This window comes from Falco punctatus, assembly GCF_963210335.1.
Source record: "Falco punctatus genome assembly, chromosome: 4".
NCBI classification, from domain to species: Eukaryota; Metazoa; Chordata; class Aves; order Falconiformes; family Falconidae; genus Falco; species Falco punctatus.
Window position 1 is genome coordinate 37,269,235 of NC_137583.1, and position 256,761 is coordinate 37,525,995.

Sequence of the window (256,761 nt, forward strand, 5' to 3'; positions counted from 1 at the left end):
TATGTTCAGTTACTGTTTTCATGTTGTTTTATTTTTCAGGTTGCTTTGGAACAGGAAACTTTCCTGTGACCTGAGATTTTTCATGGGGTGGAAAGAGCTGTTTGCTGCCTGGTCTATAGGTGGGTTTGGAGAACCTCAAGCCAAGAAATCCTAGACACACCAAAGCCGGAACTTTGCGATGGTGCTAACGTTACCAGGACTCTCATCTCCTCCAGTCCAAGTGTCTTTGTGGTTGGGAAATTGCAACCTTGGTCTGAAATCTGTGTTGTCCAGCCCAGTTCCACATGGGAAGTGGCTTTGCCCACAGCGTACAGAGTAGACCAGTGTGTGGCTTCTCGAAGAAACCTCAGCCACCTGGGTAAAGGCTGCTTGAAAGCGAGCCTCAGGCCAACAGAGCTCTGCTCAGCGGCTGCTTGGCGAAGCTGCGTCCTCCGTGGGCATCTGTGCTGGGGATGGAAAGTGTGGGCACTCTGCAACCCCCTCATTCACCTGGCATAAATCTGATGGCACCACATTTCAATTAAGTGGCAACTCTATTTATAAGCTATGTGGGTAAACAGTCAATGTAACTGCACAGTAATTGTACCGAGTTCCTACAGATGATAGAGCAATAATTAACTTGGTAATTGCATGTGCTGGAATAGCCCTAGAACTTCCACTGCGTTTTGGATGGCTGGCATGGCTCTTGCTCGCTTTCTCACCTCCTGTTTGAGGGAAGGAAGGCTTCCACTGACTTCAACAGATCAGGCTCAAAGCACCTCTCCTCTGTGGACACTGCAGCTGCTTTATAGAAAGGGTAACACTTCGGCTTTCCCCTGTAACCAGAACAAAGAAGAGTCTGGGGAGGAGGGTGGAAGATGCGGTATGGGACAGAGGAAAAGGCAAAAAAAAAAGCAAAAAAAATCCCACATCCCAGACTTAGAGAACCAAACCTTGGGAAACACAAAGCTGGATTTGTTTCTAGTAAACCGAGAAACTTCCTTTGGATGGGAGAAAAGAAATGCAGAACTGATGCCAACAAGCTCTTGATTTTGGGGAGGAAATTCAATGTCACAATTCAAGCTTGTTTCTATGAAGCTGTACAATGTGAGCAAAGTACCATGCAGGCACGGCTCTTCTGGTGATGTAAATTAATACCTTCCCCCTAACCCTCACAGAAGCGCGGCAGTTTCCTCCTGCTGCACTTCTGGACCTGGGTCTACCTCCAAGGGGAGGGAGGAGAAGACCTGGTTGCCAGATTGGCCAAGTTGATATTTTGCTTTCACTGTCCCCAACAGCAAAAAGTAATACACTGATCTGCATTTAACTGCTGTTACTGACAGAAGTGATGTTGACAAACAGATGAAAAAACCCTCACAGATTGTTCTGCAGCGTCATCTTTTGGTTCTCCAGAGCTCCTGGAAGAGGAGGCCACATGCCTCAGCTGAGGAGACCGGCCCCTGCCTCCCAGGGAAGGTAGGAAGCGCATCCCCATGCGATGCCCACCGCTGCCTTCGGACCCTGCATGCTGCCAGCCAGAAAGGAAACCCCAGAGCCACTTGGTTTGTTGCTGCCTGAAGGTCGGCAGGGGACAAACAGCGCTGGCATAGCCAGCTTTCCTGTTGAGCTCAGGTGTGTGGACAATGGGCTGCTCAATTCCTCCCAGCCCTTTGCTTCTGTCCCATCTCCCAGATGAGTGTTGCTCATTCTGCTCTAACCCAGCTGAGGTTTTTAAGGGTGCCGGCCCGCCGGGATGTGGGGTTGTCCAGGGCAGCTCAGTGCACAGCACCAGGTAGGGACAATGTGTGCACAGGGCATCTGGGTGGCACACTGGGGGGGAGGGGGTTAATGCACACTGCAGGTGGGGTGCATGCCCAGTGGGTGGGTGCATGCATGTGTGGGCACAGCGGTGTTTGGGCCTGGACATCAGCAGCACCCGTGGCTGGCAGTTCTGGAGACGTGGGCAGTGCAGGGGCAGAGGTGTCTCTGCCTGGTGATACAGGTCTGTGCAGGCACAGTCTCCCAGGATTCTAGCCTGCTTTGCTCATTAAAATATTGGAGAAAAGGGATTTCTACAAGTAAAATTATGCCTCTTCCAGTTCCATCTCCACTGCTTCCCCATGGCAGGAGACAGCAGGGCTGAGACCAGGTGCCTGGGGGACCTTCCTTCATCACCTGTGCTGTGGTGCACATGCCAGAGCGAGTGTCAGGCTGGTCCCCACTGAGACAGTCCCTTCACCAAACCTCTGCCACTAGTGCAAGGAGACCTACCAGGACAAACGCTGTTAATCCTTGTGCTGCTGAGAATGAGTGCCCTGGCTGCTCCTCACCTGAGAGCACAGCTCATCACACCATGCTGGCTGCCGAAGCTGGTGGGAGGTTGTCAGCCCCATACCAGCCTTGCTCGGGCCACTTTCAGCCAGGTGCATGGCTTTGGGCTGGAGAAAGAAGGAAACAGAGAGCAACTGAGTCATGGGAATGTGTGTGAAGAAGTTACAGAGCAAAGCTTGAGTGGCCTAACCCAGAGCCTCAATGCCCTTTAAGGCCTTGAGCCATTAAGACCCCAAAAACCATGTGTGATACAGCCTTCAAATATTAAAAACCAGCCACCACGTAAACAGCTCATGGCTCCAGGCTGGTTCAAGCAGCCACATGGGCTCCCCGCAGCCCTTAACACTGAGATTACAGCCTTACAGACTGCTGCATACAGAGCCTGCATGGTTTCTGCTCCTACTCCTTGGCCATGGGGAAGGGCAGGAGAGCATCTGAAGGCTTCAAGACCTGTTTGGAAAGAAAACATTGGGATGTGCCCATGAAGCCACCTAGGGATAGAAGGTGAATGTGAAAAGATGTAACCCCCTTGCAAAAGCCGTTCTTCAAGAAACATTGTGCAGCAGAGCTTGCCCCAGAAAGCCCTCTTCTTCACCCAGGCCACCTTGCTCTGCTCTTATGGTAGTCCCACCTTATTATGCATCATTTACCAGCACAGGGCAGAGGTGTCTGTAAAGTCCATCTCACGGGGCTGAAGACATGCTTGTAGGAGGACTGAAGCTTTCACCAAGACATCCCATGCCCAAGTGCCCCTGGTAGGGGATCTCCTACACAACTTCTACTCAACTCCCAACCTTCCCACTCCGGCTGCCTCCAACTCTGCTTCTGCACAGGCCCCTGCTCTTTCCACCATCCTTTTCCACGCAAAGGGAGGAACTCCCATAAACCCACATACTGCTGTTGTTCCCTGCAGCCAAGTAATACACCCTGCTCTGTGGCCAGCGAGACCCTCCCATGGGCAGGGGATCTGCACTGGGAAATGTGGGTAACCAGACCCCAGCAGGGTCTAGTGGCAGAGCTGGCCCCATGCCCACCCTGGCCAGAGTCAGTGCCTGGCTTTGCATCACAGCCCCATCTCTCTTGATGGAGCAGGGCTCTAGAAATGGAGAACAATTGCTTAAGAAAAGGGGAAGCTTTTTTCCCCTCTGGGGTCAAATAAAAGGTCAGTAAGAGTTGCATGGATCTGTGCTCAGGAGCATCAGGAACACAGATGTAGCTTTCTGTGCATAGCCCTGCTCTCATACCGAATTCACTGTGTGACTTCCAGAAAGCCACTTAATAGTTTTCTACCAGTTGTGCCTTCCCTCTCCTCTGCCCCAGGCTCCGAGCATCAGTAGGTGATGTGTGTGAACAAGCTCTTGCTAGGGAAGGGCTGCCCTGCAGCTCCTGCCTCCTCGGGATGTCAATGCCCGTGGATGCCCAACACAGACAAACTCCATGGGAACCTCTGCCCACCCTGACCTGCTTCTTCCTTGACCTGGGGAAGTGGGATTGGTTTTAACTTGAGGCAGGAGCTGAGCAAAGGGGAAAGGAGATGGGAGAAATGCCTTTTTAAATGTTCCTTTGCCGCTTGCCTCCACGTCCCATGGCGGTGTCTGCGCTGACGTCAATGCGGTGCTGTTGATTTGCACCAGCTGAGGGGCTGGCACACGATCCTCCCCTTCAGAGTGGCTCTGACGCGGGGTGGCGAAGGGCTCGTGCTGGGACATATTCCTGCCCGCACCGCACAGCATGCCGCCGGCTCTTCGCAGCAAGGCGAGGAACAACGAACTTGCAAGGAGCAACGGCAGTCATCGGCAGGCAGACCCTGCACAGCTGCCTGCAGAGCCCCCACTCTCACCCCAGCACCCAGGGACAGGGGTCCGCTGCCCAGCCCTAACCCCTCAGTGCAAAGGGAAGGGGAGGGAGCTGGCTGCTGAAGAGGCACCAGCAACATGAGCCTCACCTTGTGAAGGACCGCTAGCCTCACACCTTGCTTGCTGCCACTCGCTTGCAAGTGTCTGCGCCAGCTGCAATACAGCTGTGAGCTCTCACAGCCTTCTACACTCTTCTCCTGGTGCTCTTCCCTCAGTGGAGGCTGCAGGACCGGATTAACGCATTTAACTGCAGATGCTCGGGCCCTATGACCATCGGGTTTCCAACACCACGTGGAGGTGACTGCCTTTGCATGCCAAAGCTTTTTTTACTGCCTTAGAGAACAACGAAGCCCAGAAAAACATTTTTAACTTGCACTTTGCTGCCACACATGTGATTTACGCATTAACGTAAACCTCCACTGAGTGGAAAGCATCCCATTAAACACTCCAGGAAAGATGAGCTCAGTCCTTGAAATCAGGGCTAATCTGGGGGATGAAGGAACACCACACATCAAGCCGCAAGAAGGAAAAGAGTGATACGCAGTCAGCAGCAGTCATCTTTACTATAGACCACAGATCAGAAAAATAACCTTGTTAACAAGAGACCTAGTGGCTAACAAAATGTCATGCTATAGGACAAACAAGAGAGGCCAAGCACAATCACCAGAACAAAACGGCAACTGAGGAGGAAAGGAAATCCCAGGGTGGTGCGCAGGGTGCTGCGGTGGATGCCCTATAGCAAACCTCTACCGGTGGTATCAACACAGCTGTGTGCACATCTGTGTGTGCATGGGGCTGGCTGCGTGGACTCCTTTTGCCTTTAAAACAAGTCAAAGGGTTTTCACCTCTTACACAACTCCAGTGTCTCTAGCACAATTATTAATTTTTTTCAGGAAAAAAATAATATCATTTTGTTCCAAGAATTATGTGCAAGAATTGTTTCTCCAGGTACAGTGAAAGGAGGGCAGACAGAAAAGCACCCTTCTTAGTGCTGCCCTTGTGACTCGTGCACTCTCCTCACTGACACCACAACCCTCCCCAGCAATCCTCTGTGGCTTTGCCTTCAGTGATTCCCAAACAAGGCTTTTCAGAAAAAGAAGAAAGAAAAAAAAAAAAAAGTATTGCTGCTTCTTCTTGTAATATTTTTCCTCTCTCTCTCCCCCCCTTTCCCCTTAAAAATGTTTACTTTCAAAAATTCCATTCCTGCAGAGATTCCTCCCAAGCTCTGAGGTCTCCGCACTCCACCCTCCTCTTCTGCAGTCAGAAAAACTGAGTCTCGATGTCTCTTTGGTTAAAAAAAAGAAAAAAAAAAAATAACACAAATAACACACAGCCCAGTATGATCCCATTCCACCCCGCGGACGCCTGATGAGAGGGTGTCTGTGGAAGAAGGAAGCATCAGAGACGAGCTGTCTGCTGTCTGGAAGCTGAGGTCCCCGCGCCCCTCGGCCGGCTCTCCTCCTCTCATACAGTAGTCGCTGGTCCGTACTGGAGCACGAGAGGGGACGTCTCCTTGATCCGGACGTAGAACCGCCCCTCGGGTTGGGTGGTTTGGAGGGACAGAGGCAAGAAGTCATTGGGAAGCCACCGCTCGCTCTCGTCGGAGGCAAACACCAGTCCAAAGTGGTCCAGCTGCTCCTCGCTGTAGCAGAAGGTAGCTGAGCCCCCCAACATGCTGCGGGAGACGTCGTTCATCTCAAGCACCACCAGCTTCACTACCTCCCCGGCGGACGTCTGGCTGGTGATGTGCAGCTGTGGAGAGAGAAAGGTGGGAGAAATGGATGATAAGGGGGAGGGATGAGGAGGAACTGGGGGACAGAGGTAGCACGCAGCGTGTCCTACAGCAGTCATTAGGGTGGAGGAAGAGCTGCCGCGATGGCGCCTGGTGAGCCAGTGGCAGCATCCTGGCACAGAGCTGTGGGCACACCGCACCTGGAGACCTGGGACCCAAACTCATGCACTGCTTTCTTGCCTCCACTGTACTGTCCAAGTCCTTGCAGCTCAACTCTTGCATGTGTCACCTACGGCTCATCTGCTCCACTCAGGCTGCCCCATCACCCCATTACCTGCAGCCAGGGAGGGGTAGTCTCAGCCTCGCTCCTGGCACCATGGAGGGATCTGCATCAAGTCCCTCTCATGAGCAGAATCCAGACTTTCAGGCCAGCTGAACCACAAGGGCTCTGCCAAACTAGCGGTGCTGAGCTGGAGCCTCTTTGGGAATCAGCACTAAACCTTGTCCCATTGACAAGCTCAGGGCTCTCCCACCAGCAGCTACCCTCACCCTGCCTCTCTGCTTCCTTGGGGACTGCCCTCTGAATCCCAAATGCAGCCGAGAAAACAAGCCCATCTGGGCTCTGGTTGCTAATGACCGTTGGGAGCCCACTACTTGACTTCAAAGGCCCTAAAGCGGGACATCCATCCTCGCTCAGGCAGGGTGACAGTTTCCTTTGGCACATCCGTAAGGGCTTGCAGAGCGCCGCGAGCAGTGCCCCGTCAGGGTGGTCCGAGCCCTCAGCCCACGTGAACTCTGCCAGCTCCGAACAATCATCGCAGGGCTCAGCTGATTTACACCAGCCGAGGAGCCTTTCCTTTGAACTTGGCTTTCTTCGAGAAGAACATCGTAAAATGCTTTCAAGCAGGCGTGTCCAGAGCTTTGCAACTTCAAAAGCCACGTGGGCAGCCCGCCAGGAACCCGAGGGCTGCACTTCAGTTGTATAGAAATCTATGGTAATTTTTCGAATGGAAAATAAATACTGCAAGTCAGATTCCCCTCTGCTTCCAATGTCCTCACCGTGTGTGGAGAAACCAGCTATCAAAACACCCCAGCAATAAAACCCATCAGTCCATCAGCTCTGTCCTTCCTCTGCCATTTCATGGGCAGGCTGCGTTCGGGCTGCTCTGTCAGCCTCGGCTCCGGGCACTGGGAACACGGGAAGGGAAATTTCAACAGGGGAAGGAGCTTCATTGCTGGGAGCAAAGGACGTGGCAGAGCTGGAGGGGGACCTGTCCGAGATGCGTGCCCTGGGATACCTCCTCCATAGGGATCCCACCCAGAGCAGGTGAGGATGATCAGACTGAGGGTGAGCTCTCGGTAGCAAAGCCCTCACAGAGAGGAACCAGGCTGCACAGCAGCTCCAGCCGACCCCAATGCCTGCAGCAAGGAGGCAGCTTTGCCTGTCTGCTCCCCTTTGTGGGCTGGAGATGAGTGGCTCCTGCTCTCCCTTCTGCAAAGGCACAAGGGGCTGGTGGGGGGGAGCACAGACCCTAGGAAGGGGAGGCTGTGGGGGGTGGGGACAGGACGGGCGGGTGATGGCTGGGTTTCAGCTAGGGGGCTGATTTGTTTGAACACCAGGACATGGCAAGGGAAACCCATCAGTGCGACCTTTGCTCACTGCCTGCCCATGCTGGGTGGCACTAGCTTGCTGTCAGCTGCTGAACCACAGACCACGAACTGAACCGCAGCTCTACTGCCTTGTCCCCCCAAAATACTCTACCCCTGGCCCTGGCTCACTCCCTCTGCAGCTTTGGCTATCGCTCCTGCAAAGCTGCACACTCCGTGCCGCACTGCCAGGAGCCCCATGACTACTGCAGGGACAGAGGGATGCAGGGCAGGAGGGCTGTGGCTTTCCAGAGGACCTCACCCCTGGGACAGTGGAGGATGGAGAGGGCAGTGACAGGCAAGGGGCACACGACACCCTGCTGCCTGCCTCCCCACCCTGCCAGCCCTTTTTGTCCGGGCATGGCAGAAGCGCAATGCTGCCCTTCGCAGGCTCTGGTACCTTGACACTGGCCTCTTTGGAGAGTCCAGTTTCGTACTGAGGGCAGACCTGCAAGGCGACAGAGCCCGGCTTCTTCCCTCGGTTGGCCGAGCACCCAGGCTGCTCCGGCTGCTCTTGGAAGTTCTGAGTCCACTCGGCTGAGCGCGTCCGGAAGACAGGCTCAGAGCCCTGCCCACCCCGGCCACGCTCGGGGCTGCGTGTAGAGCCAGTCCCCAGCCTGAGCTGGCTGCAGTGGCCCACGGTCCTGCTCTCCGTCGGGGAGCTGTCGACGGAGCCAGGGCAGGACTTTCTGGCCACCTGGCAGAGCGGTTTGGGGAAGTCCAGGCTGCTGGTCCGAACGCAGTAAGCCTGCCGCTTCTCCGTGATGCGCAGCAGCTCAATCTGTCGGCTGGGCAGGACGAAGTCGCTGTCGTAGAGCTCAGGGGGCGGCCGCGGCTCCTCCAGCGGTGGTGGTGGTGGCGGCGGTGGTGGGGTCTTGAGTTCGTGGGTCTGCAGGACATCGGGGGCACTGTCCCGCAGGGTGCGGGCAACTCTCCTGCTGCAGCATTCGGGCCCAGAGGAGGAGTACACCAGGTCAAGCTCCTTCGGGCTCTGTGCCCTGCTGGAGTCATAGTCGCTGTCGGTGGCCAGGAACACCTCTGAGGAGCCCTCCTCGTCTGACAGCCCATGTGAGTCTGTGAGGAGTGTAAGAGAAACAAAGAGGGGCTCAGGCTTGCTGTTGGCAGCCCTGGCAGAGGGTTTACACCAGGCAGAGTCCAAGGCAGCTCCCAAGCGTTTACCCCCTTGCCACACACCTGTGCTGTGCTTGCCAAGGCGCAGGCAGAGCAGGTTCTGCCCCAGTCAAGACTGATTGCCCTGCCCATACTCCCGACACTGGCTCAGCCTGCGATGCCACAGTGCAGCCAGCCAGAGCAGCTCCTGCCCCCCCTGAGCCCAGGCAGCCCCTGAGCCCACCTAGCAGGAGCTTTGCAAAGTTGGGTCCTTACCCGAGTTGAGCTTACGGCTTGTCTCTGGCGAGGGTGCTGGGGAGGGAAGGTAGTCGAGGTGGGACGAGGTGGATTGGGTTTTCTCCTTTGTTGCACTGCCAGCCTCGCTGAGGAAGCCACTGAGAGACACCCCACAGGAGGGCTGCTTGTACCGGGCGTGTTGCAGGGCATCCATAATCCAGCGCATCTCACGCCAGATCTCCTCCATTTGCTGCCAGAAGAGGAAATGAAGGATTCCTTTCAAAAAGCAAGCAACAAAAAAGCCCCACAGCAAAACACAGGGTCTCCTCAGACACCTTTCACCAGAGGTGAAAGCTCTGGGGGAATCCTCAAGCCAGAGAATCCCAAGAAAGTGCTCTCAGGCGGGAAGATGCTGCTTTGACCACCAGCGGCTGCTGGTTCAGCAGGACCTGCCTGCTGCAGGCAGGGGTACTGGGAAAAGGGGCAGCCTGAGGTGCTCTTTTGCACGTCCATCCCAAGAGCACTTCTAGGCCCTTTTCTACCAAGGTGGGGACCTGCAGAGCAGGAGCCTTTGGCTCTCTAATCAGCATTTTTAATTTGACTGTTGCAGTACGAAGTTGCTAGACAAAGCCCTGTCTGCTGCTACCCATCTGCCACATCAGAGAAGTGTCGTGGGGTCACAGCCACCAAAAGCAGTGAACAGCCCCAGTGCGGATGCTCCTGCAGCTCATCCAGGGCATGACTGCTCTGGCCACATCCCACAGGCACTGCTGAGCATGGCTCCCTCCCAGCGCACTCCCACCCCATGTACCTGGATGTAGTCCTGAACCTGCTGGTGCCTCTGCTTCGCGGTGGAGAGCTCAGCATCAGAGAATGCCTCCCTGAGGCTCTGCTGAGAGAGGAGCGACTCCAGCTCCAGGAGGGCTGACACTTGGCAGTACTGGGTGATAAACTCCCGGTCGTATGTGAAGAAGTGGACTGAGGAGAGGTAAAAAGAGATGGGGGAATGAAAAATATCATGTCCCTTGCTGTGGATGCCCTGCAGGCTCCTCCCCACTCACCCATCACAGGGAGGAGGCAACGCTGTCCTCTAGCTTGCGTGGACAGCCCTCAGCATCCCCCTTTACCCATCCCTCCTCTCCTGGGGAAGCTCCAGCCCACCCCGCTGCCTGTCTCTCAGGTGGTCTCAGAGAACAAAGAGACCAGCAAGGCTGGGTTCTGGCATTCCCTTTCCTCACCTAGCTCGAAGATCTGTAACGGCAGTGTGAGGAAGCCAGAACGAGGGGTGTAGGGGTTGTTCTGCCCTGGAGCTGTGCAGACATCATCCGACGGAGGCAGCAGCAGCAGGAAGGAGACCTGGCCCCCAAAGTCCAGCACCTCTTGGCTGTACAGACGGAAATCTTTGGCCTGCAAGAAGACACATTTTTTTGCAGGTCACAGCTGAAAACCTCACCTAGTGGGCCCCCCACCAGGTCCTCATCCACAGAGGAGTCCTCAGGGACCAGCTGCAGACAGGGGACACTGCTGCTTCAGCACACAACCAGACACTCCTTGCTTCTGGCATAATCTGCACATCTGCCTTTCTGTCTTATTTCTCCAAAAAGTCTCCAAATTACTAGTCAAAGTGAATATGACAGGGTCGCAGAAGAAGTGCCACCAGTGATGGCCTCAGCCCTGCTCAGAGGGGTGCCCTTACAGCTGCCCGGCCAGAAGCACGTGTCTGGCACTAGGGCCGGTGGGCACCCTCCCAGCAAATAGTCAGCATGGTGGAGGAGGGATTTCTCCCCATGCAGTCTGGCCCAGGGGGCTGCAGCTCCATCCCACCACTGGCCAGGACCATCCCACTTTGGAGGGGCAGAGCTGGGCTGGTCTCATGCTGCAAGGGCTGAACCCAGGACCAAACCACATGACTATAATGCAAACCCAGATTCACCGTCCTTGCTTCGGAGGTACAGATGAGGGTAAGACAAACAGCTCCCGTGGACACTGTCCCTGGGCAGGCAGATGCTTCAGATGCTGGCTGTCCACCACGTGCCTTCTATTTGCATGGGACTAAATTCTCATCAATGCTTCAGGCCCCTAAAGAGGGACTGGGGCTGTGGTACCCTGCCTGCCACAGTGACCAACGTGGTGCTGCACAGCCTCTTCCCCTCCCTCCTCCACAGACCTTGGCACCTGCCCATACCTCTTGCAATGGGATGTTGACCAGGGTCATCAGCTCCTTGATGGCCACTTGGAGCTCCTGGAACAAGTGGTTCTGGGAGGTCTCAGCCTCTGGCTCTGCAGGAACAGGCTCCTCCACGCTGGCCATCTTTTGCAGCCATTCCCATTCCTCCCTGGAGGACAGAGACACACGTGAAGGAAGGAGCAGCTCAGGGTGGATCTGAACATGCAATTGGGGCAAGAGCGGTGTTTGCTCAGCTGTTCCTCCCCCAGATGGTGCGGCACCCCAAGGGGTGTGTGAGCTGCGGAGGTAGAAGGGACCTTGCATTTGCTCCAGCTCCAGGCTCTCCTGCACAGCAGGCAGCGGAGCTGAGAGGGAATATTACATGGCTGCCAGGAGCCTGAGAGCAGAAGCAGGAGGTGATAGGTGCTCTTAGGCTAGGTGGCACAGAGGAGCCTGGCTGCTCCAGGCGAGCTGCCCTGCAAGCCCCACCTGGAGATGTTGGGGTTGGAGCGAATCTTGACATGGCACAGGATGTTGGGGACCCTCTCCGGCACCAGCACTCGGATCTGATCCACAGCACTGCACAGCTTCAAGTAGCCCAGGTAGAGCCCCGGGGAGAGGGCATGGCTGCTCCGCTGGTGGTAAGCCAACTTGTCCTGAGGAGAAAGGCACTGCTGGGTAGAGCAAGCCCTCGCAGCAGGGCTTTCTCATGCCCTCCCATGGCACAACCTGCCCAGCCAGTGGATGGGAAGTAGTAGAGCAAGTACAATCCAGTGCTGCTGGGATGAATCCGGCACCAGCCTGACGCCTCCCCTCAAAGCAACAGGATTTTTGCAGGATAGTTGGGCTCTGCTCCCCCTTCTACCCACAGCCAGGGCTGAACCCTTGGTGGCCCAGGCTCTGCTGTGGCCTTTCCAGCTTGAGGGGGAGCAGGGAGCGCTGGTGGTCCCACAACAGAGCCCACTGCAATCCCCTACCACAATGGCACCAGAGCAGCACCTGGATGGAGATCAGCAGTGTGTCCAGAGCAGTGGGCTCCTCCGGGGAGGACACAGACTTGCGGCTGGTCTGCAGCTTGCAGATGGGAACCCAGCGGACACTCTCGAAGGTCTGGTTGGTCTTCACCTCCTTCAGGGTGACGATGAGGATATTGCCCTGCTTGTCTTTGACGGGCTCAAAGAAGACCTGTCCCAGGTCCTGGATGCCCAGCAGCCCCTGTGCGATGGGATGGGAAGGCAGGAGAATGCAGAATGTCAGGGGACATCCTCGAAGCACAGTGCTCTGTGGGTCTGGGCAGCTGGGATATGACCGGCAGCTGCCTGCTGGAAACTAGCCTGCCTGGCAAAGCACTCTCTGACAGCCCCCAGCTCTTCTGCACGAGATTGCCATGAAGCCTGACACCTCATTGCCCCATGACCAGGGTCCTGCCAGGTAGGACAAGGCAGGACCCAGGCCTGCCACTGACCGAGCTTTGGGCAGGATAAGCAGAGCCTGGGGTTTTCCTGCCTGTGGTGCATCCATGTGCTGCTCCTAAGGGAGCCCAGCCGACAGTGCCCCCAAAAAAGCACTCACTCCCTGCCCAGGCCTGCCCTCACCTGCATTTGCGAGATGGCCAGCAGCATCTTGAAGCGCGTCTGCAGGATGCAGGAGCAGGACGACTGGGAGACGGTGACACACTGCCGCAGCCACAGGATCTCATCCCACATGCACGATACCTGCAGCACAGCAAAGAGCCATCACCACCAGCTGCCGCTGCCCACAGCTGGTTCACACAAAGGTGTCTGGGGGAAATCCATTTGCCTTTCTGTTTGAGCTGGGTTAGGAATGTGCATGGGCACATACTGCCTCACAGCAGGGGTGCAATTTCCTGTGCCAAAGGCACCCCAAAATGCCTCCAAAGCCTGTACCTGAGGGAAGCATCACACTGTGTCCACTCAGTTATCCATCTGCATCTAGGACTGAGACTTTCTTAATTTTGAGTAGAAAATAGCCAAGAGAAGAAGGGAGAAGACAGCCTTCTCCCTCAGTAGATAAGGACCATCCAGCAAAAAATTTTGGCCCTGAGCTGCCCACCTGCCCTCTCACTAAGCTTCCTGACAGCAGAGGACCTGGCAGCAGCACCCTGCACATCCTGCTCTCTAAAACAGAGGCAGAGCTGCCATGGCAGGATGCTGCGGTGAAGCAGTTAAACAGCTGAGAAGCCACCGGCATCCCTACGGAGCGGCAGCGCCCACCCATCGCGGCACGCAGCCTGCCCAGCGTGGCACTGGTCCATCGCCCACCCATCATGGCACACAGCCTGCCCAGCGCGGCGCCGGTCCATCGCCCACCTTTGGGCTTCCAGGAGCTGGGGTGGAAATGCCGTTCCCTGGTGGTTTGTTGGTCCGTGCTGAGCCCTGGTGAGCAGCAAGCCTGCAGCTGCCTGTGCTGCCAAGCCCCAGCGCCCGGGATGCAGGAGAAGCCGCTGCCAGTCGAAGGCAGCAGTGGTGTGTGATGCCTGCCTGGCTCACCCTGGCATCCTGGGCTGCTGCTGGCTCTCAGTGCTCTGCCCTGTGGAGTGTGCGAGGGCAATGGCACAGCCCAGGCGCTGTCAGATGTGTTGTCTGGTGTGAACAGCTGGAGTAGCTCATGCTCACTTTGTGCCCATGGAGGGTCCCCGACTCTGCTCCCAGCCCCATATCGGACCCAGTCAGCCCCAGCGAGAGCCCCGCAGCGCCCCACGCATGACAGGCACTTCTGCCTGCATGGGGAGCGCCAGGGAAGGTGCTGCAATGAGGGTGTTCTGCAGATGGTGACACCCCTGAGGACATAGTGGCTGGGTTGGCGGTCATCATCTCAGCGGCACCCAGGGTGGTGGCCAGGCAGAGAGAGATGTGTCAGGAGACACACTGCTGCATGCCCCAGCACACAGCACAAGGTCCCTGGGCCACCCACCTTGGTGAACCAGAGAAAATCCTGCATAAGCAGGCACGAGTAGGTGTCGTCAATCTCCACCAAGGGGATCTGGTCTTCATGGGTCACCAGGATGTTATCATCCTTGTAGAAGATGGCTGTCAGGTAGAGGCCCCTGCATGGGAGGGATGACAGACTTCAGTGTTGCCCACAGCTACCAGCTTCATTTCCCAAAGGGTCCCTCTCCCAAGGGCAGACAACATGTGCTGCCCCAGGTCTCAGCTGCCCTCCAACAGCCCATGGCAGAAGAGGCACACGGCCCGTACAGGAGCAGGAACAGGAACATGACGCTGCCAGCAAGGCAAGCCTGGCTGATGCCACAGCTGATGCCATGGCCAATGCCACAGCCCGCACAAGGGAGGACAATGGGGCCAGGCTTGTGCAGGAGACACACTGGGGTACCTGGATGCCAAGTGTGAAGGTGGGTGGTGGAAAGGTGGTGGGGTTCGAGGAGGGGAAGGTGCTGTGTGGCACTCAGAGATGGTGCAGGGATCTGGGTACAGGTGCAATTTGGCCAGCCCAAATAGAAACACCAAGGAGAAACCAATTTCTGGGCACTGGGACCCATCTCCACTGACACCACCAGCTTACTGCAGGCAAGGACCTACCTCTGAGCATGCCCAGCCCCCACCTTGCATGCACAGCTCCCAGCTGTACCCAGGATGCACAGCCCTATGTCCCTGCTGGGGAAGGTCTTATCATCACCCCCGCGCACCAGCCTCTCACCGCTTCAGTGTCTTTAGAAACTTGCTGCCAGGGTGGAAGAGGTGCTTGAGGCTCTTGGAGACAGAGTGCTTCCTGCTCTGGGGTTGGTTCTTGCAGGGCTCTGGGGAGCAGAGAGCAGAGGATGCTGCAGCAGGAGATGAAGAGGTGCACCAGCAGCCTGTGGCACAGCATGCCAGCCCGGTGGGAAGGCTCTGCCAAGGTCTCCACTGCCTGAGCTGTCTCCCTGCTACGCTCATCCATGGGATAGATCTATTCCCAGCACCACCCCAGCCCCCTGGACCATGCCACAACCCTGGCGTGACATGCACTCACCGTGGCAAACACAGTGCTGGTGGACAGTCTTCACCTGCCCCAGCAGGTGGTCCAGAGCTTCAGCTTGTCCCCTTCTCCGTGGGGCGCGGCCATCATACTCCCGCCAGTCTGTGGGGCATAGACCAGCATCACCCCCAGCACCCCTTGGCCTGGGGGGAAAAATGGTTTCTGCACCCTCCTCCCCATGTCACGTCACCTCCTGGTACCCGACCTGGGTGTCCCACAGGCACAGCAGAAGTCATGGGTGCTGGGCACCTCTGGGTGGGCTAGGCTTTGGGAGGTGCCCAGTTTTGTGTCACTCTTCCCAGGACCACCCCAGCTCTGCACAGCACCCCATGGCCACTGGCCACCCCACAGCACAGCAAGGATGCGGCAGAGGGAAAGAACAAGGTCCCATCTGTTGCTGCCACACTTCACTGGCCTTAAAAAATAAAATTCTTTCCAGTGTCTTCCTCCAGGTCTTCCCCGGAGCTGCAGCTTTCCCCAGGCGAGTGCAGAGAGTTGGGCTCACCTCGGCAAACACATAAATAAGCTCTCCTGCCAGTTCCACCCATTGCGAGACAGCAGCAGGACTGGGAGAAGGGCTGGGGACCCACCGGCGCTTCTACGTTAGCTTTACATTAATTGCTTTAAACACCCCCTGTGTCCTGCCTGCTGCTGTTTTCCATGGAAAGTTCAGCTCTGTTAACTTTGGCTGGGGCTTGCCACTATTTTTAGGAGCTTTAAAAACACCCAGGGAGGTGCCTGACTATATTCTGCTGGGCCAGGGAAGGATCTTTACTGAAGGAAGAAATATTAATGGAGATAAAAATAAATAAATCTCACTCATGTCTGATTTACTTCAGACTCACAGTATCAGTGATGCATGGATCTTGGTCACAGGGAGTGTGACACATTCAGGACGGCAAAGGGGCTTTAAAGTGGGTGCAGACATGACCAACACCCGCTGCCAGGACAGGGTAAAGCCCGGGCGATGGAGTGCACACATAGGCTCACTATATGCACTCATATACATGCAAATATATTTTTGCACCTTTCCATACCAGTATAGCACTTGCTGTATCCACAGCTAGAGCTATGCACGGCGGCTGCACATCTCTGGCCCCACTGCTGTTCATGTGCTGCCAGACCTGCACCTTGACCCATATGCGGTGCATTTGCTGCTCACGTGCAGCAGCACGCTCGGTCCCTCACTGCCTGCAAGAGCGGTGGCAGGGGCCACGTGCCCACCACCCTGCTGCCTGCCCGTCAGGCTGGGCTCAGCCTCCACCTCCCCAGATGTGCGGGGGGCTGCTCCTTACACATCCGCCAGTGCTGATCCTGTGGGACTGCCACACAGCGGACACCCACTTTGGGACAGGTGGCGAGGGGCAGAGGCCACCTCAGAGATCGCTCAGCCCTGAGCTTCACCTTCTGGGGCTGCTCCTTCCAGTTCAGTCCTCCTGGCCTGTCTCCCCTAGCACCCTGGGGTGACTTGTGTGACATAGGGTGGCTTTTCCTCCCCTACTTGCCCTGGTGCCAGCGTGGGGAGGAGAGTGCTGACAGCTCACAGCTGGTCTCTGGTGGGGCTTGTGACCCCCATCCCAGCTCGATGCCAGGGAATGCAGGTCCCTGGGGCTGGGCTGGATGGGTAAGAGCATGTGGTGGCACAGGGAGGACTCCAGGCCCACTGCCACCCAGGACTGGGAGGGCACCTCCAGGGGCTGAGTTGGGGCATCCCACCACATCTCCCCTCAGCGTATGCCAATTGTGGTTTTGTGCAAGCTTGGCCACTTTGGGGCAGATGTCACTGAGCAGTAGGGACTGACCCCTCCCAAAAGCTGCCCCGCACTGTTACGAACCTCTGCTAAAAAACACGGGGATGTTTTTCCTTCCTACAGAGGAGATGGCTGCATTGCTCTCCTTTGAACTGAGAAAGCACAACATCCGCTCTCCTAGCTTCCTCCTTATGATGAGCTGATCCACGTGGTCTAAAAGTGCTCAGCCTTTATCAGGCAGCCAGGAGGATTTCAGCTTGAAAAATCAGTATTTGGCAAAGCTCCTGTTACCTGGAGGCAGAAACCTGGACCCCCGGGCACAGCCTCCCTGCCTGGCCTGAGACCCAGATGCTGCCTCTGCTCCCAGGCCCACTAGACCCCATCCCAGCACTGAGAGGGACCCCCAGGTGGCACAAGGAGCTGTCACCTCCCCACCTCTGCCCTGCAGCCAGTGCCAGATACCACAGGCATTCCCACTGGTACTTACTGGAAGGGATGGCGAAAGGGGGCACGGAGGCTTGCGGGGGACCCCAGCCCTTCATGTTATAAGCAGACACCTGAACGTAGTAAGCTGTGCCCTGCAAGGAGGGAAGCCACATCAGTGCACCGGCACTTCTCCCGGCTCGGCATGCAGGGGTACGATTCCCCCCAGCCCAGTACACCAGTACACCACAAGCAGTACTAAACTGGGAGCCCACAGCCCACTGGCTCTGACCTTCCCTAGCTGTACAAAGCTTTTGTTATCAGACACTAGAGAGTCCCACGGCCCGGGTGGGTGGTTCTGGGGGGAAGCAAAGGATGGGACATTGCAAGTGCCCCTTGCCAGGAGATGTGCTGACCCCAAAGACATGGGGCTTCCACAGCCTGGAGGGTCAGGTGCTGCCTTCGTGCTGCGACATGCAAGGAGACATGGAGCTGGCCCAGTGCTGTTGAGGGCTTGTGGCACGACGACAGTGATTAAAGGTCTCTGATTAAAGCCCAGTCAAGCTGCCAGATGTTGCAAAGCCTCCAGGCACTCACGAAGGCGGACAGAAGCCTGTGAAGCAGCTCTGAAAGCATGATTGATGGGCTTGGGCCAGCTCCTTGCAGCGGCGCTGCTCTGGGCTCAACTCAAGCCCCATTCTGCCAGGCACCAGGACAGCTCCTGCCCTAACAGCAGCTCCTGGGCTCTGGCATCACTGCCTGGGCTAAGCTCCTCTACCTACATTGAGGGCTTTCCCTGCTTCTCGAGCCTGTGGTCCCTGCCTGCCCCAGAGCTTTGGCACTGCACCCCCTGGTAAGGGCAACCCTCTCCATCCCAGCATCTCCCCGTGTTCCCATCCCAAGCTCCATCCCACCACAGTCCCCATCCTGCCCCGTCTGCCCTCCACTGGTCCAGTGTGTGCTGGGGACAGGATGGCAGCCCCCGGGGAGGAGACAGCTGACAGGCAGCATGGCCCCTGCGGTTCTCAGGGAGATAAAACAGCAGGGAGCCCCAGACCCAACCAGCCTGTGACCCTGCTGGGCTCCCAGGGATGGAGACAGGGCTGGTCCCTTCTCTCCAATGAGCAGCGGGACTGGCGTGAGAGGTCGATTTGTGCAGGTGGCAGAGGAACGAGCCACTGATTTATTGCCCAGGAAGAGCAGGGGTGGTGACGGGAGCGAGGTGGTGGACAGAGGATAAATCAGGCAGTCGGTGAATGGGCTCATTCTGCCTTTCACTCGAGAGTCCCCAGGCACCCTGTGCAGGGGTTTCCCCACTGCCAGGGCAGCTGTGGCCATGCAGGGACAGACAGACGCCTCTCCTGGCCCCATGCTCCCAGCTCTGCCCGCAGGCTGTGCTGAACATGGCACGCACCGCGGCACAACCCTACCCCTCCTGCTCACAGTGAAGCCCCGTTCCCTCCCCGCACTGGCTGAAGGGAACGACCCCACAGACTGCACCGTGGCCAGCGGCTTCTTCCAGCTGTGGGGTCTCCCCCCGCAGTGCAGACCCCCGTGGTGCACCCTGAGAGCTCACCGACACCAGCCCCCGGATGGTGAAGTGCAGGTTCTTCAGCTTATCAATCACGGCCTCCCCCAGCGGTGGCGAGAAGGTGGGGGAACAGCTCCACTCCACTGAAAGCAGAAGAGAACCCCAAGGTGCCACATGGCCCCGGAGCTGGGACAGGCTTCCAGGGCTGGCTGCAGCCTCTCAGGGCCCGCAGCTGCAGCAGCATGAAGGCAGGGGAGACAGGGGAGAGGGGGACTGGCACAGGGAGCTGCAGTCCTCCTCACCAAGCCACATCAGGTGGGGTCAGCACCCTCAAGCAACAGGTCACTAGTTGGGGATGGAGGAAATTCTTCCAGAAGCCAAAATTATCTGGTTTAAGTGGGTGACAGGTGCAAGAGTGGCAGGATGGCAAAGCTCCCCCCTGGCGTGCAGTGTGAGTGGGCAGCAAACAAGTGGCACCTCAAGTTTTGCCTTGGTGTAGGACAGTGGTTTGGTCTAGCTCAGACCATCTGGGGGTGACCAGGCTGTGCAGCAGCAGGCAGCCCTAGCTACTCCTGCGCCTGAGCACAAAGGTGGCTTGACAGCGGCTTGGCAGCACTGCCCATGTTCCAGCACGCTGGTGTGGCATGCATGGGGTGAGCGCCCCAGTACACCCCACTGGCACACTCAAGGCACCTGCCACAGCTACATGACCCCTGCACTGCTGTGGAGACCCCGGTCTTTACCTTTGTACTTGGTGACAACGGCCGAGTTGACACTCAGGGGCTCCCAGAAGGTCACCTGCACCGAGGAGCTGCTGGCCACGGAGAGGTGGACATTGGTGGGGGCATCTGGCACTCCTGGGGGCAGAGAAGGCAGCGACCACTACAGTGAGGATGGTCACCCTGAACCCCTCAGTGTCCCTCCTGGGCCTCCCCCCACTCCCAGGGACATGTTTCCAGAGTGCTCAACCCCGTGCAACCGTACAGCGAGTCCCAGTTACAGGGCATGGGGATTATCTGATGGGTGCCGGTGCAGCCCTGTGCCCAGACCTCACCCAGCCCTGCTCCTTGCTTCAGTGTGGGGGTTGCCCCCCAGCCCTCCAAGCCCTCCTGTGGGCACTCACGGGCATGCTCAAACCCTGCCTTCATGCGCTTGTAAAGCCGGTATCGCCACTCCCAGGCCTTGAGCTGCTTCTCCTTCTCAGAGCAGTCAGCGTTGGGCGCCTCATTCACCACCTGCGCTGTCAGCTCATTGACGCGTTGCTCTGCTTCCCGCACCAGTGTGGAAAGGTGCAGTGAGCGGCTCTCCAGGCTTACAACTGTGGGGTGGGTGAGCACGGCCACGGGTCCAGGGCAGGGAGCCAGAAGGAGGGAAGAGAAGGTGGTTAGAGCAAGCCCAGGCTCTGCTGGCACCAAGTCCCCACCCCAACACTCCGTCCTCCCCTCTGTGTCCTGCTCCTGGGCTCCACTCAAGAGCATGGCTCCACTTGAGCCTATGCTACAGAATGTACCAGTTTCCCAGAGCCCAGTGACCACCTCCCCACCCAGATCCCACTGCCTGGGGCGTTCCACCCCACCAAGATGGAGACCCAGGTGATAGGCATGGCACAGCTTCCGCACACCAACTCACAGTGCGGACTCTCCTTTGCTCCTGCCTGCAGCAGGGCCCTGGCGATGGGAGCATTGTTGGTCATGATGGCGATGTCCAGGGGCAGCAGCCCCTCGCTGTTGGGGGTGTTGAGGTCCAGCTCCTCAGGGCTGTACTGCTTCAGCAGCTCCTGGACCCTGTCTAGATCCTGCAGCTCCACAGCCTCAAAGAGGGCAGCATTGCTCTGGAACTGGGTGGAAGGAGAAACAGAGGTTGACTGAGCACGGGGTATCCTCCTCCACCCCACCAAACACCTTAGAGTCCCTCACCAGCATCCCACAAACCCAATGAGGAGGGGGATGCCCTGGTCCCAAGGGCTTGGGAGCACCAGCTCTTTGCAGGCAGAACCGAATGATGCTGAGCAAACACCTGGACCAGCTCCAGCTGAACTCGCTCCAGGGCAGCCTCACTTAATACATTCTTGTGCTTCCACCCAGATGACAGCATTGTCCACACAGGGACACCCCCATCCCCGCCTTCCCAGCCACAGCAGTGCTGGATGGAGCCAGCAGGCACTCACCACATAGGACTTGCGGAGCTTCTCCTTCTCGCCCCGTCCCACCAGGCTGCCCTCATCGAAGGAAGTGTAATTGACTCGGAACTTCCCTGACAGGTTTCGGTAGAGCCTCTTGGCTGCGTTTGGTGAGGAAGGGCCCGGTGGCTTCCTGGCCTGTGCCAGCTGCAGGTCCCGCATCTGCTGCGTCATTTTAGGGGAGGATGACCTGGGAAAGGGCAAGAAGTGGGACAATGAGGCATGGAAGACATGCCAAAAAGGCAGAGGCACATCTGCAGCATCGGGACCGGGACCAAGGCATGACCCAAGAGAGCCAGAGCAGTGCCAACAAAGCACCAATGTGAGCAGCTGCAAGGCGGATGCTTGTGCCATCAATGTCCTCATCCACCTGTTATCAGCTGAGGTCGGTCCATTCCTCCTCCCCATCACTGCTGCTGGCTCTGCGGGGGTCCCAAGGGGTTCGTATGAACCCTGTGGGTGAGACATTTCCTTCCAGACCCAGCTCCCGGTCTGGCCTCACACTGTCTTTGAGTTGGGATGCCCCAAGCAACTTCAGGCTGCTCAGCTCTGATACCAGTCCCTCATCCATCACAACCAGGAAATCTCTCCTTACTCCCAGTCTCTACCATCCAGCCTCTGCAGAGATGGGTTGCCCAGTCCCCCTCAACCGTGGGGGCCACAGGGACAGAGTCCCCCAGTCCTGTGCTGGGTGAGTGCTGCCCACCACACAGCTGGTTTGGGACAGCTTCGCACATCCTTTCCACATCCATTCTTCTAGCAGGAACCCATCTCCTGTGCTCATCACTGTCCCTTAGCCCTCCGTGGTACGTGACTCTCCTCAGGGCCTTTATTCCAGCAAAGGGCACCCTCTGAAAGAGAAGTGAGAATGGGGATGGACAGAAGGCCATTTCTAATGGCACCAAAACAGCATCAGGTCCTGATAGGGACCAGTGAACTCCAGCCTCCTGCTTACCAGCAGACCCAGACTCCACAGCTGCTCCTCACCTGCTCCATCCACATTGACTAAGCTACAAAATCTTTTCTCCACTCCGATTTTGATTTCTACTTTAAATGGCCATGATAAATGTGTACAAGTCACTAGGAAAGCTGACATCTTTTGATGGCTTCCCAGAGGGAGGGACTGCCCCTCTCCCTGGAGCTGTGACCCTCATATCCCCACCAAGACCTCATCCCCAGCAGGCAAAGTCCCCGGGTTCAGTGCGAGCGTGGCCGTGCTGCTGCGTGGGGCTTTTGCCCATGAGTCATCCTTTACAGCACAGAGGGCTTTCACTGGCGTCAAACATCTGATCCCCCTCTTGCCATAGCCTGTGGCACAGTTCCCAGACAAGGAGCATCAGGGCTAAAGAGCATTTAGCACAACTACACTTAACACAGTTTCTCTCAGTTTTGACTTCATACCGCTGTGTCTAAGGTCAGATATTTAGGGGCAAGGTCTCCCCTGTATCGCTTCATTGGTTAAAGATCAAGCAAGGGGTAAGCGTGATAAAAAGCACAACAGTTGTCTAGAAGGTCATGCCAAAATGCTACCACAAGGCTGTGCCTGTGATGATGATGTTTATAAAGCCATCATCAGGAGGCCGGATATTAATAACAACCTCACTACGTGCTCTTCATCTTCCCGATTTCAGATTAGGCACAGTGGGCTGCAGGAGGCCTTTCATGATTTTACCTTTTATTACTGTGATATTTAAAAGCAGAAAACAATGAGGAGGTTGGCTCCTGCCAACCGCTCCTCTCACTGGCTTCAGCTTATGGATTTAGAGGTCCCGAGTGTGGTCCAAGCCACGGTGTCAAGTTGCTGCCCTAGATTCCTCCAGGGATGGGCATTATCTTAGTGTAGGGCTTTGTGGACCGGGCAGGCAGTGAATACCAGCCACGTGAGCTTCAGCTGGCAAGGCACCTGGAGCAACCACAGGGAGGCTGGGGAGATCTGTGCAGTGGGGTCCTGCTGGTTCTGGTGGGGAAGAAAGGGAGCAGCTTTACAGCAGGAGGGCATCACCATGGGGGGAGAGACCTGCACAACGCAGGGAAGGGCTAGAAAACCAGCCCTGGGCTCGCTGGGACTTACCCAGCTGTGGGCAGAGTCTTCAGCTTACAGATGTGGTAGCCCAAGCACCGAGTATTTCGTTGTTGACGTGGAGCAGCTCCTGGCATGGCTGCTACTGGATGCTCCTCATACGGCACATACAAGCCTCTACAGATGGCATGCATAAGATTCCAGCTATCAAAGGTGTGGAAAAGCATCACACAGCTCTGCTGTCACTGGCGGAGCAAAAAGCCACCCATGCCTGTGCAGGCAGGTCACTCTGGCAGGAAAAGGCAAGTCCTGACCCTTGGACCAAGCCCAAGAAGAAAAGTGCTATTGGACACACTTTGGAAAGAGAAGTGACTCGAGAGACTCTCCAGCAAAACCTTGCCCTTTCTCTTGTGCTTAAAAGCTCCATGCTGACCAAGTCCTCCTCTCTCCACCTCCAGCTGCTGCTTGGTGACAAAGGCAGCTCTTTTAGCAGGCTTGTCAACAAGATGCCTAATTCTACTGCGGTTCCCCTTCACCCAAGGGGGCAACAATGTGCTCCCACATCAGGAAAGGAAGGAAGATCCCAGAAGTGCCTCTCTGGAAACCAGAATAGACCTTGCTGTAGCAGATCCCTGCTCCATCCATGCCTGCAGAATCAAGGCTTAAAAAAAGGAGTGGTACTTTGGAGCAAAAGCATTTTGAATTTTTACTGTAATTATCAAATAAATCACCAATTAAAATATATGGCAAATGACCCAGTGCAGGCAGGCTACACAATTTGAAGAAAGTTCTCTCAAAGATGGTAGAAACAGAGGCAACATACAGAAACATCTCACTATTTCCCCTCATCTGATCTGCTTTTAATGAGAAGCGAAGAGATGGAAATTACTCAGAGTTCAGGAGTGAACATCTATCTATATTAAACCAGCTGCCCCAAAGATAAAAGAGTTTCCTGCCCTGTGGTTGTGACTCATCCAGACTCAGTGAAATAGTCTTGATTTATCTAGAACTAAACTTTGCAGTGGAGCAACTGATAGCCGAAAACAACACCCACAGACAACATGCCCTCAAGGTACAACCAGCCAACACAAGCAGCAAAGCCCCATCCTGCAGGGAGGTGGCAGGAGAAGGGCCCACTCCCCTGCCTTTATAGTGTCAGTGCAGCTGAACTAAATTTATCTCAACTACAATCAGTTGTTTCTAATAATTTACCTACCTACCGCAAACACAGCAGCAGGGGACAGGTGCTTTGCCTGCCCCAGCAGTTCCATTTTCTGGTCATGGGATGTATTTGTGACCATCAGGGAGAAGGTGTGGCCATCAGGTCTGCGATGCCATAAATCCCTATATAGCAACTCTGCCATCCTCTCCGTAGAAAAGGCTGAGGTTCTGCAAAAGGATGTGTTAGGGATGGCCAGACCCACCTCATGAAACCTATGTAATGAGGATTTTTTTTAAAATGCACATGAGGATAGATGTGCAGAAGACAACTTCTTTTTATCCTTCTTTCTGCAACAAACACAAGCTGGGTAGTTTATAACGTTGTGGTTCCTGCATATTCTGGGTTTTAATGTTTCCAACACTGGAGATCTTGGTCTAGTAAACAGTGTTAATAATTGTTGTAAGTATATGATTTTAAGTGCATTTTGTTTAAGGGTGGGTGTAGCCTCTCCGAGTCTTGAGCAGAGAACGAGCCCGTGTCAGACAGGGCTGATCCATCCTGCCAGTGGAGCCCAGAGCCCAGGTGGGCTGGAAGGAGCCCTGCTCGCCCCGAGCCCAGCAGGACCTGGCTGTCCCTCCCTGAGCACCCATGAGGAGGGCCCACACCGGGCACCCACTGCACCAGATGTGCAAACTCCAGGGAGACTTTGCCCTCCCTGCTGCCACATGCTCCTGTCTCAGGGACTAGAGGCACCTGGACAGGCAGGCAATGATCGTCCTGCTCAGAGGTCACCAGACTAGATGTAAGGAAGAAACTTTTTACGCTGAGGGTGGTGAGACACTGGACAGGCTGCCCAGGGAGGTGGTGGATGCCCCGTCCCTGGACACATCCAGGGTCAGGCTGGACGGGGCTCTGGGCAGCCTGATCCAGTGGAAGGTGTCCCTCTTGCTGCAGGGGGGCTGGGTTCCCTTCCAACCCACCCAGCCTACGATTCAATGAAGTGGCTGGTGGGAACCATGGTGGCTGTCCCACACCATCTCCCACCAGTGGGAACCCAGGCTGTGAAAAGGCTCATGCGAAAGCGACGCTGCTGGTGGTGGCGATGACCTTCCAGCCAAAAACTGAGCCTGCCTTGTCCCTGCCGCCCCCCACGCTGGCTGTGGAAAGGATTAGCTCATGGGTGCCTGCCCGTGCTGGCAGCAAGAGGGCAGACTCCAGCTCGCAGCGGCAGACATGAGCTCAGCACCACGCTCCCGTCCTCAGGGTTGGTGTGGGTGGCTGTCACTTCAGGAAGCTGCTCCCCACCGTCTGCAGCCTGATGCAGCGGAAAGAGAAGGTGCAGGGCTCCACGCATGAGAGAAAGGGAGCCCGAAGGGTGGAGGATGAATGGTGTCAATGCTTTGAAAGGACAAGGCTTGGGGTGGGGAGGAGGAGAAGGACTGGGTCCTTGCAGAGCTTGTAGACTCATGGCACCGTGGATGTCAGTGGTACGTTAGCACAAACTGCCAGGGATGCTCTCCTGAACTGTGGTCCGATTCAGTCCATAGGGTTATCCAATGAAGGAACAGGACAGGAGCAGCCTAAAAAACAGTTATGAGGGTAAGCCAACCCAACCCCACCCCACCAACCTCACCCCAAAGCGAGAGCTTGCATCAAGAGACCGGCTGGCAAGGTCAACATACAGGCTGTTTCCAAAGACATGAGTGTGAAGTTTCTTTCCTTGCCTGAGCCCACTCAGCCCGCCCCCACGAGCAGGGCCACGCTCACCCTGGGTGCACACAGGAAACCAGATGCTACAGCCACTAACACCTGACACTGATCTATCCGCAGCAGAGACCAGTCAAGCTCCTAACACAGCAAGGAGCCCCTCTCGGCTCATGGGAAAACGAACCAGAAGCACAGCGTCCAGCACAAAGAGGAGCTGCTGATGCACTCCCATTTTCCACTCTTAATGCCTGAGTATAAGCAAATTTTCAGGACTGGTGAAACAGAGATTGGATCCAAAACAGAGCATGACTAGGGGAGCCCTTCCAAAAGAGTGGGATTTCATAACCCACCAAAAGGCACACTCGAAACTAGGACAAAATGCTGCGCTCGGCATCCCTGCAAGGCAGCAGGGCTCACAGGAGCAGCCTGCACACCAGTTACCCATCCTGAGGTGTGCAGACCTCAAAGGTATTTAAATATTGTTCAGTGACCTGGCCATGCAAAGATGGAGCAAAATACGCCTGCTCCACGGAATCATCTGCGTGCCTGGAAAATGCACTTGCATATTGAAACCTGGGTCCGGGAAAAGGCACCAAACCAGATCCAGGGCTTTGTTTGTTTGCTTCCTACAGATTTTCTCTTTTTTCCCTACTTGGCAAACCCACTGCATTTTGTTTTGAATGGAGTCTAAATGAGCATGCCTCTTTTGTTTAGCAATAACAACTAACTTATATAGCTCCTGCTCCTGCCAGTACATTTTTGTTTGGCTCCACAAGCCCAACGCTCTCAGTGCAACGCTTGGAGCAGCTCAGCATGATGCAAGACCAGAAGCTGCTGCACAGCATCCAGGTCAGTGCAGAGCCTCCTGAGCCCCAGGCACTGGTCTGGTGATGCTGGTATGGCTTCACGTTGTCTCTGCTGTCTCCATACCAGGCACACCACGGTGCATGTAGGTGCTTCTTGGGGAGCTCATGACCCAAAGCAGCTGAGAATGGACCCCATGGCCCCACAGCCCACTGCGTCATGGCACAGCATTGGATTTGAAAGCCGACTCCCAGCAGCTCAGTACCAAACATACTGGAGAAGAGCGCATCCTGGGCATGATCTGCAACATCCCGCCAGCATTCAGCACTCTGTATCTCTGCAGGGGAAGAAGTGGAGGATTCCCCCACCGAAGCAAGAGGGGTCAGTGTCACACCTGCCATCCAGGCTGTTCCCTGAATCAGGAGGCTTTTGCAGCCCTTGGGGAATGTTTGCGCTGGGAGCGCAGCAGCTGCAGCATGTAGTAAGGACCCCCTGGGAGCAGCCCTCACTCGGCTGCTGGAGAGGCTGTGGCAGCAGGGAGGCATGAGGCTGGGCATGCGATGTCCCACATCACAGGGCCAGCTGGTGAGGCAGTGGTGTCCTTCCAAGGTACGGCCACATTGCCCAGTGCAGCACAGCAGGGAAGAGCCTGCCTGCATGGCTTGCCCCCACTGCACCTCCCTCCTAAATCACAGGCTCTGAATTTGGGAGAGACGGAGACTTCAGGACTCCAAGGGAGGTTCGGAGCCAACCAAGTAGATCACTTGCTGACAGTCTGTGGAGGCCTCCCATAAAACACCCTGTGTCTGCAGGCCCAGTGGTTCATTTGTGGGAGGAAGGGAGCAGAAACGCTGGAGCAAATTCTACTGCAACACGATAATGCTGCTAATGCTGCTGCTTCTTTCTCTCTCTTTTTTTTTTTTTTTTTAAATTAAGCATCCTGATCATTGTTTTTAAGTGAGTCCAGAAGGAGCCTGTGGCTCAACCCCCAATTAAAAGATGACCAAAATCAGGCTTTCAGTTCCTCAGTCTCCCGTGACAGTCTGCCACCATGGTTAGGACTTCTGCCACGTGCACACTGCAGTCACAAAGCAGCACCATCCTGACTGTGCCCACACACGCGCATCCCTCCTGGGTAGCTCCTACCCTGCTCGCACACACACCTCACACAGCACCTCTAGGGCACCGGGGCGCTTCTGGTCAGGAACCCTGATAAGGGACAGTGCGTGATGGTTGTCTCTCTAGCCAAGGCAGATGATGCTGACAGCACCATCAGCCCATGGGCACCAGCCTTGAGCTGCTCTGAAGGTGGCACTGGCTGGCACAGCCTGGCTCCGGGCACCCTGAGTCACCCCTTGCGGGAGGGGAAACAAAATCTCAGAGGCTCATACAGGCTCCAGTCGCAGACCTGGGTCAGAAAGGAGATGCTGGAGGGGAGAAGTGATGTCCACAACAGGCCCTCAGCTCTGCACCCCAGCCCGGCTCTGCTGGCTTCACTGTTTCACGAGGATTTACCCCAGCAGAACTCCTGGCCCACCATGTCTGGAGGCTCACACCTAGAAAATCAGCTTTTCTGCTTTTGCACTACCAAATTACTGTGGGGATCAAACTAAATGGGTATGTAGATTACAGACCGAGGGTGTCCCTTGCCTGGAGGGTTTCAGGGGACACTGCTCAGGGTGCAGCATCTCCCTGTCACCAGCACCACACGTCCCTAAGGCACCTCCCAGTGCCAAAAGCCCCCAGTCCCTCCCCATCAGCATGGCACGGGGGATGGCATCTCTGCCTTCGGAAGCTGGGCTCAGCCCTGGGCTCCCACCTCCCAGCCAGGGTAAACCCTCCTCGCTGCTCCCCACAATGCCAGCCTTTAATTGCTGCTTGACATTAAGTATCTGAGCAAGGAAGTCTTGGGTAAATGTTCTTGCTATGGGAACACACAGTGCTGAGTCTCTTTAATTACATTGTTTTTGTTTGGCTTTTTTTATTAGTTGTGCTGTGGCTTCCCCTCCCTGACAGGCCAGCAAAGCGCACGCTAAATATGGCTGGGTTTAAAGTCCGCCGTGAAACTCGAACCGCGGCACCAGACTGGCTGGACTTGGTGCAAGCCAGGGTTACGGGACATGCATTCCAGCCGCCTGGGTCCTGCTCCGGCCCCACACCCCCCTGTCCTGCTCAAGCACCCGCCATCGAAGCAGCTAAGAGCACAACCACCACGCTCCGAAACACCTATGCAACCTCTTCTTCCTCACCTCACTCAATCCTCCTGGGAACACAGCCTAACCCTTTGCTCCACGGACCCCAAGCTGCCCCATCTCCATCGTACACACATCACTTCCACATTGGTCCCCATCCCACCCTGTCTCCATCATACCCATCACTTCTGCACCAGTCCCCATCCCAAAGCGCCTGGCCCCACACCTGCTGAGCCCACCTCCAAGCTGCCCCTCGGTGCCAAAGAGCCCTCTTCCCACCGGCCATGCTGCTTTCATCTTCCTCTGCCTCCCTTGTTATTTTAAAGGCATTCCAGAGGATGCTGTCAGGCTTGGATGTGGTTTGGTTGGGTTGTTTGTTTTCATACTGGAGGTTTTATGATCGTATTGGGAACAAGCCCTAATTGAGCTGCAATTCGAATTGCAGTCCGTGGGTATTTGTTTCATTTTTGGAAGGGCTTAAACAGCAGCGCAGCTTAGGCTGAAGAACGCATTTGGTTTTAACTGGAACCTGATGGAGACAGGACTAAGCAGAATGGGCTGCCCCAAGCTGTGACTGAAGCTCATGGAGAAGCCCTGCGTGGCCGCCCCGGTGCCAGGTACCCATGGCAGCAGCAGGCAGCGCCAGGAGCGACCACACACCTATGACCACCCAAAACCCTGCTGCTGCTGGGCAGGAGGCAGATGGAGCCAGTCCTCCAGCGCCAGGAGCCAAGCACACAGCCCTGGGCCCTGGCTTGGTTGGGGCTTGCAGCTGCCCTGCAGCCCCCTGAGCCCTGCAACCCCCTGCGTCCTGCAACCTCCCTGCACTCTGCAACCCCTGCACTCTGCAACCCCCTGCACCCTGCAACCCCTCTGCAAACCTCTGGCCCTGCAAACCCGTGCCCTGCAACCCCCTGCACTCTGCAAACCCCTGTGCCCTGCAAACCTCTGCACTGCAGGGTCTGTGACCTTGTGCTTGCCCAGCACCCCAGAGAGGGAGCTCAGCACCGCTGCCCAGGCTGCTTGGTCCCTGTGGCTGGCTGGGTGCTCCTTGCCCAAGTCGGGACTTGCCTCCAGACCTGAGCTGCTTGCAAAGACCAGGCAGCAGAAACGGACAGGACCTAAAGGTCAGCACCCAAACTGCCCTTCACAGGATCTACGTCGGTGTCAACTTCTGCTGACCGTGCCCCACAGTGACTGCCAGAACTAGCAGTTTAGCCCAAGCACCCAAAATGTGCCTGATGCTTCTGGCACCGGCAACCAGCTGGACCTTTGCAGGTAGGGACAGGAGGACAGATGGATTTCCAAAGCACAGAGGGACCAGCTGAGCACCTGCTCTGCATTACAATGGTGTTTCCTCCCTTCTTCCAAAATCTCACAAGCCCGGATGCTGAAGCAGGTCTACAGCGCTCTGGAAGCCACCCCCGACCTGCTGGCACCATCCCGGCTAAATCAGACTTCCGCATATTAAAAGCGGATAAGCAGTAGGGACTCACTGCCCCTCTTTCAGGAAGAAATCCTATCCCTGCTTGGCCTGCCAGCAACAAGCACTGCTCTGTGCCACAGATGCATGTGTGCAAACGCTTCTCAGGGGGTATCAAATGCAGAAGCTGAGTCATACGACGCTTGGTCTCAAAGATCACTGAAGGTAAAAGGAGGGAGAAAGAAATATCTCTGTGGGGTCACAGGCACCCAGCTGGAGCAAGTGGATGCTCAGTGTGGGGATGCTCATGTGGGCAACCAGGGCCAGGCTGTCATGCTGTGAGGAGGGATGTAAGGCCACATTCATCCAAGACTGTTCCTGTCCCCTCGCTCAGGTGCTGACACCCACTGCTTGGACAGGAGTGTGGCAGGCTGCTGGTGAAGCTGCTGTGGCAACACCAGCCTGCGCAGGGCCAGCGGCTGCATCTGAGACTGTCCTGATGGGAGAAGGGGCCACGGGGGCCGGTATGGCATTGCCCCAGCCCCTCTGAGGGCTGCCGCTATGTATCTGCACCGCAGTGAAATGCCCAGGACCCTCCAGCAGCCAGGAAGAAGCACTAATTTGTCTTCCCCCATGATGGCTCAAGCACGCGTGGGAGGGATCTTTAAGCCCTTCCAAAAATGAAACATGCGTTTCAGCATGGCCTCACACCAGGGTAACATTCCACCCTGCCTCCTCCTCACCCTCACTGAGACCCACTGGGGCTCTCTCCCCTGACACTGGCTCCTCTGCACCACCGTGCCTGGCTCATGGGATGCTGGGGCTCCACAGCACCCATCCACCCAAGCCACCCACTATGGTTCAAAGGTTGGCTCAGCTCCTCGCTTTGCTGGAAACAGAGCTCCTGGGAGCCGCATCCCTGCTGCCTGGCCCTGGGGCTGCAGCTTGCCCTGCACGGGGGCATAACCACATGCCGTGGGGGTTGAGACCTACAGACTCATCACAGCAGTGAGAGGCAATCAATTTGAACCCAGGCCTGCGAGGATGACAAGCAAATCCTTTAACCTCCTGCGCCACCTGGTGCCACCAGGAAGAATACGCTAGTGAGATCCGGCTTTCACTGGAAACCACCTCTTCTCCAAAACCATGAAATTGTAGAAAATTGGCCCAAGAAGGACTTCTGGAGGTCATACAAGCTCACTCCCCCATACCTGTGGCTGGTCTCCATCCTCAGCCAACTATAGCCGACCTGCACTCCACAGCCCTCCAGGGGACCTCCCCAGCCCATCACTGGGATGTCCCTTCTGGTAGGAACCCACCTCCAGTCCATCACCCTACCCAAGCCATCCAGCTAGACAGGGACCAAGATGCTCAAGCCACTGAAGCTGCATGATGGAAACCAGCTCCGCTGGCTGAAGACTTCCAGAGCTGCACCCAAAGGGGTTATAAAAGGCAGGCCACAGACATTGATCTCGGCAGGGAGGAGGAGACGACGGCCAAGATACAATGGAGGAACAGACAAACGCACACACCCGGCTCCAGAGCTGCTGCCCAGCTGGTAAATGTTACTGGAGTCAGAAAACCCCTCTCCCGCTGGAAGGCAACCAGCAGGAGCCAGCCAGCTGTGCTGGGCACACTGGCCGCTACCCACAGGGTATCCCTGGCACCGCTACCAAGAACAGCCACCTCCCTATTGGGGATCTCCTTGGACTGTTGGTGGCGTGTCCCAGGCTGGCTCCCCATTTGGCACAGCTTTGTGCCAGGATTTACTCCCAGCTTGCTCCACAACCAGCTCCCTGTCCAGCACTCACTGGGGTCTTCTCTGACCAACCCCACCACGTAGCCCTGGTGCCCATCTCATGCCAGCACCACCCAATGCAATGCCAAAGGAGTTGGTTCACTGCCATCCAACGACAAAAGCACTCATTTGTGCCAAAGCCAACCTTCCCTTCATGCATCTCCAGTGGAGTCAGGGTCGAAAGGCTGCAGTCCAAGAGAGGAAGCCAACTTTCTTTTGCCATTTTGCTAGAAAACACCCCACAAATGCTCGAGCACTCTTGTAACAGCACTAGCTGGGGAGACCTCACCACCAGCCCGGCCTCCTTCCAGCAGAGGTTTGCCTGCTGCCTCCATCAGACCAGAGCTTTCCCACCTCAAGCATCATTTTATTCTCCCTCTAGCTGAAGAAAGTTTTGAGACATTATCAGGTAGATAAGCTCAAGCTGAGGATAACAGAGCCTGTGGAGGAACTGTCAGAGCCTCCAAGATAGCAAGTAGAAAAGATTTCCACCCTACTATAAAAAAGCAACGTTAAAAATCATAGTAATCATCAGGTCAGATCTCCAGTCATCATGACACTCTAATCCATTCATGTATCGATGCAACCAGTGCAAAGGCCCTTTCCTGAGGTCTCACAAAACATGGGAGCACTGGGAAATGCTCTCTCCTCTCATTGAGTGTTGCCTCAGCTTCTCCTGGTCCATAGACAAGATACTACCCAAGCTGACCTGAGCTCTGTTCCTCGCTCTGCCACTGAGGGTGAGAGGCAGGTGATGCCCACAGCCAGTGCCTCAGCTTCCATGCATGGGAAATGGAGATGAAGACAATGTCATGTGTTGTAAAGTGCTTTGAAACTTGCCAGTGAGGAGCACCAAGCAACTGCTTGGGCTCCTTGCAGTCACCACCCTGACCTGGACTCGTGTGAGCAAGGGGATGCCTCCAGAGATGGGAACAGGAGGTGCTGGGTGCAGCTGGAGAGCAGCGGGTGCAGTGGCCAGAGTCTCTTTGCAGCTGGGGACTTTAGCAGCTAGCCTGTGAAGAGCTCTTCCAGGCATGCACAACCATGCTTTCCACAGGCTAACAATTTGACCAAATCCGTGTTGATTTCCACCAGGAATGCACCAACCCTGCCAAATTTCAAACCTTTTTTCCAAAGCGCAGAGGCACCAGAAGTCCTCAAACAAAGAGACAGGAGGAAAAAAAAATAAAAAATGGCAAAGCTACCATTTCCCCCCAATCTTCTGCTGAAACTTGGCAGGGTGGGGTGGGGGGTGGGCGGTGAGGAGGGGAGAGTGAAAGTTCAGCCTGAGGCAGAGTGAGCATGGAAAAATCCAGCCCAAACAGTTAAAGTCTGGCAAAGGTATAAGCAAACAAACTTCCGCTGGAAAGTGTTAGACAGCCTTAACAACAGACGTCTGCTGGCTCCATCTGCAACCAGCACGTTGGGTGAGAGGTGTCCTCCTCGCCCCTCCATGGCAGCACGCGAGGATGACTTCGCTGCAGCACTGAAGAGCAAGGGCGGCAGGGGCCAATGGCTGCAGGGGGCCCTGGAGGTGGGAGGTGGCAGCATGAGGTGAGAGGAGACCACTCCGACCCCAGCACCTCAGAGATGTCTCAAAGCACTTAGGAGATTCCTGTTCACATTGTTACACAGAGCAAGACCTTCAAGCCAGACCTAAATAGCTTGGGCTCCTCCATCACCAAGAGGCTGTGAAACATCTCACAGAGTTGGTGGCCCCAACCCAAGGTGGGTGCTGGTGTCTCCTTCCTCCCCCTCGCTGTGCCCTGAACAGTGAGAGATGGGGCCAGACATCCTCACGCTCCTGAGACACTCTCATCACCCAGTGAAGCTCCTCACCCTGCCTCTCCTGGCTGTGCACTACAAGACAGCTTCCTCAGGACCAAGATGCCCATGGACCTGGAAAGCCACTCCAGGTACCCACTGCATCCTGGCACACGCTGGCCTGGGATGCCACACCTTGTCCCTCATGTTAACACGGGCTGACTCAGGCTGCAGTCACACCTTCCACTCTACTGTGCCAACAAGCCCTCAGCCCAGAGGGTTTCTCTTCCTCCATTACCCCCAATTTTTCTGGTGACAGACCAAATAGTGTGGCGTGACACAGACACAGAAGCTAGCAAGCGTGATCCCCAGGTGAAGTGTGGGAGCAGGACAAGGCAGGCAGATTTAACTCTTACCTCTGTCACAGACCACATGGGTGACCTTGAGCAGGTCACTAAAGCCAAGGTGCTGCAATGGGGTGCCCACCATCCCCACCAAGACCCGGGAGAGCAGCAGTTACGGCAGCATGGTCCCAGCATAGTCCAGGGACAGCCTTGTCTGTCTGCTGGCGTTTCTACCCAGGGTGAAGAGCAACTGCTCAGGCAGCAGATACGTCCTCCACGGCACAGCAGGAGGATGAGATGAGTGTGCTGGTGCATAAGAAAGGCAGCCTTGGGTCCCTGTGTGATACAGCATCCTGCTCCTGACCTGCCTGCATCGTCAGGACAGAAAACGGCCACAGAAACTTCATGAGTTCACGTGAAGTTCACCCGAGTGGAGCTCTGCTCCATAAGCAGAACTGCTTTTCTGCCTGCCACGAGCCTTCCAGAGCTCGTGACCGGGGCAGAGCAGGGCCAGGAAAGCACTGGGAGGACGAGACCTCTTGGCAGCATCAGCATTCCACCTGCACAGAAAGCAGGCAAGCACTCCACTGGGTCGTCCACCCCACGGAGCTCCAAGAACATGCTTATGGCTGAGGTTCACTCAGACACCCCCTTGGCCAGGCAGCAAGACACCACGTGTAGACAAGGAAAGCAGGAGCATTAGCCAAATGTCACACCAGCCTATCTGTGTCCAGAAGCAGCCTCCTTGCTTCCCAGGACTTGGCCCACTGCTCTGCAGGATTTCGGTGCACAGAGGAACCCTGCACAGCTCTCCTAACGCAAGCACCTGCCCGGCGCGGGGCACAGCGGGACTTGGCTCCGAGCTGCCCCCGAAGCCCGGCAGTGCTGGCAGCCCGGCTTGCGGCAGGGAGGCTGAGCGGGAGGTGGGCTGGCTGCCCGCGAGGGGCACGGGGCAGTGGCAAGGCACCTCGGCAGTGTCTTGGCGCGTTAGACCTCAGACGACCTGCTTATTCACCAGCAGACGCACGCTTCACCCGGCCTCACTTTCTGACGAGGTCCAGAAGCAGAGCAGTCCCTCCCAGCAGCAGAAACACAGCCAAGCCCCACCGGGCTGCCCCTGCCCTCGGGGCTGCTCCTGGCCACAAGCAGCAGGGGCTGCCCCCCTGGTGGCTGTCCCCTTCAAGGCTTGGTCTCCTGACATAGCCAGGCCTGTAGAAAGGCTGAAGGCTCTACCACACAGCAGGAACGAGCACCCTCTGTGACCCCCAGCGCACAGTGACATTTAAACCCAAAAGAATTTGTTTTTAAGACATTACCTGCCTGGACCTCCCCAGACCTAGAAAAAGTTGTCTGCCCACCTCTGCTCCTGCCACTGCCTCTGACCAGAATAACTACCACCTCTTCCCCAGCAAAGATGCTGATGAACGAGAACACCATTTGAGGAGGGGAGGAAAAAGGACTGACTTTTAGCATCTGCTTCCTGGGCAGAGTAAGTTCCAGCCACCTGGGATGCCACACGTGGCACAGACACCTTCATCTTGGTGCTCTTTGCTGAAGTGGTAACATAAACTAACAGCTCCAGGTGGGGATCCCAAGCTTACAAACCCTAACAATAAAGCTCGACCTGTTAGCTCCGAGCTCAGAGCCAGCCCCCATCGTGTCCCTGGGGGTGGGGGAATGGGTTTGCCAGCAGAAGACCCCTGTTACCAAGAGTACTGATGCAACAGCCAGCTCCTTCAGCAGGAGATCTCAAAGCTCTTGAGAGAACAGGTCAGTGTTTCTATGCTACTTTTAAAGAGTGAGAAACCGAGGCACAAACAGAGGCAGAGGAGGAGCCTGAGGGTGGAGAGGAGAAACAAGGCTGCAGGAAGAGCTGAGTAACCACACTGCCAGATCTACCTGCAGTCCCTGCCACCTCAGAGGCTGCAACAGCTACACACTCAGAAACCTGTAGGGTCTGCACAGGGAACATCAACTCAACCAGCCACGGCATCCCACCAAAGGGGATGATGGCTCCTCTTGGGGCAGTGGGCCACAGCTGATCCTGATAGCGCCAAGAAGAGATGTTTCTTGGAGCTCTGCTCAGCTCAGCAGCTGCTCTGGTGGCCATGCTTAACAAATGCTACCACATAATGCTGTATGTTCATGTCTCAAAGCTCCGAAACAACATCTTTTCACAGCAGGAGCCTGCCCTGACTTTAGGCAGGAGAGATTTGCCTCCCAGCTGCTAACTGGTGAGCCCTCACAGGCTCATTGGGACAACTGTTGGATGGAAACCAGACTCTGAGCAGACCTGGAGGGGGCTCAGGTGAACCTCCGCACCATGGGCAGAATGAAGACCATGTGCAGTCTCACAACGATGCTGGCGGCTGCTGCCAAGTGTCCAGTTCCACTTTGGACAAAGCAAGGCATGAACCTTGTCTTTTCCTGGCCCCGAAACTGGAACTTTTATCTCATCTGCACCATTTTGCACTGCCCACATAGAAAAACCCCTCCACACTGCCCAACAGCTCTTTGTGGTGGAAGATCTTCATCTGATTGCAACCCTCCCTGTTCACAGTGCAAATAAAGGCAAGGAAGGCCAAGTGGGATGAGGGGAGGAATGCCCCTGGGGAGTGAGCTACTGCAGGACACACTGGGGTATATGGACAAATATGGGAGGAAATCTGGAAGTGAGGACCAGAGGGGAACATAACTCCTCCCTGAGCTCCTCTAGGCATGAGGCTCAGCAGATGCGGAGCTCACTTGGGCTCACAGGTCTCTGAGAAGCAAGCAAGCCAGCAGAAGAAAGGTGGGTAAGAGGGATGGGTGTGAAGCAAAGAGATGGGGAAGAGTGAGTGTGCAGGCAGTAGGAAAAACTCAAGCAAAGAGGGAAAGAGATCCCATCACCCCCGAGGACCTGTTCCTTGGTGTCCTGAGTGTCCTGGGCTGACTCCTACCTCCAGTTTGTCCTCCCTGCTGAGCGCTGCCCATCCTGGCAGCATCCAAGTCAGTAGGTCCAACATTGACCTGGCACTGAGAAGCGCTCTCCAGGAAGATAAACAGGAGTTTTCTCAAGCTCTGGCAGGCAGAAGCGTCTCAGCCAGTAGGAAACTATCTAAGAGCAGAGAAAACCCACGCAACAGGGACTACCACTGTTTAAGGGACAAGGGAGGATCAAAAGTACTCAAATACCTTGGAAGTGCCAGCTGTCAGGACTATCTGGAAATGTTGATGCTTCTGTGTCTCCCGACCCCAGTGTCCCCAGCAGCATCAGTAGCAAGGCCAGCGATCCCTTCTGCTCCCAGGAAGAAGCTGTCCCCAGGGCTGGGGGAGGCGCAGGCTGGCAGTGTGGGGGCTGGGGCAGACTGCCTGCCTTGCTGGGGCTGCTCCAGACACACAGCTTGTCAGTACTGCCCTCCCCTGGGTGCAGATCGGCTCACCGAGAAGCCAGGTTCAAAGCTGGCAGGTCCTGCTAGTGGTAGGAAACCAGAACTATTATTGATATCCCTACTGAAAGAAATATATGGAGATACTTCTTGTGTGCTGGCTAAGAGGGCTGGGAGAGCAAGGACCCTCCAAATCCAGTGTATGGGAATACCAGCTGGTATGGAGGACCCATGGCCCCTTCAGGAAGGGCTTGACTCACACTGAGATTCAGACATTCATGAGGCTTCCCTTTCATACCAAGGACTGTGGCATCTCTGCACTTTCCCCCCAGCACAACCGTAGGGCTTGGGCTGCCTGCTGTACAAATCCGGGCAACGGGCACCTGGGCATGGACACAGCCATGAAGAAGAACCTGTGGAGATCCTGCAGGATGAAGAGTATCTTCCACATTCCTCAGCAGGGACCAAGGCATCCACCCTGCTTTGCAGATCCAGGCCATGGGAAGTGGAATAGAGATGGCAAGAATAAACCAAAACAAATCAGGCAAATGGACTATTTGAGAGAAATCAAACTGTGCTCAGGATAATGGAAATGCTGCACTGGAAAATAAACTTACTGGGGTTTGGAGGTATCAGCTACCAGCAGGGGGAAGTGGCCAGAATAACACATCAGCACGATATTTTAAATTTGTCTTTTAAATAAATGACATTTGCCTCCTGTGCTATCAGTGAGGAAGGGATCTAGCTGAGGGCTCTGGTCCCAGACAGGGAGAACCTGGAAATCAGTCTTCTCTGAACATTTTCCTTCCATCACTTTCTCAGAAGGCTCAATTTTTCCTGCCGGAGTGACATGAGAAACAAATGCAGATGGGACTGCTGGAGCCTGTGGCAGCAGGTCCCAACACTGCACACAGAGAGGATCAGGCCCTTGGTCTTCTCCCAGCCTCTCCAGCCTCATCGTAATTGCAAGCCAAGTTGCCTCTCTGCAGACAAGGAGAGAACCTGGGCTGATGGAGGCTTGTGGCATCAGGAGGGGAGGCACAAGTCTCACACAGACCGTACAGATTTGGATAGTCCCTGACTTCCCCCACACTGCCCTCTTCCCCCCACTGCGCCCGTGGGACGGGTGCTCCCAGCTCACTGCCAGCGCTGCGGGGCAGCAGAAGTGGAGCTGCACAGACCCCAGCTCCTCTGCCGTTGCAAGCCCTCTCTGGGCTAAGGACCAGCTGCAGCAAGCATGCTGGTATCACCACGAGCAGCAGTTGCCCTTAAGCCCCTCTCTGTTTGCAGGCAGCGAGGATAAAAGGCAATTTTCCACAAATAAATTATTCCTTTCAAATGCTTTCCTAAAGGCAACCCCAACTTTCAGGGAGATATTTTGCAGGCTCGCTCCTCCCCATCCCCATCAGTGAGTCCCTCACAGTCACTGGTGAGTCACCATCCCACCAGCTCGGGGCGGGTGAGTTCCTGCTCTCCCCACACACCAGACGCACTGACTGTGGCCATCCCCAGCATGCCAGGGGTAAAGCCAAGCTCTTGGGCCACATTGCTCCACGTGTAGTTTAACATCAAAAGCTCTGGAGCTCCCTAAGCGTTGTCCAACTTGTCCACGGAGAGGTGTCGTGGGAGGGTGGGGGGATGGCAGCACCAGGAGCATGCAGCTAAGCCCCCACCCTGCCCTGGTACAGGTGGGTCTCCTTGTTCACTGGGGCTGCAGCTCCACTTGCCCGCATTTATCGCCCGTAAACCAACTTCTGAATGGCCTGCTGGTGGCAACGTCCATCTGCCATGCCAGGGGGAAGCTCAGGTTGCCTGGAGCCCTTGGGCAAGGGGCCCTGCTGTGGGCTGGCTCCCTGGGCAGCTGGGACACCCCAGCAGACCACAGCGCGGTGTGGAAGTCCAGCTCCCATACAGCTAATTCAATAAGTCACAGATACCATGACTTCATAAGGCAGAGAGGCTCCACAGCTATTAGGGGAATTGGGAGCAGGGGGAGGAGGAGCTGAAATGGAGAAGGGATGGAGACGGGGAGGGTGGAGAGGGGGAAGCTAAGACAAGCAGCAGAACAAAACATCCCATAAATCATGAGGAGCTGCTGAAATACCAGAACAAATGACCCCATAGCTTGGCCATTGTTCCCGAGTGAGGGCTTAAAGCGCTCCCAGTCGAGACAAAGCGCCTCGCATTTCGTTTCAACACCATGCTGGCCCATCCAGGACCTGTGCTCAGCACAACTGAACTGGGGGCGGCTGTGTTTCAGCCCGGACTGATGGCAGGGACTGGTGGAATGGGGGAGGTGAAGCTCTCGGCGAGGCTGGCTGCCCCACACCACAGCCGGTGCAGACATGGTGCCCACATCTCAGTTTGCCCAGAGCATCCCTTTGCTTCCAGATGCCCACACACATCCCAGGCGCTGGCACTCCTCCTCTTCCACTGAAAGGCCCAGGGACTGGTTGTCCTTCTTATTTTCCCTTGCTGAGGCTAAAAGCTTCCTCGGCTGGGAAAAGAAGGGGCTCCAAGCCTCCTTTTGGACATGCAGGTTAAGTTAGGAGTAAGACAGCTTGGGGAGGGCTGTGAAACCCAGAGGAGCTCTGAGCCCTCTATCTTTACAGTGCTGCTCCTCCTGAGCTCCCAAAAAGTTGCTGACAATTCACTTTGTGCTGGTTCCCCCTGGCACACAAGTGACTGTCAGGCAAAGAGTCCTGGGGAAAGCACTATACAACCATAGACTGCTATGATGGAAACAGCCCAAGCCTCTTGTCGAGCTCTGCAAGCAGCAGCCCGACAGTGCACTGGCTCAGGAACAGTCAGACAGATCAGCCGGCAGCTCAGTGCATCCCACGGGCTCTGCAGCCCCCTGGGACCATGGCACTTGTGTACCAGAGGGCGAGGAGCCTGCCTGTGGACAAGTCATCCTCACTGCCTGCCCACATCAGCTGGCAGCAGCCGTGGAAGAAGGCTGAGCAGTGCCAGGCACCTCCATGGCATGGATTTCATCCCCCAGCACAGCAATTTAGGGATAATTTCCACACCACACGAGACCACTTAAACACAAAGAGGAAATTCTCTTACATCACAAAATTTTAAATAACTTTCATGAAAACACTTCTGTTAAAAATTTTTTGCTTTACAACCAACTCAAAACATGGGGCAGAGAACAGCCCCAGAGTTGCACGTGCCACCTCTGCCAGCCCCATGGTGCCAGTGAGGTTCCCACACTCGGCAGCTGTGACTTCTGCCTTCCTGGCACCACCACTGCAGAAGGACACCCGCCAGCTGTCACATCCAGCCCTGGTGCTGGGACATCATGGGAAAACCAGTCTGCACCTTCCCATCTGGGCAAGGATGGTCGGCACTGGGGGCTGCAGGGCAGGCAGGTCTCCGCGCATCCCTCTCTTCGGCATAGGAGAAGCAAAGAGCTGAGATTCTGCAGCGTGCCAGGGGTCAGGCAGCAAAACAAGATGCAGGCAGGACTGAACCCAAGCCGGCTGCCTGCCTCTAACCACTAGACAACATGCTCCTGCCAGCGCTGCTTCAACAGCTCGTGGTGGGCAGCCAACGAGCAAAACTGAGATAATGGGATGGGGGAAGTGAGGAATGTACTACATTTTTCCTGAGCCACCATGGGAATATGCTATTCTGACCATGGATCGCAGGGAGGCTGTCCGACATGAAAAACTCAAGGAGTCCAAGTAGAAAAGGCAGCAAGTAGAAGTAAACAATCAAGAAGAAAACAGAGGAAAATCAGGGTGAACAAGAGGTGAGTATGGGGAAAGGAGCGCGGCAGGGAAAGTAAGCAGAGGAACAAATGGGAGAAGGAAAACCAGACTGAGAGGTAGGAAAGGAAAAGGTAGAGACAAATGGATGCCAGGAAGACAAACCTACCAGGGCTGGAACTGCTGATGAGCACCAGAGCTGGAAGGATGCAAGAGGGGGACAGAGGTTCCCAGGCTCCACAGGCACAAGAGTAAAGCAGCGGAGAGCAGTCTTTTAGTGGATTAGGACTCACTCAAGAGGGAAGATAAACGTGGATTATTTCTCAGGTGACACGCACATGAGGAGAGGGGGCTCTCTTTGCCTCAGTTCACCCTAAGTGGGGAGAAAAGGGATTGCTGCTGTTTCAGGGTTGCTGTAAGGACAGCAGGAGGTCTCCACAGGAGCCGCCAGCTTTCATCTTCATTCCCAACAGCAGAAGGTGGCGAGCTTCAAATAAAGAGTGCTTTTGTCTCGCACACCTTCATGCTATTTAGGCTTTGGAGCTAGATTAGTATCACAGACCAGCAGAGAGCAGAGCTTTAATAAATCAGACCCCAAGTCCTTCCTTGCCTCAGTTACCAGTTTTTGCCTCATTTGGAGCTGAAGCGGCCTCGATGCCCTGTGAGACACAGCATGCACCGTCCGGCAAAGAGGAGGAGGAAGGAATCAGCAAACCTAAATAAAACCAGACATGAGCAGCCCCAGGGTTTCTGCCCCAAGCTTGGGAAAGCCTGGCACTACCCCGCTCCCTGCGGTGCTTCTCTCTGGGCACCTCCAGGCAGCAAGACACCGGCTCACAGGGGCAATGGGCTGAGGTGATACGGCACATTCATGGGCCCTAACACTGGGGACTTTGTGGTGCTGGCTTTAAAAAAAAATAGCCTAAAAAAAGCCTAATAATGAAGTATTTATTTCAGTAAACAACATATGAATGAAAGAAGTGTTTTCTCAATACTTCACTTTTTCCCTGCCTTCCCTCCCTTCCCCCCTGCAATTTTTTTTAATAAGTGGAACTAACGAGGCTTCGCTCACTGCCGGCCGAGTTGGGGAGCAGGACCGTGCTCTGCTTGCCTGGTGCAGCACATAAACACGTGCTGTGCAAATAAAGCCTGCCTTGTGCCCGGAGAGAAACGCGACCCACGAGCGTGTCCCACCCGGCAAGCAGGGCAGATGTGCTCAGACGGATGCACGGACTGCAAGACCTGTGACGGGAGCAGCCCTGCGCCTTCAGGTAGGCAGCGCGGGACATTCAGCACCTTATTTATTGTGGCAGTGAATAACTGCACCTCCTGGCCCACAGAGGTGCCACTGCCTGGTGACCCTGCCCCAAAGGGCTTCAAGGTCCCCAGCAATGGGGAGAAGGGCCAAGGGGAGGTGAAAGGGTCTGTTGTCCCCATCCTACCTGGCAGCGCTCAGTGCGGGGGACACAGTGTCAGGCAGATCCTGTGATGCTGTACAGCTCTTCCTCTTCTACCTCAGCTTCATCCAGCCCTACCTGAGCACCTGAACAACTGGGAATTCTGGAAAACTAGCTCAGCTTGCCCTGCATGGGAATGAGAGGTAAGGATGCTTTCCACTATGGCAGAGACACGAGGGGCTGGATTGACAGTGCCTTGGTAGGAATTTTGGGCAGAAAATGCTAAATGCTCCACTGGACTGACACCCAGCTTTTCAAAGCAACAGGCACTGATGATGTTTTGCTTATAATCTCTATCTCCTCCTTGGCAACAGGTAACAGCAGGTCCAGGAGCCCTGGCTTGGCTTCAAGCCTTGGGATTTAGATGGGCAGGATTCTCAGAAGCCACTGATTTGGGAAAACACAGTCCATCACTTTTCTATCCCCCTCCTACCTGCATGGGATGAACTGAACCCGCCATCATACGCAGTGTGAATGTTCATCTTCTGCACAGAGGCAGGTAAAATAATGCAGTGGTGACCTGGTTTAAGCTTATAAATACATACAGATTTGATGCACGTAGATATTTGTTCTGAAAGCCAAATTAGGCATCTGTACATAAGCCATGCTTTCTGTTGGCCACAGTGCCCAGCAGCCTTGCCTGCAGCCCAGGACCTCCCATGCAAGGTGCAGGGCGAGCAGGGGCAGCAAGACCCATGGCTCTAGAGGCCCTTCTCCTTTGTGCAGAAGCCCAGGGACACTTATCCTGCTACAGTGATCACAGATCCCTGAAGACGTACAGGGGATGCAGAGAAATGATGTTTGACACCAGGGAGAAGGCCACATGCCCCCTTTGCAGGAGACAGCTGCAGAAGAGGCTGGTGCTTGCATGGGAAAAACCTCCAAGTGCCTCCCCAGGCAAGCGTGCATGTGTGAACCAGGCGCATGCACCACTGGCACACGTAAAAGCCTGCCTGCAGCATGCCCGTGCTGCCGGGGAGGCAGCGCTCCATGCCCCGTGCACAAGTGCCCCCACCACTCTCTGAAAATCAGGCTGTGTGCATGTAAAAGCCCATTAAATACCTGCACTGCAACACCGCAGCTAGCACAGCCCTTAGCTGTCTGCTGAACCACGGCAGCAGCACCGGGGAGAGGATCAACAAGCACACTGAGATGGGCAGGGAGCAGGTGGTGGGCAGGGTCCTCCCCCTGCTGCTGCCTGCCTGGCTCCTTGTCACTGCAACCCACCGGGTCACCCCTCCTCTGTGCCTGGCCACTGAGTGCCGGCGAGCCCCAGCACCCTGGCCCACCCAAGCTGGCTGCCAGGTCGGGCATCTGCCCCAGCACAGGACACCTCCAGCCATAGATAAATCCCACGACTGCAGGGCAGTCATCTTCCTGCCATGCCATGCCCCTGAGGAACAATGACATCAGGTCCTTCTCTTTCAGGCCTCATGCTTTCCAGCTTGATCTCCAGTGCAATGGCACGTGGCAAACTGAAGGCAAAGGCCATTCCTCCCCACCCAGAGCTCAGCTCCAAGCTGGCTTACAAACCCCCTATAAACCAGCATCATCTACCGCTGCTGTGGAGTCACTGCTCTACAAGGTGCTTTGCAAAATAATACAAGATAGATGGTTTCCCCCAGGAAAATGTTACAGATTGAGTGAAAATGTACCACAAATACACCTTTACACTGCAGGGCTAAAATGGGGTCTGGGGGCTTCAGAGAGACATCGAAAGGGAGAAAAGAGATTTACTGAATTCTCTTACTTCTTTATTATGAATAAAGAGAAACACTGTTTTCAGTGGGCTCTTTGCTTGTGTTCCTATTTGGTATATCACAAATTCACATGTTTGTCTGTTTACAAGATTTACAGCAATTGCAGAACAGCTTTCCTGATGACATAGTTTCGGCAAAGGGAAGAAAGTTGTGCAACTGGAGAAGAAAGCTATCTGTCACCAAATAGCTTAAATTCTTTGTCTGGCCTCATTAATACCTAGTTAGCTTTGATGCCTAACTAACCTCACAGATAGAGGAAGCCTTTGAGGAGGACTCTGCAACCTCACACTGAAGTGTTAGAACATACAATAAAAGCCAGAAAGATCTCCAAAAAAAGCAGGGAAAATGAGAACCAAGCTTGACATTCTTGCAGTTTCTAAGCATTTCTTTTCTTCTCTCTCTCTCTTTTTTTTTTTTTTTAAATAAAAGTTTTACCCTCCTTTACCCATCTAAGGAAACAGAAAGCAATGCAATTTCCAGTTCTTTTAAATATCCTTAGCAGGTCACCTCTAATGCTGGGAGGGTTGACTGTGATCTGCTTCCAAGGCTGTTGCATCAGAGCTTAGAAACCCAGGATAAATTACTCCGTGCTCCAGCAAGGACTGCAGTTTGAGCCTGTGCTCCACACGAGGGGCCCCACAGGCACCACCGCAGCAGCAGCAGCGGGGAAGGAAGGAACACTGCATCACTCCAGCATGGGCAAACGGGGCTGCCTGGTGGGTGGCTTGTGCTGGGACCACCCCAAACCCTCACACCACTCACCCCGGGTACAGCACTAGCAGGGAGCCCCTGAAGCTCCCAGTGCCACCACGCTGGCTGCGGCCATCTCACTGCAGCTCTGAGCTCTGGTTTATCCAACAGAGGTGCACTGGGCAGTGAGGGGCCGCGGGATGCCTCCTCCAGCAGCTCCTATAAGGAGCACAAGGTGGGAAGGGAAGTGAAGGGAAGGGGAGAGGAGAAGCTGGCGGCCGGGGCTGCCAGAGGCTGTGCACTCATGTGCCCCAGCCCAGCAGACACGCACATCCGCATCCCACATGAACCCTGAAAGACCCCCACGGCTCAGTTTGTGGGGTCTCCTTCAGCTGCCCCAAGGAAGGAGCCACCTGGGGCTCCCTGCTGCTCCCTGTACTGGGGCAAGGGGGGATGTTTTGGCTTGATGTCCTGCGAGAGCTCCTGCAGCAGAGAGAGGGGTTTGAAGGGGTGTTGCTTGGGCAGAGACAGAGTGGCAGCAGTGGGGACAGGGGACAGCAGCAGGGCTGGAGAGGCACAAGCTCCTTTCCCCCAGCCTTGTCCTGCGGCTCTTACCATTCAATGCTCAGAGACCTGGGCCGGAAGGCAGACAGCTCAGCCGAGGCATACTCAGCTTTCCTTCTCTTCTCCTGCTTCTGCTTAACTGACAAGCGGTGGGCAAACCTAGAGAGGCTGCTTTCCGACCTGGGGAAGGGGAGAGGAAAGGCATTAATGTCATTGAAGCACCCCAGCTCCGAGGAGCAGGTCCACGGCACAAAGCCAGGTGAAGCTCGGAGCTGAACGGAGGGGGCTGCTGGGTGGCCAGCAGCGCCGGGACAGGATAGCACCAGCCTCAGGGAGAAGAAGCAGGGCTGCAGCAGGTTTAGCATCACTTCAGCAGGCCAGGACCAGCATGGGTCTGTGGTGTGCTATTAGCAAAACCAAAGCTGCAAGCCTGGCAGGCTGGGAGCACTGGGTCTTGCTCCCCACTGCGGCAAAATCACCTCCCTAGGTTGTATGCCCCTGCCCAAATGCCAGCTGGTGACGGCCAATGCTACAGAAACGCCGGCTGCTTCTGCTTCTTGCAGTACCTGAGAGGGGTCTGGCAGCTGGGGAAGCATCAGTGGACAGAATCAAAGCAGGCCTCTTCCACCGCTGCACACTCCTTCCAAGAAACCCCAGAGCCCCTGTGGCCTCCCAGCTGGGGCCTTCAAACACTGGGACAGCTTTCCTGAGGTGGGCTGGTATGGAAATCAGCCCACGACAGAGATGTTTCGGAGGAGGAAACAGAAATATTTGTGAGCAAATTGGTTCAGCTGCAAGATGTGTCTGCACAAATAAAGCCCCTTCCTGCTGGGCAGGATGCTCCAGCATCACTCCCAGTCCCTGGGACCCAGAAGAAAAGCATCCCCAGGCTCCGGGGTCATGCTGCACACCCACCTCCACCCCAGCTCTCTCCGTAAAAGAACTGTTGTCCCAAGGCACAACCACACCATCTCCAAACTCAGGGGCAATGCAGAAAGCTGGCCCTGAGATTTGCTTGGGAGGTGCCTGCCCTGCAGAGACCTGCAGCCCTCTGCCTTCCCCTGCAGCACACAGAGACCCCGGTGTTGGCTGTGCCAAGGGCCAGCACCTCTGGCTTGCAGCTGAACACAGCGCATCAACCTGTCCCTGCTGCCAATTCACCAGGAGTGATGAGGGAGGAGCAGATGGGGAGCTGGGACACCCAGCTTGGGCATACGACCAGGCTGGTGGCACTGGTGCTATCTGCCAGCCCTGCCACACACGCTGGCACAGCCACTGCCTCTCCTCCTCCTTCAGTCCTGCACTAGCAGGACCAGCTCCTCCTGCTCAGCTGGCTCCAGGCTAAGCAGGGAAGGGGAAGAGTGATTTGACAGAGGTCCTGGGGGATGAGGGACAGACCTGGGGGGAGACTTTGAACCTACACACATTGTTAAAGCCAGTCCTCCCCTCCTCTTGATTCCTGAACAGCTCCAACAAAACAAAATACCTCCAAGAAAAGAAAGAAAAAAAGAAGGTATTTCTCAGAAATGAGAGCTCCCTGCCTTTCCTCACAATAATTATGCAACCGCGACCAGCTAACCGTTTTTTTCCTGATACATTTTAAACACAGACATCTTCAATTCATTAACTCTGGTTATTGATTTATTTTTCAGCTTATGAATTGCTGTTGCTGGGGATGGGGTGGAGACAGCTTTCTGGAGAAGGCTCTCGTCTCTCCAATCACCGCTGGGAAAGAGCCGCTCAGACCTTCCAGGGTCATTCTTTACATTCTTGAGAAGAAATACTACTTTGATGTAAAGGATGAGGTTTGCCTTAAAAGAAGCCCAACAATAACCCCAAACCCCAGCTTTCCCCTGATCACAGCCAGAGGAAGAGGTGTTCAAAGAGGAGCGACCCAGGTGCCGTGTGAAAGCCCATCGAGCAGAGCCCTGTGCTACCACCATCCCTGCCACCTCGCCTCTCCCTTGATCTGGTGTCAAAGCTTGGCTGCAATGAATAGGATACCAATTTAGAGAGGCATGGGCATTGACCACAGCAGCCCCTGGTGTGATGTGGACCTTGGGGCGAGCAGGGCTTGGGGCTGATGCAGGGATGGGGCTGGGTGGTGGGACTGGATGCTGCTGGCTTCCTATAGCATCTCCTCGGTGGCATTTGACTGTTCCTGCTGTGGCAGTCCTATGCTGCCCAGCATTCCACCTCTCCAGGAGAGGCTCCGGCCTCCCTGCAGGGGTGAGGGCTCCATCCCTAGCTGCCAGGATGCTGGAGGTGTTGATCTTATAAGATATTTGGGGACTGCCTGGAGAACACTGTCCTGTTTGCTGTGCTCCCTGATCCCCACCATGCTCCCTGTGCCATTACAGCCACCCCTCCCAAACTGGTCCCCAGCCAAGATGGAGGGCTGGGAAATCCCAAACCACCTGCATAGATGCAAGAAGGCAGCTGCCCCCTGCAACAAACAAGTGCCTGTCATGCCGGTACATGCCTCCTGCGATCAGCACCACCAGGACAATTGCACGCCCAGGAGGTTTACCTGGACACATTCACTGCTCCAGGCAGGGAAGAAACAGCCACTGGATAGAGCCAACAGCATCCACCAAGAGCTGGCAGGGGGAAAACAGGGTGACACACCAGCAGGGCTGGGAACGAAGAAGCGAAGAAGCGTTAGTCTCTGGCAGCAGGGTGTGCTGGTGGGGGTGGAGCCACCTGGGTGCTCTGGGACATGTGGCCTTGCCTTGACTCCCCCGGTGGCACGGCATCGGCATCGAAGAGGAAGGCGCAGGGAGAAAGGCGATGCTCTCTGGCTCAGGGCAGGTGCTGCCTAGATCTGCCCAACCCAGGGCGGACAAGCAAGGCCACATATAAGCCAAAAGGTGACCAAGAGTCTTGACATGTATGCTGCTTTCACCCCCCAGACCAACCTTCCAACCTACCAGTCACCCAGCTGGTTCACCCACCACCTCCAGCTGCTCACAGCCAGGTTAAAGGAGATGGCTGTGACTGCTCTGATGGGCTGGTACATCCTCCTTGAGAGCTGTCAGCAATTCATCCATCACTGAGAATGAACAAACATCCTCTCACCTCTGCCAGACCCAAAAGCTCCAGCAGAAGCATCACCAATTAGAAAGCCAGGAGCACGTTACATATCATCTGGCTATTTATACAGTGCTGCTTTACATAAACTGTACTGCAGAAGAGGGAATGAATCATACCTGCTCTGCCGTGGCTGCACTCAGGCAAATGCAACCCAACACCAACAGCCTGCTCTGCCTCTCTCCCTTTGCCCCACCGAGGTCCTGCTTGTGGGTCAGCTTCCCTGAGCTCCTGGTGCTGGGGCTGCTCTGGTCCCCTGGGGCTGGGGTGCTCCCAGGGTCAGGATGCTTCCACAGCCATGCTAGGCACTGTGCCCGGGGTCTGTGCTCTGTGGGACAGCAGCAGCGAGTTGGGAAGGGGATGCGGCTGGAACCATACTTTTCCTTCCCAGGGCTTTCCAAACAGTAATAGATGCCTCTGTCCCTTGAGAAAGACCAATGTTAGGGATCTTAAGGTAGAGGCAGGGAAACTGAGGCACAGAGAGGCTGTGTGAGCAAGGCAGGTTCCCTGTGGCTGTCAGCATCCATCCTTCTGTGCACTTCACTGATGGACAAGATTTTCGTGCCTTCTCCCATCGGTACCAGCATACTTAGCACCACAAGTGTCAATCTAGGGAATAGGCAGCCCCAGAGAGCCACTGCTGCCTTGAGCCTGCTTCATTCCAGCCATGGGACAGGGACAAGGCCAGCACCACTCCCCCAGCCCTGCCTGGAGTGCTCATGGTCCAGCCTGGGCAGGATTTGGGGTGACCTGCCTACCCCACAATAAGAAGCAGCATCTCTGCAGCAACTTGGTGGACCCAGCCTGCTGCACCAGCACCTGCCAGGGCTCCCCGGTGGTCCCCGCACGCTGCCAAGGAGCCAAGGGACACGCGGGAAAAACCATCAATTGAAACATCAACCGCAGCACTGGGAAGAATTGTCTCCTGACAACCAGAGAAGGTTGTTCAGCTACTGTGCTGTATCATAAATCACACCTCTATGATTTGCCATCTGTCAGCCAGATTACACATGTTCAGAGTCCCATGTCAGCGTTTAAGTCAGAACACAGCATCTTTTTCCCAGAAATAATTATTGGCCCTGGAGATACTTGCAGCAATACCCATTCTCAGCTCTTCCCTCCAAACCTCCCAGCAGAGCAGAGCTGGCATTGCTGGGGAGGCAGGAACACCGCTGTTAGTGGGGCATGGGGATGCAAAGCCTGCACGTGACATCTCCCCCATAAATCCACTGCTTCGTGCGCATGCGGGGGTGGCAGGACCCGGTGCGGCAAATACACCCCTGGCATCAGCCACAGCACCCACCCCTTGCCACAGGCATGGAACAAGCAGGGGCAGCCAGAGGCAGATGCTGCTGCTGAAGGGAGATGGGGACATTGCTGTCCCTAGCCTGGTGTGTGCTGATGGCCTCCCAGGGTGTTGAACCAGGATGAGCAGAGGGTGCCCAGAGCAGCACACAGACCCTCACTGCTGGCACAGCCCAGCCCGGGCAAGGCTCAGCCCAGGGCACAGTTCCACGCCAGCTGTGCTGCCCAAACATGCCATGTAACACCAGCCTGATGCCCATCTCTTCACCAGGCATGTTTTCTGGGGGTCTGACCCCAGCACGAGTAACTGCTGAAGCCCCCACTTGCTGAGGAATGCAGGCAGAGCAGAGACACCGTGGCTGGCAGTCTGGCCCCATGCTGCCTGTGGCTCAGCCAGCTCACTGGGCCATCACAGGACGCAGCATCCCAACACAAAAATCTGCTCAGCTGCCCTTTCAGATGAGGACAAGGGTCTGAAGCACCGCCCTCCACCCCCTCGCTGGCCAGGCAGGCGGATGAGCAATGACATTTCCCAAAGCTGACTTAGTACAGAAATACACAGGGGCTCAATTCATCCCTCCAGCCTCACCAGCCGTGCACAGGCACGAATCCGGCCGGGGGTTTGCAATGCCTCACCACTGCGTCCCCCACACCATGCCACAATTGGAAAGCAACGACAAGCAAAATCCTCATCTCCTTGGATCTGCAGCCCTCCCTCTCCCCTGTGGTGGCTTTTGGAGAGACATCGCGGGCTGCCTCTACAAAAAGCAGCGCATTTCAGTGGTTTGCAGCAACCAGAGCGAGCGTGTGGCTGCAGAAACCCGGGTGCTTGTGCAGCACCTCACCCAGCTGCCGGCACTGCAAGACCTGGCCGTGCATGGCCGAAGCTGCAGGCAGACCGTGGTCCATGCAGTACAGCTGCACTGTGCCACAGGTGTGGGATGAGCGAGGTCATGAGGCAGGACCAGTGCGGGCACCGGCATGGGACCGGCAGCACTGGCAATGCTCCTGCTCCATTAACATGCCCAGCCAAAGCTGTCACCACCGCACAGGCACAAGCTATTCATCCCACAGAGATGGAGATATCTTAGCACAGGCAGGAATAACTCCCACTTGTTGCACTCCCTAGCCCGAGACTCAGGAGCCAGCACGTGCTTGTATGTGGTTCTGATCTAACCCAGCTCCTGGCAGGCAGCTGCCAGACTCTTGAATCAAGCACAGGCAAGCAAAAGTCCTGGGACAAGCCATGCGGTGGCTGTGGGCAGCCCAGGCACTTGGCAGCAGCCAAGCAAGCAGCATTTTCAGCAGGTCCTCCCTTTGAGAACAGTCACTGCAAAACCAGCTTTCAAGTTGGGCTTATCCCCACAGGCATCCCAGCTGCAGCCTGACCTTGCGAAGCTGGACCTGCCACGGGGCGAGCGGGGCTGGGAGTGGGCAAAGCTCTCTGAGCTCCCTGCAGCTGTGGGGCTTGGCTCCCCTGAGATTTTTATTTGCACAGGTGCAGTTAGAATAAAACAGAGGAAAAACAATTGAAGCTGGGAAGGTGCCTCCCACCCAAGCAGGCAGCAGTCTTTTAGGAGACAGAGGCTTCGGAAAGGGAACGTGCACACCGCACACATGCAGCCAGCCTCCGGGCAAGTGTCAGCCGTGAATGCCGCTCCGGCAAACCTGCTCACCGGCCTGCTGCAGTGGTGTGCTACGGGCACAGTGCCCACTGACAGTGGCTGCAGCCGTGAGCGTGTCCCCAAAGCAGCAGCCGGCGACAGGACCCCCAGTGAACCAGGCACAGTTGCAGTGTGCCGTGCTGTGCCATGCCGTGCTGAGGAAAGATGCCCAGGAGCCACGCGAGCGATGCTCACTCACCTGCACAGCCTCTGCTCCCTTCCCTCTGGGCTCCGCTGATTGCCCGCCGACGGAGGAGCAGCTCATCTGAGAGTGGCTTTTTGGGAGAGTCCCTGTCCCCTCGATTCACACAACCACAGGCACGCTCCCATCCCGAGTGGGATCCCCTTCTCCCACCGAGCTGCCCGACCTCCTCATCCACCACCTCCGCTTCGCTCACCCATCACCTCAGGTTTCTCGCTCGCTCTGTGCTTGGCTCTTTTTTTTTCTTTTCTTTTTTTTTTTTTTTTTTTTTTCCTCTCAATCTTGTTTCTATAGAAACGAGATTAGCAGAGGGGGAAATAAAACAGCCCCATGTGACTCAGATTCCGACACTGAAGAATCTCCCGGTCGTGCTCGCTGGGGCTTTACATAACCACGAGTCTGTGTGGGCTTGGCTGGGGGGACCAGGCTGGGCCGGGGGGACTGGGCTCGGGTGAGGGGACTAGGCTTGACCAAAGGGACCAGGCTTGGATGGCGGAACCAGGCTCACATGAGAGGGACTGGGCTTGAATGAAAGGGACCACACTGAGCTGTGAAGGGACTACCAGGCAGAAGGCAGCAATGCCTCAAGCTTACCTCTGCCGGCTTTGGGCTTTCTGCGGCACTCCTGATGCAACAACATGCCACCAAACCCCACGGGCATCCCCAGAGGATGCTGCAAGCCCCTGCCATCCTGCATGGCCCTGCTTTGTCATCTGTTCCTATCAAGAAGGGGAGAAAGCAGAGGCAGTGATGTTGAAAACTGCCCTGACTCCCACCAAAACTTTTGGGGTCCCCAGGTGAGCTTTGGAGGAGGAAGCTCCAAGAGCCCCTCCTGCTGCTAGTCTGCCCTGCCCCTGCCCTCGTCACTCAGGAAAGTGGTTTTGGCCACTGTTCTCTGATCTCCGTGAGCTCATGGGTGACAAGGCAGGGAATCTGGTGAGCTGCACACAGCCACATACTCCACTCTCCTCACATTCCTCCTCCTCAGTCTCCTAAATCCTTGAGCAATGTCCAGGCTTGGGGCGCACAAGCCATGGACAGAACTCTTCTACCACTATTTTGGTTTGCCAGGTGACCAGCACAGGACACTGCCCACAGGGACTTCCCAAGCCCAAACGGGTGCTGCACACCTTAGCTCCATGTGAGTGCTGGGGGGGAAGCACTGGGGACCCCCTGACCATAGCCTGTCCTCAACGTGCTGTTCCCTTAGCGCAAGGACAGATGCTGACTGCACGTGGCCACCACTGCCTGCAAAGGCTGCCCAGCCAAGGCTTCTGCTGATGAACATCCCATGTATGGGACGCTGCTCTTCTGCTGCACTTCTGGGGGCTTACCTCCTACTCCCCAGATGCTGCCCAGGGCTGGAAATGGGAAGCTTGGGTGATCTCCTGACAAAATGCAATGGTTCAACACAAACAGAAGTGAGGTGCCTTCCCCAGGGCACCGGCACAGGAGCTCAGCTGGGCTCTCACTCCCTGTGGCAGGGCAGCAAATAGCATCTCGGCAGGTTTGGTTCCTCACCTGAAGGGCAGGGCATTGGCTCCGTGCAGGGAGAGGAACTCACCCACAGTTTCTCCAAGTCCCTGGGTTTCCTTTGGGACTTGAGCATCCCACTTCTTGGGCTGACTCAGCCGTGATTAGTTTGTGAGATCTGATGCTGTTACAGCCTCAGGTCTGCCTGCGGGTTATTACATTAGGAAATCTCTGCCCCTGCCCAGAGCACAGCAGCTCTGAACAGCACATCAGTGCTCGTTTGCCTGAGGAGCTCAGGACAGATTAGACAGTGCAACAGAGTAGCTGTGGGCAGCCACAGTTGGAGCAAGTGATGAGTTCAGGCATATCTACCCAACCAAACTTCTCCATCTGTTATGACACCAGGCTTGTGAGCTTTGTGATGTGCCAAGGGTGGGTGACACTGCAGAGAAGTCAAGGGCTTTTGCACTACTACGGGGATGAGCTCTGTGAGTGTGCTGGCTCACCCACCTGCCAAGGATGAGTCTCAAGAGCTAAACCAGCCAGTCTGGTGGGACCGAGCAAAGCTGGGGATGCCTGTTTTAACCCAGCGAGTGAGTTGCTGCAAGGAAGGACAGCTGACCAGCACGCTGAGGCTTCCCAAGGCCAGAGAAAGGGACAGTGGGGATGCTGCAGATGGGGAAAGTGTGGCAGGAGCTGCATGAGATGGTAAAGAAAAAAGCTAGAGGTCTCGACAAAAGGGAACAAGGAGCAATGTCTGACAGCCCTGGGACACAATGCTGCAACTCTAGACAAGTTGACCCTGAGACCCTGAGTGGTTCAGAGAACCTGAACCATTGCTCCTTGTGCCATAGCACACGTCAACATGAGCTGCCTCTTGGTTGATGAGTACCCTAAAGCCAGAAAGGAGAGATGGGTCAGAGCTGCAAAACCCCAATAACCACAACTCAGGGCAGCCCCGTGTCACTGGGACAGCATGTCCATACAGCTGTGGTGACCAGGGGCTCAGGCAAGAGACTCTGCAGCAGCAGATCTCTCGGTGGTTGTCAAAATTTGCCACATTGAGGGGCATAAGCAACACTTAAAGATTGTCTACGAGCACTGCTTTACCAGGCCCGGTTCTTCATAAGCCTGGCAGATGCAGGCACCTAGATGGGTGCTGGGCTGGATTCCCTGGGAAGAACCAAGCTGGACTCTGCAGGACCTGGCTTTGTAGCAAGGAGTCGGGCAGAGCAGATGGGATCCTCTATTTAAAGTATGATAACAGGGTCACAAAAAACCTTCCGCCAGCCAAACCACTTTGATACGTACAGCTAATTATAGATGGCATTATCAGGCTGCATTACAATTAGCAAGTTGGTGGCTAGTCTCTATTTCTGATCTGCAACACAAGGCGGGTAGGTATACCCAAGGATGAAAGGAGAAGGGAAGCAGGGGGAGAAGGACGGAGATACCTCATGGATGTGTTTAAATAAGTGGCGCAGCTGTTTCCGAGCACTGTGGAAAAGTAGGTTTTATTTGGAGGGTATTTACAAAGAAGGCCAAGGAAAGAAACAGAACACATCCCTTCAGCTCAGCCTCCAACTTGCTCCCACCACGACAGTGAGGTCTGTCAGCACCCTTCAGGTGTACCCCAAGGTCCTACCAGACCTCTCAAGCCCCGTGCCTTCGAGCAGAACCCCAGGCTTCTTTTCTTTTTCATGAGCTACTTTGAGGCCAGATTAAAGCAGCATCCAGGAAGAAACCAAACTACACATCCTACTCGCATTTCCCAAAGCCTGTTCCTGTTGGCCTGTCCAGTATTCAGTACCAGGACAGTTGCTTCACGACAGCGGAGGCAAATGAAAGCAGCAACAATCCCTAGAAATGGATGGCATTTTTAGAACTTTCTTGTTTTCTTTGAAAACCAGTTTTGTCGAACTTACAGCATTTGCTGCAAAGAACTTGATGCTAATCCAAGCAGAAGGAACCATCTGATAGTCCCAAATTAAAATGTTCCTTTGTTTTGGCTTTCAAACATTGTATTTTAATACCAATGTACACTCTGAACGGAAGGTAAATTTGCATGTCCTTCCCCTAAAAATTCTCTGCCAAAACAATGATTTTATTCATTTGCATTTTGACAATAACAACTGTCCCGCCTCTGACCAACAGCTGTCCATGCAGGAACAGAGATCCTGGGCATGCGTGCCCACAGCCTGGTGAGTCACGCTGCGCCCTGCAGCCCCCCAGCATGCTCAGACCACTGGGAGGGACGGGACCCACACTGGTATCATCTCCCTCCCTGGGCATCATCACCCACAGGCATGCACAATCCTGTTGGGAACCCATCCCCACGTGGGCACAAGCCAGGAAGCATCTCACAGGGAAGCACAGCAGGGAGGTAGTGGGACATGATGCTGACAGACCTCATGCCCAACGATATGAATGTGGCCCATGAACTGCAGGGCTTTGGAAGAGGTGGGATCCTGAAGGTGACATAAGCTCTGCATACAGCCCTGATAGCTAGTTTTCAGAATTTCCTCTATAGAAATTAAAGCTTTTATTCTAATTAGAAAGATACCAGGGAAAATAAAAGAAAAAGAGAAAAGGACAAAACACAACAAATCTCTTCCCTTGCGTGCAATCAGCATGGATGGATGAGGTCCCTGGAGGAGCTCAGCCCTCCTGGGACCTTCATCTTCCTTCACCTGCTCTGGCCGCTGCTCAGGCTGAGCCCACACACAGTGAGGCATCACCACACCATCCCGGCATCCCTGCTCAGGCTGACCCACTCTGCCCCAGCAGCTGTGACTGCAGCAGCCTGATCCCCCTTTGCAGGGGACAAGGCACTCCGGGGGGACGTGCTGTTGTTTAGTCTGAGCACTGCATTCACGCTGGAGCCGACTCTTGTTTAAAATGGCCCTGCATCCCATGCTGCGCGCAGGAATGGAAAAGCTTGTTATTCTGGGCTGCCAGTCGGCCAGGCTTTTCCAAGTGCAGGAGAGGAGTGATGTGGTTAACGCGAGCCGGCCACAGAGCCTCGATGGTTTTCCTTTCTGGGTTGGCACCCGCCTCCTCCAGTGGACCACACTGCCTGCCACCATTGCTCGCTGTCGGGACAGGCAAGCAGGTGCCAGGAGCCATGTGTGCACATGGGCGTGCTGCTGCACACAGCGGTGCTTATGCATGTAGGTGTGCTTGCACAGGGCGCTGCAGGGAAGGATGGCAGAGGGGCAGCAGGGAATGAGCCTAGATCCTGGAGGCACCAAGACACCCACCCAGAAACAGATCCCCAGCAGCATCCCGCTGGCCTCACTGCTCAGGGATGGCACAGAGCAGAGCCAGGACATGTCCCACGGCCACACACAGCTAACCCATGCTCTGCTGTCTCCTGCAAGAGCTGGGTGATTGGTGGTGCTGGTGGCCCCCAAAGGGCACCCAGCACCTCTGTATTTCATTCACAAAGCTCCTCAAACTGGTAAAGTAGCACCTACAGAAGCAATACATATTAAAACTCAACCCATGAAGGATTCTGGAGGCTTCTTTAACCAGCCAAAGGGTAGAAGGAGGAAGGCAAAACACCACGAGTCTGACTAGAAAACATAACACTGGTGTCCACCAAGCACCAAATGGGAAAAACTCGTTATTTTTATGGTGAGAAGAATAATGCTATAAAATGCCACTGAGTTACACACAGCCCTATTCTGCCCTCTGCGTTTCCTCTTCTACAGAAAGTAAGTGGTAATTAGGGGCAGCCGGGTCCATGCCATGGACCCCACTCCACTCCCAGCACCCTCCTCTCAGTCCCAGGGTGGGCAGCAGGAAGATGCAGAGTTGCAGGGGCACCTGTGGGGCTCATGCGCAGCATGCACCATCCCCCGATGTTTCACCTGGCCCAGGAGCAGATCTGCACTGGGGGCTGGGAGTGGGGACTCATCAGGTCACAGTTACAGTCACATCTTTCCGTGCCAAAGGAAAATTTCCCTCTCTGGTTTTCCCTTAGGTCTTTGAGCACATCAGGATTTAAAACCCAGCATGCTGGGCTCTCTGGCAGTGGTGTATGAATTTGCATCTTTTTCTCTTCCCTGCACCTCCAGTTCTTCCCAGTACAGTGAAAACCCCTCACCACCCTGCCCGAGGCACCGCCCATTAGCATCTCCCCTGCTTTGCCCAGCAATGCACATGGGGATGCCGGACTGCTTAACAGCCTTTGAAATAACGGGGACAAGGAGAATGGGAAACGCATCCCTGTGGGCAAACTGTAGCTTGTCCAAACTTCCTCCCAGTCCAAAAGTCCCCTTGAAAAGGCACGATGAGGATTTACAAAGGTCCCTCTTGCAAGAAGGGGAAAAGTGCAGGAGAGAAAAGCCCTTGGCGTGCCTCCCTCACGGCCGCCTCCAGCCACCGCGTCTGCCCCACGGCAGGGAAGCGCCACGGAGGTTTGAGGGACTTGAAGGGATTTGCGACGCAATAAAAACATTCCTGCCTGCAAAGCATGAAACCCCAAAAGTTTATGGGAAACCACTGTCTTCAGGATGTCTGCATATCTTCAGGCATCCTGGGAGCTGTAGTTCAAAGAAACCAAGAAAAAGCAAGCGGCCGATAATGATGGTTTCTGGATGGAGGTTGTGTGACTATTGGCTCCCACATGAAAGCCTGAATTTCTGGGATGCTGAGCCTGTTTCTGCAGCCAAGTGAGAGGAGAGCTCCTTGGCGCCTGGGGCACAAGGGACTCCAGCAAAGAGGCAAGGGAGAGCGAGAGGCACTCGCTGCCCTCGGGGAAGAGTAAACGGCCACAGCTCTGGCGCGAACAACCCAAAAGCCAAGAGTCAATGATTGGGAGGAGGGATGTGCCCCAGCAGGAGCCAAGCAGGATGGGCCAAAGCCATTTCCAGGGCTGGGAACCTTGCTGTGATCTGTCAGAGATGTGGTTCCTGTGGGGGGCACATCTCCAGCCAGCATCTGGCCAAGGACTGGCCGGGTAGGGGACCACAGCAAGGGACTGAGCACAGGGATGGGTCCTCCTCCAGGCCGGGCTGTGAGAGGGCCCAGCACAATGGCTTTCATCTGGCACTACGAAAACCAAAGGACACCAGTCTGGGCTGCATGGCCTCATCTGTGAGCCAAAGTCTCCATGCCTCAGTTTCCCCATGAACTCTTATTATCCACCTATACCCAAGGGCTGCAGGGACCGGCCCTTTCTATTTGAACACCCACGGAAGCCAGCTGTCTGCACTGCGTCATGCCCAGCATCACTAAATCACCATCAGGCCCATTTCCTCAGACTCCACAAAGGATGGCCGTGCCAGCAAGGCCAGTGACAGGAATTTTATTCCAACACAGGATTCTCTTCATCCAAGAAAGTCACCTCCCAGCAGGAGAACCAGCAGCACTTGACATCTTCCAGAGGAGGCACTGCCCATCAGTAGAGCTCCTGCAGCTGAAAAGCCCTTCATGCATGACCACACTGAGGGCAATGATGAGGGGACAGAGTGTGAGAGGGTGGCAGCTCATCCTGGACTGAGCCTGGAGTGATGCAGATGAGACACATTTCCAACCAAGGAATCCTGTAGCAAAGACCACAACCGCTGGGGGAAGCCAATGTGAGAGATGTGACCCAAGGCACACCACCTGCCTTTCATCATGGGCTTGGCCTTCACATGTCACACTGAGACTGCTCCACAGCTGTGCAAGGCCCTCTCTGCCATTGGACAACATCTGCCCACCAACGTGAGCACAATGCAGAAACGCGATGACAAACCCATGATGCAAGACTGTGCACCAGCTGACTTAAAACCCCAGCGTGGTGCGCTCTGCAGCACGGGCTGCAGGGAGCCCAAAGTCTTCAAAAGTGGTTTCAGACATTTAGAAAGCAAAGAGTTAGCAATGAAAGATAAACCATGGGAGGGTCTGTGCTTGGAGAAAACCTGCAGTCCTGAAGGATCAAGAAGAGGTGCATTATTCATGCTGGCAATAGAAGCATGGGTGGTTTTCGGGTGTCTTGTCTTCCCCTTCCATCCTCCAGCACAGAGCCCATGGCAGGTCGTTGCCAAAAAAAGCATCTCCATGCATGGCAAATGCTGCCTGGGGGGTGGGGTCACCACAGGAGGCAGGTCCCTCAGGACACAACACCCTTCACATCTTGCTGCAACTCCATCCAGGCTGTCAGAGCTTCAAACCTCAGCCTGGTGTCCTCCATCTGTTCCTCAGCACCAATAAAACCCAGCTGAGGAAGATGGTGGGGGTTTCAGAAGCAGACCAGATGCCCAGGAGACATAACCACCTCCCACCCCATCCCAGCCCCAACACAGCTCCCCAGCACATGCCTCCAACCCCACAGTACATGCAACAGCTCAGCCTTTGCTATACAGTGTCTCGCACCTTAGTTCTTCTCCTGCACTGTTAACCCTGTTAGAAGGGTTCTCATTGCACCACGGACCTCAGCAATGGGTATCTCCAAAGCAGAGCCTCAGGGAGGGATGGAGGGAGCTCTGGCTGCTGTTACAGCCCATTTCTGAAAGGATAAGCAACCATCTGGGTTCAGAGCATCTCAGCAGCTCGGAGGAACGCACGCACACTGCCATGTTTTGATACAGGTTGGCTCAATGCTCCCCAGACACATAACGTGGGCCTTCTGCAGTCATTTCACTGAGCCCTTGCTTTGAATTAACACCGCTTTTCAGATCAGATTGAAAACGCTGATGTCTGTCTATTAGGACGACCAGGAGTTGTTCCCAAAGCTACTGTCTCTTTTTCCGAATGAACCAAAGCAGTGAAGGGTTATTAACCAGGGAGAAAATGAGGACAGGGAGGGAACGTGCTGTTCTTTGATAGGAACTGTGCTAATGAACATTATAAAAATAAAGATCAGAAAAGCCACAACGACAACATCAACCCTAGAAATGCTGCAGTCAGACCCCAAAGCAAAACAGTCAAGAGGGGAAAATCCACCATGGCCCCAGCACCTCACAGCACCTGGGACCATGTTCAAAACCTCTCACCTCCAGCACCGGGTTGCTTGATGAAAGCAGAGTCTGACATTAGGTTCATTGCAGAGGTACCCCAAGCCCCTCTGCTAACCCTGGGCATGACTTCAGCCAGCCATAACCCCATCATGACTGAAAGTACCGTTAGGCGATAGCTGATGAATGGCTTTGCAAAACACAAGCCACCAAGAGCAACCCTGAAGCACCAGTCCCTGCCCTCTTCTTCAGCACATCCCACCACCCCTCCTTAGGGATGTGTGGCTGCGATGCCTGCTCTCCTTACTCTTCCTTGCAGCTGGTTAATCCACAGAGAGGAAAAGAAGATGCCACACCACAATGCTCAGGCCTTGCTGCTGCAAGGGGATCTAACTCTTGTGGCCTTGCAAGTGGCTTACAGGTTTGCCTGGATTGTTGGCTTTGGTTCCCTGTGCTGCTGAAGGGATCCTGCTTTTACAGGACCGGGTCCAACAAAACACTTAAGCATGTGCGCATCTCCCAGGTAAGAGCGGTCTGCGAAGATGAATGCTTCAGAAAAATGCACTTTCCTGGATTGGTGCCACAGTGATGGAGCTACCACCACCAAAGACATACCTGAACGGGACCTCCCAGTGCTGTCTCTCCCCAGGAAAAACAGCAAAACTGTACTGAATATCAACCTATATTTTAGGCGTTTAAAAACAAGCAGACTTACCCTCCTCTACAAAATAACAGAAATTCTGGAAAAAACAGAGCACAAACTGTACCTTCACACATCCCCCACCAAGCGCCAGCCCAGGGTGAGAAGAAGGAGGCTAAGTCCAAAGAGAGTCACATTTTCTAACGAACACATTAGCACAGCCCTGGAGCTGGTGGTGACAGGTAAACTCGCTGCAGAGAGCCCCAGGCTCCCCGTGCTGAGCCGGGCTCAGCAGGAGACGGGGGACTGGACCCCGGCGAGACGGATGCTCTAAATTAGGAATGAAAACATTCCCCCCCTGCTCGGCAGAAGGGTATGCTCAAAGTGAGCCCTTGTCTGGGGCAGCCAGCGAGCGAAGTGAGGCGACGACGATAGCTCCACTGGAGTCCAAAATATACTTGCAACTTGTTTTGAATTACTTTATGCAGAGCTTTAAAAAAATGCTTAAAAATTTCCATCCAACCTGGCTGTGGAGCTGCAGGAGGACCCTGGGTTTTGTTTCCACATAGCCAGTGTGGTGATGCTGATCTGAGTTTTTCCCCTGGGTAGTGAAAAGAGAGAAAACTCAGGGAGGGCAGTGCTGAGAGGAGCAAGGGGGACAACAGCCACCTGGCAAGCTTTGACAGTGATTTTGAGTGATGACTGCAAGGCACCCACACCAGTGGCTGTAGGTGGGAGCAAAGCTCCCTCCCAGCATCCCAGTCTCTGCTGGAGTGGCTGCCCCAGGGTGCCTGGACCCCACGGACCCATCAACCTTAGATAAACCCACAAAGGTAATTTGCTCTGCAAGCACCGCAGTGCAGCCTCCGCCGGTGCTGAAACCTCCTGCTCATGGCTCAAATCAGCGCAACTACATTACGAACAAACCTGTAGGAGGGAGAGGGAAAGAAAGAATCCCTCGAGGAATCTGCGAGGCACTGGAGGAGCTAAAAATAAATGCTGACAACAAGTCAATCTAGAAAGAGAAAACTAAAATCCCTAATAATAGAGGGTTGCCAGCCGGAGGAAGGAGATGCCCGGTACCCCATGCTCTGGCTCTGCCTGCTGAGGCTCCCACAAAGAGTGGGAGCATGGGGACCCCTGCACATGTCGCTGTGGGACCGAGGGGACATCGTTGCTTCTGAAGCAATGGTGGGCTACCTCCAACAGAGCCCAGCTCTCAGGCAGGGAAACTGGCCACTGAGGTTCCTTGCTGATTTTTATCTTTGCGTTTTCAAATTCCCTCTAAAGATGGGCCAGCCGACTGCAAGGAACCAAGAAGCTTGCGCCAAACTCCCCAATCCCTCCTCTGCTCCCTTCCAAGCTCCAGAAACAAAGCCAGATCTGTCCTTTCCAGTGCTGGTCACCATCTTTCCCACATCCCTCAGATGAGATCAGTCTGGTCTCAGGACTCATCTCTGTAGCCATCAGTGCTCGGCTCTGCTATTCACCTCCTTCCAGGCCCCTCCAACGATGCCTGCCCCAATCCAGGCTTTCCTCCCTCCTGAACACGTGCCATCACAGGCAGAAACCTCAGAGTGGGGGCCACGGTGATCTCACAGCTATAAGGCAACAGAAACATTCTTGGAGAGTGTATAAAAGACTCTGGATGGCAATTTGCTTGCAATGTGAAATTCAAATGTGAATTTCAGGACTTCACAGGACCAGAAAAATCTGGTCTGGATGTGATCATGGTAGATAAGAAGGGTGGAACGGCCTTGGGTTTATCCACCAGGTACACAAGAGAAATCCAAGCCCACTGGAAGGTCCCAGCACAAGGGCAGAAACCTGTTCTTGTCCTCCATGTCCCCAAGGCCAGCAGGGGAGAATGCAGCCCCAAAGGCTTCATGGAGAGAGCCCCCATGCTTGTGCTACCCCAACCCACCATGCTGCTGGCTACATTGAGGGGACCATCTCTGTGGCCAAGCGGAGACATGCTGCTTGCACCCATCTGTCCCCAGGGCCTGTCCCCATCCTGGCCACAGCAGCCCTGGCACAGCCCACCTTCTGGTTACAAAGGGCAGAGTTGGAGGGACAAGCAAGGACAGGCCACCTGGGAGCAGGGGGACCGGAGCAGGCGGGAGGAGGTAATTTGATGACTTGCACTTGCCTCCCCCAGCCCGGCGTCAGGCTCGGGTGACTAATGCTCCAGGAAGGGGATGCTGCTCTCCTGCAACGACACACGCTGCTAATCCTGCGGGTTTATCTGTCACTTCCGAGCACCAGCTGCGGGAGCCAGCACCATCCTGCCTGGCTCCCCGAGCACTCCCGCGGGAATCACATGGCCTCCGGCTCCTACCAAGCTCTGCTCCCAGTGTGCCTCCCAGCTTCCCTGTCCCCCATCCCAGCTCCTCCTTTCTCCCTCTTTTTCAATAAAAGCTCTAGAAAGAAAAAAGGGTGTCGATGGGGTGTTTGTTTAAATGAAATGAAAATGAGCTGGAAATGAGTGGGAGCCTGATCAGCCAGCACTTACGCCTCTCCTGCCCAAAAGCTAATTGCCTGTGCTGGAAGGGGAGAGTAAAGCTACAGCCGGGATGGGGGCTCGTACCCAGGGTCACTGCAGAGGCAGGGCACCCCGCCGTGAGGGCAGGGAACCACAGAAGTGTGTGAGTCCCTGGCTTGGGCAAATCTCCCTGTGACCACCAGTCCCCAGCCCTCCTGAGTGCATCCCCACGCCCCTGCCACATCCAGGGACCCCCGTATCCCCTACCTCCATCACCGAGCAGGGACAAGCAGCTCGCCCTAACCTGCCCATCGCCTGCACATCCAGCATCTCACCTCCATCTCTGAAACAAGAGACCCAGACAAGGTCAAAAGGGATGTGCCCAGGGACAGGGACACCAGCCCCTGGGTCCCCATGGGAATGCCCACCCAGGCCAGTGCTGGTTCTTTGCCCGGGAAGCCCCACAGGCAGATAACCTGCCGCCAGCAACAGCCTACACTGGGCAAGTGCTGGGGGGGCATGTGGCTCGGCAATAACCCAGCTCTCCAGCTCAGGAATGTCCAAATAAATACAGAAATACATAAAAAGGCCATAAATAAGGTTGCCTGAGATGGCTGTTTGTCTCCCGCCTGGCCAGGACCCCCTCTCTCCCGTTGCTGTTTGCCTTGGCAGATGACAGCTGGGTAATTTGTTTCCATTGCAATGAAGTCCTAATTAACTGGAATAAACTTTTTACACTAAGTGTATTTTTTTAACAAACTGGCTCTTTCAGAGCCTCACCGAGACCTGATTGATGCATTTGAGGGGAGTGGAAACACGCTGGGTGCTTGGACATTAAAGCTGCAGTGTCTGAGCAGGCCAGGGCTGAAAGGGCTCTCTCTGTGTTTGGGAAATCAAAAATGACACCTCTGATGTCGGGAGCAGGATGGGGATTTCAGCGTGGCCTTTGTGTACAAATATTTAGGATTTCACATTCGCTGTGGCTGACACCCTGTTCAGTATCTCTGCTGCTTGGGCGAGCAGAGTCTGGTGGCTAAGAGATCCCCCAGGACCACGCTGTGCACCGGTGGGAGGAGGTGGGATCCATCATGCTGCACTCGCTGCCAATTGCAGTGAAGCACACCGGGATGCACGTGGTCCCTCCAAGTGACAGCACTGGGGGCTCCGGCCAGCCAACAAAACCCCAAAGGCAGGACTCCACAGGATGCTCTCAATGAAACAGGACCAACACCTTTAGTAGCAGCCATGCTGCCTCCTCCCACCTTCAGAAATCAACTTCCTCACTTGCAAAGCCAGTAATTTGCAGCTGCAAACCCAAGACGGTTAGAAACAAGTTAGAAGTCTGAGATTGGTTTCTGGTTCAAACCAGAGCTTCCAGCAATGCTCACCAGCTGGGGGGAGGTGGGGAGACACAGAAGTTTGATCAAAGCCCGGAAGCAGAGTCCTCCTCATCCTGAGAGCCATCCAGTTGGTCTGGAAATGGCAAAGCTTAGAGGCTGCATTGCAGAATAGGGATCCAGCACAACTGGGCTTGGCAACCCAGCTCTGACACAGGTGGTCAAGATGCTGTGTGCGAGCAGAGGGGCTTACTGAAAACATCTGGGAATAATGGAAACATCTGGAGATAGCAGCTCTTGTGCTGTACCTTCTTTGGAAAGATTGCTGCCTAGAGCTGAAGGACCCGCAGGACAAGGAATGCTAAGCCCACATATCTGCTAGATGGTGGCCTAGCATCCAGGACAAAATCTTTGATTAAAAGAGGGACAAAAGAGGAACGCAGTGGGGAAAAGATGACTGAACTACTGCTGGCACTGGTGGCCCAGGGCAGGCACCATGCACCACGCTGCTGTCTCCACCGGACTTCCTGCAGGGTGGAGAACTGCAGCACTGCACAGCTCCATGGTAGGGCCTGCACCATGACGAGCCCCAAGCTGGAGCTGTGTTTCAGCTGTCTAATGAGATAGCTGTATGAATAATAAGCACTTCTGGAAAACAAAGCATCTCTGACATGTGAGGGGAAGAATGAATGCAGCTGAGCTTTCCCTCCCTGGGTGCTTTTTCCTTCCTACCTCATACCGCAAAGAAAAATCCATAACAGCCCCGCTTGAGCACCGTCAGCTCCAGAAGTTTTGTTGAGGCATTCAAGCTTTTTGGAAGGCTTGGCTTTTCTATTTTTAAATGTAAAAATGGGATTTTGCAGGCCCTGGGGGTCCTTTTGCCTCCTTCTCCAGCCCAGTTCCTCAAAGCACTGCATGCATTTCCATTTGCTGCAGGACAAGGTGTTTTCTTGTGGCTGGGGGCTTATAGCAGCACTCCCACACCCCTCGAGTAAAATGCCCCAAAGTCTCCCTGAAATCAGCCTGTATAAACTGTCCGCAGATCAATTCAGTCAAGTCTTTAATTAGTTATAAATATCATTACTCAGTGTTTCTTCAGGAATTATTATAGGCTCAGCCTACCTTCAGCTGCATCTTCTGGGTGTGTCGAAAGCCATGAGTGGCAAGGCTGATGGCAGAGATCTGAGCCAGCTGCCCAGGCTGCCAATACAGTCTGTGGAGAGGTAAGGCACTTCTGGAGGAGGAACTAATTTCCCCATAAATTATATGGTGACGCTGGAGGTGGTGCCCTCTTGCATGATGTCCCAAGCCTGAAGAGACAACCTAGTACCTGTACCCTCGTCCCAGCCCACTGCACATCTCCAGAAGTGACCGCACCACTCTGAATCCTCTCTTTGTTAACGCCAGAAACCTACGGGAAAGCTCAAAGCCTTAGATCTCACCTCTGCGCACACCGCTTTGTCAGGATGAGCAAAGACAAGATATTTTCATCCTTTTATGTCCTTAGACATATTGTTCCCTGAGCAATTTAGCGTTATCTACATGTCTCCCCACAGTCTGCTCTGTAGAGCCCAAGTAAATCAGCATATTCAGCCTGATTATCCTCCCAGAGGAAAGAGCCAGGGGATAAACACCAACGCCGCAGCTCACGGAGACCCGGCTGATTGCTCTTGAGGCTAACGCTGTCATTTCCACCACCACCAGCAATTTTTGCTTCTCAGGAGCTCAGGCTGCTCAGAGAAGGGCTGCAGAGTCACTACCTACAGCACGGGCTGTGACGAGGTCCCAGGAGGAGCAAGGGAGACGACTGTGAAGTTGGGAAGAGTGTGGATGTGTTTGGAAGGACATTGCAAACAGCTGGTCCTTCCCTGCCTGCCAGGGGTCTTAGGAGCAACAAAACGCTCTTCTACAGAACAGCATTGCCGGCAGCTGAGCCCCAGGCACCTCCGGTGCTGCTGCACAGTGAAGGGCTCAGATACCAGCCAGGTGGCCATGGGGAGCGTGGTCCTCAGCAAGAGTAAGCTTCTGAACAGAGTGCAGGCTGGTGCGCTACTGATGGCTCTGTGGCCCAGCTGTCTGTCTGGCACTGCAGGTGAAAGCATGGAGGGAAAATACCAGAACTGTGTATTTGAATAAAAAGCTAGATTAATCTGTGGTTGTTCCAGGAAAGGGACCTTGCTTGTGCTGTGCTGGTGGCCAAAGCAGCAAGCTCTTCAGAGGATGCAAAGCAGCGAGGTTGAGAAAGGAGGGCAAGGAATGGGAAATTTTTACTCCTGAGCAGAAATTTAATGCACTTGACACCACTGAAACCTGCTACGATGATTTACTGATCAGAAAGCTCTGCGTAGGAGGGGTGGCAGGGAAGGAAGAGGAGGGCACTGTATACTTGCAATACATGCCATTGTATTTTTTTCTTTAGAATCACAGATCTTTTAGCAGTCAGTGCTTGAAGAAATACAGCTTTATCTTCTCACCGAGGACTGGGGAGAGGCATGGCACATCATACCTGAGCCAGCACAGGACTGCAGCAGCTCAACCTGAAATATATGTTCTCCACGGATAGAAAGAAGTAACATGTTATAAAGGATTTGGGTCTGCGAGGCACATGCTAGGAGACTCACAGAGCCAGCAGTAAAACACCACATGCATTTCTAAACACTATAGTTGATAACTTTGCAATGCAGAAGTCAACACACAGCAGGTGACAGAAGGTCGAGCAGTCGCTGGCCGCCCGGAGAGGCTGGCAGCAGTCCCCACAGGCCAGCAAGAAGGTGGGGCAGGCAGCACTGCGCACGCTCAATACTGCAAAATGCCTGTTTTCCACATCCCAGGGAGATGGGATAAAACTGTCAAGAAAGACCTTTTCAAAAGTAGAGTGAAAAAATAAGAGTTCTTTAAGGGGAGTTCACTGAATGTCTGTAAAGTCCTAATTTCATGGTTAGGAAAATGAGCAAGTCGGTTAAAAATACCCTTTGCCAAATGAAGGCTCAGAGGGGAAACAGAATACACACTAAAGAGTGGTCAATACAAGTTACAATGTGTAGGAAACTGATAAGGGAAACTAAGAAGGGGAGAATGCATGGCTGGACATGCAAAATCTACTATTGGGAGCCAAACAAATTCTAGCAATAGGTCCATTTATAAGGAACAATAGGACCATTTTCAAGCAGAGGCTGCAGGACTGCTCATAATGATGCAGAAAAAGCAAACCGTCGATAGATATTTCTTCTGTGTTTGGGGAAAAAGGAGAGTAAAGTACTTCCTAGACAAGATGAAGTTTTCCTAAACCATTAGTATCCTCACCTACACCCAAGGCAGCCGAACAGCACTAAGCAGCCAGCACAGATAACGCGTACCCAGAGCTGGGGAGAGTTTTCTGGGTTCTGCTGCTTGTTTTGAGCAAACTTTGGTCTGCCACGTCCAGATGGCAAATGGCCCCTTCACAGCTATATTCACAACCAGCAGTGGAGATGACCTAGTTAACTACTAAATGGTCAGCCTGATAGAAGACCCAGAAGGCAGGGCTCATCTGGAATTAAATTAAGATATAATTAAAGGATGTAAGTTATAATTAAAGTCAGTCGGCCTGTCTTTGTGGAAAAGAGATCTTGTCAAATGAGCCAAATGTCACTCTTTAGTGAATATAGGCTCAGCTGAGAAAGGTACCATGTACATTATGGCTGTGCAGGCAGAGCGCTAAGTGCTTCTTGACATTCTGATTTTAGGAGATAGTGCTATACAGTATCAATAAAGCACATTAAATAGATTAAGAGCTGTCTGACAGGTCTCAAACAGAAGTCATCAATGGGGAATCCTTAGCAAGGCTCCATGGGGAGCATGCTAGTTGATATTTTCATCAATGATCGAGAAGAAAATACAAAATCCTTGCTCAAAAAAATTAGCAGATGACAGGAAGATTGATGTAATGGTAAATATTGATGAGGAGAGAGTGAAATGTGGGTTGCTTGGTAATGCTGAACCCATTCAAACACTGTAGATGTTAATCCAGCCCAGCGCAGAATGACACACCTACAGAGAAGGATTTCAGGCCGTATTTATGAACAGGGACTGTATCCCAGACAAGAGAGAGCCTCCAGAAAGGCTTAAGGGTCACCACGGGTGACCAACCCAACACAAGGCTCTAATGTGATGCTGTGATGAAAAGAGCTGATGCAGTTCTTTGGGGAGAGGAGAGTTACGTGTATTGCTCTGCTGAGACTGACACAGAAACACTCCTGCAATTAAGGTGCCCACATTTAAAAGGGGCACTAAAAAAGCAGAGAGGCTGGAGGGATGAGTCACAAAATTGATCCGAGGGATGGAGAAAATATCTTACTGCAAATGAGCTATATTGAGTTTATTGACAAAAACTGTGCCACCCCACCCCCAAACCAAAGCAGTGCCAACCACTTTCATCCAGCGAGACGCTCAGAGATCCAGGGACTGGGAGCTGAAACCCAACAAGTTCAAATGAGTCTTGGGTCAGGATTAGATACCTCTCAGAGATCCTCAGAGGATTAGACACCTCTTTGAGGGCAATCACAACCTCTTCAGCTTGCCGAGAAGTGTGTGGGCAGCATTTACACCCCTACAGCACATGGGAGGCCAAACGGCGTGATCTAATAGACCCTTTCATACCTAAATCCCACACAAGCGAATCCCAGTGGATAGCATGAGCTCTGAGGCTAACCCCTGCGGCTGTGGTGAAGATGGGTGACTCAGGAGATAGCACCAGCCTCAGAGCAATGAGGAGCTGGGGTGGCACAGGGCAGCAAAAATGGGTGCTAGCTCCTCGAAGGCAAGGTTCAGAGCTAGACATCTGGCTAACTGTGAGGAGTCCCTGTCAAGTCTCATGCCAGAAATAAAGCATGCAGGAAAGGATCTCTTGTAGCTCCTGGAGAAACACCAGCAGCTGAGCAGCTCGGTACAGACCTCGACCCACTTCTCCCTCTTGAGACCTGGCTGTGGGACCGATGGCTGCTGTGGGAGAGAGCCTTACATCCCATGCCAAAAGCATCTGTGTTGACTCACTGCAGCAAACACTTTGCTCTCTTGCTTAGAGGAGAATGCAGTCTCGGTTATTTTGTTAAAAAATGCCCATCTTCCTACGCTCAATTCCCTTTCCATGATTAATGCAGAGCGTAGCAAATGTGGAAGGGCTGCAGCTGGTGCATAGGTGGCTTCTGTGCTGGTCTCGGCGCTGAGCTGGCAGCGTCGTCCTCCCATCGCCCAAGAGGGGAAGGCAGACACAGGCTCAGACCACAGAGGCAGGCAGATGCCATTTCAATGTTTCCACCAAAGGACCATGGACCTCCAGCAACTGGGTACCAAGCAGCCAACCATTCCCCCGTTTCAGAAGCAGCAGCAAGGAGAGGTACCCCATGGTGAGTGAGGGGATCTGCTCCTACCCAACAGCACTGCAGAGGGACAAGGGCTGAGGACCAGCCCCAACCCTGGTCAGGGATTCATGGGGCCAAAACCCCAGCCAGCACTACCAGAAAAGTGCCCAGCTGATGGGAACATGCACCCTTTGGTTGGGACAAAAGGAAGCACAACATAAAGACACTGAGCCCTTGTGTGGCAGTACTGGAGACAGGGAATCAGGGCCAGGCAGGTTTTTAATTGGACTGAAACTGAAATTACAGGGCGGGGGGGGGGGAAACCCCAACCCTGCTTTGGTATAAAGAAAGGGGCTGGGGGGATAGGAGAAAAAAGCCCTTCAAGTTTCTATGACAACCGGCACAGTAGGAGCCTACATCACAACCTTGCTTAACACGTTAAAAGCTGCACAGAAACAACAGAACCCAAAACTTTGCTCTACAACCAGGTCTGGGAGGGCCATTCCCAGACAGAGGGCAAGCATGCTGCAAGGGGGTGGTCCGGAGTCCCCTGGCCTGGGCACCAGAGCAGGGCAGTAGGGGTCCAAGCAGCCCCAGCATCTCCTCTTTCTGTCCCTTGGGCTCGAGGGACTGCTGAGATGGAGTGATTCCTTGTCCTGACCTCCCTCAGCCCAAGATATTTAACTCTGGGTATCGAGGGCCCTGGTGCCATCCAGGGCATCTCTGTCCTCATAAATCTGCAGATTTATGAGGGAATGCAGAGCACCCCTCCACAGTCCTCCAGCACCAGCAGGCATAGGGGTCCAGGGTGAGCGCTCCCACACAACAAGCAATAAAAAAGAAAATTAATAAGAGTTGTATTCATTCATACTTTACAAAAACAGTGGTCTTCAGCAGGAGCTATCAGGCACATAAGCTGGTGCTGCTCTCCCAGGCTGCCTGGAGAGGTGGGCAGCAGCAGGGCAGCTGGACCCTTTGCACGGGGCCCCGCTCGCTTCACTGAGCATAGCTCAGCACCAACTTTCCCAGCTTCAGAAGCAAACAGCAATATTAGCCTGGGCAAACAGCCCAGACACCGCAGGGCAAATCAACGGGGCTATTGCCTCCTTGATCCCCGAGCTTCCAGCTGGTCTCTGCCAGCACTGCTCCCACCATGGCTGTGTCCCGTTCCCCCCACAGGCACGGAGCAAGGGGGAGCCGCAGCCGGTGCTCCTGGCAGCACTGCAAGCGTTCTTGGGGGACAAAACCATTCCCAAGAGGCTGGAGATGTAGACGATCCTCCTGTCCTATCCAAGGCTCTGCAATGGCACACTCCTGCCCTTCAGGGAGCTGTCACCACTGGAGGCACTGCACAGCCCCAGCCTGGCACACCAGAGCACCCACCGCCCTCCAAACCACCAGGTTTGGACCTCCTCCACCAGGGCAAGAAGCAGCACCAGCCCTCCCAAGGAAGAACCCCCACCCCAGAGCAGCAAAGTCTCCAGCAGCCTTTCTGGGCTCAAGGCGTTACTGAAAGAGACTGGGCCACCTTAGTTTAAAATATCAGGATGCCACAGGGCAGGAAACGCCTTCAGAAAGCCAGAAGGAAAGCAGCAGGACTGTTCAGAGGCTCCTGCACCTACCGCAAACATTCACCTCTCTGCCACATCGTGAGCTACCTCCCACCACTCACACCTGTTTCTGCTAACCCTCTGCTCCCTGTCTTCTCTGGGCTGACTCTGCTTTTCACCCCCAGTCCGGCATTTGCTGAACCATGACATTTCTCCAAAGCACCTTTCCAGGAGCCCCTTCCTTTCCCAGCACTCTGAGCGGCTTGGAGCCCCTCCACCTGCCTGGAACTCAGGCTCTGAATCCGCCAGCCAAACCCCAGAGGCAATATTTTTTAAGCTTGCTGTGAAGTTTCAGTTGGTCAGACCCTGCTGCTAGGATACCCTGACCAGCATTGTAATCTTCTTTACTTAATTACATTGTGTGTGGAGGAGCTAACTCCTCGACTCTTCAGAAAACTGGCTCAGCCAGGCTTTGGGGTTGGGGCTCTGCACCCCTTCAGCTGCAAACCTGCACCCGCTCGGGGGTCACCCACCCCACACACAGAACCCAGCATCTCTCTTCCACCCTCCACCATGCTGCCATCCCACTGCCACCAGTGATGCTGGTGACGGCACTTTGTCCTTTCCTTTGGCCAAAGCTGGGAGAAGCATTCTCCAACCTTTTGAAGGTGGTTTTGGAGCAGTTTCTTGCAGCATTGAGTATCCCGTGGCTTCAGTACAGAAAGGTGGCCTTGGTACTGCTTCTCCTACCCCACCGCTCCCCTTGCATCATCTGCCCCATTTCTTACTCCCCCCTTTCCCTGTGCATCCTCCTCCCACTGCTTGGTGCTTTGCGGGTGAACCTGAGCTACTTTAAGAACATCCCAGCTGAATGACTCTCAGCCACTGCAAAAGAGTATCTGCGTGTTATTATCATCATTACTATAAAATAACATCTGAGTTAAGGAGGCAAGAAAATGAACACCCAGCTTAGGAACACATCTAGCTTATTATGATGGCCCTTAATGCTTCCAAGATGTAAATACTGGTTTCTAGATCCTTAAGAACACCATGGTTTTACAAGATAATGATTCAGCAACACAACACTCACTTTCATCTAAGTGCTGGCATGGAAAGGTTTTAGTCTAAGAGATGAAACGTTCTGCTTTAAAAGCAGGGTGACAACGAATTAGCTGCAGAGACATTTTGGCGTAATGAAGACTGCAAGGCAAAACAAACACAAGCTACTGCTTTATATAAGGTGGTTTCAAAGGTTCCTGGTGTGTTTACACCTCTGAGGCTTAAGCACAGAAGGCGGGTGGCAGTCTTTAATCTGAAATGGAGACAGAGCCATGAGATGCCTGTATAAGAGGGCTGTGGGATTCTGCTGGAGCAAGAATGGGCTCTGAGACATCAGGTCTCTTCAGCGTGGCCACATCGTCCCAAGGGACCAAGCAAGCGGATCAATGGAGAGCATTTTGTGTCACTACAGCAGTGTCTCTCTTGACACCTCAAAGTGCCTGGCAAATATTAACTGCTCCCAAGTGACGACTCTCTTGACAGATGAGCATTGCTCTCAGCAGAGGGGACAGCATGGGGAGGGAGCACAAGCAGCTCCTGCAGCACATCAGTGACACTTTAATTAAAGCCAGGTATTTCAGTCTACATTTGCTAGGGGTTTTATGATTGTTATTAGTACCAGAGTTTTTTTCTGGGTTTGAAGAAACCGAGTTCCAGTTGGTGCCTGACACTGAAGAGCAAATGTATGCCAGGGGGAATTAGCAAACAACCAGCCTTTCTCGGCTCCTGTCAAGACACTTCCAACCAGCCCTGCCAGGAGAGTTATTAGGCAAAAGCACCTGTTCCAGGAGAGCCTACTCCTGTCTCTGAGCATGGTGCCCCTGGGTCTTCAGCCAGCAGGTCCCTGCTCAGGGAACAGCCTTGACAAAGCAGTCAAGGGCCCTCTGTCAGAAATTTGGAAGGACCTCTGGAAGCCCGGATATTCTAACAACGTTACAGCTGTATTAGCAGCTTCCAAAATTGGGGTGACAAAGGAGCAAGCAGCTCAGGGGCTGGACTTAGCCCACGAGGTGTTTCTTCCCTGGTCTCTATGAACGCTGGCCAGATCCCAGGCAGAGCAGAGCTGCAGGCAGCATTGTGATGGGGAAGGTAAGTGCCCAAACTGCATCAGATGAGAGTTAGTAGCTCACGAGACCTTCTGCACCAGCACCCACCGCTCTGACCCAACAGCTCTGCAACGTCGGTGAGGTGGGAAGCCCATGTTCTCCCACTAAAGGCAGAGAAACATCCCTCATTTCTTTGATGAGATGGGCCATAAAAGTAGCACTATAATTGTTGCTACCTACTGTTAAAACCACCCTTCAGGAAAGAAAACCAAAGGGTAAGAGCTTTTTATATATTTCCTCCAAATCTCTTACTCAAAGCCTTACAGATGATACAGCTGCAACACGGATGCTAGAGGTGCTTCCATCTTTTCTAAGCCTGCTTATCAAAACACACACTCTACACAAGCACACAGCAGCGCTACAATAAGAAGCATCGAAATATTAGACAACTGTTGGTAGAGGTCACAAAAGCAGAATTCTAACTCCTTTGCCAAATGTGTGTTCATTTTTTTATTGTGCCCATGATGACTCCACAACCTCCTGGGATATTCCTCTGATCTCCCAGAAAGCCACGCAGGATTAAACAGCCTGGGAAATGGCTCTGGCTGTGTTTTCAGAAGTCTTTAGCTGCCAACAGTCTTGAAAAGGCGATCAGCACTGCCTTGGGGTGAGGGGACAGGGGAGCGCCCTGAAATCAGGCTTTTCAGTACGGACCCAGGAGAGCAGCACTGAGTTTTAAAAACTTTTGGTGGCATAAAGGAAGAGGAACCAGCAAACAACTGAAGAACACACCGGCACTCAAGACTTGTGCTCCCCATCACAGACAGCGAGCAGGTAGTTCCATGAGGTGCCCTGTGACACAGCCTGCCATGCCCAGCATGCCTCAGACATGCCTCCTCTGATGCCAAGAGTAACTCAGACCGAGGACGCTGCCTTGGTGCTCACTGCATGCTCGGACACCGCTGGGAAGCAGGAATGTAGCAAAGAAAAGAGCAAGTACAGAAAGACAGCGAGTTTTGGAGGAGAAATTTCCCCAACCCAGTTCCTTCTGCATCTTCCAAAATCGCTCTCCTCTGACAATCCTGTACATCAGAGCACTGCTGCACAACTTCAAAACCACCTATGGCATTTTTTTCAGAAGAAAAAAGGTGATAACATGAAGATGTCCACTTCCCCAAACAGAGCAGGAGCAACACAAGGTCCCAAATGCCAGCAGCACAATACACACCTGCTCAGTGGTCAGGGCCAGAACCAAACCTCTCAGCATGGCTTTTAATAGAGTTTGCCATTATCCAAACAACCATGGTATCAAACACATCCTTCCAGCACAGAGACAACCCTCCTGCCTCGAAGGTGCAGTGCTGCAGCGAGGGTCTGCAAACACTGGGTGCAACAACGTAACTGGCCTGCGAGTGCAAGCTCTGCTTGTGTTTTAATATGGGTCTCAGAGGCTGACAGCTCTACACACTCCGCTCTCTACTCGCTCACTTACGGAGTGTTGCGATCAGCTCAGAGCCATGGCCCAGGGCACCCACTAAGTAACCAGCCACTTATGTTAGGGGGGTGATTTGCAGATCTTTGTTTGTGTTCATGAACATGGTAGCTCCAGAGAGCCTCTTCCTTTCCTCTCACCCCTGCAGCTCACCGTGCTTTACAAAACACAACGGATGGAAAACAACAGGCATCAACGTCAAAGCATGGGCTGTGGAAGACATGCTTCAATATCAGCCCGTTGTGACACAGAACTAAACCCTTCAATTCTCCACAGCAGCTCAGCTATACAAACCCCGGAGCAGAGGGAGCCAGAGGTGGGAAAGGTCACCCCTGCATCCCCTGCTCCCAGCCACCAGGTCCCGGCTCTGTCCCTCAGGCTCAGTCAAGCTGTTGTGATTCTTTCTGACCTGATTTAATGATTTGCATATGCCCTGAAGCCAAAATGATTGACAGCCCTTGTACTGTTATCCTCATTCGTGTAATTGCAGCAGCTATTCTTGTACATTGAAATGTCTAATCTTAGCAAGCCACAGAGCTGCTCAGTAACATGGACCAACCGGGAATTTCCATGCAATTACTCACCACGACTACTGGCACTTACTTTGGCTGGTAAAAGTCCTTCTTGTCTGCTGACCCCAGGCTCTGCAAGACACAAAAGACAGATGTATCTCTTTAACCCTTTAAGCCAAGCAAGTATCATTGACAAAAAGATGTGTGGTGAGCAGGAAAAAGCATGATGCTTTTTGCTACCCAGAGGGTATGTGTGGGCTGGCTGGATAGGGCAGGCAGCTCGGACCTCCAGCTACCAAGCACACAGTAGACAGAGCCCACAGCAGCTAAGGATGTAAAAATAAAGAGTCAAAGCAGAAGTGTGGGGATGCATTAAGTCTGAACCCAACATATTCAGGCACATCTGTCTCTCCCATCACCTGCAGAAGCATGGTACCTTGTGTCAGGAGGGGACACATGTCCTCTTGAGCCCACCCAGCTGGAAAGAGGACAAAATGCAGGGTTGGCAGAGGGACTGAGCCATCACCTCCTGCAGAGATCCTCTGGCAGGACAGGGGACTGAGCCCAAGGCCAGGACCACAAAATTCTTCTGCCAAGAAAAACAACATCAGACCCCAAACACATGCAAGCCTGGGTAGCAGAGACAGCCTGATGCATGCTCAAGTTCCCATGCGCTGCCAATCCACCAACAGCATGGTCTAGTGAAAGTTTGAGAGCATCACAATCCAGGCCGCCGGAGCACCAGGGTCCCCTGGGAAAACCCAGCCAGGCTAAGCCTCCCCCCAGGGAGCCTGGGGGACTGTGGGCATGCCACAGACCCCACTTTGGGTGCAAAGCGGGGCACATGTATGACACACACAGAGTGCATGCATGCCCTGCCATGCCTTGCCCCGCTGTCCAATGGGGCCATATACACCCACATATGCCCAAATCTCTCCCCCAATGTGCCTTGTCCTGGAGGCAGCACGGTGGAGGCTGGCCCCGTGCCCTGCTGCGAGCTCCCAGTTCGTGACATGCGCTTGCCCAGCATAGAAAAAGCCCCCGCCGCTAAGGGATGTGGAGGGGCACGCTGGGCCTGACATAGCAGGATGCTCGCAGTGGGCAGTGCCGGGACAGACAGACAGACAGACCCACCAAACCTGGGTGTCAGCAAAGCTGTTGCACCACCAGAGCCCTCTCCTCCTCCTCCTCCTGCTTTCAGGGATGGTCTTCACCTTCGCGCCTTGCCAACATGGGAGGCAGTGGGCATGCCCAGCCACCCACCTTGTCCCCGTCCCCCAGCAAGCGTGTGCCAGTGTGCGTGCACGCTCGCGGGAAGCATGCTCAGGCTCAGGCTCTGGGGCTGCTGTTGTAGTTTTGCTCCGTGGTTGCCAGGCAATGGCAAGCAGGAACACCAAAGCAGCAGGAGCAGCAGGGCCGAATGCTAATCAGGGGCACAGGAACTCTCTGGGTGCTCCTACCCTGGGACTGAAAAGCAAGCGGGGAGTGCCCTGGCTTTAAGCAGGCAGGGATCCACTGTCACCAAAAGATCCCTCCAAAAGGGACCTGTGGCCAAGCCAGCGCGATGAGGCTGTGGTTCACAGGTGACTGACCCTCTCCCTGGAACAGGTGTGTTGCTCGGGCACCAGCATGGGGAGGCTGCAAGCAAACCCGTAGTGCGGGATTACCTGGGTCTGGATGCATGCCACCCTCTTGCAGATCTTATGGGCACACATCTGAGCTCCATTGTGGGGTAGAGCTGGGAGCACACGAGGAGCAGCCCTCTGAGGTCAGAAGATCTCCTTTGCCCATGTGCCAACCGCCATGTCAGTGTGCAAAATCTCTGAGCTATCCCCACTGGCCAGAGACGGCAGCACCCTTTGGCTCTCCCACCTGCTCCCCCTCCTCTGACACGACAGCAGCAAGAAGCTACAGCAAGGCCCCACAGGGCTGGTGGCCAGTCACCAGAATGGGGTGCTCCACCACTGGCACAGGCTGCCCAGACAGGTGGTGGAGTCTCCAGCCTTGGAGACATTCAAAATCCAACTAGATGGTCCTGGGTGTCCAGGACAACCTGGCATAGGTGGCCCTGCCCTGAGCAGGGCATTGGACTGGGTGATCACCAGGAGATCCCCAGATCTCCTTAACCATTCTGTGCATTCCTGAAGCAGCAGAGAAACAAGTACAGCAATAACTGCACAGAGCAAATGCCCTGAGTGATGGGACCTGTCCTTTAAGTCCACAGCACATCTGGGAACACCTTCTCTCCCTCAGGCACAGCATTCCTGTAAGGTATTTCCTTAGTTCTTTAAACTCGACACCTAAAACAGAGTGCTATGGATTGCCTGCAATAAGGCTCATGAGCCAGGACAAATTCAGTTCCTTCTGCTACCTGTGCTAGCAGCGATCACAGAGAACTGTCGACATTTAAGAAGAAACCACTTGCAAACAGCTTTCTTAACGTTATTGAAACAACTCATGGAAAACCTGCATCCCACACAGTCAGACCCTCCACCCAGCTGCAGCCAAAGTCTGCGGGGAAAAGCTCCCATCAACCACACAGCCAGCTCCAAAGTAACTGGCCTTTCTGATAACTGATAACAGCAGGAAACAACACTGGCACTCTTCTACCCTTCTGAAATGCTGCGAGGACTATCACTGTCACCAATATTCCCAGCACACAAGATGACAAAATCTGCAGCAGCCCCTTCACACAGCCACAGGTGTCACAAACATTAACCTCCCCTCGACTCTTGCTAGGATGGAGGTGCAGATTTCTGAAATGAATCCCTAACAAGGAAAAGCCACGTGGAAAACCTGGGGAAAAAGAAAAGACCACCTTGCAAGTTCAGGTCTTGCAGAAGGGAGGTGGAAGAAGCTGTAGCAAAGCCGTGCGCCCTGTGCTGGTGCCATGCCATGGCTGCAGGCAAGCAGCACCACAGGCACGGCAGCCTGCCTCTCCTCCGCACACTCCACAGCTCACAAACCACTGGCAGGATGAGCTACATGAGCACGCTAAGAGAAGGGCTTACCTTGAGCTTATCAAGCAATTATTTTTTAAGAGTCATGGAAAAGTGAGAAGTTTTTATCTGGAATAAAACAATGAGACACTAACTTTGCAAAGAGGAAACAAAAAATACACCAAACAAAACAAGGAGTGATTGCAGCAATGATTAGCCAAAATAGCTGATTTTGAAGCTTATTAAGAAAATAGCAAATTAGGAGGAAAAGCAGAATTCCAGCAATGTGTCCAAGGAATCTGGCCTGCAGCAAGACCAGGAGTTGTGGATCAGCTCCTGGCTCTATCACCACCCCAAGGTTTGGCCTTGAGCCATTTCTTCCCTCTTCATGCTTCAGTTTCCCCATATTGCCTGCACAGCCCTTTGCCTCCTTACTCTCTTCCCAGAAGAGAAAGGGACCATGGCCAGCAGTCAGATGAATTTATGCAGGTCCATCCCACCGTGTTCCATTTCTTTCTCCCGAACGTGCACAACACCAAGGTGGCCGTGGAACCAGAGGGCTCTGGGAGCGCAGCAGGGAAGCACTTGGCTACAGAAATCACCAGCTGGGCAGGATAGCTTGCTGGGGACTGGCGGAGGTAGTGCCTGGGCAGAAGAAGGTGGTCAGGGCCAGCAGCAAGACTCAAGGCAAGGACGTGTTTTCAACTGCCTCTAAGCGAAATCCTCATGAAGAAGTGGAAGGAAGAATAAGCACAGGCACACATGGTGTCACAACAGGAGCCGCGGACAGGGACCATCCATCAAGGAGATTAATAAACCAGGTAGAGGATAAACCAAGGACACTGAAAACTGCAAGTAAAGCAGCACAGAGCCATCAGCAGGAGGAAGGAGACAAGAAAGCAGTGATGCCCTAAGTGACCACAGGGCACCTTGGGGCTGGCCTGACTGCACAGTGGTTCACTATGAATTGTAGCTGTAGTAAAAATAAAATGCCCAAGGCATTTTGCCAAGGGCAGAGACACCACAACATCCCCGCCGGGAGCACTGAGAGAGCTCAGAGCAGCACCTGGAAAGGTCCTCCCAAGCAAGGGAGCCTTCACCGATAGCGTGAAGATATTAATAAGAAAGCACTTAACGGAATCGGCGATGGGAGGCTGTGGGCAAGACCAAGTGTGTGCGCGCTACATGAAGGGGCAGCAGCCAAAGCATCTTCCCCGGGGCAGCAGTGTAGGCTGTGACAGTGTCACCAGCCACCACCCTGGTCCCACTGCACTGGGTACCACAGTCTCAGCCAGCATCCGCAGGAGGGGAAGATTATGGAAAAGCAGTCAAGGGAAGGATGGGGCCTAGGGAAGCGGAGTGGGGTAAAGGGAACACACAGCCTGGATCTTAGGAAAATGTCCTGGCACTGAGCTTGAACAGAGTTTGAATCAACTCCAGTGGGAGGGATACAGCAGCATTTCTAAGGGCTTTTACAAAGCCAGCTAGATAAACCAACACAGAGAGGACAGTTCCTGGCCTTACAGTGAGCTGGGACTGGTTTTGTTTCTTCTGCCTGTGCCTGGGGACTGAAAGAAGCAGAGAGCTCCCAAAAATGATCAAAAGCTGACCTGGCTTCTGGGAGGAAAGATCAATTCCTCCTGAACCGATATGGGATATGGAGGCTTTTATCTATGCAAGCATACAATAAAAAATCAAATGCCTGCATGCATGCATGCACTGTTGTTGGCTGATCTACAGGCTTCCAGGAGAGTTGTCTGCTGGTGGCTCCTGTGCATCAAGGCATAGCTGGGGACTCCGGAGAGGCACAGCTTCAGTGTGACAGCTCAGCTCCCAGAAGTCCAGGAGCCCCACAGGCTCCTAGAGACCTCCTGCTGCTGCTCAGGATGCTGGGGAGTCCCTGGCCTTCCCGAAAGGGAGGGAGGGAGGGAAGCATCCCCCCAGTTCAGAGCCCCCTGCAAGCCCCAAGCCCCACTGCAGCATGAGTCACCCTCCAGCGGGACCCGCTGTGCTGCTTCTCACTTGCTCATTTCATTGATGACTCAGGGTTTAGGAAGCACATTTTAAAACCCTTAATGAAATAATGGAGAGAGTAATTTTTATCAGCGTGTATTTTTAAAACAAGTACTTCAAACGATGCTTACGCCCATCTCCCCCCTTCCCTCCTGAGACAGGCAAGTGACTGTGGCAGCATGGGGGCAATATGGAAGGGCAGGAGCAGCCCCCACCGCCCCGGTACCTGGTGCTGGGCAAGGCAGCTGCCAAAAAGCTTCCAGCATACACCCTCCATCGCTCTGGCATTCACACTCTTGCTGCCAGCGGGGCCAGGAGAGGAAGGTGGGACACCAGGATGTTGTCCCAGGTGATGTCCTCAGAGCCTGGTGCTGCCCCCAGAGCCTCGCTCCCCCCACCCCCCCAGTGCATGCCTCCCAAGACTCTGCCCTTTGGGATGCAGCCAGGCACTGTCATTAAACTCTTTCCTCTGCAGAGAGAAAAAACACCCAAGCAGAGGCAGCAGCAGCAGAAGGGGACACTGACACCAAGCCCACGGCTCATGGGTGCCAGCACCCAGCCTGCCAAGGAGCGGGGTTTGACTGCCAATATGACTAAGAAAGTGTTGTCTCAAGGTCATTACCACTGCTACCCTCTGCGCCTCCCCATACAGGAATACCTGAGCCAGGCTTGCACTGCCCTCGTTTTGATGACAGGACCTCTCCGTGCGATGCTCAGAGCCCCTCTGCTCTTGCAGAAAAGTGCAAGATCAACATTGAAAGTGCAGTGTCACAGGAACACCTTGGAAATGCTATGAGGGAAAAGGAAGGCAATGGGACACCACCTTTCCTGGTGCTTTTACACAAAACCAAGATGAACTGAGAGGCCGGAGTGAATTAGTTATCCATAAAGACCCATGCCCAGGTTCTCAAAAAGCACCTTTGCAGGGGTGTAAAAATGCAGCCTCCCTGACTAGTAGAACAACACCCAGCTGCAGCTAGGCCATTGCTAAGGCTTGTCCAGTGGCATCAGAATCAGTGGGAAGACCTCTCGTCTTCCCAGTGGTGTTTCCAGCACAGTCCTTCCCGACCCTTCTCACCAGGGCACGGTGATCACATGGACATGCATGCAACGACCCAGCTCAGTCCAGCACTGTGAAACATGCTTCTTTACCTACTACATTTTGTACAAAATGTAAGGAATGTTTGGGCTTGTCTCTTTATTTAAAACATGACCTATGATTTTCACAGACTTTGCAAACCTGTGAGAATCTGGGCCAGCATGAGTGCCTGAAATTATTCCCTTAATTTCACGTTTCAGGCACTAAGTAAATGATTTTGCAAGAATCATATATTTAACAAGCCCAAGTTACACAACATACATAAGCTACCAGGCAGACTTCCCTAGGACAGCTCATCTCCAGAGCTGGCCTCGCTGGTCCCTGCTAAGAATTAGCACAACATGCTGCAGGCAGAAGAGATGACGCTGATTTAAGGACTGCTCTGAATTCCGAAATTCAGCCAGGCTGAGGAGATAACAGACATGGGGTTGGAAACAAGGATGCTCATGGAGGGGCTAAGGCAGAAGTATTGTATTATTTATTTATTCATGCCAGCAGACATCAATCCTGTTGTACTTTTTCCTCTCCTAAATGTTGCCAAGCATAATCTCAGCTCATCTTTTTCTGGGCTGCGTCCCTGGGAGAATGAAGTTCTTAGCAAGGCTGAAGAAGCCTCATGCAATTATTTAGAAACTACAAATACTACACCAAAATAATCCCCAAAGACAAGTGGCTGCTCGCAGGTGGCAGCTTTCTAAGTCATTCCAATAAAATCTGGCTCAGTAACTCCCAGTGTAATCAATGCCCACACAAACAAAAGAGAGAAAAACCGAGGGATGAGTTATTTTTCCATGCTAGAAGAGGATTCTGCAAAACAAACTTGTGAGCCATCGCCGACAGCAGTCTATGCCATAAACCTGCCATCCACGCCTGGACACCTGCTGGCACCTCAGCGCCTGCCCCAGCGGCCGCAGCATCCCCCAGCTGGGTTCCCAAGCTGGGCTGGGCAGATTCCAGGGGGATTTGGGCAGCGGCTGCAGGCACTCGGCCCCCAGGGCAGAACAGGGTTGGGGGACCAAGGCTGCACAGCCTGTCCCCTGCCATCCCGGCTTCTCACCCTAGATCTCGGCGGTTTGTGCTCTCAGGCGCAGCCATTCGTCAGGCTCCGCGTATCTGCAACATGCTGCATTTATGAGTAATCGGGAGTTGATGCCTGACTGTTGGAAGGGGAATAAAATTCAGAGCCTGGGATGCGGGAGGGTTGTTTGGGAGGAGGAGGAAGGAGATGTCATGCCCCCTGCTCCAGCCAGCAGCATCCCTCCAAGCAAGGGCTGGCCCACCCAGAGCATCCCAGCGCTCAGCACACCACACACCATACACTCCCACCTCCCTCCAGCCCCCTGCCTCTGTCACGGGCTTGGTCCAGACACAGAAGGGCTGTGGGAGTGCAGCCTCCTCCCCTGCAGACACTAGTGCCCCTCCATGGGTGCCAGCACCCATCCTGCTTGCCATCACCACCTGCCCCCAGTACCCTCAAAACAGCCCTGCCCCAGCACTGCCAGGGCCCTGGGCTAACACAGCCCTGAGTGTCCCTGAAACATGAATTTCAAGCCAGATGAACCCTCAAATCCTAAACCTGAATTTCAGGCTGGATTAACCAGATTGCTCAGCCCCAGATCACGATTATAACTCCTGCCTTCAGTGTGGTGGTGCTGCAAACCAGCCCACACCCGGGAGGGAGCTCTGCACCCCAGAGGTCAGCCTTGCTGGAGAGTAGGTCCCCGGTGAACTATGGGGGTGATTAAGGAATGGAGAACAGTGGTGGTCAAGGAAGGGTAGGTTACATGGCAGAACGAAATCTGGTGGCTGGGGAAGAATCAGGCCAGGGCAGCAGCACTGCCTGCGCAGATGGAGACATGGAAGGGGCTGCCTTGAGGGAAGAAAGGAGGAGGACAGGTGCCCCAGGGAATCAGAAAAGGGCCTCGGTCTGTCGGAGGATGGCATTTCGGCAAAGGCAAAGCACCACTGGACCATGGGGGGATGCATGAGCCACCAGCGTTTCTGCAAGTGCCAGCCCCAGCCTCTCCTGTCGTGATCCTGCCTCCTCCCGCTTCCATTACAAAGGCTCCGAGGAGGGGGCGGACGATTCCCCGCAGACCCGACCCAGCCAGGGGAGGATGCCAATGGCTCTAACACATTCATTCTTCAGCGGCTAGCTCATCCCAGCCCAGCTCTGGAGCGAGAGCCTATCACACTCGCCTGCAAACAGCGCTGACCCTGTGCACGCACATGGGGCATTGATGCGCATCCAGGATGGGCTTTGAGTCCAATGGAAGGTGGAAAACATGCTGAAAACTAGAGAAAAGTGCTTTTGGACCATTTAGGGAGGTAGGAGGAGGGAAACATGGCTATGCACAGGAGGTACACTGAGGCGATGCAGGGAACAGAAATTAAGCCCTGCAGCCACCCCCCAGTAGAGCAGCTCAGCCCACACCTGGGAGCTGGAGGAGCTCGTGGTGACCCCCAGGCAGCTCTCCCCACCACAGACACCACAGACCTACCCAGGAGGAGGCCCCGTGTTCACTGGCTCCCCTGGCCAGTGCATCCTGACACCACACTCCCCCCCAGGTCCTCTTACCAGAGGCTCAATGCTCTTCTCTAGTTGCTCATCCACCCTCATGTCTAGGACCCAGGAGGGGAGACGTTAGTGTTTTCCTAGGGGCTGAAATGCAAACATAAACCTGGTTCTTTGGAAAATGGACTTTATCTTCACTCAAACTGTGACCCCCAGGAAAGTGATGAGATGGCTTCTCCTGGATGGCAGCCTCATTACCAGCCCCTTGCTCCAGAGCACGTCTCAGCAGCTCACCCTGGCCCTGTCGAACTCCCCAACATCATCAAATTCTGCTTCCTCCTCCTCCTCAGAGCACACCCTCGCAGGTGCACTGCACAGAGGAGCAGAGATCTACACAAATATGCGTATTGGACCACAGAGGATGGGCACCAAGCCCCAGTGCCACAAGCCACACTGGCACAGCCACAGAGCCCAACGACCCCCCTCCTCCCTCAGTCTCCTTCCACTCAGTAATTAATCACACACAAGTGAGCTGGATGCAGCACAAACCCTCACAACCGACTTTGGGCTTCTCATCAGCCGGGGCAACGAGGACAGGCTTCGTCCCTGAGCCTGCCATCCTACCGGGAGGAAAAGTAAGCCTGCTAATGAGCATCTGCCAACACCCCCAATAAACAAGTCCATTTGCACTCCATCTTTCACTCCCCTGCCACCATACCTTCCCTCGCATTCCCACCCCGCTCAGCATCTCCCCCAGCCTCCTCCCGCCCCTGCTTTCCCCAGCCAAGCTTCTTCCCAAGCCACACTCCCCACGCCAACGGGGGCTGCTCACCCGCAGACCCCTCGCAGCTCACACCACGCTAAGGCAGACCCAAACTTCAAAGCATTTCTTTTCCGAGAGCTCATCCAGGAAACTTTGTTTTCTCAACTTCTATTGTACTGCTACATGCCTGTAAAAATTAATTTATGCACATATACACACGCATGCACGCACAGCCTCCCTATTAAAAAGTTCCCCTTTCTGGAAGGACCTCCCTGAGCCATGCTGAGGGCTGGCACAGCCCGAGCCGTGCACTTGCTGCTCATCCGAGCTTCGCTGGATGAAAGAAATTGTCAAATTGCTGGCAAAAACACCGGCGCTTGTAAACTCTGCCAGCTCAACAACAACATCCAGGGTGACAGGCACGCACAGGCGTGGGCACCTTCTCTCTGTGTTTTCATTAATCAAATCCTTAATTAGGTAGGTAAGGGCGCAGGAGCTGCAAGGGAGGAGCAGCAGACACCCAGGCTGTATATCCATCGATGGCTGGTACCGACAGTGTGCTGCACACGTTCTGTTTTCTACCTGTTTTTTCTTCTCTTTTCTTGATTACAGCCTGCAAACTATTACTGCAACTTTAAGCACGTCGGGAAAGAGCTGTGCTCGGGCTTAAGTGTTTGCAGAATCAGGGCCGAGATGCGTAGCTGAATATGCTGCTATTTATAGCGTTAAGCCCTGAGCACGGCACGCGCAGGGGGTGCAGCGCGGCCGAGTTCGTGTTGCTGTTAGAGCCTGGGATTTTTTATTTTGCCTCATTTGCAGGGGGGTGTCTTAACATTGCATTCATGCACTTCCTGGTATTTTCAAACATTTTGCATCTTTTTTTTTTAATCTTTGGGCATACCAGCTCATGCATGTTTATACTGGTTTATAGGTGAAGCTATGTATTTCATCACTGGGAAAAAAAAAAAAAAAAAAAAGGCAAGAGAAAAGGCTGGAAGCCGAGTAGTCAGCTCTCAGCTCCAAGGGCCTGCAGTTAATTACACCCTGTCCTCCAGCATGTACTTTACATGCTGCATCACAAGCCCCGCAGCCTGGCTGGGTGTCAGGCAGCCTGACAGCAGGTCTGCCCGCCAACTCGGCTAATTATAGTGCGGGGAGCAAATGAGCGGGCGCCCGCCCCGTCGCATGCTCCACTCAATCAGCTGCAGCCTCCCGGGACGTGGAAGACCCAGGGTGGCAGCTTGGGCTGGGAAAGGCCATTCCCCTGCGGCATCCAGGGGGCCCAGTGGGCTCTGCAAGGATGGAGGTCTACAGGAGACTACTTCAGGTGGTGTCCAAGGGCCCTGACCCCCAAGGAGCACCTTGGCAGGGAGAAGGCTCGCCACCCACCACCCCACCCTTCGCCCTGCCCCACCGGAGCGTGCTGAGCATGGCTGGTCCCATCCAAAGCCTGGCTGCTGTCTGATCAGCCAACCCACCTCTCCTCGCACAGACCTCTGCATCTCCCGTGTTTCCTCCCTCTGCCTTCATCTGCCCCACGGACTGGGTCTGGGGGCACCCCTCCACTCTGTCTGAAAAATTCAGATGCTTGGGCGCATCCCCCTCTCCTCCGGCAGCCTCATCCCCTCAGCAGGGACAAGCCACCAGATGCAAGTGGACCACAGCATGATTGTCTCCACAGTGGGGTCCCTCACCCCAACTGCCTGAGGTTTGCTGTCCCACAGGGAAGCCTGGGCACCACAGACCCCTACCCAGGCAGCAATACTTCTGGTCCGACCAGCAGGACCAGGCCACCCCAGCACAGCAACCTTGGGAAGAGCCCTCTGCCATCAAATCAGCCCTTTGGTAACACACCTAGAAGAGGGAGAGGATCCCGCCGGAGCAGGGATCTGGCCAGCCCACCGATGAGCTATTAGTAACCACTGCGCACGCAAGACCTGCAGGAACATGAACGGGGTTGTCAGCAGGGGACCGAATAAAACCCAGCCCTTACATGGGACATCAGCCAGCCAGAGCTCGAAACGCCGTCGGAGAGCAGGTCTCTCATTCTTTTGGCCCAGAAAGTGGCTCCCCGAGGTTATACAACGTCTGAGTCAAACTATGTAAATACAAATCCCCACTCCTGGGAACCTGGCTGCCGGCAGCCGGCTCTGTCCCCGTCAACAACCGCGTGACACAAACGCAACCGTGATATGCTCTTAACTGCATTTAACCCTGGAAGAAAAGCAAAGCTGCTTGGAGAACAACACAGTCACCCCAAAATAATGCTGGCCTCTTCATTATCCCCCCCTTGCTCCTTGATGGCCAGCAGTGAGCCCATTGCACTGGGAAACCCGCTCCTGCACCGCTCATCCCCACGGAGCTGATGGGTCTGGGCGAGCTGGGGGCCACAGGAGGCTACAACATGCCCTTTGGGCACTGCCTCGGTTTTGTCCTGTGCCAACTGGAGCAAAAACATGGTTTGGTCAGGAAAGGGAGCAGATGTGACTCTGAGGGAGCACCTGAGTGCGGGGGTGATATTTATACAGACACTTCACAGAGCAAAACCGTAAGCACGACTTTGGCGCCTGGGGCAACACTTGAGAGTCTGTGCTGGGCACCCCTTCCCTACTGTCACTGACTCCAGGTAACTCCTCTAGGCCTAAAAATTCACATTTAGTCTCAAACCAAAAGTGGTTCTTTCAAAAACAGGGCTTGAAGTGTATCAGCCATGCCATTTTGGAGTTGCAAGGCTCTCCAAAATTAATGTGCCGCAGGCTTTTGGGAGAAGATGCTAATGTCTGCGCTCCTCCAGTCCTCGCCACAGTGCAGCCCTTATCCCTCTGCAGACCCCAGGGACACCAGCCCCATTCTTCAGCCTCATCCTCCTCACCTGCACCCCTGCTGCGGCTGGCAGCTCTGACAGACAGTCCCTGTTACCCAGTACTGCCCTGGGGCACAAAAATGGGTTCAGGAGAGGTGGGAGAGGGAAAGTGGAGTGCAAAGTGCCCTGGGAGAGCCCAGGTGCCCTGAGAGACCAGCAGAAGAACAGCCCTGGGGCACTGAAGCCCACACTGAAACTGCTCAGCACAGGCAGGGGTTTTAGGCTGGATTTGCATCCCGCGGCACTGCCAGGGAAAGCTGCAAAACGAGCATCTTTGGAAGGCAATGCCAACCCCTGTGGCAGAGCAGGGCAGAAAGACTGGGGCTGCTTACTTGGATTGGTTTGTAAGCAATGTGTATATCCCCCCCCCCAAAAAAATGTTTAAACAGAGGAAAACGTACAAAAACATTATCTATGTACATTACAGGTGAGGTTTTAAGTAGAAAAAGGCCCTTGAGCTTTGCATGCTTCTCCAGGCATGTCCTTTCCTTGCCAACCCGAGGCTGAGAGAAGAAGGCACCAGCTCACTCCCAGACACCCACTTCTCATCCAGGCAGGACAGTAAAATGGAGAAGGGAGACGAGGACACCCCTCCACCCCACAAAAGCAAGCAGTATCCCCCATAAAGCCAAACCCAGGCAGCAACAAGGTTCAGGTCAGCACACAGGGAGGGAGGGAGACTTTGCCATGTCCCCGAGCCCACCTGCCTGGGTGGAAAGGGACCGGGACAACTGGGACGGCCAGACTTTCTCTCGCTGCCCACGCCTGCCGAGGGACTGCATCAGTGTGCTAAGTATTTACACAGGCTCCAGCCGGCCAACCACCACTAAATATTTAGGCATCAAACTCCATAAAGGAAGCACAAGACACAGTACAGAATAAATCGAGTACATTAGAAAAAGCCCGGAGGGGAAAAATAGATTTTTTGGAATGTGTTCTCAATCTCATTAATTGGGAAGACAGCCCTGGAGGGGAAAAAAAACCCCGATTATATTCCTCCCCAAACCATTATCCACTCTTCAGAGTGTATCATATGAAAACAGTTATATAAAAGAATAAATTATATTTGGAATGGCAAGAACCCCAGAATAAAGCTAGAAACTCTGATGTTCCCATATAAAGATAGGAGACAGTTATCTGTTCCAAATTTTCAAGTTTTCTGCTGCGCCAATTCAAATTCACTACATACCAGCATGGCCATATAAAGGGGACTCCACCCATGTAATCTTGGAACGAGCAGTAATCCCCCAAACTATCAATTTAATGTATGGGGATACAAAATGAGACAAGAATGTACTCACAGAATGCGCAATCCATTAACAACATGGCAAAAGGCACCAGAACGTGCACACAGGAATATCTATTTAAAGTGACATTTGCATTGAAAGACCAGATCTGAAATTAAGATTTCTGCACGCAGACATCGTAGATTCTGCAAATTAAAAGGCTGTTTCTAGATCCAATGTGAATGTTATTTTTTTGTTTTATTTTCTACTATTTGTTCAGTGTCACGTTTCTTGGCCAGCACTAGAAAAACAGCTCTTCGTCAGGGTTTTTTAAATTAACTTTGCTTCTGACCAGCTTTCCAGCCCATCTTGCAGGGGTGCAAGGGCTGGAGCCAGGCAGGGTTCTCAGCCTGAAGCACATGGAGATGCCCCGATCCTAGCCCAGGAGGGGATGTGGGCACTGGCGTGCAGCACCCAGCCATGCTGGTACTAGCCCCTCCCTGCACAGGCAACCCCAAGCTCTCCCTGTACCCTGCGTTACATCCGAGGTAGATAAAATCCTCCCTTTTCACAGAGTTCTGCAGATGCAAACCATCATCAGAAACCTGGCTGCTGTTAGCCTGTTACAGCCCGTCACTGCCCCCAGAGCGCCGGGGCTGGCGCAGGATCAGGCACTGCGGTGAGGCGCAGGCAATGCGGCACGCGGGGAAGGAGGATGCAATCCCACAGTCTGATTGCCCGCTCCCAAGCCCCCAGCGACCACGCTGTTATGTTTGAAACCACACAACAAGCTGGTTCCTCACCTAAACTAAACAAATGATATATCAAGTTCAGCAGGGATCTTTCCAAGTCCCCTTTCCAGGTCAGTAATAACGGGCAGGCAGAGACCCGGGGAGCACCCCAGCACCTTCACGTGCCTCCTGCCAGTCCTGTAGACCCCCTGCCAACAGCATGAGGCAAGGAGACGGAAATGAGGGCTAGAGCTCAGCTTTTATCAGATCAACCTGCAATTTTTAAACCAGCTGAGTTTTGGCGTGCAGAGTCCCCTTGTCACCAGTCTGAAGCAGAAGCCTGAAGAAGAAATTGCTTATTTTCTCCAGCTCTACCAGTCTAATAAAAATAATTTAAATAAATAAATAAATATAAACCTCCCAGAAACCAGCTCTGCCCACACGCTGAGATGGCAATGTGTACCAGCAGCACATCCCCCAGGCCCGTCAGCACCGCATGCATCGCCAGCGCTGCAGCAGGCGAGCAGCACCGCAAGCGAGCACCCTGAATCGCAGCCAGCAGCCAGCAAAGAGACCTGTCCAAGCCATCGGGATGGATACAGATAAACCAGGTCAGCTAAGTGTTTCCATCCAAGCCAGACAGTGACTAAGAGACGGCATTAATTTGTTACTCAGCCAAAGTTAAACTTTTCAGACCCAGAAGAGCCAAATTTTTGTTCCAAGTGAAAAAATACTGCAGGGTGCATTCCTTCACCCTGTCCCAGGAATACCCAGGGATTCACGATTTCAGGATGGAGCTGACAGCTCTTTCATATATCACAAAGAATAACAAACTAACCTTTCTGTTTTTCTTTTCACTCCTCAAATGCTATTTACTGGTTACAACAAGACGCACGTCATGTTCACGCAGTGCTCCGGGGAGGTGGAGGGCTGTACAAGCTCCACATGCTGCTGTTGCAGCAGATCAAATGAACACAGAAAACAAAACTGTGTTTTATTGGTATTACTGCTGTCAGCACAGAGAATAAAAAAGCGCACGCAAGGGAGCATCATCCACCTTCCACCCCTTTCTGGATTTAACATAAAGGCACATGTGAGCTTTACCCAGGGCTGTGAGACTGAGAAGCACAAATGGATGAACTCTTCGGCACTTGGAAGCTCTTCCAACTTTCTTTGAAATGTGACGAACTGCTCAAACGCCCGTGACTCTTGCACTGCCTGGTTTGGACAGTCCCCCTGTACAGCGGGGCAAGGCAGCACCCCCATACCCCAATGCAGGGACCAGCACACCCAACCGATGGGACAGCAGCCTGACGCCTTGCCACAGAGTCCACACAGAGGGTGGGGGTTATCACCAGCAGCTATCACAGAAACAGCCTTTTTATTTATTTTCGCCTTTCTGGGCCTTCAGAAAACAGTGTTTTCAAGGGCCATACTCAGAGCCAGGCAGGACTCTGTACAACACCACCTAAGGTGTCGCAAAATCCCAAGATGGTGGCAGCCGTGCACAGCAAGTGCAGGGGGAGAGAGCCCCAGCCCCTTCTGCAGAGCCCAGGCCCCCGCAGGCTCCCCTGGGTGCCCCACACCACTGTCACACACCTGCTGCCTGAAGGCAGAGGAGATTTTCCCCCGACAACCTAAATGTTGCACAGCAGAGCGCTTCATCTGAAACATCAGGGGAAACCAAGAGCAAAACATATATCTATGACATGATGTGGCCTCGCTAAATCCTTGCAAAGAACACAGACGACATAATAGCCACATCTGATTTTATATAATGCTTTCTTGCAGTCAGTCAGACCCAGGGCTCTGCAGAGCCTCTCAGCTCCAGCATCCTTCTTATTTGCAAATCTTCAAAACAAGCTACACTGAGGTGCTGTGCCGCAGAGCAAGAAATCAAACTCCCCTTCACTGCCCAGTACAACTCGCTGTTGCCTGGCCCCTTTTGAAACCCACCCGGTCCCCTCTCCTACATCACTCGGGACCTGTGGTCCAGTTTTAATGCATAATCAAACAAGCTTAAGAAATCCCTTTGGGGTGAAGGGGTGATGTAAGCGCCCTGCAAGACCCCAGCCCCATTAAGGACCTCCGTAGCAGCGTGCTGCCCCTTGAGTGACAGTGTGGTGATGGTCCTCATGCCCCCATGGATGTAAAGACCAGGGAGAAAGGTGATGTGTTGCCTGCATCCAGTCTCCGGTAAAACTCCTGCCAACGTCAGCTGAGCTGAGCTGGTGCTTAAGAGAGCAGCCAAGCCTGGCATCTACGCACAAGGTGACAAGCACACAAAAAAGCAACTCTTACGTTCACGCAGGGCATCCTCCTGTGGCAAGTGATGCATATTGGAAGGACTGTGCTGAAACACAGTGGTTGCTCGGGCGGTGGGTGACACATGCTGCGTGCAAAATGCACATCTCCAAAAGCTGCTGGAGCTTTTAGGGCTGGGCAGGGCTCCACCGCTCCTCCTTCCCCCACCCACGGCCCTTCCTTGTGGCACCTACTCCCTGGTCCACACCCTGCAGCTCCTGCCTATGCCCTCACACTCACCCCATCCCACCAGCTCCTGCCCATCTCTGGGTCAGTGGGCATGGGGAAGCTTCAAAACCAGGGTAACGTGTTGGGCCAAACTAACAGCCTGCCTAGCAGCCGTTGCTCGGAGCAGGGAGCCACGATGGCTTGGGCCAGCTTCTGCGATGCCTGCTGGAGTGATCCCTCCTCTGGCGCGGTCCCTCCTCCAGCACATCCTCCTGCACACGGGGGTCTGGGTACTGGTCACCTCTGTACCACACAGGGCAGCAGCCCTCCAGGCTGCTCGCTGAGCCCATCTACCCTTCTGGGCTTCATCACAGCCAGAGCCACAATGTCTTCATGAACAACGTGAAAAAAATAGCTGCCTTGAATTAATTTAAGCTTTTTCCCAGCAAATCTCTTTGGTACCCCTCTAGTTCTGGTATTAAATCACTCACCATCTCCGCAACACTCAGAGCTGCACAAGGACCCTGCTTCTTCCTTCTCCTCCTCTGCTTCCTTCTCCTTCTCTTCCTTGTCCTCCTCCCCTCCCTCCCGGGGTGGCCAGACTCTCCCTGACAGGAGGGCAGCAGCCTGTCCCAAGATTCCTCTCCAGCAGCCTCTCCCTGCAATTACAGGCCTCCGTGGCTGTCCCAGGGTAAGCAGCAATGACAAACCTTGAGGCAACTTCCATGGAAATGTCTCTATTCAGAGGCAGGTTTATCTGCTCCTGCTTTCTCTTTCCTGGAGAAGAGCATCCTGCACGGTGATCCGAACAGCCAGGTGGAGAGCAGCAAAATTACCTCAACCCGTCCCTTAAAAACAAGGGTATGGGTATTCCCCTGGGACCCTGCATCACCCCAGTGGCCCTGGTCCCCAGCCCCGCTGGCTCCCTGCCAGCAAGGGCAGGTCTGCACGGCTGGGCCAGCTGCCCCAAAAGCTGGGTAATGTCTGGAAACAGCCCAGGGTTTGTGCAAGCCCTGCGTTTGCGAAGATAAAGTGAACCTTTAATTCGACACCCAAACACTTATGGGCAGGTTTTTCTAACCCACAGGACCATACAGGGCAGGCACACTTGTGCTGTCTGGCTGTGCCAAAACGTGGATGCCAGCGCACAGGGATGGGCAGCACAGGGAACAGCCCCGGCCAGCGGCTGCAGGAGAAGCCTCATACACCTGAGCTAGGGCTACAGCTGTACCCCTAAGCGGCACAGCCTGGGGGGGGGGCGATGGCAGCATGGGACATGCTTGATGGCAGGGACACCAGTATTGTGGCTCTCATGGAGCACTTGCTCCACCTCTGATCTCTTGGGCTCGATCCCCATGAAAGCCCAGAAACCCCATCCAAAGGGCAAAGCTGGGAATTCATAGCTCCAATGGACAACAAAAATAACACTCATGATAGAAACTGCTTTTATAGAGTATGACAAGTTTAAGCTCCCCTTCCCAGAAACCTCTCCATACTCACAAGCGATAAATGACCATTTTACCTTGTTCCTCCTGTCCCACAAGAGAGAATGAACTCACCACCCCTTCCCTTGCCTTAACCTCACTGCCACTTGCACCAGCCCTGCCAGATTAACGCTTGATGCAAACTCACCACAATTACCCTCTGCTTTGAAGATGGCAGCCTCTGACCCGAGGAAGGGTTTGTGCCCTGAACAGTGTCCTGTGTTTCCCACCTCCCACAGCTGGTCCCATAAAACCCCTCACAAAACATCCACCAGGTGGCCAGTGACCCCAGTCCCACCCAGCCACTGCTGCCTGATGGGAGGAAGCAGCAACCCCACTTCAAGGATGTACCCAGGTCACTTGCTGCTGTTCTGCCCCTTTATTTTAGGAACACGAGGCAGAGAGACTCCAAGCACCTTGGGGAGGATGCAGGAGCCTCTGGTCCAGCACAAGCTTATGGCAAGCAAAAAGCACCCAAATATCGCTGACCACAGCTATCCACCAAGCACCATCCACTGATGGAGAGACTCACTTCAAAAAAAATATGCACATATATCTTTGTGCAGGGTGACAAGATGAAAGCCAGAGGAAGAAGTGACTGAACTGAGATAAAAAGGCCCCTGCATCCATACCCCATTTCACCCCAGCAACAGCCAAAACCTTAACAGGAGTTTGCATTAAAGCCTCTGATCTTTGCTGGGGCTTCATCACTGGGCATCGTGTATTCACATGTTAAGAGACAGTCACTGCTCGAAACGAATTTTAATCCAAATAACATCAAAAAGATACCTCAGGTATTGAACCTGGCAAGCCACAGGCACAGACACGGATGGAAAACGAATAGTCTGCCTCACAACGGTGTGATCACACAAACATTCTGGCCCTCATATGGCGTGCCTCAGTTTACCCACTCGTTACAGACAGGTACAGCAATACCCAGCTCCTGCAGGGCAGCAGCAGGGCAAATATATATGTACACACACCATATACGTAGATAGATAGATATGTTTGTTTTGTTTAAAAGCGCAGTTTCTAGCACTGCTCCCACGGGAAGCACCTTGCTGCTTTGGCTGGGGGCTGGGATGCGCGGGCAGCAGAAGGAAGGCAAGCCGTGCCTTCAGCAGGCCCCGGGGGGTCTGCCTGCAATCAGGCAGCATTTAAGCTGTTGAGAGGGATGAAATTAAAGAAATAAATCGTATTTTGTTCATGCTTAGTAAACACTCGCTAGAGAGTCATGACTAAACCTTGCATATGCTCTTCCCCAAGCCTGGGCAGGAGGCAGCAGTGCTGGTTATCGCAGGCTGGTCCCAGGGTGGCACAGGAGCCCTGGGCTGGCACAGGGAGCTGGGTGCTGAGGCCGGGAGCGGGACAGGCGCTGTGGGGCAGGAGGGATGAAGACAGGGATGTCAGAGCACAAGGAGGCTTGGGTGGGGATGTGGGGACAGAGGGCTTGACGGGGTGAAGCAAAAGATGTGCTGTGAAAGAAAAGCTGGGCTGAGCTGAGCTAAGCTGGTGGAAAAGGAGCCGAGGGAGGAGAGGGAAGGTGCAGCCTGAGCTCTGCTGCTGGCACAGAGAGGGGCAACAGAAAACACTCTCTGCAGACCAGACTTTGCCCAAATGCCACTGCCTTGTGTCTGTGCGCACAGCGACGGGGGCACTGCTGCAGCTCGGGGTCACCCACACCCATGCCTGTCCCCTGCCCTCGGGAACCAGCCGGCTAGGAGCATCCTGGCACGTTGGGAGCCCTGGCAGTAGCAGAGTGGGTATGGCCAGCTGCTACAAAAATGAATTGGGAAAGCCAGGTTTGGGCGAAAGGGGCCTTTTTGAAGAGGAGGGGAGAAAAGGAAATCCAAGAAAAAAAGAAATAGGGAAGAAAAAGCTGCTGTGTAAGAGATGGGGGCGGGGGGAGCGGAGAAGTTGAAAAGAAATCCCTGGGGAATTGTGGAGGAGAAGAAAGAGTGTAGACACGCCAGACGAGCCAGAGTGAGAGCCAGAGAGCAGGAAGCGCCTAACTAGGATGGAGACAGAGATACTACAAAATCGCAGTGACGTCATGCCGGAGTTGCAGCGGTTTCCAAAACAACTCCAAACTCCAGTGCCCAGAGAGGGACCGAGAAGCACGAGAGAAGTGGAAACGCGATGGGGCTCCACACTCGGAGGGAGCTGGAACAGAAGCTCAACGAGTCTGCAGAGCTGAGCCTGCTGCCGGCTCCCTTTCGGTTTGCATTGGCGGGACAGGCTCTGGGGAGCCGGCAGACACAGAGACAGAGGTTATTGTAGAGCCAGGCAGCATCAGAAAGGAAATTCCTGAGGGTGTTTTCCTAATTGACACATACAATGAAGTTACAGTCCCCCAAAGCCCCTTTCTGCAAGAAGGTAAATGCTGGATGCTCCCAAGGAGCAGAGCCAAGGAGTGAGCAACAACAGAGACGGCGACCCAGAGGAAATAAATCTGCAATAAATGGAAACCACACACAGAGAGTTGTCCTGATGGCAGTGGTGTTGCTCTGCCCCAGCCTGTTCAGATTAGAGGGTTTTATGGCTGTGTTGGCTGGGACGGAGGACGCACGGGGGGGCCTGCCAAGGCAGCTGGGTAGGCTCCTGGGCTGTTCACGAAGGGTAGAGAACAAAATGAGAGGAAGAGGGAGCAAACCCCCTGAAGGTCAGGCTGTGATGCCCCTTGCCCGGGGTTTGCGATGAGAAGCTGCCTGGCATGTCCCCAGCCCACCGCAGGGGGCAGGGGCAGGCAGGGGCACGGCAGCCCCCGTGCCCACCCTGTGCATGAGGGACCGCAACTCAACAGCCAGGGCGACTCCACACAAGGAAACCTCTTGGCTGTGTGGACAACCTGATGACCAAGCAGCTCCTTGCCTGTGGAAGGAAATCGATTCGCCCCTCGTTTCAGGTAGGGAGAGTCTGGCACAGACCTCCGCCTCCTCCCAGGGTCTGCACAGGACCCTGACATCAGGGACAAGTAGCACAACTTCTAGAAAGTCCTTGGGGAAGAGATTTCTCTGCCAGAATGGTGCCAGCCAGATGACAGAAACCCAGCTCGATGCCTTTGCTTGCATCTCACCTTGCAGTGCTGCCAAGGGTCAGGAAGATGCCAAAACCCCAGGACTGGCATCATCAATGCTCCTCAGGAGCCACAGTTTGAACACCCTGTGGCCCAAGGACCCCTTTCATGAGGCTGGCCCAGGCATGTGTGTTGAGGTCCCCACTTGTACCACCATGGTCCAGCTGAGACTGGGAGCTGGTCAATCTCAACCCTCCTCCTCAACAGCCGCCCCCACAGCACCCACAACATCCCCAGCCTTCTGATGGCCCCAAAGACAGCTCGGATGCCCGGCGCAGTGGCTCCTGGTACAACACTGGTGGCATGGGGTTATTTTCAACATGCATCCTCCAAGATCAGAGCTAGCCAGGACTTCACAAACTGCTCTCCCACTGTTCCTCTTACCACTCTTATGCCTGCAAGTTTAGGGAAGCTTTGACTTTTCCTGTCTCCCCAAGCCCAGATGTGTTTTCAGCAACTCACTGGGCAACCTGCCATGGGCTGCGGGCAGCTGTGTAGCTTCTTTGCTGCATGCTTGGTCAAAGCCAAGCCAAAGTCAGCAGCCTGAGTGCTCCCCCACCTTTGCTTTCACTGCTTTACCTACTGCAAACATGGAGCCAGGCAGCTTTCGTGGGCCCGTGGCTGTCGTTAATTGGCAGAGCTGTAATTGGGGCTGTCCTGGGGCTGATCCTGCCAGGACACAAGGCTGCCTACTCTGTAACCACTGCTGCACAAGTGATGAACCTGCTTGGCCTTAGTCCTGTCCTGCTGCTCCCATAGCTTCTGCCAAGAGATGAAGTATGCAGGTAACGCTGCTGACAGTGCTGGCCAAGAGCAGGATGGGTGTCAGGACGTGCTTGCAGGCTGGTGGACAGGTCTGAGCTGGGGAAAGGGGCTCCCAGCCTTGTGCCACACACCAAGAGCCATGTGCAGGGCAAGCCAGCTGAATTGGCTCTCTTTGCCTCCAAACCTGTGACTGAGCAGCAGGAGAGCACGTGCTGCATACAGCTGGCTTGGCCGTGAGCCCAGCTTGCAGACTTCACCCCTGTGCTCAGGGGAATCCTTGGGAAGGCAGTGAGACTCCTGAGCTAGCGAGAGAAGGGATCGGTAGGATGCAGCTATGCAGGAGCCAGCAGGAGATGCAGTAGGTGCAGGCTGCTGCAAACTCTGGATGACTCGGAGCTGGCAGCACCCAGGGAGCAAGGTGGCCACAGCAGAAGCCCTGACCTGTCAGCCTCCCCACGGTCCCCTTCCCAGCTCCCTGTTTAAAACTCACCATGGCTGCTTTCCTGCCTGGGGGCGAGGACAGCCTGACTCACGCACTAGAAGGAATTAATAAGCGAGCAGAGAAGACGGGCTCATCCCATCCACCAGGCAGCATGAATCACTGCTTCTCCTGACTGTCTCATGCATTGTTCCAGCACTGAGTCAGTACTGCTGTGCAGGTTAACAAGGGGAGAAATTAAAAGTTATGGCCTATGAAATGCAGCTGCACTGAGAAACTAAAAAAGAAGTGCTACTGTAAGAAAGCTAATAGGACTACCCACAGAGTGCCAGAAAAGGAATGCTCTGTGCTCCAGCTTTTCCCTCCACAGATGTGCCCCCCACCAGAAATCAAACTGCCTGCAGCACCAGCAACACGCTTTGCAGCATCAGTTTTCTCTCTGTTTAAAAACTGCCACCTCTGTATTTATCATTTTAAATGTGCAACTTTAATTAAATGACGTGGTCTGGTCATACTTCCCACTCCGACCGGGCCACACAAGTCCATGCCTTCCCCATAGACCCGATTCACCGCCCTGGTGTATCCTTTCCTCCAGAAGTATAAAATGGGATTTTGAAGGCTGAGGAGGAGGAAAACAGTAACTTCCAGAGCAAGCTCTGTTTCAGGGCATGGGACTATGCCCCTTCTCAAGGACAAAACCCTGCAGCTCTTCCCCAGCTGCCAAGCTGCCAGGTTGCTCCATCTCTCCCTGGTATGGAGGAAGCCCTGCCTGCCCTTCCCAAGCATGCCAGCCCCCATTTTCCACCCCAAACCAGCTCCTTCCATGCAGTAATGCCTCACCAGCTACTACAGCTGGGATTTGCAAAATAAACCATACTTCGCCACAAAATAAAACAAGACTCCTGCACTCCAATTGCTGCAACAACCTGCTTCTTAAGGCTGGGATGGAATGTCTCGAGTCCTCTTAGGGTCCCGGTTCACTGGTAATCGACATGCTTTCCAACCTGGAAAGTACTTAGCTGATACACAAGACAAGGTTATAAAAACTTGGAGGAACAGGGACCAGAACCAGACTTCACTGAGCAGAAAGATGCGAAACAGCTTGGGAAACGGGGTCAGCTGCTGGTCTGTCCTTGAATATGAACATGAATTAGAAATATCTGCTGTGCCCTAAGTGACTCCTTCTGATCATATCATCCACAAATGAGTCTCATCCTCCTTTGACACCAGCTAATGAATTGGCTTTGAAGATACTGCGTGGCAGCAAGTTCTGCAGGTTAATGCCTCCTGTATAAGAAAGCATTTCCCCATGGCAGCACTTCATCTCCTTCCTTGCAGCCCTGTGTAATGTATTTCTGCCTGAGAGAAAGACCCAGCAGCCCTCAAAGGACACTCCGTGACTCACGGCGTCACCCCATAACCACTAGCCCCACCATGCCGAGACTCCAGTGCTGCTCTGCCAGCCCCTGCATCCCGGACAGATGGTTGCAGCTGCCCAGGCTCAGCCCCGAGCGCTGCCAGCAGCCCCTCTGTCACCCTCTGCCCAAGTGGCTGCGGTAGCGGCGGCACCTCTGGGCAGGTCCCAACAGGAGCACGAAGTGAAGCCTACTTGTCCATCATTCGGCCCAGTGTCATCCAATCTTCAACAACCCTAGAAAAAGCTAATCTGAACGAACCATCAACCAGAAACAAAACAAGCACTCAAAAAACCAGTGAGCCCCAGGTTAGCCTTGTTTTCTCCTACAAGGATCTAATTCAGCTGTAATAGGACAGTTATTATTATATATTAAATGAATGGCAATTGATTATTAAGAGTGTATTCATTGAAACTGGGTAGATGGGTAACAAGATACCTACCTATTACATAGCTGTGAAACCACAGTGAATATGCTTCTAATGACCAACTGGTATTTACTTAACATTCAATATCCATTGCTAAGAAAGGTCTCTCTAGATTTAATAAGTCTCTGTTATTTTATGTTTAATTAAATACCATCCACTATTAAAAACATATTTAACTGAGGTCGAAACTAGTAAAAACTGTATCTTATAACACAGCTGCTAAACCTCAAATATCTTCTTAATGATTAATTGGGATTTAGCACATGATCACTGTCCTACTGCGAGTGGATGGAAGCCGGAAGCTCGATGGTTTGGGGACGAAAGTGCTTTGCTTCTGCAAACAATTCCACTGGTTGAAGAGTTTGGCTAATAAAAATAAAACAGAGCAGTGGTAGCCTCAGTCCCTATATAACCTGACTTCGGAAAATTCAGAATACAGCACAGCCACTTCCACCACGCCTGCCAGACAGTGCCAAGCAACTTGCACAGCTGCACAGGGGAGCTGGGACCTCCGTCCTCCTGCACTCAGAGATCTGGGCACCAGCGGTGCCCTCCTGCAGGCCAAGGCTTCGGCAGGACCTCTCCAGGTTGGCTCTGCCCCAGCTTCGATACAGCAGCTCTGGAGCGGTGGACTCCTAGCGAGACAATTCCAGTTGGGATTGCAAACGGCTTTCCATCTGCCTGGGCTGGCCAGCTGGTGCGGTTCAGTAGTTCCTCTCACCCACCAGCTTCTCCAGCAGAAACCAGCCATGTCTGGAAGAAGCTGGAGACGCATTTGCCATGATGGCCCAACACCTCGATGTTAAAAATCAAAAGATGTTTTGAGGTTAAGGGACCAACAAGCTCCCACAGTCCAGGAGCCTGCAAGCACAAGTCCTGCAAGAGCAGCAGACTAAGGACAGATGCTTCTGGCACTGCCCTGCCCAAGCACCCTCCGTGCACCCCACGATGGGCAAAATGGAAGTCACCCAGTCACCTGGCCCCACACAGCCATGGCCAAGCACCCAGAGCTGCACGCACCGGGCATCGGCTTCATTGCTGGGCACAGGGACAGCTGGGGAAAGGGCCTCTTAGCAAGGGGGAAATAAACTTGAACAGGGAGCAGGGAGAAGTCCAAAGCATGTCAGCACTTGGGAAAAAGCCATTCCACCTCTGTGACCTCCTGCAAGAGGATTTATTTTATTGTTTTTGTTTTGAAAGCCCTTGAAAGCAAAATCTGATACTAGCAAAGTATTAAATATAGCAGCACATACCCACACAGATTGCACAAGAAAACAATTTAAAAATAGAAGCAGCAAAAATGAATATGCATGCAGAGAAAAATATCAAGAAAGGAAATCCAAGAGGGTCCTTTCCTTCTATTGTTCCCTTCCTAACCTCAGGCACACTGGGGAATTCGGGGTTAGACAGTGGGCTGCACGCTTCGGTCCTGGGAAATGAGTCAAGAGTCTGGAACGTTCACTCAGCATTCGGCAAACCCAGTGGCAACCTTGTGTTATGAGCTCATCTGCCTCACTCGGAGGAACCTTGGCGTGTCAAACCTCGGTTTTGCGGTGCTTTAGTGAAATGCACTAAGGAAGCGTCACAACGGAGCTACTCACCCCAGCTGGGTAGCTGGATGGGGTTGGAGATAACCAGAGCTCTACCCCAAAGTCATGTCCTAAGAGTGAATCATCATCCTGCCATGAATGACATACCAAAGGGATAAGAAAACATTCCCAGTGCCTGACAAGGCACTGTGCTAGGCAAGCGGAGGCGGGTGGGTGTCTAAATAGCCACACTGAGCAGGCATCATCGAAGGAAAACCTCTACATTATCCAGTGTTTCTGAAAACAAGAGACCTTGGGAATCCAAGCACCTTGACCAGAGGGAAGTGTTTCAAAGAAGACCCGGGCAGTCGCCTCTCTGCCCTGGGGGCAGGCCAGTTAGAAGCTGCCTTCACTGATGCTCCAAGAACAGGAAATGAATGAGAAGGATCTCTTGGGAGGACACAAGCGGAATAACCAAGTCACCAAAGGTCCTCTCTCACCTGCCAAATCTGAGTACCAGGAGGAAAGTCCAGCTGGTTTTTATTTTCTTCTCCATGCATTGCTGTTTATGTATATATACAAATATACAAACTACCTACTTACTCTTCCCGACATCCCTCCCATGAACTAGCCACACCACCATGGTAAACAGTCCACAGGGAGATATCATCTGACTTGCTTCAAAGCCATGCAATCAACTAAGTCAACAGCAGAGGTGTCTGTCTGAGGAATATGGTGATTAAGGATGTCTCGATCTCCAGATCAACCTTGGAGACCTTGCTGGAATACTGACTGCTGCCCCACAATGCCACGGAAGGAGCTCAACACCTGACGTGTCCTGCCTTGTTCAGAAGTCAGTGGATGTGAAGAATCAGGAGGAGGCCTCTAGAGATGCCTCCCTAGTCCACTGGAGGAGAGACAGACATTTATCCCTACACACCCATCTCTACTGGACAGTGCTGGGCTTCCCTCTTCCCCCTTGTTCAGACAGAAACCTTTGCTCACCTTAAAGCAAGTCAATCCTACTTTTGATTGACTCTTCACAAAGAGACAATGAAGAGCCCTACAACCTAACACTGCATTTTGGTTTTTACAAATGTCTCCTGCGGGATACGGGAGGCCTCAGGAGCTGCTCCAGCACAAGCACAAGGGTTTGCCTGCTTCAGATCCCTTCTTTACACCCTACACAACCCCACAGTTCCCATGAAAGATAACCTAGCAGCACCTTTTCCACCAACAGCAATACAGTCCTATGCACATCTTCAACTAAGGCTCCAGCTCATGTTCTGCTGAGTTCAAGCGTTGCCAGGAGAACACTGCACAGCTCAACACAAAAATGGGAGAAGGGTCCAGGTGGCCATCACGGACACATGGGGTAAGGTAACGGAGATGGGCTGAAGCAGCCTCTACAGAGATCCCTTTGCAAGTTTACTTCAATAACAGCAAGTACGGTCCTTGGCCCAAAGCTGAAGTGAAGTCAGCCAAGCTGTGAAGGAAGACAACTAAAACATACCCAGGGCTCACAACAGAGCCAAATTTTGTTTCCATTTCTGTTGGAGATTTCTTATGTCACTTGAGAAATGTCACCAGGCACAGGCTTGACATCTTCCTTTCCACGTCTGCAACGGAAGCATCTGCTCCAGTCAATGTCAAGACAGGGGTACCTCCAAAACCACCATTCCCCTCCTCTGTTTTACGCACCCATTCCCATGAGCCAACAACACTCTAGTGATGTCCATAGTTCTCCATCACCTAACGAAGGGAGTCCAAACACCCAGCCCAGACACGTACATCTGCACCACCGTGTCTCTATTTGTACAGACAAATCCCACCCCTCATGTTTCTATGCCTCAGTTTCCTCTGCTGCAAAAGAAAAACAGACTGTGAATGCCATTCCAACCCAACCACAGCAACATAGCGAGGTTTAATTCATTACAGCCTGCAAACCGCTTTGAGATCCTCCACTGCTATATAAATCCAGTGCTGATATTTGTTTAACCCTGCCGCGCAGATGGAGGCAGGCACCCAAAGCCACAGCACCACTGGCTTCTCATAGCCGGCCCCGGCCCCACAAGGGGTAGCAGATGGATCGGCTGCTGTGAAACAACAACTTCCTTCTTTCTTTTCGCTGGAGTTAGCTGGGGTTTAGACTGGGATTTCGGTTACGTTTTGTGGCCAGCCGTTCTGGAGACAACCACCCGCCTGATGCTGGGGGAGTACAAGATGTCTAAAACCACGGGCAGTTGGGTTTATTTGGATTCCAATCTTCCCATCGTTCGAAGTCCTGGGAAAATGAATATGTGTTGCTGGGGTGACATTTTTGTTTTGGAAATGTGTTAGACTGGGGGCAACCAGTTATCCAGCCATCAGCCTCCCCCCTGCCCTCAGTCTGGCTCTCCTACGCTTCCCCGTAGGTTCAGTCAACCAGGAGTTTGCAAGGACAACAGTGATGTGCATGGCCTCTGAGATATTCGGGGGCTTGTAGGCCAAGTGAAGCACACAGGCACACACGGAGCCTGCCCTCCATCAAAACCTGACACCACTCCGGAATGTAGAAAATTGCAAACGATACTTTAATTCCACAGTCACTCAACAGTAGCTCCAGCCATGGGAAATACTGGGAAAGGCGCATGCTTGGGAGCACTTACACACAGCATGTCCAGCTCCAGCCTAATCCACTGGGCTGGAAACCATGCTATCTTTATCAAAACTTCCAGCCCCGTCAAGTCATCCCCACCTGCCTGCCTGCCCTTGAATCAGCAAGAAATGCTGCGAGGCACCGGCCAGCTCCAGAGCCGCCAGGCAGCCTGCGCCACCTCCCTGCCGGTGCCAGGCAATGCTGGCACGCGGGCAGCTGCCCACAGCATCGTCCTGCCACACCTCATCTCTGTGACCACAGAGCCCCTTCTCCAGCCTGGGCACTGCAAATCTCATCACAGCCCTTGCTGCCCAGAAACCTGTTGTGCTGACTGGTTTTGTCCCAGCCCTCCCTTCTCGCAGCAGGGAAGACCCCGATGGGCACCCCGCAGCCCCCAGGCATGGCTCCCCCAGGCCACAGCAAGCCCCTGCTCCCGGCACTAAGCCCTGCCGCCTCGCTGTCTCTCTGGCCGCCTCCAGCTGCCGCCCCACGTCTGGCACTCTGACGGTCAGCACCATGGGAGGTTGTGTCCCCTGTCCCACTGCAGGGACATGCTCAGCTGCAACACCTAAGGAGCCTATGAAACCTGCAAGTCCCGCACCCCGGGTCCTCTGCTCCCCACAGGAGCTCATAGCTACCCCGCTTTCAACCTGCTCTACACTTCCAGCCACCCCCACAGGGGGACGTGCCCATCACCAAGACCCCTGGGGTCCCTGCAGTGATGAAGGGTCGGGAATAAGCTCAACAAAACCAAACAAGAGAGGATACGGTAAAGTCAGAAGATCCACGTCAGGAGCTCAGAAACTGCCACGGCTGGATTTATTACCACGAGGGAGGGTCTGAACTTCAAAGGAGTTTGCAGCTAAGATTTAACACCGCTTAGTGCGCAGCCAAAAGCATCAGGAGAGGAAAGGAGAGGCTCAGCACATCGGGATGAAGGCTGCTCTCGTGTTTCAGGAACTTCCTCCTCCAGTTTCAGGTCTTCCTTCCTTCCTCTCAGGCTGTCCTCCCTGAAGTTGGTGGGTTTGGGGGCTAAAGAATAATGCCATTTGCTTCTCCATTACTGAAAAGGGGATTTCAGGTCCCTGCTGTCATTCTCTGAAAGCTCTTGATGGCACCCAAGGGGTAGGGGGGACAGACATTCCCAGGGTGGGTGCCACATCCCACAGCTCAGGAGACCTTCCTTGAACCCTGCCTATGCTCCTGCCTGCTCGCCCACAATGGGGCAGCAGCAGATGAGGTCCTGTTCCCCTCTACAAGATCGTATTCCCCTCTAGCAATGTGCAGCACAGTGGAAGAGCTGTTCCACTGAGTGTCCCTGCTGTCACCCAACATGTCACACCACAGAAAGCCAAGTATGGTGTATGAGACAGCCTACACCTGCAACACAAGCTCTCTCTCCATGTTGCAGCCTACCTGGACAGACACACGCTGTGCCTGTATGTCAGGAGAAGGATTTAGTGCTTCTCTGGCACAGGGTGGCACAGCTGCTGTGGACTTACAACCCTGCCTACCCAGGGATGTGCCAGAGATGACTTGCACTGAATTACGGTTATCACGATGGAAAAAGCCTACAGCACTTAGTATAAAATCCTGCTCTACCTTCCTGGTACTGAAACAGTTCCTCAGCTGAAGTCCCTGCACCGTGGTCATGCAGGGCTCCTAACCCAGGAAAATTGCTTATCCCCTTGCCCTGGTCCCCATCGTCTTTGCATTTAGACATGCTCTAGAAAAAAAAGGTTTCTTGTTGTATCCTATGCCAAAATACTGGTTCTTCAACAGAAAAGACTCAGTGGGATACGTGAGGCTCTGCATGAGCTTTCACTGATCCTACAGTCTCCAAGCCTTTGGTCTGGTGAGACCCCCTGTGTCACAGGGGATAACACAGAAAGCTGAAGTACCCATCCCCTGTAATACCAGTGACTACCTGCACTATCTCCAAGGGTCCCAACTAGCCCGAGCTCTGACAATGGTCAGGGTGCCTGGCGTAGGGTACCCAAAAGTGCACCCATCGGCTCACTATGGGAGTCACTGACTCCAGAGGGATTCTTCAGCAGTTCAGATCCCACTTGCATCCATTGGAGAAGAACACCTCCCTCCTGCTTGAGCACTACCCACCAGCTCTGGTTTCCTTGGGAGGTTTCACCTACAAGTAAATCCCTCAAAACTGAGAGTCAAAAAAGAGTTCTGGCCATTTTAGGGAGTGGGTCGCAGCAAACAGTGAGGACACCACTGGTTTCCCAGTGCCACCTGTACTGGTTTCTGCTCCCAGAGGACCCCATTTGCCACCTGGAGTGAGCAGCCTCCTGCCTGTGGACTGCTGCTTCTCAGCATAAACCCCTCTTCCCACAGAGCTCCCGTGGGCCAGGGCTGGGCTTTACTTTGTGCTCTGTATTAGAGGGGTGAGGAGAGAGAAGCCCCTTCTGCCGCCTCGCCCGAGCGTCATGTCGTGCGCTGGAAAAGGGTAACCCGAGCTGTGGGTTACCCAACATTCCTCGTGGCTCCAGCTCCTCAGCCAAAACAAAACCAACATTTTCCTTTTTTCTTTCTTTTCCTTTAATTCCCTCCTCTCCTTGGGGCCAAACAAGAGGAGGAGGTCTCCCCTCCACCGTACTTAGCTGAAGTCCTGTTGGCTGGAAAGCTGCTCATCTCAGCCGGCTCCTGCCACTGCCCCCAGCTTCGTCCCCTGCAGCCCCCTCCCGCAGCAGCACCCAGGCGAGCACAGCACGGTGCGTGGGGTGATGCTGCAGGGCCAGGGCACACAGCGAGCACACAGGAACAGGCTGTCTGCTCCTGGCTCATGTAAATCAGTGCCACTCAGAGCAGAGCTGGAGAAGCGTCGCTGATTTACATCGTGGGGAAGCCGGGACCTCCGCCTTTATAGGGCTTTAGAATCTTCCCTGGGAACAGCAATCGACAGGAGAGGTGATGCCACTCCAGTGATAGCATCAGTTGCATTTGTCTTACCCACCCAGCAGACACGCCAGTAGCTGTGGGGCTTTCTGAGGAATGGGGAAAATGAACTGGAAGCTGTCCTCAGCACGGCGTTTGGGATCACAGTGAATGAGGCCCAGGAAGAGAGGAGGAAATCGCACCTCGAGGCGGCGGAGCAAGTCCTGCCGGTGTCACCCAGATGAGCACTGCTGCTGGCATCCCCCATCTAACATATTCCAACATCCTCACAGCATTTATACAAAGGCTCCTGCTATTGGTACCATCCCAGAGCAGTGCAGGCAGCCATGGGATGTGGTGCCAAGAGTAGGGCACAGGTTCTCTGCTCTCACCAAACACCCAAATGCACCATCCCATGCCATCTGGCTACTCTATGGGGCACTGGGCAGGAGAAACCGGAAAGCAGGCTCACTCTCCAAAACACTGGGTCAAGGGGATGTGCTGTTCTTGTCCCTGTCCCTGAGCAGCGGAAGGTGGCAGGGAGCAGTGAGGAGCCCCAGCCACCAGGGTTGGACAGAGTTGACCTTGGCTGGCTGCCCAACACCCACCAAGCCACCCTCTCACTCTCCCTCCTCAACAGCAGCCTCAGTGCAAGGGCTGCATTTTGCAAATCTCAAACAAATAAAAGCTGGCTTGGGAAGATACACGGTTTGCTAAAGCAGAGCTCAAAACCCATAAGTCCATTTCATAAACCAGCATTCCAAAGCCCCAGCTTGGACAGGGCAAAGGGGACAGTGCTGAGCTGAGTTCTCCCATGTGGAGCAAGTGCCAAGCAATGCAGCAAGTGGGCATGTTGGTCCCATCATGCCGACGGGCTCTGGGGACAGCAGGAGGAGGAGGGCAAGCCCAGGGCTTTGGCATGGCACTCCCACCACAGCCGGTCTGTCAGCCACAGGTATGGTGGGCAGTGCCATGAAGCTTGATTTTGATCACCCCAAGGGAAACCCTGGCACTGCTGCTCTTCAGCCAAGCACAAGCAGGGTGCTGGGCACCGTTCAGGGCAGAGCCGCCCTCCAGCCTGCACATCTGCTGCTAGTGTTAAAGCTGAAATTCCCTGCCTGAATTAGAGGAGCACAAATTTAACAATTATAATGGACCTCTCCTCTCCATTAGTGCTTACTAATTTACAAAACAACTGCTGCTTGCTGGTATTGGCCGTTTCTCAGCACTGCTGGAGAGCTGGCTCCATAGCAGGGAAGTCTCCATGATGGGGAAAAGATTACATTCAACACCAAGGAACTGTGAAGAGGGAACTGCTGTCCTGATGAGCAGGAGATGTCAACAAGGACAGGGCAGGAGCACGCACCAGTCTGACAGGGGAAGTGGTCCCAGTGGGGTAGGTACAGATGAGAGGCAGAGGCACTTCCCTCCAAGTTAGAGAACATCCATTCTGGAAGTGCTAAAAGCTGCTCCTTAGCCACTAGGACAGGAAAACAAATCAGATACTTGCCAAATTTGAACAGGAAGCAATGCCTTGTCATTTAAGTGACTGCATCGATAAACTCCTAGCTAACTCAACTGTTCTGCGACAAAACCATGCACTACCCTGCACTCATCAGCCAGCCTAACAGCAGATGGGGAGGGACAAGGTGCCCATCATTCTCGCCCCTGCAGCTGGGGTGCAGGGAGCAATCTTAGGATGAGGGACACCCCAGAGATGGGTTTTTACCATCCCCAGCCCTGGCCACAAGACCACAGCTCTCCCTCAAAGGCTCACCACCACAAGCTGCAGACTAGGGAAAGAGTTAACGCTTCCCCCAGTTTCTTACACTGTTATTCAATACATTATTGACGTTGAAAAGTCGTCACGTTACAAGCCAGCAATCCACGAGTATTAAGAGGAAAATAGAGGCACGCAGAGAGAGACACACACCGCAGAGACGTGGGCCCCTCCGAGCTATGGTTACGTTACCGCACAGAAACTCCTTTCCCAGACTCACTTTCCTCCCCCATTTGGTGTAAAACCAACTCGTTTGTTATTTGCATTTAATGCCACAGTGAATCCCTAAATCCAGTTCACAGAAAGGATTACTGAAGGGGGAGGAATGGATGTAATGGGGACTTTTTCTCAGGCTTCAACAATTCCAATGCTCTGTGGTCAAAATGAGGACCAGGATGGCAGCGCCGGGGGCTAGAGCCCCTCCAGGGTTGCCCCAAGGATGTTTTGCCAGACCTGTGCTCCCAGCCAGGGCTCCCGCAGCCGTGCCCCCTGCAGCACCCACCCCGCCAGCTCTCCTGGCTGCAGGGCTTCCCCCCAGCCACACTGGCAGGCTCAGCGCTGGCGGCACGGCACAGGACAGCCACCGAGCACACCTCTCCTGGCTCTGGCTGCCACGGTTCTCACGGAGCCAAGGATGGCAGCTGCCGGCACCAAGGTGGAACCATTCGTTGCAGAGCACCAACACCAAAATTGTGTGCAGGAACAGATTTATTCCCTGCCCTTTCCTCCAACCCACATCTCACCCTCCGCTCAGGGCCTTAATGTGGTGCTTCTCTGGGGAGTTCAAACACAGCAGCAGGAAATTCCAAAAAAAGGAGAAAAAAAAAAAGGTGGAAAAGCAGGTGCCCATGAAGAGGCCTCATCCCTACAGCCCTACTGAGGAGGGGAAACCCACCATGCTACAGACCTCGGTCTGCCGCAAAGTGTTTGCCTCCTCAAGCTCAATCGAGGGCTTGAGGCTCCCACCAGCTGCTCCAGCTGCGGACATCTCCACCCAGGCCAACCCCATGGCAGCCCCAAAGCGCAGCATGCCTGCAGCTGCTCGGCGCAGGAGCAGCCAGGGCGAGCTGGGAATGTTGCCGGCCCTTGTGACAGCAGGCAGGGGACAGCATCCTGCCTGCGGGCAGGGGAGGTAGGAGCCCGGCAGCACCTGCCCGCTGCAGGGTCTGCCATGGGCAGGGTGGAGGAGGCACAAGGGATGAGGCTGGACTCGGAGATGGAGCTCGCCAGGCATGCTCAACACCCTGCTCATATTTTATTTCATCTCCTGATGGGTGAAATGTGTCCTTAATTTGTTCTAAAAGAAAAAGAGAGTGAGCTGCATTCTCACACCCATAACGAAGACAACACGCAAAGCCCTTTAAAAGCAGGCGCCACACATACTACGCGCTGCCTTTTTCTAATTAAAGATGTCTTTTCTAGTTAGCCGGGGCCACGCGCAAGCTCCAGGCGACGCTGCCTGTTGGGCGAGGGCCCTGGGGGCTGCCTGCTCCTGCCCGGCAGCAGGCAGTGCTGGCAGGGCACCACCTCACCCGGGGCTTAGCTGTGCCTTCGAGCTCAGAGGCTGAGCACGGGCGAAGGAGCGCGTCCAAGCCCTTCCCAGACGATCCATCCCCAGAGGACTGTTTCTGGCTCAGCTAGCATTTGAGAAAGAGGGGTGCATCTGGTTTTAATCTTACCCCTTGCGGTAGCTGTCACCATGGGTTTGCTGTCAGGGTAAAAGATGCCTTCACGCAGTCCTGTGCCAAAGCGGCAGACATGAAAACCTCAGGCTACAGCAAAACCCCGATGTCCTGGGCTACCCTGGCCCCGGGGCTCCGCACCTTGGCCCAGCAAGCAGGGGAAGGGGCCATTGCTCCTGGCCCATCACTCACGGGGTAGCCAGCTGAAAGCGAACACAGCAGCCGAGTGACCACACTAGGTGCCTTCATTTCAGCCAGCAGCCACAGCAGTGCCCGCGAGAGGGGGTACAGCCACCCTGGCTCCCCTTGGGGACTCTGGCAGCAGCACCCATGGTGGGCAGGCTATCGGCACTGTGCCAGGAGAGGCAGCGCAAACCCTCCCAGAGCTGGTTGCCTGCCCCAGAGCACGCTTGAGCTGCGGATCTGTTCTCCAGTCGCCTCTTCCCTTCTCCCAGAAAACACAAGGAACCTCAAGAACCACAAAAATGCATCTTCTCCGCACTGCAGAGCCTCTCTCTCTGAAGGGCACGCCGCGCTGCCGGAGGACCAGCCGCTCTGCTAACCCACAGCTCTCGATGCCTGGAGAGCCGCCAGCTTTTAAAAGCAGCTGTCACATAAAAGCAAACATTGAAAACCATTAAATTTACAGCAGTTTATCTTTAATGCTGTCTCAGTTTTTGACGTTGCTCCATTCTGATTCAGTTAAATGGTTTTCCCCCTTGCAGCCAGTGTGCCTGCCCTTCTCGCGTGTTCACGCCTGCCAGGAGGCTCCTCCTCCTCCTCCTTGGAATTTGCAGCACTGTGATGTCATACTGCTTTGCCACAGTGACAGCAGTGAGGTCACAAGCTTACATGGAGGCCACCAAATCTACCTCCTCCTCAAGCAAGGGAAGCAGAGGAGAAAGCAGGGCAAAAGGCAAGAGGATGGTGTGGAGATATCACCAGAGGCTGGAGCAGACCAGCGCAACGGGTTGTCCAAACAGGGACTTACCCAACCCCAGGCCATGCAGTCACTCCCCTGAAGAGACCAGCAAGGAAGGCTGGAAGCATCCTTGGAAGCCAAATCAGCATTTCCCAGCTGTATCTGGGAATGCCAGCCATCACCAGTATCAGAAAATCCTATCTCCTTGCCATGACCTGGGTGTCCTGGCAGGTACAGCTTTTCCTGTGCCACGCCCAGCTGGAGGTGGGATGTTCTGGCATCCCCTGCAGCCCCATTGACTATGATCTGTGTTACCGTGGAAGGATCACAAGCATCTTCCCATAGGGAGCTTAGGGGCATGCTACCGTCGCTCCCCTGCATCTGCTCTGTGGCATGGTGGACACAGGGGGAAGCCAGAGGCCAAGCAACAGGTTCACAGCACTGCACAGCGACCCACCAGGTGCAGGTCCAAGTGGCAGAGTCCCCACAGAGGGCAGGATCCCCACCCCAGGGAGGTGAATCCCACTCCCCTTCCTTGCCCGCCCAAGCCCTTTGGCTTTGCAGAGCCCATCCCGCTGCCTCCACTGCCTGCAGCATGGTGAGAGCCCCAAGGGCCAGGAAGGCAGCAGCAGCTCAGTGTCCTGCAACATCCCCATCCTTTTGCAGGGCGCAGCGTCCCTCCCTGCCCCTTCAACAGCTGTGCAGCTGGGCTGGGGAAGGATGTCCAGCTCTGAAATATCCCCAGCCCGATAGGCCACATCCTGCTCCACACCAAGGGTTTGCACTGGGGAAGTCTTCAGGCCCATCCCTTTGACTGGCTGAGGTTTTGCCCTCCAAACGGGGCAACAACCCAAGCAAGCCCAACAGCATCCCTGGAATTCTTCATAGCAAAGCTCAAACCCAAACAGGCTGAATTAGGAACCAGGACAAACAAAGCTACTAAAAGCCAACAGGTAAATACGGGGGCTGGGTCTCACAAGAGGCTCTTGGGAATGTGTGTCCCAGTAACCACAATAAAAAGTACAACGTGGCAGGACTAACAGCACTTCACAGGCTGGCATCCATCCCCCTGTACCCCATACAGTGATAGGGGATGAACCCTCCCCCCAGGCTGTCACCTCTACAGCAAGCCCAGGGCTGGCTGATCAGCCATGAAGCTGCTTCTGGCTGGTTGCAGCCTCCTGGCAAGTTTTGCAGAAAAAGGCTCCGAAGCTGCAATCGGACAGGCGAAAAAAGCCTCAGACCGAGCTGATTCCTTTGCTTGGGCTGAGCAGCACTTGCAGTGGGGTGTGGGGATGGACATCTCAAAGCAGTTCCACTTGTCATTGGTTTGGCTCATGACACTTCAAACACTACACAAACTAATAATGCACAAAATAAAGAACAAAGCAACCCTGGGCAGTCTGACCAGCACACACAGTTGTGCCATGGGCACATCTCGCTTCTTTTTTTTTTTTTAAATGAAGTATATATTCTAGCCCTTCAATTGCAAATTGAAAATAGCACCAGAAGAGAAAAAGAGCCCCACACCATACAGATTTTTCTGATGCCTGATGCTTCCACATCAACATCATCATATCTGAGGATGGAGAAGCAAAGGCACGTGCCTGGCACACGCACGCCCCGTTACCAGATGGAGTAACTCAGGGCGAGGAAAGGTCACACCACCCAGGTCCCTGCATCCCAGCCCCCTGGAGCTTTGCATCCCAGATTGCAGCAGGCACAGGATCAAGCCCCCACTTCTGAAGCTGAGAATGGCGGTGGCAACCCCGACAGAAAACCTGAGCTGAGGCAGCACCGGAGCTGCCCTCGCGCTGTGGTAGAGGCTGGCTGGAGGGAGGGGAGTGCTGGGGAGGATGCCAGGGGCCACCAAAGCCAGCGCTGGGCTGTCAGGGACCACTAAAGCCAGTGCTAGGCTGCAGCCCTCGCCTCCTCTGCCTGCCGAAGGACTCCTGTTTCACCACTGGCAGGGTTTGCTGCCTTACCTGGCAGCCTCGAGAGTTTTATTCATGTCAAAAACGATCGGCGGCGCAGACCCAGCGCCTGGGAACGAGCCTCCCGGTGCTGTCGTCCTGGCCGAGCCACAGCAGACACAGAGGCGTGGAGCAGACACAGAGGCGTGGAGGTGCCAACTGCCCCCAGTCCCACTTAATAAGGTGTTAACTCCCAGGCCTAATTGCGACCACTTAACATGTCAACACCCTTCACCTCTCTCCTGCTAAACAAGGCGAAGTTTTGAACCAGCACCACTCGGCACACACTCCTGTGTTTGATCCTCGGCTGTGTTTTTTTTCCATCTTCCCCTCCTCCATCGGCCTGGGCAGGTGTCGGAGCCCAGCTCACCATGTCTCCTCCAGTCTCCCTCCCTGACTAGGGTGCTTTGCTGAGCATCTCCTTCCCAACCCGCCACGTTCCTCCCTCTCTCTTTCTCCACACACTACCCCACACAAAGGAAACTTCACTCGCAGCATCCTAAGGTTGTACAGAAAAAAAATGAATGGCAGGAAATTAAAAAGGTTCATGTAACAACATTAACACAGCTGTAATGCAAGGCCAGTATTTATAAAATCAGTGTCAGACGATCCCCTCGCCAGAAGAGCGGGACAGCATGCCAGTGCCTGCATCTAAATAGTAAGGGTTTAGCTGCCGGCAGCACAGGCAGAAGGCAGCATGCACACGTTTGCCACAATCACAGGTGTGTTCTTCCAGTTTTCACCATGACATTTTTCTGAAGTGCCATTACCACATTTTGTATCTACTCACATCTCTCCACCTTTTGCATTTTTGCACCTTTTTTCCATCTTTTGCACAGAAGGTGAAAAAACAATAAAATCAGTTTCTGTGGGTTTAGTCCTCTGCTCCATTTGACACACAGTTTCAGCAATTTTTTTCCAAGGCTGCTGTTATAAACTCCTCTTGTTCATGTTCTAACAAATCTGAGGGCAAATCATGTTATTTTTCTTAGAAAAGGCTACATCTTAGAGCAGCCAAAGCAGACTTAGACCAGCAACTCTCTCCTGTTGTATTGGGATCCGGTTCCCATCCTTGCAGAGGTGAGCAGGAGAAAGAGGATGGTGCTCACGGCTCTCAAGGCTGGATGTGTGAGAGCCAGCACCAGCAATCCCACTTGCAGCGTATCTGCCCATGAGCCCCCTGAGGCTCACCCAACACCTTCAATATTCTGGAGAGCAGAAAATTCATGTAACCTCCATGCTAGTCAAACCTTCCAACAGTTCTTTTCTCAAGTGCTCCCCTGCATCCCAAGGGATGAGTCAATTCTCCCCTGCAGGTCTTAGAGACCGTTGGATTCAGGGTGGAAACTCATTTTGGGTGTTCAAGCTTTTTCCTCGCTCACCTCGCTTCCTGACTTAGAATCAGGGAAATCTAAGCAGTGGTATCTTCCCACCATCACCTCCATGGCCTCCCTGCTTGGCACTGACTTTGAAGGTCACTTCAAAGCTGGCAGAGCACGTCACTGCTCTGGAGGGTTTGTGCTAGGAGGCTGCAGCCAATTCACCCCATGAAGTTACAGGGCAGTGCCAGCATAGCCAAGAGCTTCCATGCAGATGCTCCCTCTCAAAGCTGGGATGACCTTGGAAAGCGATTAAACAAATTCCAACCACTTTACTACTAAATTAGACGCACACTGATCTACATGAGTTGGCTTCACCCCTTTGGGCATGCACCCAAGCTCTCCCTGAGTGCTCCCCTGCAGCCGGCCAGGTGTAGGCAGGGGGGCCACCACCCCGGCTGGCAAGGCCAGCTGCAGGCTGGGACACAGCCCACCCTGGTGCCAACCAAGAGCCTCTCCAGCACATGGGCAGCCACCAGCCCCAGAAGAGCTCATTTTCTGCAAGTTATGGCCCTGCTGGTTTCCCTACCCCTTTCTTACTGGGAAAAGAGCCAAGAGCTGAGCAAGCCAAGCTCAGAAGAGTATCCTTTGCTGTGGGTGGCACAGCAGCCACATGCAGATGCCCCAGAGCCTGGCAGACCCGCTCATGGCCTAGGAAACCCCAGTGGTTGAGGCGACCCGATCCTTCAACTTAGTCATAGACACCGTAACAGGGCTGGTCCCATCATTGATCTACTGGAGACTAAACTGTCTACACAGAGATCACAGCCAAGTCTCCTTCCTCAGCTGTCCGCCTTCCCTGAGGTCCTCCAGCAAGTGGAGAAAACAGAGATGAAGTGGCAGCAGGGAGTTACCCTGCTCCAGCCCCTGCTTTTCTGCCTCCCCCTGAGGAGGACACTACATCAGAGCACAGCGAGGGCACCGACTGGTGCAGTGGCCCATCACCAGCCTGCTCCACACACCAGCACGGGCATGAGAGCTCTCCTCCAAGTGTCACAACACAGTGATGACCTCAACCAAGCTTCTACCAGCACCACAAATTAAAGCTCAGCTAGAAATGAGGAAAGGGAAAGAGAACCTGCAATATGTTCAACACCATGGGAGAGAGGAGGGAGGGTCTGGAGGACATCAAGGAAGAGGAAGGAGGAAGACAAGGTTCGGGAAAGCAGAAGCCAGACAGCCAAGGGATTTCGCTCTACTTTGACAGTATCAGGAGCCATCGCCCTGAGCGCTCAATGGGGTTGTGAACAGCGAAACCTGATCGGCTGTTAACGCAGGAATGCATGGAAATGGCAACTGCACATAACTCCGGGGAACCGCCACCGGTGCCCCCAGCACCCGGAATCGCACGAATAACCCGCGAGCTTCACGCATGAGCTCATCCTGGGGATAATACTCTCCTATGAGCCCAGCCAGCAGGAATTTGCCGCACGCTCAGTGGGCTGGGGGGGCGAGGGGGGACACCCTTCTCCTCCTGCTCCTTTCGCCTTCCCCTCCTGCCACCACCCCACGTTTCCCACGGATCGTACGTTGCACCCTGGGAGCATGCACAGCTCCCAAAAGCCCAGCAAGCCATGCTTGGCTGCCCTTTCCCAAGAGGCAGGAGAGCTGGCAGCCTCCCCTTGCAGGGCTGCAGAGAGGTGCTGCGGGACCTGCTTGGCCCCACAGAACACTATAAATTCAGGAGGAAAGGAAAGGAAAGGAAAGGAGAAGAGACGCATCTGCGCTCCCGCATCCCTGGCACCGAACCTGCTGGTTTCTGTTCCTCCAGCCTGCTGGGAAAGGGAACGGGAATGTCTTCTCTGTTCCACTCATGTCCCAGCTGCCTGTGGTGCTTTGTGCACCCAGCGTGGCGCACAGCGGGGCTGGGAGGGACCACACTCCAGCCCTGGGAGCACGTTAGACAGCATCAGGTGGCGTACAGCTTCCAGCAGCACCACATCCATGTGGCTCCTCTCCTCCCCTCTGCTTTCCCCTCTCACCATAGTCTGCCTTTCCCTGGGAACCATCCTGCTCTCCAGCACAACAGCTTCCTTCTCCCAAGCAGCCAATGACCCATGGAGGAGCCACAAATATTATTTGCTCATTCTGTTCCTCCCATGCCTAACTCCATCAGCCCCAGACCCTGCTGTGTGCTGAAATGGATGGCAAGAATTCTGCAGAGCGGGAGCAAGACTTGACCTATGGTAGGGGATTAGCCACAAAGCAGATGTCCAGGTGTCCCATAAAGCCAGCCTGGCTTGCAGATGACATGTTTGTCACCTCTCAAGCACTGCCACCTGCTGCCAACAGTGGCTCTTCTAGAGACGGGCTAAGACTAACAAGGGAACATCAAAAAGAACCTGTCTGTCTCTTCCACACATAGATGTGCATCCTCCAGCAGGCAGCTGTTCTGCATCCATCTTCTATTGTGAACCAAGGGGAAACAAAGCCATGACGACGAGAGGCAAATCTCAGACCTGGAAGGCCAGAATTCAAGCTGCACATATTGGGAACACAGGGCTGCTGGTGCTGAGGAGGCTCAGCAAAGCCTGTGTCCATGGGGAAGAGGGGAGATGGCAGAAGGCAGGCAGGTTGCAAGCAACAGATATGCCTACTTGTTTTGCTGGAGCGAAGTGGGACAGCTGTGCCCAAGGCTATTGGTTTGGGGTGATGGGGCCAGACCTGCTGTGTCTTCCTCCTCCAGCCATCACACATCCTGCCCATGTGGCTGTGGTGGGACTTTGTAGAGGGATGTCTTGAATTCACTGCCCCAGGAGATGAGGCAGCTTCTGCTTCCCCTCACTCTCAGCCACCTGCACATGTTGCTCACACTCCTCAGCTGGGTGATGGAATGCATGGGCTGCATATGGGGCCATGCAGCATGGGGACCAGGACCAGCCACTGGAGGAGGAGGCATGGCACCTGGCACAGGGACTGCTGCAAACCAGGTGGCTCCAAGGGTCACCATCACATCAGGGGGACCAGAGTCAGCTCCCCAAACAGCACCCTGGCAGGCCCCAAGTGCTTCATTGGGTCCTGCTGGGGAGAGCTCCCTCCCAAAACACAGATCCTGGTAGGGGCTGCCTTGCAGAAAGGCAGCACATTTATGCCCAAGGTCAGAAAATGTGAGTTGTGGAAGCAATTCTGGGCTTTCTGAAGTGCCTCCAGAGAAGAGGGATCTTCTAGCTTTGAACTGAATGATCCAATCTTTCTTTCTGCCAGCACTCCACAACTGAATCCCTCCCCTCCAGCAGCTCAGCTCCGGAGCCTCTGATGTCGCTCACCCTGGAAATACCAGGGCAGGAACAAAATGAGCCAGCCCGAAAATAGCTTAGCTGTGACAAAGGTCCAGGCTGAGCACGTGCCACTGGGTCTATAACACATCCCGCTCCAGCTGGACAGGCCCCGAGAGAGGACCAGAGATGCAGTTTAGTGCTTCAGCAGAAAAAAGGTTCACATTACACCTGGACAACTCTGCTCGAAGCAGTGCTGCACTGGGCTGTGGGTCTCCCCTGAGACCCCCCATGCTCCCCTCCTTCTACCCCGAGAAGCACCCCATGGAAAGCCCCTAGCTTCTCCTCCAGCAGAAGGCTCTCCCCTCCCATGGGGCAGCATGACCCATGGGCTGGCTTAGCACCCAAGGGCGGACAGAGAGCTGGCAGTGGGAGGAGAAAAGACCAGGTATCAAACTGCAAAAGGAACAAGAAAATGAAAAATTAGGCCAAGAAAATGGAAAGCTGAGAGGTAACACAACAGCAGGGCAAAAAAACCAGGGTGAGATAGAGCCAGCAGAAGACACAGACAGTCCATCCTGGAAGAGTGTTAGGAGCAGATGCAGAATTGGGGTAGCTCCTAGTTTTGACCCCCTCCAAGCCCCCGTCCTGTCCCAGAGCTGAATTTCTTCTTGATCATCAGTGCATAGGACATCAAGCAACAGGAAATGCTTTTTTCTGCCCCGGGAGTTCTCAGCCCTCTGCCCCAAAAACGCTACCCACAACACATCACCGCCAGTAAACTTAGATTTTCCCCAAAGCCAGCCAAGAGCCCTGAGCAAACCGTGGGCATGTGAGACAGCATGCGGCCCCGCGAGGAGGATGCTTTGGAGCCCAGGGTAACCGGACACCCGGCTGGCTAATGAAGGGAAAGTGATTTATACCTTTCCCAGGAGAGAGGGGATCAGTGTGACCCCCCACGGGGTCGGGGGGAGCAGCACAGGGACAGCACCCCGGGAGACCCTGTGAGTTCAACAGATCCCCAAAGCTGTTTCCACCCTGCAGAACGGAGCCGTGCCAGCCCCTTCCCAACGTGCCGGTGGCGGCAGCGTGGCGTGCCAGGCGATGCGGCAGTCGTGGCTCCTCGTGACTCGCCTCAAGCCAGACGCCAGAAGACAGCTACCGGAGTCTCCAGAGGGCCAGGCTGGAGGCGAGGAGGAGGAGAAGGAGGAGGAGGAGGAGGAGGCTGAGGGCTCACAGGGGGACTCACCACTCCAGTGCGACACCTAAAGGACTCTGCACATGGATGCACAAGGAGGATTTTGCTGCTGCATCCCAGCTCCTGCTTGATCCCTGTGGCTGCAGGCACGAGTGCTAGACACATGCACAGAAGGCTTACACACTGTGGCTCCTGGCCGGGCTCAGAGGAGACTGAGGTGATGCTGGGTTCCAAATACCAGAGTGCCTGCATGTACCTCACCTATATCAGCACATCTTTTTTGGCCCAGTGAGTTGTCTGCAGATAGGGCAGAGGCATGTGGGGTGCACAGGGGTGGTGCCACCAGCACTCCAAACAGCGGCTCCAGCAACTATGATGTCACCAAAGGGGAAAGTGGGTTTGGGGCTGGCACCTACATCTCCTCATTGGCTCTTTGCCCTCCCCAGGGGCTGCAGAAACAGCAGCTCTGCCCCTTGCAGACACAATCAAACCTGGCCAAAGTATCCCGAAACAGACGCTCAGGAATGAAGCTGCAGGACGCTTTGCAAGACAAACGCACGCCAAGCATTAGGAGCAGTGCCTGGGCTGCAGGAGCCCCAGCAGGGTTTATGTTTTATTTTATATAGACTCGTGGGCTGGTGCCGTGCTCTTGATTTCAGGGAGCACCTGCTGTAAAGGAACAAAACTATATGCTTAAGAGGAAAATAGGTGAGATGAAAGGTGCGGTGCACACCGGGTGCCAGCACAGAGCCAAGAGCCAGCCACCCACACACCCAAGCACTTCTGTTTCTTCCTACTCTATTGAATGTATTGCTTCCCAGTGCTTCTCCTCCTACTGTTAAATGCCTTGTGGGAAAGTCCTGCAAAGAACTTTGTAGGTATCAAACTATTAGGCTGCTCGACAAATTCTTTAGAAACCTATAGAGCTTATTATTCTCAAGAGTCTTTTCTGTGTTTCTTCTACACCAGCCTGAAATATTCTTTGGCAGGTGCAAGTTTCTTTGCTAATTTCCAAACAAAGATCTATTCTGAACAAATTACAGTAATTTCTTTCAGCCAACTGAGAGAAGTTCCAGTGCCTCACCCCATCTGCACCACACATGATGAGCTAGCCACAAACAGGATTCTCACACTAGACCTCAGCCAGAAAACACCCATGGGTGCACAGTGCCTCAAAACCCCCTCCCTGTCCTCCCCATCCAGCCCCTCTCTGGCCCACCTTGGCACAGATCTGCTCTTGGACAGGGGGCAACGAAGGTGGTCCAAGTGCCTCAGAAACTGCTGCCCAACACATGCAGCACGCTACCAGGGAAACAGTCATGTCAGCTGCTGTTAGTGCCTGCCCTCCCCTGTGGCTGGGTACACAAAGCAAAGGTGCAGTGAGGTGATGGGCGCAGGAGAGACCGAGCGCAGGACATGGTAACCTGGATGCTCCCTGATTTTTCCTAAGACTCAGAGGCCATGGCACTTCCCTGTGGGCAGAGCAGCCACAGCCTCGAAAACCACCCTTTGAGAGCAGGGGAAATCTTAATAAATATTCTCCAGCAACGGAAATATTTGCATATTGCCTCTTATCATCGTGGGGAGGTAGAGGAGCAGGGTTTGTGCCTTGCTGTGAGCAGTATCGTGTTTCCAGAGCTGGTCTCTGGTCCTGCAGAGGAGCTGGGCAGTGCTGATCCTGGCAATCGCATTTGGGGGTGGAACAAGCAGCATCCAACAAAATCTAGCAATAAGCATAGCCATGCTGAGCAGGCATCCAGCTGCTTAAGACGATGGCTCACATACGTTAGTGTATGTATATATAAATACACATGCTGACGAGGGAGTCCCACACTTATTAGAGGAAGAGAGAACTCAGAATGAATCTAGCCCACTAATTACATGGGCTAATTCACTTGCTGAAGCCCAAAGTTGTCCCTTATGCATGGTCTCAGTGGAGGGAGCGGCAGGGAGCCCCCCGCAGCCGGGGGGCCGCTCGGTTTCACGGCTGGGGGGAGTGAGGCAGCTCTGCCTTCCCCACCAGCAGTCTCCCATTTCTAAACACCTCACTCTCGTCTGCTGGGGTTGCATCAGCTCCTGCGCTCGTATTTATAACTGGGTTTTAAAACCTGATATTCCATTTCCAGTAGCTCGGTGGGGGTGAGCTGAATTCACAGGGCCCCCAGCCAAGCAGCTGCTGCCAGCGTGATCCCTCTTCCCTTCACATCCTGCTCAGAAAAGCTCCTCACCGTCAACCTGGTGCCACAGCTTACTGGCATGGTCTCTTTAATTAGCTGACCGAGGCACAAGGCAGGCCCTCATTAAAGGGATAGCTGATTGAGTCTGGACAGGGAGCTCGGTCGTGTTTGACGCTGTGCTGGTTAATTGAATTGTGTGCACACTCGGGCACATCGCTCCATCCCTCTCCCAGCAAGTCTTACCACTGGCCTGAGGCTTTCTAGATTAAAAAGACCCCCAAAAGCTATTCTTAAACTGATGGATGGGTGGGTGGAGAAGGGGCTGGGCGAGGGAGGGAGGGGAGTCCCTTTGGGACAGCAGGCTCAATCTCAAGCACTGTCTCCCCCAGCACAACCTCTCCTTGCAAGAGGAGCCATGGGCTGGGAGGAGGTGGAGGTCCTTCTCCAGAGCAGCTCCAGTGGAGACCAAACAAGGCTGAGAGGTCCCCACACTGGCACTGGGCTCCCCTCTGCTTCATGCCCATGCCAGGGTGAGGGAGCCCCTGGCTTGAGCTGCCACAGCCCTTTGGGATTCACCCCAATGTCAGCTCACAGCCAGCTGGAGACCGGCAAAAGGACCTGTCCCTGCCACCCACCCAGTGTGACGCCAGGGACCGCCGCTCCCTCCAGGAGGAAACTTCCAGCTGCTTTAGGTTATAAATAAAAAATGACCTGATGAAAACAGCCAATCTCCTGAGCACCAGGATCAATCACACACCTATTAAGTGTACAAAACAACATCTCAGATTAACAGCAATCCATAAACCCTGACACCAGGAGCAGATTTGAAGCTTGGCCAGGACCCATCACCTAGTGTGCTTCCATGTAGCATCTATTTCCACAATTATTTTGCTTTTGCTATTCTTTGTGGAGAACCACAGACCCATATCCAGAAGAAACAGCACAAAAAGGAGAAGTCAGAACTAGGACTCAAATAAATCCTCTCCCAGCCCCTGCTGCACCATGAGTGTCCACAGAGGCCAAGCAGCTTCCCTGCGTACAAGACTGGTTCTGTGGAAAAGGCAAATAGCATTTGCAAGCCTGAAAGGGGCAGTAAAAGGACAAATTGCAGATTATTTGAAACGTGCCTTGGGAACCTCAGCTCCAAAGTATCTCGGAAATGCAAAATAAGCCTGAAATTCTCCAGGCTCCTGTCTGGATGCTGCAGCACTGCTCCATCCCAAACCTGAGCACTGAGGACCAGCTCAGTTTGGGATGGCTCTGTGCCTATAGCGCAGTCGGGCAGGGAGTATTTGGGGCAGGAGCCCAGCAGGGAGCAGCACATTTTCCTGCCTTTACTTCCAAAGCAGCCGGCTGGCCCTGTCCCATCACCCCCGGACACCCAATACCACCTCCATGGTGGCAGCAGCCTGGCCACCCAGCCCTGAGCTCTGTGCTCCGGCCACCCCTCACCACACAGCATGGGGCACCAGCCAGCAAATACCCTGCACGCAGCGACCGGCACGGCAGGCTGCTACGTGGCAGGGCGAGACAGGACACTGCGTAACTCAAATTTCAGTGCTGCAGGGACATCCCAGCCACCTCGTCCTCATGGCTGCTGGGAGAGACCCCATCCCAGCTGGCTGCAGGTGTCCCATGTGGAGCGAGCAAAGCTATCACCTGCTTTCAGAAAGACCCAATTCTAATAAATGGAAATTACTGATTTCCTGGTCACCAGAACAGGCTTCAAAGCACTTGTTTACAGAACGAGAGCTCCAGCTCTATAACCAGTCCTCTGTCATCCTGTCCCCCTTCATTTTGGAGCTCCCAGCAGCTGCTGCCCGAGGTGAAATGGGCTGGAACTACCAGACTTTCTGTGACATTCGAGACAGGGATGCAATCCTGTTTTGGAGAAGAGCTGCTATTGTCTGATAACCCTGGAGAAGAATCCCAGCAGATGCTCAGTGGAGATGAAAAAGAAATGCAAAACCCAATCCTACTTCAGACTAGTGTATGAGATCATTCTGAAAACCTGCAGGCGAGTTTCTGATGGGAAGCTGTTTTGCAGAGAAAGCCTCTGCTGGCACCCATGGAGTAGCAGAAAGTACGGGGGTGTCTCCCAGTTGTCACCGCTAACTTCTCTGAGCTGAACATCCATTTGACTGCAGCAGGGAGGCCACGCAGGGCTTCCTCTGATCCACCTCCATGCAATTACCCAAACACAGCATCCCTAGTAGGGAGGCAGCCTGCTTAAGGAGGTACAAAGGACTGCTTGCAAACCTTCCCCTGGCCAGCAACAGCCACCAAGCCTCAGCCCACTCGGGGAGAAAGCAGAGCATCTTCAAAAGCCTTTTTCTGATCATCTTCACCTCTGGGCAGTGAGGATAAGCCTACACCCAGAGCACAGCATTCATAATTTCTACTCAAATCTGGAATTATTTTATCTGCTCTATTTGATGGCTTCACTCTCCCTCTGTTACAACTGTTGAATACTTAGCCATTTAAGCACTTGAAAAGAGGAGAGAGATCCTGTCCCCAGCCCTGTCCCTGCCTGCAACCCCATACTTGATCCCCCCCAGAGCCGTGCAGCGACTCCAGCTGCCTCATTTCTTGCTGCCTGCTTAGAGCTCCTCAGAGGAAAGGCACTACAGTGCTACAGACTATGAATGTATTTGAAGTCAGAAGGATTTAAGAAACATTCGCTTTTATCAGTTTTAATATTAACATAACCCTTGTACCTTATAAGCCATCCTGAATAGATACCGGTGTCTAAGGCAGGGAGGTGCTCTCTTAAATCATTACCTAGGAGAGAGAGATACTTACACGTCATACCACCAACCACCATCAAATTTTGTTAATTAGTTTGCAACTACCCAGTCATTAAGGCTTTTTTGTGCAAAAACAATAACCAAGCAATTATTTTCATTCCCATTTGCCCCTTTTATCAGAGGCATCATCAAATGAAGGAAAGGCAGGTTGCTTATCCACAGACAGCAAGAAAAGCACAGCAAAGCACACATTGCTTTCACATGTGAGACTTTTTGACTGTCTGGATAAATTTGGTCCTCCATCTTCACAGCAAGACGGTTTTGGGTACCAGCTCACATTGTGGTTAGCACTGAGCAATCCAGCAGCTGAGATCCGGATGGGAACACCAGACTGAATTAAACTCATCAATCACTCTAACCCCAAATCTTCAAGTGCTGCAGGACATGGCAGCAGGATGTGTATCATCTCCACTCAGACATCTGTGAGTGCTGCAGGTCCTTTTAACAATGAAGCACTGCTTCTTCTCACCTAGGCGAGGTGTAGGCTCTTGCCAATACAGTACATGGGAGCACCCTGGGAAACGTGAGTGCCTGGTTTCCAGCTGGTCCCGATGATCCAGATCCAAGAGAGCCCAGAGGACAAGGGACTTCCCTGCACTTTTCATTGACCAGCAAAGGAAAGTGGAAACAGAAGCTAACTTGCTGTCATTGCTGCTTGTCATAGATGAGAACAAGCAACAACAAAGCTTATGGTGCTTTTTGCTTTGATTACAGGTTTCCCCTGTAATTAAGAACAAGAGCTACTGCAAGAAGAAAAATTGCAGTACAAATCTTCTGCATGACTAACAAGGGCACAGGCATTACCGCCAAGAAAGGAAGAGCGAATTGACAGCCCTCCTTTCCCGCAGGGTTCAGCATGGTGAGGATGTCCAGGTGACATTCTCTAAATAAAAGTCTGGGTCTCACTGGACTGAATACTAAGGAAACATACAGAAGTGTCAGACCCAGCTTGCCTGAGCTACCTGATCTCAGCCGTAGGACTATGCTTCCTTTCTCAGGGCATCTTCAGGCTGGCCACCCACTCCTGCCAACGCACAGCTCCTGCCCAAATGCAGTTAACTCTGGTTAATGGCCAGGGTGCCCCAAGTGCCCTGTCAACCCCGAAACCAACACCAAAAACCACAAGGATGCAGAAAGCATGCTATGGAGTAGCTGTATCCAGAGTAGACCTTGTGCCCCACCAGGAATGAGCCACCTCGAGCACAGAGCCTGCAGTGCATGCTTGCACTCCCAAAATCAAGTGTTAACATTGGAAAATGTCATGTTTTCCCACCAGCAGGGCTGCCCAGCCCACAGAGGCAGCCACTGACCTGTGAGCATGTAGGGCAGGAGGACACAGGGCAAAACTGCCCCGTGTTGGTCACGCACATGGGATAGCTGGGTACAGCAAAGCCTGTCTGCAGAGACAGGCACCTGCGAATGAAATGAGGGTATGAAAACCCAGCGAGGTTGAGGGGGAGGCATCTTCTATCAGGAAAAGCTGTCTGGTGATGCCCAGCTGGCTCTTGGCTGGGAGGGAGGAGGCAGCAAACATTTGTGCTGTGTTGAGAAAAGATAATAGAAACTTCCTCCAACAAAGCAGCTAAAGGCCACTAAGCCCAGCACGAAAATGTCAGAGTAACTGCAGGGCTGAGCAGCCGCCAGAAACAAAAATACAGATGTGAACTCTGCAGACAGGACTGTGCAGAGAACAGGCAGCAGAGGCAGACAGGAGCCATGGTCCACCCCAGCCAGCAGCCCGCTGGCACTCTGCAGAAGGGCTGCGGTGCCCTGGCACAACACGGGCACAGCCCCAGAAAGCAAGTAGCAGAAGAGGCCTGGACTGCACAGCCCCAGGATGTACAGATGGGCACATCTTCAGGTTGATCCTGGGAGATGGTCCAGCAGCCAGGTGAGAGACGCCTCTCCTCCTCTGTCCAAGGGAGGATACCTCTGCCTGCTGCCCCCACCAATATTTGAACCAGCAAAGGAGGCTTGCAATACCACCTCTCCTCAGCTAAGAGCCTCTTGGTCCTCAAAATACCCAGTGGAACCCAAACCCAGTGCGTGTCTTCCAAAGCAGGCTGAGGAAAACAGAATGACACCAGAGGTAAACACGCTGGCGTCAGCCCCAAGCGGGGTCCGACCACGCCAGGAGCACGGGAGCACCGGTGGGCACTGCCAACCATGGACTTCCTGCGTTCCAGGTCAACAGAGGCAGCTTGAGGAGGAAACCTTTCTTCTGTGGCTTTCGAAACCAAACCCACAGCTTTCCAGGTCTTTGGTGAAAGTCCCAGATCAGGAAACACACGTGAATGCGACAGTCACTGCCTGGCTATAGGACAACTCAGTTGCTGAACCTTCCTACAGGCGAGCTGTTTCTCTTGACCACCTCCACCTGATTCTTGGCTTGATCTAGGGCAATGCAGTACATTTTAAGGCATAACACACGTGATTATTTTTTTCAGCTCCAAACACATCATCTTCCATTTCCTTGTCCTCCTACAGCAGAAATCAAAAACTTTTCTACGCTTTAGAAACCACAAAGATTCCTAAGAACCAACAGACATGGCATACCAAAGAATGAACTACTAGATAGGAGGGAAAGCCTGATCCTTTGGTTTTGTTTTGCTTAAAGACCCAAAGAACCCAACCTTAGGAAGAAACAAACTTTCAAAAACTAAGAACTTAGATTATTTAAACCTAGTGTTGAGAAAATAACAGAATCCTCTAGCTCTTTCTCAGTTATTGAGGAGAAGCCTGCCAAAAAAAAAGACAAAAAATCATGCTTCTAGGGTAAAAAAACCTGCATGCACATAAACATGCACCAGTACACATGTACTTACACTCTCTGCACCCAGTTTCACGACCTGCACCTATATTAAAATGCAGCCCCCCCACTACGAAGCATGTGGATGGGCAACAGCACAAGGACATTCCCTGGGGGTCTGGGGTTTATGTTGTCATGTCAAGAGGCAGAAATCCATTCATTTCCTCCTACAGAGGCAGAATTACAAGAACTTATTTCTTCCCTGCTCCTTGAGCAGCACTCATATCATCTGAAATACTCGCTGAGGATGCCTGTGAGATTTCTCCTCCCGAGGGAACCAAACCTTCCCACTTGTCATTGCCACATTCATATTAATGAGGGAGAGGGGAGAAAAAAAAAAAAAAAAAAAACAACCCAGCCACACTCAACTAATTTTATAGGCACATCAGTAATAAATTCCTCTCCCAAGGAGAGTATGGGAACAGAGCTCAACAAGGGTTATTTTTAAAACAGACCAGATACCAGGCTGCCCTGGGTTTGCACACTCAGTATTTGCTCTTTCAAGAAGTGCTGTCTGTGGAAGATGGACCAACTCCCTCTGCCCTGGGCTCAGCAGCTGGGAAGTGAGACTTCACTGCAGTGGGGAACAAACTCTTCCCCTCCACACACCCCCGACACCCAAAGTGAGACCTCTGTACTGCAGCATCAGTGCTGGCACCTTCCCCAGGGTGACCATGCCACTTTAGCAGGGGCTGCCACGCTCTGGGCACCCTGCCTGCTCCTGTGCTCCCCAGCAAGGGAACGCTCCTTTCCATCAAGCCATCATGGCACTGCATATTCAGCAGTGTTTGCTTTCCTTTGGACCTCCAGCTCTTCACTTCTTGCTCCCAAGCTCTTGGCAGAAGGGGAGCAGCCGCAAGACCTCAGCTGGGTTCTGCAGATCCCAGCTCCTGCCAATGGCTTGGCTGCACTCAGATGGGATGCTCTGTCAGCTGCAAAACCTCCAGCAGCCAGAAAACTCAAGGTCTGCATCCAGCAGCATCAGCCCTGCCTCTCCAGCAGCTGTCCTGCTCCAGCATGGGCACCCCTTCTAACAGGAGAGACAAGAGCTCAGCAGGAGCTGTGGTCAAGGGCAGCCCCTCCCCTAAGAGGCCAGCAGGATCCAGCAGATATCCTGGAGCTGTCCTGCTCCATGCAGCCTTTAGGTGCTCATGTGTTTCTGGGGGTGGCCTGCCACCCTCTTGCACCTCGAGGAGGTGGGACCACTTCTGGCATGGAGAACACCCTGTTCCAACTGTCTCCCTGTGCTGCTCTCCAGCCAGCTGTGACCAAGCTCCATCACAGAAGGACCCAGCTCAGTGTCCAGCACAGCTCCAGGCAGGGGGAAAGCACTGCAGCAAACCTGCAACATCATTCTCCAGATGGGAAGACCTCACCACGACCCAGCGTGAGAACCTCCTCTCCCACGACACTGGAGGCGTCTGGAAGCATTTTGAAGGTGATCCTTGCAAAGCTCTGTGGTTTCACAGCTTTCCCGCTGGAGCAGATGCTGGGGAGGCTGCTGCCAGCCCCAAGCAGCACTTCCAAGTTGCTCCCAAGCCTCGGCGGGAATTGTTGGGATGTGGCAAGGGCCAGGAGCTGGGGTGACCTCATCAGGGCAGAACCATCCCTCCCCTGCAAGGAGCAGAGCAGACCTGGAGACCACGGCCAAGTTCAAGCAAGAGTCTAGATCACCAGCAAGTCAGTGGTGATGAGGCAGGTCTGAGGTCACACTGGGTCATCAACCCAGAGATAGGGTCAGGATCAGGCCTGGTGCTCACTGGGCAGGTCCACAGAGATGACGGCAGGTCACTGTGGGAATCAACCCATGATTTGGGGATGGAGCCAGAGGCTCCACAGCTGAGCAGGGCAGAGCCAGAGACCGGCTCTCCTACAATGATGCCATGCAGATCCATTCAGCATCATCCATCCCAACCATGCAGCGGCATCCCTGCCCCCAAACAACAAGGCAGCAGCATGAGTTGGCTCCATGGACATCTCAGAGACCAGCAGACATCTCGGAATAACTCTCTGCACCACAGCAGGGGCTACTTTTCCTGCCAGAGGCAGAAATCACAGGTCTTCTGTCGGGTGCTGCCATTCCTGCATGGCCACGCTCCTCCACTGCAATGCTCCTGCATGGCTGAGGCCACGTGTGCAACCCAGACTCCTGCTGCCAGGCATTAGCTCTACCTGTCTAGGGATGCCGAGGTGAAAAGACCCCCTCAGTGAAGCATTTACTGAATATAAGCACAGCCAGATGCCAGGGCACAGTCTACTTCCAAACCTGAACATCTTCACTGATGGCAGGCTATGAACCGTGCTGATTTAATGATATTTAATTGCAAATGCTCAGGAACAGCCCTGCAGCAAACGTGATGTGCATGCATTTTACTGCTGCACATCATTTATAGTCCAAGGCAGGCAAGTTCAGGCTCAAGAGCAAAGAGATTAGGTTTACAGTGCTGAGCAGCAATTACAGTTCTTATCTAAAATTCACTGATGCCAAAAGAAACCTTGACATCGGCTTCCACAGGCTACTGTGAAAAAGCCTCTGCCCATTTTGTCAAGGCCTTGAAGCAAAGATAATCCCCATAACCAGCAGGGCAAGGCCAACCCTCAGCGTGCTTCCAGGCTGAGCTGTCTACAGGAGATACTTTAAAAACCCATCATGTTGGCTTGCCCCCAAGGGAAACAAGGACCAGCCACTTTCAAGGGCAACCCCATGCACGGCTCTTGGGTGCTCTGGAGGCTGCAGCCACCTCCTGCTCACTGGGCTCCTGAAGCAACCTCTGCCCTGACCTCGGAGTAAGACGATTCCACAAGCAAATCCTCCCTGGCGTGCATTTGTTCTCCTTGTGCTGGTCGCTTCACCATGAGGATGCCTGCTGGTGTGGGAGAGCCGCTGCCTGGGCAGCTCAGGCTGCCTCAAGGCAGCTGCCCACGAGAAAGCCACCACCCTCCCACTGCCCAGGCGCACCCTGCCCTCTCCGTCCCCACCCTCTGGTGTGATGGACCCCAAGGACATTTTAAAGTGAGGTCACATTGGAGGTCAAGGAATGCAGGCGACAATCCCCACCACAAAGAAGTAATGCAGCAGGACAAAGATTTCTGACTCAAAAGGTTCAGCAGCTCTCATCATCGCTATGGTGCTGTGGGGAGGGAAAAACGTCCTCAAAAATTTTGCAATATCTAAGTCTGGTCCTAACGCTACACTGGGCTTAAAATGGTGAGAATAGCTCCCGTGTTCTCCTCTGGTGGGTGTACTGGTGGAAAACAGACTTTGCACAGGGCAAAGCAAGATCAGGGCAAAGACTTGCTGCAGGCAGAAGAGCCAAGTTCTAGTTTGGTTTGGATTATTACTCATGCTCCAGCATTGCTCCACCCAAGCAAAGCAGCTTTAGGGCTGGACGCGTACACGAGGAAAGCCGGGCAATTCACATGGGCTTGGCATGTAAGCACAGAGACAGGGCTCTCCAGCACACAGAGGCCGAGTGGCTGCCCGAGGCCACCAGCAAAGCTGGGCTGAGCTGAGACGATGCCTCGTCCAGAGCACCAGCCTGCTGCCTCCTCCCTGCCTGCACGCACCCCAGGACTGAGCTGCTTTTAGAGGCAGAAGTTTAGACTGCAACGCCCCAGGACCCATTGCAGTTCCCTCCCAGGCTGTTCCCAACCCTCTGTGCTTTTCCAGGCTTGGGTGGGCAGCCACAAGACATTTGGAGGACCACAGCAGGGTGAAGTAGACACTGGCCAAACCCAGGCTCACCCTGCAAGCACCAGCAACGTGCAAAGGGCTTGGGAAGAGAAGGCAAATGGAGCTCTGTGCGGCTGTCCCCCTGCCCAGCTCCTCTGGCACCCTGCTGCAGGGAACCACAGCAAGAGAGAAGCCAGGGCTCGAGGTCTCGCTCTACTTTGCCCACCCTCTGTTGCAGCTGCTGGGCTGGGAGTTGGTGGAAACTCCCTCTGGATACCCAGGGGTTAATCTATACCCAGATGGAAGTCAAAAAGGGACACCCCCTGTCTTCAGGCAGCAGGGCATAGCTACCAACAATGGTGGCTGGAAAGCACTATCAGGGCTAGGGCTTCCCCCTCCTCAGCCCCAGTGGGGAAGGCAAGGAGTGGGGAGAGCAAAAGGGCCTGCTGCAGCCTCCCAGGCTCAGGGCAGCTCAAAGGAGCTGGACAGCAGAGCTCCGTCCCATATTAATGCTCCAGCTTCTGTCCGTGCAGGTAGGGGGTGCGAGATGGTGTGCCATGGAGACCACAGCCATGCGTGCCAGGAGGTGCAACCACCTGGAGATTATTTAATAACAAATAAATAAACACATTAAGCACCATGAACCCAAAGGTCAGGGACTGAAGTGTTTGCCAGACCAAGAGCTGGTAATAAGGGCTTTAGACAAGAAGAGATGGGGTAGGGAATTGGTATCAGCACTAGGACTAGTCCCATGCATGGGAGAGGCTAAAGAACAATTTTGTCTGTATCCTAACGTGAAGGAACATCGCACCAAGTCTTTATAATAAGACAAACCCTGGTACCACTTGGAAAGGTTCAATCCCTGCAGCCCCAAGCACTACCACAGACAAGCACCCTCCCCTAGGAGAGCCGAGAGCCTTCCCCTGCGGAGATGCTGCCTGCAAGAATGGCCACATCCTATCCCCCCTCCCAGACTCCCCCACCCACATATCCCAAAACAACACAAGATTCAGGGCACCCGGGTTTCTGTACTACAAGGGGTCCCATCACCACCCGCGCATGCCCAGCTCTACTGGAGAACAAAATATCTGAACAGACCCTTTAAACAAAAGCCAGGTTGGCCACACTGAGAACACTCATTTTGCTCAGGCAAGCATAAGAGCTGTGAGTCTCTCTCTTCCCATGTTCATTTACACATCACCTGCCTACCCACCCTACAATGCTGCAAACCAGACAGTATCTTGCAGCAGGAGATGCACCCTGGATTCTCCTGCAGCACGCACGGGCAGCTGGCCCAGTGACGAGGACCATAGGCCATGTCTGAGGTTTTTTAGCTAATCAGCAGGTACTGCCACAAGCTGCCATCAAAAACAGGCTGGGAGCAGAGCGTGCAGGGAAGGGCAGCAGGGAAGAATGACCCCGCAGCTCACACAATTTTTATTTTCTCAGAAAACTCTGAAGCTGAAAGGTGGTCGCTGAGGTTGGCATGTTTAAAATAACAGCTGGGAGGAGGCTGGGGAGGCAGCGCAGGAGAAGGGACGCTGCTCCCAGGCGTAAATGGGAGCCTGTGTTTGGCCTCACTGGTGGGAAGGGGGAGCACTGTGCAGGGGGCATCTCTGTGCCTCCCCTCTTCCCCTTGCCAAAACCTTCTGGGTGGGCTCTGCTGATTTCAGCTGAACCCCTGTGTTCAAGGGAAAGTTCAAGCCCATGCTGGGCCAGGGCACAGAGATCTCCACGATTTACTGAGATGCTGACAGGCACGCGGAGGGGTGACCCTGGGGTCTGCATCCCAGCGTGACCGAGCACTGGGGGATGCGGAGAGCACCAGTACAGGGGCATGTGCCGGGAGGTGCAAGGCTGGCCCCCAATAAACACATCATTTTCTCTTGGTGGCTCACGTACAGTAATGCCTAAATATATACTCGACAGAAAGTGTGGAGTGATTTACTTTTGTTATTGTTGGTCTAAAGTTATGCTGGCTGGAACAGCACTGCTGAGTTATAGGGCCTCGCTGGGCACAGACGAAACATTATCAAAAATATGTCATAAAGCAAATATTAGCAGGACCTGCAGTGGAGGTTACGCAGGGCCACCACTGCCAAACACAGCCACCACACAGCAGGAGCCACCGCAGAGGGTGACCTAATCCTGCTCTGCCACAGGCAGGTCCTCCAGCCTGCCCAGCCACCATCCATCAGGGTGGAGGAGGAGGACGACCACGGCATCATCTTGCCTTGGGAAGATGCCAAGATGCAACAGGCTCTGCGGGGCAAGGGCTGCATCAGACTCCCAGCCACCATGCATGAGGCAGGGGAAAATCCCCCCTGCAGAAGGGGTCTGAGCTGCCTGGCTTTTTCCTGCAGCCCATCTCTGGTAGCAAGATGCAATCCCCTCAAGAGAATCCATACGGGAGTTATTAGCCTTTCATCAGCAAGTGTGCAGATGAATGTTATAAAAATCACAAAGCCACCATGTACTCTAGACACCCAACCCACCCAAACTCAGCAGCGCGCTTCTCTGGGTTGTCTTTCCAAAATTTATTTTGTGCTGGAGGGAGGGGGAGGGCACTGACACCAGCAGGAACCTCCCTCCTCCCTCCTCCCCCCTTTCTCACGAGGCTGTTTCCCTGCTGCCTTTCCATGCGGTGGCCATCATTGCCTCCTCACTGCCACATCTCTGTGCTCCCCATCTCCCCCTCCGCATGCCCGATGGCAACGGCAAAGTGCAATATCCCTTACACCACTGGCTGAGACAGCTGATGGTGACCCAAGAGCCCTCTCCACTCCTCACCCCCGGTGCCCACTTGCCCAGGAGAAATGCCCATTGCACGGCAAGATTGAGAAAGAGGAGAGGAACCTCCTGCCAGGAGGACATGTTCAAGGCAGAGCTCACACCAAGCCAGAAAGTTGCCCTGCCTGTGCAGATGAGCTGTGGTGCATGGTCACAGATGCCTGGTGGGTCCCTGGGCAGGAGAAAGTCAGAGCTCCCACATCCTCCTGCCATCTCCAGCTGTGGAGCAGGACCTGCAGTGCCCCACCGCTCCCCCAGCCACAGCCACACACACAGGGCACCGAGCAGCAGGTTCCTCACCAAAATGGCAGCAGCAAGCAAGAGACCAAGTCGGTAACAAACTTTGGAAAGCTTTGCCCTTCCAAGACAGTGATTCCCTCCCTGCAGCTGCTCTTCAGGTGGCAGGGACAGAATGCAGAGCAGGAATCAAGCTCAACCTCAATGAAGTCTTGCTGTACCATGTAGCCAGCTCATTTTTAAGAAGCGCCACACCGTGCAAGCTTGAGCCCTGCAGATAATTTACAGATCCCAGCCTCTAGCGTGCAAAGCATGCTGAGCTCTGTTTTATAAAACATTTATTTAAAACCAGTTTCTTTGCCTGTGGCTCAAGGTTTCCTTCCACAGGGTGCTTGAGACTTCACCACCACCTTGTCCCCCCTATGTAGTCCTGACCCCACTTTGGCTCTGGCACAAGGATTTGACTGTAGATACAGACTGACCTCACACTTGTCCACCTCCTCCCTCTATCCCAAGCATCTCCTCGGCCTGTCCTAGTGCCACACCATTTCATGCTCACCAAGAGACTGCTGTGAGAAGCTCTTGACTTTGGGTAGCACGAGTGAGCATCCCCTCTAACCACCAACCACCACTGCGCTTGCAGGAGACTGCCTGCTCCAACCCCTCTCCAAGGCAAGCCTGGGCTAAACCCAAGCCTGCCGCAGCTCCTCATTGTGGTGCAGTTGAGAAGGTGGCTCAAATACCGCTTCTCGCGTTTGTTCCTACCTAGTAACACCCGAGCTAGGAACCTTCAGTTTGGTATTGCAAACAAAAGTCTCAGGCCAGTGAGCCACGTGTTGATGCATAACTCCACTTCTCATTGAGGTGTTTCTTGACCGGTGCAACCCCAGCACCAGCTCGGGGACAACCCTGTGCACGGCAGGCACCTCCCTGGGTGTCTACCTGCATGTGGGACGGGCCAGCAGCAAACTCACTAGCAGCGCTGGCTGAGTTTTGCAGAGCAGCAAAGCAACTTGACACCCAGCCAAGCCCTCAAGGAGAAACTGCCCCCCCCCTAAGGCTTCGAACAGAGCAAAACCTCCAACCCCTCCGGCCAGCCCCATGCAGGGCCAGTGGAGCCACCCAGCTTGCAGCCAGGACAGGGATGGCGACTGACCCACTGCTTCAAATTCTGTCACTAAGCCCACCCCATCCCAATGCTCTGCTCGTTCTATCGCAACCAAGCTCAGGAGGCAGATGCCTGCAGACCTCGAGAAAAACATGCAAACCACTTACTCGGTGATGCTAACTGTTCCAATTTCCTCTCTCCTCGGGACAGAGGGGTGCAGAGTTCAATGCTTCCCCCTCCCGCAGCCCCATCTCACCCCCCACCCACCCAAAAGCCCATATACTCCTATTAAACTTCACAAGCCACCCTGGTTTTCCCTCTCTCAGCATCTCTTTCAAACACACGCACACTCACTCTATGCAAGAGACAGGAGAGCTGAACAAGCTTCATCTACAGAAGAGAAAATTAAGACAGCAAATTCTCTCCCTACAGATCATCTTTAAAGTTTTTTTTTCAAATTGTCCTTCTTTATTAGTCCCAGACAGAAATCTGAAACCCCCTTTTAAAAAAAACAGATATATAATGATTTTCAAAGCTGTGTCACATAATTAATGTCACATTTATCTCTTCAGCTGTAGAGATAAAAAGAAACCATCTATCCATGTCCTTATTATTTTTTATTCTCCTTTTAAAGCCAGTGTTTAAATCCATGGGATGGGTGGACTCTAAAGGAGTGGGAAAGTCTGACTTTCCTTTTACCCCTCACAACTACGGCAATAGAAGATCTCTCCCTCCCTTCTCCCCCATTCCTTTTTCTCCATCGCTGCTGATCAGAGGGTAGCATGGGCTGAGTATCCCGTTGGCAAACCTCTCCCTCTCTCTGCCACGTAACTGCTCCTCTACCTCTCTCTTCTGCCCCACCATTACAAGTTCAACAGGGGACAGTTGAGCAGCCAGGAGTTTTTCTCCCATCTTCAGCTGAGCAAAGGGCCAACTTTTCAAGGTCTCCTGTGACACAGTCCCACAGTAATATTAGTTTTTAAAAGCCACGTACATTTTCTGCCATTAGCACAGTTTTGATTCATCTCATATTGCGTTCTGCTTCATTTAGGGGGAAGTTGTTCACATTAAAATGACATTTAATACAGCACCGCTCCCTTGGGCTGCCGGGAACACCTCCGAGCTGTAGCACTGACTGGGACCACCAGCACTTTTCCCCACGGCTGCTCATTCCCACCCCTTGCTCCTCTCAGCTCAGAGCTACATCCTTCAGGATCAGACAGGGACATGGCGGTCACAGCCTCGTAGTAATGTCCCAAGTAGTAAGAAGGGCCCTTTAAGATATCTGATGAATGCAGATAGTCTGGTTTTGATCAGCTTATGACATCTCCAAATACCACAGTTAGAGCTTTCCAGGGCTTCCAGCATGCTTTGTGTCCCACACATCCACCCTCAGCATTTCACCAAGACTCACTGACTGCCATCAGCCCTCAGCCTCTGGTCCCACCAAAGACCTCTGTCATTAGATGTTCCCCAAAACACGAGGATTAAATAACAGTGAGCATCAAATGGAGCAATCTGTAAATGCTGTGGTAAGAGAAAGGGCTGCCAGACCTTGGGAAGCACAAGAGACCCCAAGACCTCTCCCAAGGAGACCTCTCTCAGCCTGTCGCTGCCCTCTGTGAGCACCCAAGTAGACTGTGCTGATACTGGGGAGGTTTCTCGTCTCCTTGACCACAACTGAATTACTTCTGTACTTGCTGCTACACACAGGCTCAGCAACACTGCTGCACCAGAGACCACATGTTGTGTATTTGTTTAAGATATGGTTGCCCACGCTATGTTCACTGCTGTTCCTCAAAAGGTACCCAGAATAGCCACTGAAGCTGATTGGCACTTGGAAAACTCCAGGAATAGAGCACGACAAGTCCCCAGACCCCTGCATCTGACTCAGGACAGCAAAAACCGCTTGGCTCTTCCACATTGCTGGTGCTAGCAGATGGACTCAGAGCTTTGTCCTTCCTGCCACGAAGTGACACCGGCAGAGGAAAAAACACCCTACCCCCTTTCTCCCCGCTGGTTGAAGAGCATGCAAGTTTGCATCTCTGCATGTGCTTAAAAACACATCAAAATGAGCAAGCTGACCCTCCCTGCTTGCCCTCCCAGGGTTCCAAGGAAACATTTTTCAGTCGGTAGATAACCACAGCCTCAGATGGCAGCCATGGGATGCCAGGCGTGAGACTGCTGCTTTCATCCCAGCTCGCCAGCCAGCAGGTCAGAGCCCTTTTAATCCCACGCCTCTGGTGTAACCAGGGCAGAGTCATCTGCCGCATGCCCACTCAGGCACAGCAGAGGTGGCAATGCCCATAGTCACCGTCCCCCAGCCTGGACCTGTGCCCATCTCATGGAGCAGTCCTCTGCTGAGCCCAGGCAAAGTCAAACCAAGTAGCTATAAACCATGGATAGCTTTAATTTAGCATTTCTACCTTCACTGCATGTTTTTTCAAGCAGGAAAGTACACCCATGGAAAAAAAACAAGCCTCGAGCATCCTCCTGGGCTGGGAGCAGCCTGCAGAGTGGAGTCCAGTGCCTGCCTTGTGCCAGCCAGGGCAGGGGTGGTCCACGCCAGCCAAAACCCACCTCACATCCAGACTTGCCAAGGGGTGAAGCCTGCCAGCTCTGAAACAGGGCCCTGGGAGGCAGCTCAGGAAGGGGCAAGCGTTAAAACAAGCAAGAGCATTGCCGTGTTGAGGCACCCGAGTGCCACCAGGCTCGTGGGGAAGCTCTGCAGCTCCGGCTGTGAGAGTCTGTGAGCTCTTCCAAAGAGATGTCTTCACTCCGCAACCACTTGAGTACACCAGTAGTCATCCTGACCCTCCTTCCTCTCTCTCTTGAGAGAGGAGAAAGAAAAAGGGGCATTTTTGCTGCTGAAATCTTCACCCACAAAAAGCAAGGGAGTCAAAGCAACTCTTCACTTTTTTCACACTGAGCATGTGGAGCCTTGAAATGAAACAGTTGCTCTGAGTAAGATACCTTCCAAATGCCCTATGAGCACCCAGCTGCACAGCGCACACCCCACCTTAACATCAGCTCTTCTCTCTGCCCCGAAACAAAAACACTCAGCTAGGGAAAAGCATTTGATGGGACAACTCTGGCCCACAGGTCCACTGAAGAACCATGGTTACAAACTGACACCGTAGCTTGTCTACATAATGACTTCTGAGTCAGCGTATGGCAGGAGGAAAGCCGCACCACTGACAGGAAGGTCTCCCCATGACTCCGGAGCGTGCTGCACAGCACACATGCTCTGAGCATCTGCCACGGGATGTGCACAGAGAGGCAAGAGTGCTCCCCAGCGTACAGATGGACACACAAGCCACAGACGGGGGTGTAAATGACTCTCTGTGGGGAGCTTCAAGTTGCGAGAGGTCCCAGCTGTGCCCCTGCAAACAGAAGAGAGGCTGGGCTGCTGCAGCAGCTCCTCTCGCTGAGCAGGGACTGAACCAACCTGGAAGGGGACAGAGCAGTTCAGAGCTGCAAACTCCCAACACCACAGACATGATGACAGGTGGCACTGGAGAGGCGATGGGAGCCTCTGCAGGGGGGTCCCAGACACAGGGTGCTCCTCCTGCTTGCCCCCAGCCCCTCTCCACTCCTCCTGCCCTGGAGACTCTGCTCTCTTACACCGCTTTTCCCTGTTCTCTTCCCACCTTTCCTCATCCAAACCCCCTCTCTGACTCCACCAGCTTATTACAGCTTTCCCCTGCAAAGCCAAAAGCCATCCATGGCAGGCTCTGTCCTATGCAGCCTTTTGTTGTTGTTACACAGGCTGGATGGCTTCCACTCTGTGACCTTCAGCCCTTTCAGGAAGAACCACCAGGACATCACGGCTCTCCGGGCTCGGGGCTGGGAAGCAGCTGTCCTGTGCCAGCGCCCAGGCCCTGCCTTCAAGCTCCAGGCAAGAGCATCATTTCCAGTTTGCAGCGGCACAAACAGCTGCACTGAGCAGGGGGAAACACAGAAGCAGCCTGGCCACCTCCAGAACCAGGCATCTTCATTTTAACTTTCTGAAGCAAACTCATACTGTCATCTCTTCAAGTTCAGCTCTGCTTCTCCAAGCCAAACAGCGTTTCCTTCGGGCACTGTGAGCTGGCTCTCCTGATGCCCCAGCACAGTCGAAGCAGAGCTAGCCGAGTGCTCCCATGGGAGTCCCAGCACCAGGCTCCCCAGCCAGGCCTGAGCCGGGGGCTTGCCAGCAGACCTGAGCCACAGCCACATCCCTTGAGAGCCAGAGCAGCAAGCCCAACGAACAAGCTCCTTATTTAGCAAAGCAGAACACCAGAAGTCCTTTCTCCCGGCTCCATGCTATCGCTGCAGGAGTGACATCTGCCTGAGCCATCGTGCTGCCAGGAGCAGGACGATCACTGGAGCCAACACCACTGTGGGTGGATTAAACACCCTCCCATCCTCGGCGGCATGCCTGGGGCCAGGAGGGAGGCTCGCTGGACTGCTGGTGCTGGAGGGTGCCGCCTGCTCCGGCATCCCCAACCGCCCTTCAAAGCCACAGCACACTCATTCCCAGATGGGCCACTTAGCCCTGTATTTGTTGAATGAGGTTATTTATACAAGAGGGTTTGCAGACATACCAAGAGCTCGTTTGCAGGGACATCCCATAGCAGCAATCCCTTTATCTGTTTATTTATTTATAGAAAGATATTTATGTAGGCTAACACACCCACAGAGGCACAGCTACCCCGCTCACACTCGCCTTACAAACACAAGCAGCTACATACAGTTTCTACTGGAGAATGATTAATTAAAACCACTATATATTCACAGAGGGAACTACCCCCAGGCAGCACAGACTGGTGAGTCAAACTTGGATCCAGTGTACCTGGAGACACTGAGTCTGCTCTCCCTGTACACACGGTCTCGGGCAAGATAGTGAGCTCACACACCCCCCTGCGAGGGATGACAGCATCTGGGCAGCACAGCACAGAGCAGGGGACAATGGCTCCAGACTGGTCTTTGCCATGGGTATCCCTTGAAGAAAGGCCTTCTCTGTTCTGCCCCAGCTTGTGCAACTGTAACAGGGCACCTGCTACCTGCAATGCCATGTATTTTCTGGGGGGAAAACCCAAACAACGGGCCAGACCACAGGACCTCTACCTTTCCTTGTCATGGTTGCACCTACAGGTTCATTTTCTCCACCCAGAGCAAGGGGAACAGATGGCAAGAGATGCAGATGAGATGCAAAAATGTTAAAACACAAGTAGCAGTGGCATTTGGTAAGAGACACCCAGGGAGAGACTGCAGAGACACCACCTTGTGCAGGGACAGAGATTTTGTAGTTCAGCCCATGAAAAAGAAGAAACAGGTATGACATGTCCAAAGTCACAACGAGGGCTGCCACTGGCAAGCTGGGGCTACCAGAATCTCTTCCCACCACTGCAGCACAAGTCACCTGAAAACACTCCACCCACTGCATTGACACGGTGCCCAGTCCTAGATCAGGGTCTGCGGCACCAGCGCCTGCAGCCCCAAGCGCTGACTGGGGACCCTTGCTGAGCCACCCAGGCCATTGGACTTGTTCTCCTTCCCCGAGTCCCACCACTGCTCTACAAAGCCCCTTCACTCCACTACAGAGGAGGGCACAGAACATCCTCCATACCCAGGCTCTGTCCTCCACCTAAGTGTTAATTCGGGGAAGTAACCCAGTCTCCATTTTCCTCCCACTTCCATCCAATATGTTTTGGCACAACTACTCCACAGACAGGAAAAATATAACTACGAATTCTGCTTCTGAACACCCCCACACTTGAAATAAAAAAATTCTAAAAGCAGAAGAAAGAGCACAGCACCTCCTGCTGACACAGGCAAAGCCCCTGTGCAACTCTGGGACCAGCTGAGCCAGACCGAGCCACTGCCCGATGCATGTGGGGCCACCCAAAACCAACAGTTTGGGCAGCACTGATGTTTGCACCAGCTTACACATCGCTAAATTAGGAAGTCTGGAGGGTTTGGGTTGAGGTATATGCTGAGGTGCATATATCACAGAATGGTTTGGGTTAGAAGGGACCTTGAAGACCACCTAGTTCCAACCCCTGCCACAGGCAGGGACACCTTCCACTAGAGTAGGTTGCTCCAAGCCTTGAGCCCTGCCAGGGATGGGGCACCCACAGCTGCTCTGGGCAGCTTGTGCCAGTGTCTCAGCACCCTCACAGTGAAGAATTTCTTCCTAATATCTAATCTAAATCTACCCTCTTTTAGTTTAAAACCATTCCCCCTTGTCCTACTACTACACATCCTTGTAAAAATTCCTCTCCGGCTTTGTCAGCCCCTTTAGGCTCTGGAAGGCTGCAATAAGGTCTCCCTGGAGCCTTCTCTTTTCTAGGCTGAACAACCCCAGCTCTCTCAGGCTGTCGGCACAGGAGAGGTGCTCCAGCCTCTGGTCATCCTTGTGGCCTCCTCTGGACCCGCTCAAACAGGTCCATGTCCTTCTTATCTTGGGGGCTCCAAAGATGAACACAGCACTGCAGGTGGGGTCTCAAGAGAGCAGAGTAGAGGGGAGAAGCACCTCCCTCGACCTGCTGGCCACGCTGCTGGTGATGTAACCCAGGGTATGGATGTCTTTCTGGGCTGCAAGCACATGTTCATTTTGAATAAAGAAACCTGCCAACGTGTACAGATCACCACCTTATTGCAACCTTCAGAAAAAGCAGTCTGTCAAGAATTTTGCATCCTGGATTAGACCTGCTCATTTTAACAGACACAGCCAGCACTGCATTGGGAACCCTTCACAGCCCACCACAAAACAATTTATTGTGTCTTGTGCTGATACCCAGGTTTATATGTGCCTAAGAACAGCAGCCCAGTTCTCAGCCATCACAGCTAAAACCCACCTGCACCAGGCAGCTTCAGCAGACGTAAGCAGCCTTACGAATGAAAAAATAGCAAATTAAATACATCCTGCTCAGACAACTGAAAATGCAGCGGTGCATTTTTCATGCACAGCTATCAGTGTATCAGGTTGGAGCATCTGCAGCAGCCACACAGGACCTCAAAATGAGATCCAGCGAGTCTTCAGCTCAGCAAGTCTCCCTCTCCCACAGGGTCATACCACCAGGCACCCTAACCCGCTCGTGCTGTGTGCTAACCGCACACCACAAGAAACTCATAGCTTTAACTAACCAGTTTCTCTCTCCAGAGATACATCCTCTGCAGAGACAGCCAAAGGCCGGGGCTTACTCTCATACAGGGATGGGCTGTTCTGCCTTGGCACTGCTCAGCATCTCCTTCACCCCCAGAGCAAAAGGGAAAGCAAAACAAAATCCCAGTTGCTGTCACCGTGACCTGGAGTGCAAAGGCAAGGGAGAACAGCAATGGAAGCACCAGCCAAGAGGTGAGCAGGGACACCAGTGACCTTGGGCTGCACAACAAGTTTGGGGAAACACATGAAAATGGAGCAGAGCCCCTTCTCCTGTTTCTCACACCACTGGCTGCCAGACACTGAGATGACGCAAGAAGAGAAATGCCTCCCAGGAAGGCAATAAAATGATGACCCTGTGTCTGCCCTTTAGCAATCCCAAACAGCAGGGTCCCAGCAGCCAGCAGAAGGGGCACACACCAGTGCCCATCCTCATGGCAATTGGCAGTAAGGGTGCACGTGTTTCAAAGGGGGATGCAATAGTATAGATGTAATTTATCCTACTGGATCTTTGAAGCAAATGCCTCCCCAGAAAGGGAGAAATCCAAAATCCCCGCCACAGGCTGACATGGGATGCCCACTTGCCTGGTTCAGCATCTCCACATAGTGGGCAAAGGCACCAGCTGTTTTACTATAAGCCTTTACTATTGCAGCTCACCTTCTCAGAGCCTTCCCGCTGTCTGCTCCCCCTCTGAAACCTGCTCTCCCCTTCACCTTACACAACCTACAACCAAAAGTGTGGCAAAAGGTTTTGGTTTGGGTTGCATCCCCTAAACGTCTTGGAGGTCCCAAGAGTGGAAAGACACCAGGATTCCCCCCTCAGGAGGTGAAAGCAAAACACCTGCTTTCAAGCTGGCACTGCTAATCTGTCACCAACTGCAACAACCGTACGAGGATGCTGCTCTTCCATCTCTCCGTGCAAAGAAAGGGCTGAGAACTGGGCTGTTCCATCAGTGGGTCAGAGACTGGCATTCGCTGTCTTTCCAGGACCCTGAGTTTGGACTAGCCTGCTGTCCTACCCCAGACTGAGACACGCCACCTCCTGCTGACCAGGACAGCAAAACTGCCAGCATTTCCTGGACCAGGCACTGGCAGCTGAGAAAGGGGAGCAGAGTGAGCACCCCCAAACCCACAGTGCTTCAGCTGGGGAGCTGCTCAAACCCTGAGCACATCCCAAGTCTCCCCCAGCATCACACCCAGACAAGCCTGGCAATGTCTCAACAGTGCTGGAAAAGAACACAGGGAAATTAAGAGAAAAAGTGGAAAGAAGGGATGCGTGACCTTCACGCCTGCAGCCCTCCCCGGCCCCCATGGCCATGCCCCCACACACGGTACCTGTGTGCAGCTGGGCTATGGTGTCACAGCATCAGTCAGGTTGCAAGAGAGGAAGAACAAGGACTAACTGTGGCTGTAAAATGTTTTTGCCTTAAACAGGAATCTACCTGACTCCCATCGGCCAGACCTCCACACTCCTCCAGTCATCGGGCACATCACCTCCTACATTTTATAACATGACAATACAGAAATGCAACGTCTGCCACCCCCATCAGATGAACCACCTGGGCAGCCCAGCAGCCTGGCTCTGCAGGGGCTCAGGTGCAGCGTGAGCCCCCCCAGCTCACACCATGCCCTAACAGGGGGAACTGCTTGGTCAGCAAAGTGGGAGGGGGGTAAGTCAGCCCTTGGAGCTCAGGGAGGGTGGCTGGGTTGAGCCCAGGAAAACCATGCACAAAGTAATCCACGTAGTGACTACGAGGAGCATTAATCACCACGGACAAAGCTCAGGATACCCTTCTCCTGCAGTACGAAGCCCTGATGCATGCAGAAAGCCCTGGCGGTGGGGTTCAGGAGGTTCTCTCTACAGCCAGCACCACGCAGCAGGCACTACAGAGAAGGGACAAGGAAGGATCACCATGCCAAGGCACAACCTGGGACACTGGCAGCATGGGTCAGGCTTCACCCCATGCTCTGCATTTGCATTAAATGATTAAGAATTGAGAAACTCCCAAGGGAAGCAGGAGAGAGGGCAGCACTGCTACTGGGGATGCTGGCACCAGGAGCCCTGGGACACAGGGATGGGGAGGGACTCAACTTGTTGCTTTGCACCTCTCCATTGTGCTTGCACACCCACAGCAAAGGCTTTTGCTTTGCCTCTCCTGAAGCCCTTGCGAGGTGCTGCCCCCATCACCACCCTCTTCTGCAGTTTCTCCCTAACAGTGACCAAAACCCACCTTTCTCTGTAACAGAGAACATCCCACCTGCAGGGACCTGGCTACTCAACTCAGTAGTTCCCTTTGCCACTGTCATTTTAGAGAGTTTGTCCTTTGGCAAAAAAAAAAAAATAAAATTAAAAAAAAAAAAAATGAAAACCCAACCACTGACTTCACTTCAGGCTGTCAGTACTGCTGCAAATCCCCACAAAGCGGGGGATCTGCTGCTTCCCCAGCTGGCAGTACAAGCAGCCCATCACGGCTGCTAACAGAGCAAAACCCCACAAAACCACTCTTCTTTCAGACTAACATCCAGCTTACGCTATGCCTGTTTAGCCTGGATGACAAAATTGTAAGAGGGCATCTTAAATGTGAAAAGTGAAGTATCTGGTGTGGATGCTGCAGTAATGACAACAGGGCACTCAGAGCACTAGAGACAGAGGGCAGAGAGGTGTCCATCAAGTGGTTTGTGAAGAACTGACATTAGAGCTTACAAGTGTGGCCACTACCATTCTTACTACCTGGAATGGCAGAATTTTCTTTAGTGTGATCAAGTATGGGTTCCCCATCTCTTTCTTCATCTAAAAAAGGGGGTAGAGTTGGCATGCCTCTTTTAAACTGTCTAAAAACAGACAGAGAAAACGCACACAGCTGCTGTTGACCAAGCAACCGACGGTGACTCATCTTCTCACATGCAATAACACTCCCTGCATGGAGCCACCAGCCGGGTTTTGCACTGCGAGACCAGTCTGGTGGAACTGGTGAGACAGCTCACTGTTTTTCTTGGAGGGGAAGCAGTGGGATATGTGGACGTTGCTGAATAAAAATCATTGCTCCACATTAACAACGAGCCAGTCATCCAACGGCAAAACATTTCTCAAAAAAAAAGATAACTCTTTACACACTTCTTTGCCATGTAGCTCTTCAAAGCCCATGGAAATCATCTCTGCCCCAGCCTCCCCTTCCCATCAGGGCCAACATAGGATCCTTGCACTGCACAGCTCGACCTTGGATGGCAAAATCTTTCCCAACACCAGAAGATACCATCAACACTGCAAACTACCGGACGCCTTCAAAATCCCACTGCAAAAGGTGAGCACTTTTCCTGCCAAGGCCACCAAGAAGGGATGAAAGGGGAGCCCTGATGTCTGTAATCTGTACCAAGCAACGTAAATGGAGAGCTGGGTGTTACCAGCCCTCAGATGAGATATGTTTGCATGGATGGGGCTGACAGTGAAGCTGTACCTGCTGACCGCATGGGTATGGAGGTGCCAGCGGTGGATTCCTGGTGGCGGTCGAGCCAGACCCCGGCAGCACCAAGCTCAGTGGTCCCCAGACATGCAGGGTCCACATGCAGGGTCCACAGCCACATCATCCCCACCCTTCTGGGCCAACCACTCCAACCAGGAGGGGCACCCTGTCCATGTTCCCCCAGGATGCCAGCCCAGTCAGAGCTCTGCTCCCACCACAGGACCTTCACGAGGCTCTGAATCACGTAGGGAAACAACACCAAGCAGCTATCCACTCCAGGCACTCAGGTCCAAGCACCAATGCCTTTAAGAAAATAATAAGAATAAGACACACGATGTTCTTCTAATCATCTGCTGGTTTACTCCTGTCCTGCCATTTCTGTGCCTGGGCTGCGCAATGCGCCTTCCAGTTTGGCGCCCGGCTTTCCCTCAGAAATGCAATTCTTTAAGCAAGAATTCATAGCAGGAGAAATCAAGAAGAGAAAGGGGAGGGGTGGAAGAAACGCTTTTCCTATTTTATCCAGTAACAAAGCCTATTGCAGGTCTACTTCCCTTTGGCTCACTTGCTCTTCTGGGTCTACCAGCATATTTTAGGTAATGAAATGCACATTTGCTGGTCAGCTCTAATATATCCAGAGGGACTGGTTTTTGTGTGTGTTTGTTTTAAACTTAAGGGTGTTGTAAAGTTGTTCCAATGGCCCAGGGACAGGATGATAAGACATGGCAGGCAGCGCCTGTGTAGTGGGTGGTTGTGGTATTAATATTTATCCCATAATTGAAGGAAGACGTGACAACATGAGAAAAGCAAACCACCACCACGTTTCCTTACGAGGCACACACTGAACCCTCTGCAGAGACCACCAGATATGCGGTATTTCATACAATCCTTGTTTATTGCAAAGAGAGGAAAATCCTCTTACAAGCCAAGTTCATTAAAATAAAAAAAATAAAAAAAATAAAAGCAGCAAGCAGGGCTCAAAGTCAGAATCAGGCCTGCTGGCCCCAGTACCTTCCCAGCCAGATCCTTCAGCTCCCATATCTCCCTTGGCCGGAGCCTGAGTCCCAGCTGTATGCCAGACCATACCCTGAAGCAGAGCATCCCGACCCAGCCCTGCCTGCCACAGTGGATACAGCTCCATCACAGCACCCTGCGCTGCCAAACTGCGTTCGTATGAGTGTCACTTCCACCTCCAGGCAGTTCTCAGCCCACCGATTGAGATCACGTTCACAGAGTTACAGGGGAAAATTTCTCATGTAAATTGATTTTGTGCCTGCTTGGTGGAGAAGAAAGCTAAAGATATCTTATTCACCTTGAAAACCAAAAATAGCCATCCTTCCTGGGGCATGGGCTGGGAATTTTGCAGAGCTACAGATCAGGAAGAAAACAGCAGCACAGTGTCAGAGCAGAGAAGACTCCAAGCAAGAGCTGGTGGGAAGCCGGCACTAAACAAGCTGCCAATGCCAGGCAGCGACCTATGCCCTGGGGCGGCGGCAGCGCAAGAGGGACAGACCCATCCATGCAAAACCCTCTCGGCAGAAATGACAACCCGATGTAAAATTACTGCCCCAATTTGGGTTCATCAGGGCCCAAAGCTCCAGCTTTCCCTTGCTTTTGGTCACTGGGAAAGTCCAGGAGGGGAAGAAAAAAAAGTTTCCTGAGGCACTAAGCATGTGCTTAAAGAAGTTAGCTGAAATGGTGGAGAGACACCTGCGTTAGAGGACTGAGAACACAATTGGAAATTAGGTCCATCTCCATGACTTATGCACTTGCTCTGCATTTGGGTAACTACTCAAACGCTGAGCTCAACAACAGGGGAAACAGCATGGTTCCCATGCTGGCCTCTCTCCTTTTCAGCTCTCTTCTGTTCCACACAACCCAACAGCAAGAAACAGAAAGGAACACAATTCCCTATAAAATTATCCAGCTATCAGTGGGCAAAAATCAATGCAATCAATTACATTTAGTTCTTGTCGGGATACGAAACAGGTGAGGAAGGCGAGAGCTCATGTGCCAGGCTGCTGCAGAGCCCAGAGGTCCCACCTGGACTTCGCTGCACTGGCAGACAGCAAGGAGGGAGCTGGGACAACCTCAGGGCACAGACCCATCCCAAAGCCACCTCACTGCACAACCCAGCCACCCCAAATGCTGCTTGGGCTGGCGGAGGGCTAAGGGAGGGCACATCTGCCTACAGCTTGGTTTTTTAACCAACTTTGCAAAGGGCAGTACCACCTATCCCTGTGCCCTGGGCATCCTGCATCACCCAGCTGCTCTCCCAGCTCTCCCAGGGCAGCACGATGAGCAGATAGACACAGGATCTGCCCCCGCAGCCACAGAGGCCCTCAGGCTCCCACAGTGCTTTCTCAGAAGCTGGTGGGACCCACACCCGGGGGATGCAGGGCAGCCCTACAGCAGGCTAGATGGACCACTCGGTGTCACTTTGCTCCCTGCAGAAAGCCCAGGCAGCTCCATCCTTTCCCTCACACGTTTCCTGGGCTTTCTGGTCATAACAGGACACACCATACGGAAGTTATACAAAAAAAGATCAACTTGCAGGTTTAAGCCTTTGGAAAAGGCTGCCTACAAAGGAGAACACACTTCAGATGTAGTGGATGTGCTGTTTAGGAACATAAGGCTTTAGTATTTTCTGTGGCTGTTTAAATTAAACATACAGCAGCTTCTTCTATACCGCAGCCTGCTTTTACCTCAAGATTTCTGAGACCATTTAGCAGACAAAGTCTATACAAAGCCTTACTATCTAGATGGGACTTTCCTAATAGTAGTAGGGGACTTGGGATTTCTTCCACAGACATGCACATTAGTCATCTCATATTTGTTAAGGTCAGTGGTTTCCACCTTTCACTCTCAGATCTCTTATAAATGGTGTGATGTGGGTCCAGGTCCGTACATGAGGAATCCAGGTTTGTTCATTACACCTGTGCTCCCTAGACACAGAAGGAGATGCTTACTTCAGGGTTCTCCCCCTAATGATGCCCACCTCTACGTTTTCCCCCCCGTTCCTTTTGTTCCCAGGACTCCATGGTATTATGCAGTTGCTGGCAGGAAGATGTGTGCACATCTGGACAATGAGAAACCCTGAAGTCAATGGCTTGGGCATATAAATTCAGTTTATCACAATTTTAAGTTCACAAACACCAGAAGATGACCTGGCCTTGTACTGCACAAGGTGCTCTGCGGCAGGTTCCTGCAGCTGATCTCCCTCAGCTGCTTCTCTCTCGTCTGGATGAGAATTAGGAAGCGACTGATCTCCAGTCCCCTCCCTGCGCACAAGGTGCAGCTTCTGCCAGGCTCATTTATGAAGAGCCTCTGGGAAGAGGCATCAGCTGGCAAATAAAGGGCTTAGACTGAAATATTTTAAGCCAACAGCACAACAAATCCAACTGTTCTGACACCACGCAAGACTTGCCTATGGCAGACAATATCCTTGCCCAATAAACCCTTTAAAGGTTCACTGATCACAGCTAGATGTGTCATAAATTTCCCTGAATAGTTTATTATCCCCATAAAACTTGAGAAAACTATTTTATCTCATCTGGATTTGGCAATTAAGCAAACTTTGCTCTGTTTACAGCTTACCAGCCAGCCTCTAATGATAATGCACGCGCTTCTTAAAAACGGAATGAAGAGATCCACCGCTGCCCAACCCACACCAACACGTCAGCCCTCCTAACCACGTGTCCTTCCCAACATGTACGCAACATCCCAGGCACAGCAAACAACCACATGTGCTCCATGTGTTTCCCCCACCAGAAACAGGCCTACTATCAAATAACATTTCTTCTACTTTCTTATCTTCCAAACATGCTATTGAAAGGAAGAAAAAAAAAAAAAAAATTAGCTTAGAGGCTTACTCAGCCCGCTTTTGCCAAAATACATGCACTGCATTTAATTCAGAGTATTGTTGCTTCTGGGAGCTTAGCAGCTACTAGGTCAACAGTTTTTTATTGGGAAATGTTAATGTTTTATGGCTTCATTTAAATTAGGTGGATGAACGTAAAACCATCATCTGCTTGGCTTTTCAATTACAAGACACAGAAATAAACCCACTTTCCAGGTTGTCCCACCTACTACACAACTTCCAGCTTTTCCATACAGCCCAGTCCATTTTTGCTTTATAATCGGATCATGCAAACAGAGATGTTTTTCCTATAGGAAATGAATCATGGGAGCCACTGACCTGTTTCTGGAGACGCAGCATTACCCAAGATGCCGCCACCTCCCACCTGCCCCACACAAGGCAGGCACCAGAACACCAACGGGCAAAGCTGGGGCTGGTGGCACAAGCACACAGCCCACCCAGCACCCTGCTGCCATAGACTGCTAGACCAAAGCCTGGACAGCCCGAGAGTTTTTTGAGGCACACCAAATATCAGAAGACATTTTAAGACTTACCACTGTGAGTTGAAGCCTTCGACCAGTCTACCCAAATATTGCATTTAATATGAAACGCCATTTGGTGGGCAGCTGGCTGGTGCATGGCAGCCCCAGCTTTCACCCAGAGCTGAGCAGCCACCTTCAAACACGTGTTGAGTCACATAATGAGAGTGAGGTTTTGCACAACACAATTCAGAAAGTGTCTGAGGAGTAAGTGCTTCTCACACTCCAGTGAAGACACACAGCATTTTTAATTTTTACCCAATAATGTCCCCTGACTTTGGTGACTCCCCAGTGCTGCAGTGGCAGCTTTGGGGCTCCACGTGCCACTGAGCAGCTCCTCTAACAAGACCACAATTCAGTGGATCTCCTTCCACCCAGCCCTGGTGCCCAAAGACATGGCTGCACCACACATCTGTCACCTGCCAGTGCCGTAACAGTGCCACTTACGTACCATTTACAAAAGAGCTGCCTTTCCCCAGAAACCCAGCCTCTGGGCTTGACCACCAACCTCCTGCAAGACGTGCCCAAAAGCTCCCTGCCACCACCATGCAGCACAGGAGGATCACATGTTGTCTTGAAGAGCTCCCAGGACACTGCGATTCCTAAAGAGCAGGACCCACAGAAATACCACCACCACCCATCAAGCCTTCCTCTCATGATGGAGTTATGGGGAAGTTCAAAACTCCTCAGTGGACCTTATGAAAAACATCCAACAAGATCACAACCAACCAACCTTCTGAGGATCTGATGGCAGCCTGCCTGCCCTCAGCCACGTCATGAGGATTAATGTTTGCAGCTGGTAAAGACAGCTCCTCCTCCTCCTCCCTGCAGAGATGACCCTCCAGCCTTCCTGAGGGCACACAGCTACTGCTCACCATTGTTCTCATCACAGCCCTGATCCCCAGTTAGACCGTGCCCGTATGCTGGACCAGAGGACAGCCATCACTCACAGAAGTCTCAGCTTGAGGGAGTGCCTAGTTTAAATAACTCACAGCTTTGCTCACTGCCTCATTTATGTTAAGCATGAGCCCATCTCAGCCCCACTCTGCTGCTTCCCAAGGCTGCCCCCAACCCTCCTCAGCCTGGCAGGTCCCACAGCCTTGGGGGTACGGCTCTCACACAGCCCCAGGCCATGGCCCCAAGCCCCTCCTCTGCCATCACTCCCACCAATGCCCTTCATGCCATGCCAGGAGAGCCGAGCAGACATCCCCCTCACTGTCCCCAGGAAGGCACCAGGAGCCAGTAAAGCACCCACAAGGAAGGTCGCAGGCATCTCTGGGGAGTTCGATGGGCAAATTGAACACGGTCTCTTGGACTTCAAGAAGCTGAGGAGCAAAAGCTACAGTCACTTCAGGAAGCTTTACAACGAGTTGTGGGATCATTTACCAGAAGAACCTCACACTAAGTCAACAGCAGCATGAACAGAGAGTACAGCTCCCAGGGACATAAGCTGGCAGGACTGCTTGCTCAGGGAAGCCAAGCCCCAGCAGCCAGGGAGAGACCTTCAGGTGACTGATCACTCACGCACCCACCCACACCACAGGCCAACGCTTCTTAGGACTGATAAATTTTAGACACACAATAAAAAGTCAAAGCCACAACTATAATGCACTATAAGGGGAGACTGCCGTTGTCACCTGCATCCCAGCCCCTGCTGCTGCAGGGCACGTGCTGACCTCCAGCCACCCCGGGGACAACCAGCAACCCAGCAGTAGTGATGCCACCTCAGCCGCTGGGTCACCACCAGCCACCCAGCTCCAGCTCTCCACCAGGCAGAGGTGAAGCACCAGACCAGCTGGATGGCAATTTCCATGGCAACACAGGGATGCCATCAGCAGAGGATTAAGCTCCAGCGGGAGGGGAAGCAGGACCAGGGGGAGGGAGGCTGATCAACAAGCACTGCGACAGGGAGCTGCAGAGGAGCAGAGGCCTACGGCATTGATTTTCACGCCCATCTTCCCCTTTCAAGTCTTCTCTAGCATGAAAGTCCCAATTTAAATGGCAGACTTTGACACCATTAAAAGCTATCAGAGCATTTAACACACTGCCCCTTCCTCCCACGTCATCACACCCACGTCTGCCACAGAAATAAAGAGGACTGCAAGATCCAGACATCTCCCCGCAGTCCCGGCAAGAAAGTGCAGCAAATCTGCGTCACACAGAGAACCTTTGAAAGAGGATGAATGCTAAGTGCAGGGGAAAATGATTACTTTATTTGTAAAGACCATGTCTCTTGTCATTCTAATTCATTCCAAATCCTCCAGGCACTGGACAGCTGCAGGTTTAATCATGAATATACAAATCAGCAACACATGAACAACAAAGACAGCCTCCAAATGCAATATGGGGAGACCCAGAACTTGGTCTGCTTTGGCTGCCGCTCTCCCTCCTTTGTACAGAAAGGAAGGAGCGGATCGGTAAAGCCAGAACCTACCACCACACATCCAGGCAGCACAGCAGTACCTCTCCCATTTACTCCTGGACATGAGAACACCAGCCTGCACCTCTCCCTCCTCCAGCAAAGCCTCCCCACCACCAAGAGGGAAGCAACAGCTGCATGGAGGACAGCAAAGGGGAGAGAAGAGGGAGGAGAAGCGAGGAAGGGTGGGCAGAGGCAATGGCTGGTGGAAACAAGAAGCTGGAGGGACTGAGAGCAGCTGGAGCAGCACAGACAACTCAAGTAGGTAGCTGGAAAGGAAAACCATGGGGCTTAACCTACACAAAACAAATGCGCCAAGTAACGGGAAATTGCTCACTTTGGTCTGAGCCTTGGCCAGGGCAGAGCACGAGCATAACACTGGTACGCAGAGGGTGGGTGCACACTCTCACCCCAGCCCAGCTCTGGGAAGCAGCACTCGCATCCCAGGTCCAGCCTACCACTGACACCCTGTTGCCTCACCTCCATCTCCACCCCAGGACCATCAGACAAGGCTCCCTCCAAAGAGTATGTCAGGCTCCCAGGTCAGTCCTGGGATGACCAAACACTAAATGCAGAATGCTGACAATAATAATCAGTGTACATAAGAAAAAAGTCCAGCTCCCAGTTCTGCAAGGAAGTAGACAAGCATAACGCCTCCCCCCCCACTAGCACCAGCTCTAAAGGCTCCAGGATTTTATAAGCGCATCAGCCCTGGTCCTCTTGGCAGAAGCACCTTATGGAAATGCCAGTGTCCCGCTCCTGGCCATGTGTGCCTCCCGAGCCAGCCCCGCACCTGCAGCCGACAGCCAGCCAGGCAAGAAACAGCAACCTGCTGTGAGAGAGGAATTAACAGTATTAAGACCTTGTATGACAAATTCAATGTCAAAATAAACAACACTGGAGATACTCCACCAGCCAATCTCATTTGTACTTAAAATCCTAGGGTTTAATCCAAGAAAAGCATTTGTACCACATGGTGAAGGGTCTGGAGCTCCAGCCCAGCCAGGCTCTGACACCCAGGGCAGTCATGGCATTACCAGTATGGGATGGAAGTTCCAGGACACCTGCACCCACCAGCAAAACACACCTGGTTCAACTGGTAAATCCAAAGCCCACTGACCAGGAAAACACAAATATCAATGCTTGCATGGACAAGCCCACCTTCAAGCCTTCAGGCAAACCTGAGCCCCTCGTACCCACAGCCTTTATGCCATGGGGCTGTCCAAGCTCCAACAAGGGGGGCTGCCCCCAACCCAGCCACACAACTAGGCCTCCCTGGCCAGCTGTACACATCTGTGGGAACCATAATCTTGGCCATAAAGCCATAGCTTGGGGCTGGGACAGGGTGTCGGAGCAGCACTTGATGAAGTACTTGCCACTGCGAAATGCAGATGCAAAACCCCAGTCCCCCTGTGTCAGCTGTGGTGGCATCAGCCGGTTTTCCTGGACAGCCTCAAAGCCTCACCCACTCTCACTGGCAAAACCTCTTCCCACCAGCACAGACTCTGACACGGCCTCACCGCAGCCCTCCACTCCATCAGCGCCGCGCCAGCCGGGCTGGGCAGGAGGTGGGACGGGGACCCAAGGCCCCGGGGCAGGCGCTGAGCTGGCAGAGAGCAGCGCCCTGAGCACCCACTGAGATAGGCGGTGGATTTTACTCCCCACTGTAGCCATAGGCTGGGCTTCATGTGCCCTGTCTCCTCCACGAGCTCGACAAGGAAAGATAAGAAAGCATGCACATCCCCGCGCCAAGCGTGAGTCACTCTGGGAATGGCAACAGCAACAAACCCACTCCCCTGCCCGCCTCTCGCGCCACAACTTATCTCCTCTCCCCACAGCAAGAGAGAAAGGGTACCCCCCACCCCCTTAAAAATCGCCTTTCTTTTTTTAAAAAATTCCTTGAACAAATGGCAGCAAATCCCAATGTGGAGCTGCACAATGGACACTTCAGTCTGCCCAGGGGAGGGAAAGACAGGACCTTCAATGCCTAAATAAATTCAATTTGCTCATTAAGAGGGGGCTGGGGAAGGTTAGGCGGAGGGTAGCCGTGGTTATTCACTTCCCCCAATTAACATTCCAGCAGCGCTGCTCTGCTTTCTAGGAACAATAACTTTTTCGGAAGGGGGAGTGATGCTCGTGGGGGCGTTGGATGGTCCTGGAGAAAGGAGACACGTCCATGCCTTAACAGGGTCCGAGTTTATGTATGATGGGAACCGCTAAACAAAACAAAGAATAAATAAAGCAAAAAGAACCTGCAAAATAAAACCCCTCACATCCCTAGACCAAGATTATTTGCCTTTGCTGCTGATCTAAATATTTTCTGCACAGGCCTTGGCAACAGAGAAGGAGGTGGCTTGTCACTGATTTGTTTATAAAAGGTCTCCAAATGTAGGGTAATTAAAAATATTTAGACCAGGCTTTGAGCCACATTATGCCCACAGCCTCCCGTGGCCCCACGCCGACTCGCAGCAGCTGAGGACCTTGACTGCCCATGTTTTAAAGCAAAGCAGAGCCTCACCCCCTCCACCCTCTGCCAGGCTCTGTGTTGCTGCCAGCCCAGGCTAACAGGTGGGGTGGTGCGGTGGTGGGGAGGGTGGGCAGGGGGGTTAACCCATCCCTGCACCTGCCGGGGAGGAAGGAACCACTTCCCAGCTTGTGGCTCCACAGGCCAGGGCTCCTGCAGGATGAGCAGGGCTGGATCCCAGCCTCTCCTCTCTCCCGGGCTTCCTTCTGCCCCGAAAAATTCCCAGACCCCTTCACTGAGTCTGCCCATCACTCCACGACAGTAACTTACTTATTTCCTTCCCAAGACGAAAAATGTGCCTTTTCTTAGCATGGCCACTAATTTCTCCAATAAAGCATTTGCAGCACGCTTGGGAGCTCCCACTTGCTCTTGCAACTTCCCTGATGCTCTTAGGAGGGAAGCTGCTGTGCCTCAGTCCCCCCTGGCATGCGAGCCCTGCGATGGCACGCACACACAGAAGACAAGGAGCACAAACCAAACGCAACCACAGTCACACCAGCGGGAAGGAAAACCACAGGAGGGGCTCTGCACACCAGACACTGCCCACTGCGGCCGGCCCCGCTCGCCAGCAGAGCCCTGGGCAGCTGCCATGAGGGGAGCACGCGGCAGGAGCGGAGGGCTTCCAGGCGCGGGACAAAGCCCAACACCAGACCAAGCCGTGCCTATCACCATCTCAAGTGCTGCAGGCCTGAAAAGAGCAGGCTTGCCCTTGTAAAACTGAAAACAACCACTGAAAATGAGCGGGTCCATCAATACCCCACGGGCGTATGTGCTGGGGCGTATCTATTTCACCACTTTACAGTTTTGAAGGATTCCCATGAAAATCTAGCCCAAACAGACAGATGGCTAGAGCTTAGCATTCCCAGTCACCACGTATAAGCAATAACAGGGCACTCAAAAGCAGGACCCTGGCACGAGGCATGGCTGGACAGACGTCTCTGCAGGGGGAGGTCAGGCAGCGCTGACTGTTACGCTCAGTTATATCATCTGTGGATGCCTACAGCCACAAGTAGGAAAGAAAAACACTTTGATCTGCTACACATGGGAACTGAAACCAGTTTGGTTTACCCTGCAGATGTTAAATCAGCACATAAGTCCCATGCAAACATGCCCAACTAAAAAAAGCTCCCATCAGCACGGTGTTCAGCTGCAGCCAGCTTCAGCTCGGTTACGTCCTATCAAACAGGCACGAAGCAGACTTGAAGCTAGCAATATCCAAAGGTGCTCCAGTTATTTAATTCACTCATCCACAATACTCAAGTTGAAGATTTGCAGTTACCCCCATTTGGCTTCTCAGATGACAAAGCAGCTTGCCAATTTACCAGGGGATGTGTAACCACATCAAGCAGCTCTTTGGTGCCAACACCATCTCGCAGGAAGAAGATGGAAGGATGGTAGAAAGGCACGCACCTACCTGAGAAGGTGCCTCCTCACAGGTTTGATGCAGAAAGTTTGGTAATGCTGTATTGGGTGACCAATATTGTCACCCTGAGGCACTTGGTTGCACAGCCCAGCACACAGAACCAAACGTCCCTTGCAGAAGACCAGCCAGAGGTCTGGGGGAAAGACTAGCCTGGCCTGAAGCCCCGCTAGCAGTCTCCAGCACACCTCCTGCTTCTTGCCCTGAATCCTCTCTGCAGGTGAAAGCAAGGTCAACAGCAGAAAGGCTCCCAGGGAAGCTGTGTGGCTTGCATGCTCTTCCTGGAGCATCACGAGGCTTAATCCCAGTGCCTTTTCATGGTAAGCAAAGGTCTGCAATCAGAACAAATCCTCTCTCAAGCCAGCATCAGGCACTAGGACTCTATTTTCCCCACTTTTGGGGCAGCCAGTGCTCTGTCCTACCACCCAAGCAGCCACTGCACAACCTATTGCTCCAGAGCCAACGCCACAGACACTCACCAGAGGTACCTTAAATGGCCACAAGGAACAGTAAGCGATCATTTCGACAAAAACCCGGATGAAATAGCTGAGCTGTGGGCTGGATTTGCTGTTGAATTTCAAGCCTGAAAGAGGAATCCAGCCATAAAAATGCAGAGGCCAACTACTGAAAGGAAAAGATCCCTGCCAGAGGGGAAGCAGAAGGAACCAAAACCAGACTTGGCACGTGCTCCCTTCCAGCCCTGGTGCACCACAGACCAGGCGCGTGTCTCCTCCTCACCATGCAACACAGTTATTGCCATAGTTGAACACAGGAGAAGCTGAACCAGGGCCCAGGTCCAGCACAGCCCTATCTATGTCGCTAGCAGCCTCCCTACACAAAGCTCCGTACCTGGTTTCCTCCAACAATGCTTCCTCCCTCTCCTCCCCAGAGATAAGAGGGGCCCACGCAACAGTATCGAGACCCCACCACCCCATAGGGAAAGTGGTGCACATAGGGTCTTTCCAGGACAGCAGCTCTCATGCTGCTTTCCTCAAAGTGTCCAGAAACGCTGCAACTTTTCTCGAGGCAGGACATTTCTGCTGTCAGGAGACGAGAAGATCCAGAAGTTTAATATTGTCATGCTGGTAGCTGGGCATCTCAGAAAACCTGTTCTCTCTGCCTTGAAAAGTCACCTCTGTAATAGCCGAAGAAAAGAGAGGGAAATTCTCACCCCCAGGAAAGCATAATTATGCCTTTCTATCCCACTGCCAGGTGGTCCTGGGCCCCAGCTGACCTTCTCCTGGGCTGCCTGGAGGCTTCAGCAAGGACAGATTCAGCAGGCTGGCAGCAAGCACACCCCTTGCCATTGAACAGCCTTCAAAGCCTCATCACGAGCTCCACAGCCAAAGCATCCCTCCCACCCCTCTTCAACATAGCCCCCCCTCCCCTCACCCTCCCGCTCCAGGGCGAGGACCAGCAAGGCTGAAGGTCTCACAGCTGCGGGCCATACAGCCTCCCCATCACCACCCCTCTGCAGCTATTCTTAGTCCTCTGGTGTGATCAGGCTCAGACTGGAGATGCGACTGCAGCAGCAGGAGAGAAGGAAAACAGTCTTCTGCATGTGACAGGCAAAGACTTCTAAATAGTCAGAGCAGAAAGAGGTAAGTCTCCTTTATTTTCCAGGAGACCAAGACTCAACTATGCAAGTGGAGCAGCCTCCAAAGGCACCCTACTCTCCACTGAAGCCTGGGCTATTTCTGCCTCTGCAAATGCTCCCTTGTAGAGATAAGGCTCAGCTTTCTGAAGCTCACAAACTAGTCATTAAAAAAAATTAAATCCAAGGTGGGAGAAGTGAGATAAACAAAATGCTATTAGGAACCCCCAGGTCAAACTGCCTCTCCTGTCACCAGGGCCCTCCTCTCGCCAGCACATTCCTGCCGCTAATGAGGCCCCACCGCTTCCTCCTCCCTCCTCAAGTTGCTCCTGGTGATGCAAATCCATCGTCTTTGTTTCTATTCTTGGAGTAAAAACAGAACCAAAGTAAATAGCAAAACAGCTCTTAGGTTTCAGGATCCTTTCTTTTTCCACCCTTCCCAACAGCAGCAAGGCTGTTGTTGCCGTCAAAGCGAGGTGACACCCGACCCCAGACATCATCCTGTTCCCACCGGAAATGCTCCACTTAATCTTCAGCCTCCAACATCCCCTTTGAGATCATCGCCAGCTCGGTCTCCGAACCTCTGCTCCGAACCTCTGCTCCTTGGGAGGCTTCAGGTGTCACTGCAAGCCTCTCAACGAGCAAGAGTGCCTGCAGAGAGTCTGCCAAGGACTCTGGTGATGGCAGAGAGCTCTCCCCATCCCCAGTCCTTCTGCAGAAGGCTAGAGACACATCCCCATCAGACCTTCTGCCTTCCACCATCACCCCTGACTTGCCAAACTGGCTCCAGTCTGCACCCAGAGAGACCTCACGGTGCCCAGCATGTTCCCACATGTCAGGGTAGGCACCGATGCACATGCACAGAGGGGGAGACACACAGCAGCTTAAGTTAGAGACATCACCCCTCCTCATATGTGCCAGTGTCCCATGAAGCAGGGTGACCGCTGCTGTGCCACAGCACACTGCCAGGGATGGTGCTTACACAAGGAAGGGCCAGTGCTGAAAATCATCTCTGCCACTGCCAAGCTCCCATGGAAGCTGCAGAGGCAGGAGGGACAGGTAGGGCAGTCTGTGCAAGAAAAAGCGCCATTCAGATACGGTTTCTGGTGTCTAACAACATCTTCAAAAGTCACCTCCTCCTTCGTGGGTGTCCAGCAAAGCCAAGCAGGCAGCAAGCCTTACCTCAAGTGCTGGGACCTTGAGCGCCTTCAGCAGGACGAGCACACTCTGGGTAGCAGCAGGCTCATGCCCCAGCACTCTCTCCACCGTCATGGCCCATGCTGGGAAGCAGACAGCTGCAAAGAGCCAAGCCTCGGCTCCAGGGGCAGCGGCAGGGGAGAGCAGAGCCCTGACAGCACTCCTTAACCACCAACAGTCAGATGTGGCCACTCCACTCGGACACTGCAACCTCCCAGTGCTTTGAGGAGCTCTGGCAGGTTTCCCCAGGCTCCCAGGTGCAAGGAGGAACGGGGAGACTGTGAGGATACAGAGGCTGAGGGAAACTCAGACCTCTGCAGTGAGGCAGGCATAGGTAAAACAAAGCCCTTCTTCCAGAGATGGGGGAATAAAAATCCGAGCAGCCCGCGGAGCTGCCGTGGGTACTGGTGCACTGAAGCGCAGTGCTGCAGAGACCTCTTGCAGCACACAACTGTTACTGCACCCATGCCCCGACACCACGGAGCATCCTTGGAGCTGCATGGTTTCTAACATAAAAAGCGCTTTACCACACGCTAGTGATTTAGCCTGTGCATCCCCGGGCAGGCTGCAACTGGTGAGGCTTTGCAGCATCCAGCTGATGGCATCCAGCACACGTGAAGTGCCATCTACAGACAGCCACTACACTAAACTGCTCCTAGTTCTGCAGCTGAATCCACTTGCCATCTCCTTGAGTCTAGATGAAGCCACAATAGTGCCCAAAAGGGCTTATTTGGGCACAAGCACCTCTCTCTGCATGAATTTGCTTGCAGGGAAAGTACTTGAGTGTTTAAACCTCAGGCTGCTGAAGTACGTTCTTCGTTGGTACTCTCCAACAGCTTTTCATGAAAAGCATTTCGGGGGTTGCATTTGCCAAGAGCTGCACCATTTGCTCATGTACCTGAAGCACCTGCCTTCCTCAGATCAAGAAGATGCAAAGACCTGCAGACTGTGAGCTCCACGTTGTAAGATGACAGACTAAGCAACTAGATTTGCTGCCTGATATCTGGGAAAGTAAGAGGGCTCAAGAGGAAGAGCAAAAGAGCAGATCTACGAAGGGAAACACAAAAGAAGTCTTGTAGGTGGACCAAGAGGCCCTGTGGTCAGCAGAGGATATGATTTAGTAATGCCTGCTCTGAGCAGTGACCAGAGTGGGATTCAGGGACCCACAACCACAAAGCCATCCTTGCTGGCAAACCACAGAGCCCAGAAGTAAGAAGAGAAAGAAATCGGGATGACAAAACCTACCAGATTGTGCACTTTGGGATTAACAGGAACAACCCCAGCATCCAGGACTTCTCCAGCTAGATCCAGAGGCCAGGAAGAACCTGGGAAGCAGACACGTGGCCACTGTCACCATCACACCCAGCTGTCAGGAGGGGACAACAGCCAAAGGCAGGCAGAGAAGCTGTGCTGGGGAGAGGGACCTCCACACCCTGAACAGCAACTGGTCTGGGGGCTGACAACACAAGTCCTTGTGTGTTCGAGCAAGATCGAGCCACCCAAGAGCCTTTGCTTTTCTATGCAGCTGAACCATCGCTGACTGCAGCCCAAAGCACCCCCAGCCCACCCCACATCGATGAGACCCCAGCCTGGGCTACAGCACCAACCAGACACCTCATTCAAGCTTCACATTGTGAGGCACCGGTCCTGCCATAAAGGAGGAATACTCCAGCTCATTAAATAATGTCTCACTTATTTTAAATCACTGTGGTTGTTTTCTTCTTTCACACAAACTTCAAATACCAAAGGACACAGTGCACATTTTTAGCAAGTCTAGCTTGGAGAAGCAGAGTAAAATTGGAAGTTGGCAAAGTGCTCTGCTTTCCTCCTCCTCAGCCCTGCTGCTTTCTGTGCATTTGATGCTCCTGGCCCAGAAGCAAAATTCTAACGCATCAGAGGCTGGGAAGTTGCTGCTTTTCTCTCTGTCAGCTGGTCAGATGCTCCCTCCACCATCTCCTGAGCCAGCATTCCCATCCCTGCACAGGCTGCACTCGCTGAACCCAGGCTGCTCCTTCCCAAAGCAACGCCAGCAGAGGGAGCAGACACTGCAGGTCTGCATGGAAATGACAGCAGGTTTTAACTGTGGTTATTATACTTTGAATCTAGAGGTTATTTCCTAGTAGTTTGCATAAGTTATTTGAAAAGGCCCAAGTCAGGACCACAGCCAGCCTGCATCCTCTCTTGTAAGAGCCCTGGGAAAGCATATATAGTTTGCACTACTATCCAGGCTGCAAAATGTCAGTATTCAAATCAAAACCAAAGTCCGTCCCTTGGCAATAAACGCCTTCCAGATTCAAGCACAGGGGCCCACAGCTACTGTTTATTTTAAAGCACTGTACTCTCAAACCCCTGAAAGACTGCCTATCAGCAGGTCTCACATCACTTACAACAAACAGGAGAGTCTTCCTACAAGTGATTTATGAATGCAATGTGGTTTTGCCCTATATTAAGCACTAAATAAACACCAACTAATAGATTTAAGAGACAAACTACTCAGTATTTTCTCTTCAGAAAACTGGAAAAATCTCTTTGAAGGCCAGAACTGGGAGGGAACACACACTCTGGCTCTGCCTGCAGGTTCCCACAACCCAAAGAGGTTTGCTGGAGGAGGCTGGTGCACCCCACCTGGCTGTAAACGCTTTATACAACCTGTTACAACATCTATGCACCCACCCTGCAGATGCACTGAGCCTTTTGGCCATGGGTGGAGGAAGGGGCCAGGAAGTGAGGATTTGCAGAGCGGAGGAGGGAAAAACTGTGTGCTGGTGTTTGCAAGCTTTCAGGAACCCGCTGTGGCCATGCGTTGGTGCTGACCAAATTACTGCACGTGACGGAGGTAAGCAATCAAGGTGTCTTCAACCACCCCTTTGCAAAGCCATTAAACCACCACTGGTGGAGTGCTGTATGGTTACCTGCTGCTCACCTGGGATAGTCTCTGCTATCACCAGCGTTGTTGCTGAAGCTCGTAACCTTTCCATACTAACATGCTGGCTTTGGCCACAAACATGCCCTTACCGCAGGCAAAGCCTTCTTCAGCTGTCCTGGAAGGCCACCACAGGCACCAGCAAGGCAGCTGAGAGCACCACAGAGGTGCCCTGACAGCCAAAAGTTGCTACAGGCAGCTCCCACGCTGGGCCCTGCTCACCTAACCTCTGCAACAGGAGGAGAATGTATGGCTAAGCCAGTGTTTTCTGAAAGGAAAAAGGAATGCTGTTTCTTGCCTGTTTGCAGCTTGCTGTGAAACATCACACTGGCTTGCAGCGCTTGCGCATCCCCTTGCTCTCCTGTGGGGCTGTAAATCTTCCCAGTGACAAGTCACTAGTGCTTTCCCCACCCTGTAAATCCGTACACCTTTGCCCATCCCTGCTGTAGAGGCAGGCGAGCGATTAAACACGCACAGCTACACGCAAGGGTGGGTCGGAAGACGAGGCAGAGCCGAGGTGCCACCACACAGACACCACAGCCCCGTCCCCGCCAGCCACCGTGGGCACACACGCGGCAACGTGCTGGGAAATGCGGCCACAAATTTACAGACCCCAAAGGGAAAGAGGGGAAGCCATGCAAAGCCAGGCAGGGTCAGGAGCTGCACACATTCATAGAGCTCCAGGGAATGAACTCTACAGGCACCACAGCCCACTGTCCCGGCAGGTTGTCAGTGTTTCTGGCCATCTGGGCTTTGTGTAATACTTGGAGTTAATTTTCTTTTTCCTATTCTCATAGGCAAGTTCCCCATGGATCGCAGAAGGATGGGAAGGCTAGGAAGGTAAGCACAAAGCAGCAGCTGAGCATGGTTTGGGGGTATCAGCAATATTAGTTTGACATTCATACAGATAGACATCGCTCCAGAAAAACAAGACTTTGAATGATCTGCATTTGGACATTTAAGACCGACAAAATGCACCTTAATACCTCTCACCAAAACCCAGCTCCAGATTCCCCTATAAGCTGACAAGCAGCACAGCATGTTGGCTGACACGAAACAGAACACCCCCTCCCATCCCAACCACCAGAGTCACTTTTGCACAGGGGACCAAAAGCCCTTTGATGCAGCAGGGCACCGCCACATCTTCAGAGATGTTTAGCACATGGTAAAACATCCCCATGTGCCCAGACCTGTCTTTTCACACACAACGTGGTACCAAGGAAGATCTGGGGCGAGTGTTGAGTGAGGCTGCATCCCTCCATCCCTTCTGCACACAGCCATCCTCCCAGTGCTCCATGGCAACACCTCCAAGCTGCCCAACCCTTGCCCACATCTGGCTGAAGCGCCCAACAGGCACAGAAAGCCTTCGGGAAGGCTGGGAGGGGGAAGGGAATGAACAGAATAAACATCTATCCACCAGGAAGGCATGCTAAAAATGCTCCTGCAACAAGGGGGTCAATCCTGCTCCCAAGCCCTGAGCCCCAGCGGTCTGTATGCCATGGGCAGGATGGCAAGGGTGGGCTGACAGAGCCCAGGCAGGAGGTTTCACTGCACGGAGCACCAGCATGTGCTGCAGAAGCAACAGAGACAGGTAAACAAAATATTTGCCTGTCTCAGCCAAGCTCTCCAAGGCATTTGCATTCATAAGCTTCAGAGTAACCAAGATTTTACATTAAAAGCCCAAGGTGCAGAATAATTTCCTAGACTGCACTGGGGGATTTTCCCCCACCCTAATGCCTGAGATGCAGCCAAGCACAAAACAGCCCATGCTGGCGGTGAACAGGAGGAGAACCACCCTACAGCCTAATCCAGATTTTGAGAAAAATACCTACTGCTTCTCAGGGATCCCAGGGATCCATTACAGCTCAGAGACCTACTGCCCCGCAATGGGGGATGGGTGCCAGAGACACCTGGCTCCAGCAGCTCCAGCAGGAAGACGAGCCAGTATAGCTGGCCAAAAACAAAGCTTAGCTGACCAAGACTCATCCTCAGAAGATGCCCTTGCTCCTGACCAAACCCCTTCACACCCACCAAGCAAAGCAACAGCATCTCCCTGTGGCAAACAACACGTAAGATCATTTCGGCCAGCACTGAGCTTGCACAGCATCTCAAACCCACTTCACTGTGTATCAAACCCACTTCACTGTGTATCATGAGTGTGCAGCACATCCTTGATCCCCAAAAGAGCTGCATGGGTGTACCACCCCAGCTCGCTTGGTTTGCACTGTTTAATCACAGACGCCTGTTCCCAGTTTGGCTTTGAAAAAGTGGGATGTATTGCACTGCCCACATACACCACCAGGAACCCCTTTTCTGCCAGTCTGGCTTTGAGTGGCCCCCACAAAGCTGCTCCTCTAATTCCTCTCCACGGGAGACATTTCCTTTTGCACAGGGATGCTAGGAGCAGACCTGCTCTCCTCTTCCCAAGCCATCACTGCTTCTACTACCAGCACCACCAAGTATTTGCTGGGATGCTACAAGCTGTCATTGCAAATAAAACCACACTTGCCAAAGAAACGAGCTGGGTACATTTTGGTTTCAAGCATTACTGTGTCAGTTCACTCCCGCACTAATCTGCAAAGTGGTGTGATTCACAGGCAGCCTCTCTCCCCCGCTCCCAGGACTGCTCTGCTGCCTGCTTTCCAGTGAGTAAGCTGCTGTCTGGCTCAGGTGTCACATTATTTATCAGGTTCATATAGTGTGAGGTTTTTTTAAATACTCATCAATGAACAATAGTCGGCAAGCAAGCAATTTGCCAAGGTGGGGCTGGGCACAGTTAGATGATACACACTGCACATCCTTCACCTGCCTTTGCATTTACCTCCTTAAGACAGTCACTGCAATTGTTCTTTGCAAAACTGAGGGCAGCATGTGTGTAGATCCAATACAATTCTTGTTGCTTTACTCTGCCCCTTCATGAAACACAGTTGACTTGCCTCTTGTATGGCTCCAGCCTCTTTTTTTTTTTTCCTCTTCCCCTTGTTTTTTTTGTTACACTGAACTACAGGGCACAAACAAGTATTGACTGGCTGCTCACTAATGTTTTCTGAAATCAGAAAACAGGTATGAAAGTGTGTGGTTTTATAGCAGTGTCAGAACATAACCAAATAAAAGCAAGCAAGCAGGAGAGTGTTACCACTGGTGTGATTTCACTGTCATTGGTGGGATTGCAGCAGGGCTGAGCCTGGCTTTGCTGTCACCATAAGCAGGACACCAGAGCCTCCAACACCAGTTGCATACAGGAGACAACAGACTGCACCTAACAGACTTGGTAAATCCCTGCACACTTAGGAACAAGACCAAACTATCAGGATAACACAGAGATGGGTCCCACTAAGCAGAAACCATGCTCCATGCTCTGCCCAGCTTGCCTGGCAGCAACTACCCAGCCTGAGATGCTCACATCCCCTGGACCGGTGGTGCTCTGGAGCAAGGTGGCTTCTGCCCAGACCTGGGTACTCCAGCTGCCCAACATCACTGCAGCGTCCATCAGAACAGGAGGAGTTTCTGGACTGATCATTATCCACGGGAATAGGCGAACCTGGATGGATACACGTTGGCCAGTGCCTGCCTCCTTCTACAGCCCAGTGAGCACTGGATTTGATCAGGTTTCTGCCACAAAGCAAGTTTGTCTCCTCACTGCCTCCTGTTCCCAGGCCCTACCGTTCCGGTTTGCCTTTTCTCCTTCATTATGGGTTTTGTAAAGCAAGAATTACCTCTGCTCAACTCATCAGAAGAGCTTCCAAGATAAACAGGGCTCTAAGTCTTTCCTGGAGGGCACAGACATTTCATAACAGAGTGACTGCCTAGAAAATATACCATACAAAATAAAAAAAAAAAAAAAAAAAAAAAAATCAGTGCATGAGGACACGCCCAGGAAAGCAACACAATCTTGAGTCTCACCTACTTGGAACATGCGTGAATTAAAGCAAGCAGAAGCATCAGGCCAGCTGTGGCAGCACCACGGATGGCAGAGCTGTGGCACGGCCATGCCACCGGCTGCTCTCTTCCATCTCACCAGCACAAACTGTGCATTGTGGAAGAGTTCACCAAAGAGCAGCAGCATTTCATTGCAGAGGAGCAGGGGGTGTCAGGATAGAGACCCACTGCAAATCAGGCTAATGACCAGCACGCCAGGACCCCTAGCACTGCTGGCTCCTCCTCTTCAGGGAGCAGAAGATCTGCACCATCAGCTTAACAGGTTTCCTTAGAACATCACAAAGTCACTGGGCAATACCAGAATGACTGGCCTAGATACAGAGTACTTCAAAATCCCAAGGGAGAAAAGAAGAAGTACAAATTCTCTCAGAGCCCTGCAGTAATCTGCACGGACTGTCCTAGCAGCCACTACAGACAGTGACTCAGTTCTGGGTGTCTCTTTTAATGCTCCTTATAGCTAATACTGAGTTTATAATAGGGTTAATTCTACCTTTAACGGTCGGGGTCCTGAGAAGACAAGAAGTTTCAGCACAGCCTGTAACAGTCATCGTTGCTCTCCTCCTCCCCCCAGGCAAGGGACACGGCAGAAGATCCCATCCCTGCTTCTTGCTGCCCATCTCAAAGGCAGCATGGAGCCAGCCGGGCACAAAACCCAAAACAGGCCCTTATCCATCACCCAGAACAACAGGCGCAAGGGTTCGGAGCACAGACCCAGCCCTGGCCATCACCCCCATGACAGCATTGATGTGCTGGACCCATGGGGGCAAGGCAGGGGATCCATGTGAGAGACAGGTGCCAAAAAGCTATCAAATGCTCCTCTTGCTCAAAGGTGGAAATGTCACCAACATTACAAGCCTTAGAGGAGTTAAAAGGAAAGACTTATTAGAAAGAAAACTCATTCTGACAATCACAAAAATTGGAATTCATTTAAAATTCAAATTATGCAAATTCAAGCAATCTGTATGTGCAGATCCATCACATGCCAGCAGTGGGACCAAAGAAGACACATGCCACCAGCTATGTGGTTGGGGGAAATCCTCCTAGAGCTGGAGGAGGGTGGAAGGCAGGCATGCTCACCTCCGGCAGACAGGGGAAGGGCGGCTGCTCCTGGGGAACAGGGCCACACAGAATTTGCAGGTGCTCCCTCTGCACTGGCAGGGAAGCCAAGAGATGCCTGGGCAACACCAGCAGCACTCCAGCATGCCATACCCCAGGGGTGCAGGGAGGCAAGTCTCAAATGTTTTCACACAAGCTATAATAAATTCTCCCTTGCAGAAGCTTAGATGCCTGTGACCAACACGAAGCCTTCGTTAGGCAGAGAGCCTAATCAAATGGATGCGAGACAGCTGCACAGCACAGGCTCCATGTGGGCAATAGCTCTGCCTCATCCCCATCCACTCTGCCAGGCTAGGGTCCCAGCTGCCCCCCAAAAGCCCTGTAATCAGGAGCCTCTCCCCTTGCTCAGCACTTCCCAAAATAGAAAGCCAAGCAACTGCATTGCAAGGCAAAGGCATCCCGGAATGTCAGCACAGAAAGAGCAAAGCCAGAAATCTAATGTTACGAGCTGGGCAAGCGCAACAGCCCGGAAAAATGAATCAAGCTTTAAACGTGGACCTTCCTGAAAGGTCCCAGATGAGCCACTGCAGAAAAGGCAGATCATATTCTCTCCTGTAAATGCTCTGCCATGCACGAGGAGAGTGGCTCTCAGCAGGCACTGCCTGTCCCACCAGCCACACTCAGAGCGGGGCTAGCCAGGGCACTGCGGGGACCGGGGGACACTGCAGTGCCTCCAGCACCAAGGTAGAAAGTAATTACCAAACAGTGGGAGGACATGGAGCCCAACCCTTGCTACCTGTTCTTGGAAATAACTTCCCCAGGTTGGCAGGACCTTTACCGTGAACTTAAAACCCAGGCTGTCCAGCTGTGTGGGGAACACTGGTCCCATACCAGCCCAAGCCTCAGCTACGGAACAAGCTGCCAGCTCAGCTTGCTGCATGCTTGCTGCCCTGAGCCCCTGCTGAAGGACCCTGTGATGCCCCTTCCAGGTAGGATGAGTCTGCTTTTCTCAGTAGGTCTCACAAGGTCACAGCCCATGGCCAAGCCTACAGCAACAACATCTTTTAGCTGCTAAAACAAACCAGAAAAGACATAGCAAGAAAAAAAAAACCAAAAAACAAGACACATCATACGAATTTCCTGCTCTGTTCCTTGATGGATAGTCAGCTCCATGGGTACACCAAGAAAAGCTAAAAGTCCCCAAAACCTCATGAAGTCAAAGGCCAAAGCAAACCAGCCACAGACAGCACAAAGCAGGCAGTGGCTGACCCCATGGGCAGGCGGCAGGGGCCTGCCCCATCAGGAGCTGGGACCCCAAGTGCTGCTGGCTCCTCTTCGGGGAGCACCAGGATCTGCACCATCAGCTCAACAGGTTTCCTTAGAACATCACAAAGTCACTGGGCAATACCAGAACGACTGGCCTAGATACAGAGTACTTCAAAATGCCAATGGGAAAAGAAGTACAAATTCACTCAGAGCCCTGCAGTAATCTGCACTGACTCTCTGCAAGCACCAGGATGTTGCTTGTGCTGAGCGCCCCAAGTCCTTCCATGCCTTTTGCACCACTCTGCACTGCAGAAGGGAGGCTGTGGGTGACAGATCCCACCGAGTTACTGAAAGACCATCTCTGAAAGAGGAACTGTCCCCCAGCATCTCCCTCCCACTCTCCTGGGTGCAGCTTCAGGCTGCAGAAGGCTGACAGACAGATAAAGCAGACATAGGTGCCTCACCCAGCTGCAGGACCACCTCATCTCCAACATCTTTCGGCCACTGATCAGACGCCCCGTCCTGCTTTTGCTCATCTCCATCGCTGAGGCATCCCAAGGCAGCAGCTCCCACAGAGCTGGTTCACAGGTGCCGCTGGCAGCACCAGGGTTGTGACCAGCTCCCCCAGACTCACCCCCATGGGCATCCACTGCTGCAGTGCACAGAAAAGCATCAACACGCTGCTGAGGTCGGAACTGTCCTCCCAGGGAGGAAAGGAAAACTTTGGGTTGCATGGGCACTCACCCCCCGTTCTGCTCCCATTGTACTGATGCTCTCACCCATTGCCAACCAACATCAAGTGTTTTTCAGCACAGGGACACCTGAGCCCTCATTACAACCCCAAGGACCATAACAAGGCAGGAGGAAGGCCATACGAACTCCTGTATCGGGTGTCTCTGGGAAAGAGAAGAGACAAAGCCCATGAAACATTGATCAGAGTCCCCTGCAGCTGCAGCGCAGCCCTGACATGTCCCTGCTGTCCTGCCACCAAGATGCTCCAGAGGGCCAGAAAGGGCTGAGCTGCCCCAGGGTCTCAGCGCTGGCTCACTGCTCGCCCCAGCCCCTTGCCGCACCCGTCCACTGGCCCAGGGCAAATCCTTGCAAAGACACAGTTGCTCAAGCAGAGGACAGGAAAACTCATTTCCTACTTTCAACCTTGTTTCATACTTCGGACAGCAGCACCCAAGAAACAAGGCACCATCCCACACATCGCCCGGCTGAGCAACAGCCACCTCTGAGCCAGCGACAGCCGGCGGCAAGCGGGGAGCCAGAAACCGGGGAGCCAGGCAAAGCAGGCAGGGGCTCTGCCACGGTGTGGGCAAACTCGAGCTGCTGCCACCATCTGCTCCACTAGGCTGGAGCAGCCTCTTTTTCTGTTGATTTAGTAATGCTGCACATAAAAAAAGCTCTCCGACACGTTGGTGGTTTTGGGAAGCTACATGCCTGTGAATGCAGAGGGCCAGACACCCCGATACTCACAAATTGCCGCCGCAGCTTGGTCTTGACACGCTCAGCCTTCGTCTCTGTCGGGTGGACGGCATAGCTGAGGGACCCCAGGTGGTTGTCAACTGACAGGCTCTTCCTCATGTAGAAGGACCGGGTGCGGAAGTAGCTGAATGGGGCATCCTCCACCGCCGTGCTGAGCTGGGGGTCCCTGGGGGGGTCTGTGCAGTCATCCTCCAGCCGCCACGCCTCCCCTGGGGAGCAGAAGTACACACCATGCCATCAGAGCCACAGCCCAAGCCACATCCCACCCCTCCAGCCCAACAGTGGGGATGCCCAGTGGACAGTCCGGACCCCCGTGCCCACCCCACACCCACCAGCATGCCATGGGGTACAGGTGATGCAGAGCTCCCTCCCTGGAGGAGGTGGTACATCCCTGCCTCATGCCCTGGTGCACCCCTTGCCCCCGCCTGCCCCAGGCGATGGCCCCTGCTCTCACCCTGTCCAGCCTCATGTACCCCCAGCCCCCAACAGCCACCCCTCCAGGCAGGAACTGGGCAAATACAGTTGAGCACAATGAAGTCTTGGCCAGAGTCAGGGCCTCCAGGTGCTACTGCAGTATGAATATTACTACTCAGAAAAAATCAGCAGACCAAAATCCTAATACTTTAAAATTTCCTGCTATTTAACTCCAACAAGTTTATCCCATTTGAAAGGGTCACTTATAATGAAATAAAAAAATTCACTCATTCTTCCTCCCCTCAAGTCCAATAAGACATTCCACGTTAGAAGTAAATGTTTGGGGCTTTGTTTTGCTTTTTAAGAAATACAGATCGTACAGTCAGAACCCCATGCAGCTCTTGCTGCTGGCATTCATGTTACACACCTGTATCAAACCTCTCTCCTACAAGTATTCACGTGCTCTGTGCTTGGCGATGATAAATTTTGCTTTGTGAATGGGAAAACTGAGGTACCACAAATGTTGCAAATCACAGATGGATTTACTGCTATCTTCTCCTCCAGAAAACTCTTTATGACATGGCCAAGAGCAAATCAACAGCCAAACCAAGGAAAGAAACCAGACCTCTGGTCTCCAAGCTCCTTGCAGCACCATCTGATGCAGCACTGCAGGGCTAGAGAGCCCGGAGACAAAACCTCATTGACGTTGAGAAAGCAGCGGCAGCAGAGGACAGTCAGCATCACGCAGAGCTGGCATTCCCAAGATAGGACCAACCACATTTCATTGCAACAAAAGAAAAAAAAATAACAAAACACAACAGGAAATGTCTCCATAATATCACTGCTCTGCTCTTTTCTGAGCAGCTTGGATGCCGCATGCTTTTTGCTGCCAACCTCATCTTTACATCTGGAGTTTGCCCTGCTTCCCACCCCCCAGCCAAAATCACTTCTCAATAGCCATAGCAAACAATAAATTGATTATTTTTACAAGAATTGAGCAAGAGGGTTTATTAGCTATTGCAGCCCAAAGGGCATCTCACATGATTGTCCAGAAACTCCCCGCCTCCTGCAGCCTCTGCCCAAAGTAAGATCATTTGTCTCTGGTTTCTGAAAAACCTGCCATCTTTGAGCGCAAATGACTGTGTCCCTGCTACACTACAGCAGAGGAGCAAAACACTTCGAGAGTTTAAAGCAGATAAAGGTGCAAAGGTAAAAACCAGCCACAATTCAGAGAGTGAAGTCCAGTTTACCCAGCAAGGCTGAGGGCTTCACATTGAATATGATGAGACACGGGCTGGACTACCTGCGACCAGCTGCTCCATCTTCTGTGGCTCAACACACACATCCCTCCCTGAGACTCCCCGAGCTTCTTAGGGTATTAAGACAGCTCACTGCACGCAAAGTCCTGCCAGTGAATCTGAAGGCACCAAATCAAAACCAGCAGAACCAAAAGGACAAGAGGGAAAAGGCAGACAGCTTAAAAACGTGAACAAAGAGGCAACCTGGAGCACAGTACTACCTAGCATCACATCTTTTTTTTTTTTTTTTTTTTTCCCTCCCCTACTTTCAATTTAATAAGCTGCTGCTGCTGCTCCTCTCCAAATGTCAACTCATACAACACAGGAACTGCTGTTTGAAAGCTGTGATTATTCAACGCACAAACACGTCAATCGAAGCCCAGATCCAGACTGCCACTGCAAGATAGCATCGCTCCGGGGACACAGCAGGAAACGCCACGACACCGGCGCCGAGCCAGGGACGGACCCACCCCACACGCAGGAAAGCCACACATGGAAGGAGGAACCAGCCTCACTACGCCACGTCCATCTACGATGGCTCAGCCACCACCTGCACCACCCTCTGTCCCCTAGAGCATCCTCTCCCAGCCCCACAGCGTGCCCAGACACAGCCCCCATTGCTCTGCCACCCTAGGCAAGGGAGGGCCAGGGCTGCATGCTGGATGCAGCCCACCTGCCAGGGTACCAGGTAAGGGACAGCCACCCGCAGTACCCACTGCTCTGTGTGGGACACCTCTCCCAAGGACAAGGAGTTGGGTTTCAAGCCCCACAGACCAACCGGGTCACATCTGATCTCACTGACCCCATTTCCCAAGGATTTCATTACTCTTGGTCTCTCCCCCGTCTCTCCAAGGGGATACAGGCAGCTGCATCCTCCAGCTGGACCAGAGGGCTGAAAGGAAAACCACGGGTCCCGCATGCAGCAAAGCACGGCCACATGGGTCCTGCACACACCCAGGAGCACCACTGTGATGACTGTGGCAGGACAGGCTCAGCGACGTGCCAAGATGCTCTCTGTGCACGCCTTTTAGGAGAATGAGTAGCACCAGGGAATGAAACACAGCCTGCAAAGCATTAAAATTATTTGTTCAAGGGTTTGGACAGCTGCTCTACTGGGTAGCTCACAGTGATCTGTGAGCAGGTTAGATTTAAAAGAAAATTAAAAAAAAAACCAAAGGTGCCATTTGAAGGAAGTTGTTTTATAAGGATTTTATTTAGCACCAGATTGTCAGCCCTGGCTTGCAGGCCTTATCTTTGTTTCAGTGCTAATAATCCCTTTCCCCATCATTCTTATGGCCCCAGTGCAATCCTGCTGGCACCAAAAGCACTGAAACGCTTTAGCCTCAACAGTTTTGCCAATAAACTTGTTCAGAGCAGCTGGCCCAGCCAGATTAGTATTTCATCAGGATCAGCGCAAGAGTAGAAGAACATGCTAAAAACCCTCAGCTGACCTGAAGGTCAACACACACCACCAGGCTGGGGAGCGTTTGCTACAGCAAACCCCCATCCCAGGCCAGGATGACGGAAAGGGCACAGTAGTGTCATTCCATGCCACTGCTCCCGATGGGCACCAGCAACAAGTGCCCTGAAGCCACTTCACACTATAGAAAAGCACTTTGGCTTGTTGCAAAAGCCGGAGAGCCACTAAGGCAGCAGCTCACCCTGGCATGCATAGCCAGGAGATGCAGCTTACCCAGAGGCAGAAGGCTCCAAGCATCACCTCCCCACACCGGATGGTTTCCATGAGCCAACTCTGCTTTCTCACAAGCGTAATATGAAAGATAGAGAACTTTAACGGGCTCAAAGAAAGGCTCAGAGAGGGGCAAAACACCCCAAACCTCGTCAAGAAAGGCTGGTTTTGGAGCAGGATAAACCCCACACAGACTGCAGCTAGATTTATTTTGTTATTTGTGCCCCTGGTGAAGCAGGAAATATTTGCTAGGATTTTGCAGGCGCCCGGCAGAAAGGGGTGGAAGCTCACCACAGCACGGCAACACTCACCAGTGGAAGGGACCGTGCAGCCTTTCTGGCAGTCAGAGGCCGAGTGCTTCTTGTAGGGCTTCTGCTCCGGCATCTCCTCCCTGTACGCCGTGGAGTCGAGGAGGGGAAGCCTGCTCAGGACTGGGGACTGCGGGATGCTGGGCAGTGTTCGGGACTTCCCCAGGAGCGGTCGCTGCAGCTTTCTGTCCAGAGACCTTGGGGGGACAAAACACAGGGCATACCCCTTTCAGTAGCTCCTTCAAGCCAGAACCCTTCTGTAACAGAGCACACGGTCCTTCCCAACGCCACACTGCACCCTTCATTTGCAAAGCTGCTGCTATTTCAGTAGAGCCTTCTCCCTTGAATAGTGTATTTTAATTAGGATTTGTATCTTGAGCTGCAAGCCATAACCAGAAAAAAAAGCATACGAAGCATTCTAGGACCCACCCCACCTCAAAACTCAGACAAACAGAATTAAGCAAATAAACAAACCAGTGGGTTCAAGACTGAAGCGATACAAATTGCCCTACTTAGCACTGTCCGAGACACCAGAATGCTCTTGGTGGTGGAAATCAGGTTACTCAGAGGTCCAGGGACATGTGCTATAGGGAAGGTCCAGACTACAGCAAGACAGACTCACACAGCAGGCACTGTAGCAGTCACAAAGGTGTCGTGAAACATGTAGAAACACAAGGTCAAGATCTCCACGAGGTCAAAGCTCAACTGAGTTTGATGATGAGGCTCAAAAGTTGCAGGGGGAACCAAGACACACGTCAATGTGTTCACAGCATGACCACAAGCTGCTGCCTCCTCCAAAACCCGAGAGCATGCAGAGCCTCACAGTGGGACATGGGAGCAGGTCCCCTTTCTCCTGTTTCACCCCACCACCTCCCTTAAGGGATGCTCCTCAGATGCCATCCTCAGGGATGACACTAGCCTAGATCATGCTGCAAAAATCCCAGAAATGGGATAAAAAAGAAAGGATGCCTAGCAGCAGTGTGGTGTGAAGGGATGCAGGGGGAATCACCCTGTGCCAAGGACTACAGACTGGGCCCACCTCAAGGCTGTTCCCCTGGCCCCGCTGTCCCAGAGCCCACACCTGAGCCTGACCGAGGTCACCAGCACACCCCCAAGGGGCTCGGCCAAGAGTCCATCCTCACACAAGGCTGTTGCTAAATCTCACGCTGCATTGTATGAAACCTTCAGATTTCCTTCCAAAATTTAATTCTTAGCTGGTTTATGCTCATTTGTTCTTGTGCCAATATTAACCTTTAGATTAAATTATTATTCCCCCTCTCTGGTGTTTGCTCCCAAGATTAATTTCCATCATACCCCACTCACAGCCCCTTTTGGCCCATGTTTTCCTAGGCTGATTAAAGCAAGTTCTTTCTGTCTCCTTTCACAAAATGAGCTTCCGTTCTCCATGGTTGTTTCCACACCCTTTGCTTTCTCCCCCTCCAGCTCAGACCTGGCACCCTCCACCCACTCCAGAGCGCCAGGCAGAGCTGAGCTCCCAGTGCAGGCAGGAGGGCAAGTGCTCTGCCTCCCTCTATATCACAGCACTAAATTGTATCTTATTTCCACTAAGCTGGTCCTCAGGGTCATGCAGGGAAAGCCTATCATTGAAAAGCTCCTGACCCTTGGCAGCTGCCTGTCACTGCTACGTTTATTATGATCACTTTTCTCTCCCTTTACAGATGTGACAGCAGCTCCCAACTGGTGTCGACGTTCGATGTAGTCCACGGGCGAGCAGCAACATGGGGACCGTGGCAGAGCTGCGGTGCCACACAGCCATCTCCTGTGGGATGGCGATGCCTGTGCATCAGGCATGGAGCGATGGGCAGGCAGCGCTCAGGCAGAGGGCAGGAGCCACAGGCGCTGGGAGGCGGGTGGCCACCACACTCGCTGCTGGGGCCTCCTACCCAGATCATGACAGATGTGTCTGTAGGAGCAAGGTCAGGGAGTGCATTTTGATGTTACGGTTCAGAAATGTATTACTTCCTGTGGTAATCACATTTGCTTTTTATTCCCAGGTGATGCTGCTCTGCTCCACAGAGCTGCTGCTGAGCACTCAACAGGGACAGCAGTGCCCCAGCCCTGCAGAGGCACTGCCACAGCAGCACCAGGCGTGTGGCCCCACGCTTCACTTGCGTCGACATGAAAACAAGATACACCAGGATATACAAAGCCAGAATTAGCACCCGGAGTTGTTTCTATTTCAGTAAAACGTATGTACCTCTCATTGTAACACATCTCACTGGCACAAGACAACAGGGATGTAACTTAACACATCACTGTGCTGCATAATTGAGTCCTGGTCTCTGCTGGAGTTCAAAACATTCTTTTTTTTTCTTGCATGTAATATTCAGTTCTTTTAAATGCACCTGTGTATAGCTCCATCACCTGCAGAATGGCATTAGCATTTTAAGCGTCAACATCCCTTTGTGCCTACAGTGCCACTCACACAAATCACACGGGGGTAAAAAGAGAAGAATTCACACCCTTAGAGGAGCGATTTTTAAGTTGCATAGCTGCAGACAATGATTTATATCAGAAAGAGCAAAGCAGTCAGAAACCTGTTTAGATCTGAAATCTGAACTCAAATTGCCAGGCACACTCTGGCTCTGCAGATCCACCATCCCATGAGCAACTCCAGAGGCCTCAGCTGCAACTGGCAGCTGGGACCTGGTACCACTGGGAAGTCACATTGCATCTACATATGCTTCCCAGGCAGGCTCCACAGCTAGGTGTTATCAAGGATACCACATCCCACTAGTAAAGATCCCTGATGGAGTGTAAAGCTCAATTAGAAAAGCCACAATCGATGCTGTTACAGCCTGTATTTAGCTGCTGTTCAGCGTTTTGGTAGAAAGGAGAGCACATAATGAAGTCTTGACAAGGGTGGAAAAATCCTTCTGGCTGCATGTGAGAGCTCAGGCAGGAGCCCAGTGACAGCTCCGTCACTCCCAGTCCACAGCCAGATGGAAAAAACATGAGAACAGTCACCAGGGCCAGGTCCCCTGCTACCAGCCCTGGGGACAGCCACAGGCCACAAGCTGGTTGTGCCAGGCAGGGTGCAAGCCCACAAGCCCAGATGACTGCTCCAGCATCCCACCCCCCAAGCCACAGCCCATGACACACGGGGGACATGGATGCTTCTTCTCCAGGCTTTTATTGAAATCAAACAGGCTAACAAAAAAGCCACTGTGACAGACAAAAAAAAAAAAAAGGGGGGGGGGGGGGGGGGGGGCACAAAGAAACAGAGGCTGAACACATCTCAAAAGATGTGCCATGTCCAGCACCTTCCCCATGGTGATGTCTTTACCAGATGGCCTCTTCATCACCCCAGGGAAAGAGAGGAGAAGGGCTGAGCAGAGATAAAGGGAGGAATAAAGAAAAGGTTAATGCAAGTTAAACCAGGGAAAGCCAGATCCTGCATCCCTCCTGTACACACACACACACAGCCTGCCCTCCATGCTTATTTCAATGCGGGAGAAGCTGCTCTCCAGCGGCCACTTCCCAGCCCAACCTAAACAGGACAGAGTCCCCAGCTTACCCAGGGGAAGGATGGAGGAGTCACCATGCCAGCCACAGCACAAAAATCCAGCAACGCAACAGAGATAGCAAGCAGGAGGGAAAAAATAACCCTAAACCCTCTACTGTCACAACCCAAAAAGAAGCCCAGTAAACCTCACCCATTTACACCTCCAGCACATCTCCTGGAAATGCCTGAGGACAGCGACCCTCCCAAGACATTCCAGTCCTGGGAAGAGGGAAGCCCTCACCCTGCCACAGCGCTCAGTCCCAGCAGCTCTCAGACAAACCCGAGCACACACTGTGCTAATCCAGCTCCCCTGAGTCTTCCCAGAGCCAGGCTGCTTGCAGAAAATGGGAAGGAGAGAAGGAGGTTCAGCCGGGAGCAAGGTTAAACAGCGAGAGGGGCAGAGGAGCAGGACACCAGCGGCGCCAGACCTCGCTTGCCTGCTCCAGAGCTGTGACCTGGTGACAGCCATATGTTCTGACATGCAAGGCCATTTCCAAGCTCCAAGGGGTACAGTGCATGCCCCAAAGAGCTCACAGCCCCAAAAGGCAAATAAGGATTCAAAAACACAAGATGGAGAAGCCAAATGTTGCTCTTCCTCCTGCAGGTTCCCACAGCACTTCACCGGTAATTGTGGGTAGCTCCTCTACACCCTCAGTCAATTAGTTAGCTAAATCTACTGACCAAAAGAAGTTTATAAAGCTAAAACTTTGGGAAAGAACAGCTACATGAGGTACTGAGATTCACCCAGGACTGACAGAGCATGGCAGGGACAAGGGCCAGGAGAGCCCAGTAATTGCAAAGGGACACTGCTCCCAGATCTTCCCTGTTGATGGCTGCTCCTGCCTGTAACACTCTACTCAGCATGCTCCTCCAAGGAGGTGTAACTTAGCAACCTGACCTTAAAAACTCAGCAAAGCTTTCAGCTGGATTCAGGAAAACAAGAGATGCTAGGAGCCAGGAGAAGAATTTACCCACCACAGCCCTCTCTTGGACTGGGGCAAGGGCAGATGTGCCTCTGCTTGGGGAGGAGGGTGAAGGCGGTGTGCACCTCCACCACACCACGGTTGGGTTGGGAAGGGCCCTCTGCAGGTCATCTAGTCCAACCCCCTGCTAAAGCAGGGTCTCCTAGAGCAGGTTGCACAGTCACACCCAGGTGGGTTTTGCTCATCTCCAGAGAAAGAGACCCCACAGCCTCTCCGGGCAGCCTCTTCCAGGCTCTGCCACCCTCACAGTAAAGATGTTTTTCCTCATACTCAGATGGAACTTCTTGTGCTGCAGTTGTGCCCATTGCCCCTTGTCCTGTCACTGGGCACCACTGAAAAGAGCCTGGCCCCATCCTCCTGACACTCGTCCTTAAGGTATTTGTAGATATTGATAAGATTCCTTCTCAGTCTTTTCTTCTTCCAGGTTAAACATGCCCAGCTCTCCCAGCCTTCCCTCATAAGGGAACGCTCCGGTCCCTGCATCATCCTCACCTCCTCCGCAGCCTGAACCACACAGCCTCTTACCACAGACAGTGGTTGCAAAATGGAAAAAAATAAAACACCTGCATCCATTCCCTGAAACAGCTTGCAGAGACCCAGCTGGGTGTAAGGTGACCAGCACAGGGGGGTTGGGACCCCATGGTGCCTCACCCCACTTTCTGTCCATGCAGAGGGGAGAAGCAGAGCCTGCTCCTGCAGGGAGCAACCAGGAGTAGAACTGGATTGTGGATGCCCCACCAGCCCAGGATGCAGGCCATGGCTAGCCCAGCTCCCAGAGCAAGGCACAGCTGTGCCTCCAGCACCCCAAGAGTGCACGGCATTCACTGGGTGCAAGCTCTGCTACAGGGAGGCTGCGTGCCACGGGGAGGAGATGAGCAGTGATTTGTGCGATGCTCTCCATCCCCACCCAGACCGCAGCAGGAGACAAGACAACACCTATCTGCAGCTGGTTTCTGCAGAGGGGCTTCGCAGCAAAAGGAAGCAGCAGGAGAGGTGAAGCAGTAGCGCCTTAGAAGTAATTTCTGGACAGAAGCACAAGGCAACAATGGCAGCACCCTCTGGGATGCAAGTCACTGTGGTCCAAAGCAGCAGCAGAGCCCCCGTGGAAAGCAGGGAGTGAAGTGTAAGGGGATCACACAGCATTAGGAAAGCCTAGAGAAGAAGTCTGAGAGCAAGTGATACAACTGGATAAAATACAAGGGTGGCCTTGATAACCAGACCCCAAAGATTCAGAAAGAGCGTAGCCTTCACAGGGCACCTGCGCATGTTCAAAACCACCACAGCTTGCTCTGGAAACCTTATCAACTGTGAGCAAACCCCTGAGTCACTGGTACTTATCCAGTGACCCTGTGAATTGCAAAGCCAGAGAAAATCACTGAGATCTTCCCTTTGCACTCAAAAAACACCCCAACAGAAATTCTTTTCTCACTGCCCAGTATACACACCTGAGTTAACTACCCAGCAGCCAACCGAGAAGCCACAGTCCCATACCAGTTCTCATCTCACGGGCAGTGAGCAGTGACAATCTGCCACTTCTTTGCAGCAGGACCCCTGTCGCACAGAACCACATTTTCAGCAGTAGAGGAGCAGTCAACATCATCAACAGAGGCAACCATTTTAAGAGAAGCCTGAGCATCGCTGCACAGGACAGCCAAGCCCTGTGTGCAGCCCCCTCCTCACCCTGCACACCTGCCGGGCAGTTCCTCTCCATCACCTGTAAGGTGCTTCTGCCATGTCCTCCCCTGGTCCCAAGAATGCCCCTGGGGCACGAGAAGCTCTGACAGTCCTAGTCCTGCACTGGGGACCACACAACCTCGCTTGCTTTTTGGGAGCGCAGGGGAGGCAGCAGCAACCCCTTCTGCTGTAAGCACAGCTGGTGTCCCCCATGCAGGGGGAGTTCAGCCATGCGACATCTCTCTTCTCAATTCAAGCCAAGCCTCCACAAAACTGTTTTCATACTGTTAGAAAGGTAACAGGGGCTGAAGAGCAGAGGATGATAGCTGAAAACAGAGCATCTTTTATCTGGCTGTGAAACAGTTTCAAAGCAAAACAAAAACCAAAACAGCATTCAGCTTGCAAGGAAAAAAAAAAAAAATGTGAAGCTACAAAAATACCTTCCCAAGCTCAGCTGTGAGCTGGTAAATACCATGATTTCCACCAGCTGGTTTGCAAAAGTGTCCTCTCCTGCCACCTCTCAGGCTTGAAGTGCATCTCTCCAGCAGGGGCCATTGCCCAAGCACTGAACAAACCATCGCCCAGCATCAGGGGAAAAATTGCTTCTGCTTCTGCAAAACTGTGTTTCAATTAGGATGGGTAAGACAGGCTTCAGGGGCTGTCAGGAGGCGCAGGAGACGAGGGTGCATACCCCACGTGCCAGGAAACACAGGGAGGATCTCAGCAAAACATTTCAGAGCTGCCTGGAGAAGCATCCAGCACCCATTGCCCGCTAGGAGTCCAGCCGTGGCCCCAAGACCCTGCTCCCAGCACCCACCCTGCTAAGCTAGGGACCAGTCACCAAATATCCCAGAAAAAGACCAAAAGTCCTTTTGGTGGCAGCAGTTGCCCACTGACCCCTGCACGCTCCCTGGCATCACAACACCAGGCAGTTACTCCATGCTAAACACCTCCTGCCTCTCACCCCACCGCACCCTGACACCATCCCATCAGTCCAAGCTGGGCAACAGGCAAAGCCATCCCCGGCCACCCCGCCTCACACGCTGCTTCAGGGAAACAAGGTAAAAAACCACATTTCACACCAGCACTTCTGAACCCAAGCATCATGGCTCTGGTTTACGGCAACGCTTCCACTTCAACATTTACTTAAATGTAATTGTTAAAAAGGGAAAAGGAAATACTTTGGGGCCAGACACTACTATTCATTTATTCAAAGTATGTTGGTTTCTTTGTTAAAAGAACCTTTTTTTTTCTGGCTCTATTGCAGGCAGCAAATCAAATCCCCAGCCAGTGGTGAACTGTACCCAGGCCCCCGCAGGGCTCTCCCCAGCTCAGGCTCACCCCGCCTTGCCGGCTGCCACGCTGCCCTGACCAGATGCCAACGCACAGACACGCTCTGTCCCTATGATGGCACAAGATCACCCCCTCCACATCCCACAGGGGAGAAGACCCCCATGAACTCTCCTGCCCACCTGCTAAGCTGACCCACACACCGGCCTTTTGGGAGGGCTCTGTGCCTAGACCTGCTGGAGTTGCACCTCCTTGACAAAAACAAAATCCAAAGACAGAAATTCCCCAGGGCCAGGGAAAGAAGCAGAAGCACTTATGGAGTGTGAACATTTATCCTGCTCACGGAGTTCTCTCTGATAAATGGGGGGAAAGGGCAGATGAAGGTGAACACATGAATCCTCGCACGCCGGCACAGCTGACGAGCATCCTTCCTCCCAGCAGCTCTAGAGCGTGACCTGCATCCTCAGGAACCAGTGCTGCAAACGCCCCAGGGTCCCCATGCTCATAGCCAGGCTTTGCCACCCAGGCACTCCCGAAGTGGAGAGGATGGCTGAAGGCACCTGGGATGCTCCGCAGCCAACACAAAAGGCTCATGGACCACTCTGCAGAGGAGAGCGCTAAGGCTGCCTCCCCACCTTATTAAGCAGGGTATTTTAGATTAATTAGGAAGCTCACCTAAAGATTTTGCACACTGGAATTGTGTCCCCAGGGACACTCCAATGACTTAGAAACAGGGGCAGCACCAGGGCAGGTGAGGGACAGGGAAGCATGTTTGGGATGCAGCTGCTGCACAACAGGCATTAAGAAGCTGGCTCAGAGAAAAGCAATGCCCACACTAATGCAGTTCCTTGCTTTGGATGACAAAACTTGCAATGCCACGCCGTTATTAACTGTATACTAATGTTTAAAGGTGGGGGAAAGCTCTGATAGAAAGGCAGTAGGCAACCTGCCAAAGGCTGGGGCAGAGCAAAAACCTCCCCCTTTCCAGGTTCACAAGACACTGAACCATAGAGGTTGTGCCCTGGCTCCTGGCTTTTCTTTTGCAGTGATTACACATCTCCTGTTTGCCCTCAAAAAATTTCAGAGACAAAAGCTAATGAAGCACAAGTAACATGGACAACAATGGCTCAAATTTTAAAAGATTGGTTAACTTGCAAGATAAATACATAATTGTATGCTTTATATTTGCAAACACTTTTCAGGGAGGGTGCAAAGGGGGGTCCAGTGTGGCACTCAGTACCGCAGCCAACTCCAGCACACACCCCCTTCTCTCACCAGCCCTGCACCAGCACAAAATCACCCAGGCAGGACTGGAGCCACAGTGCACATTCACTGCAGCCCCCCCAACCCATCACAGCCTCCCCAGGCATGCCCACTGGCTGCATTGTCAAACTCCTGATCTTGTTCCCAGTCTCATGACACAGGGCTGGTCTCCCCTGTTGCTTCAAAATCCGAGTCACACGACGGAGGAGACAAAAAGACGCTGAGATCATCTTGGAAAGGACACTTCTGCTCCTGACAAACATGGGGGAGACTCTCCAGGCACGAACTCTGCGTGCTCATCACCTAAAGCATACAGGCATTGAGACATTGGTCAGAGCTGCTTGGTTTGTTTTAAATCCTATCATTTCTGCAGCATGACCAAGTTTTCCAGCACCTCAGGCTGACAATTGCAAAGCTGGACTGTCAGACTACTAACACCTGGAAAAAATAATTAATTTGGTTGAAAAACTTACTTTTATTATAAGCTTGGACAGCTCCACCACTACCTGTACCGCATCAAACAGCACTACAAGGGGTTAATAGCACCGTTAGTGTGAATTGCTTTTACGCTATGTATTTTCTCCATATGTTTCCCAACAATATTCTCCTACTGGCTGCTGGGTGGGTGGCACAGGAGCAGGCTGCAGCCACCCGCACTGGACACCACAGGAGGATGAAATCCCAAGCAGTCCAGCCCAGGCAACAATAGACGTGGAACTTTCTCAGCAGCAAACCTTCCCCAGACAAAAATGGCCTCTGTACCTCATGATTATAAACGTGATGCTCATTCTTATGTCTTCAGCAAGTCATCAAGGTGGTAGGAATAAATAACCTCTCAGTTTCTGCTGCAAGTGACAGCCCTTTGCAACCCTGGGGATGCCTGCTGTGGGTGCACACCTGGAGAATTCTGTAACATGCACCAGGACAGAGTCGCCCCATAATCTACCTTTTAGCTATTTATTCTTTAAAGCAACAGGAAAATGTACTGAAGCTTTCCAGTTTTTCCATAAACATGGATGTACATCCAAGAAAAGAAGAAAAAAATTAAAAAAACAAAAGAGGTAACAAAAGCAGTCACCTGAATCCTGTGCATAGGGCTGGCACCAATGGGCCTGAAGCAGCCAGCGGGCACAAACACCAGCCCTAGTGGCTTCAAGTACCAAATGTCCATGGAAGCAGATGGGTGCTCCGGGCAGCAGTGCCCGCACCCAGCGGCTGCCTCAGTGTGGGGTGAGGGCCATGGCTCTGCTCTGCTCCCCCCACGCTACAGCAGCTGCCATAGCCAGCTAACCAGAAGGAGCTGCTTATTCCTGCACATATTCTTTCCTATCAAAAAATGCAAACTAAAAATATTTTGCATAAATCTGTATAATTGCCAACTATTCCTACAGGAGAAAACACAGAATTTTGAAAGGGAAAAAGCAGTAACTTTTTAATTATTAAAGAAAGTATTCTGGTCTTCCCATCTGAAATATTCTAAACAAGTCTTTTTTTTTTTTTTTCTTTTCTGTTTGAAATGTTTCTTCCTGGGTCCAGAAAAAGCACCCTTTGTCCAGCCATCACCGCTCCCCTTCCTCTCCAACTCTTCAGGAGCGCCATGTCAGCCCACCTCCTGCAGGAGAGCATCGGTTGGATGCTCTCTCAAGAACAGCCCTCTCCTCTGGCATGGCTGTTCCCCCAGCAAGGAACTTGAAGGAGATAACCCACTCAAATTTCCCCACAGAAGGGTGCCAAGCTAGGCACACTGCTGCTCTGCCTCCTATTTCCCACTCTCGCATAGGGGACAGTTCAGGGCTGGTCTCTTTTAGGAGGTATTTCAGCATCCAGGGATGCTGAGTGTGGTCCTCCATCCCCTGCTCAGCCTCCTGCACCAGGGAGTTGAGTGTGGCAGTGAGGCAATGGATAGATAATAGTCTGTGCTGAGACCTCTCCAAATCACAATGGCATCTCCTTTCTTCCCCCCAGAGCTCTGCCCACTTCCCCCACGGGCTCCACCACACTCCTCCAAGGCTCCCTGTGTGCCACTCAGCTCAGCATCTCCTTGAGGCATGCAAGGGCACAAAGCCCCTTCCCTTCACCTCCAAAGGCAAGGATGCCGACGCAGCTAGGTATCTTGATAGCAGGGCAGCCAACATCCCATAGCTCCCCTGTGCCTGGCAGGGCCCCCCTCTAAACCCACTCCCAGCCAGAGAGCAGCAGTAACTCCAGGGGCAGAGTAAGACAAGCCCCCCATGCCACACAAGCCCCCCATGCCACACAAGCCCCCCATGCCACACAAGCCCCCCATGCCACACAAGCCCCCCATGCCACACAAGCCCCCCATGCCACACAAGCCCCCCATGCCACACAAGCCCGGAGCTGGGCTGCTTGGCATCCTCACGCGCCCCAAAGGCTGCCCTGTGCCAGCAGGAGCAGAGAGAGAAGGGCAAACAGGGACAACCTCCATTCAGAAATTTTTCCCGTGCCAGCCACCACTTTTATTAGAAGCTGTTAAAATACACATCCTCTGTCTGAAATCACTTCCTTCTTCTCCATGCACAAGTCCCAGTGTGTACTGCTGGTGCTTCTGTTTCCTACCTGCGCACCCACCCAGCTGTGACTCAGTGCCAAAACAGTGGGTGAATTAGGAATTAAACAGTCTTTCTAGCAACTGTGACTCACAGGCCAAGGCTTTCTGCTGAAGAAGTTTTCTGCAGTCATGCTACATATGTAATTCCCCTTAATACCAGTATAACTTCCCCTTCCTCCTGCTACCCCACATCCAACTACCATTCCAAAAGAAAAGGATGACGACCCATTTTTTTTCTGTCTAATCCAGGCAAAGATTAGCTTCAGCTTGTGCAAAAAATAGTCAACTCCCAACCTCGTCTCCAGTCCCAAAGGTCAGCTTTAAAAGGAGGCCAGCAACTAGGCATAAAGGAAGAACACCGGGTGTAAACCACATCACTTGTCTTTAGGTAACACATGGCCCCAAAACCCAAAGAGGTAAGACAGAGCTCAGACGTGCTTTTCCAGCCTGTCAAATCCAGAACGTTTGATTTTCCCAGCCAGCTCCCAGGCCCACACATGCATGCTCTTACACAGGAGAGATATTAAACACATCTCTGCCTACAGCCACGAGAGATTTTTGAGGAGCATCAAGAGGCAGGGAAGACCAGAGTAGCAAGGCATGCCTGGCTCCATCCACATCCCTTCCCCCTGCAGACGTGCTGGTGCCCAGTACCATGACAGTGTGGGAGAGGATGGAGCTAGCAGCCCGCTTTGAAACCAGCAGCGGTGGCCAGACTACTGGGTACTGGAACTGGAAATGGACCCTGGTGTCCCCCAGGGCACAGAAACCTCCATGGAGAACGAGGATGTGTCATGTTCTAGTGGAGAGGCCCCTTGCAAGGACAGGCTTGATGGGGGGAGAGATTTCTTCACAGTGCTGCTTCCCAAGCCCCTTCCTGATAGATAACAGCCACAGTGATGCAAACAACCAGAGAGAGCAAAGCTAAAAAGCCTCTTTAGGTTTAATATGCAAAGCCCAGGCAGCTCAATCAAGCAACAAAAGCTAAATGTCATTTCCTCCCGTGGCACTGCCACTCTGCTCACAAAACAGAACCGTTTATGTCTGACAGCTTGTCATCTTTGTGAGACACTGGGGATGCAGCGCTCACACAGCCTGGGGAAAAGCTGACGCAGAGGAGAGGGGAGGCAGACTCAGTCCTTCACCTCACCACGAACCACCAGCGCAGAGGGCGAAGGAGGCAGCTGTGAAATGCAAGAGCTGAGAGGCACCGGTGACCCCAGGAGCCACAACCACACAGCGCCACGCTGTCAAACCAGGTGGGAGAGCACAGCAGCAGCACTCACAATTTCAAACAAGCCTCACCTAAAAGCACACCAGCGGCACTTGGGGACAGCCATCCACCCAGCTGTGCCATCCGAGAGCAACCTGAGACCCACCACTGAGCTCCTCGACCCAGCATCTCTCCATCCGAAAAAGGCTGAAGTCTTAGCTCCACCTCGCAAAGCTCTTTCTCACATTCTTGCACGGCCACACAAACAATACTGGTCGAGTTGTTAAGATGCTGAGTGTTGCTGCCTGCTACACTTCACAGGTTTAACAGGCGCTCAGCACCTCTGCAAAGCAAGTCACGGTCTGAGTCACTAACACTGGATTTAGGGCTATTTCCAGCTCAGCCTGGTTAGGCATCAGCACAGAGCACTTCCACGCAGCAGCGATGGACATCAAATTTTAAATGTGTTTTGTTTTCAATAGGTTACAGTGATCTGATAAAGCAAAAATGCAAATCCGTGCACCCACACACATTTTTCTGCTGGCCTCTCAGCAGGCAAGGAAGGGGTCAGTGCTGGTAAGTTTGAAATACAAGAGCCACAATTGCCTTACTGACTAATTGCAGGTGGAAATGTCTCAACCCAAAACACTTCTGAGTTCCTTGTTTTTTAAAATGCAGATATTTTTCCATATTGATGCATCCATTTGGAAACAGAATGGTTTTGTTCAAAACATGACAAAAAGTGGGAAGAGCCACTTAAACTACCAGCCAAGGTCAAGAGATCCTCAGTGCCCCTCAGAGGTGCCCCTCTGGGTACAAGTTTTACCACACGTTAAAAGCTTCTCACCCAGCTCAAGCTGCAGGACACAGTAGTTAGGAAAAATGGTCCATGCACATTCAAAAGACTAAATGCTGCAGGTGGGTACCCCAGACACCCCCAAGCACGCAGTGAGGCTGGCAGATGGACAGAGGCTCCCTGGAGCTCTGGGCACTGCCCCACCACTCTGCACACCCTGACTGGCTCCATCCTACTGGCTCTCAACTCCTACAGGTGCTTAAAACAGCCAGCATCAACTACAAACCCCCAGACTGGGACTTGGAATGAGGGGGCTGAGTCCCCAGCACTGCGTCTGATGTGATATCAGGCAACTCTGTGCCACTGCCAACAGCACCAGGACAACACACAGGGCAGTCCCACTCCAGCGACAGGGACTTTTGCAAGGCTGAGCTGTATCACAGAGGTGAAAGACCCGCTACCATTTTTAGATGTCTCACGCTGTGTGTAGCTTAACACAGGACTTGCTCCTTCAGTGCAGTTTTCTAGCCCCCAAATTTGCCAGTTCCTCCTCTTCCCCATCATGACCAGCATGCCTAAACACAGACGTGCTGCTAGAGCTGAAGAGATATTTTTAAACACCCTAAAACAACTAAGCACAATCCTGCCAGGAAAACATCGCCCACTACCCCTCCCCACTCACCCATCTCAAAGCCCATCAAACTACACAGCAAGGAACACGGATCAGGGTATCAGCGTGGAAAATACCCACAAAGGAGGGGAGGTAACAGCTCCCTGTTGCAAAGAGCAGGTCCTTGGTCCAGCTTCTCCCGAGGCTCAGGGTAGGCTCCGATTGACAGCAGCAGGGACACCCAGACCCACCTCTGCTCTCCCTGCAAGTGCAAAGGTGGAGCAACTCCTGGAACATCATTCCCTCAGCTGGAGATTATCTAATGACATGGGTGAAACACACCAGGCAACTTGAAATTTTTATGTAATGTAATTCTTATATCATTTAATTCATTGTCAATTAACACCAGCTTCCAACACCAATTTGGGTATTGAGAAAAAAGGCACTGAACCTCTAAAGCTAACACCCTGCCTGCCTGCTCCCTGGTGCAAACACCAGCCACCTCTCTCCCCGTTTCCCAAGCTTAACTTCCTTGGGCTTCACCACAGGTGAGCTACTGCCTCCCTCAAAGCCAGGGAAAAACTCCCCTCCTGCAGCCCACTGAAGATGTAGGCTCTTCACCCTCCAAATTTTTAGGGGTCTTCAGTTCTGCTGCCTCTAGGGCCAAAGGTCTCCCCCAGCAGGATGCAAGATCCAAAACTAAGCACAAATCCCTCCTTCCTCTTCCCCCATCCTGATGATGGAGGGAAGATCTCCTTTTCCATAACTAGGCAGAGACCTCCAGATATGCATATCAAAACCCCTCTGCGAGGACTGTATGGGGGTCCAGGGACCACGGAGGAGCAGAGAGGTGGCAGCTATCAAAGAGGGAATGTGTATCAGCCTCCTGAAGCCAGGTGAGCAGATCTCACAAAACAGTACTGGGACAAGAGAGAAAGCCACTAAATCAAACAGCCTCCAAGTTCCTGCCTAGAGGACAAAACGCCTCCCCAAAAGTCAGTATCTGGGATTTTTAATGATGCATCATTTGTTACTGCTGCGGGTCAGCTAATGCTGCCAGCATTGCATTCAGGCAGAGACCACACCACCACCAAGCCTCCTTGAGAAATTCTCCAAAACCCATTAACTCTGTCAGATGACGGCAAATCCCCACTCTCCCAGAACCGCTGGGCTGCCGGGGCCAACTGCTGCTGAGCCCAGGAAGGTGCCAGCCTGCTCCCCAGAGCTCCAGCTCACCCTGCAGCCTCCCCTGGCACACTCACAGCTGAGCAAGACCAGTTTCTCAGCCCAGTTACAAGACAATAGCCTTCCTCAATTTTCTGATCCGCTTTGAAAAGCTGCAGGAACCCAGAATTAGTTATCCAGACCTTTCAGTTTAAAAATAGCTCACGAAATAGATGAGCTATTTTGTATAACCTGCCTTTTCCTTTCATTACTCCACCGTGCCAGAAGCAGATCCTCTCTACCCTGCCTACCAACATGCAGAGAGCTGGGCACAAGCACCTTGAGGCTGGCACCGCAAGATAATACAAAGAACTAACCCCACACACCCCAGCAAGCACCCCCAGACCCTCCTGTCATCTTCCTACAGGCACCTGCACCCAGCACTGCAGCCTCTGAGCTGCAGAGAAATCAACCCCTGTGATGATCCAGGGTTTCATCCTGCACAAAGCGGTACAGCTCCAAAGCCAGTCAAGTTCAGCACTTGGTTCATCCATCAATGCTTCACCTAGATTGAAAAAAGTTACTGCAAATAAATCACTTACAGACTTTCCCAAGATCAGCTCTGGCTGGTATGTTTACGTGAAATCACTACAGGAGTACAAGCTGCATGCTGGGGACACTGATCCCCAGCCTGTTACACCTGGAGCCTCTCAGCCCCTGGAGATCTGACTGTCCAATTGATTTAATAACGAGGCAACTACACCACAGCTCTGCAGAACATCCATCCTCCCGCTGAGCACAGCTGGCAAGTCCCAGGTTGAAGAAGCCTCCAGCTGACGTAACAGCGAAGGTGTAAATCACAACACAGCTCTGTGCCATAAGTCACAGCAGAGCAGGAGGGCACGGGGTGCGCCAGAGGCCCAAGAGCTCCTGTAAGCAGCACCTTTGCCCAGCAGCACTTGAACATAGGGAGAGACGATGCTATTGCCAAGAGACAATGCTTCTGCATAGAAGTTTGAGCCCACGAATTCTCAAATCCAGCAGGCTTACTCAACCCACCTCGTACGCATCGCTTTATCTGGAGGCGTAGCTTAAAAATGCAGGCATATTACTTAAGACCATAACTACACCCCTGCTAACCTGTTAGGTCCTATGAGAATGCGTGGGACTACTATATTTAGATCTTAATAACTCCAGTTAGCGCATCCTCTTTACTGAGGACCTGCCTCCATTCATTTGCTGTCGTCCCTGGGGGTTGCATGGCTTTGGCAAGAGCAGTGGGAGCCTGGCTGCCCTGAGCCATGAGAAGGTAGTGGGGTCTGTTAGACATCAAGCTGCTGAGCCTGGGATGCAGCATCTCCAGTACCTCTGTGCACATGGAAATGTGTGGTCTGAGCATCATATCTCCTTGTTTAATTTGCCCACATTAGCATGAAGAAATGAAATAAAACCACAAAGTTGCTTAACAGAGCTAGAAAAAACACTCTCTAGAGTAAGGACAGGGTCAGACATGGCAACAGCTGCCTTCTGTTTGCTTTTGGATCCCAGCCGTGAAGCGTTTGGTTTTCAGAATGCCAGCAGCCAGCTCAGCTTGAGGCTAGGGGTGTCAGCTGGGGCTTCTCAATGTACAGGCATGGGGCGGGAGGGGGGGGGGGAACAGGCAACATCTCAAGTAGCTTGGGTTAAAAGTGACACTGATTTCAAAAGCATCCCATACTTCAATCAACACTTATTTTTACTTCCATAATCAACTGCATGCAATCAAGGGAACAGGCTCAGTATCTGCAGGTGCACTCAAGCCCTGGCGCTGGGGGAGCTAGGGGCACCAGGAACACTCTCTACATGCTCAGAGCCAGCCCCCAGAGGAGCTGCCCTGGAGCACCTGCCTGGCACGGGGGGCAAAATACGCTAAGGAGCAGGGAAAGCACAGCTCCCTGCATCTCGAGCTTGGCCACACTGGACCACCTGGGCACTTGGAGAAGCTTCTTCTTGGGGGAAGCACATCCACCAGCCCCACACAGAGCTGAGCTTTGACAGGCAGCAGCCACGACCAACGTACAGTGAGCCACTCTCTTGCACAAGGGAAGCACTCAAAATACACCCATACCCAGCATCCCCCCAGAAAATGTGGTACATGAGCTTTACACCAGCAACACCACTGTTGCGACTAATACCCCAGAGCTAGGAAGGCACCGTGACATCTCCCACTACATGGGAAACCCCCCGGCTCATCCCAAAACACAAGATCCAGGACTGTAGCACCCTGTGCGCAGGAGACCGATAGGGTGCGGAGCTCCAGGAGCATCTCCTAATCTCCCTCATGCCCGAGACGTGGCACACGCTCGCTCTCATGTGGCGCTCGGCTGCACACCAGCAAACCCCAGGGACATGTCACGCTCCGCAGCACCTGAGGAATCGACCTTCCTCACACCCAGCTCTGCACCATCACAGCAACCTGAGGGCAGAAACCAGGGTTTCTCTCCACAATGCCAAAAAAGAGCAGAACAAAGCTCCCAGCTCAGCCACGAATGTCTCTGCGTTTCCGGAGAAACCGCAGCGTGCTTTGAGTGAGCGGCAAAAGGGCGACCATCTCCTTTAGCCGCCGAGCGAAGAGGGGAGACAGCACCAGCACATCACGCCTTACCATCTCAGCAGCATCGCAGAGAGCAGCAGGAGGGGCCCAAGCAACAGACCTCCAACTTCTTTTTAATCTGCAGATGCTTTAATAACCCTTACAGAGTACAAGATGCTCAACAAGCAGAGAAGGTGGTGAGTGGGTATCTTGGTGCTATTTTTCCCCTCCTCCCACGTGTCCCCACATAGACCCACACTGCCCCTGAAGTGGAGAGGCACCATGTGCAGGTCAGCCAGAGAATACGGGGACACATTGCTCAAGCTGGTAACCCTCTGCCCTACTGTGAGCCCACACAGAGGGGGAAAAAAAGCCCAGAGCAGCATCAAGTACTAGCCATGTCCTACAAGCTGCTTGTAACATCCAAGGAGGGATAAGCCACCCAGGCACAAAGCAGTTTTCCTAATTGCAATAACTGTGTTTACATGCAAAACAAGGACATGTGCACCCTAAAGCTGGGGCTGGGCTTGCTGCCTCCCACCACGACCCTGAGCACAGCACCAGCGGCATGCTCCCAAGGGATTTCCAGCCAGCCCAATGCCACCCCTCCACAGCACGTTCCCCTTATCAATCCATACCCCAAACAAGCTGATAATGAACGACATGTTTGTCTGCCCAGAGGAGCCCCCTCACCATTGCACCTTGTCCCCGAGCACAACCAAGACAACTCCCCTACAGCGGCTGTGTGCCAAGAGGCTCCATCAGCCCCGCATACACACGCACGTTCAACTCCACTTGCAAAGCCACTTCTTGCTGCCCGTGCAGTGGAGGACTTTGCATGCAGCAGCACAAGGAGCAGCAGGAGGGAAGGGCAATTGCGGCACAATAATCTCGTTCCTCTAACATGGAGACAGTGCAGCAGCACAACACAGAAAGCAAAAGACACAGACAAGCAGGTACACGTGCACGCAGTCACCCAACAGACATCCGAGATGTGACATCGACACCTGGGACATGCCCTGGGCAGGAAGGCAGATGCCAGGGCACAAAAGCCTGCCAGAGGTGTCCTATGGCAAGAAGCTGCTCAGGAGCCCTAAACAGTATCAAGGTGACGCTTCCAGAGCTCTTGGCTTGCTCCCAGCCCACTCCCCAGCCTCAGGAGAGATAAAAGGAAAGCAAAGCAGCAAGGACTGCATCTCCCACCCCACAGCCCCCTGGGCACACACAGAGGCACCAGGACAGACGGGCCACTGCCACCCCATACCTGCACTCCATGACACTATAGCAACAGCTCCCGCTCCGCCGGCCACGCCGCCCAGAGCGCAGCTCCGTCCTTGACTTCCTCAGACTGAAGTACTCCGTCAGCTTCCCGAACGAAGCCATGGCCCCTGCGGCGTCCAAGTGCACGCACGCCTGTGTCCCTGGGTGCCAGTACCACCGCACGCTCATGCATGCTACACCCCAGCTGCACTCGCTACCCCGCGTGCTCCATCAGCCCACGGGACCGGGAAGGGAGCGCTGCGAGTCAGAGAGAGAGAGAGAGAGAGACACAGGAGGAGTTTAGCCAGGAATTACTTGCTGGACAGTCCACAGCGCACTCCACAGCCGATCCCTCAGATTTTGATGGTATTAAGCCCTGCCTCCCCAAGCCAGCCGCAGACACCAGGCTGCACGAGAGCGGCTGGCAGCTGTATGCCTGTTTAGTGTGATGCTGCAGAGCTGAATTAAGGAGGAAGGGGTGGAATAATGCTGCCCACTGGAAAGGATCCCTCAGTAGCGACGGCACAGGTCTGTGAGTCCCCACTGCAAGTGCCCACTTGGAAGGTGAGGGAGCTGGCCTCTGGGGAGGTGGCCCAGGGTGACTGTAGTGGCCCTCAGCCAGGCAAGGGGATGCCGTCTGGATCAGAAGATAAGAAATCCCAAGAAATCAGCCATTCAGATGGATGTCCAAACGGTCTGTTCTCACGGCACACAGACACCAGCACAGTAGGTGGAGAAGATCCCCGCTTGCTCTTCTTGTGGCTATTCAGAGTTCACCAGGTTTCCTCCCTCCCTGTTTTCTAAGGCAGAAGACACCCCTTAGCCTCCAGCAGCACCTACCTAACGATTTTCCAGCCTGTCACCAAACACCTGAGCAAAAGGAGGACGGACACTTAAAGCAAGCAAGTCTGATCCAGTTAGAGGTCACCTGCGGGCTCTGCCTCCCAGGCTCCAGCACAAAGCCTTTCTACAGCAGGCAGCAGATAAAACACACGCTGAAAACCTGAAGGAAATCCTACTGCCAAACCTCTCCTAGTCAGGAGCACTTGTCTCTGCATCCTCAGTGCCTGACGCCAGCTGGGCGGAGGAAAAACAAGGGTTTCAGAAAAAAAAAAAAATCGTGCTACAGCCCCACAGAGCAAAGCCAGATTAAGTCAGTGAAGCGCGTCCAGTGGAAGGTTTGTCTGACAGCGACTCACAGCCACGCCAAGAGACCCTCAAGGAAACAGCAAAGAAAACCAGCTTTAACTCAACTGGCAGACCAGCAAGCTACCTTTGCGTCCTCTTGATCCCTCCATTGTGGATGCTGTGTTAAAAAATAAACAAAATCCCATTCATCGCTACTTCCCTGCTTAGAGCCATCCGCTGCACGCAGCCTACGAAGGACGAGCATCCGCTGCCGAAAGCTGCCGCGTGCCTTGCCAAGCCTGCTTTTCCTCCGCCTTTATTTTCTTCCCTCTCCTCCAGGCTCTGGTTCAGCTTCCCGCTCCGAACAGAATGCCTGAAGCAGCAGGGTGCACCCCACAGAGCACGAGTCCCACGGCCCACTGGCCCCCAGGCAGCCGCCCACTGCTGGCGGGGACTCAGAGCCACCGCCACCACCCTTGCCTGCCATTTCTGGAGTGGGGGGTTAATTTGTTTGAACCATCTCTGCTCCCTGCCTCCCCACTCCAGGCACTGACATTCATCCCAGCAACACAGAGCGAACCGGCACAAACCTGCACACAAAGTGGGGGGCTGGCAATGTGCTGGGGGGGGGGGGCCGTGGCCATGGGGACCCTGCCAGCACCTCCACCAGGCAAGTACACGGTCCCCCAGCACCTTCTCCCTCCCGTTCACACACCAGGAGGGGAGAGCTCCAGCTTGCTTCCCTCTCACAGCTGGGGAAAATAAAGCTGTACCACCCGCTGCTCCGCACAGCCGCCCCCCTTCGCCTCCCACCTTCTCCCTTATGGGCTCCACCGCGGCCGGGGGGGTCCCGGGCACTCCCTACCATCGATGCGTCGGCAGAGAAAGGGCTGAGGCAGAGCCCCTGCCCACTGCCACTCAGGCGCAGCATGAGCCAGTAACACTGTCACCCCTCTTATCTGCCATCGGCTCTCCGTTACCTGCCATGAAATGCAACACGTCAAAGGAGGTCAGGGGAGCCAGAGAATAGCGGAGGGGGCTGTCAGGGGGCAGCAGAAAAGCAGCCCAGGGGGAGACCAGACAAGGGGGAAACAGAAGGGTATAACTCCCATTTCCCTGCTCTGGAGGAAGAGAGTGATGCCGGCTTGTTGGGAGGCAGCTGGGTTAAGGCACACATGCACCTTTGGAGGAGGACGGCAGCAGTTACCTGGCAGAGATGATATCTGCTCCTGAGCTACGCCAAGGCAACAGGAGAGGGGCTGCACTGGGCAGCAGCAGCGAGGATGAACAGGGTTAATTTGAATCCCTCGCTTCTCCTCCTCACCACCTGATGGGAGGGCAGAGGAGCAGCAATGCTGCCCCAGGGATCCTCTTTGGCATTTGCAAGGCAGAATTCTTCGGGGACAAAACGGCAGTTTGGAATACTGTAGGAAAAGCAGCAGGGGGATCAGACAGACTGAGGGACACACTCCGAGGAGCAAGCCAGTCTTCCCCAGGACTCCAGCTGTGTGGGGGACACCCCTGTGGCCAGGGACACCCCACAATTCTGCAGTCCCCTCCTGGGGAAGCAGGTAGGTAGGAGTCACAGCTCTTCACAGGAGAGTCAGACCTCCTGCAAGGCTCGAAGCTGACTTCATAAGCCCAACAGTGCTGGCACTTGCAAAACTGAAGTAAACCGCACCTTCATGAAACCCCACGTCTGGATAGCTGGGAGTGGTGGGATTCAAGGCACCAGTGCCTGAAAGCTCAGAGAACACCTCTGGCTGTGATCAAAAAGTGATACTCCAGAGGGGACTGCTGCCCCACAGCCCCCACCAGTGCATCCCAGTCTCTTGGACCAGGCTCACTGGGGGAGCCATCAGGCTGGAAGCACAACCAGCCCAAGCTCCCACATCTCTCCTCTGCATTTTAGTCTCTGGTGACTTGGGGCAAGGGAAAGGCTGTCTCCTTTCCTCCAAGGCAAAGGAACAAATCTCAGATCCTTCCTTGCTCAAGGAATGACACGGTCATCCCTTCAAGAGAGGGCTGTCACACAAGCCTGCCTCCCAGAGAAGTTCCGTGCCTTTTATTAAGCAGCAGAGGCAATCTGCTGAGATATTGCTGAAATATCTCCAATTTCACATTAACAATCTGCTGTGCTGGGGTTTGCAGCCATGTACACAGTGATGTGAAAGTCAGATTCCCACTTTCACTTAATAGCAGAATGAAACACTTTATAAGTGAAACAGTAGTTTAATTTGGAGGAGACAAAGTGATTTTTAAGAGGAGCTGTGGAGGAGACTGTTAAATCAGAAATCAAAATCCGTACAGCGCTGGGACTTTCTGGGTTGAGGTAATGCAGAGCACTGCTACACGCATCGCCAGCCCTGCGCAACCATCACCAAGACATTTGTACAAGCATCTCACACCTTTGTCTGCAGACATTTTGGAAGAAAAAAAAGTTATAAACACAACCGTGTGGTTGTCTGGGTCCATCTCATACATTCCTGTACAAGGGCCTGTTCAGGCCATAGAGACCAGCACTTCCCATTTCAAAACTCCCCAAACACTGTGAAGCCATCGCAGACATGGGAACTGGCACCAATCCCAGCTTGCAAACCACCTCCACACTTTTTCAGGCAAAAGTCATTAACAGCTCACTCACAACAACCTCCAGCACCACAAGTTCCAGGGCTGCCCAAGAACAAACAGGAAGACATCTCTGCCAGGTCCCCTCCCCAGCCAGCATGGTGAGACACACTGGATGGCACTGGAAAGTGGTCCTTGCACCATCCCCAGGAGTCTCCACACAGCCAGGTCACCACGCTCCTGAGCCCTGAGTGATCAAACCAGATCTTGTTGCACCTTTGTGGCTTCCCCTGGCAGCTTTTATTCTGATTACACTTCTTGGGCATGGCTGGGCAAAAGCAGGGAAGAAAGCAAAGGGGGTTCTTCAGAGCTGACAGCTTCTCAGTCTGATCCTACGATGCCGGAGGACTCCAGCCCAGTTTCTCCAGGGCTTCAGTTCCACTCCTCCATGCCAAGACCACCCAAGACAAGTTAAACATACCTGCTCCCCCAGCCCTGGCTCCTCTGGAAGCTGCTTCCCTAAAAACCAGTCAGCCGATGCACTGCCCATCCCTGCTTCTCCTCCAGCATTGCTTTTAGCAGCTCATCCCTCCCCTCAGGACAGCACAGGTGATGCTCACAAGTACCAGCCCTCCCAGTGTCTAAGGGAAGTAGGTAAAACAGAGTTAAGCCATACTGGGAATAGCCACCCCATTTCTACAAGCAAAACCTTGGCTGTTCCACCTGGCCTTTCCCAGTCTGGCTGATAGTAGAGAGCAGCAACTGCTGCCTCTTTTGAGGTCCTCCAGCAATGCAGAGGGTGGAATCCAGCAGGATGCATAAGTGGAGTCCCAAACAACAGGTTGGAAATCAAAGCAGTGACAACAGAACAGTCTAGAAAAGCAGCGAGCCTAGCCAAAGGAGGAGCCAAAGCCCGAGCAGCTGATCAGGGATGGAGCCTGAAGCAGAAGGCACTTCTGCCTGCTCATCCTGAGACATCCCAGAGCCAAAGGGCAAGATTTCTCAGCACTATTTCACAGGGCAGGGAGGACTCTGTGGGTCCTGGTAACCCAGTTCCCATCCGCTGTGGTCAGAGTCCCTCTCAGCCAGAGGGAAAAACATCTGCTGAGGTCCTAAAACTGAGGGGAAGCTTCCTGATCCCCCAGAGAACAGCTGTGCCTTTGGATCAGGTTGAGGAGGATCTCTCATGAGCCTTCTTTTAGTGCCAGCTGGGGAGGAACCAGCTTCCCCAGGTTACGGGGAAGTAGCTGAAAGCACCATAGGAATTTGTAAAGCTTTTTTGGGCAGGAATTTTCCAAACTGCTGAAAATTGGCCACTGACATCTGACATCAGTCCCCTATTAAGCCTCATGTAGATGAAGCCAATAGTGAATAATTTTGATAAACACCATTTATCTGGTGATTGGCAAGGTAAGTTCTGAGCACTTATCTTGGGGTTTAGGAAATAAAATTCTTCCACCCTGTTTGAAATACACCCACAGTGACTAAGCCCCATTTTTCCCACAATCAGTGTACTAAAGTGCCATCAAATGTTATAAAAATAAAATTAGAGTACATTATTTCACAGGATGAGCAAAAGGAATCATCACCATGTGCACACAAAGAAATATGTTAGATGCCAGTATGAACTGATTTAAGAGAGATGCACAAGAAACTACTAGCAACTATTAAATGTCCCAAAAGGCCAAAAAAGCACACACACACACTTCCCCCTCTTAGAACATTGCATTGCAGTTACACATGAGCTCCAAGGTCCCAAGTCATTTAGGTCTTTAGGAGATTAAAATAATTCTGTAAGCATCCTATTTTTAGCTGGACCAGAAGAAAATATTGGTGTGACACAGTGCAGCACACAGAGATCATGCAAAATGAAAATATAAAAACCCTTTTGGTGACCCCTTTTTCAAGGGACAAAGGTACAGAAAGCATCACTTCAGCCCACTACCAGCACACGGTTGTGTGAGGCACTCCCTACCTAAAAGCTACCAGTGAAGAAATGTGCAACAGGACTGAGGGGTGTCAGGCCACCGCTGCCTTGGACCAGCCCAAAGCAGCCACCGTAGCACCCAAGGCACAGGCTGGTCACCAGCAGCACTAGCAGGACCTTCCCCCACTCCACCTGCTCCCTCCAGCCTCCCAGCTCAGCCCCTCTCCTCTGCTCCCAGCCCCACCAGCTGTCTGGTCAAGGGGGACACTCAAAGATGCAGCAGCAGAGCTGCTATACTAACTGAAACACAATCTTCAGCCTGGAATCGCCCCCTGGGAAGCTTGCAGAGCATCACTACAAGCATTTTGGTGAAGCTGTGTGGTGCTGAGTTCAGCCCTGCTCCTGGAAGCGGCAGCGCTGAACACACCCAAGTGCTACAGTCCCTCCCTGGGTGCTGGCAGCATTTGACAGAAGCACTTTGTGACAGCTCAGGTGCCCAGATGTGTGGCACTGTGCTCCCTTCCTCATCCTACATGCTGGCACTCACGCTTGGCTCCTCAGGTGCTGGTGAAGCCTCAGACCTACCCCAGCTAAATAAGGGGTGCAGCAGGCCAGGTGTGGGTCTGCCTCCCTGCAGGAGGGCCAGTGAGCCCACCCCTCCTGCCTGCAGGGACACCAGCCGGGGCACACCGTCAGTCCCACAGTTTCCCCTGAGATCCATCTTCTGGAGCACCCTCACAGCTGATCTCTGCGTACACCCACAGCAATACCAATAAGCCTTGGGGAACAGAGGGAATAGAAAAGCATCAGACAGAAGACACACATGCACACACCCCTCTTAAAACCAGGCTGGGGTCAGAGAACTTTTCAATACAACTCTTAGCTCCAAATCTAAGATATTATTTTTTTCTCCTTTTGCACCATCCTTGCAGCCTAAGTCAAGCAGATGTGCCTGTGCTGTGTGCGAGCAAGAGCCCACAGCAGCACCACAAACACCGGGTCCTTGCTGTTGCAGCCTGAGACTTTTGGAAGCCAGCTCCTCAAAATGGTGCAACCCTGGGACTAACACACACTTACTGGCAGAGCTGTGAAATCCTACAGAAGTGCTACATTTTAATACAGCTGTAATAAAAAGCAGAGTATACAAGAGGCTGTATAATTTCACTCTAACTAGGCACTTTGCTTTAATTGTCAGTTATATTGCATTACATAGAAATTTCAGTGCTGATACCTAGCATAAACCAGCCGCATCAATTTAGTAATTTGCCTGATGTATCACTGTATTAGAACTCATTTAGCACAATTACGCTCATTCCAGCATCAAATCCAGATGTGCTGCCCAAGTTAAAGTTAAAATATCTTTGTTCTTGTAAACAGCATTGAATTAGGATAGACTTCAAAGACATGTTCTTCTTGTAATTTGGGCCACTTTCCTGCGCACAAACACAGACAAGGGCCGGCATTAGCCACATTAAAGAATTAAGATGCACTGCAGCACCTGACATCTAAACACAGCCCTGGGTGCTGGTAGCCTGGCTGGCGGCACCCTGCTTCCAGCCTGCCAAAATCCCTCCTGTTGCCCTGCAAAAGCAGGGAACCCAGCATCCGACTCCTCGCCTCGCAGGGTGAAGCGCACGGAGGCCAAAGCACTCTGGTGCAAGTGAGTATCGAGGTGAGTTTGGCTCAAAATCTGCCTTCACAGAGAAGCACCCAGGAAGCAGAAGTGTAACCACTGCCAAAAGCCAGGCTGGTGGGCAGCATGGAGGCAGCCACAGCCCCCACCACTGAGACACTAGTGCTGATCCAGTCACTCACCTCAGCAGCTCATCAGCACCTGCCCCTTTTCAAAGCAGCATGGGATGTGCATGCTCATGAAATCCAGCTCCCTCTCTAACCCCCCTAGATCGATGGGAGTTGCCATGCTGTTTCATCCCACTTAAAAGTTCTCCCCACATGCAACACTGTGCAGTTAAGTCACAGCGCACACAGGGACAATTACATCCTAAAGCAGGGACATCCCTGGTGCCTACTCCTTGATGGCAGCACAGAAGCCTGGCTCAGGCTTGCAAGGGAAAGATAAGGGCAGGAGAAAGCAGACAGCAGCACAGCCAGCTAAAGCAGTCACAGGGACTTTTACATCCTTGCTAAGTAGTAAAAGAGAGAAAATGGGTTGGTCTCTGCTAAAAAAAAAAAAATGGTTTGTTGAGCTCAAAAAGGCTGAAGAAAGTATAAAACAGAACCAGTAACATGATGGGAGGAAACACAGCAAAAGGAGAAACAAAGATGGAATAATCTGAGGACACCTGGAGCTGGCAGGACTATCCCACAGGGAAGGGGTGCTGCCTCTGCCATCCTGTGTCCATACCTGGTCACCTTGGCTCTGGCCCCCCACCACCACTGGAGCTCCACCCAAAACTCAATTATTTCATACAAAACCCCCAGATTCTGCTCAAGTGGGACAAATCGGGCATGTGCCATCCCCCTCCCCATGCCCTCAGCCAGCCTGGGAACAGACACAGCTCAGCACTTACCAGTTCTTTTTCCCCCAGCCCTGCGAAACCCTAAGCAAAAATTGGAAAATTCACTAACATGATAAAGTATTTCAGAAAATAGAAAGTAATTCTTGCAATTACAGCCCGGCAAACTTCATCAGTCTTTAGAAAAAATAATAATCAATATGGAGCAAGCAGTCTCCAGGCTGGGAGAGTCACAGGACTACAATCAATACAGCTGCCTGTATCCATAAACAACTACTTGTCCCTATCTGGATGGCTGAGGAGGAGCAGCCCCCTCCCACACCCAGCCCCTCTCCCCACCTGGCAAGGTGCCAGGACTTGCAGTGCTCTAGTTGGAGAAAGAGAGCACAGAAGAAGCAGAAAAGGGATGGAAAGGTTGTGCCTGACTGCCAACCCACAAAGACACCTGGGCTGCACGGTTTTCACTTGGTCTTGTGCTCTCTCTGCTGCTCCTGATGGTGCGCACGCTGCTGGGGCTGCTCACCGTGCCTTCCTCTGCCCTGGCCACTTTGCTTGTGGCTTCCTAAAATGTCTGTGACTAATGGAGACTGCCCAAGCCGAAGCCAGGCTGGGCGGTGAGCCCTCCTGGGAGCTTGCCGGGGCAAGGAGGTAGCACATAGTGGCCACAGACTGGAAAGGGAGCTGGCAAAAATGCCATTAACTGCCAGGCAAGGGAGGGCACCTTCATAAGCACCAAAATGGGCAGAATGAGCCTCTGACCTGCTCCCCTCAAGCACTCTGTGTGGCCTGCTCTGAAACTACAGATAAATACAACCACCCTGCTGGGAAATTACTCATCCGTGACCTGGAGCTTCCCTCAGACTTTTGTACAAAGTCCTTCTCCTGATCGAAGAGACACGGCAGCATGGTCCTGAGCAGCTCCCCTTCCCAGGGCTTTGTGATCCAAACTGGCCCAGACCTTTGTGAACCAGCAGCGGACGGCTGCCCCAGAGGAGGCAGCACTCAGATCCCACAGGAATTTGCATCTTCCCCACTCACCAAATAAGCACAGCATCGTCAGGGGGGCACAAGGCTCCCCAGGGCCAGGTGCATGTCCCAGAGGGACACAGTCATCCTCAGTGGCCACAAGCCAAGGGTCCAATGACAGGCACCCACACACGTCAGAGAAGGACATTTCTACTTCCAGCTTCTCTCACCCAGTAATGATCCCATTTCTGCATCAAAACAGAGTCCATTAAAATCTCAGCTTCTTTCCCAAACAATAGATTAAAGTAATCCTCTTACAACAGAGCTGGCCGTGCTTGCTGCAGTCAATGATTGCAAACTTTCACGCCTGGAGTCAAATTTTAACTTTTCATGTCAAAACTCTGAACAGCACCATCGTCAGATAGATGGGGATGTTGGATTTACGCAGCATAAGGCTTTCCATTTAAATTAAGCCAAAAGATTTCCCCCAGGTTATAGCAATTTAATTAAAACAAAGTAAAAACAAACCTTTCAAACTTCCAAAATGCTAGTCGTAAAATTAAAACCTCTAGGACTGCCAAACAGAGTACAGAACCCAAATAACACCCAAGGGAAAACAAATATTTCAACTTATTTCAGTAAAACAAAGAGACTGACAAACCAGATCACATCGTATACTTCACAATATAAACAAAAATATTTAAAGCCCCCATCGGGCAGAACAAAGACAATTACACAGATGGCCAATGTCACCAAAATGAGAAGTCGCATATCGAGACTCCTCACCTGAGATGATCCCCACTGCCCATACAGCTCCAAGTCACCACTTGCCCCGCTCAGATCCTCACCATACAGTTAGTGGTGGAAGACCTCTGATCAAACAGCAGCTCAGGGGACAGACATCAGCTTTTTCAGCCCCTGGGACCTCCGTGATACTTGCAGCCCTGGAAGCTGGTGGGACTAGCTGTGTCCCTGTGGGGCAGCCACACGCTGGGCTCCCTGGAAGTCCCCCGTCTCCCAGTACATCAGGCCAGCCTGCAGGAGCCCTGAGGAGCCTCAGGGCTCCCAGGCCGCTCTTCCACATGCTCATAGTACACCCATGCTGCGAACACCTGCTCCAAGCCCAACACTGCAACCACACATAGGGTGACCAAGGTTTCTGCTGCTGAGGAGAAATGGCGAGGAGAGGGAGGAAGATCCCGTCAGCACCCTGCACCCTCTGCCCACATCAGCTCTTCCCAGCCGATGCTCTATTCCTACCTTTACCTTGCTGCTGCCCTGCTACTGGCAGAGGGAAAGAAAACCCTGGGGATGTGCCTGGGCAGGCTGATGGGACAGACATCTCTGTCACACCCTGGGTTCCAGCCACTCACCTGGGAATAGAAAACTCAAGACACCATCAGCAGAAACCATGCCATTAGGACCTGGGATGAGTCAGCTGAGCCCATGTGGCATCAACGAAAAAACAACCCAGGCCACCCACACTGCCTCAGCACTCAGCCATAGAGCGAGCTGACTCATCCCACGGCCACACAGCCACTGGACCCGATACGAGGGGGGTGGAGGGAGGTGGCTCGGTCCAGGGGCACAAGCATCCAGACCTTTCCCCAGCACCCACCAGGCGCTGTGCAATGCAAAGTTGTGACCTGAAGAGCTGTGGGGGGAACATCACGCCCTCTCCCATAGGCCTGGGGGTAAAACTCAAGGTGCTGCTTTCCCTCCCAAGAGGAGCTCAAGAATGTCTCTTGGGCTACTCCCCTGCTGCAAGGTTATCCCTGGCCCCAGCAGCTCCCCATCTGCAGGATGGGCTGCCCCTGCTTCAGGGGCACAGAAGAGGTATCCCCAGCTGTGACATCTCATCAAGAAAAGAGGGGAAAAAAGGAAGATTGCATCTTACACACTGCATCTTCTGCTGTCCCCATACTGGATGCCTCCACTTTGGTCCCCAGCTTGCAGGCAGTAGCACTCTGCACTCTGGACTAAGCCTTTTGTCACATCATGGTGGCAACCATTGTCAGACCCTCAAACTTACTTCAGTCTCCACTTCCAGTGGAAGGAGCAAGTGCCTCTGTGAGGCACTGTAGACGCAGTTTAAAAGCAAAAGTCGGGTGTCCTTTGTGCAGCGTGGCCTCGTGTGGCTCATCTCGACTGGTCCCACAGCAGCTCTGCCCTTGGCTCAGGTCCAGGCAGCATCCCCACAGGACACCTGGGGCAGCAGTTTGGGATGCCTAGCAAACCCTCAGGGTTTCCTTGCATCCGCTGTTGCGGAGCACAAACAAAGCAGGGCCACACAGTGTGGGCAACCAGCACCCACGATGGCCACTGGCCACCCTGTGTCGCTCTGCAGCATTCAAGTCACAAGAAGCAACCTGGTACTTTTTCACTCTAACATCTCCAGGCTCTGCCCAAGCTGGGTGATGTTTCCAACTCAGCTGTGTCTTTCCAGCCACTCGTTTTCCAAACAAAGCCCAGTTTTTTCCTTCATTTGTAGTGAAGCATGTGCTCCTCTCTGCTACAGGGGCCATGGCAGGACAGGCACCGCAGTGGCAAGTGGCAATCCCGTGCCCTGGGCCTCTTTGCTAACAAGAGATTTGACCACAGAGTGGGACAGGGCTGAAAAGATCAAGGGTTAGATTTTTGCTTGGTGCTTGTAGCAGGGTGTCCCACCAGCTGCTGCTGTGAAAGGTCTCCCTACCCAGCTGGGCTGGTCTCATCGATGCTACACACAGCCCATGGGGCAACCATGCAGGAATGCCACTGAGCAAGGCGTCCTCCTGGTCCCTACTCCAGCAGGTTAAAGCAGGAATGATGTACCAGGGAAGGATCTTCTCATCCTGCAGCCAGTGCAACCCACGTCCTCCTCAGTGCAACCCATGCCCTCCCCGGTGCACTGCAAACACCTTGGCATCTTTTCTGCCACCCCCAGGGATGCAGAGCAGGCACTCCACATGTGCTTTCAGGAAGAAGAAAAAAAAAAATCTTTACGTGCATCCAGGAAAAAATATTTTAAAAGGTCACTCTGCATCTAGTGCACGGAGCAGAAAAATTTAAAGCAAGCAAGGAAGGTGGGAAGTACCAGAGGATATCAAATGGGCCACGTTTTAACTGCACACGTCTGCTGGCAGGTCAATATTGGCCAAGATGCATGGAGATGTGAGCTGTGATCAGAGCAGCCAGACCTGTGAAAGACTCATGGATGAATGCACTTGTAACAGCACAAGAAGCCCCACAGGGCTCAGGAATAAGATTAACCGATAATAGGGCAGCTCTGGCAATTTAAGCAGCTTTCACATCACAGTCACTTCATCAGCCCAGAGAACTGGAGTGTTGATGTCTGTACCAAACATCACTGGTGGGGCTGATCTGCCGCATCGGATACCACTGCTTCTGAGGTTTGGTCACGGCCCAAATCTCTCTGAATCCCCTCGAGAAGTGAGCAGTGAGTTCTGCCCTGGAGCAGAGTCAAGGACAGGGGCTTTCTGGCCCCAGACTGGGTTCTGGCATCCCAAGAGCCCAGCCACATGAACACACAGAGATGTTGAGAACTAAGACCTTTTCAAGGCACCAAGATGCAAATAAAGGTAAATAACAGGAAAATTAAAAAAAAAAATCCAAAGATGTAAACGATCATATTCATCAACAGAGAGTCCTCATGCAGAACTACAGCTACAGGAGCTAAGCCGTGCAAGTCCAGGCTCAATATGCCTTCTTCAAACCCCCCAAGCCCGAAAACATTCTAGCCATCCTCAACCACCTCCTCTCAGGTAAGCTGCATCCGGTGGCTGAACTCTGCCCGATTTGCAGATGTGTCTTTGTTATCTGCCTACTATTTGCAGAGGAACAGAAGGGGAGATTATACCCTATTAAGGTACACCCCAGGCACTGGCTTCAAGTCTTTGATTTACTCTTTTACAGGTCACTGTCTCTGTAAATGTATATCAAAGGCAATTGCCAGCACAGTCAACAGCTGTACTGGTGGTTGAGCATGAAAAATGAATGAGGCTTTCCTCCCAAATTACTCCCGCCTTGCAGAGAAGGCTTCAAGGACAGAAAACAGGGGAGAGGAAGGAAGAAAAGGTCAGAGCAAGCAAGGGCATGTGGCAGAACACAACATAAAAGCAAATTCTCAGAAGTAGGATGGGGCAGTGTGAGCTGGACCAGCACAGCCCTCTGACTTCCTTGCCCTGGCACACTGGACCCTGCCCAGGGGGCAGCACAGGCAGCATTAGGCTCAGCAACACACCAGCTGATTTTCAAAAGGCCTTTTATTAAAAAAAAAAAAAAAAAAAAATTAAAAAAAGCTATTCAGAACAACAGTCAGAAACCCTGAAACTCTTAAGAAAATGGAGCAAGCAGGGATTTTAAGGATAGGAAGAAAAGAAATCAAATGCAGAACTGACCTGCTGGAACAGGGTGTTGGTAGCAGTCCTGTAACACCACATTTCAATTCCTACGCAGTTTATTTCACACTGCACAGGCCCCAGCTGATGTGACCCGAGCACAGACAGCAACCTGCCTTCCCTGACACCCAATGGACATGGCATTACAGCCAAGGACAGGGAGAAAGCAAAGGAGCAACACAACCCTATGCCACCCCAGCTCCCCTCCAAAGGCTCCAACTGCACCAGCTCCAGTTACTCCAAAGGGTAAAGCCTCTGGGGTAGTATTAGAGCTGTATAAGAGATCAATAGCAAACACACAGAGTCTGAGTGTGCTCCCTTAGCAGCTTGCTGGATTAAAGATTTAATGCAATGTGTCCCTCTGGAAGAAATTACACAGGCTATTAAGAAAGATGCACCTCTCATCTGATGAAATCCAGCAATCATTGCAGCAATACGTGCAAACTAAATAGGCTCTGTAGAGCAAAGGGAAAGCTGCAGTTGCTCTCATGAGCCCTTTCTGGATAGAGGAACCAATGGGTAAAGCAGCAGCTCTATTAGCAGTAAAGCAAATGTGCAGACACAGCCATACCGTGCCTGTGGAGAGCGAGACAGTCCCTGCTTCCAAGGAAAGAAGTAAAACAGTGCTTGGCAGCAATCACTCGCTGTTTCCCACTGGCACCCAGGGGTTTGGGAGGCTGCTGAAGCAGGGCAAACAGCCCTGGGCCAGGAGCAGCAGGGGACCTTCAACACCTCATAGGGTCTTGCTTTCCAGAGAAGAGCAAAGGGACGCACCCCAGTTGGTCGTGTGTGTGTTCCCCCGAGGTGGCAGCACCTCAGCACTCTGGGAACCCAAAGTATTAGTTAGTGCTTCTCTTGATACACAAGCAGGCATTAACCCCAGGTCCTCACCCAGGGCCAACAGCACTGGAGTGCAGGCTGTCACAGCAACAGGAAAACCATATGCTAAAGCATCTTATTACCTTTGGTGGATAAGCATGGTTTAATATAGCATTATTCAGGGTGTAGCAAGTGCCTCTTTCTAAGCAGAAGTATTGTGCTGCAGACAGCAGCACTGGTTACATTAAATTCAGCTCTGACATCCCCTCAGAGTGTTCAGCATCTTCACCACAATGGAGTCTGATCAGTAAAACATCAGACTTGACCAAAGGAAACAGATGCAGGGAAAAGAGTTCACGTACCAGAGCTCACATCAGTATCCACAGAGCCCTTTTGTACAGCAAAACCACCCACCCAGCAAGATGCACCTGGAGACAATTTTCCCAGGGAACCTGAGCTGAGACCCCTGAACTCATTCAGTGTGGACCACAGATGTGGGGAGAGTTCCCAGGTCCTGAGTGTGCCCCACAGCATTAGCCATGAAAGAGCAGCCACCTGCACGCCTGGCACTGCTGTGCTGCTCTCTGGACTCACAGCTGCCAATTCCCACTCCTTTCCAAGGGAATCCATTGGTTTGGGTGCTGTGCCAGGCTCCATGCCACAGAGATCCAGGAACCTTCACAAACACACAGGGCAGGCGGCTGGCACCTCTCTGCAGAGCTCCCCCACCCTCCCCCCAGCAAGCATGTTACCGTGGGGTAACACCCCACTGCAGGGAACTGCTTTGGTGGGGTTTACTTCCCACATGCTGCATGCGCCTTGAAGCAACTTCCTCCAATGCCTTCGCTGCTGGGAAGTTCATTCCACAGTCTCAGCCTTGCTCTGGGAACATGCCATGCAACCAAATGGCACCATTCCCCGTGGTCAGCCCATGAGCTCCATTACATAAACATACCCCAGCAGTGTGGCATGTGCATTAAGGTACACACAACTGTGCATTCAATCAGAAAAGTTTGCACGGCAGTTCTGCATGGTGACCTGCGACAGAGGTGTTGCACCAACAGGGCCTTGCTTCACAGACTGTCCTTCACATTTTCCCCCTGCTGCCCCACTCCATCTTCCCAGCTGCCCACTGAAGGGTGAAGCTGAACCATCCACATACTCTCCCAACCCTGCCTCACCCCCTTGAAACCTTATGTAGAAGCTCCCACAGGACCCAGTTGAAGGAGGACTTACAGAAGAAAATAAAAGCTAAAATACATAGCTGCTCTGATCAAAGCAAGGATGCCCACAGATTTCCAAACTCCAATGGTGAGTAAAGTCGGACAAGTAGAAAACAGAGATGTCTGTGGCAGCCTGAGAAGACAACTTAGTTTGAAATGCCAGCTCCTGCAGTCTGTGCAGGAGACACAGGCTGGCTGGTGGCACTGCACTGGAGCCTTTAGGGGATCAGGGTGACAGCAGTTGCTTACTGACACCCCCTGGTTTCCCCACCCAGCACCTGCAAAGCTCACAAAGGGCTGCTGCAGGCAGAGCACTCCTTAGCTCCCGTAGTTTTCCACTAAAAGCATCAGCCACGGTTCCAGCAAAAAAACACTTTCCCAAAGCCACAGTGCCTACCCAACAGTGCAGCGTTCTGCCCATGCACCCTGCAAAGGGAGCCAGTTTTGGGAAAACAGCCTGTTTTGGGGGTGAGCTTCAGCAGCTGGGTCACTGCAGCCCAGGGAGCCAGCAGCAGCAGCTGCATGCTTCTGCTCTGTCCACAGTATTTATTAGCTACACTTGTCAGCTTTGAAAGCTGGTGCTTTTTGGCAGCTCCCTTCAGTGAGCACAGACAGATCCCATGGCTCAGCTGGCAAGCAGCTATTTGCAGGTTATTAATGAAATAATTTGCTGTTTACTGCAATGATTCTGCCAAAACACAAGCAAAAAGAAAAAGCATTGTGGTCGCTACCAGCAAACCTGGCAGTTCACAACAGGTCAGGGAAACAAAAGTTTTGGGTATTACCTTCTAACAAGGCAGGTTTACAGGACCCTGACAGTGGCCCAGGCTCCTCCTGTCACAGGTGCAAAGGTGTTCAGGACAAACACTGCCTCCTGCCAAACCCCTTAACACAGAGGGACAGCAGCAAAATAACTCTGTGCAAGCCCTCTCCTGAGGAGCACACGTTCACTCCAGGCACTTCATGGCAGAGCTGCAGCCAGTCCAGCCAGGCTGTGAACTGCACCCCCATCTCCCCACAGCTGCAGCAGAGGGCCAAGCATCCCAGCAAACCCACAGTGATGCAGCTTGGGTCCAAAAGCACTAACTGCACTGGCTGACACAGCCACGCTGCAGTTGCCAGCCTCTTAACAGTGTTTCCTCCCAAAACACCGCAGGGAAAGCAGAAGAGCACGTAAAGGAAAAACTGCCAAGCTGCTCTTGCTTTGCTGTTAAACAGGGAATCCACTTTCACCAGCGCATCAAGAGCCTGTGAGATCAAAAAAATACATCACTTCATACACTCTCCAGGGCATGTAGCTATTTGCAACCTGAAAAACAGTTGCTGTCACTGCACATCTGAGGAATTATCCTGAGCACAACAGCATGGCTTTAAAGGAATAAGTACTACCCAAACTGCAGCTTGTTGCACACTTCCTCCAAAGTGGCCCCAGATGAGCCAAACAGCAGGATGCACGCCTGCAGGGAGGGCCAGCAGCATCCCCCCCCACAGGGACAGAGGCTGAGGATGCCCTCCAAGCCCTAGTACTACCATCAGATCTCTGCAGATCTACTGCTGACAGCCCTTCTCCAGGGGACTCCAGAGACCCCCACAGCCAAGGCCCTCTGGTCAAGCCCTGGCCAAGGCAGAGATGCCCACCTCGAATAGGGAGGCTAGCAATGGGGCAGCTGACATTGGCCTTGGGGACATCAGTCACAAGGATTTCCAGGGAAGAAGAACAACAGTACAAGCTGAAAACGTGTCACTTGAAGACCAAAAGGTCAGCATTCAGTTTCCTGCTTAAATAGAGTGAAAACAAGCAAAGGATCAGAGCAACACAGAGAAATGCATCATGATGTGCTCCCCAATATGCCACCTGCACAGCAGATGTGACCAGTCCAGGGCAAGTGCTGCAGTAAGGGCTCCCCAGGGAAGGGCCAGCATCCATCCCCTGGCCGGGCACCCCAGGGCATCAGGCACCCAGCTTGCCTGCAGAGTTGGGAGCAGACATCACCCTCCCTCCCCTTACTCACTGAATAATTAATCCTTCAGAAATTAATACGTCTTTAACTAAGCCAACTCAGCAAATGCAGTGAGGAATTTCTAGGTCAGAACTACAAGAAGGGCTGGGAGGTGGAAAATATTGGAAATAAAAAAGAGCTTTAGAGCTGTCTCCTGTTCATTTCCAAGGGATTAGCACCCTGCCCTGCCTCACCTAGGCAGCCAGGGCCAGCACCTCCGAAGCAAGAGTTTGGATGAGAATCACACCTTGTCATCCTGATGAGGGCTGACACCACAGCTGCCTTCTGACATCACCAAAAGAGCAAATTTTTGTGCAAAGCATCTCTCTCCATCTCATACAGTTCATTTTCCAAAGCAGAGAGGAAAGCATCTTATGACAATTATATTTGTTATGTCCCTCTTGCTTCAATGCCTTTGACATCTTAACTGCCATCTTCTGCAGAGGGCTTTTTTTCCCTTCTTCCCAAACCTGTAACCCAGGGATGAAGCAAGCAGGAAAAGCCCCAGAAGCATCACATTTCACAGCACCAGCAAGCAAGACCAGCCCCCAGTGAAGCCCCTAAGCCCACTCCTGCGGCACAGTCTGTCTCCGTGCCCAGAAGCACAAGGGGCAGACAGGTTTCCAGTCTCGGTGTCCTGCCAAGAGACAGCAACAACTGCCTCAAGGTGCTGGGAGGCAGATGCTCCCTTTGCCAAAAGCTGTATCTGGTGCTTGCACAGCTCTAGGTCTGTCCTTCCCAGGAGACAACCTTTGTGAAAATAAATGAGTAAATAATTTAGGAAAATGGATCTTCCCTGAGATAGATATAGGTATTTGGCCACCCAAAAAGACCTGGGACTGTGGAAAGGACACGCACAGAGCTGGGGTGCAAGGATGGTACCAGGGCTCAGGACAGGGTGGGAGGGCTGAGCAGCACAGGTGAGGGAGCACCAGCAGTGCACCCCACTCCTGCGAGTGCCAAAGCTAGGGGGTGCTGGGTGAGCACGGTGCCGCATTCCCCTCTCATGTCTCCCACCCCATGCACTGTGGGGAACCCACCCAGGGTCCCACAGGGACCCCCCCCAGCACCAGCCTGTGTCCTGCTCCCACTGTTCCCTGTGGTGCTGCCCTCCTCTCCTCCCACCCCTATCTGGGAAGCAGGGGGTTGCGTGCGGGATCAGAGAACAGGGTCAGCACTTGCAGTTTCCCACCTTTCGGTTAAAAAGTTCAGCCAGAAATACCACCAGTGTGGGAGGATGGAAGAGGGGGCAGAGGGCTCTAGCAATGGCTGCAGGACCCCCACAGCCATCCCCATGCAGCCAGGACGTGTAGAAAGGAAATACAGAGGGACCAGGCTCCTGCCAAGAGTCTGGGGTGGAGGGATCCCATAGAAAGCTGTTGTCCCTCTTGCTCACACATGTTAAAACAACCCTGACCACCACTATTACAACCTCTGGGAAACAGGTCCAGCCCCGAGAAGTGTTCACAAGCAGACTCAGAGGGAGGGTGGCAGGAACTGGGCAAGGGAACCAAGCCCATGCTGCACCCACTGCTTACTCTGCTGCTTTGTGCGACCTCTTCTTGTGCCAGTCACAAAGACCATGTCCTCTGCAGGCAGCCTGCTCAGAAGCTCTCCCTCACACCACCTTATCTCGTCCTCCAGTTTAATCTGCCCAGCACCCTGCAGTCCACACTTGTGTTCAGAGGACAGACTGCACACAGGTACCACATCCACCACCAAGACCCTGTCCCAGCTCCAGAACCCCCAGCTTGTCCCTTTACTACTCACAGGTTGTTTTTTCCAACGTCTCCTTCCGCACTTTAAGACAGACATGGACAAATGGAGCCCAGAGGAGGGCATGGAGCTCAGGAGCAGCAGTGCAGATGGTTGGTCCCTCCAGCTGGTGGGCTACAGACTCCCCCAGGGGCTCCATCCCTCTGTCCCATGGCAAAAGCACCAAAGCCTTGCTGGAGCATGGATATCCAGCATCCCTTTCTCTCACCCATGTGGCAAAAAGTGCACACAGCAAAGGCTGAGGTTACTGCACCTCCAATCAACCAGGACCACAGGCCCCTTGGATGAATCCTCCTCCCCGAGAAGGTGGACACCCAGCAGGCAGCTCCCTGTGGCAGCAAGGGACCATCAGGGACAGGCAGGCAGCCGGACTGGACCCAGCACAACCGGTCTGTGCTGTTGGGGCATGGCCTGGCTCCTGGCGTGCTGGGGACCCAGAGCAAGCCCATGGCAGCAGCGAGGCTGGGGCAGGGGGGGGGATGGCAAGCACACCCTGCCTGTCCCCCAGGCGAGGTGGGGGCAGCTGCAAACAATCCCAGCATTGAGAGGCTGCTCGCCCCAGCCCATCTGTGGCTCCACGAGCCTGTGGCAGACAAAGACAACGTTAGCCGATGGCGAGCCCTGCCAATGCGGGGGAGACAAACCAGCCTTTGTATCTGCCAAGGCAAAGTTAGCTTTGGGGAAAAGACTAGATAGCTCAATGACTGGAGTCTGTGCTTTGGCTGCTTTCCACTTGGAGGTTTCTAACCCACGTGCAGATGACAGCGGCAGTCTCCAAGGCTGTCTTTCTCTTGCCTGCCCCACTCACAAGACAATCTGAGGGTCCCACTGCAGGTCCTACCTCACGCAGGGACCCTCAGCACGCAGCACCAGTCCACAAACCCACTCACAGCAACAGGAAGAATGAGCCAAGAGTGGTTGACACATCCCAGCCGCATTTCTTTTGCCCCTAGACCAGCAGAGAGCTGGGGGCTCAAAAGCATTCCCCACCCAGGGATAAGCCAAGCAGGGTCTGCACTTCTGCCCTCTGACCTGGTCCATCCTGTCCTTTCCCAGTGCTTGAACTTCATGTCCAGGCCAGCAATGATTTCCATGTGCAGAAAAAAAAAGCCCCCAAGAACAACAGGCTTTCTCCTGTTTTCTCCCTTCCCCAGCTCCAGGATGAGAGCAGCCCTCCTGCCTGCAGCCCACAGTGCAAACCAGCACATGCGCTGCATTTACCTCCACACCCCTGTGATCCTGATCCCAAGTGATCTCAGTACAGATCTTAAGGTGAGAAGCATTTAGCAGTGGCCACCGACAGCTTATGCACAGCCAAGACAGCTCAGCCCAGCACATGCTTCCCAGGGGAACCTCCCTGAAAAAGACAAATCCTCCCTCCAAGTTAATGGGAAAACAAGACCAAATATAAAGGGAATCAGAAAGAGGTTTTTTTCTTTACGCAGCACTCATTCTGGAAAGCTGACATAATGGACTGAAATTAAATACAAATATTTATCCACTGCTACAGTGAAAGTATCAGGTTTGACAGTACGTACATACCAGGTTTTCACTACTGGTACAAACCCTGTCATTCACACCTTCCTTAATCACAGCTAGTTCACATTGCATTACACCAATAAAAAATAAAACACTTGCCCAGCACCCCCCACTACCCATGACTGCTGCACCTGTTGTGGTACTGGTAGGTATTTGTTGGACTGTATGAGAACAGGGAAAAGCAGGGGAAGGCTGCAAGCCCTCAGTCATGGCATTTACTGCTTACCCACATGGGGAGGCACAACCTCTCTCTGCAGGCAGAGGTTTACTTTGCAACATGAAAATGTAACAAAGACATCAGCATTGTGCACGCCGAACGCTGATGTTGGAGGGTCAGGCATCAACTCTGCTTCCCCAGACACCAGCACACCTCTTCCTCAGTGAGCGAAAGACAGGGAGCATGGCACAGCCCCGACTCACCCTTCAGCAAGCTCCATCCCTCCCCTCAGGGTCCACAGCAGCTCCTCCCAGGCTCCAGGCGGCCAAGAGATCATGCGCTGTGATGCAAACCTCCACGCTCCACCACTGCTAGCCACCCTGTGCCGCTGGAAGGGAGAGAGAGATGAAGACCCTGCCCGTTAGTGAGACGGACAGAGCCCAGTGCATCTTCAGCACATAACCAAGAGGTGAGCAACACCCTCAGCCCTGCAGAGAGGGACTACCACATGCCCAGCATGGTTGCGCTTCCCACCCAAACAGCACCCAGAACCATAGAGACATCAGCCCATCACAGTCCCACCCAGTGCCTTTGGCTCATCTCATCCCTCAGGCCTGAGCAATGACCTCAGTTTAAGGTATCTCAACAGCCACGAGCTTGGGCACGCTGGTGTAAGAGCATACTCTGTAGGATGCAAACCTTCCTTCATTTGCTCAGTGCCTCTAACATGGAACTAGGATGTGCTCTCCTCTTTCTAGATGATTAGCAGTCACTGGATTGATAATGCATTATATTAGCTAACAGATTACACTAATTTTTTGTTTGGCAGTAAAAAGCAGATATGCGAGCAAGAACTATGGGCTTTTGCTTTCATATATCCTTCCTCTGCTGTTTAGCACTAGTAGCCAAAATGTATTAGTGCTTCCTCCTGACCTCAGTAAATATGCATGGCTTGGCAAGAACACCCGATGCATTTACTGACTGCCACACTGACATTAGTTCATTACATGGATTTATTCTCATTAGTCTGCAAGCTGGTATGGTAAGAGAGATTAGATGCCCCATCCAGAAGCCAAGGCAGAAGAAAGTATGAACTGGGGGAAAAGGAACCCTCCACCAGAAGCAGAAAACTGGTGTAGGTCGGTTACCCTACAGGGGCAGAAAACCCACTAAACACCACGATAACAGGCTGTCCTGGCTCTGGGCTAGCCTGCTGCTGCCGAGGACAGCATGGAGATAGGAAGGAAAAGGAATAAATGGGGTAAGACCATCAGAAAACACTGTCATTGGGTGAAGCCTTTGGTGCCCCAGGGGAGCAGCTAACACACAGGGAACCATGGCACACGCAAGCCTTGAGGGAGCCGTGACTCCCTCCCACAGCACAGCCCTCAACCCCTCTCGTGGCATGACAAGCTACAAGCTCCCTGCTCACCAGGCCTGGGAGGATGCTCGCTGCTGATCTCCACAGCCATATTAATAGCAAAAACCATGGAGGACAGGGAAGTACAAAAAGCTATCAGGAGAGACAGTCTTCCTCCATTAGGGATAATAGAGGAAAAACTTCCCCACTAAAAAGGCATCACAGTGCTTTTTCTGCCATATCACAACATTGCTCCATTTTCACCTGTTTCAGCTAAGAGCACCTTTGCTTTTAGCCTCCAAGCCCTAATGTGCATATCACTAAGCTGCCTGTTGCCAATTTACCCTGTGATAGACAGAAAAAGGTGGCTGCCAGTCTTCAGCATCACTGAAATTCAGACAAATATCTGCCTGGATTTAGTCTCCACTGCGTAACTGCTGTCTGCTTCAGCATTTATATTCAAAGCAAAACACACCACAGAGAACATTATTTGCAAATCATTATTTTGCTTCACTAGAGCTAGACACTGATGCAAAAGAAATATTTGAACCACATCCTCAGTCACAGTTGCTAATCAGGAAACCTGTTCTCACCAAGCCAGGACTGCACCTCTGAGTTCGTATTAATGCACACAACCAAGTGAACTGCACTTCCTTGCTCCTGTTCCAGCCATGACTGCTAAAGCAGCAGAAAGCATCTGGCCAGATTTTTTTTACCCTCAAAATCTTGCAAAATCCAGGACAATTGTCAGGTGGAAGCTTAGAAACCCCAGTTTCAGCTAAGAAATATTTTTCCGCTTGTAGATCGGAGACTGCAATCTCAGCCAAGTTAAGGCTCTAATCGCTGTGCCTGACATGGGGAAAGATGCCAGGGAAATTTATTTATGACACAGCTAATGGGGTTTGCCCTTAAGTACTGTAAAAATCTTCCAGTTCATTACCCAACATTAAGAATCACTTGGGCAAATTAGGTACTGGAAAGTCAAGCCTGCGGAGCAGCTCTTAGATTTACCTTAAAATGACCTACAGAAAAGTGTCACACGTGCCTCTCCTGGTCATCCTCACAACACAGCAGCACTACAACTGGCATCCAGAATGCAGGACAGGGTTAGGTATTTAAATTACAAAACTGTCTCCCCTCTTTACTTTCTAAACCCTCTCAGCCAAGGGATGCTCTTCCCTGGTTTGCCTGGAAAGCTAAACCAAAGCTAGGGCATCCCTGGCCTCGCAAGGTACAGGGGAAGCAGCAAATTTTTTACAAAGAAGAAAGTCTGAAAGAGAACTACTTCATATTCAAGTCAAGCAGATGGCAGAGAATCTAAGAGGGAAAATGCAGGTAAAGAGTACAGCAAATGGGATGAGACTACACATCTAACACCCATTGCCATTAAGGACATCCTGACAAGGACCAAAGAGAAGACTGGCTATCACTTCTCTCCCAGCTGCTCTGCTCTCCTACCTGTGCTGCTCTGACAGCCAGGGAGGGAGGGAGGGCTGTAAGGCAGAGAACAGCAGTGAAGGGAACTGGGTGCCCTGTGACAGTCCCTCCCTCTTGCCAGGCTCCTCCAGGCAGAGCTTCATCCAGCCACTCTCACTGCAGAGAAGAAAGTTTCCCATCACATCACCACCTATGTCCCATGCACCAGCTACAGCAGACACTGGGGACCTGGGCTGCTGAGCCGTTACAGCCTCAGTTCCCACCTCAGGCAAAGAAGAAAGAACAAGAGGTGAGGAAAGCTGGAGATACTCCTTAAACAGTGGCAGCCAAAGGAACCAGCTTCATCTGGTGTTTCAGGAATAAAGATCATAGTACAGCTGAGAGTGGCAGGAACCTCTGGAGATCACCCAGTTCAAGCCCCTGCTCAAGCAGGGCTAGCTACAGCAGGCTGCGCAGGACGGCATCTGCTGGAGTTTTGAGTATCTCCAAGGCTGGAGACCCCACGACTTCTCTAGGCAGCCTCATCCAGTAAAAGAGCATTTTTGGTGTTTAAGTGCAATTCCCTGTGTTTCAGTTTGTGCTCATGAGCTCTGTTCTATCCTGGAACCCCAAGAGGAGCCACCTGAGGGCCAAACCCCTGACTGCTGCCGCACACACAGTGACACAGACACACAGGGTGCTCTGCCACAGCATGAGCAGCTGACCCCCTACCTATGCATCAGGCTTCTACGGGTGCTGAACACTTCAAAACCCACCTGTGGCTGTGGGCAGGTAAGTGTACCACCTGGGGGCTGGAAGGAGAGGTTCTTGGCCCTCCTCCCCAGTCCATGCAAAGCCCAGTTTTATCACAAAAACACATCTCCTCCACTGCCTGGACACTACAATTGAAATTCTCACTGGGCAGAGATAAAATGCTTTTACCCTTTATGGTCAGACCCAGAAGGAGCTTGTGGTGGGATGCTGCTTCTCATTTTGCCAAGAGCATGTTTCAGCATCTCTGGCTGTGGGTTTGCTCTCAGGAACTCGTTCAGGCACAGCCTAGTGAGCAACCATGGTGCTGGGGGCCAAGAGGACTCTCCTCTCCCCTCCAGGAGCTGGAGGAGGATGCATTCAAGGAGCTACAAGCCCCCACACTTCTGACTCCTGAGAGCCAACTGGCTTCTCCCCTCTGCAGAGAGAATGCTTAAGCACAAACTGACCTTGGGAAAGGCTCTCTTTTGCCACCAGCACACTGCCACTGCATGAAGGAGCCAAACAGCAGCAAAGCTCCAGTACGACAAAACCCAAGTTACTCTTTCCACTTCCCAACGCTGCCACAGGACCTGGGAAATCTTGTGATTAGACAAGTAAAACACTCTGGACGTGCACAGGACCAAAAGAATACTTGTTGCCGGTTTGGCCCCGTGGTCTTACAGCAGTCGTTTCCTAGAGGAGGATTATTTCATACACCAGGACATTAGCACCAATGGCCAGAGATGCAAACCCACAGCCCACACAAGATGCCTTACAGAAACATTCACACTTGTCTTCTCTCAAAAGAAAGCTTAACTCACACAGTTTCAAGTCACTACATTTTTAGGCAAATCTCATGCAATATTTGCAGAATGAGGATCATTGGCCTAGCAACCATTTACTTTCACATTAATGATTTTGACTTCTTTGCATAAAATAGTCACAGCCAAGAAGAGTGCGGAAATAAACAGCTTCAGGAGGTTCCTTCAAAGAAAAGAAAATCCCATTTTGTCAAGAACAAATACAGACCATTCAGGAATTCCTGGGAGCTTGGGTTGGTTTTGTTTCTCTGCTCTTGCTTTTAATTCATAGCCACTGAAAGAGTTTTGTGCCCTTGACTATTGCATGTGCCACCAAACCAGCACCTTAATGAGAAGGAAGCAAGAGTTACGCATTCGCTGCTCAGGCATTTACACACCAATTCATACTCGGGAACAGGAAGGAACAGCCAAGCCAGCCGTTGCAACCAGTCTGCCCCAGACCAGCTGGCAGGAGCTGGCACAGGGCAGGGCTTTCCACCCCCAGCAGCACACTGGCCAAGCTCGTCTTGCCTGCCCCCCCACAACCACCCACCCCTTTGCTGGTGGAAGCCACTTAAGAAGGGAAAGCTTCATGCCACATCAGGTGCAAGGGGAAACCCCACCTCCCATGCTAACAGAGCCAGCAAAGCGGCCCCATGCCCCTGGGCAGGGACAGGGTTGATGTCCCACGCACTGCACAGCCCTGCAGCCCTTGAAGGGGCCACCCAAGCTGTCAAATGCCCTTACCCTTTCCAATAGCAGGCAGCTGGGAAAGACAAGGATTAAAGCAAAATAAGGAGAAACTTAGGTGAACACCTCACATGGCATAAGAGCAATGCCATAAACTCTTACCACAGCCACAGGCCAGCTCGAGGTGGGGATCAAGCAGATGAGGACTGTGGCTGGTTATAGAGTCCCCCCCAAGTCAGAGAGGGAGCAGAGATGCACTTGTCCATATGGAGAGACAGGGACACACTACTCATGGGACTGCACAACACAACATCCCGTTTAATACCCACAGCAGAAAGGCAAAACATCAGCCAGACAGCAATGCACTTGCACCCTTTAAAGCGCTTCCCCCTTAGGCTGGGCTTTGCTCCCCAGGGTATGAGCAAAGGGTGCTTTGGTTTGAGAAAGCTGCTGATCACTATGGGTTACACTCCCCAAGAACAGAGCAGGCAGCACCAGACCAGCAGGACCTGCTATGCCAGCACAGGGGATCCCAAGCCAAAGTCCAAGAAAAAGGAATTAACCCCGCATCCCTTGGAGGCAAAGGTGTTTGGAGGAGCTCAGGTGGCAGCTGATAGCCAGGGTCGGCATCAGGCAAGGGCTGCCTGACACCCTCCAGCCCTGCTCTTCTCCAGCTTCCCCTCCATGCTGTCACCCCTCAGGAACTGGGATCACCACAAAGCCCATGCAAAATGCTATTAGGATTGGCAAGTGCTCAGAAACAAGCTGCTCCCTTCCCTTCCAGCTTGAGGGGATGGGAAGATACTCATTAAAGCAAGATACAGGCGCTCCCTGGGCAAGGCAGGGCAGGAACGGGCCATCCCAGGCACTCAGCAGTCTACTACGATGAGGATGTGCTGTCAGTCACACCCCAGGCAGAGGCAGGCAGGCAGGACTGCATTGCTGCCTCCCCAAAACAGCAGTAGCTTTTCCATTTCATTCCCAGGTGGCAGACATGCCTGCCTCCCCCTCGCAAAGGTGGGCAGCCCTTTCCTTTTGACAGCTGGCTCCAGGGGCTGCAGACCTCAGCTGGAGGCAGAGCCCCACAGCTCACCAGGGACACCCTGGCACCCCAAGGGGCACACAGTGAAGGAGCAAAAGAAACAGGGCTACATACTCATTCTGGAGTACCTCACCTGGAGGTCTTCAGGGCAGCCAGATCACTGTGCCGTGCTAGAACAGTCACAGCTGTATAACAGAGCCTTTGCATGCTGTTTTGTGCATGAACATAAATTCTCTCTGTCCACTTCCTAGCCATGGCTCTGGCAACAGCCCTGTCCCCAGCACCACGGCAGAACATGGCCCCTGCACTCAGTCACAGTGGCTGCAAGGAGCATCTGCCCATCATTAGGGCATCTGGCACTTCAGACCTGCCCACAACCTAGAAATAGAAGACACCACAGAGAGAAAACTACAGCCCCCAAGGAAAGCAAGCACTGTAACTCACAGCCCTGAACAAGGCACCCGGGAAGCTGTGTGTCCCGGGGCAGAGCAGGGTTCACTGACAGAGTGCATGGTTCTTGCAGAGCCGGCTGGGCGATCTGCCCAACAAGCACAAACCCAGGTCCAACCCCATCCCCATTACGCCAGCATGACCAGGAGAAAAACACTCATCGGTTTTCAGTTTGGTCTCTTACAGCATCTCTTTTTGGTGAAAGGAGAAAAGGGGCATCTCAGCAGCCAGCAGTGATTTCTGGCCAAAGCAGGCACAAATGAGCCACACACAAACATCCATCGCCACAACACACTGTGACAGAGCTCACCAGGGACACGCTGGCACCCCAAAGGGCACACAGTGAAGGAGCAAAAAAAACAGGGCTACGTACTCATTCTGCACCAGGGGACCTGCAGGCCACCAAGCCAGGCTGCAGCAGAGCTGGGAAGCACAAGCTTCGTCCAAGTCAGTCGCACAGAAGAAGGACAGCCTGATGGAGGGACCCACGAGCCACCTCAGCCTCCTGTTCTCTTCACCACCAGCACCACATCAGTAATGATTTAATTCCCCAATCCAAGAAAACAGAAAACTCAGGAAGCTCTGCCCCCACCCAACGCAAATGGCTGCTAACAGACACAGCCTGGCACAGCTGTGTTCCCCCAGCACTCAGAGCCCAGCTCCGTGCAAGACTCCAGCATGTCAGCAACCAAATCCTCTTTGCCTATGGGCAAGGGAACTGGGGGGGGGGGGGGGGGGAGGGAAAAAAAAAAAGCATCAAGAAACTCTTTGTCTACAAACATCCCAGCCAGGCGCACGTGCAGCATGCACTTCCTGACGAGGGTGGAGGGGGAGCCTGAACTTCAGAGACACCATTTCCGCCTGCAGCTCGGTCCGCTCACTTATTGTCTTCTAAAAATAAAAGTAAACATGAAGAAGAGCTCTTTGTTTTCATTTCTGCTGTGTCAGAGAGACTTCTCTGGTAGGATCAAGTTGTGGGACCTCTTCCCAAACCTCTGGGAGCTTCCCTTGAGACCAGAGCAGTCCCAAAGAAGTGGTGGGTGTCCCACAGACCTTTGGATAGGGAAGGCTGCTCACAGGGGCAATGGTGAGAATTACCCACCCTGGGTTCCTGCCTGTGCCAAGCTAATGGCTTTCCCCTCTGCTGCAGGTCAGAGAAGGAGGACATTGCCCAAAGCACAGGAAACCTCTGTCTAAGCCACATCACTCCCCTTAATGAAGCACCAAAGCATGAGGAAAGCCAGGGCAGTGGTCTTTTTAACACATAAAATACATATTAAAAAAGGAAGATTGAGATATGGATGTGTATCTTACTTTTTTGCTTCTAAATATTGCCTCTTGACAAGTCCCATGGCAGGCAGCGTTAGCTGCCTGATGAGGCCAAGCCCTGACCAGCCCCACACAGCCAACATCACTGATTAAAAGCAAGCACAAACTTCCTCACCCGGCAGCTGTCGTAATCTAAGTATCTTACTACTTTGCCAATTGTTTGTTCAGGTTCTTCCTTTACCATGGAGCTGCTGTACAAAACTGCAGGGTAATGAGACACAAACACAACTATCTTATTTTTTTTGACCTGCACAAAGAGCAAATCCAGTATTAATGATCCAAAGCTTCAAATAGCCTCCCTGATTTATAAAGCTGCTCATCTAAGCTAAACCCTGCTGCAACTGACATCACTACCCAGAGCACTACCCACTACACCCTTATTAACACCATTTCTTTAACCTGTCCGCTCCAAAAACCACAGTGTTTATAGAAAAGAAAAGAAGAAAAAAAAAGGAGACATTTGTTTTCCCCATCTGAGTGCTCCAACCCTCCTCTGAGGGAGGAAAGCACCACGGGATATTTCATCAGGCTGCTAAGGACACTTCACCCCTCAGGCACATGCAAGGAGCAGCTGGGCTCCTGGGAGATGGGAGTTATCCATCCCAAAGGCAAGGAGCAACTCAGAGGGGCAGGAGACAAGTGGAGCACGGCTGCCAGCCCCCTTTGGCAACCCAGAGCTCCCCCAGCCATGTGCTCTGCTGCACACCAGCACGCAGGATGGGCCCCTGCTCTCCACCTTGCATATGGACAAATGCATTAAAAGATAATCGGTTTGACAGAGCCCCAGCTCCATTACAGCAGTTCCAAAGGGGAAAGAAAAAATAAGAAAAAAATAAAAAGCAAAGGAAAAGGGGTCATCATTGCAAACATCCTCCCCAGGGCCCGATTACCCCTGGAGAGTAATTAAGCGCAAAACCACCACTGGACAAGCAAACCAACACAGCCCTGCATAATAAGCCGGCCTGTGAATTCACACAGCAAAGCCTGCTGATAAAAATGCCCTTAACTCCCAAACCATTCAATTCCTGGCTACCAAGTTACACATAATGTGTTTGCTTGGTTGTTTCCACACCGCCCTCCCCAGAACAGTGACAGTGACCTGAGACTGGATGCAGTCCTCAGAGCAAACAGGGCACTGTGTGATGCTCCTGCAGCTCAGCACAGCTGGGGGAAGGGGAGTCTCCCCTCTCCAAACACAGCTCAGTCCCCAAAAAGCCCAGCAGGCCTCCACAACTGCAGACATAACAATTTATGAGTACCAGAGTTCAAAAAAATCATGATTAAAGACATCATGTGCAGACATGTGTCAGGCAGTGACTGTGGGGTCTCCACAGGGTGCAAGCCACTGCCTTCCCCAGCCCAGGCTGGCACTGCCCTCTGCAATTCTCCCTGCCCCAGGCTCTCCATCACCATCCCTGCTGCTTCAGACAACGCACTCCATCACAGACGGAGGACTCAGCAGTGTGCAGCCTCCCCCTTGTCTCCTTCAGCATTTTTCTACCAGCAGCTGGGTCTAACACAGAATGGCTCATTTTCCTCAGCCATCCAACCACTGCCTCTTCTCAGCAGCTCTTGAAGGCTGCACATCAGCTCTGGTGACCTGCTGCCATTTCACACCACGCAAAAACCCCACAATCAAATCCACGAAGCAACTCTAAGACATACCAAGAAGAGAGGAAAATAGCTTTGCTGCTCATTAGTTCACCTATGAGCCAGAAAACCAAGCCACACCAGTAAAATTTGTGGGCAAGAGAGACAGGCTGTTTGAGTAACAAGCATCCAGCATCCTCCCCTGCAGAAGGGCAAGCTCCAGGAGCCATCCAGGGCTGAGCAGAGGGTGAAAGCCAGGCAAGCCACAAGCCCTGCGTGCCCAGCCAGCCAGCTTTCACCTTTGCTCATCCCCAGCAAAGCACACACGCTCGCTACAGAAAGCCTGGAGCCTGGGAAGCACTGCTGGGCACGGAGCCGGGGCCAAACCAAACAGCAGCCGTGGCACGGGGGGACTAACGCAGGGACGTGACCTGGCCGTGCCTGTGCTTCTGGGACCGCTGCCAGCCTGGACTGGATGCACTGGCAGCCAGGGCCAGGCTGAGAGCTGGCAGGAGCAGAGATGATGTTAACCAGGAGCTTTAAAGCAGACTGTAACCTTTGCTAAAGAAAACCCATGTTTTTTAACATCCCAGTTAAAAACCGACCAGCAGCGGTGTGAAAGAACAACTCTGTCCTTACAGGAGGACCCATTTATTATGGCTGTAAACTTCTATGACACTTATCTCTCAGTTGTGCCAGAATAAACTGCAATGCAAAAGTTCTGCAATTACAATTTTACAAGTCTGTGGATTGATTTACTCCAGGCACATCACTTGGGAGCCCAGGGGAATCTTGTCAGCACCCATCTCGGCCTGACTGGTGGCCCAGAGCCGACTGAGGCACAACAGGGACACCACACCTTAAGCATTCCCATGCGAGTGACTCCAGCAGGAGCTGTGGAAAGGCTTTGGCTTTCCTCCAGTCATCATCTTAATTCATTTCAGTTGTGCTTCCTCATGTTGGCGTTAGAGGCAAAACCAACAGTATAAACTTGCCAAAGCTATCAGCACTGCCGTGGCTCCCAGCAGCCAGGGAGGCAGGGACAGCACGCCGGGGCAGGGCTGGGTGTGGGCAGTGCTGCCAAGGCAGGTCTTGGCTGTCCCACCAGCCCAACATCCTCCCACAGCCACCAGTGCTGGAGCAGACGCGTTCTCCCTAGAAAGATCCCACCTTCCAAACCCCTCCAGGCACAGGCAAGCACTGCTCTGCTTCGGGGTGCACATCTGGAGCAGAAAAGCTTCACAACCATGCCATGCAACAAGGCCATGTGACCCCTCAGCTGCCCTCCCACCCCTCCATTCCTCACCCAGCTCCCTGGGATGAGCCAAGAGAGCAAGAACAGCCAGCACTCCTGTGGGACATCTATCACCCCGTGGCAGACATCCTCTCCAAAAGCACTGCCTGCTCCCGGCAGACCAGGAAAGAGAGCAGAGTGGCTGCCTCACAAACCACAGCACCCAGAGACAGTGCGCACCCACCTTCACTGCCAGGACACCCTCGGCATTCCCTGGAAAACACGGAGGAGGGCAAAACCCAGCCCTCACCCCTCCTGCCCCACACATTAAGCTATGTGCAGGCAGCATAACAGCACCCAGGAGAGGTAATTACTAGGATACCTGTCCCAGTTAATTATTGCCTGGCCAGGTATCCACATTCCTGTACAGGGACAGCCTTGTTCAAATTCAGGGGAGGAGGGAAAAGTGGTACAAACACTTTTATACTTTCTGACCCACAAGCAGCCTGCCCCACAGGCCCAGCTCATCGCTGGCCCCTCTCTGCCCACACTGAGGGTAGGGCAGGTCTCCTGGTCTGGGCAGAGCAGGGCACAGAGGGGTGATGTGAGTGGCCCAGCCAAGCAGGGTCCTGCTGCCTCTCCCAGGTGCTCTACCTATAAAGATTCACCAGCTCCAGCCATACTGTGAAGGGGCCGGACCACTGCAAAGCAAGTCAGCTCTGCTGGTTTTGAGCCCCAGAACTTCCAGCCATTCTTTGCCTGCCATCAACAGCTCATTTCTACCAGCACAGGACCTGTTCTGAAGCATGCTCACCTGCCCCTCTTCTCTTGCAAGCACACATCCATGTGCTGCAGAGAGCCAAGCTGCACAAGTGCTTGTGCCTGGCACTAAGGCTCAGCAGGGTGGACACGCTGCCTAGTGATGTGCCAGCAGCGGGGCAGACAGCTCCAGGAACAGAGACCTTGCTGGTGCTCAGGGGGATGAAGGAAGAGCCCAGCAAGGCAGGCAGGCATGGAGAAGGCAGGGTTGGCTTTGACCTCCCCAGTTCTGCCAAACCTAACAGCACACCCCTACTAGAAGAGCATGTTTCAGCTTGTAGACCAAAGACCCTTCCAACCTAAAAGTTGTTTATAAGGGATGTATGAGGGACACCACCACAGCTCCATATGTGCTACAGAACAACCTACATGCCTAAGAAGTTCCTACTGGATTTTGCACCTCCACTGAAGCATATCTAGAAAGCCAACAGTCAAAAGTAGTTGAAAATCTTTTTTGCGTTGTCATTAAAATGAGGAAAAGGAGATAAAGAAGCCAAGATAAGATCAAGCGTGTGTTCTGTGAGCCTCAAGCCAGCCTCAAAATTAAGTCCCAAGGTAAGAAAAGCAAATTATTTTACCTCACTAAAAAGTTTTTCATCACAAGAACATTTGTGTTCAAGACTGTGTGCATTCAAGGGAAATGCTCTTTAATGCAGTTCATGTGGTACCAACACGAGACAGAGACAAGCCCACTCCAAACCCCTCCTCCACAGCATCATGTTTCTGCATGGATGCTCACAGTTTAAGATGAGGCATTTCTCCAGGACAGAGGACAGGTTCACACATGCTTTTCTTTCTGAGAGCTACAGTCCTGGGAACCCCACTGAACACTGCTCCAGCAGTGGCAGCCTGCCAGTACCCAAACCCAGAGGCCTGGGGGAAGGGTGTAAGCATCACCACTTAATGAAGAGGCTTTTAAGCAAGTTGTATCACAAATGCAACCAGGAATCTCTCTGCCTGGAGGGTAAATACAGTCCAGTGACCTTATTGAGTCACTGCCTGCTGACTCACTTGCTGGCAACTTGGGCAGCGTTGGCTGAGTCGTAGGCAAGGAGATGTCATGGTAACACAGACTCACAGTGACTCTCCCCTAACACAAGCCTTACAGGGCCTCCAGGACAGCAGGGAGTTCTTGTAATAACCATCAGACCCACCCTCTGCTCTTCTGCACCCTCTCCCACCTCTTCACACCATGCATACGCTGCCAGGGACCATCATCATACAGGAAGATTACTTCATCTGCTCTTGTGACAAGGTGGCTCCCAGCAGAAGCAGGTGAAGTCATGTCACCATTGAACATACCAAGGAACCAAGTAGAGAGGAGTAAAAGGCCACAACACCACCCAAAGCAGCAGAACCAGAGCTAAAACAGCAGCCAGCCCCCAGGCACCACCCCTCCGACTCCACTGGGCTCTCCCCAGCAGAAAGTCAGCCTTCTGCAATCACTGCCTCATCCGCAGTGAGAGAAGGGAAGAGGGATGTAACACCCTGCCAGCACTGCTGTCCCACCCCCACACACACCCCTCTAGCAAACACAAAGATCTCTTCACAGAACGACGTGAAAGGGTTGGTGTCAGTGCTTGCCTTGGGAGCAACACACAGAGGGTCAAAGCTCTAATATTAGAGCAAAGATGATGGGGAAGAAGGGAAGGGACCGGAAAAAAGCCGTACAAATAGCAGCATTGTCCTTACTCAGTTTCACAGGGCATCAGATGTCAAATAGGATCTTTCACTGAAGAGCTGAAGCCTCTAATTGATTCCCATCTGACAGTTTCTTATCCAGCAGTTGTTATCATCCAAACAAGCTGAGTAAACATGCTTTGCTCAACCATTAAAGCTGGCAACGAATCACTGACTTGCAACACAACCAGTGTAAACAGCATCGTTCCTCCTGGGCCTGATCTCCTACTGTTCCCCTAACCTCCTCTCCTGTGCTTCAACACTCTGCCAACCTTAGTCCTGGGATGGGTAAAGGCCTATGTGGTAGGGACCACCAGCAGCCCCCTGCACAGGTCCCCTTGGCCTTGGGAAGAGAGAGGCTGCTCGCTGGAGGGAGGTCTGGGCTCCCAAAGCACCTTTGCATACCTCGAGTGAAACCTGCTGCAGCCCAGTACTTTCATTCAATAAGTAGAGACATCCAATCTACAGCCTACAACCGAGAGCCCTTACCGGAGGAAAACCTTATCAGAGTAGAGAAAGTTTAGCCTGGCAGTGCCCACAGACACATCTTACAGCTGGGCAGAGTTCAAGAAAGACTGTACAAGTTCTTGCACTGGGCATATTGGGGCATCCCCTAGCAGGCTTCAGCACCCCACATAGACTATCAGAAACACCTGGCTTCTCTCTGTTCTGCCCTGACCTTCTCCAAACAGGCTGTTTAGGGAGAGCGCAGGAGGCTGGGCACCCCATCGTCCATTCCCTTGGACTCTCCCAGCAATGTCAGTGGGTATATCCTGGACAAGTCCTTTCTGGATCCATCTATAGACCTGCTGGCCAAGAATCTGCACAGTGCCTTTCACACGAGCCATCTGCCTCCACAGGCTCCCGCAGCACCAAGCTCCACACATTCACTACCTGCTCAGTGAAGCGGCACCTTCCTTCATCTTCTTTCAATTAACTATCCACTAGTTTCACTGCCACTTTCTCATTTTAGTATTGAGAGATGAGAAAAGCAGCAGCTGTACCTTCATCTGACTCACCACCTTCACAATTTTGTAAGCCCAGATCAGGTCACTGTTCACTCCTGTTTTCAGATTGCTGATGGAGCCCCCAAACCAGTCCTTAGGTGACCCCATAACTGACTTCTCCATCCTCAACAGTCCAAAGATGACCATGCAGCCTACCCTTTGCCCTCTATCACACAACCCCCTTTCCAATACCTAGAAGCCCCTTCTTCCAAGTGCCTGAGCGCCATCAGTAAGAAAAGCAGAGCTGAGCCCTGCAGGGGCACCAAGCCCATGGGACAAAGGGTGCTGTTCTCCCAAGCACCACCAGCACATACAAGTCTCTCTCCAGGGGCAGCCCAGCACCCAGAGAGCACCTGGGCCAGGCTCCACGGGAGAGCTGGCTGGTGGAGCTTGAGGGAGTGGTGCCCACACACGTACCTCTCATGTGTCTGGCTGGTGGCCCCACCAGCCTCGGAGTGCTCTCAGTCCTGTGCAAAGAGCACAGCATCCTTTGGTTGAAAGCTCCCAGTTCACGCTTCCGCTGCTGCGACCAACAGTCCAACCACGGTTTGGGCAAACAGCTGCTACCCACCCTCATGTGAGAGCAGTGCAGCAAACAAAGCCAGACGCTTCTGCCACAGACTGTGCTGGAGTACTGCTGCAGCAACAGCTTCACCAGGCGGCTTTGCTTAAACACTCCATGATCCCAGTGTAAGTGACACCTTTGCTTCTCAACATTCACAAAACCCCAAAGCACTCTGGAAGAAATCCAAAACAAAAAGAAACGAAACAAAAAAAAATCTCTACATTTTTCAAAGATGATTGTTGAAAGCTAGCGAGACCTCATGGTTTTACAAAGGTCCCACTCAAAGCTTATAATGCTTTTTAAACCCAAATGAGAACAACTGCCAAAACAGCAGTCTTGTATCAATTTCACCACAATGATCAGCACCCTCCAGCAAGGGGCGGGGAGGGGGGAGGGGGGGGAGGGAGAAGGCTATAAGGGTAAGGATATAAATACAGCATGGATATTTGCTGTAAGGACCAAAGGTCCTAGCTTAACATGTGTCTGTTGAGGGACATGTCTGAAAACATACTGAGGAAACACAAATATAAACTTCTACCTGAACCCTATTTTAGGAAATTTCATCAATGCTGACATTTGAAATTTTCCTGAACAGCTGAAATCACACGTTCATCACAGACCCCAGCAGCTGTGGAAGCAGCACGAAGGAGCCCCAGCATGAGCCCAACGGGTAGGGATGATGCTAACCAAACAAGATGGATGGGACCCTTGGAGATGCACACAGAGGATCCGTTTTCTTCTCAACTCCACTGGCAGATGCTGACATAATGTTGCCCAGGGCAGCCCCAGATGATGCCAGCCCCGTAACCTCAGCAAAGCCTCATGAGCAGGGACACAGCCACCACTCTGCAGGTGGCCACCAGGGCCACCCTGTGGGGATGGCAGCCAGTTCCCAGCTTTGGAGGACCGCAGTACTCTGTCACTTGGAAACGCTGTCATTGTTTCAAGGGAAATAGAGGAAATAATATAATTACATATTTCTGATACCTCTGTTGACAACTGAATTTCCAAACCATCCCAGAAAACATTTCTTGGGAAAGTTTCTGTAAACATAGATTAGCTGGGACACCCTGTCGCACCTGAGCTGCGACTCTGAGGGTATGGAAAATCCATCTCGCATCACTTACAGTGAACAAGCGACAGCTCAGGCTCAGCTGAGAGGTCAAACGGGCAGCTCAAACAGGAGAAGGGAAAGGAAAGTGGGAACATCCTCAGATACGCTCAGCTGGATCCCAGACTGTTAGCACATCCTGAGCTCATCTATGTACACACGTGGCACATACTCCCACTCTACTCATAAAACCCATCTAAGTCCATAGCAAGACATCCCCTCCAGCCCCCAACTTTGCTGTCACTGGATTTGGCCCCAGGTAATCCCTCTGATTATGTCAAGCCAAGTTACTCATACTTAAGCTGTTTTCCCAGGATCAGACCTGTTGCAATTAACACTTCTGCAGCAGGATTTCTAGTTGTGCTTGAATTTTTATGTCCCAATTAAAAAAAAAAAAGTTTATGATCCTTTAAAGCTGTAATCTTCCCTGCACTGGGTATGAAATATATACTTCATGTTTGCGATATGAGTGGAGGTGAGATTTACAATGTCCTTAAACTGTACGATTCCTTGGTTTTAAGTGTCTGGGTTTACAAATGAAGCAGCACACAACTGCACCCCACGCCACCATCCCTCAGCAACCTTCACAGCTTGTCTCAGCTGTTGGGAATTCCCCATCTCGCCCCATCTGCTTGGTGTAGATGCACAGAAAAATTTCTTCCAGGTTTCAAAAAGGAGTGGAATGGAAAGACTACTGAATTCACAGCAGCAGGTGTGTCAGTCAATGAACAGTGGCTGAAGCCAACCTCCTTGGGTTTCAGCTTGTGGTACCTCAAGCAGGGTGGAAGCAGCGCGCTCACACCCACTGTGTACCAGCACCTCCCCTCCCCTCGAGCCCACAGACAGGCATGGGGCTTTCTCTAATGCTCTCCGTTACAGAGAGGAAAACTTGGCTTCCAAATACTTTACACCATCCCTGCCCTTGAGAAAGACATACTCCTCCACTTCATCACACAACCTTTTTACACTGAGAGCATGCTTAACTCCTCAGTATTTCTATATACCACTCCTGTATACACTCCTACCAGGTGTCCTATCCCAAAGGAGGGTCCAGAAGAACAGAAATCCCTGCACCAGGTCCCAAAGCACTCAGCCAGGCTGCCAGGATTTTACTAGAGCCCACACATGGCTGCAGTATCAGATGGGTTTAGACTCCATCACATGTGCCCACATCACAGGCAGATACCAGCACCATGCAGGCTGCAAGACAGTCACAAGTGTGGGGCACAGGACTGGCAGAGGTGACAAAGCCCTTCAATTCCCTGGCTGTGAAAGGCCAGTCTTGTCTCTCTGCCACAACAAGTCAAGATCGGAACCTGAAGAGCAGAGCAAGAAAGGACCACACATCACGCGAAATCTCAAGTTTCACAGAGCTCTTCTCTCCAGGAACTGCAAATATTTGTAGTGTTTTATCCAATATGCTTCTGTATTTGCCTAATGCCTAAAGATAAATGGATAGGTCGTGTACACTTAAGATACAAATATTTCATAAAACTTTGGCTAAAACACTAGTAAGGCAGCATTGCCACACTGAAACAATACAGCATCAGCAGGCACATGGGGACACAGACTGCCAGTGCCACGGCAGGCTCCCATGCCCATTTGGTCACCAGCCCCAGGGATCACAGAATCATACAATGGTCAGGGTTGGAAGGGGCCCTGGAGATCATCTAGTCCATATAAAGCAGGTTCACCTAGAGCACAGCAGGTTGCTCAGAGTCACGTCCAGGTGGGTTTTTAACATCTCCAGAGGAGACCCCACAGCCTCTCTGGGCAGCCTCTTCCAGCCTCTGTCATCCTCACAGCAAGAACTCCCCGTGCTTAACTCCTTAAGAGTTAACAAACTAAGAACTGCCGTGCTTAACGGCAATGGTGCTTAATGGCAATGGGCCATTCATGCCCATTGCCCCTCACCCTGTTGCTGGGCACCATTGAAGAGAGCCTGCCCCATCCCCCTGCTACTCACCCTTGTTCAGATCTCGCCCTTGTTCAGATCACACATACCAGTTTGTCCCTGCCAATGACCACTGTCCCCACAGCCCCACGGAAGCCACCCCAGCAGACCAAGCCAGCATGGGCAAGGCAACTGCCAGAGGTGAGAGCTAGCACTTTCAGGAGGCGAGGTTTGTGGCAACTGCCTCTGAAGCCCCCCCAAGTGCCAGACCACGGGGTGTTCCCGAGCCCTCTGTACTGAATGGTGACATGAGGGGCTGTGACCCTCATGTTAAGCTTGTACGGCAGCACCTCAGCCTCCACACAGGCAGGCACAACCCATCACCACTAACAAAATCTGCTCCCTCTACGTGATCTTTTCTCTCCTCTGTTTCTTCAAAAAAATGCTCCTGACTGACCCCAGCAGCCCAGTTACAGAGCTCAGGCTCCGGCTCCCCTACAGCCTGCTTTCAATCATGTATTACAAGGAAAAGTAATGCAGAAACAAATCTACACTAAAGGTCAGGTAGGTTCCTGCGAGGCTGGAGGAAAGCCCCTCCAGCTGGCTGGAGAGGGCTGAGCACAGCATCCTGCCTCCTCAGGCCCCAGGACCTCCAACCGCCCCTGCTCCAGCCCCAAAACAGGCAGGTAAGGCCAGCGCCAGCTGAGCCACAGCCAGGAACCATGTGTCACCACACCATGGGGGACCCCACGCTGGGGGATGGTCTTTGCTCCAACACATCACTGTTAGAGTTTTGAACTGCCTCCCTGTCCTCCTGAACATGCTGGGGAGCTTCAGTCCTCCCTGGCTTGGTAAACTGAACGGGAGCATGACGAGCTTGTGCTCACCAGGGTATTGCAACATGGAAAGTTACACAGCAAAAGATGACTGTCCAGAAAAGATGAAGTTATGTTTGAAACACATGACTGCAAACCCAAATTACCACCTCCAAAAGCAAGCCAAAAGCCACAGGATGGGTTTACCCTCAGAAATCATGCCAAGATAATACCTGATGTCTTCCCCTGAACCTCTGGATCCTGCTGCAGCCCTCCCCTTGGAGGGGGCACCAGCAGCGGCTGGGATGGCCCCACAGCACACCCCTGCATCACAGAGACAAGTCTTACCATAGTTGTGGTTCAGGGTCTATTTAGCACATTTTTAATCGTATTACATATTTTTGTCCAATTCATCTCACTACAAAGGGAGAAAAGTTGGAAAGATATATTTAAGCTGGAGACGCAAGAGTGGTTAAAAAAAAAATCAAAGGTCCTTCATTTAAAATTAATTAAGTCAAACCTGAACTATTAACATAAATTAAAAATTCAAACCACATACAGGGCTAAACTTCTTTCCAAGTAATTTTCAAGAACCTCTAGTGCTACAAGATAAGGTAATCACACATTCCATTAATTTGCAGCATGCACAGTGGAGGTTAACCTCCACTTAATTAGAACTAATTTTAATTTTGCAGGAATAGGGCAAGCACGCTTTGTAAGAAAACCTCTTGACGTTATACCTCTCAGGGAGGGAACAGTAGTTCTTTATGCTGCCTCTGCCCCTCTGCCCACACACACATCACCCATCCGCAGCCCCTCGCAGTCTCAGCTAGAAGAGCAGAGGCATTTCACAGGGGACCTCGGCCACCGAGGAAGCGGTGGCAATAGAAAGAAGAAAGCGTACAATTTCACTTCTGCAGATAAAAGGAACACAGAAGCACATGGACACCAAAAATTGCCAGAGACACTGGTGTGGAGGAAGGGTCACAGATGCACATTGTGTTCCAGTTTGCCTGCAAGCAGGAGCCAGTGCTTAACGCACTTGGGGCTGCACCACATGTGCAAGATGTGACAGCTAGAGAGGAGACGACATGGACAGGACCGGCCTTGGGACAGCCCTGCCCAAGCAGCTGCAGAGATTTCACCCGAAATCTCTCTGCCCTCCTCCTGTCCACACAACGAGGCTCCAAGCCAAACCTGCATCCCCTGGCGGTCCCGTTGCTCTGAGGGTGGCCCGGTCCGGTCACAGCATGACTCCACAGCTATGTACACACAAGTCCTTCCAGACCAGCCATTCACCCTTCCAGCAGCCACCAGAGCACACGGCTGCCTAGTTCCTGTTAAACCCCTGCCACGCCAGCACCGCCGCTGAGCCCTCACTCACCAAACCAGCCCCAGCCAGGAGCCAAGGACCTGAGTGGGAGCCTGGCAAGGCTCCTGGCGCCTTCCTGCACTGCCAGCTTTGCTGCTAGGCATGTTCAAGCCTTCCCCCACATCCTGCCATCAGCTCTGTCTCTTCTCCAGCTTGGTCCAGTTTCCAGAACAGTTTCATGCACACTTTTCATTTAATCTATGCAAAACCAAACATGCTACAGGGTGACCTACACTCCATTAATCCAAATTGATGCAAACCATGATTCAAAGTGAGTTAAAGACATCCACCCTAAAGTTTTTTTAAATTTGCCTAAACCAGTTTAAAGGCTCCAGTCCCTGTTCTGAGCTTCTCTGCAAGTGGAAGGCTTTGCCGCAGCATCACAGGGGACTGCACTTTCACCACCCTAGATCAATGCCATGCCACCCCCTGGAGCCCCCAGGTCCAGCAAAGCAAGCATCCCCAGGAGTCACAGGGGCACCCACACCTGCCTTACCCAGGGACTAAGGCCAGCCCTGCTGCGCCTGCCTGGAACCACGCCCAAACCACCAGACCTGCCTGTGTTCACAGGGCACAGCCAGTGGAGGGGGAAGGACGAGTTCTTGGAGAGGCAGAGATCCCTCTCTGGCAACAGCTGTGTTAAACACAGACGTCCTCATGTGAAGGACAGCTTGGCCACTGCAGAGCAGGCTGCCAGCCCAGGGACAGTGCCCTGCACATGCAGGACAGACATGCCTGTTTGCCTTTTTACTATCTTTAATCTGAACTTCTCATCCCATCCCAGCCAGCACTACTAATACCTCTTGCCACCATCAAGCCAAGTAAACTGGTGACTTCATCACAGCTTCCTTCACCTAAATTGTCTCAGGAGACCCCAATGCTGCTTTACAGTGGGTGCAGCATCCTCTGAACACAGCTGCACAGCCCCCGCTTCCTTCCTTTCCACAGACCTCTGGTTTGCATCCACTGCTCCAAGCCCAGCACAGTTTTAACCTCAACCTCTCCTCCACTGATAATACTGGCTCCAAAGTGATGCCTGCACACTTCAGAAAAAGCAAAATCAGTAAGCAACCAGTGGCCCTCCCCCGGGGTCCTCCTCTCCAGTGCTTCCACACGCAGCAAAAAGCTTCCAGGAGCTCTTCTGGTCTTGATCAGTCCTGCCAGTCCTGAGCTGAGCTGTCCTGGTAAGAACAGGCAGGGCAGGAACCATCACCAGCCCAGGCTCAAACCCAGGGTGGGCAGCTGCATCACCACCACTCTGCTCCAGGATCAGAAACTTCCTAGAGCAGCAGGCAGAGGCACATTTGCACCCAAGCCCCATTGTCCAAGCACCCAACAAACATGGGATAGCATCAGCACACCTGCGTGGCAAAGCATGGCCAGCCAGGGAGGGAAACACCTGCAGCATCTGCAAAAACCCTGGAATACTTTGGAAAGAGGCGTAATACAAGGATTCAGAGTATTTTCCTGCAAGGCATAGCAAAAAGGTGCTTGAAATAAAATTATTTCAAATTTTTTGAAGGACCAAATTGCAGAGTCCTCTTTTCTAGGCAAAGACACACTCCCCAGCACCATCCGCAGCAAGTGGGCTGGTAGCACATTCCTGAGGCTTCCTCTGACCCTGACCAGGACTCAGCAAGGACAATGAAAGCAAATACAGTTTGAACAAGCCCTTTGCTTTCAGGCTTTTACCAAGCCTGCTTTCCCAGCCCAGAGCTAACCCATCAATGAAAGCATTGCCATTGATTTTGAGGGACTTTGGCTCAACACACGAATTTTAACATACATCTGCCCCCTCACGTGGGCCAGCACTGCAGGGCAACACTGTTCTTCAGATCATGCTTTTATCCTCAAAACACTCCCCCGGTTTCAGCTAGGCTGCTCTCTTTGAGCTGGCACGTTTCACACTTAAGACAACATTCCCACGTCTACCCCTTGCTCGCTGAGGCTTCGCCACAGAACTGGAAGCTGGGCACACGGGGCAGCTGTGATGCTGAGCAGGGAGGAGCACATGGGAGCAATGTTCTGCCATAACAGCAGGGTGAGTGACACGTGTTGGGATGCTCCTTAGAAGTGGAAGGGGGACAGTTTTAATCAACCAATATAAGATGGCCCACAGCATCACACACAGCGTTTGCTGCTTTTTTTATTATTATTATTATTAGGGTTTATAAGCTTTAACAGCTCTATTTTCCCTGTAATTGGTACAATTGTTTTTAACCCTGCTCCTGAAGCCATGTTGCTATGGTTACCCCACACCAACCTCAGCGAGTGAGGTGTATTTTTAGAATTACCAAAATACACGTCTCTAACAGAGCTTTTCTGTACAGAGATCTCCTTGTTCCATGACACAGGAATTAAGGTCATCAATGGAATTAAAATGTGGGAAATTCAAAACCGATTAAAGGAGAGGCCCACGGTGCAGCCAGACCACGGCTCAGGCCCCCACCGTCTGGGATGCTGCAGGTGGCCATGGATTCCCTCCACTGCCTGGAGGCAGGTCCAGGGCACAGATGAGGCTACAGCCTCACCAGGACCACAGGACATGCCAGGGCAGCCGAGATGACCAAGCACTGCAATGGATGTACATGGGCTCTGTGGGACAGCGAGAAGGAGGAGTTGCTTGGAGTGTGAAGGGCTGTGCCTTAGGACAGCCAACAAGCCAACCAAGAGCTTAAGACTTAGGGTTAGAGGACAGATCAACACAGGCAACACCGTGGTGGGTGTCTGCAACAGACTGCTTGATCAGGACAGAGCAGTCAAGACCTTCAGACAACTGGAAGAAACCTCCTGTTTGCAGATCCTGAACTGCACAGGGGACTCTAGCAATCCCAGTATCTGCTGAAGGAACACCACAGCAGGGCTCAAGAAAGGCAGGTGGTTTCTGGCAAGCACTCATAGTAGCTGCTGCTGGGCCTGGTACTTCTAACCAAGAAAGAACTGGTCAGGGTTGTCAGCAGCCTCGGCCGCAGTGGCTGTGAGATGGCAGAGTCCAGGATCCCAAGAGGGTGAATAGGACAACAAGCCTACAGACCACAGCCCTGAACTCCAGAACAACAGACACTGGCCTGTTTAGGGACCTGTCAGAAGAATCCTATGGGACACAGTCCTGAGGAGAAGAGCAGTCCAGGATATCCAGTTGGTTGTCATGGATCATGTCCTCCAAGCTCAAAAATTATCCATTTCCTGGAAACCAAGTAGTAGTGGCAGGGGAGCTGCACAGGCAAGCAAGGAGCTCCTGACTGAACTCAGACATTAAAAGGAAGTGCACAAAGACAGGGAACAAGGGCAGGTGGCTCAAGAGGAGTATCAAGTCACCAAGCCTGTCCCAGAGGGTTGTGCTGCCACTCAGAAGTATCTTGCCAGGCTGAAGAAACAGGCCTACAGAAACCTCACAAAGTTCATCACGGAGAAACATCAAGTCCCCTTCCCTGCACCCACACCAGTGCTTCTGAGCCCAGGAACCAGAGCACCAAAAACCACCACCTTACAACACCAGTCTGCAGCTTTTCATCTGTTCAGCTTCTTGAATTGATTCATCACAGGAGAAGAATCAGAGCGAAGGTACGGGAAGGAGCAGGATGGCTACCACAGTTGGCAGCTCAGCAGTCGCAACCTCAGTCTGCCTGTCAGGAGTTTTGTCAGACAGACAAGGAGCAGCAGCAGAGCAGGTCCGTCCAGTAGTCAAACCTCTGAAGCTGGATTTGCAACCTACAGACACAGCATTGGCTATGCAAGTTTCTATTGAAGTATTCCCTTCCACTGGTTCTTATTTAGTGAAGAGTCCATCGGACAGTCACCTCCAACACCCCACATAGGTGAGGGGGGGAGCACTGATGGAGCAGTAGACCCAGCAAGCCCCTGTGTACTCTGGAAAAGTGATACCTCACTGTTTATGGACAGCTGGACGGGCAAACCCTAAGGCACAGAGATTGCAGCCTGCAGACTGCCTCAGTTCCAGCGCACCCAGCACCCCACCAAAGGAGGGACGCTACCCAACATCAGTTCCCTTGATTTCAGGGGGCAGAAAAAATACATCTGAACTGAGCCAGAAGGAAATGGAAAGTACAGCAAGAATTAACAATATTTTAGCTGAAGTCAGCAAGTGGATTAAGGGGAGGGAAAGCTGGGGGCTACCAGCATGAATTCACCCTTTTGCAGAAAGTCACTCTCAGAAAAGGACAACTTCACTTTAAGCTGCTGAGCTGTGCGCACTCAAAGAGCCCGACCCAGGCTCCTGTGAGGAACCGTCAAGGAGAAGGGAGAGCACAAGGAAGTGGAGGCCACAGTGCCAGCGAGAGCTATGCCCCTGCTCTGACTGCAACGCTGCGGCTCTGCTAGCCCTCCACCACACTCCTGGGGAGCTGCCAAGCAGATGCTGGACAAGAACCACAAACTCCACAGGATGGTCAAGTTCAGCCTGATCAGAAGCTCCACTCAGTTGACTGGTAGAGGTCTACAGAGAGAGACCAAGGGCACGGTAGGTCCTGCAGTCTCACAGCCCACCGTGTTCCTCTGAGCAAGGCACAGGGGAAGATGCCTGCTGTTGCCCATCATCACAGCTCTTCTCTTGCTGTGCAGCAGCTGGATATGCAGGGGGCATATGCACAGCCATCACACCTGTAAGGAAAAGCATGGCCTTCTGATGATCATTTCTCCTATGCCAAGACACCAATCACAGTATTGGCTCTCAGTACCCTGTCCTCTCAAGCTGCTTTCAGCCCTGCCTATCCATCCCGGCTGCCACAGCCTGCCTTTTTAGGAACACACCACTGACATCAGAAGGAAGGAAAAAAAAAAAAAATAAGACACTAGAGGTGCAAATACATAGGAGGTCATTTTCTGTTTTAGAGAGCAGATGTATTTGACAGCCCCTGAGGTCTTGACAATTTACATAAAGAAAGGAAGAGTTCAGAGAGACACCTAGCACACTGCGCATCAAATGGGATCATAACAAATGAAGACAGCAGCAGAATCCAAAGATGTGCCTGCTGTGGATGCTTCTAACACCCCTACAGATAGCTCTTTACAGAGGAGCCACACTATGTACAGTGATCGTTCCTGGCTGGAGCTGGGTTCTGCCAACATCACTCCAGGGGCACTATGCATCTGGAAAGACGCCTTCCCAAAATAATCTGCACAATTCATTTCAGAGTCAGAGAAGTCTGCCAGCAGCTATACTCATGCTGTCCCATCTCTTTCATAAGGACACGAGTAATTACTGAGCACTCTAGCTACTAAAACTGATTACAGCAAAACAAAATAATTTTGTTACAAGGCAACGATCTGACCTCATTTATGATGTGAGTAACTCACAATATTTTTCCTCTTACACAGTAATGTCTTTCATTAAATCTCAAACTGTTTCATAAAGGAGCTCAGTACATTCCTAAAAACCCACTTTGCATAGGAGGAAACCCAAGCCAACATCCGCATATCCAGAGCACTGTTCCCTGGGAAGCAATCTGCATCCGATGCTGTAAGCCAGCATGGAGAAACACCACCTGGCCCAGAAACACTAGCCCGAGGTGCCAGTGTGCAGAGCAGCAGGCATGGGGCAGGCAGGTACACCCCAGCCAAGGTAGATCCCTGCCAGACCTGCACAGCAGGTTTCTTCCTCCTCAATCACAAACCCACATCTCATGTCGTCTTTTTGAATGGGAACAACTCAGGACATCCAGACTCACTGTAAAGCCTCACAGCAGTTAGAGATTTTTAATATCCTCTGACACTTCACACCATAGTTATTAACCCCAAGAAACACCCTGTCGAGCTGACCAGCAGCTTGCTAAAGCTCCCTCACACCTCCCTGCCTCTTCATGGGCATCAGCCACTAAATAGAGCTACTGGCTGCCCTCAAGCCACTCCTGACCTCCTATGTAAGGGACCAGCACACTGGCAAGGATGCTTCCTAATTACTTCCACAAAGAGCCGCATCCCCAGCCTATGTTTTCCCCTTTGGAGGATTAGCCTACACTGTAATCTCACCTCAGCCTAATGCGCAGACACTGCCAGCAGTCCCAGACTGGAGTACATCCGCGCTCGCTCAGCACGTACCAGCTCCAGAGGCTGGGGAACAAGCTGCCCCAGCAAGGGCATCTTCTCACGCCTGGGAAGGACAAGGTAGGCTCTGTCAGGTTTTAGGGATGAAGCAGAGGGAAGACCCCCTGAATGACATCCTAAGGGCTGGGACACGGATCCTGCTTCTGGTGAGGGAGAGGGGCTGTGACCCCAGCGGGCAGCAGCAGGCAGATTGGGAAACAAGCTGTGGCACAGGCAGGGTTTAAACACTCCTCCTACAGTCAGTGCCTGATTTAACCCACCAGGGACCACCAAGTCACCTGCTCACAGAGATGCTCACCACCACCTATGGCAGCCACAACACTGCTCCTGCCTCATGGCCAAGCCAAGGTTTTCCTCTGGGCTCGCAACATTAGGGACAAGGAGACCTTCAGACACTGCTGCCACAAGAACACACACACACACCCTCTACCCTGCAACCAAAAGCCTCCCAGCACTTGCTGATCACTAATCAACAAAGTTTTACAGCTCTGCTCTTGGGGGCACTGGGAAAAACAATTCTCTGCATCTCACAGATGAGGAAAAACCTGCACAAAAGAAGAGGACTCCCTGGTCGCTACAGGCACGTCTGGAGCTCAGTCACTCCAGGCACCTGCAAACACACATGGCACTGCAGGGCTGCATCTAGCAGGACAGACTGCATGCCCGCACCTGCTGGCAGGTTAGGGGGATTTTTGGTTGCATGCACCTTGCAGCCCCCACCAAGTCTGATACGCAAGTTAATTAGCAGTACCAATAGCTTATGATTCAAAAAATGCATTTAAGTTATTAGCCCAATTTCCCCTCTGTACTCTACTGTTAGAAAAGATGGTTTTGCAGCAAACTAGCAGAGAAGAGGTCCAATCTAAATAGCTCGAGCACAGCCTGAGGGCAACTGCGCTCCTCCCGTTTTAATGACACACCAGTATATGGCAGAGGGGAACTCCCAAGTGAAAGAAGAACTAACATGAGGGACTTCTGGGGTCTCTTGTCCCCATGTGTACATTCTTAGCACTCTACAAAACACTAAATGCAAGACAGGCAGCTGCCCTGCCCAACTCTTACCACTTGCAGGCTCATGTGCATGAGCAGCTCTCCCAGCATCACTTCGGATGCTCAGAGGGAAGCAGTCTCCCTCCGCCACAGCTGGGTCTGCTGCACTAAGCACAAGCACTAAGCGCCTTGAGGTGCTGCTGTCCCCAGATACCTCCTGTAAATAAAAACAGAGTGAGAACTGGGTTTTATGCTGCGTGCAATACATCAGACGTCCCCAGGAGCAGGCTGGGTACTGGCACCACAGTGACTTGCAAGCACGCACGGTGCGTGCTCTGCAGCCCACAGCAGCTGCAGGGGGAACAGGGACAAGCCCTTAAGGAGGACAGGCAGGTCGCTGCCTCTCATTTGGAACAGGGCTTATGAATGCTAACCCCAAAGCACCCAGAACAGGGACAGCACAGACGCTACACCCCCAGGAAGCAAAAGAACAGTAAGGGAAGAGATGGCAGCTCAGTAACAGCTACAGCAATGCACACAGAGCAAAGCTGCACCTGCCAACATGCTGTTCAGCACAGCAGGACCAACACCAATGGCCAGTCACCACTGCCAGTGGGAGCAGCATCAGGGGAGTCCCAGGGACCAAGGGGCTCAGGACCAAGCAGTCCTTAGCCTCCATCATTGTAGCATTTCATTTTCCCCCTCAAGCTCCTTTTCAGTCAACAAAACCCTTCTGCAAATCTGGAAGCCCTCCTGTCCTGCTATCTCTCCACAACCTTCACAGTCATCAAAAGAAAACAATTCTACTAAATTCTCCCGATTTCCCTTTTTGGCTCCGCTATCATATGGACACAGACTCTCTGAAGCAAAGGATCTCAGCTTGGGACCCAAGCCTTGCTTCACAATAAATGAGTTCTGCCAGACATCCAAAAAGGATCATGTCAGTCATGCTGCTTCAGAGCTAGAACTCACTGCTTCTCAGCATGGAAAATTACATTTCCTACACGTAGCTAACACATGAAAAGTTTTCAAAGGTCAAAAAAATGAAGCCATCAATTTATCACAAAAAGCAACTTCCTATTAAAGCTTTTGAAAGCCTGGGCACTCCAGTACAAACACTCCACCTAGAGCAAGCTGTGCCAGACTGGCTCATCCAGGACTGCGAGCACCAGCGGGCAACTCAGAGCATTGCTACCACAGCCCGATGGGGACACGCACCCATCCAGTACCACCACTGTCAGTCATCACTCCGAAGGGGACCAAAGCACAAAACCATCAGTGGCACAATCCCCACCCACCCACCCCCACCTGAACCCCCCAGCGTGGGGGGCTCTGTGCTTTTGCACTGCCTTTCCTACAGGCACCACGCTGGAGTCAAGTCACCCATGGGATGATTCAAGCCAGCTGCATCCTGCCCCCTGCCCTCAGCAACAACGCGAGGCTGAGCAAACCATGACTTGAATGGCAGCAGAGCACCCAGACACGCTGCTAACCCTTCCTTCAGGGAGAGAGAGGAGCAGCAAGGGAGTCAGATGGTCCCAGCCACAGAGGTCCCTCTTCCACCCTGCCCAGCAGCCGAAGGGGAGTAGAAGCCACAGTAACTGGTTCCACCCACCCAAGCAACAGCACCTAGGCCAGCCTGTAACTCTGACTGGGACAATGCAGTGCCTCTGAAATGGCACTGCTGTCCCCCAGCTCTGTGCCATCCTCTAGGGCCCTGGCCTTTTTTCATACCTTTTTGCACCCCCAAAGAGCCGAGCCATGCTCTGGCTCTCAACAGGAGCGCAGCATTTGGCCCACGTGCTCTCACTGTGACCCAATGACACACAGATTAACTCTGTAGTTTTGAGACAACCCCATAAACTAGCGGGAGGCTCCAGCAGCATTTACTGAGCAGACAGGCACAAGGATGAAGGAAAGCAGCAGCAGGGTGGTGGGGCTGCCCAGGGCCAGGAGCCGCAGGGGCTGGTACTTGTCACTTGAGGACTTGCAGCCCCCAGCAAACAGGCTGTGGCATTTTACATAGGATACAGCATTACTCACCTGCCACAGCTGACCACAAAGATGTCATTTAACATCTCAACATTAAAGCAGGAAAAGACTTGAAGCAAGTTAAAAGGAAAGGGGCAAGAACAGCCTGAAGAGGATGCAGGCTGTAAGGAGGAGAAACTCCACCCAAAGCTGAGCACAGCCCTGGCCCTCGCTGCTGCAGACATAGAGCTCAGCTTGGGGCTGGTGAAGCAGCCAACACACATTTCTTCTTCTGGGAAAGACACAAGCCCCTACAAACAGTGGCTGCGACCATGCCCCCAGCGCCGAGACAGCCAGAGAGCCACCAGGCACTGCCAATGGCTCACCAAAGGGTGTCCCCACACACTCGCCCGCTGCCAGAACCGACAGGGCTCTCTGTTATGCTTTGGCTCAGCTCCCTGCCACAGGCGACATCCCCTGCAATTACACTTCCAAGCGCTGCCCGGGTTTCCCCAGCCACGCTGCTGCTGACTCCAGACATATGGTCCTCTGCCCCAGCCCTGCAGTGCTCCCCTGCAATTCCTAACGCCAATGATGCTGCCAGGTGGAGGGCAGTAAATGAGAATTACTGTGGCTGAGCTCCATGCAAATGACAATCGTTTGCCCTCTTAAAAAAATTAAATCCTTAAAGCTAACAAAAAAGGTATTTGCTCTCACCTTATAACTCACTGGAGATACAGGGCTGATGATCAACAGACCCGTTGCCATAATGACTGCCTCACTGAGGATACCATCTCACCCCTTTCTGACCACTGTTTTCATTATCCTGTAGGAACACACCTTGTCACCGAGTTCTCACCCAGATGAGCATCGAAAGTACAACTTGCTCCCCACTAACATCACAGCAGATGCCACTTTGAGAAAGTCATAATAACTCCTTGCACTGCACAGGCAGGAGATGCCTCCTCCCATAAGAGGCTGTTCTCTAGGAAGAGACACTAAGATTACATCACTTTCCTTGCGGAGGCTCTGGCTCTTCTGCAGCGTGGAAGAACTTCACCAGCAGCCCCCCTCCCTTGTTGATGGCATCAAAACAGATACAGATTTTTGCTTAGCAGAACAGGAAGAGACATAAGCTAATTCATGCAACTGTTATGAGAAATATCAACTATTCATAACTCTAGATGAGACAAGAAACCTTAGGGGAAAAACACCCCAAAAAAGTACAACCAATATCACCTTTGGTAGGGAGAAAGCTGCAAAGGTCAACTTTTAGGTCCCCAGGAATAGGCCAGGATAGGAAATTTCCCACCTAACAGCACTACCTTTTAAGTAAGAGAAGCAGCTACTCAGCAAGTTCTAAACTCCTCAAAATGCAGGATTACTTCCAGGGACCACATGGGAGTTCTCAGCACCACAATCAGATTAATTCAGGCAAGTAAAGCAAAAGAGCCGCACCCCAGAGGATGATAACATCAGGGGAAGCCCAGGTTCAAGACATACAAAGCAACTTTCCCTGGTTTTAATGATTTTAGGGTTACTGTTTGGCAGGAAAAATATTTACAACAAAGAAAGAAGACAAATAGCTCCCTCCCTATTTTACTGCTGTAATTGTCAGTTGAGAACAAGAAAAGGTACCTGTAGGGGAAAGATAGCGAGGATAAGTGAGCTGCTCCATGCTTTGCATCCCTTTTTGAAGGGGAACACATAGGAAAGCTGGGCACAAGCCAAATGCAAACTGGTCCTTCGCCTGCACACTTTCCGGCAGTGCAAACACGCATCCAGCCAACCCAAGGACCAGCCCCAGGCTGATCAATCATCCCCAAGTTTAAGCATCCTGCTGGCTCCTGACCTAAAGGAATTCAGGTCCAGCACTCACTGCCTCAGTCTTTTTTTCTTTAGAAAGACACATAACTTCTTGCTCATGCTCAAGAATAAGCTTTTCAAGGAGCACATCTAGACATACTGTGTTCTTAGGAGTGCCTTTTCTGCTGGTTTGGTTGGCTGAATTTCAATGCCACTTATTTTAGGACTTTCCTTGTCCCCCCCATTACCAGACAAACCTGAGGAAATCCAACTTCCAGCAACAGAAGAGGTAAATAATCACCAGGGATGATGAGGCAGAGCTCAGAGCTGTTCCACACCATGACAACCCACGACTGCAGGAGCCAGGACACCAAGCAGGGAAGAAAACAGCCTGCTGCTAGCACCATCGCCCCACTGGACCTCACATTTTCTACAGAAATATCCCTGAAACAAAAGGAAAAGAGCCCAAGTGATGGAATTAACCTGCCAGATAAGGAAGCCTCAGATCACACAGCAATGCACCGGGATTACTGCAGGACCTGCTGAACGCACCGTTCAAAAGAGCAAATCTCTGAAACCAACGCAGCCACAGAGACGGCAAAATCTCTCTTCGAAGCGAAGGCCTGGTAAGAAAAAAAGGTGCTGGTGGCCCCGCAGCGCCTGCCCCTCACAGCGCTCCCGGAGCGGCCGAGCAGCACTGCCAGGCAGGCTCTTTTCACACGAAAGGACTGAAATCGAACAGCAAAACAGCATTGCAAGAGCATGAAGTAATCCCACCCCTGCAGTTAGTGTTTTCCTATCCAATTAGCTACTCCAAGTGTAAGGGGAAAAAGGGAAGGGGAAAAAAAAAAAAAAAAGCGTGCTGCAAAGCCAGGAGATGTTTTGCAACTCCCGATCTCGGGCAGCACAGCCCTACGCTCCCAAGAGCGGGGAACCCCCGGGGAAGGCGGGGAGAAGAAGGGAAAGAGATGGGGGCGATAAGGGAGAACGGGGGCGGGGGGGGGGGGAGGGGGGGAACAAGGGAAGAGACAAAGGGGGGAAAAAGAGAAGGGGGAAGAAAGGAAAAGGGAGGGGAAAGAGAAGGGGGAGAAACTCCCCGCCGCAGCCCGCTCACTTGCTCCGCCGTCCCTCGGCCCCTCCCGCGGCGCGACCGGCCCACACGCCAGGGCACAGCCGGGAGGGCAGCGAGCTCCGGCCGGTGCCCGGGGGAGGCAGCGGAGGAAGCGGGCGGCGGGGGCGGGGGGCGGCAGCGGGAGCCACCCCCGCCGCCTCGCCGCCCCGCCATGCTCGGCAGCCGGCAGAGCCCAGGAGGGGGACGGGGAGCGGTGGCTGAGCCGGTGTGCGACCCCGGCGGAACCCCCCGAGCCCAGCGGGGGCTGCCGCCGCACTTACCGTGGCTCAGCCGAGCCGCAACGCGCCGCTCCGTCGCGCTTCGTATTCGCGGTTTAACAAAACCAGTTTGAAGTCACCGTTGCAAGCGCGCCCCGCGCAGCGAAGCGGAGCCGGCCCGCGAGTGCGGAGCCAAGCGCCGAAAGCGCCGCAGCCCCCTCGCCCCCGCCGCCGGCCCGAGCGCCCCGCTGCGGACGGGGTGCAGCGCCGGGCGCAAACCTTCCTGGGGCGCTGTTTAGTTCTTACGCGGTTCTACTAACTCCGAGCCAGGAGGTTCTGCTGGAGCGGGGTGGTGGGGAGGGCACCTCTCACACCGCGCAGGAGCGCGGTACCGGCAGAAGCCAGGCACTGCGGGCCGCAGGTACCACCGCACTGCTTCACTGGTCAGGTGCAGCTGCCGGCTCCGCAGCTTTGATGGCTTAGCGAATCCTGCTACCCTCAGAGAATCAGAGGCACAGTGTTTTTCCAGCACTCCAAACTCCTCTTTGAGAGCTGTTGCTGTTCCCTCAGTCCCTGCTGACCGTTCCTCCACCCCCTCATCGCTTGCCCAGCTTTCCACTGATGATACAGCTGGAACTGGTAATGCTTCCCAGCTGCAGCCTGCAGCCACCAGCCTCTGCACCCTCCTGCCAGCTGCCTGCAATCACCCAGAGACACAACCCCCCTGCCACCCCCCAGAGACACAATCCCCCCGCCATCATCCAGAGACACAACCCACCTGCCACCCTCCAGAGACACAACCCCCCTGCAACCTGCCACAGGGAGGGGTGAAGGGCAGGCAGCTCTGGTGGGTCTGGGATGACTTGTGCTTGCTGAGGGGCTGCACATCCCTCCTGTGCCAGTGCCACATGGAGAGGCTCTGCCAGCTGCCTCGACCACTGCCACCTGCCTCGACAACAGACCCCTGCAGCTCAATGCTGCAGCACTGCATTGCTGAATGATGGCGAGCTGCAGCTTGCTGACAGTTGCTACCACACTACCCCAGACAAATCTAGGGTGATGCAAATGGAAGCAGGGTCAGGCCCTCTTTACACAGCCTCATCAGTCAGCTTCAAAATCGGCTCCATCCAGTCGTTGCCCTCCATCCCCTGCAGAGGATTGGCTGCTGCAGACGGGGCTATCTCAGCGCCATGGCCAGCTGCATGGGTGCTGCAGGGTTGGGTGGGACACACGGGAGGGTATGCACATAAGTGCCTTCCCTGACAAAATGAATGGGTGTTAAATCCAGAACATACTATATGTACGTCTTGTTCAATTCAGGCAGGTAACCCAGAATTTGCAATGTTCTTCCCATTGGTATTTTGTGCACATCCACCTGCCATGCTGCAGGGCCACAGAACATTTGATTCAAGTTAAAAAATTCAAAGAACCCTCAAACAGTGATGATTTGTATAAGCAGCACCTGCTGCCAGACTGGGAGGTTTATGTGACTGCCTTTCATTAGCAATGCCCCTAATGTGAGGCTTTGCCTGACAATTTGGAGGTTAAGTCTTCTGTGATTTACCAGCCAAGCTGCCCAGAAGCACTCGGAGATAAACTTGCTTATGTGTAGCCCAAGGAGTGTCCCGTGAAACCCTGCGTTAGCTAGGGTTTGCTATTCCCAACCCTTGGGCTGGGAATAGCAGGGCCTCATCAGTCCATCAACAAAACAGCATCATCCTCATGCTTCACATTTGGCAAAGCAGGAGCACACAAAGTAAATGATATAATTCAGTAGGGGGAAAAATACACTCTAGGACTAAGAAGGAGATATTGCAGTGAAAATGTCTGCTGAGAAAGGCAAATACATTTTTCTTTGTATGATTAAACAGAAAAAAACTCACGATAGGCCCATGTCTGGCAGAGGAACGGTGGTATGAGCTGAGCTCCCAAGCCAAAATGCTTGAGGCATGCTCTAAATAAGGAAGGAAAAATGCTTTCCCTTCTCAGTCGAGAGCACCCCTGATGCAAAGCATCAGAGCTGTGAGAGGGCTTGTGGGGCGGAAGCGGCTCCTCAAGAACTCTTGGGCTGAGCCCCAGCCTGCAAACGCAGCACAGAGTGCTGGTCCTGACCCACAACAGCACTTGCCCCATTAATACTCAGGGCATGTAAAGGGAAGGGGGTCTGAAATACTCTGCACTGGTTGCGTTTCACAGCACTTCTTGGGGCATGCTGCTGCCCACTTAGAGGGGCGTAAACTGCAGGTGCCATTCCTCTTCATGCTGACTCTGGCAACAGCCTTTCCCAGGCTTTTGTGCAGCTGCAGGGCTGCTGCAAGAGGAGGCCACGAGGGGCCACATAGCAGGGCACGGCTGCCCAGCCTAGAGGTCCAAAATCTGGGTGTCCTGAAAGCCGGGATATGCAAAGGTCTCACTACCAAGTAGAAGGAAACCAGAAACGTTTGATGGGCTTTTTGGCTCAATTTCTAGCAGTGATGACACTGTTGCATCAAATGTTGCCATTTGCCACTCTGTCTTAGCAGGGAGCAAAGGCTGCTGCAAAGGTGCATCATGGTGTCACAAGCATCCTTCTCTGCCATCACATTATTCCTATTTTAGATAGCTGCTCCACACAGTTGGGCAAAGCAGCTCGTAACCTCCCTTCAGGCAGCTCTAAACTGGCTGTGAAACAGTGGGCTACCAGAAAAATGAGCTGTAGTTAATGCTGAAAGTCTCTCAATTTCAGTTCTCTGTAAGCTTATGAAAAGCCATTCTGTGACTGCAGGGCAGCCTCATGGACAACAGCCTGCTGGAGCATTTTTACAGTCAAGACACCAGTTATGCTTTAAATTACCAGACGGTGTGTGAACAAGGCTAACAACACTAACTTCCACACTGACTCTTTGCACTCGCAAGGCCAAATCTTGCCCTGGCAGTATAGCTTCAAGAAACTTGGTGCATGTGCCCTCCTGTTCTATTGTGCTTCAAGCACAGGTACCAGCAATCCCTGCCTGGGGTTGCAGCTAGACAATGACAAAAAAAATCACCCCATTTGATACACCTGCTTCACTCTGGGACACCTGCTGGGCCTTATAGTCTGCTCATCAGTGATTGCACCTTCGTTACAAGGCCTTCATATAAGCGGGCTGTCTATCATTTGAGACCTAGCTACAAAAGCCTTGTCTTGCTCTGTCTCTCGCTATGCAGGTTTCTGGGTCCAGGACTTCAGACACAGCTGGTGAGCACAGTTTGTAATGAAAGCAACTGCTAATGAGCTGACAGATGCAGCAATAGATGGTACTTTGTTTGAGAAGCACTGATCAAAGACCTATGCTTTATGGTTAGATTGTTTAATTTACAACAATTTCTGAAAAATCAAGTTCAGGTTGATGAAAAATGCCAGGTCTAACAGCTTAAGAGTGTTAAGCTATCCCAGAATCTGCAGTGTCCCTCCTTCCCAAAGCAGAAGTGCTTTTCTTCATTTCCCAGCAGCCTGCAAACTGTTGCCCACCCAAGCCCAGCATGTGGGCTTGCACATCCCTTCGTGGGCAGTGGATGGCTGAGGTTCTCATGCTGGCAGACATAGCCCAGCCTTGGCCCTGCTTCCCAGAGAGTTCTGGTACATGGCTGGTGGGGATGGAGGGGTCTGCAAGGTGTAGAGTCTGCTCCAAGAAGGGGGGGGCAATCCTGTTAATGGTTTGGGACATTCCTGCCTCAGGGGAAGGAGGAATGAGAGCTGCTGAATCCCCTACAAGTCTTGAATACAACAAAGTGCAGGCAATTCTATCATCCTGATATTCTGAATTTCTTGCCAGGCCACAGACTGTCAGGTCATGTTCAAGCTACTTGTCCCCCCGGCGTTGACTTAAGACCCTGCCCAACACCCAGAACCTTAATCCCCCTTTCTAGACTGCCACTTCACCTTGAGCCCCCCTGCTTAACTCTTCAGCCATGTGAGAACTGGAATGTGCAGACTCATATGAGCTAACAGCCCCCAAGCACCGGCTGTGCAGAGTTTCTGAGCACACCTCTGACACCCCACACGCCTCACAGGGAGCAGGCAGCTTCTGGAGAAAATAACAGGTACCTGAATGCAACACTCGGCACATCTGTCCTCTTGTCTCGGGAAAAGAGTCGTGGCTTTGGGCTGGTTCCCTCCTGCCTTCGGCTCCTGCTAAAGCTGACTTCACCTGACCTAGAGAAAATAAAAAGAAGGTTTTTAGCTTCTAACACCCCCTCACCCAGTTCCTCCACACTCTGCCCCAGCTTGCAGGAGAGCACTGTCTCTTCGAAGGCGATTTAATTGCCAGTGAAACATCTTCCCAGACAAATCACCAGCACCACAGCCAGAATTAGCCTCTTTTGAATTTGAATGGAAGCCATGGCCACTCAACGACTCCCTGTTGTAAGGCCAGCACTACTTTTCAGCCCAACCTAGAGATAAAAACTGGAAGCAGAAGTGGTGAAGTACAGGCTGATCTAGTGGGGGCAGCAGGGGCTGGAGACCTCAGCCACCCTATTAGCAGCTCTGCACTGGTGCCTGCACTCCTCTCCCTGGAGATGGATCAGACCCTTCCCCACTCAGGTCAAGGCTGGGTTCAGCCATAATAAAGATAAGTACAAAGTCTACAAGGAATTCACCTTGTTTTTTCGCAGCCAGGTGGGATACAGACTTGGCGATGCCTACCAGAATGATGTATCTGATATAATATGATTGAAACAAAAACTATTCAAAGTTGCTATGGTCTTCTAGAGTGTTGGGCACGATTAAATTTCCTGGGGAAATTAGAAGGCTATGAAAGGGAGCCTTTAAGGCTGGCCCACCTTAAAAAAGCTTACTTGTTAAAGCCATAGCTGCAGATTGTGAGACAGCACCTCTGATGGTTCTTAATCAGTACTTGCTTCAAAGTACAAAGGAGAAGGAAGCAATTTTTTCATCTGCAGACTGCTATGACTCCCTGCTAAGAACTAATAACTACCTCTACTGATGACTGGAGCTTCTGTCTCTCGGTTCACTCAGTGGAGATAGTGAAGGAATGTGAAGCTGTTTAAGAGGTACAGAATTACTGCTTTGGGCAGATGACATAGTATGGAAACAACAACCCTTCCAAGACGTTCCAGGTGCCCACTACTAATATTTTTTCCAGAGATGAGGCACTAAAATGATAATACAAGAAAGGAATTTACATTCCTTTGACATCAAAAACAGCAGACAAGAACTTTTGTCAATAAATCTTGGAGCTGGGGCTGTCTGATAATGCTGACCTTGTGGACAAGGATGGGGAGTGGAAGGTTATTCTAGCACACAGATCACCAGCAAATGCAAGGATGAACTTCTAGCAGATGTGTGAATGAGAAACTGAATGTGAGATACGAGTAGAAATCACAAGTCCTTCAAGAGATGATATGCCTGTGTCTGTACATCTGGAGCATTTCAAAATCGCTTGGTATGAAGGATTCATACTCAGTTTTAGCCTAATGCAGTCAAAGAGATGACAAATGGACAGCTGAATTTGGAAGTCTTTCTAGCTGAAAGTGCCTTGAAAAACTCTTATTCCTTAAATCATTCAGGAGTAATGGAGATTTCCACTGCATGCAGACTTACAGTAATTTTTGAATTCTGGAAGAGGAAGATGAAACTGAATAAAGGAAAACAACAAGGTTGATTCTGAGCATGATTGCTGCTCACAAGGAATGGGATGAAGTTCATCAAATGCTCTTACCTATGCAACAGATGATGTGATGGCCTGGAGCTGACAGGTCTTGTCTGAGACTGGCAGCAAAGATGAAGATGATGTTAATCTGACGTTAGTCTGAACTGATTAATCAGATCTTAATCTGGCAGTGATGTCTGTAGAAATTTACGATACCTTCCTCCACCTGATGCAGTCTTTTCCATCATTAGCTTTTACATATAGCCTGTCTTAATCAGTTTTGCACAGAAGACTTTGAGGCATATTGTCAAATGCTCTATTAAAATCTAAATATATTACTGCAACCTCTTCTAGCATCAGTCACTACACCACAGACTCGGGACTGGCATTTCCCTTCTCCTTTAACTCCTAATTATTAACTAAACAGGAATAATAATAAAAGAGCAATTAGGAAAAGCAATTCATAAAGCTATGGCTTGTTGTCTTTTCTTTGCTACCAAAACAGCCCAGTGGACTCTGACTGTGTGGGATTCTGTTTACACGGATATAGGAGCATCTGGAGGCTTTTTTTTCTCGGTGTATGTTCTATTTCAGTAGGCGCTGAAGCAGATTTATTTGTACAGTTACTGCCCAATCTCTTCTCTTTTGTACCTGGCATCACATTGTTTTCCAAACCTTGGGACTTTCACCAGTTTTAATCTTCTGTACTGCAGGAGCATGGGCCACCCCAGCCAAGAGCAGGCATGGTGACACCAGGCGCTGCTCACCACGCAGCAGGCGTTGCCTCCTTCAGCAGTCAGCCCAGTGCCTGGGCAATAGCCACAGAGAGCTGCTGGAGCAGCGGCCAGTTTGACCAGTGACTGGCTCTGGGCGGAGAGGGAGCATGGGGCCATCATAAGCTGTTTTCTTACATGCCCCACAGCTCAGTGCCTGCAGAGCTGGCAGAGGCAATGGGGCAGCAGTGGGGTGGCCGGGCTGAGCCTGCCTGCACTCTCCTCCTTCCCACTGCACAGACATTTCCCAAATAGATAGAGCAAAACAACCCTCACTGTCCTGGCCAAAAATACTTTGAGGTGGAAAAAGTTAGACCTTGTCAAAGTGTTTCTTTCTTCAACTGGAAGGAAGACATTTGGGAATAAACATAACTGTGTTTGACCGGGAAGCCTTGCCTCTCAGAAGTACATACGCCCCATGTTTGAACTTCAATAAGCAAAGAGTCAGAAGCATGTTAGTTAGCCTTGATCCATGAGTATTGCAACAGCAGATGAAAAAATAAATTGATTGTACATTTTACCAGCAACTCTGAGAGAAATAAGAAAAGATTTTTCTTTGGCCCTTGCTCCTTTCCATCCTCCATGGGGCTCAGACTCCAACTTGGCATCAGCCAGAGCCTGATCTCACTGGTGCCAGAGGCTCAGGGTCACATCTACACACAGTCGCCAGAGTGGTTGGTGTAGCAGCCCCCCTGCCCCCCAGCCTTCATGTTCCTATTCAAGCTTCATAAATATATGAAGGCCACCATGGGCCAGAGGCTGCTTGCCGTGTGCTCCACAGTGGGCAGGGAGTTCAGGGTCACAAGCCGTATGGATGATGCCAAGCCCAGTACCCTGTTCCTACCTGCAGCAAAGAGCAGAAGCACAGGACGCAGGATGCAACGAGTCAACATACAGTGGCACTCCCCTGGTAAATCATGGACAAGAGACCTCCTTCCCCAGGGTGCTGATCTTTGCATTTAATTCCTGTCGGCGTTTTTTCCCATGACTTTCGCTAATAGCTTCTTCTTTTCCCTTTTTATCCCGTGCAGCCTTTGGCACCCACAGCACCCAGCGGCAATGGGCCCAGAGTTCACCCCCCAGAGCTGTACTTACCAGGGAATTAGCTGCTAGTGTGCACTCCGAGAAACAAGTGGTCATGCTGGTCTCACAGCAATGCTCTCTAGATGGATTGGTGAAGGCTTTCTAGCACAGAAAAAAAGCACTAGGTGAAGAAAAGGTTCACTCTGAGTGAGTCTGGTCTGCTGGGGCTCTCTCAGACCACAGCTACGGTGAGTCGCTCCTTTGCAAGTGGCTGTTCTTGTGCAGGAGGGTCTCTCTCCTGCCATCAGAAGTGAAGCAGCCCAGAGGCAATGGTGTCTGGAGAGGTGTGGGTGAGCGTGGCATTTGTGAGAACTCTGATGAATTACTGCAGGCATTTCAGAAGTCTGTCCAATGCTATACCGGGCCCCAGTGCAGGAGTCCTCAGCAGGAGAAGCCCTGGGCTGCAAGTGGGTGCTCTTTGTCCCATCTCCTCCTTTTCACAAGAACCCATGCTGTGAGAAGGTCAGGGAAAAAAGGAAGGACCCCTCAGGTTTCCATTTGGCTGCGTTTTCCCAGACTGTAAATCAGCTAGTGAGAAGCCTCAAGGGCAGAACAACCCCATAAATACCTTAGCATTAAGGGCAGTCCCTACAAAAAAATGAGCAAGACCCTTTCCATGTCCGACAGCTCCAAGGAACATTGCTTTCATTTGGTGTGACCAAGACCTCAGCTCGGGTTCAGGATTTTGCAGATGTGCTAATGTGATAATTCTTAACACATTCATTCCCCAGGTGATGGATTAATCTACTGCTTCCCCTGTGGCATACAAACTACTGGCCTGGTTTTATGGGGACCTGCATGTGTTAAATGCATCATTTTCTACCAGTATACGGGGGGAAAGGCTCTGTTGTTACTCCAGCACGTCAAAGAAACCACTGGCAGAGTAACGCAGCAGCCAGAGGCAGAACGCCCCTGCACGTGGTGTTCACAGGGGCTGTGTGAATTGCTGCAGATGTTTTGCAAACACCCTGGCCAAATCTTCAGATTCACAGCTTTTCCCATTCCTGAGTCTCACACCACAGAACAGCTCTCCTTGCTGAAACACTGTTTTCCCCACAGACCAGAGCACCTTGCTTTCTTCCACCCACATGGCCAGACAGGATCTCTTGAGAGCCGTACTGGATTTGCACAGCCTGAACAGAGATCTCCTCCAGAGCTTTGGCCTCAGCCGCTGGCAGGAGGTCTCATGGGACAGCAGATCCTCCCCTCCCTGCCCACTGCCTGCTCTGTGCTCCAGCGCTGAAGTCAGAGCCTCTGGAGCAAGGCTCATCCCACCAGCTCATGTGAGCGTGGTCCTGGTGCAGGAGCTGCAGCCCGCTTCACAGCTGCATCCAGTGCAAGCACTGCTGGAGCACAAGGTGACCCAAAGCAAAGAAATCCAGCAGCCAGAGCCCTGGATTCCCCACACTGAGTTTTCCCCTCACCCCAACTCCAAGCTGGTGTATGGACACTCATGCCTCTCATGGACACTTCGGAGACCATGTTTGAAAAAACCTTTCCTTTTCTTTCTGGATCTTCCCACCTCAGCTGTACTCTTCCAACTTGGATACACACTGTAGCCCCACCTGTTCTGGGGTTTCACACATACAAGACTTTCATCCTCCATTTTGTTTTAGTGGGGGCTGATAAAATGTAACCTCCAGTTCAGGAAGAAGGTCAGGATACAGAGTATTTCCCTGTAAGAGTGTACCTGCTGTCAGCATTTTTTACCCAGACAGTTTTACAAAGCTGATGCTTGTCCCAATTTTATAAACTCATGTAGCCTGTGACCTGCAGCTTGTGACCCTGCCCGCTGGCTGGCTGGACACAGCACCCACTGGGTGCCCCAGGAAGATCAGTGTACCCACGGCACACTGACGCTCTCCGTGTCCAGCTGCAACATGCCACAAGACAACTTCTCTCGAGGACGTGTCACACCCCCTTCCCACCACATCTTGCCGATAGCCCTGTGAATTCTGCAGGGATTTTGGCTGCAGCAAGATCTGGGAATCTATTTATAACCTGTATTTCCCACAGATCCATTTCCCGGCATCTTTGCTCCAAAGAAATGACAACAGAAGCTGAAGAAGGACCTTTGGATATTTACGCATTTTTCCAGCAGCATAGCAACATCCTCAGGCTTACACTGGAAATATTGGGAGGTTTTCCTCTTCCTTAGCTCAAGGAAGAATGCTTTGAGGCCCACAGGAGAGCGTGAATCAGTTTCTCCATCTTTAAGGTATGTCCCCAGAACCTGAAGAGTTTGGATAGTACATAACCCTGGTTGATACACGGAGGATTTTCCTGTGTCAGCTCCACAGATAGTACTGATCTGCATGGGCAGCACACAGGAGGAGCACAGCTTGTGTAATACAATAAAGTGTGGGTAGGTTTATTAGTGATGAAGTTTATCTCCTGCTTCTTTTTTTTTCTTCTTGGTGTTCATCAAAAGGTGATGCCTACTTGAATTTTACCCTAGGGAGTCCTGTCATGATAGACTATGGGCAGGGTTTTCAAAAAGCTTTAGGCACCCAGCAGGAGATTCAAGTGGCTGGACAGCTATTTTTATTAGCCTACAGGTATTTGACAGTTGGGGTCTCAGTAAAAAATAAATATGGATTGCAGAATATCACCTGGCACCTGCCAACCTAAGCCACAAGTGCTGACAGTAACTTCCCCTACATCTCATCTATGCGAAATGCCTCATCACTGCAGATACTGAAAATAACTGGTGTCAGAGCTGTGACTACCAGCAGCTGCCACTTGTAAATTGCACGGGTATTTTAACCTATATATACTTTGTAAATAAATCTTTAAGTGGTAATTTGCACCATTTAAAATGTACTTAGCATGTGTGCCATGTCATGATACCCAGCATTTTCCCAGCAAGCAATGTCATGAAGTAGAACTGTAGTCCAGACTGTGTTAGCTTAAAATCCAGTCCCTGGCATAAATGTCTTCCGTGCCAACAGATCAAGTCTGTATTGGGCCAGGGCTCACTGCTATGCAAACAGAATACAGCTCTTTGCAGCATTTATCCCTTCTGGCAGGAGCTGCTGTCAGTGGAAAGAATCAGATACAAATACCCTGGACTTTTTCCTCAGCTGGGTTTGCCAGATGATCCACTGGAAAGCCAACCACCCACAAGAGAAGGTACAAACTGATTTACCCAGCAGCTGTCCTGTTGCAAGACTGGCCAGAAAGTGAGGTGGCAGGAGCCCCTGTGGAGGCATGGGTGGGAATGGAGAGGGATTGTCCACTGCAGGGAGGGAGCTGTTACAGCAGCTAGGCTGTCAAATCTAGGTATGTTTTGAGCCACAAGCTTCAGCAGTGGAGTGATTTTATCTCTGTCCGAAAGTTTCTGCTATCCACATGCTAATTATCACCTCACTCCAACTCTTGCACCATGGTTTCAGTCCGAAGCTTAACTGGCGCAGTGCTCGCTGCAGCTAGAGGGGGCAGTTACAGTCTTGCTCTCTCCATCTTCAGGCATGCTGCCCCTCCTGATTTTGTGGTGGCGGCAGCACTTGTGTAACCTTGATCTTGACTCAGAGACAACATGCAAACCGTCATCTGTCCTTCTTCTTCCCAGAAAAGAGCAGGTTAATGACAACAGACCTCCATTAAAGCTTTCTTATCCATTAGTAGGAATCTTATCGCCTGCACAAAGCCAGAGGGGTCGGGAGGGGCGGCATTCCTGGTTCACACACAAACAGAGCGTTTCTTGGGTTTTGAGGGTCTTCCTTTTTTAGCACTTCTAAACCTCAGAGACTTGATGCAAAAGTAGTGGCAGTAGCACAGCGCTGCTCCAGCGGGTGTCAGGTGACTTTCCTGGATTATAGCAGTCTGAGCCCCTTTTTGGTTGTTTTTAATTGCTTAAATGTCAACA

The 256,761-nt window shown here is 52.8% G+C and overlaps 1 protein-coding gene across 5 annotated transcripts; it reads right to left on the minus strand.

Annotated features, from left to right (window-relative positions):
- Positions 1 to 4,710: 4,710 nt before the first annotated feature.
- Positions 4,711 to 226,204, minus strand: LOC308063845 (ankyrin repeat and fibronectin type-III domain-containing protein 1-like). Of its 5 annotated transcripts, XM_080387341.1 has the most exons (23): positions 213,582 to 226,204; positions 173,422 to 173,615; positions 169,700 to 169,917; positions 75,935 to 75,975; positions 45,760 to 45,888; positions 20,928 to 21,129; positions 20,390 to 20,597; positions 19,884 to 20,078; positions 19,504 to 19,617; positions 18,806 to 18,903; positions 17,294 to 17,384; positions 15,050 to 15,157; positions 14,738 to 14,837; positions 13,994 to 14,126; positions 12,655 to 12,774; positions 12,059 to 12,274; positions 11,549 to 11,715; positions 11,078 to 11,228; positions 10,131 to 10,299; positions 9,704 to 9,870; positions 8,932 to 9,142; positions 7,946 to 8,619; positions 4,711 to 5,918 (listed from the first exon to the last, which is right to left on the minus strand). In XM_080387341.1, exons 1-23 carry the CDS (start codon positions 213,653 to 213,655, stop codon positions 5,631 to 5,633), a joined length of 4,068 nt encoding a protein of 1,355 aa, XP_080243467.1. In that variant the 5' UTR covers positions 213,656 to 226,204; the 3' UTR covers positions 4,711 to 5,630. The 5 variants fall into 5 exon arrangements, with proteins under 5 accessions (XP_080243467.1, XP_080243469.1, XP_080243466.1 ...); XM_080387343.1 differs by lacking the exon at positions 45,760 to 45,888; XM_080387340.1 differs by having other exon boundaries at positions 5,794 to 8,619.
- Between the last annotated feature and the right edge of the window lie 30,557 nt (positions 226,205 to 256,761).

Excerpts from the sequence above, each read along its gene's own strand:
- LOC308063845 (XM_080387340.1), bottom strand. The coding sequence starts at position 213,655 with ATGATCTCTTGGCCGCCTGGAGCCTGGGAGGAGCTGCTGTGGACCCTG. Across the intron at positions 173,616-213,581 it reads GGGATGGAGCTTGCTGAAGG|GTCTCTGGACAGAAAGCTGC; the intron begins GTGAGTCGGGGC and ends TGTCCCCCCAAG. Across the intron at positions 14,127-14,737 it reads TTTCTAAAGACACTGAAGCG|GGGCCTCTACCTGACAGCCA; the intron begins GTGAGAGGCTGG and ends CCTCCCATGCAG.